Here is a 246,573-nt window from a genome sequence, read left to right as displayed (position 1 = left end):
TAAAATGGACTGCTACAGAGATCTTTCTGCCCACGGCCATCCCCATCTATAATAACTCCTTGACAAAAGTTACCATCAACATTTAATATCCCTTTGAGATAAATAAGTATTTTTGATTTCAATTGAATTGTTTCTGGCCAAAATAAACTGAATTTTTAGTTCTGTGGCCGGCCGCTGGCGTTGAGGTGTAACCTTATTTAAAACCTGTATTTACTGTAAAGAGGAAGTTTGAGGAAAGACTAATAAAACACTGTCTGTTTCAATAAAGGGTTTACTTAAGAATTATAAATAACATGATAATAAATACGCCTCACATTTTCCCAAATAACATTCTTTATAACGTTGGTGGAAAAAGCCTTTTTTTAATGTTGCGTCCTGTCAAATCTGTTTTCTGCCTAAAAAAATCCTGATGGAGAATGCCATCAGTTTCTTCTGACTCTAAGCTCAAGCATACTTCTGTGATGTCGCAGGACAATCATCTGAGCGAACCAAGGAATTCTCTGAATGACTAAAAAACACAATGAAGGTTTGGAGTGGTCTAGTCAAGATCTGGACTTAAATGTAAAGATATTGAGGTATGAATCTAAACATGGTGATTTTATTTGCATACCCTCCAGTTTAGCTGAATTAACAATTCTTCTTAAGATGATTATAAAAGATTTCCTACAGGGACCTGAAAGGCTTGATAGCCAATTGTCAGTTTTAGGGAGGAATTACTTTTCACACATAGGATTACCGTTAATGTAAACAATTTACTTTGTTGTAACAACCATTACTAAATACCAAACTTATCCTTGTAATGTATGCATTTAATGAAAAATTTAACTGACCTTAAAGTAACAAAGACAACATAAGGCGAACGATAAACAAACTAACGATAATATTGTGACCAGGATTTGAACTTTTAAAGTGAAACTTAACCAATGCAAAAAAGTCACTCAGAAGGAAGTATTGTTGGCAGCTGACACTTTTTCACACAGCCTTCCACAGAAAAGCACAGGCAGTGTGACAAGCCAGTCAATAGAAGTCAGCAATGATTGTGCAGGTTGCTTATACCTAATGTGTAAGGTCAGCACATTGCAAGAATGGGACACATGCACAGCCTCACATTAATAAGTACAGAGACTATAATTATTCTTTATTGCCCTTAGTGGGGAAATTCATGTGAACCAGCAGCAAAGTGAAGGCCAAATGAAAGCGTCCAAATACAAACGGAAAAATTAAGAAACAAAGTAATCAGAAACTGTACAGCAAATTTCCAACATAAGAAAATAATATACTGCATAGTTATTGAAAATAGCATACTCAGATTTAAAGAAAGGGGTAACCTTATTGGGTGATCAAAAAATGTACAAACCTTGCTGTATATTTCTCATAAAAAACAACGTAATTATTCTCCTTTTGGCTTTTCCCTTTCAGGGCTCGCCACAGCAAGTCGTCTAGCCTTATCTTCTGCATCTTTTAAAACAACAACAGACTACTTACAACAAATGAAAAGACAAAAACAACAGGTATGTAAACAACTTATTGGGAGCAGTGAATATTATAAAGTCTAGCCTCTGCTGGGAGGAAGGATATGCAATAATGCTACTATGGTGCCAATGATGGAGCAGTCTATCCCTGGAAAAGTACTCCAATTCTGCCACGGCTTAATGCATGGGGTGGAAACATTGTTCAAAAGTGATGACATTTGTGACAGGCCACAGGAAAACCAGAAACAAGTCTCCCCGGGGGCATTTTGAGTTAGTATCTGAAAGAATTGAATCTAAGCTTTCCAATGAAATGATGTCAAACATCCCTTTTTATTCTGTTTGAATCACTAGTTTTTAGATTGTATAAATAATGTGAGTTGATAATATTATTAGTGTTTAAAAGGAGAAATATGTTTGTTTAGCAAACAGAAGTCCTTCAAAAACAAGCTAAACGACATTACACAATCTTTTTTCTTTCCTGACTTTAATAAGAAAATATTGTAGTTGGTTATAAAAGATACTATCTGAATGATCAGATTCATATCCAGGCAATGAAAACACTATTATATCATTAATCTATGGGTTTGTTTATCAATGTAGGTTTAGAACCTCATTTGTGAATGAGGCTGAGTTTCATCAAGACTATATGGTCCGACATTTTCCCTCAGCTGCAACACTTGAAGCACACTGAAGTTCATGCCGCACACCTTTACACATAATCCAGCTGCTGATTTTTCCTCTTTTCAGCTCCATGCACTTCTAACCTGTTTCAGTTTATAACCATTGTTATCACCTTTCACAGCAGCAGGTTTCTCATCTTAGTTTCCCCCCTGACCAGAAAAATCCCTTTTATTGCGTAGGGCGCTCTAAGCGTAATTATGCAAGCTGAAGGCTGAATTTGAAGGTGTAACTTAATTATGCGCACCTGAATTCAGCACTACGCGACACAGCACGCCCACCACAGCACCGCTGGTTCTATGTTGTTGAACAGAATAACATGAAACATAACTACTAACTCTCCCATTGATTTTAATTGGGAAATTTTGCTACGAGTGGAAGGACATTAAACGCAGCAGTTTGTGTTTTGATGGCTGGATGCTGATAAAAGCCCCTTGCTCTGAGGGAAGGGAGGGGAGAAACCTCTCCACAGATGCATAGCTTAACAAAAGAGAGCTACCTTCTCAGAACAAGACTCAGCCATCCACATGCACCTCAAGGATAAAGGACACTCTTTTGACCAAAATGTTCACATTTTGGACAGAGAAGACAGTTTGAGAGAGGGGTGAAGGAAGCCATTTATTTTTATTTGAACTTTCAAAAACTCACAACACAGAAATAGGTTTGATTTCTGCTAAGTTTCACCCCGATTCACACCTCCATGCATGTGATCACAACATTTCTGCTGTGAGCCAGGCGAACTATGATCTTAACGACTCTCCATTGTGATGGCCGATCAGTTCCAAGTTAATCTACATGCGAATCTAAGGTCTAACCAGGCCTCGCCGCTAGGTCTAAAAAGCTTGGAACTCCGCACTACTCCAGACATTTTGAATTGAGAAAGCTTCCTGAATGGGAAGCGAAAAAACATCTTCAGCTTCAGAATAGAAGTTCAGATGTTTTGTTTTTTAACCTTTTTTGGATCCAGGACTCGATGTAATGTTCCTTCCAGTTAATGTGAGGGTTGTGAGTGGCCAACCAGAGGTAACCCAGGACAACATCAGACTCTGGAGTGGAAAAACATAGAAGCTGGTTTTCTCATGATGGTAGCCTGAGGTAACAAAGTGAACCAGAGCCATTTGGGTGATAGTTAGCGAGTTGCTGTCTAAAGCAACTACTTTTATGGGTGAAGGTAACCGAATGGTAGGGATTCTCAATTGGGAAACAAGCTGAGTCAATTCAGGCGGATGATTTATGGGTTTAACTGTGACTGGTAAAGACAGTTTTAACCAAAAAGCGGGTACTTTTGCCACCTTGGACTGGTTCATGCTGGATTTGGGGGCAAACTGTCTAAGGAATTGAGCACGAGTACGAGCCATTTATTAATATATTTTGGAAAAATCCAAGCATTCAGTGTTTTCTGTCATGTATCATGTAAGTTGAAACAAATTTGAAATTTAAATCCTTATAATTTGATATTGAAAGTTGGATATCATATAGTATCCATCCATCCATCCATTTTATGACCCGCTTAATCCCTCATGGGGTCGTGGGGGTTGCTGGTGCCTATCTCCAGCGTTCACTGGGCGAGAGGCGGGGTACACCCTGGACAGGTCGCCAGTCTGTCACAGGGCAACACATAGACAGACAGGACAAACAACCATTCATGCACACAATCACACCTAAGGACAATTTAGAGAAGCCAAAATACAGCCATGGTTTTGGACTGTGGGAGGAAGCCAGAGTACCTGCAGAACCCATGCATGCACAGGGAGAACATGCAAACTCCATGCAGAAAGACCCAGGGTTGGATTTGAGCCCAGGACCTTCTTGCTGCAAGGCAATAGTGCTACCCACTGTTCCACTGTGCAGCCCAGATATCATATAGTAGGTTATTTTAACTCAAAACAGTGAGTTTCATCCATCCATCCATTTTCTGACCCACTTAATCCCTCATGGGGTAGCGGGGGTTGCTGGTGCCTATCTCCAGCGTTTACTGGGCGAGAGGCAGGGTACACCCTGGACAAGTCGCCAGTCTGTCACAGGGCAACACATAGACAGACTGGACTGTCACTACCCGATCCGTACTGATCCGTTCCATCAGTTCATTTGCGCACGTGCGAACAGAATAACTTCTGGGTCGGCAAAAAAACAATGTAATTATGGTACTGAAAATACTTATTTCTATACTTAAATCATTAAAGAATGCTAAACTATATTGTATAGGAAATATTTAAGATTTTTCTGGAAGAAATCGATGCCTTTTACATTCTCTCCATTGTATTGCTTGACGTCATCATCGGATATGCTCAGAAGTCCGGGAATATATCATTGCATAACGTTTTGTCTGAATGCACTCTATTAGTTTTATTATTTGTTCAAACAGGACTGGGAAAAAATATTTTCATCCTTAATTATAAGGTGAATTTTGTTATACAAATAATCTTGCACTAAAAATTTGTTTTATTAGAAAGTTAAAACTATCGATTAAGTGCTTAGCGCCCTCTGGTGGACAAATCATGAACAAGAGAAGACCCCATCATAAAATTACCCGCATTGTTTATTTTTTACAAAAACCGAACAGGGAATAGAACAAAGAACACATAACAAAGCAAAGGCATACTTTTTTAAAATGCATTTATGAAGTACAAAATACACAAATACATATGCAAATCAAATAAATGATAAAAAACCCTGAAGAATATTCAAAATAAAATACGTTTCTACTCCTAAACGTGTTTATAGCTGGGGTTATTTATGTACTTTAAGAAATGGTGTATATATTCTTATATAGAACAAAAGAATAAAAAAGAAATGAAATATTGCAGAGTTCTGTGAACAGCCATCCTCTTCAGCAATGACCTTTTGTGTCTTGCCCTCATGGTACAAGGTGTCAATAATTGTCTTTTGGAGTGTCAAGTCAGCAGTCTTCTCTATGATTGTGTAGCCAACATAACTAAACTGAGGGACCATTTAAAGGCCTTTGCAGGTGTTTGGAGTTAATTGGCTGATTGGAGTGTGGTACCAGGTCTCTTCAATATTGGACCTTTTCCTCTAATTTTATGACCAGTACCTATACATCCACCTATACAGTGTCCTACCGCTTCATTTCAGTGTGGTGAATTATCCAATTTAGGAGCTAAAAAAGGCATGACATCATCAACTGAGCTTCAACAAATTGTTTAAAGGCATAGCAATATTACAGTGCGTACACCTAAAGAATTTGAAAATGGTTGTAAAAATGTTTAGTAAATCTCCCTTTCATTACTTTGGCATTATTCTGTTATGATGTTAGATCTGAGTTTCTAATCCAAACTGGGGTAAAACAGTTTGACATTATATTAGACAAGTATTGTCTAATATAATGTCAGACTTTAAGAAAAAAAAAGTTGTAAGTAAACCTCTGGTATGGTAGCTTCAATGGCACTTTGGTCTTGTTAGTCAAAATCTGTCTTAAGCACGCGATTAATGCCTCAGCAGAACCTTTCACCTGAGGTTCATTTCTCAGTCTGTATTTCTCTTGCTATAAGTGTGTTAAAATCCTCAAAGCAATCACTAATCCAGCAGATCACCTCTTATTTACAAACACTGTCAAAATTTGCTGTTTCATGTTATACATTTGAATATACACAATGATTAACCAGCAGGGCTTTGTTAAGCTTTTAAAAAAAGTATATATATATATATATATATATTATTGTGAAATGTTGCACCTGTAATTCAAACTTTATTATCTGCCAGTGCTTTTTTGTAACTGTACATTTGACATTAGAACTAAATGTTAACACATGTCATGTTAACACAAACGTTCATACATTTTCTCTCAGTTTTATGTGCTATACTGTCAAGAATTTAACAGTATTTACAAGTAAAAATCCAGTATTGTGGCACAAAGTATTAATCTTTTTTTTGTATTGCCAAATAGTTTAAGCATAGTCACATTGGATGGTGTGAACATAAATATGTGTTGTCCCAGATTCTTAGTTAGATTTGAGTCTGGACTTTGACTCGGCCACTCTACCACACAAACATTGTATTGATCTAAACCATTTGTAACACTTGCTTATTTGGGTTGGATATGTTTCAAGGGTTTTGCAGCCTTTACCAGGTTTCTTCCAGGACTGCCTTATATTTAACTCCATCCACTTCCCATCAAATCAGACCAGCTTTCCTGTCGCTGCTGTGAAAAAAGGCATCTCCAGTGCGTAATGCTGCCACCAGCATGTTTCACCGTTGGAATGCTGTTTTCGGGGTCATTTGCTCTTCCACATATCAGTATTTAGGCCAAAATATTTAGTTTGTTCTCATCTGATCTGATCACCTCTTTCCAGATGTTTGTTTTGTCCTCTACATGGTTTATGGCAAACTGCAAATGGTATTTGTGGGTTTCTTTCAACTATGGTTCTCTTGGGATCCTTTCATAAAGGCAAGTTTGCAGAATGCAAAGGTAATGGCTGCCTTGTCAGATGATTCCCCAAACTGAGCTGTGGATCTGTGCAGCTCTTACAGGGTCACCATGGCCTTTTGACTTATTCTCTAATTAAATCACCACAGATTTACCAATTAGGCGGCATCTGAAGAAGGCAGGTTGCATTGGGTTATATGTTTGGATTTCATAGTAAAGGGGGCTCAATACAAAAGCATCTGTGTCTCCACAGTTATCTATCTTTCTCTACGATCAAATGAGGAATGGATGGTTCTTCAACCCTTCACATGTACATTATATTTAGTGTAGGTTTATTTGTGCTTCCCCTGCACATTGTTTCCCCATTTGACCCTGTGAGCTAAGCAAGCGTTGGTTGAAAAAAAAGCCTCCTCTGTACACTTTATCTCCCTCGCTCATTGCTTTGATGTGTTGTGATTGCGTTAGTGTGGCAGTGGCGTGCTGCATGGAAAGGGGTATGGAGATGGGGTGGGGGTGGGGTGGGGGGGGGTAGCAGAGAAAAGCGTTCTGCAGTGAGAATGTGCTCCCACTGAAGCGTAGAGAGACTGCAGCAGAGTGAATGAGGCTGTGCACCACCTGCAGTCTTGTGTGAGTGTGTGTGTGTGTGTGTGTGTGTGTGTATATGTGTGAGAGAGAGAGAAACAGAGAGAGAGCGAGATAGTGAGAAATAATCACCCAAGACACAATGATTCAACACCCTACCCCTCTCCTCCGTCCTTTCTTCCTCTCCTCCTTTATGCGACCCAGTTCTCCTCATAGACCACCATCACCAACCTGCGCCTGCATCGCATCAGCTTTGCACCGAGACAGCAGCCTCTCATCCGTCCAATTGTGTGTTTATGTGTGTGTGTGTGTGTGTGTGTGTGTGCGTACTGAGTTTTGTAAAACACGCTCCCCTCTCCTGCTTCTCCTACGGTGACCTGCTGCTTTCCGTTTTGTCATTCCCCTCCTTTCCTGTCATCTCACATTCATCCATTTTTGTCTTTTGTGACCCGTTCTCCATCGTATCCGTTGCTACTTGATGCACTCTTTAGTTCAGGTCATCATTTTTAACTCCAAAACATTCCTGCAAACGCAACACCCCCTTTGGTAATCCATCCTTTTTTTTCTTGCTCCCAATCATTTCTCCCCCCACCCCTCCTGACTCTTTTGCTCCCCTCCTCCCAATCTGACTGAGTAAATGCTGCAGCATCACTGCATGTATGTGTGTGAGAGTGTGTGTGCGTTACAGAGCAGCACGGAACGAAAGAGATGGACAAGTGTGTGAGCGCGAAGCACCGGCGATCCTGAGTCTGGAGGGTAGCCGTGTGATGAGAAAAGAGGAAGGGGTGTTGAGGGGTGGGGGCTATTCTGCCTGCGAACACATTTGCCAGGACAGCGTTACAGGCAGGCAAGCGTATGTGTGTGTGAGGGGGTAAAAGTGAGTGAGGGTATGCCAGCGTAGCTGTAGCGGTGTCGTCGATCAGCAGCGGGCTCTTCGCACTATGCAGCCAACGGTACTGATCACACTTTAAGGACTGACTCATCCAGACCAGACTGTGAAGACGAATGGATGAACAGACAGGGACAATTATTTCAGCTCAAAAAATGCTTCAGGTCCTGCTAGATCTTTCAAAGGTCTAGTCTGTTTCAGGGAATGCCGGTTGCCCCCCTTGTTTTCTTACAAATTGGAATTGCAGACACACAATCAGTGATCCAAAATTGCCAAAACTCCCTGAAAGGAACATACATCTTCAATCATTGTCTGCCTCAGACAATTCATATTCGCTCCAGGGACAAGGACAAGAGGATCTTCTGTCTTTGCTTAGTCTTTTCCTGGTGGTGAGGACGGTTGCAGGATCTTATCCCAGTGCTGGGAGTGGGAGATAAGAAGGCTGGCAGACAAGACGGGACAGACACAGGCATGGCTCGCCTCAACTGGTGCCTGGCTGCTGTCATTAGCTGGGGCAAGTTCCTCTTTGCCTGTTTCTTTCCTCTGCGAGGAGCAAAGCGGAACAAGGTAAGACGTCAATCAGTGGCCAAGAAGGGTAGTAAGAAATAACTGACTCCAAGATTGTTTTCCAACTGCCTATCTGCTGCTTTAGCATTACATTGAAATCAGTCTACATGTAGTCTCCTTCAGGATAGGTTCTATTTTCAATCAAACCACTCAACAATGACTTACATTCATCTGGCCTGGCCTAAACTGGTAAAATGACGTAGATGGGAAAACGAGCTTGGCAGTTGGTCATGAACCATTGTTTCCTGAAGACAATTGTCAAAGTGGTCAAAGTGCTGATTCAAGGTCAGTGTTGCATTTTGAAGCGGTCTGCAGGTGGCTAACTTTAGATGCATGGGGAAATTTGGGGTTCAGATTTAGATATTTGCCATTGAAACTTCCAGCAAACCCTGTTGCCAAAGAGGGTCACCTTGATTTGAAATCTGCAGAATTGAGATGCACCATTATTGATGCATCCAATAGAAAAGAGCTCCTGGTCTTCCCTCATTTTTATCCTGCTTAGCCTGTTTTTGGAGGGAGATTGTAAGTCTGTCATGCTTACAACCTACTTCGCCAGTCATGTGTCACATTTGTAAGGCCAAGCAGAGTTCCTTGAACAGTAATCGCTAAATATGCATACTTTAGATGTAAAGCCATTAGCAGCTGACAAAATATTTCTTATTTTATTCGGCAGCTAATCAGTGATGCATGTCTTGTTCTGGCAACTTTTCCGGTGACACCAAGAAGAGGGTGCAATGTGTTACATATCTTTTATTTTTCTGCATATTATTTAAAGCCTAAATCTGCAAGCGTCTCTGAAACAAAATTAGACCCTTATCTAGGCTAGGAAACTGCAAAAAAAAAAAAAAAAAAAAAAAAATTATAACACACACTGCGTTTTGCAGAATACAACCACATTCATAGAGTCGATTTAGGAAACTTTCCTTGGATTCAGAACATGAGGGTTTAAACTTGTTGTGATCCTCCCGTACTGTCGTTATAAGGTCTGCTGGTGATGTAGCTTGCTATGCTGCAGGCACACATCTCTTCCAGCTCCAACACCAAGAGAAAACCCACTCCCCTCTCCGGCGCCACCACCATCACCCTCACCCAATTGCCGCAGCTCCTTATCTCTTTGGCCGCGCTCATTCCCACCACACTGCCCCTCCTTTCGACGCATTAGCTTATAACGTTTGTCTGTGGAAATCCACTCATCGGTCTCCTTTTCTTCAACGTATTCCATTTATTTCATTTCCATGTTTTTACTTGCATTGCTCTAGTGACGCATCATTCAGCCAACGTCGATTGCTTCACTGCCAATATTAATGCTTGTTGTTGAAAGCATAACCTTATTAAAGGCATTATCAACACATCAACCTTTGGTACCTTTGAGGTACCATGCATTTTCTGTTTGATGACTTGCTATGTCTGAGCCCTTATACTATTATTATTACTATTATTAAGTAGGAGAAGTATTGACTTCTATAGATTCAGTATGTGAGATATAGCTTTTCAGTAAGAATTTCTTTTACCGATATAAATAAACGTTTTTTTTTTTGAGTGTCCATGAAAGACTGCTTTGTGTGTTAAGACATTTTTCTTCACCATAAATATATAAATCAAGAGAAAACAGGCCCAAGGGTACAATGTGATTGCTTTGGACCATTTCATGTCTCGTTTAGCATTTCTTTGCTTCTTTTGTCTCTCTTGGATCTTTTTGAGTCTTGCTTGGTTTTGAATAATAATTTTTCGATTCTGTTTCAGCCAATTTTGCATGTATTGCTTTTAAGTATTTGTCTCTGGATTACAATTTAGCATTTTATTAATTTGTAATTTTGGTCAATTTGTGTCTCCTTAGAGTCAATGTGATTCATGCATTCATTGTCAATGTCTTCGTGGACCAATTTTAAGCTCTTATGCGTCTTTTTTCCCAGTCTTAGTCATCATGTTTTAGTTATTTAACTTTTATCTAGTCCCTTCTTTTTCCCTTCCTTGATATTTGATTTTATCACCTAATTCTCGAGCCAGTTTCTGCATAAAAAATAAATTTCCGTAGTGTCTTTTCCATCAGTCTGATGCTACCCTGTTGATCTGAAAAGCCGACTGGGAGGTGAAAGTGGAGAGGTATTGCAGCTTCACATCTTCCCTCCGAGGACTGCTGTGAGGTGTTCAGTTTCCATGGCAACGCAGCTCACACAGTCCCCACATGACAGGGCCAGGTTACTACAGGAGACGGGTTGCGTGTTTGGCCGCGGATGTGCCGAGGTTTTCTAAGAGACGGGAGGAAAACAGGGAAGGAGGTGGGAGTGATGCTGGGTGAAGCTTTCTACTATATGTGTTACTAAGGCGACACTATTGCAGCTATATGAAAGGAATAACCACCTTCTTGTACATCCTTTTTTGCTTGTTCTTTTTCCTTCCCCTTCATATGTTCAACAACATGATTTCTTCCCTCTCCTCTCCAGTATTTACCTGCATCCATATTAGTTTAACAAATGCCTCATTGCTCGGTAAATTGCTGCCAGACAGCCCTGCAGACACCAGAAAGAGAAGGGGAGGATTGGAAAGCTGTCTTCTGAATGGCTCCTTATTCTCAGCTTCTCCAGCATATGCATGAAAGCCTCATTCATTGCCAGCTGTATTTATCAACTCTCCACGCTTTCGCCTTCCATACTGAGAAATGCCAGGCAGCAGTGTTGTGCTGTGCAGGAGCTCCGTGCGCAGAGAATCTCTGAATGGCTCACTGTACTCCAGGCCCTCAGAGGCTGATGGATTCTTTGTTATTTTAGCATGAATGTTTAAAATGTGATGGATTCTTCAGCGGCAGAAGAAGATTCACGTTTTTCAAACTGTGTTTTCTAATCCACTTGGAGTTATTAAAGCGATTATCTGTGCAACATGTATCTGTTTGCTGCTTTGAGTTTTCACATGCTTTAAACAGGTAACATAGGCTACTAGACATTTTCTAGGTTATAATGGAGAGTTTCACTGGTCTAAATGCATTCCTAAAGAAACACTTATTCAGCAGCACTGGAATCATTGGGTTTTGTTGTTGAAGTATTTGAAGGGGAAAAAAAAGATTACATGAGCAAAATCTATGAAAGCAAAACGTGCAGCTAATCTGCTGTTGACTATTTGGAGGCCACTAGGGGCTGCTAGCAACCCAGTTTAGAACAAGAAAAAATGTGGCTGTCATGCATTGAATACATGCGGCAAAATCTATTTAAACAGCTTCCTAGCAGTTTATGTGACTTCTCCAGCATTTCCCTAACGCCGCATTGTTATGTAAATACTCACACGGAGACCGCCTCGCTCCTATATACACACACAGAGAGATTATGTGTCAGGTGAGCCTATAGATTGAGGTAACTGTAACAGTGGAAGTGATGGAAAGCAGCGTGGATCAATAGGGGGTGTTTTCTCAAAATGAATTGGCTCTTAGCCCTTTATAGATCTGACTGCGGAGTGATGTAATGTCCCTGTGTAGCTGCGATAATGTTGATTCAGTGCTGCGGTTTGTGCACACAAACCCATGCATATTGCAATGCAACATCTGGATGGATGCATGAAAAATATTAAATATTCTAACCTTTCTGGGATGCTTTTATCTTAACTGAATTGTGATAGAGCCTGTAGATTGCAAATACAGACAAAATATTCTGGATACAAACAAAACAAAAACAACAGAATAAGAAGAAGTTTTTGGTCATCCATTGACAAAGAAAATACAGACCGGAGAGCACACAGTTTGCACTTCAGGTTCATTCTGGTCTATGAAGTTATGTCAAGCAAGTAAAGGAGTTACTACTAACCTTTAAAAAGATCATAATGACAAAAGATGTCCACTTATTAAGAAACTTCAGGAAAACTATTGATATTTTCCCAATTTAAATGACCGCTTAAGCTACTTCAATTTATTCATATGAGTTATTCTTATGTTTTAGGGATTATAATCCTTTAAAGGACTTTATAGTTATACCTAGTTTTTGCAAAAAAATAGTAAAACAAAAAATTCCATAAAAATACATTGTACACTATGAGAGTCAATAGTAACACACTTGTGTGTGTAGTTGTTCTGATGAACCCGAACACAACCACACACTGAGCTTAGTTTTAAGAGTTTTATTAAAGGTTGATGGATTGTGGAGGATGAGAACCAGAGTCTGTCACCAGGATGGAGCAGGTGGAGGATGAAGGCAGGAGCTGGAGGACTGGAGAGAACTGAAGGACAGCGGGTGCTGCGCTGACGAACCAGGACGCCTCCAGAGCAGGTGGGAGAGCATAGCAGAGAGAGTTCTTGGATCTCTTGGGGTTGGAGGTAAAGCCGACAGCGCAGCAGAGAGAGTACTTGGAGCGCTGGAGTGGCAGCAGAACCAGCAGCACAGCAGAGAGAGTACTTGCAGGCGAGCAGGCAGGCATAGACGAAGGGAACTCTGACAGGCAGACATAGAAAACTTCTGGCAGGCATACATGGGGAGCTCTGACAGGCAGACATAGAAAACTTCTGGCAGGCATACATGGGGAGCTCTGACTGGCAGAAGAGGTTTGGCTGAAGACGATCCGGCTGGGAGGAGGAGACTGAGGGAGGCTTAAGTAGGAGTGTTGACAGGTGAACCGAGTCCGGGCTTGATTAGGAACGGCAGGTGGAAGGTAGGTAACCAGAAGGTGGAGTGGAGAATGAAGTAACTGGGCTGGAGGAGAGGTGGAAAGTGCTGGACAGTTCATGGGGAGACAGGAAGGCCAAAAACTGCCTATTCACTCAAAAATGTATTTAATTAGAAGAAATCTTCTTCTACGCTTCATTTTATGATGAAATATATACATTGTATATGCACATATACACAAACTAGGTGTATATGTGCACCTAGCTTGTGGCCGCTGGTACATGAAATAAATAAAGCAAGAATACACACAGGAAGGTTATCAGAGTTTAATCCGTGAATCCACCTGGATGGACTCTGCTTCAGAGATGTTTCAGGTTGTCTGTAGAGGTTCTGGAAGGGGATGCATGGCTAAAAAAAGTTTGGGAACCGCTGCTATATGACATTTTGGCAGTATTTTTTAAGTAAAAGAAAGTAGCACCATCTATTGACCAAACATAAAAATTCTGAGTCGACATGTAGTTTACCAAACTGAACATAAAAAATGTGTTTTTCTTAAATCATAAATGTGAGATCCAAAATGGAATTGTCTTTGTCATATGCCCGGTCCCAGCATTGTAGGCATAGCATAAAGAAAGCTTGTAGCCTTAATATACCAGGGAAATTTACAAAAACAAACAAAAAAACAACAACAATATCTCAACATGGGAACCTAAATGTGTGATTCACTTTATCAATTCAAGACTGCAACTAGCACCAAAGCAGACTAGGGACATCAATTAGATCGTAAGCTGTTTTTGGATGACGTTCAGCCTTTTGGGTTAAATGTATGGGTGTGTGGGTTGTCACTCACCTGCACAAGTTCAAGCTCCTGGCATCAAGACAGCCCAGCATTGAGGAAGATAACTTTTTGGAGTTAAGGATGCTCTTGTATGTCTAAAACAGGATGTTTTTCATTTAATATCTGGTAATAGTCCAGAAACATGATGCATATGACTGTGCGTACAATGCCTCCTGCCCATTGATTGCTGGAGATAGACACCAGACCCCATACGACAATGCATGGATAAGCTGGTATACATGATGTATGTATGTATGGATGGAGGGATGGATGTTTATCATTTTTATCAGTTCCTTGCAACACATTCTCCCCTGCCTGAGCCAAGTTTAGAGGCTTAGACCAAACGATAAAACCCGTGAAAAGTCCGCCCAAAGAGGACTGATCAACATTTCAAGTTGCATTTGTTGCTCTTTTTGTTTTGTTTGTGATTTTGTGTTTGTCTATCTATATCATATAGCCTCAACCTGATCAACCCAGTATACTTTCAGCTCAGTGCCAGAAGAGATTGGTATAGCCTGCTAGTGTCCGAATGACCTTTGGCAAAAGGAACCACTGTTTTCTCCCTATCAAGATTAGAGATGGAACCAGTATAGTTCCCACCTAAGTTTGGATGACTAGAAATGCAAGCTGGTTCCAGGAAAGTTACACCTGCAACACATCACCTAGTAAAGTTCTCTTTCTCCGTAATGTTGGTCTCGTTCTGCTGTTGAAAGGGTAAATGGTGGTTCTGAACGTTGCATATGCCTCCCTTTTAACTATCTTCTCCTAGACTGGAGTAGGTATCATAGCACACAGTTTGACCATGTACCCCTTTCTTTAGGCTTCACAGGGTCAATGTCTTGAAACATGTTTACTTTTAATCTGCTTATTTAGTACCACCTGATTTAGTCAGTAGTTTGTGAAATTAGCATTGTTTCTCTTTGTTATCTTTCACATCTGTTTGTTGGGTTCTTTTGCTTAGTTATCAGTTAGTAGATATTAGATTGATCAATAATACATCAAATCCTAATTCCCCTTATTATTGGCTCTTGTTTATTTATTTATTTATTTTATTCATGTGTCCTGCAGTGTAACATTAAGAATTTTTAAACAATAACTAATTTGGTAACATAAATAGATATGAGGTGCTGACATTGCATACAGATCCTCATATCTGTTACGGCAAAGAACCATTCCGATATACCTTGTTTAGGCAGTTTGAGTGGGCCTTGGCAGCGTCACAGCAGCCAGTTTGTCCTGCAGATATTTTGCAGGAGGAGAGGCGATTTGGAAACAGGAAGGGGCTGCCAATGAAAAATTGAAGTGACATTAGCACAGACATGAGTGAGCATGCTTAGAGGAGAGGAATGGAGGGAAGGAGAGGTTAGGTATGAGATGCAAGGAAGCTAAAAGTGGGGGTGGAGGGTCGGTCAGTGAATAGAGTTTGTATGTGCATGTGTGTAAAGAGAGAGAAGGGGAAAGGAGGGGCTAAAAAGGATCATTTGAGGAGAGGGGAATATTTGGAGAGAAAAGTAAAGGTTAGCACTCAACCCCCCCCCCCCCCCAAAAAAAAAAAATTGAAGAACGTTACTACATTTCAAGAGGAAAGGACTGCAAGGCAGAAGGGAGTGAGAGAACAAGAGACAGCTAGAATAAGCAGAAGTAGGAGGGGGGGCGGGCTTGCACGAGAGAGCCTGACTTAAGTCGAGCAGCATTGGGTTTGTTACTTCTCTGTGCACCTCAAACGGCTGGCATGGATCTGTGTAGCCAGGGTCTGTGTGGAAATGCTGGGAATTTCTGGGAACCCTGTGGAGTTTGGCTGTAAGCTTGGATAGCTTTTTTTTTTATTAAAGGATGCCTTCTGTTTCTCTGTCACTGCCCTCTGCTCTGGCCGGAAGGGCCAGGACCTGGGTTTGCCTCTCCTGTATGTTCTGGGTAAGACAACATTTTGTGTAGTTTTCAGAAAGGTAAACAGATCCAAACTAGGAACAGAAACAAATTAGAAAGCTTATTTTGTCCACGGATGGTCCAAAATACATTCCATGATCAGTAAAGTGGGTGATTATATTTATGTCATCTCTATGGAAGTGAGCAGTTAATGATGAAAGGTTACTTTAGAAATCCCAACACAGAGGTGTGAGTTTGTCTGCTTAATAGATCACTTGAAGCATCATATTTCTTTTTCTAGAAATCTGGTTTCATATTTGGTTTTAGAAGATTAAGGACAAGTACATCTTTCATCTCCCTGTGCATCTCATTTACAGTAGGGTGCTCTGTTCGGAGATCCGGCCAGCACTAATTCAGTTGACTGCTCCTATAGCGACTTTCACTGCCGTGTTCTCGCGTCTGGAGTCCACGGGGCCTCAGCCCTGCAGCTATTTCTGGGCTTTCCTGTATAATTTAATCTGCTTCTTCTATCTGAGACTAACTGAGTGCTTCAGGAACCAGGGGCTTTCCACAAAGCATGCCAAACAAACCCATGAAATTTATTATACACATTAACATGGGAGAAAGTCTTATCTGTCTTTTTAGATCTTCTTTACATTTTTAATTGCTTATTGCATAGACAATACTTTGCGAAATTTCTTTAAACTGCGTTTTTTTTCCATGACCAGTAACTTTAGATCATTTTTGCAGGACTCAAAGTTCTTATTTAGTCTCAAAAATGGACACATTATGTATTGATGGCACAAACATCTATAAATGAGGCATCTGCCCTACTTTTCTCCAGCTTGCAGTGCAGCACAGAGCCATTTACATGCAAGTGGAAAGAGGCAAGGTGGGAGGAAAATGCTCCCATGCAAAGCAGAGCATTTAGTGGCGCAGATGTAAGCCTTCAATGGTGCATCGAGAGTCTTTACCCGGACAACAAAAAGGAGATGAACGTTGAGCAGGAAAAAGATGTTGGTAGCTGTGACATCATCAGCAGAGAGGAAGAAGAGAAGAGAGGCGGAGTGACGTCTTAGAAGCTGTTTCTGAGAAAGCTCCTCAAATACATGCCATTAATAATTTATCAGCCCCACACACTGAGAGAGAATATTAGATTTGACAGAAAAAGCTACAAATGCAAGCTAGTTTCTACGGCGCCGGTCAAATACATCTGTGAGCTCATTATTGTTGTACAAAATGCAAAGCAGCTTAACAAAACTTACCTGACATGGAAAAGAATAATTAAAAAATACCTCTACTCAACAATTTGCTTCTCATGTTCACCTAAGCGTAATTTGCAAGAGAGGATTTTTAAACCACTTTTCTTAGTAAATAAAATCTATTTATACTAAGAAAACAATGTTTCACAATGTTACACTGGTTCATGAATTAATTGCAGAATCCATAGTCAAGGCGATTAAATTGACTTAAAGATTAAATATCATGCTTTTTGCTTCCTAATTTATGTTTTGAAATCATTCAGTTGTGGTCTTTATTACTGCAATGTTTTGGTCTGAATTCCTTGTTAATTTACCCTAGTATTTCCTTTTTTCTCTTTCTCTCTTTTTACCACTGTTCTGAGGTGCGTCTGAGAGCAACTCATTTTGGTGTGGTCTTTTTAAGGGTGTATTAACACCAGTAAAGTCCATTAGGCCGCTTGTTTGGTCTGGACCAAAGCAGACTTTCGTAATTTGTTTGATGAGGTTTGCTTTCACATTGTACTTTTTGCAAGTTAACTACAACTTGTAAAGAAAGCCACACATGTGATGATCGTTGGTACCATTGGACAGAAATGTCGGGAGGTAGCACAGATACGGAAAACTACCATGGAAATACTGTGTGCTGCACCTTTGTTTGCATACTTGTGCTGTTATTACAGCTGATAAACCATTGTGAGTGGCAAGAGCAGTTTATTCAGCAAGGCTTTCGTGATATTTTATGTCTAATTGCGGAGCAGATCAGGATTCGTATGAGCGTATTCACGCCTGCAGAAAAGGTCCGGAACAAGGGGGGACCTACATATGCACCCTAAATCTAAACAAGCCATTTTTTTACTGCTCCCCCCACTATATCTGAGAGTGTTCCATTTCACCCCATTCGGCCATTTTTGTAGTATTGTAGGAAGCGGTAATGAACTACTGATGACTTATCCACTTTTGTAGCTTCGGCATCCTTCAGCTTGTACTACAAAATCACCCAGAGAAATCAAAATGCCGGATTCACAGGACTGGTAAGCTGTAATTCCATGGCCTTGTTTAGCATTTCCGCAGCAAATACTGTGATGTAATAGTTACAAAGATTTAATTGAAAACAGAGAAAACCGAATGGCAAGAAAAATATGACCCAAAAAGAATATAAAGAGATATCTATGCAGCTCATGGTCTGACTACATTCCCATTTTCTACACCTTTAGAAACTCAAAGCAAGGACCGCGGAACCGGTAGGGCCGGTAGGGCCGCGGCCTTACCTACTTTTGATGATCTAACATGTAAAATAATATATATAAATAAAATTAAATTATTCAATAGCTATTTTTTCAAATGCACAATAGTCTATGGCAGCAGCATCATTCTCCAATGAGAAAGCGATAAATCATCCCATCTAAAAATGTATAGGGTAGTTCACTGCTATTGTTTTCATGCGGGTTTTTCGCGCATGCGCGACTGGTAGGCAAAAGGCGAACACAATGGCGGACGCAAACAGAGAAACTGCTCCAGACAGCCGCAGAATTAAGTTGTATTTACCGGAGATGAAGTGTAGACTGCAAATTCTGTTGTAGTATGATGGCCCCCCCAGTCCATTGGGAGTGTCTGCCTGCGCTCTTTTCATTGAAATTATCCATTTCTTTCTTCGTTCTTCCTCCTTCCGTAAACGACAGAAACGTACATCCAACGATTTGGAATGCCTCTGTGTGCAACCGGGAGCGCAACAAGTCGTAGGCATTGCTTAGATTCCAAAAATAAACGAACTAAAAGTATGCTCTAAATCACCCGTTTTGTCATGTAGTAGAACAGTACTGTTTGTGTCTACACGCCGGACCTGGACGTAGCGCTGACGTCACGCGTGAACTACCCTATTGGCTGATTGTGTCATGTGATGTAAACAAAATGACCGCTACTTCGTGTGCTTCGTTAGCTTAGCTAGCTTTAAGGCTGTGTCCACTGCAAGTGCTGAGAGGTGTTTCTCGTCCCTCCGTCGTATCAAGACCTTTCTGAGATCAACAATGACCCAGAAAAGACTAAATAGCTTGATGTGCGCCCACACACACAGGGATCTTTTGACCATAGTGGATGCTTTGAGGATAGGACTTCATCCAGCATAATGGCAGACGGAGACACTTTTTCGGGAATATTTAGAGCAGGCGTGAGTTTGACTTTTCTTTTTAAAGTATTTTTATTCTGTAAATATTGTGTTAGCTGTAATATAATGATTGTAAGTGGAAATAAATACGGGGCGTGTGTGCTGGAACGTCAGAAAAAAAAAGTTAAATAAATGGGTAGTTCACTTTCATCCGGGTTTTTCGCGCATGCGCGCCGGACTGATGGGCCCGACCAATTTGAAATGCGTTCTGCTGTCCATGACTCAAAGTACACAACAAAATGTATTTCAGGGCATGATATACAAAGTCCACCCTTTAAAAGACAATCAGGTGTGCTGGATCATATATAAATGAGATTTGGAAGAAAATATTAGCTAAGGTGACCAATCTTATTAATGCTAATCTCAGCCTGCTTACACTAAACTTACCATGCTAATACTATAATTACTTTAAATACTATATCGAAGTGAAAGTAATTTAAAGTAATGATTCTAAATTAATCAGGTAACAATGGACATATAAATTCTATATTGCCCTATTAGATTCCAGCAGTTGTATAAAATGTTTAATATTTTATCACTTGATAACCTAGGGTTTCAGGAAAACAAAATGTAATGACCATGTAAATCAGTATTTACACTGAGCTGACCAAGCATTTTAACCTTCAAAGTATGAACTACAGGAATTAGCTTGCATTTTAAATATGTTTCTGTCAAATCTAGTGTTCTAATGTTGCTCTGTGTGCTGGGCTGATACATGATTCATACAATCTCTCTAAATACTACATCCGTCCTGTTAGATACAAACTGTTGCACATAATTTTTTTTATCATTGGTGACATTTAGATGTTAGAAAACAACAAAATAACTAAGCAGACAATAACTTTTGGCCTGACATGACCAATCATGATAATGCTAAACTTTGTATGCTATTGTTAAAGTTATTGCTATCATATAAATACTGATGCTGCTGGAAAATAAACATTCCACTTAATTCTATTCAAGTTATCTGTTGACAAAACTTGGTATTAGTGAAAGCAATATACTAAGTAAAAAAAAAAAAATTAAGTCGATGCCCTGAGTTCTCCAATCATGCTAATGTTACCATGTGAATGCAATCATTGTGCTAAAGAAAGCATTCATCCTTAAGATAAAATGTTCTTGCACATAATTATTAAGCAGAATGATGAGTAATATGGATCAAATTTTTTGTACTCTGGTGTAAATGGCAGAACATGGTAAAGCATTAGCATTGACATGAACATGTTAACGCTAACATTTCTCTACAATACATCATAATGCTGGTTTAAAAACTGTTGTTCATTGAGCCTTTAAATTCTTTGATCGAAAATGGTGGATTTTAGTAAATGGCAAGGTAATAAACAAGTAAAAGAAAACTACAAAATTATTTTTTGGTGCGTTCTGAGCTAGTTAAATATACTAGTATTATTTTTAGCATGTTCACATCCACAGCTTATCATGATTTGTTCAGTCAAGCAATAGTTCCTTGGAAGACTTAGCTGTTAAACGTCTCTTCAGCCTTAGCTGGAACATAGCTTTTGATTAAAAAAATATATATATATATATATTTTTTTATGGTTTAAATTTTTATGGTTAAAATAACTTTGACATATTGAAGGGTTGTGATAAAGTCACTGTTGCCCATATTTGTGTAAAATCTATAGTGCAATAAAAATTGTACAATGCAAATTATGATAGTTGCATATTTTTAGACATAAATACTCAAGTCTTGCCATCCACTCAGATTAATAAATATTACGGTATGCAAAGTTTTTACAAGAAAAAAACACTCCTAACACTAGGAGTAAACATCTTTTCACAAGAAAAACAGCTGATGTCAGTGCAACAATACAGTTCTTTTCACACAAGCTATTCCAAAGAGAAATTCTGAGGAATGCATAACTTCTAAGCATACTCAAATATAGTATTGCTACACACAAGGCTTCTTTAGTTAGAGAACAGTCATACTAGGACATAATACCAGCAAGTTTTTACATACTTTTAATGGTGGAACAGTTGTTAGCACTGTTACATTCCAACAAGAAGGTTTTGTGTTTCAGATCCCAGTCTGGGGACTTTTCAGGTGAAGTTTGTATGTTCTTCCAGTGCATGCATGGGTTCACTGCGCCTACTTTGACTTCTTCTATTGACCCATGGAGATAGCCACCAGCCCCTGTAACCATTCCTGGGCAGTTGGGTTGAGACAAGAGATGGAAAGATACTTTTACTGATTGAAAATATGTAATATTAAAACTTGTTGTTGAGTAACCAAGTTAAAAATTGACTTTCAAAACCCTAATGTATGAACTTTTGGATTGATCACTGTAATCTATTACTTTAACTATTACTCTTTTTGCATTTTTTAACATTATGTTCACTGTTCTTATGCTTCACAATTTCAAGGCAGCTCAAATAAATATTTCTATTCACTGCTCTAGTCAAGTTCGAGGCAGCTGCAACACTGTCAGGCAAGACGCATGGCAGATCCATCATGTCCTGAGTTGTCTAACAGAGTCCCTTATTGACTGAACAGAATCCCCAGAGAGCTCTGAAAATCAATCAGCCTTTGATCGGACAGTTACTGCCTGCCATGCCTCTGCGTGTGACACCTCTGTTTGAGTTTGTGATGTGCATGTGTGTGTATGTGTGGTCTAGAAATATTTTTTTTTCTCTGGTAATCATGGTAACCCTGCCTTGTAATCAGCTACTGTTGAGTGAAGAGATTCTTGTGTGATAAATGTATTATGGGTCCTCCTTGTGTGGCTGTAGCCATGACACTCCCTTGACTCATTTAATTATTTTCTTTCATTTAATTTAAAACAAAGCTGAGAAGTTCTCTGGGCATTATTTTCCATCCACCATCTTCTGCTTTCAAGTTGTGGGGCAACAGGATAACAGGGGAAAATCCCAGACATCCCTCTCCCCATTGTCACACTCTAGCTTCTTCTGGGGGATCCCAAGACATTCTCAGGCTATATAATGAATATAGAGTCTCTCCAACATGATTTTGTGTCTGCTATGAAAATCTTCAAAGAAGCCCAACCACCTCACCTGACTCCTTTCTTGTAGATGAGCTATGGCTATACTCAGAGTACCCCCTTAATGACAGTGCTTCTCAAGCTTTCAATAAGTTGTGTCTTCAATAAGTTGTACCAAGAAAACTAATTTCAGCAGCTTGTATCCAGGATTGAGTTGAGTTAGGCAATGATCGGAAACCTTTTTGTTCAGCACTTTGCCACTTCACTACGACAGGCAGTGCACACATTACTGCTTATCTCCATCTTGAAGTCAATGTGAACAACACACCAAGAAACTTTAACTCCAGTGATGGCAGAGAATAACCTCCAACCTAGAAGGAGCAGTCCCAACTTTTTTAGGATAAGAACAATGACCTCAAACTTTAAGGGGATGATCCTCATCCCAACTGATGTATTCAGCTGCAAAACACTCCATTAAATGTTGAAAGTTTAGGGTGTGAAGACAGCAACAGAACCACCCTTATCTGCAAATATGAGACCCTGAGGACACTCTTTCAGTCTGTGACTTTCACTTGAGACCATTAACAGATGCAGGCAAGGCTCTTGGTTTTGGTGTGCAAGGTCGTAATTACATTTAAGGAATTGCTGAAATGTGGGTCTTCTACAAAATGTTTGATGACACAAGTTCAGCTTACAATGTTTATTTTATAATACTTTTTTTATTTGCTTGCTGTTTCTTCTGATTTTGTGATGTTTGGCGAATTTTGCCATTTGTTGCTGATGTCCTCCCAATGGTAGGACTGTACTCAGACCCAGTTTTGGTCTTAAGCCTCCAATGGGACGTCATGTCCTGTCCTGGTGCCATGCTGGACACTCTCACTGGAGCTTCTTCCATGCTCCATTTTTTTTTAAATCAGTGTAACTATGCATGAATGCATGGCCAACAGGGGGGTGGGGGTAGAGGGGGACTTTCCTTTGAGACATTAGATGTCACTCTGGCTAAACAATGTTCTGTGTATTCATGACCAGGTGATTTATATCTATTGTGACTGGACAGCTCTCTCCAGACCCCAACCCTCAACCCAGCTTTAGCACAAGTCCCGCGGGCACTGAGATGCTCTGTCCCCATTTCTCTTGCTGTAGTTTGAATTTCAGCCCTTATTCCTCAGCAGAAGCCAGATGAGATGATTTCTCTCTCACTTTAGATGATTCAAATGTCAAACTCGGAGGCTTTCAGTTAGGGATAGCCACAGGAAATACATTGTGAGCTCAAGTTACAAATCATTGTATTAATCTATTTTTCTCACACATCTATTTGCACAAAACTGTATCACCTCCTGTACCTGATTTGAGTTTAGTTCAGCTGGAACAGGAATAGTGCAATGTAACACTTATGAGGCGGCTACAGTAACTAGGGTAAACTAGAGACCTTCTGGACAAGTGCTAGGTTTGGCTGCAGGAGCAGAAATTGCCGTGAGATGTGAGATTAATGACCATAGACCAAGTAATGCAGTTTACCTGCTGGCTTATGCTTAAGAACTTTCAAAATCTCAGGGCCCTGCCACCTATCTCTGGCCACACGGACAATGGTGGTATGGCTGGCGGAGCCACCCTCTCCGGGTGAGTTTTTGGAGAAGGGGGATGCCTATTGGAGTCAGTGGGGGAGCTGACTTCCTGGGAGGGCATGTTGCTCCCCAGTCATTCCTCCCCATGCCCGGACACCTCCCTTTGAAAGTAGTCAATACATTATGTATTTTAAAAAAGGAGGTTAAAAAAATCATTCTCTGTGGGAGCTGCAGGCCTGTAACAACCCTAACCAATCTTTCCCGTTTGGTCTGGGGAGCAGGGATTTGTCATAATCTTGTTCCTGCTTTCACTCTCCTCTGTCCCTCCAGTTCCGGGGGTATGGACCTAGTGAGAATTTGCACAGGCATATCTATTTGTTGTTCACATGCCAATCATTCCGACACGCTCACGTAATGCCAGTGTCCATGCTCGTTCCTTCCTAGTTCCCTTACGTTTCAGCTTCTAGTGTTTATGTATCCAGTTAGCTTAGTGGCCAGGTTAGTGGTTAGCTTAGCGGTTAGCTGTTCATTGTAGTTCTGCTGTTCTCATTGTATACATTGAACATAGCTGAGGGTCACAAGAAGTGAACCTCATTCATGTTTATAAGAACAAGAGGGAGGACTCAGTACAAAGAAAAAAGACCAGAGTGAATTTGGTAGATTTTTTTCATGGAATCCCCCTGAACAGTGGAAGGGGAAGGTAAGACGGTCTTGTGCATGCTCAGTTATTCAGAAATGGACTTGGGGGGAAATCGCCAACCCTATCTTTAAGCAGCAGAGTTCTGCCCGGGATGTCTGCTCCTTGCCTGCTCTCCGTCTTCTACAATTTTCTAGCTCCAAGCTTCATAGCACCCCGATTGGCTAGGGCTAGTCACATTGTTACTCTGCAACTTGATCATTTACAATAAGACTATTTAAACAGATTTTAACCATTCTTACCAATAATGAACTACAAACTCATTTACGTTAAGCTTTTTTAGTAATGGAAATAATAAACATGAATTATATCATTCTGTTTTAATGAATTATTCTCTTTTTCTCACTATGTTACTCTATTGCCTATATGGCCTTGTAGTTTCTCATATCATTCTATTAAACATGCTTATATTTAACAAGGCTATGTTAACCTGGATTACAGCAGCACCATTGTCACTTTTTTAGAAAGAAGGTTATCATTCACAAATACTATCCATATGTTTATCTCATGTAATCTATAACTGGTAGATCTTCATGTTCATGGTACAGCACTTAAAAACTCAAGCTACATTCACATTCCCAAAAGAAATTATTTCATGAACATGTGCATAATTCTAAAGAGGTGAAGTTACATTTTAAGTAGTCATTCATGAGTTAGAACATTTGCAAATCCCAGAATCTTTGCACTCTGACTTTATTCAGTTCCATACTTTATGTGTTTACATTACCATTCTCCTATTTGCGTTTTTGCATTTCTCTTGTTAGAAAGTGATTTTCCACAATATGATCTGACAAATCTCACCTTTTGCCATAGCTATGGCAAGACATCTCAAAAAATGTTCTCATCTCCATTTGTCTGCTGCCAAGAGATGCAAGCTCTCTCCATGGGTGGTTTTCTTAGCATATGTTTTGTTGGATTTTTTGAAATGGGTGATTTGGCTCTTAGCCCACAGTGTCATCCTCTTACAGGAAGGTTGGTTTGTGCAGCTTTATAAATTAAGAAATTAAATGTTTATTTGGGAAATGTTTTGATTTACTCAAATCGTTTTGTCTGCTATTAAAAACTGTTCTTCACTTGACGCAAACCAAAGTGATTTCTTTGTAGTCTCAGACGGTTTTAGACACAAAAGCAGAATTTCAACAAATATAAAGTAATTAGTCAAATTAATGAGCAGGATATGTAGATAGCACTAAAAAACAACAATTTAAAAGACAAGACAATTTAAACAGTTAATTAATAAAAAAATAAAAATGGGCTGAGTTACCCTTTAACATTGTGATTGCTGGACATTTCCATGATGTTTATACATACGTATACTTTTTTGAACAGAAGAACATGAAACCATCAGGAATCTGGAAATTGTACCTAAGGATGTTTGCTTTTCATTCCCTTTGATGACACACAGGGAAGGCCTTGTCCCAATAATCACACTACACCCTACATCTCTATATGAAGTATGTACTTGGTGGAAATGCACTTAAGGGTTCAAGTGTGTAGGTTACAAGTGTGAAAAATTGGAGAATTGAGACACAACGGGTTATGTAATTAACTTGTACCTTCTTGTCATAACACCAAAAATGACGGGACAGTCACTGGTTTTGCGATCTTTACTAATAAAATGATGGAAATTCTAACAAGTGATCGTTTCAAGAGGAATAATGTGCAGGACCTGAAATTCTAACAGATTGGTCATAGCAGAGCAGGTATTGCCACAAATGAAACATGAATGGAAAATAATGTTGGTAAAACATATACCCAAAATAAATCTGAAATAAATAAAGAGTATATGTTGTGTGCCTTTCATTAACAATATCACCTTGTTGTAGGATTGTTTTCTTGTGATACAGAAAATTTGTACCATATTTTCCGGACTATAAATCGGACTATAAGTCTCTGCAGCTTATGTACTGTTACCCACCCATTACCCCATTAAGACAGTGTCTTTCCTACCGCCAAACCTAAACAGATTAAAAACTAAAACTGAAAGTCACATCAGTCAAAAAATATGTCATAAAGAGGAAAAAACATATATGTCATACTGGACTATACACATTTATTTAGACATTTCACACAATCCAAGACTGAAAACTGACATTTTATCTGGTAAGACAATTTATTAAATTACACAGCTGCATCCACAACCGGTTGAATAACATGGAACATACCTGCGAGGGTGAATGGGGTAAATTAGCAACTTCAACCTGCAGGGTTTTATACAGCGCATTTCAGCGTAACGGGCAATTACACAGATAGTTGCCAAAATTATGGCTAAATTAGACCGTGAGCGTAATGGTCTACAACAGTACAACATGGATGTTTTAGAGCATCATAAAGCTCACGTGCATCAGCAAAGCTGTAACCCGCCCAGACAACTAAATAAAATCTTTTCTTTTTTTTTAAGATAGCGCTAGCTGTTATTAGCTTTACAGACAGCCCAATAATAGGGTTGTGTTGTGGTCTGGGCCCTTCGAGCTGCACTATGCAACGTCCCCTGCATGAATGCATACTAAAACAGCAAAACAACATACAAACGTGTTCATTTTTTGTTGTCTATAAGTTAAAGTTTCAATTCATTTTTAAGTTAGGGTGACCAGATGACAGGTCATCAAAAACGGGGACAGTTCCAATTGAGGATGGCTGGTCACCCTCAGTTAAGTGGTACAGGAGCAGGATCGTTTTCATAAACCTAGCGACCCCTCTTGTGGCTAGAGATGGTAATGTTTACTCCTTGGTTCATGTTGGTTAAGATGAATTACCATTTAAATTTGATATATAAGTTGCACCTGAATATCCGTCGCAGGGTCGACCAAACTATGAATAAAAGTACGGTAAATAATAAATAAAGACATTTATATTTTTGTGGAACTATTTGTTTATTGTATTTATTACTTAATCAACTGCTGCTACTGGTTACCCAACTAGAAACAGCCACTTTCAGATAAACCAGACTTAACAAATAGACATGCTAAACATTACTTGCTGCTTTCAGACATTTTAAAGTGCAATTACATCAAACTAATTCAATAAAGCAAATACAATACAACTGCCTGCTACTATTTAGGGAACACCTTTTAAAATAGTTATGAGTAAAATGAACTACCATATTGTTTTTAAGTAACGAAAATTGGTCATCAGTTATCTTTTTAAGCTGCCTATATGATTTTAAATCTTGGGTTCACGTCTTTTTATTCTCAAAACTAAAATATATTGTTGTCTGACTTGGGATATTTACCCCTTTTTGCTCAAAATGTCACATGCAGCAGGGAAATGTGTATAATACATTTAGGCGAAGCCTGCATTGATGCAGGGTTCTCTGAAGTGTCGATCGAGGGTGCTAAGGGGGTCGAAAGACCACTCTGGAGAATTTGGACACACTACTCACTAAAACACTCAGCAGGAACCTGCATTTGTGTGGCACAAGGGTGAAAGTATTGGTACAGGGTCGATGTCGCGTTTGTGGTGTTGCCTTAAAATACACAAAGAATTGTTTTCAAACGGTGAAAAGGGTTATTATTCTTTTAATACAATAACTAAATATCTGTCCTCAACTTTATGTGACCAAAGTATGTGTAAACCTTACAAAAGAAATATAAAAAATACAGCTGCTTGCAAGCCAGTATCATAACATTTAAAAAGCTACAGTGTGTATTAGATCATCTGTAATGGTTAACATCCATCTATCCATCCATCCATCCATCCATTTTCTTACATGCTTATCCCTCATGGGGTCGCGAGGGGTGCTGGTGCCTATCTCCAGCTGTGAATGGGTGAGAGGCAGGGTATACCCTGGACAGGTCGCCTGTCTATCGCAGGTAATGGTTACCAATTAACTAAAAAACTGCATCTTTGTTGAATTTTCTTTTCTTTTCTTTTCTTTTTTTTAAGATTTTCTTTCCCAATACTTTTTTCACCCTGAAATGGAGTCAGAAACAGGAGAGCTCATTAGCCAGTGTCCAGGTCCAGATTCATTAGCTGCAGAGTAATGATCATAAGCAGCCCAGACTTGATGATCACAGCACATTGATCTTAGGGTCTCTCTGTCTAAACCTGATATCGATCGTACTGCATAGATGCAGAAATAGTATAAACAGCTGCAGTCAGACTTTAACACCCAAAGGTGAATGGATTCATGGAAAATGACACCCAACTGTACAAAATAACTACTGAGAGCAACATTGCCCTATTTAAAAATGATTTACCTCCTTTAAATCATGAATTAACTCTAATTACCCACATTAAATTTCACAAGCCACACTAGCAGTAATGGTAAATGGACTGAACTTATATAGCGCTTTTCCAGTCATGCTGACCACCCAAAGCACTGTACACTATAGCCACATTCACCCAGTCGCTCTCACTAACGCGCACACATTTATACACCGAGACGCAGCTCGGTAGGCAACTTGGGGTTAAGTGCCTTGCCCAAGGGCACAGCGACATGTAGCAAGGGGAAGCTGGAATCGAACCCACAACCTTCTGGTTGCCAGACGACTACTCAACCCATCAAGCCACAGTCGCCCCAGTATGCCTTACCTTTTGGCTGTAAGGCGTATTGCTTCACTTCCTGTTTTCTGTTGCTGCAGTTTGGATTGTGGTTCGGTGTTCCAGATTTTATTTAAAATCTCTTGGCTGAGACATTTCTCTGTTTCTAACACATACGTACATTTAAAACACATTCTCTGTTGTTGCACTTCACGTTTGGGAACTCCTCGTGTTTCACACAGTTTGATTTTCTCGGTGTGGTAAGACGTCTCTAGTCTAGCTTTAGCATTAATATGGCTTCCTCTCCTATCCTTCCATCAGTTTCTCCATCTCTGTCTAAGTCTCCCCCTCTTTGCTGCTCTCAGTGTCTGATGTTTAGTTATTCCTCTGCCTCCTTTAGTGATAATGGTACATGTAATAAATGTAGTGGGGTTTTTTTTTGCTTTGGAGGCGAGAGTGTCAGAATTAGAGGCCCAGCTCCGTGCTGTTGAAAACCAGTAGATAACCGCCCCTTAGCTAGTGCGGTGCCACAGAGATTAGCCTCACGTAGCGGTCCCCCAGCAATACCCATGCAGCAGGGTAACCAGGCCGGCTGGCTGACAATATGTAGGAAGCATAGCTCTCAACTCCACCTCCAAGGTCACCACCAACCCGTCTGTGTTTCTAACAGATTGTCCCCACTCAGCGAAACACCCACTGAGAAAAAGACTCTGGTAATTGGCAGCTCCATTGTCAGAAATGTGGCATTAGAGACACCAGGGACCATAGTCAAATGCCTGCCAGGGGCCAGAACCGGCGACATCAAATCCTACCTGAAACTGCAGGCTAAGGATAAGCGTAAATATAGAATGTTATTCATGCTGGTGGTAATGATACCCGGTTCCACTAAATGGAGGTTAGTGTTGCTTTAGTTTGTAAGTTTGCTAAAACAATGTCGGAATTTTCTCTGGTCCCCTGCCTGATCTAACCAGTGATGACATGTTTAGCCGCATCTCATTATTCAACCACTGGTTGTCTAGGTGGTGCCCTGAAAATGACGTGGGCTACATTTATAACTGGAAAACCTCCTGGGGGAAACCTGGTCTGATCCGGAGAGACAGCATCCATCCCACTTTGGATGGTGCAGCTCTTCCTTTTAGGAATCTGCCCGATTTATTAGTTCTCCAAAATGCTGACAACCCAGGGTCCAAACCAGGAAGCAGAGCCAAAGTTTGAAACACCTCTCTGAAGCTTATGTACTTTTACCCATCCATTACTACCATTACCCCATTGAGACCCACAGCCAAACCTAAACAGATTAAAAACTTATCTGAAAGGAGCAAATCATAAAAATCAATGCAACTCAACTTGAACCAAAAATAAAACAATTAAATGTGGTTTAATAAATATAAGGTATCTCCCTCCGAATACTTTACAAAATTAATTGATTTGTTATAATCTGATTGATTTATTTTATCTCACAGAAACCTGGCTGCAAGAGGACTATGTTAGTATAAATGAGTCATATCCCTCTAATTATTTAAATTTCCACATTCCCAGAACTACGGGATGAGGAGAAGGAATAGCAACCATCTTTCAGTCTGATTTATTAATTAGTCCCAGGCAAATTAAGAACTACAATTCTGTTGAACATTTAACCCTTAGTTTCCCTCATCCAAACTGCAAAGCAATAAAACCTCTTCTATTTGTTGTTTTGTATCGTCCACCAGGCCCTTTTTAGATCAGTTCTCAGACTTCTTATCTGATTTAGTGGTAGACACTGACAAGGTTATTATAGTGGGGTATTTTAACATTCATTGTGACACTTAATGTGATAACCTTAATGTAGCCTTTAATAAAATCCTAGATTCAATTAGATTTGTTCAAAATGTGCATAAATCAATACACTCTTGCCTTCATACTTTGGACCTTGTGTTGACATATTGCATTGATTGCGAAGAATTAACAGTATTTCCTCTTAAACCTCTCCTATCTGACCATTTTTGATTACCATTGAGTTCAATTTAACTGAGTTCTCCACCACCAAAAGAAGGTTTCATTTGTTTATCAGGCAATGCTGTATCAAACTTTAAAGAGTCTGTTCCCCATTTAATTTCCCCTATATCACAGAAATGCTCAGCAGATGGCAGCAATGTTGTTTCTACCCATTCACAAATTGACGCTTTCGTTGACCGTGTCACTTCCTCATTGTGTTTTGCTTTAGAAAACATAGCCCCTTTGAAATAGAAGTTGATTATTCACAGGAAGCTGGCTCGCTGGTTTGATGTTGAGCTGTGTTGTTTGAAGCACAACATTAGGAGATTGAAGAGAAAATGGGGCTCTACTCATCTAGAGGAATCCTACCTAATCTGGAAAACAGTCTACTGTTGAATAATAGACCCTTCGCAGAGATAAAACGAATTAAAAAAATAGTGATGTGAAGAACTAAAGGTGTCTTCTTAGATGGACTTTGGTATGAGGTCACACACCATCTCTCTGTGTTGTTCTCCAGTCTCTTATTTACAAAGCTGGGCCGGCCACACGTACATATCCATGCTCGTGTGTGCATGTACATGCATGTGAACAGCTTCCACTCAGGGCATAGCCCCTCCCTGGCCACAATATGCCACTGCCAGAGCAGTGTTGCATAGGCACAAACTGGCAGAGAGCACACCCAGTGGATCAAAATGTTCTCTTCCTAACAGCATTATAAAATTATGAGTTACTTCATCACTAGACATGTTCTTCCGAAGTGTGGTGCTGTTTTGCTGTGAATTTATCCTTTGCAAATATGGGCATATGAAGCAACGGGTGAGAAGGTGAGGCGAAATGGGTGCCGGGTTGGAGCTAGGGCAGAGGTAGAGAGGTGTAGTTTGGTACACATCTTGTTTTGGTCAAGAAGGTATTATCAGGTTATGGTGTCAGTTACTATTTTACATTGGCACAGCTTCGTTTGGATAGTATTTTATACTTGGATTATCTTTGATATTAAACTGAGTTTCATCCGAAACACCTATGTGACAGAAAAAGTCAAACAGAAGAAATCCTTTGTAGGGAATTATTTTATCCTACCCCTTTAGGTTGAGGGTTTGCTAAGGCTATGGTGTCTTCGAGCATTCTTAACTTACTGTGATGATTTTTTTTGGCATTCATTAATGTCACAATTCCAGTGATTTGTCCATGGGGACTTTTAAAGGTGCATAGCCACATTACTTTAAATGCTAAAAACTTACATGTCAGTAACTCACTCTGGTTGCATACAAAGTTTTTATAAAGTATCACATCCTGCTGGCGTTTTAGTTGTTATTTTGGCATTTTACGGCTTGTTTTTGCTCAGTTTGTTAGTAAGTTTGTGTTTATTTATAATAAAAACAGAAGTACGACACTGCGCATGCGCAGCAGGGGTTAAACCAGGAAGCAGCTAACAGCTATTAGCATCTCCCAGCGAATTATGGAAACTATGAAGAATGGTCCAAGATCCAGTGAAAACAAAAAACGCAAAAAAAATATGATTCCACGACGGAAAAGTCTGGAATAGCACTGGAAATACAGCCGAAATGTGCTGCAGAGTTGACTAAATTGAGTAAACGTCCTTCTTCATACTGTGATAATAGAAATAGCAATGCTCTTCTTAACCTCAACAGTTGTAAGTACAAACATTACAAATAGATTGATTGATTGATTGATTGATTGATTGATTGATTGATTGATTGATTGATTGATTGGTTCTTACCTTGATGCTGCATCTGTGTTTCCGTTTAAGAACGGCAAATTCGTTTCTCCGTGATATTCTGATATGAGGCTGTTAGAGTTGTTGTTAGATCAGTTTATTTAATTAATAACTGTTGGTCTCACCGAGCTGCTTTACTGCGAGGCATTGCAGAGGGTCAGACTTAGGCATTATTAGTAATTGTGATTTATTAGTCAATCAGAAATGGCTTTCTGATAGTTGATAGATGGTGCCACGTCTGTTTATATTTGCTCATCGTGCCCGATGCTGGGGTCATGTATAGGATAAAAACGGACAATCAAAACACTATCAGGATGGACGCTTGGTGTATATAACCTTATTTTATCATGATGAAATGGTTTTTGGTCTTTTATATAAGCATTTAACATGGCTATGTGCCTTTAACATGAATAATGAAGCTTAAGCTTAAGTTCCTTTTTTTTAAGTGCAGATACAAGACTTGTAAAATAGAAATGCCTTGAATTGTTCCTTATTGAATTTGGGGTTCAGGTTTTTCCTAACTTGATGATCTTTCATTTGTGGTTTTATTATAGTTTCAATTGAAATTAAATTGCTGTCTTGTAGCGTTTGATAAACGTTTTTGCATATTCCATTAGTTTTCATATATTTTCCTTATCTTGTTATCTAGCATCTACTGTTCCTCAACAAATCATTATTGTCTCTAAAGCTTTTCAGTGTTGAATGTAACTTTTCCTCCCGATTTTGGTGTTTTTCTAAAGCAGCGTTTTAAAGTGAGGGATTAACAGAATCGAGAACCTGCAGATCATTTTCAGGACCCCAAAGACGGTTGGAATTTTGTTCATTATGAACCACTCACACCTTATACCCCACTCTGTCGGACTGTCTTGTATATTAAAGACGACCATTGTGCAACGTCGACGATGACTGGAAAAACAGAGAGTTTTAATCTTTCTCACACACTAATCCATTCAAACTTCAGACATTCACATTGCTTTATATGTACCAGGAGTTTTAGTTCTGGCTGCATTTATGTCTCCCATTTAAAATTTCTAGTTACTGTCCAACATGCTTGGCAGTCTTGTAAAACGGCAGAAATTCTCATATAGGGTGTGACATTTCTATGATTGCCTATTTTAAAGATTCTGGCAGAGGCCATACTATTTTATTTAAAATCTTAAGGTCTTTCAAAAAGACAGCAATTACATGCACTCTGCCAGGGCCCACAAAATCACATGTCCTTCACCGTACTAAACAATGGGGTTAATGTGTGTCTGCACTTAGAATTAGTCTTCCTTTTTTCATGCTATAAATTTAAAGGTTTTGTTATTTAAAAGGTCAGATATTTCCAGTTAAAGTCCCAGAAGCCTTTATGAAACTGCATACATTTCAGTTTGTGACAGCGGGACACAAAACAAGACCTATTGTCTAATGGTTGTTATTGACATTTGACCCAAAGATGTCAGTCTTTACTGCAGTTCTCTAACTTGAGATTTGGATATTGTCCTAAAGCATTCTGCTCATTATATGTGTATTAACAGTTCCTCTCTTCCTATTTTGAGGAAGAGAGGAACTGTTGTCCAACTGGAGAGAAAAAGGCTCTGTTACTTTTTCATCCAAGAGAGACAAGAACCTATTAATAGGTAAAAGTTAATTCATAAAGTTGAAAGTGAAATATAAATCACTGAAATGTTTTATTTACACTAGAATATTTGGGGTGGATTTTTTTCATGGTGTGTCAAGAATATTATTTCTCCACCTGGATAGATGAACTCAAGTTAGATATATTTAAACTTTTTTTCAAAATGAGATTACGCAATAGCAATAAAAAGATTTATTTATTTTGAGGCTTTACTTACGTAACCCCTTACTTAGTAACCTCCTAGGTTACTAAGGTAACCACTTAGGTTACCTGCTGCTACTATTTCACTGCAATGCACTTTCTTCTGTAATGTTTTCTCTTGTTAGTTCTGTTAATGTGGAGCACTTTGAATTGTCTTGCTACTGAAATGCGCTTTACAAATAAACTTGCCTTACCTTGTAGTTTCAAGTCTGCCTCTAGTTATTGCTATTTTGTCCTGCTCGCTGTCTCACAAAGGCAACCATTGTTCGGAAAAGAAATTTGAATTCGTTCAAAATCGAAAGCAGGTGTTGTTGTTTCATCCAGTAAGACGGGTTACTTGGGGTCCGGAATCATCTCTTTATGTGGCATGTTCCTTGTGCTCATTAAATCATGTTCTTCAGTATTTTGGTGCTTTATTTTGTCTAGAGGACTCATTAGGTTTGTGTGTTCATAATAATTAGCTAAATAGCGACTAAAGCAGAAATCCGCTCACTAGTTTACTAAACCTCAAGTAAAGCAGTTTTTGGGGGTCTTTTGACGTTTTTTAGAGTTAGTAAAGCTGTACAAAGAGACAAAGCTAAACAAAAACAATCCCCTTAGAACGTGATTTTATTCAAAGTTTGCTGGATTGATAGCACTTTTGGGCCTTGGAGAGGATTATTGCCCATTTGAGAACAATGACAGAACATTTCACGGGCTACAGCGTTTGAGTCACATTACCTCATAATGCAAGATGATACCGCACATCTTTACTTCAACATGTCCCACATTGTGAGTTTAAGAACCATTCTTCCAATTCATGTGGAAAGACTTCCCTCTTACTGGGCAATAAATGGAACCAGATGTGAAGTTTTGGAATAGAAGAGGCTTGCTGGCTTTAAATATGGGAATGAAAATTGATGTGGGAGGATTGTGTTTATGTATATAGAGTATGTGCTTTTTTGTGCATCAGGGATTCCGTTCCGGATGGAGCACCTTAAAGTGGACTGAGCATGAAAAGAATATCTTGACCACAATCATTTATCCTCATATTGAGACCTTCCCCAATGACACAATGCTTTATCTGAGGATGGAGTTTGGTTAAGTTCAAAATACAAATTGTGCTTATAATCATAAAATAGATAGTAAATAATTGACTCAAGTTCAACCCACCTTTACCTGATTTTGTAGAAGTACTGTTTCCAATCCTCACTGACCTAGAACAGTAAATGTGCTGTGATTTAATGTCAGACAGTGAGACAAGAAGCAACATTTTAGTGTCTGTAAACATCTGATTTCATCTATACATATGTGGTTGTTTGTACATGCCAGTACTAATCTATGTTGATCAGTCATCTCTGAGCAAAAGGATAGGAGCTCGCCTTTGAGACTCGTCCATCCTTCCTCTCTGCTTTTTTCGGCTCTAAGTGGGGTCGCGGTCAAGCTAGTGCAGCAATGCTTTTCATTAGCTAAGTGCCAGCACCGAACCTTGATTTACATGGCCTTCTCTCTATACGCACAGGCGTACACAGTCATGAAAATGCCCACTCTCTTTTTTTCCATCCCTGGCTCTTAGTCTGCTCCTTCTTGTCCTTCACCCCATCTTTTTTTTCTTCATCTACATCCATTTCTGGCTCAGCTTTCTTGCCACTCGACATGACTCTCCTTTAGATTTTTCCTCTCCAGTTTCTCCTGGGAACCTCCTTCTAATGCAGCTTGGAGGAGAGGGGTGCATGAGTTTTCATTTCTCTGCGATGGCTCCTCAATTTTCTTTTTTCTTTTAAACTTGGAAATGTGAAGCAACCTTTTCAGCAAGATGACCAGTAGTAATAATAGGACAATATTTGCAGTTTGAGTAGCCTATTTCCCTTCTGACAATAACAGTCAAATTACTCACTTCCATTTTTCCGTCTTACTCTCTTACCTGAAATCAAATCCACCATGGACCTCTTTGTTCTTATTTTTGGAAAAAACAGCTCAATTCTAGTTGCTGCATGGCACATGTCCAATACCTATTTGCACCCCCATAGTCATGATCCAGGCCAAGTGTTCATATTTATACATCTTTGCCTGAGCGTCTCCAAACTTCTGCTTGTATGTTTATTTTGCTCTCCTCAGTTTTTTCCATCCCTCCTCATCCATCTTCGTTTGACAGGGAGCGTTGACCCCGGTTGCCACAGCAGTCAGGTAACCATGGCACCTGGCTGTGACACAGCTGGCTGCACATGATTGGTTCAGCTGGTGGCTTTCTGCCAGGTCATCTTTAACATCGAGGCTGCCGAGTGGCAACGAGGTGCTTTAAGTCCTATTTATAAACCTATCCGGACTCACACTGTAAAAAATGTCTGTCTGAATGAGTGAGCAGAAGCCTTCAAATATAGTCATGTGAAAATAATTAAGATACTATGCGACCGGCTGTATGTTTCTGTAGCAAAGTTGGACACATAGATATTTGTTATCTACTTTAACATTGACTGATTTAATTGATTAAAAAAAAATAATGTATCTTGAATTTTTTTTTTATTTATTTCTATTTAAGGAGCTATACGTAAGATAATTACAGTAAAATCAACCTTCATCATTCTCATTTCACACCTGGAATGAAAGTAACATTCCCTATAAACGATCGGTCCTCTCCATCAACAATGTCTCATATCACATTTTTCTCCTTTCAAACCTAGGGGTACGGTCCGGAACTACTTCGGTTCAGAGTGTGGCCCATATTTACTTCCTGGTTTCTCAGCCAATCTTATGAGGTTTCCCAGGGTTCCCAAAACAGAGCGCAGCATTTCATATTTTATCTTGGCAAAAGAGCAGCAGCCTGCAAACATAGAAGCCAGTAAGAGAAGCAGACCAGAAACAGAACAGAATACAACAATATAGACCTAAAGGCTACTGTGGAAATAAACATTCACTCCTTTTAGAAACAGCATATTAGATTGTTTTGATTGGCAAGCTGTTGTACCAATTTGAGCCACAAGGTGTCAGTATTACTTAGAGCTCCTTTAAATGGAAGACTAAGAAGGCAATTGCTAGTGGGGAAAAAAAATCCTAAAACCCTAATATTAATCCATACCTAAAATGTCTCACAGTTGTATCACATCAGGTGCTCATAGTTAGAGCATAATTACTGCATTTTGAATAAGAAGGTTTGCACTGTTTAAACCTATGCTGTTTAGTTTGGTGCTCCTGGCAATTGAAGTGGGAGTAAACATTGTGGTAACATCCAAACAGCTGTCCTAGGCATTGGGAAGCCTCATATCAAGTGGGAAACATAGCATTGGAAGTTTCAAGGTTTTGCTATGCTTTTGTGGCACTAGGGCTCTATCAACTCACTATAAGATGGTTCTTGAGAAGAACTAGACTTTTTTTTTTTTAAATTGAAAGCTGAAGTAGAACAGGACCCTCCAACAGGAACCTTTTTCAGTTTACCACAGCCAGAGAACCAGCACTGTGCCATGTCATTAGATCACTTAAAACTTCAGTAAATATTTAATACAATTTTATGTATATAGCGCCAATTCACAATATCTGAAGGCACTTTACAAAGTCAAATTCAATTTTATCGTCTAGGCAGATTGGTTAAACAGCTTCCTATCTAAGGAGACCCAGCAGATTGCATCAAGTCTTGACAAGCAGCATTCACTCCTCCAGAAAGAGCGTAGAGCTATAGGGGACAGTCATTTGCATTTTCGATGGCTTTGCAGCAATCCCTCATACTGAGCATGCATGAAGCAACAGGGGAGAGGAAAACTCCCCCTAACAGGAAGGAAAACCTCCAACAGAACCAGGCTCAGTGTGAGCTGCCATCTGTCACAACCGACTGGGGAAGACAGAGCAGAGACACAAAAAGCACAGAACCGCATACTGATCTAGGAATCCAGGTGTCCTTTCTATGTTACATGGTAATAGCGGATGATGTCTCCCCTGGATGGTGTCAGAGCTAGAATAACATCAGACCAGGTGTACCTACTATAAAGAGAACATAAGTCTGAAAGTTGAATTAACAACTAACAATGTAAATTGTAGAACAGTAGGAGAAAATATTGATTCTTTGATGAAAAAAATAAATAAAAATAAATAATTTGTCATTTGATTGGTAACAGTTTATGAGTTATGATGGATTTCTGCATTTGTAACACATTCTAAAAATATAACACACATTACGCACATTTCATTACAAAAACAAAACATGAATAATTATCGCTGTCTTACCTCTTCTTATAATCTATGCGGCGCTCTTTCTGAACAAAAATATTGGTCATTTTCCGGTAAAAGTTCTCTTTATCTTCTTCAGTTTTAAAAGTCTCTCAGTCTCAATGGAGCTCACTGCCAGGGAGGAAAGCCTTCCCTGATCATTCCTGTTCTGGCTGTATGTTCAGAGTCTTTTTAGTGCTTTACTTGTTTATCATAACTTGCTAATAATACATCCATAACTTGCTGTCACTCTACAGTTTTGGGATCACGAGCCGTGCCCCTTGAGCGCCCCCTGCCTAGAGGCCAAGGAACTGCCGGCATCACCTACAACCAGTTCTTTGTCATTTACGATCGGCCAGCAGCACGATAACATTTTATCTGCACACAGTACGATGACCAAAACACAATTCGTAATCCACATACATTAAATTGTGGAAAAACAGTTCATAACTGTTTGAACATTTGAATTTATGATCTAGAGACAGGAAGATGCCCAGTTAACGTGGGACAATCCCAGGGGAGGACAAGCTCGCTGCGGCTTCACCGGCTTCGCTATCAAGCGCCACCAAGGATTTACATGGAAAATAGCGAAAAGTCTGCAATTTTAAAGAAAATATGATAAAAAATGAGGAAATTAGATTAAAAAAATAACTTTTATTAAAAATGAATGAGTAATTCACAATTTATATTATGTTATCATCATTATATATTTTCTTTATCACCATAATGACAAGTGAGGCCTGGCCTCTTTTGCCTCCCCTGACTGCACGTCACTGCTTGATGTCCTCCAGCAGCCTAGGCCTATAGCAGCATAACTACTGAGATAGCTCAGGATAGTCCATGGGCCAGAATCTGTAGGACGTCTCCTTAAGAAGTTTCGTATGAACTGTCAGGGGGCAACTTTCTTTCACCAGGATAAATTGCTCTCCAGCTGTCAATGGGCGAGAGGCGGGGTATAACCTGGACAGGTCGCCAGTCCATCGCAGGCAGAAATAGCCCAGACTTTTGCCCAATTTACTGTGATATCACCAAGACCTGCTGCGCTAGGATACCACAGACGTCGTGCCAAATGACTTATCCCCGGCAGAATTTGTATCCCCCGCGTCAAGAGCGCATTCAGCTGTAAGAATGAATCCAGTCAACGCTGCCTTATTTCAATTCAATTCAAATCAATTTTATTTATATAGCGCCAAATCATGAAACATGTCATCTCAAGGCACTTTACAAAATCAAGTTCAATCATATTAAACAGATTGGGTCAGATTATACAGATTGGTCAAAAATGTCCTTTATATAAGGAAACCAGTTGATTGCATCAAAGTCCCCACAAGCAGCATTCACTCCTGGAGAAGCGTAGAGCCACAGGGAGAGTCGTCTGCATTGTACATGGCTTTGCTGCAATCCCTCATACTGAGCAAGCATGAAGCGACAGTGGGAAGAAAAACTCCCTATTAACGGGAAGGAAAACCTCTAGCAGAACAGGGCTCAGTATGAACGGTCATCTGCCTCGACCAACTGGGGTTACGGAAGACAGAGCAGAGACACAACAAGAGAGACAAAAAAGCACAGAAGCACACATTGATCTAGTAATCTGTTCTACATTAGATGGTAGTAGCGGGTGAGACGTCTTCTCTGGATGATGTCACAGTTAACAGAACGCCAGACCAGGTGTACCTACTATGAAGAAAAAGAGAGAGAGCAAAAAGTTAAAAGCTGAAATGACGACAGTCATTTCAATGTAATACAATGCAAAACTGGAGAACAGTAGACTGAAGAACAGTAGAAATCAGTAGAGTGAGAAAATTAGACCCTGATGTCCTCCAGCAGCCTAGGCCTATAGCAGCATAACTGTAGAGGTAGCTCAGGGTAACATGAGCCACTCTAACTATAAGCTTTGTCAAAAAGGAAAGTTTTAAGATTAGTCTTAAAAATAGATAGGGTGTCTGCCTCACGGACCAAAACTGGGAGTTGGTTCCACAGGAGAGGAGCCTGATAGCTAAAGGATCTGCCTCCCCTTCTACTTTTAGAGACTCTAGGAACCACCAGCAGACCTGCAGTCTGAGAGCGAAGTGCTCTGTTAGGAACATACGGGGTAATCAGAGCTCTGATATATGATGGAGCTTGATTATTAAGGGCTTTATACATTAGAAGGGGAATTTTAAATTCTTTTCTTGAAGAATTTAAAATAAAAAAATTAAAATATGCTCAAGTCTTTGTAGGAGAATATTGTGATCAACTGTATCAAATGCAGCACTGAGATCTAACAGGACAAGTATAGACACAAGTCCATTATCTGAGGCCATGAGAATGTCATTGGTGACCTTCACCAGAGCTGTTTCAGTGCTATGATGAGCTCTAAAGCCTGACTGAAACTCCTCAAGTAGGTCATTACTTTGTAAATGTTCACATAGTTGATTAGCAACTACTTTCTCAAGAATTTTAGATAAGAAAACCTATTAGGCGTGTAAATGAAGATGTTTTACCTTTCTTAACGAAATATAGCAATGGTGTTATTACATTATCGTTCAGTTAGTGTGAAAAAAATTTGACACTTGTTAATGCTATCATAAAGGATTGCTATGTCAGTTAAAACTCGATTGATCACTCAATATAGCACGTTCTGGGAAAGTAAACGGCTCTGTGGTCATTTCCAGATGTGTCACGAAAACATTAGCTTTATGTTATTAGATTGTCGCATGTCTGTCTGCTTAAACCAAAAATCCACCTTCGTGAGTCCATCACGCTTTTCTTTTTTGGTAGCTAGACCTGCATGAATAGATCATATAAAGCGGATTTCACGTGTGATCAAATGAACACTGAATAAAGGTACAGCCAAAATTATCAGATTTAATAAGATTTTAATTCAACCAAGAACCATATAGAGATATTAACCATATTAAGAAAACAAGATATGTCGGTTTTAAAAATAGTATTAGGAGTTTAAAAAAATCTATTTCATTTTATTAGAATGTGATGTTTAAAAATATTTAGACTTCACAAAGCTGGAGGTTAAAAGTTTTATTGATTTCCAACACTCTCCCGATGCAGGGGATACAAATTCTGGCGGGGATAAGTCGATTGGCACAACGACACCTGTCGCCTGTGCTATCTTAGTGCAGCAGGTCTTGGTGATATCACAGTAAATTGGGCAAAAGACTGGACTATTTCTGCCCTGTGATGGACTGGCGACCTGTCCAGGTTGTACCCCGCCTCTTGCCCATTGACAGTTGGAGATCGGCATCGACACCCCTCACGATCCCAGCAGGGACAATTGTGTTAGAAAATAAATAATGGATGGACTGGGCTATTTCTATTTCCTTGCCATAAAGATCTTTCACACAGCTCTCCATGTGCTCGACAGAGGTAGTCTTGACTGCCATTAGGTACAGAGATGAGATCCTTAGACCCTTTGTAAAACACATCCTACTGAGCCTCATTTTGGCTTTACATCAAAGTTGGATCCGCCTGCTGCGTCTTTTTCCACTTTAATTTTGAGCGTGGCACCAAATCCAGACCTCCATGGGACTCAGGAAAGAACTGGAAAGAGCCATTGAAGGTGAAGACAACAGTAGTGTCCGTGGTCATCGGAGCACGCGGAACAATAACCCCCACTCCGGAGAAGTGGCTCCAACAGATACCTGGAGAAACATCACACATCTCTGTCCAGAACAGTGCAATCTTCGGAACAACTAAGATCCCAAGAAGGACCCTGAAGTTCATCTGGTATATATATATATATATATATATATATATATATATATATGCATGCACATCCAGCTTTTTTTCCCCCCAGTGCTCCGCTTGATTTATGCATGTAATAGTTTTATTGTGATTCCTGCGGGGAGTATTTCAAATTATGTGCACACTACAATGGGAAAGTAGGAGAGTAAAGGAACAACAAGAAGAGAAAAAAAGAAAGAGAAGAGGTGAAAGAAAGAAGAGATAAAATGGAAAGAATGATAAAACATCTTCCGTCTGCTTCATCACCTGGAAAGAAAGATGTAAAAAGAACAGCACAACCAACGGACATAGTGTAACAGATACAATAAAGTAACACCTTGATACCATTGCTAAATCATATGCATTATTATATATATATATATATATATATATATATATATATATATATATATATATATATATATATATGCATGCACATCCAGCTTTTTTTCCCCCCAGTGCTCCGCTTGATTTATGCATGTAATAGTTTTATTGTGATTCCTGCGGGGAGTATTTCAAATTATGTGGACACTACAATGGGAAAGTAGGAGAGTAAAGGAACAACAAGAAGAGAAAAAAAGAAAGAGAAGAGGTGAAAGAAAGAAGAGATAAAATGGAAAGATTTTAGTACCTGGAACCCAGCACCTGTGGGTGTTTGTGAGAGTGCACTTGTGTATGTGAAATTTATCCAGAAGAAAAATGCACAATAGTGGTTGTGAAGAACCAAAGGCCCGCCTTCCCCGAGGGGCTAAGAGGCCCCAGGGGCATCCTGCCCCCCGGCGGGAGCCCCGGCCGAGCCCCGGGGGGTCAGGACCCGCAAAGCAGCCACCAGGAATGGGCTGGCATCCAGCTTTCTTATAAGGGGTTAAACATCTGTGCTTTGTTATTTGCAAGGATTTAAAGCACAACTAATGCAGGAATTTTCAAAGTTTTACTTTAAATTTTTACTTTGTAATATGTTTGCAAGAGCCCACGTTCAGCCCTGATGAATTTAGTTATTTTGTTTGGATAAACAAATGCTTAAGGAAGTAATAGAAGGGTGTATTAAGTTATCCCTTGAGTGAACATCTTTAAATAGCAGAGGACCCCTGAGGAATCCTAAGAGTGAGATTAACTGGGAAAGAAAACCTTGATTTTTAAATTACTCTCTTTGAAATTTTAGCCAAAAATGACAACTTTCAGATAAAAGCACTATTTTATAGTGCACTCTGCACAAGGTCCACATTTTGGATAAAGGTAGTTTGAGAACTGGCTACTGAAAAGAAAATATTCAAAGTAAATGTATTCAAACCAGTGGTGGAAAATATTCTTTCAAAGACAACAGAGGAACCCTAACCTTCCTCTCTTTTCTTGCTGCACTTCCCAGTTTAATCCGCTCGTTTGAACACTCCTTAAATTATCACAAGAGACAACAGTCAGCTTTTACTGCAAGCTTAGCTTTAATCATGATGTGTAGATGAAACTAAAGCACTAAGCCAGTTGTTGACTTAACTATTGCTTTAGTGCATGTGCTAAAATGGATCTAAGAAGATAGATTTATGTTTATGTAGCATACCGCTTTCTTTGAAGTTCCTTTGTCTTAATGTGCTTTGTCCAGCTCTGTGTAGTCAAGGTCAGCTATGATTCCATTCTGGAGCTTTTGGTAAGGGTGTCCCATTGTGAGAGAACCCATTAAGATGTGGGTGGATAAGCATGTAAAAAAGATTAGAAGTACACTTTTGAAAAAGTTTTGAGCCAAATTAGATGTGAGACACAGAGAACAAAAAAACTTGAAAGGGGAAAAGAAAGACTGAGAAAGTGAGCTAAAGTATGATGGTGAAAAGCATTACACAACGTTTATCAGAAAGAATACCTACATGCTATAAACATGAAGTGGTTTCATTATATTGGCAATGATAAAGTTGTTGTGAACGGAGAATAATGGTACATACTCTAGCAGCGGGAGCAGTGCATTTAAACTGGTAACAGCAAGTTAAACATTGTATGAAAAGCAGTAGAGGAACTTGTAATGCGGGGTGTTTTCAAAAACAAAATAAGCATACTGTTCATCACATTAAAGGATCAGTGCCTACTGCAACTGTGTTTTCACAGGTCTGCATAAAAAGTTGATCAGACAGCTGCAGTTGATCTAGACACGGTTACCCTCACTAAGACTAAGAAAATAGAGGACATCACCCCAGTTCTAAAGTCCTTCCACTGGCTCCCTGTATCTCAGAGAATAGACTTCAAAATTATTATGCTAGTCTATAAATCACTGAATGGCGTAGCAGCTAAATACATCACAGACTTGTTATCTGTGTGTCAACCCTCCAGACCACTCAGGTCCTTTGGCTCAAGTCTACTCTGCATTCCCAGAACTAGAACCAAACATGGAGAAGCAGCAGTTAGTTCTTATGCCCCACTCTCCTTTAAATTAAGGTCAAAAACCTTTTTATTTAGAGTTTGAATGTTGTTGATGTTTGTAGTCCAACTTGCCTTATATATTGACCTGCTGCTACTATTCCACTGCAATGTATGTTCTTCTGTGATGTTTTCTGTATTCTGTCCATGTGCAGCTCTTTGAATTATCTTGTTACTAAAATGTGCTATACAAATAAACTTTCCATGGCTTGCTTTTTAATCCTTATGGAACTGCAACAGTTGTGCCGTAATTGTAGTTACGTGTTAAACATGACTGAATAATGCATTGCCAAATATACTCCCCATGTCTCATCATCTGACTGAATTGCCGTATGTGTTCAACTTCCACTCAATGGTGAAAGACAGCAGCAGTTTAAAAACACAATGCCTATACTACCTATACTGCCTAGCCAGCTGACAGCCCCTGCTGCCAGGTGCTGTAGGGAAAAGCTAATTTATTGATTTGTTGTGTAACATGGAAACAAGTCTTGGTTGGATTATGAATTAGTTCATAACAAGTATTATAACAATAGACCACCCCATAAGGAGTTCAGGACAGCCATGGTAAAGTACGCTTGTGACTGTTGGTCAGAAATCGTAGTAGTGAAAGCTATACACCCTGGGTATTCATTCAGCATTAATTTTTAATGTGCTTTGTAATGTTTCGCTTGTTGTTGTTTGAGGGCATTTAACACTGTGAGAAACAATGAAAGAAAGCAAAATGATGCTTCCTCACAGCCACACATTTGCCAGTGTTTCATTGTCAAGGGCACAGTATATATTATATTATGTTGCTTTGATCAACATAACTTTACTATTAATTAGTTTTTACCTATCATTTCATTTGCATTTAAATACTTTACAGCAAGAATGTGTTATCCAGTCAGATGAGTGCTAGAAAGGAGCGAGTCTGAAGAGTAAGGGAGGTTTGTTCATTCTGTATGGGAAAACATTACATTAAAATGCAAAATCAAAGCAGAGTAAAAGAACAAATTGGAGTAATAAGGTCTGTTTTTGAAGAAGCTGCTTCATTGCCACTGACTGATATATTATATATTCAACCTTTTCTCATACAGTAAGTGATGATTCATTGAATTAGTTTGGATTAGCTATGGAGGGAAACCTCCCTTCATTTAAGCTGTCAAGGTGACAGCTGGAACAAGATGTCACTGGGGGCTGTTTTCAATAAGGATAACTCACTTTTACAGCCCTGTGGAGCCCAGAGTGGCCCAGCTGCAAAAATACACAAAGGAAATAGCATCATTATCATGACTCACATAGAAGGCTGTTCAGACACAAGGATGCTTAAAGAAAGAGCAGAAAAGAAGAAAATCTAAAAGGGTGAATGCACCTTGATTCAACATTTTGTTGGGGTTTAGAACACTGAATTTATTAAATCAGAATATAATAATATGCAGCTGTTTGGCAGATGTAAAACAGTTATTCTGTGTTAGGGAATTAAATAAGTTGTGGAATGAACATTTTAAGTGTCAGGCGATTTTCTTTGCTGAATAAAAAGCATCAGTAACCCGTTGAACGCACCACAGCTGCAGTAACAACCTTTATTATCGTCACTATTAACGTCTTTGATTTCAGTGTGAACTATTCCATCAGATTGGTTTAATTGGTTTAATTTAGAGCTGCATTCTTTGAAGCACAACATTAGGAAATGGTGCTCTACACACCTAGAAGAATCCAGCGTAATCTGGAAAAAACAGTCTACTGTTGCTTTTTGAAGTAGTTGTTATTAAACATTTACTTAAGAAACTCTCTATTGATTAAGATGACCTAAGAAATGACAGACCTATATCTAATCTTCTTTTCTTATCTAAAATTCTTGAGAAAGTAGTTGCTAATCAAGTATGTGAAGATTTACAAAGTAATGACCTATTTAAAGAGTTTCAGTTAGGCTCAGTCAGAGCTCATCATAGCACTGAAACAGTTCTGGTGAAGGTCATCAATGGTATTCTCATGACCTCAGGGAATGGACTTGTCAGTACTGGTTCTGTTAGATCTCAGTGCTGCATTTACTACAGCTGATCACAATAGTCTCCTAGAAAGACTTGAACATATTGTAGGGATTAAGGGAAAAGCATTAGGCTGGTTTATCAAACTGGGATCTGTCTATCTGACAGATTCCAGTTTGTTCATGTTAATAATAAATCTTCTTCAAACTCCAGTGTCACTTGTGGAGTACCACAGGGTTCAGTCTTTGGGTCAATTCTCTTTACCATATATATGCTTCTGATTGGTGAAATTATCAGAGATTAATTTCCACTGTCATGCTGATGATACTCAGCTATTTTTATCCATAAATCCTGATGAATCCAATCAATTACTTTGACTACAGTCATGTGTTGATGACATCAAAACCTGGATGACTTTAAATTTCCTGATTTTAAATTCTGACAAGACAGAAGTTGTCATCTTTGGACCAGAGTCCTTAAAAAAATAAACTTGGTCGAGGTTGAGGTCTTGTTTTCGGTGGAGGAGTTTAAGTGTCTTGGAGTCTTGTTCTTGAATGAGGGGAGAACGGGAGATCGACAGATGGATTAGTGTGGCTGCTGCAGTAACGCCTTTCGGTCCAAAGCAGGGCAATTCCCGTTTCAGGCTGTAATGCAGTTGGTCAGGATTCTCTCGATGGTACAGCAGTAGAAGTTTACCAAGAAGACTGAGGAATGGTGTTTCCACAGAGTCCTCAGAAAAAAGAGCTGCTGGTGAGCCTTCTCGACTAGCTTGTCATCCAGGTGAGATCCTCAGAGATGTGGACTCCCAGGGTGAGTGTGGCTCAGCATTCCTCTTCAAGTTGAGAATGAACTCCTTGGTCTTCTCTGTGTTAAGCAGCAGGTGTTGGTGCCGCACCACTCAGCCATATGATCCACCTCCTCCTTGTAGGTGGCCTCATCACTGCCTTTGACGAGGCCGATCACAGTGGTGTCATCTGCAAACTTAATGATGATATTGGAACCATCAACAGGTCTGCAGTCGTGAGAGAGAAGGGAGTAGAGGAAGAGACTCATCACACATCCTTGTGGTACACCAGTTTTTATGGTGATGGGCGATGAAAAGTAAGGCAAGGCAAATTTATTTATATAGCACAATTCAGTACAAAGACAGTGATTCAGGGTAGTTATCCAGCCGGACATGTTGGGGCCGGCTGGTGAGGAAGTCCAATAACCAGTGCTAGGACCAGTCACTCAAACCATTTTGTGATGGGGTGAGGGCTACCGGGTGGTAGTCATTGAGTCTTCATGGGTTGGAGTTTTTGGGTATTGGGACGATGGAGGTGGATTTGAAGCAGGTCGGTACCATTGCAGGAGCAGGTTCAATATGTCCATCAGAACTCCAGCCAGCTCCCTAGAACACACTCGACAAACATGTCCAGGGTTGCCATTAGGACCCACAATCTTGTGGACATTAATCCCCGTTCAGCACTGTTTCCATATGGGTGGGAAAGAGAATCAGTGGTCGATGGTCTGGAGTCGCATCTGCTTTAGTTTAGTTGGAGTCAGTGGGATCTCTGGCATGATAAGTTAAGCGGGGCATGAAAACTCAACACCTATTAGCAGCACGTATTTTTTTGCGATGCATACAACCTGACTGATCAATTTTAAATTACACAGATACATTATCGTAAACCAACTCACTAGAAATGCCATTTCATATAAGCTAAATGTCATTTAATTGTGCTACATAAAATTACAAATAAAGGCTCAGTTATAATATTGAAGCGAACTCCCAGATTTTTAACTCAAAAATAAAAGAAATCATAGAACCTTTTTTAAAAAAAGGAAAGAGTAAAAAATAAAAGGGAAACCATCTACCTTGGCTGAGTAATGAATGTAAAAAAACTCATGAAAGAAAGAGACATTTTACTCTTTACATTTACATTTTTAGTGTTTTTAAAATCTGGTCTCACCGTTGACAAGCACAGATTTACCTTCATGAGAAACAAAACAACTCACGCCTTGCGTAAAGCCAAGGCACATTTTATTCCTGGACATCATTAAAAGTGCAAACGCAAATGGCAAAATCATATGACAAAATATTAATAGACTGACTGGATAACAAAATAAAATAGACTATGATAAATTGGAAATAAAAGTTAATAATGAGCTTCTAAATAGTCCAAAAGAATTAGTCAATGAAATAACCCAAATGTTTAGTCATTCTGAGAAAGCTCGCAAATGCATAGATCCTGGACAGCCAACTTTCAAATTAGAGCAAATTTCTGAGTTAGAAGTGGCCAACATTATTAACTCCCTGAAGCCCTTAAAGGTCAAAGATGCTTATGGCCTTGACACACACTTTTTAAAAATCCATAGAGATACACTGGTATGCCCAATAACACATCTTATCAATTTATCAATCAGATTGACAGTTGTCCCATCAGACTGGAAGGTGGCCACAGACTCACCAATTTTTAAATCAGGAGACAAAACAAATATTTCAAACCATCGCCCTATCAGCATTCTCCCTGTAGTATCTAAGGTTGCAGAAAAGTGGATTTCCAAACTGCTAAACGAACACCTTAGCCAAGGCCGCTCTCTCCTGCACCCCATGCAATTTGGATTTCGCCAGTACCACTCCACAGAGACAGCAAACTGTGTCTTCATAGAAACAGTGAAATCCTTGCTTGATAAAACCACCTGTGTTGGTGCAGTCTCTTTGGATTTCAAGAAGGTGTTTGATACTGTAGACCATCAAGCACTTCTGTCCAAACTGACTCACTTCAACTTCGCAGATGATGCCATAGCTTGGTTTAAATCTTACTTATCCGACAAAAAAACAATCTGTGAGTGTTGGTGGCATTATGTCGTCCTACCTTGAATGTCCAGCAGGGGTCCCACAAGGTTCTATTTTGGGACCGGTATTGTTCTCCCTATATATAAATGACCTCCCAGATGTTTGTCAAAATGTCCAGTTCCAAATGTATGCTGATGATGCTGTTATTTTTACCCCTGCTAAAAGCACACAGGAAGCATCATCCATCCTCACATCAGCCCTAGACAACATACAGCCCTGGCTCCTTCAATCATGTCTGTTATTGAACAAAAAGAAAACTGTTCACAAAAATGTTCACAAAAAAAAAAACATAAAACTTGAGCGGTCCAATGTGTTCCTGGGGGGAGTGGAACTTGAGCTTGTAGAAGAGTTCAAGTACCTCGGTTCACACTGGACACAACACTTTCATTAAAAAAACACATCAAAATCACTGCAAACACAATTAAATTTAATATACGTAACTTTAAGCAAATCAGATCATCGATGACAATCACTTCTGCTAAAATGTTCTTACACTCAATGATATTTTCACACATAGAATACTGCATCACAACCTACTCACTCACTGGAGACACAACTTTAAAACCAATAGAAATATTATTCAAAAAATCCTTAAAAATCTTTGATCAAAAGCCCCTGTCATTTCATCAGTGTAACATTTTGGAAAAATATAATATGCTCAAGTTGGAAAATTTAATTCATTTTAAAAATAGTTGTTTAATTTACAAAGTTCTGAATGGATTAGCCCCACCTCCACTTTCTACCTACATTAGACCTGGCAGACGTATCTGCACCAGAGCCTCTTCCAGAGGAGACCTAGAGATCCCCCACAGAAGAACAACCTTTGGACAAACTGTTCTATCAGTCAGAGGCGGTCACTTCTGGAACAGCCTCCCAACAAACATCAGGGAATGTCCCACTTATTGCACATTTAAAAAGCGTCTTAAACAGTTTCTTAAAAGTTCTCAGTCATGCACTCACTAATTTTATTTTTGTAATGGTATTGTTTGAACTTGTGTCTATGTGTTTTGACTGATATTGTATTTCGTGATCTTGTGTTATTTTTTTTATTTTTTCCTGCCTCAGGACGACAGATGTAAATTAGCAACTATGCTATAATCTGGCTCATTTACAATCTGTACAGGAGTATAAGATTGTTCATTAATGTGCACTGTCCTGATTAAATAAATAAATAAATAAAAATAATGTTTATTTATTGAACAGAAAAGATTCACATCAATCCTTCAATGAGTTAGCAAAGACAACCAACATTAGATTAATATTTGCTTTTAGTTTCCATTTTCCAATGTTTTTTTGTTTAAATTTTCCTACATTTTATTCCAACTCTTTACTTGCTTTAATTCTGTTTTTATTTCCATTGATTTAAACATGTAAAGCACATAGCATTGTCCTTGTTCTGAAAATGTGCTATACAAATAAATTTGCCTTGCCTATTGGGTCGCACGCAGGCAGAACCTAAAGGTAACGTGTGCAATTCAAGTATTTTGATTGGACGATCCAAGCTTGGGGCCAGAGGATTTGTGCCCCACATCTGTCTACTGAAAGCATGTTGGGCATGCACTCTGTGATTTCAGATGTTCGTTATTTAAACGAACGTTGGTGGGCCGGCCCCAATATCAAGGCCCCTCAAGAGGATTTAGCCTACAGAACTTGTCAGTTTTCTGGCAGACTTAGATATATAGACACAAATGTTTATAACTGAATTTTATTGGTAAGGGAATCAGTCTTTTTTACACTATTAGTCTATAAAGAACGATCATGTCCCACTGATTGTGAACATACAGCCACACAGGGACATCTGGTGGGGCCTGGCCCCGCTCACCCCAAATGCAGAAATGCCACAGGTTGGAGTTGTTGGGTTCTCTCTTTCAAAAAGTTGTTGAGCTCGTTGAGGAAGGAGACAAAAGAGGAGGCAGGGGAAGTGTTAGTGGTCCTATTGTCTGATGATCTGGAGTCCCTGCCACATACGTCAGGAGTTGGATTAGGAGAAGTGTTCTTCTACCTTCCTTTTGTAGTGGTGCTTGGCCTTTTTGATGCCCCTCTTCAGCTCAGCCCTGGCAGTACTGTTGGCCTGTGCATCCCCTGACCATGAAGGCTAAGTTACGGGCCTTCAGCAGGAGACAAACATCCTGATTCATCCAAGGCATCTGGTTGGGTACATGATGATTTAATCACCATGGGGTACATGGTGATTACATGGTGACACTGGGCATAGTGGTGGAGATGTGGCATACTGTTCCAAGTCTGTGTGAGTGGACATGTACCAGCAAAGTTGGAGTAGACATGATCCAATGTCTTTTCCCTTCTGGTGTGGTAGAAGACACGTTGATGGAATCTGGGGAGAACTGCTAACTCAATAGTATTGACCGGTGAGCTGTTGTTAAGCCATGTTTCAGTGAAAATCATGACATTTGAGACCACAATCCTTCTATTGTTAGTGATGGAAATGCCAAAGAACGAACATTAGCGAGGAAAATGCTGGGTAAGGGAATCCTTGTTGGTGTTAGCTTTCAATTCAATTCAATGTCATTTATTCATATAGCACCAATTCACAACACATGTCATCTCAAAGCACTTTACAACGTCAAATTCAATCAAATCATACAAACAGATTGGTCAAAAAGTTAGTTTCTCAGTTTCTAGTTTCCTATCTAAGGAAACCCAGCAGATTGCATAGAGTCTTAACAAGCAGCATTCACTCCTCCTGATAACAGGAAGCAAAACCTCCAGCAGGACCAGGCTCAGTGTGAACGGTCAGACTGAGCCAGAGACACAAAAAGTACAGAAGCACACATTGATCCAGGAATCCTTTCTAAGTTATATGGTAATGGCAGATGATCTGCCTCCCCTGGATGAGGCAGATGAATTATTCTTCCGTACTTACCCCGCCTTTGTTTATGTTCTCAGCGCTGTCTACGTGCACTTCTACCCAGCTGAGAAGAGTGGGCAGCCTCTGGTGTTCTCCGGAATGATTTGGAGATTGGCAATAAAACTGTAGGGGATTTGAGTCCAAATGTCCAGTAGCTCCTGTCTGCCGTAGAACAGCAACGCAGATCAATTTCGAACAATTGGTCCAGTTAAAAGTAGATAAAGGCCGCTAAATAACAAATTCTGGAGAGACGCTGAGTCTCATGTTGTTCACACATGAAGGGTTTCCTTAGGCTTCCGTGAGGGCCTCTGCAGAGCTCTGCAGATGTCAGCTTTTCTCCTGCAAAAGCTGAGAAAAGATCACAAACAGCCTATTTCCATTTTCCGCTCCATGGAAAAGAGAGAGGCCTCTCCGGTGGAGCTAGCCAACGGCAGGCAGAAGAGGAAGATAAGCCAGGGCAGCTTGGCCTTATAGTTTCAGTAGGCACCCTGCTGTGAGGGGCAGTTTCTTAGGGAGGAGAGTCTGCAGCTTCTCACATTTCTTGTGGGCTTCAGCCACAGTCTTACATTTATGGCGGAACCCCAACAGATGGGAGCATTTAGAAGTACCCAATCCATATTTCAACCTTTAATGTGACATGTCCAGTAAGAGTCTTTTGATTTGATCCTCTTGATGAAGGGATACGGACTTCCAGAAGAAAGAGATATTTTCTCTTTTAACAGACAAGTCAACAGACTATTCAGCAAGTGGTCAGAGCTCTGGGAATTTTAATCAGTTACTCCCACGTTATCATTTTGGGAAAATCGTTTGTGTGTGTCAGTCCTTTCTGTGCCTTTTTCCTGTCATCCTGAGGACAGACTTTCACCAAAAAGTCCTCCTCTTTCCCTCATAGAATGGATCAGAACAGGTGGAGCCTGCAGCCCTGAACACTTGTTGGATAAACTGTGGTTTGTTTGTTTGTGTTTCCCAAGCTGGACTCAAAGTACATTGGACCGATATTTCTCAACCTGGTGTGAGGTGTATGGGTGAAGGTATCTCAGGGAGAAGAGTAGATATCATTAAATCTGAAAGTTGTAGGTTTGATTCCAGCCACCTCCTGGCACATGTTGATGTGCCCCTGAGCAACGCACCTAGCTCCAAGTTTCTTACCGATCTGGTGAATGAATGTGTGATTTTGACTCTTTGAATGTGGATCTGGTGTCAACTGCTGGGAGTTTCAAAATGACAATATAAGGGCTCTGAGGTGGACTACACCTATCTTTTCTTATTTCCCTTCAGTCCCTATCTTTTGAGTGGGAGCTAGATGATTAGTCAGACAATGGACATTATGGTGCATATTCCTTGTCAGTAAAAACTATTAAATATATGTAGATTAGTCTGACCAATGATAAATCTACACTTTGATTCCTGTAGTAGCTCTTGGTAATTCTTCTCCTTGACGCAAACTAATTACAGTGCTAAGAAATAGATTAGCTCCTGCTCTTTTTGAAATCATTTGAAATCCATGAGACTGATTTACCTGATAAAACACATAGTATGATTTCAAATTGTGCAATTTTAAACCACAGATAGTGTGAATAACTTACCAAAAATGACAAGTCATTTTTAAGAAGTTGAACCGAAAAAAACAACTTTACCTCCTCTAAAGCATAGTAGTGAGAATATCATAATGTGGGGCTGTTGGAGTGGTACGGTTGAAATGCCAAACATAAGCGAGGAATGGAGAAATGTGTGGTGCTACTTGTCAAGGATTAATTATCCTAAAAATTTAAGGTGGTTGGGTACATCTGAGCCTGCGTGGAAATCCTCCGAATAATTCATGTGAGGGCACCTGATTGAATTGTTTGATCATCATTCCATCTCTGAGAAATGTTATAAATTGCATAATTTAACACCTAAAGTGACTATGATATTCAGGATGTCTGCATGTAAACCTCTGACCACAGCTTTAAATGTCTATGCATTAAGATGACTGGTTTTATCCCTCAAGGTGGAAATCCTCTCTGTCAAACAGTACATTAGAGACGGTAGGTATGTGGTTCACTGGAATACAGCCCCATCAAAGACTAGGATCAGTCTCAAGGCGTAAATGCTTGACATTATTGGTAGACATCTGGGGTTTGCCTGTTGGCCGAAGTCTCAAACATTTTTTGTTTTTGTTTTTTTTTTACAGCCCGATGAGCTGGAGGGTGTTCACACACACACCTTCAAGCTGAAGCCTTTCAAGAAGGCGAAAAGTTGTGACATATGCAAGCAGGCCATTACCAAGGAGGGTCTGATCTGCAAAGGTGAGTGTCTGGGATCGGGAGGCAAATGTTTGTGGGTCAGTTGGAAAATGACAGAAATTTACTAAATAGGCCTGGAATTTACAGCCAATTACATTTTATGTAAGAACATCATGGCAGCATAAAGAATGTATTCATTAATTCCACTCTCATATGGCTCTCATAATTGTATACACCCTTAATAAAATGAAAGGTATTGTTTTAGATTAAAAAAGAAGAGCATGAAATGAACATCTTCATACTCAGCATTCTAGAAATCACAGAAAGTTTTGTCACCAAAACAATTTATTACTCCATCAACGTTGACAAAAACATTACTTCCATTATTTGGAGAAAAAATAAAAATAATAAAGCAACCTTGAATTATGAAGCTGCCGCCTCCATGTTTTGTTGTGGATTTAATGTTATTTCAGTAACATTTAGTGCAGTTAGTTTGTTTTTTGTTGATGTTTCTGTCAAATATAGAAAAATTGTAACTGCAGCATATAAAGTAAAAAAAAATGGTTTCATGAGAGCAGAAGATGTTCTCCCACAACAACCAAAAACGCTGGCAGCTCCTCTAGTGTTGCTGTCAGACTTTTGCAACCTCCCTTATAAATCTCAGACTTTTTGTCAGAGTTCCTGACATGTCCTTTGTGTAAATATCCCTGTTGCCCAATATTTTTTCCAGTTACTGGTCTTTGTATCCCCAAAAGCACAAGCTCAGCAAAGCTCAGTTCAGCAAAACGTTGAGCTTGTTTCTGGTGTGGGTTAGGCTCTGCCAGTGGCGCTCCTTGAACATGACGGCCCTGTGTGTGGTGTTCACGGACAGGATCTCAAGGCAAACTCGTAGCCAACACAGAGTTTGGTTTGGGACGACAGAGTCTCATTTCTGCTTTTTGTAGTTGATCTGGTTTTGTAGCTGGCTTTGAGCCATGACCTTCAGCATACCTTCAAGAAACTCAAAGCTGAGAGTGAAGCAACCAGTTCCATGATTTTCTACCACAAAACGGTGGGTCAGCTTCTGACTCGTGGAGTATGTATTCTGATCCTTATCCGCAAGTGATAGGATGGACAGAGAGATGAATAGATGGACTGGGACAACATCTGCACTGATGAGTACTGCTCCAGGCTGTAGTGAAGAAATCGCTGAGGCAAAGTTTTGGAGTCATTGGTCTGTCTGTGTTCCAGCCCTCACCCATGGGTGAGATATGGATCCTGGCTGAAAGAAGCCTACTCCTTGAGCTTAACGCAGAGCCAATCAAAATCTGTATTAGACTGTATAAAAATAAGTCAGATGAGGTGGATTGGACATCTGTTCAGGTGCCTTCTTTGTTTATTCTTTTTGGAGATTTCCAGGCAATTATTGTAGGAGGAAACCTGGTAGAGATCCAAAATTAATTGCAGGGACTATATAGCCCTTATAGGCCTTATAGGCCTATAAGGGCATTCCAAGGCCCTTATAGGCCTTGGAATGCCTTGGAATACCCCAGAATAAGTGTCCTTATATAACCCTTAGACTCGAAAACTGGTTCAGAGCTCATCTGCTTAGCTGTGTTTCTCTCTTAGATGAAGCTACTGAAAGAGCTACAACTGCCATTACCCTTTTACTTTTCTCCCACATAGAAAGGACTCCTGGATCAGTGTTTCTGTGTTCTTTTTGTGTGTATGTTCAGTCTTCTCAAACCACTGGTACAATGCCAGCAACTGCCAACTGGCTTCATGCTCATCCAGGAGCAGTGAATGCTGCAAGTCAGTGCCTTGATGCAATCCGCTGGGTTTCCTTAGACAGAAAACATTTGACCAATCTGTCAATATGATTTGAGAGAAATGACTTTGTAAAGTGCCTTGAGATGATGTATTGTGAATTAGTGCTATATAAATAAAATGAGTTGAACTGAATAGGCTGGACAGAGGCACCATGCTGAGGGATGTTGCTACTGGACCTCTTACCCCTGTGACCTGATCTTGGATGAGCAGAAGAGGCTGGATGGATGGATGAATGAATTTGCCTAAACAATGTAAATAAACATAAGTTAAAGAATATACAACTAGAACAGCTGAACTTTATTGAACTGAAACAATAAGGAGCGTTAGGTTTAGCTCCTTTATTTTTTCTATGATACATTTATTTGATTTTCATTTGAATTGTACAGGAAAAATGTCACACTGTGTGTTGAAAAAGTGCTGAAATGATCTACCATGGCCTCATTACTTTTACATCACACGTACCTGGAATCTTGACAGAAGAGTACAGATGTGTTTAGAGCAAATCTATGTGTCAGAGGTGTCTAACATTGGAAAAAGTAATATTTGTTTTTATGAACGAGTTTATATATATATATATATATATATATATATATATATATATATATATATACTTGTACATGTGACCGTTACCAAAATTTACAAACACGGACATGTTGATTAAACACGTTTTTCTTTGTCCCTCCAACACAAAAATCTTCCTTCCTACCTTTTTTTCCCCCTTTATCAATTTTCACACATCTTAAGTCGATCTCTCTTTCACTTTAGAATGTCACAAAGACAGCAGCTTTAACCGAGGCTGAGATGAAGAGTGTAGAGAAAGAGGATGGGGCTTGCGAAGGGCTTTGGCTGAGGATTTGGTGTTTAAAATTAGCATGGCTGCTGCATTAGCCTAGATAAGAGGCAAAAGAGAGGGAAAAGGGGGGATGGGGAGTGGGGTGTGGGGCAGAGGCAGGCAAAAGAGCTAAAATATGGGGGGGAAGAGTTGAAATAAGGAGTTAGACCTGGAAGAGTGTAAAGAAAAGAGGGCACAGGAGAATTATGTTCTCTTTCATCTTCTTTTTTAAATTGTACACACTAAAATCCTAGGAAAACAAGTGAAAACCCCACAGAAACGACTTACATAAAGTGGGCCTAACCATAGAGACGGCTGTTTCTTCAGAAAGTGCTCCTCATTGGAAAAAGGATCTTTTTGTACTTGCAAGTTGGTGCATTGCAGATAGCTTTCCCTTTCAAGTTGACAAAAAGAGCGAGCAAAAAACGCAATTTATGTTCAGCACATAGTTTACACTCAGTAAAGGTACGAAGGAAACCAAACATGCTCACAGATGTGTTTGCCACATTTAACTTCCAGATAATTTGTCGCTCATTGATTTGATTTCAGTCTTTTGTTGGCAATATAACTCTTTCTGCCAAATCCAACAGTTTTTAGTGGAGGCAGTGTAATGGAGGGAGCATCTTCATTGCTGGAAAAGCAAGGCTCGTCGTGATCAGATGCAATGCCAGTTTTTTTCTTTTTTATACGGGCCGTTATCCAGGGCAGCATTAGAAAGCAGAGCGCATGAACACCAGATTAAAGAATGTAACTCAAATGTCAGTTGTGCCACAAGGAACTTTTCTTTCAGCATTTAATGTCCACTGCTAGCTGCTGAAAAAGAGACTAGTGTACATATTTTATTGTGTAAGAATTTTATTCAGCCCCTGAATCTCAGATGACCCCCTGCATTTTGACAGGTGGAGGAAGCGACAGAAGCGACCTGTCCGAGGACCCATTCATGCAAGAGCCACCCATGTTTGGAGGAATGGATGGAGCAATATAGACTAGTCCCATATCTTAGCTCTGAACTTTAGGCAAGGCAAGGCAAGGCAAATTTATTTATATAGCACAATTCAGTACAAAGACAATGCAAAGTGCTTTACATGATTAAAATATAGCAAAATAAAACAGAATAAAAGCAAGTAGGAATAAAATATAGATAGAAAATAGAACAAAAAAGTGGTGATTCAGTTAACTAGGACAGTTGAAGGCAATTTTAAACAAATGTGTTTTTAATCCTGATTTAAAGGAACTAAGGTTTTCCACATCTTTACAGTTTTCTGGAAGTTTGTTCCAGATAATTGGAGCATAGGAACTAAATGCTGCTTCTCCATGTTTGGTTCTGGTTCTAGGTATGCAGAGTAGGCTGGAGCCAGAAGACCTTAGTGGTCTGGATGGTTGATACACTGATAACAAGTCTGTGATGTATTTAGGAGCTAAGCCATTTAAGGATTTATAGACTAACAGAAGTATTTTAAAGTCTATCCTCTGAGATACAGGGAGCCAGTGTAAGGACTTTAGAACTGGTGTGATGTGCTCTACTTTCTTAGTATTTGTGAGGACGCGGGCAGCCTTTATCCTTCAAGATGTCAATGCTTGCCCCCACAGAGGGAGGTGCATCAGAGATTACTTCCAGAATTCAGAAGTGGAGAAGATGGAATGGCTTTTTTTTTTTTTTTTTTTTTGGTGCTTGTGTCTTCCCCTGAAACAATGGCGTCCTGGACAAGAACCATGTTGCCCGTATCAAAAACATCTGCTGATTCCTGATATGTACAGTTACATCCTTCCTCTGCTGGATAAGCAAAGCAGGCTCTTGCAAAGTGAAACTTTCTTTGATGTAGAAGATTCACAAAGCTATAAAAAGAACAGTAAAGTGACATCTTGTGTATATTATTCCCACAATCTCCAGAACTTTAACAGAGCTGAGCTGAACAGTTCCCCTCTGGTTTGGTTCTCTGATTGATGCATTTTACAAATAATTAACAGGCAGCGCCTCATAAGCACAGCATCTAAGTAGTTCATTTATCATAACGACAGGTTTATCTTAATGAACCCTAACAGTCGGCTCCCCCATCCGACCACCCAAGACGTTCCCTCAGCCACTTGAACCTTTGTTCTGCATACATGTTGAATAATGTTCCTGCTCATGAGGGCCACTTACAACAGGTCAGTGAGTGAGTTGTAGTAGACAGTAATCGTACTTTTCATGAAAAGATTTCAATTTCACAGAAAGGCCTTGAATTGTCACTATAATATATCTAAATGACAAAAAAACCCAACAACAATTCAAGTAAAAATGTGAAGAAAAAGAAAATGGCGATTGGTATTTTTGTCCACTTGAGGGCAGCACGGTAGCATCTAACGTTCATAACTGGAGCTGGAAGTTGATTTCAGTCCATTCAAAATACATTTGGTATTTTTACCATGTGTGTTTTTGTTTTTCATTATCTGTTTTCAGCAACTCAAGCATCAACTAATAACTCTGCTTCTCTTATTTCAGCATGCCGGCTGTCCTGCCATAAGAAATGTGAAGTGAAGGTAAGAAAGTGATCCTGCTGTGCTTTTGTTTTTTAACCTAACCAGATGACATTATGAAAAACTTTGTAATGTATTCTTTCAGTTGTCAAATTGAAGCTTTTTTTCCCCAGAACTTTTGTAAAGAAAATAAGGAACTTCTGGTTTCCTCCAAAGATTGATTATATATAGCTTGTTGACTTTAATGTTTAACTGCAGAGCTGAGAAATTGGTGGATCTATTCCTGGTACTTGATTACTCCCAATGTATGTGTGTGTGTGTGTGTGTGTGTGTGTGTGTGTGTGTGTGTGTGTGTGTGTGTGTGTGTGTGTGTGTGTGTGTGTGTGTTTAAGTCACCTAATGATTTATTTCAGTTTGTATTTTTGTATTTATCTTCATTTTTTCCCTGATTATTTTTTATTTATTTTAGGTTTATCTAGTTACTTTCATTAGTTCTGCTCATTAGTTCTGTTATATTGTGTATATATATATATATATATATATATATATATAGTATTATATCAATGGTCACACATGTGACGTCAGTTATTTGGTGCAGACTGTAACGGGACCTTAAAACTCTGTCTTGCCATGTACACACTCAGGCACAAAAACTGAGTTTTCTCAAATATCCACTATGGCTAAAGTTTTCATAAATAATAATTTTTACTGATGTAAAATGGTAAATGGCCTGCACTTGTATAGTGCTTTTTCAAGTCCAAGGACCCCAAAGTACTTCACACTACATTCGGTTATTTACCCATTCACAGTGGTGAGCTACATTGTAGCCACAGCTGTCCTGGGGCAGACTTACAGGAGCGGGGGTGCCATACAATTGGCGCCACCGTGCCCTCTGAGCAGCGACATCAAGACAAGCGGGTAAAGTGTGTTGCCCAAGGACACAACAACTGAGATGGGTGGAGCGGAAGGGGGTGGGGTGGGGGGGGTGTTGAACTGGGAACTCACCTGTTACATGATAAACTCTTGGCTCCTGCTTCACTGGGGATCTAACCTTTTTCTATAATGTGAATAAAATTTCTAAACTAACAAAACAAATATGTTTATTTTAGGACCCATGTCCCTATTTTCTGCCAACAGCAAGAAATATATTCCAGCATTTATCAAATAAAAAAATACCAGTGGTATTCTTAGCCCTAGGAAGGACTAAAAACAGGGGAATGCTAGATCTACAAGAGAGAAAATAAATCCATGTGGTCCAAAAGTTTCTGCTTCCCAGTTTTTATGTTCCAACAATCAACCTCACCACATTCGATCCCAATCTCCAGTGGAAACAGGGAAGATAGCATGAAGAGAGCAAATTAAATGGAAGTAGCTGAGGAATGATGGACAGGGGGATGGAGTCAGACGAGGGAACAAGCATAACTTTTGGTGGTGGTTTGTCATTGCAATTGATGGACAGTTTTTTTTTTTTTACTGCTCTTTGCTCATCTGTAATCCATTTTTTTTCTCCTCCCTCTGAAACCATCCATAAACCCAAAAATTACTATAGAAACAAAAGCTATGCGTCTGCAAAGTATCCAAGAATAAAGATCTCCCAAATACCTCTAAAACCAAGCAAGGCCATTTGTGGTGTCAGTGTGGGTAATAATCACAACATCACTATGACTCATTCATTCTGGTGGTGACAGACATTGGACAACAAAATATTTCAAAGACGACAACAAGACTTCTGGTTGTGTCATGCGCAGCAGAGTTGAGGTTCAAATTTTTACGAAAAATTTGGAATTTTCTTTTTTCAAATCCAATAGAATTTTATTATTTTCAGTTTTAATGTATAATATTGATGCTATATGGGTGATTTACAAGGAGCAGTCAGAAGCATAATATGCAACTGTAAAGAAATAATTCAGACTATTTTTTTAAGGTGTACTGTGGCGAGTCATATCCACATGCAGTGGGTAACGTTAGGATGATATCAGTCTAGAGCAGGGATGGCCAAGGATTTTCAACCGTGGACCACAACAAAGTTCAAAGTAATTAGAGGCCTTTTCTTCTCCCAACTCAAAGCAAAGTTTACTGCTCAGCAATAGATTAAACAAGCAATGTTTCAATGAAACAAAGTAGATCTGAAAAAAAGATTTACATTAATAAAAGAAAGGTGTAAAGGTACCTAAGTTATTGGGTGTAATCATCTTTCTTTTGCTGGTCTCGAAGGTGGATTTAGTCTTCTCACATTAACAAAAACAAATTCCCTATTGTTATTTAGCCAAGTTTAATGTATGGTTGTGTTCAAGTCTGTTTTTCAGTAAGAAGGGACTCTGCATGAAGTTCACATGTTCTCCTTGTGCATGCATGGGTTCTCTCCGGGTACTCCTACTTCCTCCAATGGTGAAAATATCAGCTGAAAAACTGCTGTAGGCTGACTATAACAGTTTGCTCTAGAGAGCTAAAGTGTCCACAGAACCCCAGTTCAAACTTTTACTTTGAATTTCTTTGCACCTGTTTTCAGATTTATTTAATTTTAGCTAAATTGTGTTTAATGTGAGTAAGTGAAAAGCCCCATTGCTCTGCCTTTGTTAATCTCGCAAAACATCAGTTGGTCAGACCCCCTCTTTTCTCCCCTGCCCTCTATGGAAAGTAGTTCTCATTATTCCTTCTGATTCATCCCAGCTTTAGACAATCCTCCAGGAATGCTGTTCCCGTGGTTTGTCATGTTCATTGGACTGGCGAGTTGGAAAATGCAAGCGAGGTTTGGCAGGGAAAGTTAGGGGAAGGAAGGAATGATGGCTTGGACAAGGCCAGCAAGAATGCATAACGTTTAAATATTTGTCATATAAACAACAATGCTTGAAAGTAATTTGTCTCAAACTGGCTTCTTTTTTTCTAAAATAATCTATCTGTATGTTTATGTTTTCACTAAATTTATGTGGACTTTTTCTGACATTTTGGGTGTGGAAATGGTCCAGTTCTATCTTAGCCACTGGACAAATTTATCATCTCTTCCAGTCTTTTTGTCGAACTATTTCAGAGCATTAACAGTAGTGAAACAAGGTGGATATAAAATTACCATAATGCATCAATAGACTTTATAAAGGCAGCTATAAAACAGTCTGCATTTGTACTTAAATCTAGAGATATTATAAAGCTTCTATAATGTCCAAACTCATTATATGGCATTATACTAAATAGTTTAACATAAAAGTAAAAAAAACAAATCTTATTAGTAAGTTAAAATTTATGGTTGTCAGTAACATGCAACTACACATTATGAAGTGAGAAAAAATGCACCAACCAAGATCATTAGTGGTCACATAATACAGTTTTTATTGCCCAAAATTAAAGATAAAGCAGATGAATAGCATTTTTTGGCATGTTCCAAAAACAGCTGAGCCCTGGTTTAAAGTTAGATTGAGAGTCTTAAACTGCATGACACTGAGGTCAGTGATTTGTAATCTAAGTATCCTAACATTTTCATCCACATCTGTGCCTGCATGAAAACTGGGAGATACATTTGATTAGAAGCTTTGCAAATGACATGCTCCATAAAGTGCTCTGTGGAATTACAGGACACATAGCTGGAACACTTTTTTATCACCTAAAGTGAAACTTTTGGCTGTTTAACCGACCCTGTGTGACATTTTTCTCTGTACATGAAAAAGTGATATTGAGTTGGAGACATGAGAACGGATAATTTAAAATGATGTTGATGTACAGTAGCATGCTGAATTTATATAGCATTATTTGTGTTATACTGAACACTTAAATGTAGTAGTAATACTTTAACACCCAAAAAATGTGTTATATGAAACACCTCTTATATGTGTCAAGTACAGGATAATTGCATTTTCCAAGGATTGTACAGTAACTGGAGCAAGCCATGAATTTACTCTTTAATTTTAGAACATTCCATTTTTTGGCCCAACCCATTTCATGTGGAATATTGAACACCATGAAATAAAATTTAGCAGAAGTTTGCAGTTAAGCGAAGGAGTAACACATAAAAAACAAAAAAACTTGGCATAGGTTTAGCTTTCCCACAAATTTGCACTATAAATGAAACAGCCACTTTGTGCCATGTCTAGCTTATTAAACATGCTTGCAATCTGCATTTCTGGAGCAATTTTTGACTAAATTGTTCCACCTTTGGTTCTTCTATGTTGATCAGTAAATACTCAGAGACACACTTATTTTAGTAGCAAAGATAGCTTAATACATGGATGAAAATGTTTAAGCAAAACAAATGCAAAAGCTTTGTAGCTGATTTTGAGCTTTCTAGCTAATTAGTTTTTAAGATAATCTTGCTGATAATTATCAGACTGGATGGCATAAAGTCAACCTACTCTTTCTGTAACAGTTTGCTATTTGGCACACTCAAATTTCTGTTGTATTATCAACAAAACGCCACAATTTGTATAATGTCTGGCTTTGGAAGCACATAGTCTGCTTTCCTAAAAAAACACTGACATCCTCGAGACTACCTGAACATCTGTCAACATTTTAGCTAGGTTTACCGGGACAAAAGTAATCAGAATAAAGGCCGATTGGAGTAAAATGTGTCAAAAACAAGCCAATCGGAATATGACGATCGGGTTAAGCTCAATCAGAATAAAAATGTAATCCAAATGAGTGGGGTGGTTTATGCCGATTGATAATACGATCAACATGCATATAAACGCTTGTCAGGCTCAGGTTATTACGAATGTGGCAAACTGACCCAAGTGCACATGTATGGCTGAAAGCAAAACTGTTGGAGCTCCCGATACAATCTTTCTTTTTGAAAAGATAAAAGAGCTTAAAATTATTGCTTACTCAGTAACGTTTCAACCGTAATTAGAACATCATGCAAATCCAGCCTGGGCACTCAGAACACAAACAAACTTGTACTATACTGCTTTCTTTGCTATTTTTTGTTGTTTAGCAAAGACAAAAGTACTTCTTCTTTGCTTTTTTAGGGGACTTTCATAACTGCGCATGTCAGAGTGGTTCTATACTGAATAAAGCCAGGTGCATATACACATTATGATTGGATTCATTGATTGTGTGCCCATATAAACGGGCACACAATTTGTATTTAATTCGAATACATTTTAATCCGATCAGGAAATTTTGTTCATGTAAAAATAGCTTTTGAGGCACAGTTTGCCTAAACAGAAAAAGTTGCCTGTAGCTAAGTCAAGAGCAAGAACTTGTAGGCAATAAATAAACAAAATCATTGTGCAACACTCACCTTCAACATAAAAATACCACCATTTTGTGCTTAATTGCTAGCTTATTCAACACACTAATACTCTGCCTTTGTAGAACTTTTTGGGACTCATCTGGTCCAGGTTGATGTCTACTATGATCATTTAACACTTTTAATACACTACACCTTGACAACAACATTTAAACAATATACAGAAATGAAATGTATTATTATTTTTTGATTTAGCCTTTTTTCTATACTGATTGTCTCATTGAAATGCAAGATCTCATTTATAAGAGAGACCTGTATTGACAAAACAGAAAACAAATACAAAAGACATTGCAAAGACAATAGCAATACAAATAATTAACACATTCGACACAAATTAAATAAATTAATAAAATATGACCTAAAACAAAAGGACCAGTGAAAGAAAAGGCTTTTTTCAAGTTCTAAATGTCCTAATGGAGCACAGAAAGAGATAAAGTCTTGAGAGCAAAGTCTGGGGCTGGACTGTTTAAGTGACATGTGGAATAAATAGGGTGAGGACAATCCAATTTGTAGATGAAAACGTACCAATGCATTGGTCTATGGATTGAAAATTAAGGACAGTTGACCCAATAATATAAAGTACAGTGATGAACATTAATGCTCCATAATAGATAGCCTCCAAAATATGCAGAGAGGTGGTAAGTGCATTCATCTAAACATCATAGTAATCTAACAGAGGCAGGGAGGACAAGATGTTTGATATCAAGAGAGGGTTTAGGTAGGGATACCATCTCTCCAAATACACTGCATGATGATACTGTAGAAAAGCGACAAAAATGTGCATCACATACTCAATCTCCTTTATGCTCTAAAGCACCCCCATTTCTTCATCAAGATAGCTCCTAAATGCAATAACAACCTGTCTTTCTGGAGTGGGGGTTCTCCAAAAACACGGCTACTTTTGCTAAATGAGCTATATTTGTATACTCTCCTTCTTAACAAAGAACCTAATTTTTTCATGTTTAGCTTGTTGTGGGCATCAACAGTCTGTGCTTCCATAACGTTGATATCTATTATGTTTATTAGTAAATACCCTAAAACATACTTTACTTTAATATATAAAGCTTGTGGCAAATAAATCAAGCACTAACATATGCAAAATAAAAGGTTTGAAGAATGAAAAACTTTCAGACCCCCCACCCAACCCAACAAAATTATTAAAAAGTGTAACTTTGATTGTTAATCTGCCCGTTACTCTCCACGGGCAGATTAACAAAATCCAGAGCAGAACAATAGAACATAGGGCAGAGCAACGGAAGAAACTAGTGGTGAGTAGAGAAAACCGGGGAGCTTTTTTACCATGGCCATACATTCCTTATATTAAAGGAATGTATGGAGAGTGGTAAGGAAACAACTTCAGATGAGGGCAATCAGGTGGAGATGGGGAACAGCTGATACTAATGAAAATGAATTGAGAGGAAGAGTGTAAATGAACAGGAATTGAACAGAATAAACACATGGAAAAATCTATCAGAAATAATAGAACATGTTCATAGTAAACAAGACTGAACTAAGGAAACAATCCACAAATGTATGAACTAAAATTTCAGCAACTAAAGAACTTAAAACTGTAAAGAAACAGAGACAAAAAGAGACCAAAAACTAAAACACTTAAGGGTGACTCCCCAAATGTGTGGAGAAAAGTGTTCTGGTCAGAGACTAAAATGTACCTTTTCGGCCACCGGGGAAAACGTCTGGTGCAAACCCAACACATCCCATCACTCCAAGAACACCATCGCCACAGTGAAACATGGTAGTGGCAGCATGTTTTCAGCAGCAAGGAATGAGAAACTGGTCGAGCCAAGGAAAAGATGGGTGGTGCTAAATTCAGGGATATTCTTGAGCAAAACCTGTGCCAGTCTGGCAGTGATTTGAGACTGGATTCAACTTCCAGCAGGACAATGATCCGAAGTATACTGCTAAAGCAACGTGAGCGGTTTAATAGAAAACCTTTAAACATGTTGGGAGGGCCAACTCAAAGTCCAGACCTCAATCCAATTGAGGACCTGTGGTTAGACATAAAGATCACTGATGAAAAGTACATGATGCAGTATGGTCAAAATAGCCACCGACTCCCATCATGCAACACGGTCAAAATGGCCACCGCCCATAACAACGAGATAATGTTGCTATGAGAAAGATATATAACACGGCCGTGCACTGAAATATCCCTTCTCCACTGGCACTCCGCCAGACTGAGGGGACACACACAGCTGTTCATCCCATTGGGATATACCCCACGTGCCACGTGCTCGATTTCTCGCTGGACCGAGAACTTCCAAAATGTGGTAGCTCTCCTGTGTTGAGGAGAGCTACCTCCTCGGGACAAGACTCTGCTGTCCACTTACACCTTAAGGACAAAGGACACACTTTTGAGGACCAAAATGTTCACATTTTGGACAAAGAAGACAGATGGTTTGAAAGGGGTGTGAAGGAAGCCATCTACGTCAAGAGAGAAATACCAACCTTAAACAGAGGAGGAGGCCTTAGGTTCCAACTCTCAAAAACTTACAACACAGCTATAGGATTAATTCCGGCCAGTCATCACCTTAACTCTCACCCTCATTTGAGTGACCAAAACATTGTTCCTTTAAGCCAAGCCAACAACAACCCTAACGACTCCTCGTTACGGAGGAGTGGACCAGTTTCGGTCCAATCTGCTGGCTTAATGGCTTTAACGACCGCCCATTACTAAGGGGTGGACCTGTTTCGATTGAATTTGCATGTTATCTAAGCCATTGCAAGGTCTTTGTTGGGCAATGGTTGTAAAGCTTGGTACTCCACATTACTCCAGACTTTTTGAATTGAGAAAGCTTCCGGGAGAGGAAGCGAAACGTCTTCAACTACAGAAAACAAGTCCAGTTGCTTTGTTTTTTACTTTTTTTTTGGATTAATACAAAGACATTTTCATTGGATTGGTGATAAAGGAGTAAGGATTAAACTCTAATTGCAGTTATAATTTGAGTTCTCACCGCTTGCTGGATAAATCTCATCGGTCAGAAACCGATCAGATCACCTTGTTCCAGCATAAATTAGTTAATAACAGCTAATTAATAAATGCATTACTGGTATTAATCATTACAAGCTTATAGCCCTGGGATCACCACCATTTGAACCATATTTGTTATAGCTACCATTTGCGTTTGAATGACCTATTATTAAAATTATAATAGTGAATTATAATTAATAATAATAATCATATTCAAACAGTTTTCTGGCATAACACTAAAAATCCTACATCTTGAAAGTTGTAGGCATGTTCTGTAAATTAAATGATATCATCTCTCAAACAATACATGAAAAAGGATTTCTTTAAATGAAGCAACACTATAACAACTTACAGGCAAGTTGGCTGAATAAATAAGAAAAGAGACATATTTCTATCTATCTATCTATCTATCTATCTATCTATCTATCTATCTATCTATCTATCTATCTATCTATCTATCTATCTATCTATCTATCTATCTATCTATCTATCTATCTATCTATCTATGCTGACAATCTATCTGTCTGTCTGTCTGTCTGTCTCTCTGTCTGTCATCCCGACTTCATGAGGAGAAAAGCTTGACATTAAACAAAGCTACTATCTTATAGACAAATAGGGTATACTAAGCTACTTACCCCAGGCCAAGGGGTAGCCCGTTATTGCCAAAGATAGTTTGTTTAGAGAGTGTGTTGTGCAGCTGCTTCTCTGTAATTATTAAATTAGCCTCATTATATGCTTAAAGGGTATATATTTCATAACCTTCTTATTATGTCATGGAAATTTATAGGTCCAGCCTGCAATCACTGACAACCAAAAGTCCATTGAGGCCTAAAGAAATAGTACTAAATTTTTTTTTAGTAATGTCTGAAATTCTTTTTCCCATCTATGGTTCTTTGTCTTTCAAACTGGAGAAAATGGTGCAAGACAAAAAATTGCAGTAGACCTCCACAAGGATGAGAAAGGTTCAGGAATGTGGGCATGGAAAAAAGTACCCATCCAAGCACGAAAGTGAAAAAAGGTACAAAAGGTGAGGGATGATAAAAATTATGGGACACACACATACACACACATTCACCGGAGCCTAGCTCCTTCATTCCTCGGCCGGAACACAGAAGAATCTCTGTTTCCCCGGAGCAAACGCGTCTCATCAAAGGGCTACCACAACATGTTTCCATGGCACCACCCTTCAGCAGTATAGATGCAGCACAGTAGTTGGGAGATAGTGTTGGCAGACAAATGCTACAAGCAGTTTAATAACCAGGAGCAAGCTGATGACTGATGGGCTAATTTACTTCACTTATCATGTGGAGGTCAAGAACTAAGTTCACTTAAAGGGCTAAAAAATCCAAAGGTTGGAGATTAAACATTTTCCTCCATCTTTTTTTAAAGGATAACTTTGAGGTGTTCTTTTTCATGTTTTGCAGCAGTCAGTGCAAACGTTTTTAAGATTTTTGAAGGTAATACAATAAAAACTAACCACTATTTTGTTGAAAATGCACATTTCACTGTTAAACAAATAGGCCACAAAGATAGTAGAAAATTTGTGTTTTCTTGATAGAGATTTGGTTTAAAATATCAGTTAAAATATTATGTTTAGAAATACAAGAACCTGCTCTTTTTAAAAGCAAAGCTTTTCTGTATGTGATGATGCTATATGGCCATGGTATCATTGTAGTTGCTTAGACAGCAAACTGGTATGAAAGCACATGGCTGAGGGCCGCTATTAAAGCAACCTGGTTTTGTTAATACCTTAGCAAAGGAAAAGGCTTATCGCCTCCATACCATGCCGCCAATGATGCGATAAGTCCCAACCAAGTATTGACTGCATATGCGGCGGAGTTCACGGACTTACTTTTCAGAAGGTTGACATTTCTGATTGAAAATCCTTTTTTTATTGGGCTTTTATAATATTCCAGATTTCTGCAAAACTGATTTGTAGGTTTTCATTCTCCACAAGCTATAATTATCAAAATTAACAAATGTGTGTTTCACGGTTTGAATTGAAATACTAACATGAAATAACTTTTTGATGAGCTTCTAATTTACTGAGATGCAGCTATAGGATAGCACTAGGGACCATATAAGGCGGGATGAGAAACGGCACAATAGTATTATGTAGAGTGGAGTGAACAACAGTCAGCAGACACAAAACTCAAACCTGGCATATGTCACTATAGGCTAACAGCCTTGTTGCCACTTAGGTCCCTCAATATTTTGCCTTCCAGAAATGTGTGGGATCAGCTTGGACATCTAAGCTGGCCATGTACAATCAGCTAGATCTTGAGAGTCAGATATGATGATTTTACAACATTTTAGATTGAAATGAAGCTTGCATCTAGTCCGACTATGGAACCAGAATTTTTCCAACTTCGTCATCTATTTGACCTTTCCGAAAATGCATTTTCATTTATGTTGCATTCATTTTTTTTGCAAATGTTTATTTAACCTCATTTGGTAACTGAACCAACAACAGAGAATTCAGAGGCTTCGCCTTTCTCGTTCCCTGTCACGTAGCGTCAGCAGTTTACAAAGAGGCCTATGAGGAAAAGAAGGGAGGAGAGTGTGTTAGGAGAAGGAGGAATACAGAGGGATACAGTTACTGCCCCGAACAACTTTTGCTCTCTCATTTTGGGTACTGGAGTCTTAAGGAGCCCCTAGCCACTTTCTTGGCCTTATATAGCGTGTTTCAAAATTTCTTGGCAGTTGACGGGAGGAACCAAAGCCAGCAGTAAAACGAGTGCATCCTGGTCCAGTCCAGAAGCTGCGCTGACATGCTCGCATACACAAAGAATCAAATTCAGTAGCTCTACTGGCACGTGTTTGGGATTACTGTTGTTGTTTGGAGTAAGAGGGGGAGGGAGGAGGGTTTTTGCATAAGAGTACTTGCTCACTTGCTTTGACTGTCTTCGAAGGGGTGTAAAGGCAGGGAGTATGTAAAGGTAAAAGCAAGGCAGAGAGGAAAGGGGGCACTGGCGTGCAGGTAAGAGTATTTAAGGAATATGTTTTCTCAGCAGCTTTGAGAAATGTTTTTCTGCTGTGTTTTTTGCTCCATAAAATAGGTCATGTCTGAATAATAGGTGTAATTTAACTTATACATGCAGTAGGAGTTCTACAGCTTTGACTATGAGAGGTTTCTGGATATCGGTTTTGCAGAAGAAGCTTTTTCCTTTGGATCTTTTGCATGCAGACTGCTCTACCGCTGTCATGGGAAAGTTTCTCCCGTGGGAACAAGGAACGCTGAGTTCACTGGAGTCGCTGTTTGAGGCTGTGGAACCATTCATGACCCAATGAGCAGTGATTTGTGGCAGCAGAGTCAGAGAGAGACTGGGAGTAACTGGACAAAAAAGCTTTTTCCCCTCTCCCAGGAAAATCTACGTTGGCATTGCTCATGAAAAAAAATAAATAAATCTCACTCTTTTCCCTGATATCCTTTTCCATACTTCTCTTCTTTTGAGAGATGACAGTCAAGCTAATAAAGGCACCACAATCAAATATGATGGATTAAGGGGTTACACTGAATAAAAAAGCCAAAATTTGACAGAGGAATGCAGCTTCATTATAGTTTTCAAACAAAAGTTGTAACCCTGGAACCTTTCACTTAACCTCATCCTGATGCTGCATCTTTTCTTTCCCCAAATCTCAAGGGCATTTTTCCTTCTCTTTTAACATACTCCAAGGTTTTTGTGTCTCTAGGGAACAGGAATGTGTTCCCTGGAGATCTGCATAAAAAGAATGAATAAGCTACACAAGTTTCATAAAAATCAAAACATGAACAGAAATTGATCAAATCAAGTTCCCCTGGGTGTCAGTTTAACAATTTATGCTGAAAAACTGTTATTTATGTAATTATTCTTCTCTTGATTCAGATGTCAATAAGGGATGAAAAGTGAGCTTGGATGTATTTTTCTGCTAGTTAGAATACGCTTTCTGCTATAATTTGCACTGAGGCGGTCAGATCAGATGTAAAAATGCATCAGGTTCTCAATTTGTGTTGTTTTACTGAATGTTTTTGTAGCTTTGATGTTGGCTTGGAGTTGTTTCCCATTCCTTTACCATGTTATTAGTGGTCAGGCGTAAAACGGCATCCTGCAGTCGTCCCTAATTAAACCGGAACTGATAGGCTGTCCAGAACACATGGACAGACACCGTCCAGTAATGATGAAAACATACAGAAGTCCACAGCAGCTTGACTTTTAAAGTTTGACAAATTTGCAATTTTTTTATAAGAAATAAGAATCAGGTAGATTCCAGTCGCACTTCTGTGCCAAACACTAGAGTTCTCCCATGACTGACTCCCAAATCAAATGTTCTACGATTATGATATGTGGCTCTTGTTGCATGAAATTTCAAAGCATCCATTCAGATTTGGTGGTTTTCATCCTGTGTCCAAAGTGAGCCAAAGTCAGACATCTGTTATTCATAATTTCCCTGTTTATTTGAATGTTTTGTCATATATAGTGATTGAAATTGTGACCAGGGATAAAGCAGCCAAGCCAGAGCCAGCTCACTACTTGCATGATGATCAAATCGCTGCCTCCTCGCTGATCCATAGTTTTCGGGCTCTTGCGTGTCCACTACGAAAAGTTACACTCAGCCTCAAACCAAACAAAAGCATGTTGGTCTGGGGGTTGAACAGTGTCACGGCCTTTTGTTGGACGCAAAACTGGGCTTGTGGGCCTTAAGAAATTGCTGGACTACGATGGCAATTTGCTGTGATGAATCACGCTGTAAATAACTGCCTGTAACTTGTGGTGAAATTTGTCTGAACCGTTTAGAAGAGATGGGAACACTGTTTGTCGACCAATTTCCATGCTTACATATGGAGTGTTAACCATGTGGTAGTGATTTGGTTCTCATTTCAAAACAAATAGCTGCTGGTGGTATCCAAGAGTTTGACAATGGATTTGTAACACACCTTTGATGTTAAAAGAGAAAACAGTCAAGGGGCTTTGGTCCATGACCACATTATTGAGAATATTTTTGCACATTTTGATTGATACTGCACCTGATATATATTAATGTATCAAGGTTCATGAGAAATGAGATGAGCCAACAATAGATGTGACTATATTCCATTTTGAAAAGCAAGAATCCACAAATGTTTTTAATCCAAATACATAAACAAAACTGTTCTGTGTATACAAAACAGTTTTGTACCTCTCTCAAGCCTAGATAGTACTAATGCTCAAAAAGTAACCTATAGAAAGGCAATTAAGAACTTTCTCGATGTTCAACTGACAGATAATGTTGTTTTCTCATGAGTCCTTGTACCGTCCGAAGATAGAATGGTGCCCTGCTGGGAAGTGAGCGATATCACCTTTTTTGAATACCTCAGGTTCTGATTCATTCACATGCAAATGGTATTTTCATGAGAAAAGCTGGAAAGTTTGCAAAGTTAGGCCAATTTAGTCTGTTTCACAAATACCAATCATTGATTGGTTTACTATAATCCAAAACAGTGAAACATGTTTTATTTGCCTATGTACCTTTCTAACTTTTGCTCTGACTCTGTTGTCTCAGCTTCAATTATTTTGCTACCCTTGAGCAGCAAACACCAATGCCAACCCCCCATGCATAGCTCTGATTTAGAGCTAATTTATACATTTAGCTAGTCATTTTGGCACACCTCGGCGTGACATAATCTCTGCCGGGCGTCCACAACGCAGACCTCGGCATGGCATGATCTCTGCCGGGCGTCCCCGACGCAGATCTTGGCGTGGCATCGTCTCTGGTGGGTAAGTCACATGACCCTCTAGGCAGAGCAGGACCCTCTCACTTCGATCCCCTCTTCGAAGAACTCTGGAGTGCAGACTGGAGGCGGATCTAGCTGGACCCCCTCCTTGCAGGACACTGGAGCGCAGACTGGGAGCGGATCCACCTGGACCACCTCCTCGCACGACACTGGAGGCGAATCCACCTGGACCCCCTCCTCTCAGGACACTGGAGAGCAGACTTGACCCAAGGTGGCAGCTGGACTTGAGGCAACAGGAACAAAAACTACGTCTACTTTGACAAGGACAGGCACAGAAATGTTCACCCTGGCGTGGATGGGTTCAGAAGTGGTATTACTTGCCTGGGCTGGATAAGCTAGAGAGTCAGGAGGAGGAAAAGCGGCTTTGGCTTTTGGATGCAGAAGACGCAACAGAATCAGGCAAAACGGGGAATATGTCTTCTCTGTCCCCATAAAATAAATCCCACAGAAGAGACTCCGTGAGATGAGAAGCTTTGGACTGAGTAGGAGTGGTTTTCCGAACAGGTCTGGAAGTTCTTACATGTGTAGCAAGCTGTGAATCATGAAGGTAGTGGCCTAGGTGACTGTGGAACACCCAGCCTGACTCACCGGAGTAACCGTGGTGACGTCAGGCTGAGCCTCGGGAGAAGCAACGGAGATGTTCTTGTGGCAGCATGAGCTGATCAAAGACATTTGATCAGCTACACTCACCCACACCCAAAGCGGGCTAACTGTAGTGATGGAGTCCAAACCTTTTTTTAGTTCCTTTAAGATGGGTTCCACTGTGTCAACCGGGATGGTCTCTACTGGGTCCATCTTAAGGCCGGTTTTGTAATTTTTGGGTAGAGGTTGTTGTGGGACCCAAATTCAGAGAGACCAAGGCAGTGAGCCATTATGGGTGAGTTTAATGAAAAATTCAAATGCTTACAAACAATGGAGAAAATGCAGGACCCAGAGCAAAACAAAAACGTAGACCTGGCGTATGCACGAAGAAACGATCAGGCAAGGTGAAAGGAAACTACATTAGAATACAGCATGGAGTGGAAAAAATGAGAGGAGCTTAAATACTGGGAGGATAGGAGCTGGAACAAAGGCAGGGGTAGATTGACTAATTAGTCACAGGTGTGGAGAAAGAGCTGGGAAAGAAACTGAGGAGAGAGAGCTAGTGACAACAGGGGGCGAGAGAGAGCAACAGAGGAACAAGAAAAACCAGTCTAAATGTAACTGAGGAAAACAAGATACCGGGAATCAAGCTACAAACAAAAACTAAGAAATGTGACAACCATGACGTGGAGGTCTGGATTTGGAGCCACACTCAAAATTAAAATGGTAAAATGCACTACAGGTGGATCCAACTTTGATTTAATGTCAAAATGAGGTTCAGTAGCGTGTGTGGCCTCCCCATGCCTGTATGACCCCCTAGAACGCTTGGGCATGCTCCTGATGAGGTGGCGGATGGTCTCCTGAGGGATGTCCTCCCAGACGGGGACTGACACATCCGCCAATTCCTCGACAGTCTGGTGCAACGTGGCGTTGGTGGATAGAGCGAGACATGATGTCCCAGATGTGCTCAACTGGATCCAGGTCTGGGGAACGGGCTGGCCAATCCATAGCATCAATGCCTTCATCTTGCAGGGACTGCTGACACGCTCCAGCCACATGAGGTCTGACATTGTCTTGCATTAGGAGGAACCAGGGTGAACTACACCAGCATATGGTCTCACAAAGGATCTGATGAATATGATCTCTGTACCTAGTGGCAGTCAGACTACCTCTGGTGAGCACATGTAGGGCTGTGCGGCCCCCCAAAGAAATCCCACCCCACACTATTACTGACCAACTGGCAAACTGGTCATGCTGGAGGATGTTGCAGGCAGTCAAACGTTCTCCATGGCATCTCCAGACTCTGTCACATCTGCCACATGCGCTCAGTGTGAACCTGTTTTTATCTGTGAAGAGCACAGCGCGCCAGTGGCAAATCTGCCAGTCTTGGTGTTCTCTGGCAAATGGCAAACGTTCTGCACGGTGTTGGGCTGTAAACATAACCCTCATCTGTGGATGTCGTGTGCATGTGAAATTGATTGTCAATCAGTGTTGCTTCTTAAGTGGACAGTTTAATTTTACAGAAGTGTGACTGACTTGAGTTACATTGTGTTGTTTAAGTGTTCCCTTTATATTTTTGAGCAGCATATATTGCGCTAAGTCATAACCTACCCCTTTCTTTTCTTTACATAAAAACACAAGAAAACAAAATTTCCAAAGCTGAAAATTAATTTTTTCCATAAAAACCAGCATCAGCAAACATGACTCATCTTGGACCAAAAAAGATAAGAGTAGTGCTCCTAAAGCAGAAATGATGCTCTGCTGATAACAAGAGGGCTCAATCATATCATTAAGAATGAAGTTGAATTTGTATTGGGAACAAACTTTACACTGTTTTTGTACTAATCTCACTTTCCAGTTACAGCACAACTGGGTGTAAAGTGTTGTTGCTCCGGACCAATTCTTTGGTTAGCTCTTAGAAATATGATACAGACTTTATAACAAAAAATTAGTGACATTATTCAGTATTTTGCTCCAAGATTGCTAATAGATTTAATTTTGCTCAGTCACTGAGACAGCCTGCTTCCTTTCTCTAGTAATATCCTCTCAAACATGTATTACATGATTGACTTTGTTTCAGAACTGAAAAGAACACACTCTCAACCAGATTTAAAGACCTCCAAGTTAAACAGATACCCGGTCAATGTATACATCCCTGTGAAGCAGACCGGTTGAGGCTCAGTCCTTATTTGGCCCCGCTTTTAGAAAGAGAAGAATTTTCTCTCTGAGGCTCACTGCCATCAGTGTGGTAGCGGCTCTTTTGTGGGCAGAAAGGACCGCCTGAGGAATTCTGAGTGCGGTCGGACCAACGGCAGGCTTACTAAGCAGAGCCTGTGGGATGATTTATGCACGGTTGCAACGCATGCTTTCTCCCATCAGTTAGGGTGGCGTTGATGTACAAAGATCAGAGTAATCATTGAGCTAGAGCGGCAAGAGGGCAAAAAAAATCTCCTGGAACAGCACAGCTTTGGAGTTAAAATGTAATGCCTAAAAGCTAGATATTGAGAATATCAGTTAAAAAACAAACAAACGAATACAAATGTTCCTAGAAAAACATGACCCACATTTTTTCTTATTTGATTGTCCTTGCTGATCCTGAAATCTTTAAAACTCCTGGTGATCCTGCATCTCTGTATGCAGAAAAGTGGGACTACTAGAAAGAATCTCACCTGAGAGACTTGACCTTTAGCGTTTAACAATGACTGGGCTTAGCTCACCCCTGTTTGCCCCCTAATGGGGCCTCTCATTTTGGGTAAGATTGCAAAGAGCCCCCCTTGGGTCTGTCAGTTGACTCCTTGTTTCATTCTGTTAGATTCTCAGACAACCCTTGTGATTATAAGCCTCCTCTTTTAAAAGACTGTGAAAAGGTATTCTTTGTGGTCTGCTAGTCACCACACACCTCTAATTGGCTGGGAAGTATTTGTCGAAAGACCTAAAAGTCCTGAGGCAATTGATTATAAGATGGATTTTAGTGTTGCAGCTCTTCGGTGTACAAGAAACTGCATATTTGTGTGGTAACCTGTAAAACAACTTCTGTTTACATCTTGAGAAGAAATGGATTTTATCTTTACCATTTAGAAGATTTTCTAATAAAGATAACACAATTCTGCAAAGATTTTAACAATTAGGATGTTTTTCAAGAAGTCAAAATAGCACAGTGTCACAACGGTCATCCACTTGTTTTTTTTTCATTTAAAAAAAAGAGAGAGAGAGAGAGAGAGAGAGACCCCTCCCCCCACCTCACTTATATCTGTCTGAGCTGGTCTAAACCTTGTGAAGCCTGCATTCACTTTGCACAGTTTCATTACCCTTATTTGGATGAAGCCATCATAGCCTGTTGCACAGTTTGGACACCATGCTCCCCTGGTATCTGGTCTTTCACTCTTCAGCTGAAAAATCTCAGAGAGAAGCTTCTTACAGCCACCTACAAATCTCTGACATCACTCTGATGATGACTTGTTAAGCTGGCCCGACCTGGACTCCATAGAGAATCTACTTTGTCAACAGAGTATTATCAACAGAAGATGAGAGACACCAGATCCAACAATGTAATAGACCTGAATCCTGCAATCAAAGCAACCTGGGCTTCCATTACACCTCAGCTGTGTCACCTTTTAAAGCCCTTCAAAGGTTTTCTGTACAGTTTAGACCTAGGATCTTGATGAAAGAAGATTCATTTAGTCGGATGTTTTGGGGCATCTCACCAACTCATCAGGTTTTTATTTGGCAGTTAAAATATTCAAAATACAACAACTCAAATGCTGTGGTATTTCAATGAGTTCATGATGCCATGTACTCTCACTTTTCCAGAGCCTCTGGAAAAGACACAAGCATCACAGTATCTACCATAGATAACGGTGGACATGATTTGGTTTTCCACACCTCCAACGTTTGTTTCAGGCCAGACCCTCCTGAAGTGCTGGTGGCTGAAAAGCTCAATCTTTCTCTTGTTTGACCAAAACTGGCAGTTCTACTTGAAATGCATTGCACAACCTTCACCTGTAAACTTTTGTCATGGTAGGACAGAAAAGGATTTCACCAGCCATGTCCCGCACACAACAGAAGGCCTGTAGATGGCATCCAATGGTTGTTATGGAGGCTTGATGATTGTAAGCTGCCAATCTGCGGTTTCCTACATTTGGGCTTTCCCAAGACTCACTTGTCACAGTTGAAGTTATTCATTTTTTTATCATTGATTGTAGATAGGACCAACTTTTGTAAAGGCAAAATTTCTTTGTGCTGTTTTCTGACTTCTACAGATCAGCAGACAACTGCCTCACTTGAAATGGCATGCTTTCTTGTCTTTCCTATTTTAGTTCAGAAACATAGATCTCTGTCTCTCTCACAAATAGGATCGAAGTGTGAATTTGGATTTACAGTTTTAGTAGCTGGTTTTTAGTGCACATGTACATAAATCTAATCAAAGGTTCAACAGCTCTCGACTTGGATCCTTTTTCCCTTTGTCACATTCTCACACTGCTTCCAAGATTTGTTTCTTTAGACCCATGCGCACACCAGCAACGACTTGTTGACTGATGCTTTCATTTTGCACGTCAGCATGCCCTGGGTGTGATTGCTTCCTATCCAGCTACTGTACTACTTATAACTTTGATTACAAAGTCATTGAGCTTTTGGTTTTCCCACAGCAAATAATTACGACAGCTTCCTTTCTGGCCATGCCTGCTGTCCGCTGATAGCTCACTCTCCTCCCTCTGGTTGTAAACAGCGGGCGGCACACAGCATGTTAGGATACTGGGTGTTATTAGCCTCGTGAGACCATCCTGATCTCGCGAGCTTTCAAGGTTTCACTCGCAGATCAGTCTGGATACTCTCCGTTAAAGAAAATTTGGAGCCGTTCACCAAACGAACGTCCAATCAGCGTTGGCTTTGAGGCGGGTTGAGGTGTGACGCAAAGGGAAGCGCGTCAGTTCAGTCTAAAGAACATGGCGGCTTCAGCCAATGAAACTAGCGTTAGCGTGGCTATCCAGCAAGTTTTATCGGAATTACAGAGTATTTCTTTGCTGAGCTAACGAGCCTTTACCTGCAGCAGCAAGAGTAGCTTGGCTTGTGGTTGTGTTTTCGTCGTCGCTCATAACAGAGTGACGACGAATCTGATTGGTTCATTTGGCCCGTCTATCACCAATATAGGCCAATCAGCTAACCAGTATTTTCGCCCCTTCCCAAAATTACTTCAACGGAAGGTTTCCAGATGGATATGCGGAGCAAATCTATCTGGCGGAGTCAGGTTAGGGTGTTATAGGCTTCAACTTAACTTTGTTTCCTTCAATGAACTTCCTCTGTGCATGTTTATCTGTACACACTAAAGTAAATACAATCAGATGGATGTTATGAGTTGCTGTTGAGTGCCTGTTTGTGCTGTGTAATCAGTGATTTTGAGCACAGAGGGTGATCCAGACTATTAGGAGCCACTTACTTGCCATGGGTAATATTAGCAAACTTTTCTGACACCCAAATTAGCTTGTGGTGGCCTGACTGCTATTAAAAGATGCTTCGGGTTCCATTGCAACATCAGGAAATCTACACTCTGCTAATTTTGAGGTGACAGTAAAATTAGGGTACAAGTGATAATGTTCCCAGCAACAGGAACTGGCTTGTGACCTCACTGGAGAAGTGTGTGTGTGTGTGTGTGTGTGTGTGTGTGTGTGTGTGTGTGTGTGTGTGTGTGTGTGTGTGTGTGTGTGTGTGTGTGTTGGTAAGCCTACACTGTTCACAAAATAACGTGTCGTGCAGCAAAGAAAAGATAGTACTCGAAAAAAAGAGAAAAAGACATAGCAGAGTAAACTGCAAAAAAAAAAAGCTGGTGAAGAAAGATGTACCCCAGGAGAAACAAGAAAGGATTTGCTTTAAAAAATATTTTTATCTTTAGTATTAAAAGGTATCATTTTAGATCAGGCAGGTTGGACAACACCTTTTTGTGGGGCAAGAGGAAGGGGACAGTTCACCCCAATGTAAAAGCATGACCCTGGCTTAAAAATATTTTTGAAAAATGTCACCAAAGTGGGCAATGCCAAAAGGGACTGAGGGGCAGAGCTAAGTGTGGGGATGAGTAGAGAGTGGGTTAAGCGGTGCTGTGGTCAGGACAGGGGAAAGTGAACCAGGGCGCAATGGATTGGTCTTTGGATGTGGAGGATTTGTGATTCGTCCACCCTGTCCCCCATAACAACTGCAATAGCCACCATTCAACACTAAGAGGGCAGCAATGACATGGATTTAAGACAGTTAGATTATTGCAGAAATAAACAAGTTAATATGAAAATGTAAAAACAAAATTGAACAGTAAAATTGGCATAATGTTAAACAACATAGTGGTGGCTTCTACACAACAATATTAAAGCGATGCCATTGACTACTATAAACATATCAGTTGTTGTGTCCCTGAGTAGGTGTTCAGAGGGCCCGGTGGTGCCGATGTATGGCAGCCACACTTTTTTTCAGACTGCTTCAGTGCAGCTATTGAGTCCTCTGGACTTGATAACATACAAGCCATTTGTTACATGTCTTGCCCCCTTCTCTTTTTGCTTGTTTCTTATCTGCAAAACATGTCCTAAAATACCAACAAAATGAGAAAAAAAATATTGGCTTACTTTCAGAACATAAATAACCGCTTTACAAATTAATGCTAGCCGGCATGCCGACAGCAGCAACAAGCATAAATTTGATTGAGTTGCTTCAGTGCTAATGCTAGTCTGTAAATAATTAGAAACAAGTAGGGAAAAAGTATTTTCTGCATTCTTTTTTATATCTGCCACCCTCTTAATGTACTTTAATCCACCTTTTAGTAAAACCCTTCTGCTACTTCTCTAAATTCCTGCAGATCCTGTGCCACTAGCCAGTGTCAGTTGGTATAAAGAGGGACAAGTGCCTATTTAGTTTCAGCCTCTGTTTTTATTTATGTTCTTCTCTCTAACAATGCCACACTTTAAAGTTTAACTTTGTCTCCATGCTTTTAAAATGAGCATACGTCTCATTTGTGATTATCTCTGTGATTCTCTATCTAATTCCATACAAACTGTTTTCGTCATGTCCATGATCCTTTATTATCTCTGTTCTAGTTAATAAAGGACCGTCTGAATCCAGAACATGCTTAAATGCTTACATTTGGGTTCTCAAACCATGTTTAGAAAAAAAATGCAGAGTTTAGTTTTACCAGTTAAATGAATGTAGCCAACATTACACATTTGATTGATTTAAAGCCATAAAGTGATCTAATCATTAGTGTTAAACAGGCTTAAGCAACAAAGTTGACACATGGAAGATGTTTTTTTACAGAGCTTCAGGCAGGGCTGAAACTGGTTCAGTTTTAGCCCTGTTTATTCTACCTACTTAAATCAATAGCTTCTAATGTGAGACTGGAAGCCCCTCGAAAGGGCACAGAATTCCTGCATGGAAGCCGATCATATAGTGTGAAATTAAGGAGAATGAATGCTACTTATGTTTGAAAAATAAATAGTAAAGTCCACTGATGCTGTGTTATTGAACTCACCCTTATACCTGTCTCTCTTTACTATAAATTCTCTTCTACTTTAAATTTCATCTCTCCTCACTCATGTGTTTATCTCTTCATTTTTAGGTCACTACATCATGTCAGATTGCGACCAACTCTGAGCCGGTGAGTACTCAGAATGAACACGTTTATCTCAAATATTTCTTTCAAATAAATATATAAATGCACATTAGCCATTTAAAATAAAACTCTGCACAACTTTTTATCAGGTTTATGATAAGTTCTTCCTTTTTCCTTCACCACGGCCTGCCTCACCCAGTTCGTAGATTTGGCAGCAAAGGAAGAAAACAATTATCAGAGACAAAACACTTAGATTATACATATATTCCCCTCACAGAGTTTCCGTAGAGGGGTGGGTTCCACGCACACAGTTACTATGGCGCTTATCTTCTCCCAAGCAAAACAGATCCGCATTCCAGTGTCAACTCAGGAACTAACTTTTTATTCATTGACCAGGTGTTTTTAGGATTCTACCAAGAAAAACATTAAGAACAATAAAAAAGCTTTCAAACTGTAAACCATCTTGAAGGGTACCCCGTAAAACCTCATGTGACTCCCACTTTGCCTGGTATCCCACAAGACGATTGGGTGAATTTATTGCTTTAAATGAGTCTGGATACAGTTCAACCGTAAAATACATAATTAACACAAAATTGATTATATACATTTCCCACTATCACATTCCTCTCCCCGATAATCACCAAGGTGACATGTACCACAGATTAACAGTTTATTATGACAAGATGTGTTGCAATTACTTTAATTGCTGTAAACAGTCAAATACACTCATGTGTAATGCTGCGCGGTGGAAACATTGGCTCTGTTGGAAGACTGTGCAGATGGGAGAATTAGCAGGAAATGCGGTTTCAGGGATCAAATAGTGTATTTTGTGGCCAGTGATGATGAATGGCCAATATGCTGCTGTAAACTCTGAGTATTACATTCTGTTATAATATATAAGGGAACATAACTACACCTCCCTGTGAGGGGCTGAAAGGTCACTCTCCAGCTTCCAGCACACAGGTGCGCCTAATAGGCCGTGGGCCAGAATCTGTAAGATGACTTTTCGTATGAACTGTCAGGGGGCAACTTTCTTCCACCGGGATAAGTTGCAGATAAGAAACTGCTATGTGTAGCAACTTTTCCTGGTGGAAGAAAGTTGCCCCCTGACAGTTCATACGAAAGTTCTTAAGGAGATGTTCTACAGATTCTGGCCCAAGAACTATAAAGCTAAAACAGTAATCAAGTTTACTTTTTAACGAGTGCTTTTAATGTGGGCAATAACTGTGTATTTGCTTCTGATTTACAAATTTCTCCGTGATTTCTTTTTCCAGTTTCTTTCTATTTCTCCTTGGTTGCCATTTCACCATGAAAAACCCCCAGCTAACCCATTTTTAATACACATTAATATTAATGAGATGCTTTGCATTGACCATATATGGTTGAATCTGGGCATGTAGAGGGCTGAACATGAGGCGGAACCTGGTACGCAAACATTCAGGTACAGCTATGATCTATGAATGGAAATTGTGTGGTGTGTGCGCATTATTTTATAAATCTGATTTTTTTTTTCTTTTTCATGTACAGTGTTTTCTTTTTTGGCCATTTTAGTAAGGATTCCAGTATGAAGTTTTATAAATGAGACCGCTGGAAATTGCATTAAGTGTTCAGATTTTATTTTTCATATAACATGCATTAATAAATAATAAAACATGTTTTCAGAACATATTTTCTGATAATTTATATAAATGTCCAAAGAGCCTGGAAAGAAATAAGTGGCGATTCATAGAATGACTGCATCAGCCTGAAGAGTTAAAAATCAGGCAGTGTAATTGCAGGATCAGTAGAACAACTCTCTGGCTGCCTTCCATGCATCTCATCGTTTTTTACCTTGCCATGCTGTTTCATCGCTTTTGTGAAAGAAATAGTCACTGACCTGCTGACTCTCCCTCTCTGTCTCTGCAGCCTCCCACTCCACAGCTGCCATTAAAGCATGTAGATACACCGGTAAGTAACAGCTTTCTCTTTTTCATTCGTTATGTATGCTGTTCCCTCATAAATGCTGCTGTTGTTAATACAACATTGCTTTGCTGTAACAAGAATTATGGGAAACATAGTTTAGCACAATGTGTTGTATCATACTCTTTTTAAAGACCAGAGAAGAGATACCTTTATTTTGATATACAGTTTGAATGGTTTGGACATTAATGAATAACTGACTCACATCAAGAATGGATATGACAAGGCATAAATCACGGCATCTCAACTGGAGCTATACTGTTTATACCAGAGAATCGACGTGAGTGAGCACACAGGATGTCTTAAAACAGTCATGTTTTGGATTTGCATGAGGCCAGATAATCACATCATGTCATTTTAAATAGAACACATATAGTTAAAACAGATATTTACATACACTGTATAAAAAGACTCATGACCTTTTTCTTGTACTGTTTGGTATTAAAGGAGACAACTACAAGTTTAACTCCTCCCGGCCAGTAGGTGGTGGAATTGCGCTTGTGGGCTGTTGTTCCAAGCATAGACATTATATACATAGATGCGTCGTTGGGCGGGTTCTGCCTATGCTCAGATGTGTCAGAGCGTCCGCAAATATGCAGTTACTCAGTCACTTAAACCGTATCAGAGGGACTCAGAATATACTTTGTATTCGTAATATTTTTATTTTTGTTATATTACAAGTTTATTTTCGTTTAAAAAGTCCTTTGTCATTGGCTTATCGGGGCAGCATACATGAATACTGAAAGTCCACAACAATAAGAACATGATGAGAAATCATTAAAAAAGCTTTTTTGTATTTGGGAAGCTTGTAACCACACAGAGCAGAACACTTTGTGAGAGCGACACATCTAAAAGCACAGTCAGTTCAAAGGGACAAGGTGATATTGAAAAAGACAGTGGTGTACATTTACAGTGGACCACAGCATTTGGGTCTAAAGTGCTTTTCCCATGAGGTTGGGGCCAAGGTGAGGCAGAGGTGAGCTGGGATTAAAAAAAAAAATTATAATAAATTGAGGGAATGTTTCATACACTGTATGATTGGTGTTAGTAATATAACTGGCAAGGTGCTGAAAGTCCAGTAGTGTTTGGCAATTGTACATCAAAATAGAGTTTACTCCAGTGCCGTATTTTTCGGACTATAAATCGCTCCGGAATATAAATCAGACCAAACTATAGGTTGCACCGGACTATATCAATTTATTTGGACATTTTTTTCACACAATCCAAGACTAAAAACTGACATTTAATCTGGTAAGCCAATTTATTAAATTACACAGCTACATCCACAACCGTCTGAATAACGTGGAACATACCAACCAGCAAGGCTTTATCCAATGCATTTCAGCGTACTGACCCGTTACATTGTCAAAATTACGTCTAAATTAGACTGTGAGCATAACAGTGCTATGTGCTAAGCTAACAGTACGACACGGACGTTTCAGAGTATCATATAGCTCACGTGCATCAGCAAAGTTGTAACCTGCCCGGACAACAGACCTTTAAGCTAGTGCTATCAATTCTAGGTCTAGGTTCTGTCAAGGTCTAGGTTCTTCGAGCTGCACTGTGCAACGCTCCCCTGCGTGAATGCAAACTGAAACAGCAAAACAACATACAAACATGTGTTTAATCTTTGTTGTCTATAAGTTAATGTTTCAGTAAATTTTTAAATTAAGGTGACCAGATTTCTCTAATGAAAACTGGTGGCGTCTCTATCTGAGGTTGGTTTGTTTTGCATGATCTGCAACGGCATCATGCAGAACCGACAGTGGCAGGACCGGCTAAATACCTTTCGTTGTACTAAACCTTTTTTACTCCATCGTGATACTACTGAGTGTATATAACTTCTGTATATATATCCATTTTATTCAATTTCATTTTATTTTATTGTGTTCTTATTTTGTCTGCACCATCAACACCAAGTCAAATTCCTTGTATGTGCAAACCTACTTGGCGATTAAACTTGATTCTGATTCTAATTCTGATACACTGAAATCGGGGACATTTCCAGGGACAGCTTTTGCCTGGGACAGGTCATCAAAAACGGGGACATGTGGTCACCCTATTTTAAGTGGTAGAGGAGCAGAATAGTTTTCACAAGCCTAGTGAGCCCTCTTGTGGCTATAGACAGTAATGTTTACTTCTTGGTTCATGCTGGTCAAGATGAATTACCATTTAAATTTAATATATAAGCTGCATATGAATATAAGTCACAGGATTGGCCAAACTATGAAAAAAGTGTGACTTATAGTCCGAAAAATATGGTACTATAAAACAAAACAAAGACAAACCTAGCAGGGATAGACATAGAAGGTGGTCCACAGCAGATTTACCCCACCTGTTTTGCCCAAGGCTGTCCAAGTTCAGCATGTCCTTTACAGAGGTAGGCAGGGGTTGGGCGGGGCAGTGGTTCAAGCCTCTCCTTCCATCCATGATTCTCTTTAACGCGTGGTCACTTTGACATAAAAATAAGTTCACTACACATTAATAAAAGATCTTTTTAATAAATTAGATTGGATTATCTTTATTGTTCAAAGGAAATTTGGACAATATCAATCATGTTACGAGTACTCTGAGAGAAATGGCATGGTGCTTACAGAAGCCTAGCTTCAAGGGGATATTCCTAGATCCCTGGTTGAAATCGAGGGGTTTTCTCTTAGCCGTGCTGACAAAAATAATTTGTTGGCAAAGCACTGTCGAGGGGGCAAGTGTGTGTTTATATGCAACAGATGGTGCAAGCAGTACACTGTGAAGGATGCTATCTGCTGTTGAATTCCTGTCCTTGAACACAAGACCCTTTTACCTCCCATGAGAGTTTGAAGATACTACTGTTTTGCTGTGTATATGCCACCCAGTGGCAACAGTGCCATAGCTGCTGCCTGCATTGCTGACTGTTTCCATTAGCAGCTTCAGAGGACACTAAGAATCCCAACCTTCATTCAAGGTGATTTTAGCCACTGCAAGCAGGAAACATTCCTTCTTAAATCCTGTTAATATGTTTCATGTAAAACAAGACATTATAAAAGTCTTGATAAATGTCATGGTAATATCACAAATGACTACAGTGCAGTCCCACATATTAGCCTTGATTGAAATGCAGCAAACCTCAGGTTAAAACAGTGACTATGTGGATAAAGGACAGCATACAGACCCTGAAAAGATGCTTCTTGTGCACTTATTAGTCTGTGACAACACAGACTAATAAGTGCAGGTAGTTGGTACTTCAGGCAGCTGGTACTTCAGGCAGCTGAAGTAGTAACTGCTTGTAAAAAAAATCTGTGCAGATAAGACTGTTGCCAAAAAGCATAACAACCACACATTACTAAAGACATTAACGGTTGCATTAACAGGAAAAAAGCAAGCCTTCAGGAACAACAATCAACCATAGTTAAAAGAGAAGCAACAAACCAACTCAACCAGCTGCTTAAAGAGGCCAGGAAGAGACAAAAGCACATATTGTCTCAGTAGATTTCAGAACATTGTGGAAGTCTGTTAAGGCTATAAGCAAAATGGAACCCCACAGACAGTACTTAAACACAGCATGCTATTTTCAATAAGCCAATGGACTCAATGTCATTTGCATGTGGTTTGTGAACCAGGATTTTACCAAGGAAGTCAAAACAACACTGCAGTCTATCTAAAATTATCCTGGTCAATGAATCTCTATAGACAGTGTCAAAGTCAACTCCTTGCTTCATCACGTGTGCCCCAAAGGTCCCACCCAGATGGCATATCTTCCTTCCTGCTGAAGACTTTTGCAAACTAGCACCAGCTTGGTACCCAGTTTCTCAAAAGTCACTGGCGTCACACACTGTTCCCTCCCTCACGAAAAAAAACAAGCAAAAACATAATTACACCTGTTACTAAGAAGTTGTGTCAAATACCTCTCTCCTTTGTGGTGATTAGAATAATATATTTTGAGAAAAATGAATTATTGTTCCTGAAATCAGGACAGTGATGAGTAAGCATAGAGACAATAAGTGGATTGGTGGGACTGCTGGTGTATTCAGAACCACCTGGAGCTTAACCCACTCAAGACTGTGGAGATGATGGTGGACCTCGGGAGAACTTCCCCTAAACTGCCTCCCCTCACCACCCGGTGAACCACCCTTCCTTGGGTGTGAGATGGTCCTCAGAAGTAGATACTGAAGAAGGTCCAGCAGAGACTGTATTTCCTTCGGTAACTTAGAGTCTAACTTTCCCAGGAGCTGGTGGTCATCTTCTACACTGTATCTTCACAGTGTAGATGCCAAAAAATCAATCAAACTGCAGCTGATCCAGAATGCTGTTGCTAGCGTTCTCACTAAAATCAGGAAGATAGAGCATATCACCCCAGTTCTAAAGTTCTTACACTGGTTGCCTGTACCTGAGAGAATAGACTTAAAATACTTCTCTTAGTTTATAAATCACTGAGCAGCTTAGCACCAAAATACATTAAAGACCTGTTGTTGCTGTATCAACCCTCCTGACCACTCAGATCCTCTGGTTCTGGTCTGCTCTGCATACCCAGAACCAGAACCAAACATGAAGAAGCAGCATTCTCCACAAATCTCGAACAAACTTCCAGAAAACTTCAAATCAGCCCAAAGACTGAGTTCCTTTAAATCAAAACTGAAAACCCACCTATTCAGAGTTGCTTTCGACCCATAATAACAGGACCATTGACCAACATATTTGATGTGTCTTGATGCTTTCACCTGATACAATTTAATGTTTGTTACTGGTCTTCTACAACCAGTGACTGTTTGAATGTGTTTATGATGTTTTTATGTTTTCAATATGTGAAGCACTTTGAAGTGTCTTGCTGTTCAAATGTGCTATACAAACATACTTGATTTGACTCTACTGCCAGCATTCAATCTGTCCTATGTTCGTCCATCACTGTGTGGTTTGACTCATCCACAAAACAGAACAAGTCCAAACTGCAACGAACAATTAGGTCCACGAAGGAGATCATTGGTCACCTTCCCTCCATCCAGGACAAGTGTAGGCTCAGGGAAAAGGCTCCCGCTTGTTTAGGTCCGCAGATCAGATTTGTTCCAAAGAAAAAGAGACTACGGAGAGGTGATGCCACTTTCTCTGTCACCACACCAAAACTATGTAACAAATTACCTTTACAAACTGTTTTTAAAACTCTTAAGACACAGTTTTTCTCTCTGGCTTTTTGTTGCGGTTTTTGTTTTATTGTTCTTATTTTGTTATCTTTTGAATTATTAGCTTTTAGGCAGTGTAAAGCACTATGGCCAACAAAGTTCTATTTTAAAGTGTTTGAGTGCAGAATACATTTTGAGCACAAATTGTTTAGACTTTTACCCTTAAGTTGAGACTAAAGAGTGCTATTTGCAAAAACCAGTTGCCAACTTTTCAGATGAACACAATGAACACCTTAGAACAGGGGTGGCAAACTCATTTTGGTTTAGGGGCCGCATACAGCTTAATCTGATCTCAAGAGGGCCACAAGAGTAAACACATTGCAAGATTAAATAGAAATAATAAAAGTGGACTTGTTGTTGATTTTTATCCGTCCATCTGTCCGTCCATCCGGACTTTCACTTTTACACAATATATTATGAATAACCTGAGCGTTTTTAAGAAAAGTATGTGCAATTTCAACAACACTTTTACTGAGTTAAACATTTACTTGTGCATTATGCATAAGAACTGATCACAGTGATTATACAATGTTGAAAAACATTTATTCACATTTTTTGGAACTTAAAAACACTGTCCTGCATGACAAAATACATCAAACAGATATAAATTGAGAAATGATTTAAAATCAATTTTCCACATCTGAAGCTCAGTGCTACCATCTGCTGATTAAAACACAGCGCCCCTCGTGGACAATATAGGAACTGCAGATTTTCAATTAAACAAAGTACATGTTTTTTTCAATAATTGTTTTATCATTCTCTTCCTTTTATCTCCTCTTTCTTTAACCTTTTCTTTTTTTCTTCTTGTTCCTCCTTTCCTCTCCTACTTTCCCATTGTAGTGTCCATATCATTTGAGATATTCCCCGCATGAATCATAATAAAACTATTCACATTCATAAATCAAGAGGAGCACTATAGCAAAAGCACTACTGCTCCACTTGTGAAAGTCAAATCTGATGAGCTTTTTTTGGCATTAAGACAACAATTCTTATTGCCACATTGCCAGACAGGACACTGTAAAATGTATTTAATATTATTTTTTTTTTTAATAATGATAATGCATTTAGCCACCGGGCCGGACTAAATAGCTTGGCGTGCCGGAACTGGAACTGGCCCGCGGGCCGCATGTTTGACACCCCTGCCTTAGAATATAAGTAGTCAGATACACTACTGTGAAATCAGTACATGTGTACCACAGGGCTGGGTCTGTTCTCCAGTGGTCTTTACATTGTTCACTAACAACTGTGTTAGTGTCAAGATCTCACCACTGATGCCTGGTCTGAATACTCATTTCACACACCTGATTAGCTCCGCCCCATTCTTCATTACCATTCAACTGATCTACCTGCATCAGTCAGTAATAAAACCAGCCTTCAGACAAGTCATCAGTGCCAGATCATTTACAAGCCATTGGGGAGTTTTGTCCAGCGTTCTCTTTATTTGATTGACCTGTTGATACAAACCCGATTGCCTCCGGATTCTGAGCCAGCCTGACCCCTGTTTTTCCTGCCTGTTCTTGCCTGATAACCTGAGTACCAGACCTAGCCTGTCTTTTGGATTATCTGAGCTTGCCTGATCCATTCCTGTTTAACCAGCCTGTCTGTGTACCGTTATGGACTGCTATATGACCATCAAGCCTGCCTGTCCTCGTCCAGCCTGTCAGCCTGTCCGTGTACCGAACCTGATTCTGTTTCCCGACTCTGAGCCCAGATTCTGCTCTGGACTGTTGGGCTCCTCTGACTTCCCGGTTATTGACTTAAGACTGTTTATTTCGACTTCAAACTCTGTATTATACTGCTCATCATACAGCCAGTCTGTCATCCCGGTTTCACCCTCAACCAATCCATAAATAAACCTTCTTAAAATATTCCTGTCTTGTCTGGCTGAATACTGGGTCCTCTGTCTCAGTTCTTGACAGTCAGCATGTTTCGATTAACTTTGTCTTTAACTTTTTCGATTAACGACATAGCAATCCTCAGCCTGTTATATATCAATAGCTCATCCTATCTTTCAGAAATCAACATTTTTGTACGCTGGTGTGATAGCAAACAGTCTATTAGTGTTAATACTTGATTGTTTAATTGAGTAATTTTCATTGTGTCTTCTTGTAGTTCAGTGTCACTACAAACAAGTTTCCCCACAGGGACAATAAAAAGAATATTGAGCTGAATTGAATTTCACACTAAAACATGCTTGTGTCCAGGACCCATTTGCCTACTGAACAGTATGATAGCCAGACATTGCCTTGCTGTTTATACTTGAATATAATCATTTGAATAGATGAATGCACCTTCAGGTCTCTGGAACTTGTGGAGGTCCTTCATTTTGTTCCTGATATGTTGGCTGATTTATTAGATTTCTTTTAGATGTGGCAGTTTGTTTGAGGAGTTGCCTTAAATTGTATCTACAGCTGGTCCTCTTTAAACCCAAATGTTTTCAGTCTGATAAAATATGTTATCATCACCTGGGCTTTCCTAAATTATGTAAAAGCAAGTTAATCTTGTATGTAAATCTGTAACAATTTTACAGTTTTTTTTACTGTATTTTACTGTATTTTCCTTTCATCCTTTTCTAGCTTTTATTCCATTACTCTACTGCTTCAGAAATGTGAAGTTATAGCCATTTATTACAAGTGCAATGCAAACAGAGCACTGACTTTTCAGTTCCAGAGTTCTGGTTATAGTCTAATGATAATGTCTAATTCCTAAGTTTTTAAAGTCTGCAATAAAATGTAACCAGATTTCGAATAAATGATGTATACTGAGTGATGACATATAGATGGAGGCGTTTGACTTATCTTTGCCAGAATTAAATGCTTTAACATTACAAAAATGCATTTAATTTAAGCACTACTAATGTGGAAGGAAAACTGTTTCTTTAAAACAGCAGGCAAGGGCTATTTGGGGCTAACACATTTCTTCCCGTTTTTTCGAAGTAGAGCAAACAGAGATGAAAGCAACACTGATGTCTTGCATCCTTCGTCTTTTCACTCCTCTTTCTTGTGAGTCAGCATTTATGTGAGATGTTGTCAGAATAATTAGATTAGCAATGGCTCAGAAAACCAATATAAACACAGATGGGCCCTTTGTACAGTAGCGTGTTTTAACACTTATACAAAACTCTGCAGAATCAAGTAGAGGAGAATTTGGCCAGAAAAATGGTCATCCTCTTTTTGCAGGCCAACAGGCAAGGCAGTGCAAGTTTAGTATAACTCATTTCAGTGACAAGACAATTAAAAGTGCTTTACATGAACAGAACATAAAAAAGAAAAACACATAGAAATGTGCATTGCAATGGCATATTAAAGGCACGTAAAGAAAAGTTTAACTAAAACCTTAATCAATTATGTTTCACTTGACAGTTTAAATAGAACAGTTTTTGTTTTTACCTTTATTTAAAATAACTTGTGGTTTCAGCACTTTTACAGTCTTCTGGGTGTTTGTTCCAGGTAAGTGGAACAAAAGAACTGAATGCTGTTTTTCCATGTTTGGTTCTGCTTCTGGGTATGCAGAGTAGACTTGAACCAGAAGAACTGAATGTAGGTTGATACACTGACAACAAATCTGCAATGTGTTTTGGTGCTAAGCAATTCAGTTTTGGATTAATCTGATTATAATAGCAGTATGTTAACACCTATTCTAGGAAATAATAGATGTTAACCTTGATTCTAGGAAAATCTTAGGCCTAGTCCACACGTAGCTAGATATCTGGGAATAAGGATCAGTTTTTATGTGGTTATGTCATGCTTTGGGTTTTTGTTTGCTTTGCTTTGGACTTTTCTGGACTAATTAGTTTCCACTCCCCTCAGCCAACAGCCATCTGTCACCATCCAATCAGCTCAGTCCACTCCTCAGGCCCCAGTCAATTAGCTCAGATCAGCTCCACCTGCCATTACTTTCTGTTTTAGGGGCTGCTGCATCACAGTGAGTGATGTAGTAAGTGAAGATGTGTGTGTTCCTCCTTTCATCCACACGTAAACTGCATATCGAATTGTTCGTTCCTCCTTTGGTCCAAAACCAATTACTTCATAATCTTCAGGTGATGTAATGGATAGCTGTTATGGCCAGTGGCCTTCGTTTGTGTTTTCTCTTTTCTCATATTATTTAAATTCAGGTGCAGTTGCTGCTTCCTGCCAGCTGGTTCTGCTATGGGATCTTGATGCAGACCTTCTCCTGGGTCATTTCCTGTATTTCCTCCTGCATCACTTCCTGTTCTCCTCTTCTCCCGATGGGATTCTCATCTCGATTGCTCCACCAATCCTGATAGAGACCTACTTATTTAAACCGGCACTTCTTGATAGACGGGGCAGCTATGTATTGTTGAGCAGCTTGCCTCATATAGTTGGTGTGTCTCCCTTGTTGTTATGTCCTTTGAACCAGGTTGTAAATATAGCTTTGTATCGTCTGCATGTTAACTCATATAGTTGTTTTTCAAAATCTGAGCTCAGGAAGCATGTAGATATTGAATAGGAGAGGCCCCAAGACCAAAGACTGGTAAACCCCACATGTGGTTTTTGTGGTCCCTGAGGTAAAGTTACCTACTGACACAAAAAGTCCCTGTCCTTCAGGTAGGATTCAAACGGTCGGGTGCTGTACCATAAAGGCCGACCCAGTTTTCCAGGCACTTCAATAGAGCAGAGTGATCAACAGTGTTGAATGCTGCACTGAGGTTGAGATTCAGCTACAGCCTATTTGAATATAATTGACAGAACCTTAAATTCTAAAAGGAGCTCAAAATAGATGGAACTGAGGTCAAATCTCCATCCATCCATTTTCTGACTCACTTATCCCTCATGGGGTTGCGAGAAGGTCAAATCTCATTATCTGAAAATTATCTTTTGCAAAAAATTTAATCAACATGTTTTTATAGACCTGTCCTAACATATTTAAAGGAAAGCTGTGAGTAGAACATCAAGGCAGCAGCAAGAGGAGCTTGGTTGGTGTACAATTTCTCCCATGCTTTTGTTGTTTATCTGGATGTTGTGGGGGCTGTGTTGGTTAACGCGGCTCTGCAACATTGCGTGGACATCGGGGGCAGTTCCTCTGGATTGGCAGACTGGGGTGGTGGTCCCCCTATTTAAAAAGGGGGACCGGAGGGTGTGTTCCAACTACAGAGGAATCACACTCTTAAGCCTCCCTGGTAAGGTCTATTCAGGTGTTCTGGAAAGGAGGGTCCGTCGGATAGTCGAATCTCGGATTCAGGAAGAGCAGTGTGGTTTTCGTCCTGGCCGTGGAACACTGGACCAGCTCTATACCCTCAGCAGGATTCTTGAGGGGGCATGGGAGTTTGCCCAACCAGTCTACATGTGCTTTGTGGATCTGGAGAAGGCATTCGACCGTGTCCCCCGGGGGATCCTGTGGGGGGTACTCCGGGAGTATGGAGTATAGCTTTTGAGTGTATACTCCTGTTCCTTATACTTTGAGTTATTTCTGTTATATCTTTGTAAGCCATTTCTCCAAATTTCTTATATCAGTGTTTCTGCTCAGCTCAGGTTAATTAGGCTCTTGTCCATCTCAGCTGCTCCTCATTTCCTCTGATTAGCTGTTTTAGTTTGCATGCCATTTTTCTCACACCCTGCCTCAGTGTATAAGTACTTGTCTGTTCTCTAAGGCTACGTTGATACTGCAGGGAAATGCGACCCAAATCTGATCTATTTGCCCTTATGTGACCTAAAGCTGACTTTTTCACAGCAGTGTGAATTGCCCTATTCTGATTTTTTTTTTCACGACCCCACAAAAAATAAATAAAACAATTCTGATTTGTGCCACTTCCATATGTGGTATTAATTTAGATATGAGTGAGATGTTTGTCCGTAGTCTGAATGGTCATGTCACATTTTATTTGTCTTTCACGTCACTCTCCTCTCTCACTACACATCAACACACAGTAGTAGCAGTTAGTGCTCAATAAAAGACCATTTTAATAGCTGTGCTGCTTTTTTCTTGCCTTCTAACTATGATGTGGTCTTATTGTCGACTCCCATTGCTCAACAGCTTTCTATTGATAAGGAGAGATGCCGGATGGTATCCGTGTTTTTTTTTTATAACAAAACTTTATTGAACACTTCCACAAATAATTACATTCCACATTACTTCCGCAAATAGTGCGCTACTTTGTGACATCTTCTGTTATGTGGGCATGCAGGTCACTTAGCGGTCTTGTACCGTTCAGACAGCTGTATGATGACGGTTTAATAGTGGTCTGAAATGCCAACCTCAAAAAGAAAATCCAGTTTGAGCAAAAAATCAGAATTGAACATCAAGACCTGCTGTGTGAATGTAGCTTAAGTTCCCCACTGGACCCTATCGTTACTCTGTCTGTTCTCTACACCAGCTCTGTAAGTTTTTGGTTTGCTTCATTAAAAATATAATTCACTTCATTTCTGGTTCTGCGTGTACTTGGGTCCTACTATTATCCCAACATGACAGGTGGAGCATATCTTTAAGAAGATTTCCTGTTTCCAGAGACAGCTTTATGTGGAGCAATGGAATCAATGATGTCTCAAACTTTAGAAGGGAAGTTACCAACCAGCTTTTCTACTGAGTTACGGGGCAAAGGTGAAGTAAAAGAATAAACTTGGTTAAAGGTTTCGGTAGCACTGTCCTTATTTTTTTTCTTATGATAACTCCCTTTCAGATTGAGTTAGTGGAAATTATGCTTTCAAAAACATCAGAAAACTGGTCAGGAAGGGCATCATCAGTTACATTGACTATTGAACTGTTTAGAGCTTTAATTCAATTCAATTTCAATTCAGTTTTATTTAAATAGCGCTAATTCATGAAACATGTCATCTCAAGGCACTTTACAAAGTCAAATTCAATAATATTATACAGATTGGTCAAAAATGTCCTATATAAGGGACCCAGTTGATTGCTTCAAAGCTTCAAAGTCCCGACAAGCAGCATTCACTCCTGGAGAACCGTAGAGCCACAGGGAGAGTCGTCTGCATTGTCCATGGCTTTGCAGCAATCCCTCATACTGAGCAAGTAAGGAGCGACAGTGGAAAGAAAAACTCCCCATTAACGGGAAGGAAAACCTCCAGCAGAACCGGGCTCAGTATGAACGGTCATCTGCCTCGACCGACTGGGGGTTACAGAAGACAGAGCAGAGACACAACAAGACAGACAAAGAAGCACACATTGATCCAGTAATCTGTTCTACATTGGATGGTAATAGCGGGTGATCTGTCTTCCCTGGATGATGTCACAGTTAACAGAAGGTCAGACCAGGTTTACCTACTACGAAGAAAAAAGAGAGAGAGCAAAAAGTTAAAAGCTGAAATGACAACAGTCATCTAAATGCAATGCAATGCAAAACTGGAGAACAGTAGACTGGAGAACAGTAGAAATCAGTAGAGTTAGAAAAATAGGCCCTGATGTCCTCCAGTAGCCTAAGCCTATAGCAGCATAACTATAGAGGTAGCTCAGGGTAACATGAGCCACCCTATAAGTGGCTATAAGCTTTGTCAAAAAGGAAAGTTTTAAGATTAGTCTTAAAAGTAGACAGGGTGTCTGCCAATAATGCTGATCATGTCCAAAAATGTCCCTGTTTGTGTGCTGGCTGTTGGAAATGTTGAGTCTAATAAAGTTTTTTAAGAACATCACATAGTTCTTTTCACCTCTGTCTTGAGAGTTGTCAATGTGAATGTCAACGTCTACCATAATAATTAAACAGCTGTAATCAACACATCACATGTCATTAAAATCAATGAAAACCTTTGTATTGGGCTTTGGACTGAGCTGTATCCTCAGTTACAAGACTGCACAAATAGTGACGTTTCTTTAAATGGCTAAGATTTATTTTATGGATTTTTATTTTCTCATATAACATTGTTCTACAGGTGTTTTCTGTACATTTGTGTTGTGTGAATAGAAGAAGGTGGAATGCTATTTTTTGGTCAGTTTATACAGTATATATGTACGGTGGTTTGATGATGAAATGCCCCACCATGACCATGGCTGAGCCAGTGGGAGGCCTGTTGAGGCAAGATTAATAAGATTTTGGCAGATGGAAGAACGGAGTGAATTCCAGACGCTGTAAATTAAAACGAAGCTCATCAGACACAGAGAAAACAGTGGTTTGGTTCTGGAAAAACGTTGGTTTCTCTCTCACATTCCCTGCATTCTTAATCAAAATCTCCACAATGAGGGGTAATTAAGATAGAATGTGAACTTGGCAGGAACATTTACAAAAAAAAAAAAAAGAAAAGAAAAAAAAAACATGGAAAGAGTCTCACATTAAAATTAATGTGAGCTTAAAATGTGTGGGCATACTGAAATCAATAAGTGGGTAGGAGAAGAAAAGTAGATCTATCATGGCGTATTATATTATTATTGATCAAGACTGGCTGAGGCTGTGGTGGTTCTTGTATGCCCTGGGCTAGAAGGTTCCTCTGCCCCTAATGCTCAACCATAAATATAAATAGATGTATAGATTTATTGACATGTCATGAATAATCACCAGTTTTATCATATAAATATGCATATATTGAATTACGTAAACCAAAACATTTGCTATGAGAAAAAGGATGGTGCCTAGGAAGCCATGTAAGATTGCTTAAAGTCCCTGAAGCTTCATGTCGATCTGAGCTCTTGTTTCAGTTCATATAAGGCTAGGATTAGCTGTGTGTTTAACCTTCTGCTCTACTTAAAGATGCTTCCCGACAGCTCCAGCTTTAAATCTGAGCTCTCGATCTTTATGGTTAAGGATAAAAGTGAAGCATGAAGAGAAATCCAGCTGTTGTTTTGGAAGACTTTATCAGATGCCATGAAACTCATCCAAAACAAAAACAGAGAATGAGTAGACAACAGAAGTGCCTATAAAGCAAAATTTCTCCAAAGTGGGTAGTATTCCTAATATGAGAGACTATGCAATAAGAACTTCTGAATTAATAAATCAGTAATAGATGTTTCACAATACTGTCATTTGTGAATATAATAGAAATGGTCCCCTTTTTTTAAAATAAAAAAAAATCTAAACCATACCTTCTTGCAAGTTTAGCTGCTTCACTCTATGCAAAAAATAATATCACAGAGAGATCAACTGAGTAAACACAAAAAACTTTTTTTTTTCAAATTCTGATTTCAGTTATTATGGAGTAAATATAAAACCTATCTGAAACTTATTTTTGAGTGAAATTTTACCGGCCACACCAAAGCTTGAATCAAGAAATCCAGCTTCATAGCATGATGTGGGCTAAAGGCTCTCAAAACGCAGCATATCATTCCCCAATCTAAGGACATTTGAGAGCCTGATAAACAAAATCACATCTGTCAGTCTGTGAGTGGTTGCTTAGCCATTTCTAAGGCATTGGGACTTCACTGAACCACAGTGACAGCTATGATCCATAAATGGTGAAAACATGGAACAGTGTCAGACCTTCCAAAGAGTGGCCGGCCAAGCAAAATTATTTCAAAAGCACATCAATGAATCACCCTGGAAGCCACAAAAGAACCCACAGCAAATTTGAAGTATGGCACACCTCACTCAAGGTCAGTGCTTTTGATTCAACAATAAGGAAGAGACTGGGCAAAATTGCATATATGGCAGGGTTCCAAGATCAAATAACTGGAAGTCAAAGAACCATCTCATGAGTGCCAAAATATATCTTGATGATCTTTAAAACATTTGGGGAAAAATTCTGTCAGCTGATGAGACAAAAGTGGAATTTTTTGGAATGTGTGCATCCCATGAATATCATATAAACAGTCAGATTCGGTGGTGGAAGTGTGATGTTCTGGAGCTACTTTGCGGCTTCATGACCTGGAGCAGTTAATTGATGAAACCACACATTATGCTCAAACAGAAAACCCTGAGAGAAATCCACAATTGAGTTATGCTGCAGATCAGTGACCTTAAGCAGGCATCAAGTCCACCTCAGAAGCGGCTCATAAATGAAATAAAATGAATATTTTGCTTTGGCCTAGTCAAGGTCTGGACTTAAATCTGATTGAGCTGTTGTAGCATGAACATAAACAGGGTTTTAATGTTGGAAAACCCTCTTATGTTGTTGAATTATAACAATTCTGCAAATAAGACCGATGTAAAATAAAGTTATCACAAACATTTTTGACTGTAGCTGCTGTCAACTATGGTGGCAAATCACTTATTATAATTAGGGGCACATTTACTTTTTTTTCCCCATAGCACCAGATTGGTTTGTACAGCTTTTTTCCCCATAATAATTTAAATAGTAATTTGAAACCTGCTTTTTTTGTCCTCCCAGGTTATGTTTGTGTGGTATTAAGATTTGTTTAATTATTCTAAACATTTGTGTTAGACAAAAGAGCAAAAACATAATAAATCAGTAGCGGGGCAAATGCTTTTTCACTTTACATTTTTGACAAAGCCAGCTTTGCTATATATCCGTTGATTTCAAGTGCATAAAGTTTGTTACATGTACACAATATTTTGGGCTATGAATCAGATATTTTACCTCAAACCAGATCCTGGTATTTATGTGTATTTGCTTCTGTCGGTTGTTTACTTTACATGCATTTTTATTCTATATTGTCTTAAACTCATTATTTGATGTACTTGTGTTTTTTTTATATATATATATATATATATATATATATATATATATATATATATATATATATATATATATAGATAGATAGATAGATAGATAGATAGATAGATAGATAGATAGGTGTGTGTGTGTGTGTGTGTGTGTGTGTGTGTGTGTGTGTGTGTGTGTGTGTGTGTGTGTGTGTGTGTGTGTGTGTGCAGAGGGGTATGTTTGAATTTGTTACCTCCTTTTCTCAAGTGAAATTTTTTTCCACATATTTTTTTAATGCCTCTTACTCCTAATACTTAACTTCTATGTTATGTCATCCTTATGTGCCTTTTTTGCTCCTGTTCATTAAACACCATTGCTTCCCCTTCTGTTTTGACTGTTGTCTGACTCTTCCTTAACAACCTATGACAGACTGTTAATATGTCAAATTAACGGGATTTGACCTACTTGTTTGCATTTGTTTGGTTATCAATCTTTTCTTTTGTCTTTTCTTTCTGTGCTTGTTAGGGATCTACGAGGTCCTGCAAAAGTGTGGAGATTCGGAGAAAGCAGTTAGGGTAACTATTGTACACTCAAACTGTTCTCAAATTCAAAAAAAGCCCCCCCCCTCCTCCCCCACATATTCTGGCACCGCTGCAAAAGCCTGAAAGAAAATTCCTCTTATATTGTAATGGGACAAATTATGTTATTGTTTGAACTTTAAAATATAATAATATTAATGCATAATTAGTATTCATTTTACAAAAATCTTCTTCCTGTCATCGGCACCCCTCTAATAGCACCCCCCTATGGTGTAAATATCTAACAGGAGCCCATTTCTCTAACCTACAGTACAAAATTTAATACAATGTTGATCTTCATAACTCAGGAAATTGCAACAAAAACAATTACTACCATTTAAATATTTCCATATTGTAATCAGAGCCATAAATAAGAGGTTTAAAACAACTAAACCTATGGCAACCAAAGCATATTAGTTGTTGATGATGATGATGATGATGATGATGATGATGATGGTTTGCAAGGTTTAAAAAATGGCCTTGTGTTCTGCCCTTTCATTACAGAATGGTTAGCTCCATTATTGTTCATGCCCCTAGGAGATTTACTACTTAGTATTTTAACTTGGCAGACATGTTTCTTGGAAGTAATATTTCAAACTACAAGAGTCAATAGATCGCTGCAATGCCAGTGAACAACTTTTACATTGATTGTTGAGATGGTCATAGATCATTTGCAACATTATTTTGTTAAATTGTAACAGTTATGAGTGCATCTACTGTCTCAACTCATTCTTTGATTTGATAAATCTTTTTTTTTTTAAATACAGGTACACAGTTTAGGGAAAATAGCATTTTTCTACTTCACTTTAGCAGTTATGCTGAATGTAAGTGGAAACTCAATAAGAAGTTACTATTCCAATAAATCCTATGGGTTGGTAAACAAGAACCAGACCATTCTGGAGAGCCCAAACATACTGCTAAATGTTTATTAGCTTAGCATTAGCTTAGCTGCTTGCAGAGTGAGTGGAGGCTACAGGTGGAGGCTGATGGCTAAAAGGAAAAAGTGTAACAGTGCTTTTGAGAAGACTCAAGAATTTTTTTTCTTCATTCTGTGGACTTGGAAACTATGGAGCAAAAACACAACTCAATAATAATAATAATAATAATAATAATAAAATAATAATAATATATGCCCACTGTTAAGCGTGGTAGAGGATATATATTGCTGTGGGCCTGTTTCTCTTCCAAAAGTCTTAGAAACTTTGTTAGAGTGCCTAACATTGGGAACTCTGAAATATCCCATATATAACAAAATCTGCTCGCTTCTATCTATAACCAGTCTGTAATGAATAATTTTATGGATAAATTGTAACAACCTATGGCTAAATGGTTGCAGATATAAAGTCATTAGGCTTCTTTCATTGACATTTCAGCCCTTAGACCTTAATCCTTTTGAAAAACCTGTCAGCTGAGCGGAAGAGAGGAGCTGTTAAGAAATTATACCTGAGTAGTTATGTTTCTTGGATGTCTATTCTCATGCCCACGGCTTAATAATCCTGCAGGCTTTTTTAGTCCTTGGAATAGGCTGCATTTTATCAGCAGAGGTTGTGTCAACACTCTTGCAGGAATGTAAACCTCGGCCTTTCCAAGAAACACATGGCAAAGCAGTGGGAGTTTATATGCGATCAAGTGGGTGTTTGTCATTCATTCCCAGGAGAAATGTAGGATTTTCTCCAAAGATCTCACGGCAGCTGTAAAAATCCTAACAGACAATCATTTAGAAGAGGGAAATACCAGCTCTGACTTGAAAGTTGTAAAGAAAATGTTTAAGTAAGGCCCAGAAGTTGCTGGTGACATTTTTCCAGATTAACAATATGCATTTGGTTTTGCAACTTGTTCCAATTCATCTGTTCTTTTATCAGGAGAGAGAAAAAATACACATAAGTGTCTGTTCCCTTCGAATTGAACCATCTAGGAGTCAAATCTTGATTGAGGCCATGGAGGAGAGTTATGAAGTGGACCTCGTCTACATCACGGAGAGGATCATCTCCCTCTCTTTCCCCGCTGGAGCCGAGGAGCGCAGCTACATCAACAACCTCAAAGAGGTGGCGGCAATGCTGCGATCCAAGCATGGAGAACACTACCTGGTGAGAAAAAAAACATAGGACCTAAAAACAGTTCTACATCTGGATTAAGAACATTAATGTGTCATTATCCTCTCTGCTAATTACCCCAGGTGCTCAACCTGAGCGAGCAGAGGAACGACTTAACGAAGTTAAACCACAAGGTACAAACCCCTCATTGCGGCTGTGTTTTTGTTTAAGAGGAAAGAAGGCTCGTGTTTGAGTGGAGTGAAACCCCGGATTTGAAAAGTTAAACAGGTTTCTGCTTCCCAAATATTCCTCCCCAGGTTCTTGAGTTTGGCTGGCCAGATCATCATGCGCCAGCGCTGGACAAGATCTGCAGCATGTGCAAAGCCATCGACACATGGCTTGGTGGAGACCAGCGCAACGTGGTGCTGCTGCACAACAAGGTAATCCACGCTTCTGCAATGGGGAGTCGTTATTGGCCTGGCTTACAAGAGCGATGTTTTGATCCCCCGTATGGAGGTGATCAAAACACCTTACCTCCATAAAACACACTCGAATTACTTTGACAATGACATGGTATCAAAATGCTAACGGGAGCTATGTCGGTCAGCTCCATATGTTTTAAAACACCATGTAAACGCATTATGTAAACCTACTAAATAAATCTGTCGGTGCCTCAGTGTGGGTTTGGTTCACTTTGGGCTTCCAAGGGAGAGCAGTGGTCCAGGAAATGTTGGTTATTTCAGCAGCCGAGGTCCTGCATGCCGTCTCTGATTCGGTCGCAGCGGACAATTGGTGACTGTGAATGTCCCGAACTTCTTTTGCTTCCAATTCAACCTGATTTTTATTTTCGTCATGGCCCAGTGGCACAACAATACCACCATTATGGTTATGAGAGGTCGTAAGGTCAGCATGGTCAATGTTTTGAAGCAACCATCATAAAGTTCTTAGTCCCATAGAAAATTTGCGGGAAGAGCTGAAAAAGTGTGTGTTGGCAAGGCAGCACAAACCTAACTAAGTTTTTTAGAAGGAATGGGCTAAAATTACAACAAACTATTGTGAGACGCTTGCAAAAGGATACCCAAAACATTTGACCCAAGTCATACGGGAAATTAATTTAAACTTCAGAAGGAATTAGCTCAATAAGAAGGTGGTGTCATGACTTTCATTTAGATTTGTTCCTATTTCAAGCATTCAACTTTTTCTTAAAAAGAAAAAAAAACAAATAATAATCCTGTAAATATTCAGGAAGCATTTTATGCAGTTTGGAAACCAACTCCTTCCCAGTAAGTTTAAATAGAAACATCATTGAAACTGTAAAGTTCATAAGACATTTACCTATTACCAAATGCTATGCTATGATCTTGGTTTTTGCCAAAAACATCATCTAGTTTGCTGTGGAGCCAAATTTCTACATTGCAGATTTATTTTGCAAAAAAATTATTCCTGCTGCCACACCTTAAACATTACACAAACATCTTATACATCAAGGTGTAGACATTTTTTGTCTACTTTCAGCCGGTGTGTCTATATTTGCTCAAACGATTATAGTTTCCCAACAAACCCCTTCAGAGTGCCGGAAACCCACCTATACTCAACTTTCTCTGAACCCAACAAATTCAATAACAGTACATTTTAATAACATTTTTAATATCTACTTCACTTTAACTCAGTCTTTTTGCGTATTCTGCTGTGTTGTAGGGAAATCGAGGCCGAACAGGCGTAGTGGTGGCTGCATACATGCACTACAGCAACATATCTGCAAGGTATGCAACATATCTGTTAACATGTGCATCATTGTGTCGATCTCCTGCCTTACTGTTTAAGCCTCTGTGTAGAGTTCATACAGCGCAGAGAATTCTACGCTGTTGCTATTGAGAAACTGTTATTTGAGTACTTTCATCCTCCAAATCCCCTCCTCAAAGGGTGCAGTAAGGACAGGGGTTACAATCCATCAAACTAAGGCCTTGAAAATTAAACACCAATGTGATATTTTAGCTTAGTAGCCCATCCTAGCTTATTTATTTTCCTGGCATTGAGAGAGAAAAATGTACTCTGAAAATGTCCTACTGTAATAAAGCCAGATGTGATAAAATGGAAAGCAGCCAAGCAGCTACTGGGTATTGTTAAAGCTGTGATTCTTTAGATTTGCTTCTCTTATAGAAATAAGAGATAATTATTATATTATACAAATTTAAATTTAGAGGCATAACATATGTCTGATTTTATTCCATACAGTGCTGACCAGGCACTAGACAGGTTTGCCATGAGGCGTTTCTACGAGGACAAAGCTCTTCCTATGGGTCAGCCGTCACAGAGAAGGTAAATTATTAACTTTGTTCATTCTCTATAACAACGTATTTTATTAATTCTGTTATAATTAAAGATCAAGACATAACATGAAGAAATCCTTAGATAAACAGAATGAAATTCAGCAAAACATAAAGGGGATTTGTGATTTTTCACATTGTTGAAATATACAGTGCTGTGACAAGGAATTTATTTATTCATTTTCCACTTTTGTCACACTTAGTTGTTTCTGACCTTCAAAGAAATGTTTTTTTAAAACATAACCAGAGTAATCCAAGAAATCAAGAAAACATTTGAATAGAACATGCATGGCAACAGGAAGTAGTCTAAAAGATCTCAAAAAGCAACACATTAGGACCATTGAGAACATTGAGAATAGATAGGAAACAAAGTCTAACACATCAGTCTGGAGAGGGTTATAAAGTCATTCTAAGACTTTGAGACTCCAGAAAGCCAATGAAAAGCATAATCTACTAAGGGAGAAAATATAGAACATAGGAGAACCTTCCAAGGACTGGTTGGCCCACAAAAACTCTCCAAAAGAAGAAGAGAACATCAAAATCACCTATGAGTCAGAACAAACCCACAAAATCAAGAAAGAGACAACAGTGCAACAATGGCCCCTTTTCCACCGACAGTCCCAGGATTTAAATACATGGGACCCTTTTCTTTTACCCAGGCAAATGGAAGACCAGGTAATTTGTAAACTTTCTGTTTCCACTGCTATAAAAGGCTGTGAAAAATGTAGTTAGATAAAGCAATTGACATGTGGGGAAGCTGTAAAAAACAACTGCACTACACCTCCTTTCCAGGGGGTGGCAGCAAAGATAATCCAAAGGCATTACCAGCTGTTCCTCCCCTTCAGCATAACTTCTGTCACATAGCAACCGACAGCATGAAGCACAGTGCTGTGAAGCCAATACTTGATGAACTCCAGTGCTTGTACCACTGTCAGTCATGTTAAGAATAAGCAAATTATTGATTTCCTGATTTACTCTCCAGCTGTCCTGTAAGTAAATTAAGTTAAATACAATTTTCCAGTTTTGAATTTTAAACTTAAACTCAGCCAAACCGATTTCATCAGTCAGAAATAATGCGTTAGATGTCATCTGATTGAATTTATCTGCATTTAGCTTTCACTCAATTGTGACAGCCAGTGGGAGTTTAAAGGGAGGACCCAAGAGTCAGGCTAGCTATAGCAAACCTCGTCCGCCCGGTTAGCTGACACCTGACGAGGGGTGCTTGCTGTTACCACAGCAGGAAAGTACATCACTAAAAACAACACAGCACTTTCGCTATTAGTTTATATCTAGATAAACCGAGCAGATATTTAAAGTTCACACAGCTACATTTTTGCTTAAAAAATAATGCACATTGTTTTTTAAAGAAAGGGTAACACATCTAACTTTACTGATAGTTTCTCATTGCGCTTCCATTTGAACAATCCAATTTGACCCCGCTTCTGAACAATCCCGGGGTCATCTGAAAGTCCTACCCCCAGACCAAAGACCTGTCATCTATGACAGTATGGACCTCTTGCTGTAAATGATGGAATCACAAATTATGTTCTCTACTGGCCATATTCATTTTAGAATAGCTAAAAATAGCCCAATGACCCACCGTGAGCTTACATGGATAAGCAGCTGTAAATTGTTCATAAATGGATGGATGGATGAAAATTAATAGACAAATAAGAAAAAAGGTTTTGGGGTTGCCTATGTGAAGTCTGGATTAAAATCTGATTGAGATGCTGTGACATTACCTCAAACAGGTTGTTCGTGCTTGAAAAGCCTCCAGTGTGGCTAACTACACTGCAAAGAATGGACCAAAACTTATTTACACTCGTTTAAAATGCCCCTATTACAAACAGTTCATGGGAGTTCTTACCACCATGGGTGACACAAATAAATAAAGTTTAGGGGGCAAGTACTTTTTCACATAAAGCCAGGAATGTTTGGAATTGCTTTCTACCTCAGTGTGTTGTTGTTTCTTCTTGGTTTTTTTATATTTACTCTGGTCTTTTTATTGACTGGTATAGAATTTGATGATCAAAAACATTTAAATGTGACAGAAAGAAGCGTGAAAATACAATTCCACTGCACTATAGGTGTGTTAAAAGGGACACATCATGCCTTTCAGTTCTTCCTTTTCACATTGAAATCATTTAGTTGTGGTTTATATAAAGTGAAACTGCAATGCTTTCTTAATTAACTTTGCTTATTGCTTGTTTAAATCTAAAGGAGACACTTCACACCCGCACCCCTCCAAGTTGCAAAGGTCTCTTTCACTCTGTTCGGACATTTCTGTAGCATGCCAGGCGAGGCTGTAATGAACAACCGAACAATTTAACTTATCAACTTGTAGCTTTGGCATCCTTCATCTTGGACTACAAAGTCGCACTGAAAAATTAAAATGAAGGATTCGCAAATTTGGTATGCCAGAAGACCATGACCTTGTTTAACAGCTCTGTAACAAATACATGTTTTGAACAAGTAGTTCAAAATAGATAATGGAAAACTGAACAGCTTGGAAATATGACCCAATAAAATATGAAGATAGCTAGTATGCAACTACATTCAACTTGTACACAACAACATGTATTTAAGGGCTAAAAAGTGGATTTTGCATTATATGTCCTCTTAAATAGGTTAGATGGTTATTTAACTGATATATTGGTTAAAAAATTATTATACAATTTGAAGCTACAATCCCTCGCTTTTTATTTTTTATTTTTTTCTTGCTGCTAACATGACAACTAGGGTCAGGCTAATTGAACTTCCCAGAAGCCAAAACATCTGGTCACTGACAAGAGAACAGGGGGCATGTGTGTATTTGGAGACCTGGAGGTCAAGGTTACATTTGATACTATCATAATTAGCATCATTAACAACCAGACTATACTAATTCAACAGGCACCTTAAAGCCCTCCGAACACACCATTATAATCCAGCAGATCATAAAGAAGATACAGGCCACTTCATTATGAGATTGGAACTGGGGTTTGCCGCTGAATTAACAGGCTCAATTAGAATTTAATAGGTAATCCAGTTGATATTCACAGTGTTTAAAATTCTATATCCTTCATTTTAGATGGGTTTCATTCTAGTGCAACCTGTCACCAATCGGCTCATAGTTGAAGTTATCCCTTCTTTCAGGGATTGGGCTACGGAAAAGATTTTTGCCATGTTCCATTTGTGATGCAGAGAGAATTTGGCATGTTTGTCACGGGCACGACACACAAACGTACCCACAAATGACCCACAAATATAAATGTGGCTCCATTAAAAGGAAAGTAAACTGTTTTTTCAACAACATGGGATTTGTTGCCCAGAAGCCTTGTTGCAACAAATAAGTATGCTATAAGCTATGCTCATTATTGGTTAAATGATTGAATGGACACAAATGACAAAAATAAAATAGAATAATCTAAAACATGAGGTTGAAGATAGTAAATGTCTGAAAGTGGTGTTTTAGCCCCTGATCCATAGAAACAATGATGTCTATAATGTCTTTAGTCAAAGTTAAAAAACAAAACAACTGGACTTTTTTCTGAAGTTTGAAGACGTTTCGTTTCCCATCCAGAAAGCAAAAGTCTGGGGTAGTGTGGAGTTCCAACCTCTATATTATTGCCCAAAAGGACGTTGTTATGGCTTAGATAACATGCAAATTAATTTCGAACCATCTGTCTTCTTTGTCCAAAATGTGAACATTTTGGTCCTCAAAAGAGTGTCCTTTGTCCTTAAGATGTAGATGGACATGTTATCTAAGCCAGGGTTTCCCACAGCGTGGTGCCACTAGGGGGTGCGCGAGGCGAAAACTGTAATGGCGTCTGCTCGTGTTTTTTTCCCCCCACACAATAAAAATGTTTAAATAAGCATTTCTTTTGTTAAGCTTAAAAAACTGTAAATTTAATCCATAAATAAAAATGTATTGTAATGATCCTTATTAGACTTTATTGCTAAATGCTGTTGCACACTTACTGTTCCTTTAAATCAGATCGCTTTGGGGTCATAGCGGAAGAAATGTGTGGCTTCCGGGGAGAGGGGTCGTGATTCGGGGGACCGGGCGAAGTGAAAGCTTTCCCGTCCTGTTCGTCCTAAAATAAAGTGTTAGCTGCAAAACCTCGGTCTGGTGCTTGGGTGTCATAACGGAACGATGTATTATTAACGCGAAAATGTATTTATTTAGAAGAAATCTTCTTCTACGCTTCATTTTAAGATGAAAAATCCACATTGTGCTGTATAAGCTCATATGGTTTGTGGTCGCTGCTTCAATCATTCTCGCAAATATGCTCACTAGGGTAAAGTCAGGGAAGCAGGTGAGACATCTAAGGTGAAAGTAAGTCATTAAAGAGGAGAGGAAGAGAGTGAGAGAGAAGTTGGAGGCAACAGAGGAGAGAATCCCAATGGATCCGGGAGAAGAAACCGAGGCAGATTCAGAAAATGTCTCTTTCTCTCTCCTGACTTTACGTCAGCAGAGGAAAAATGGAATTCGGGCCGAAAGTTTTATTTATGAGATTAAATTGAGTGACTCGGTCTCTATGGATCGCGCAGCGCCTACAAAACAGCGGCGCGCTGCTCATGGTGCCGCGACTTTGAACCGGTGATAAGTTCTGACGGGCAGGACACGCACAACGCTCTCGTTACAGCTGGTCCTGGGGGGGGGGGGATCAGTGGTGATAGACGTGATTTCTTGATTATGCTCTCGCACAGAGCTGTAATTCTTTTCACTGCGATTCAGACAGGCACAGAAAAACTGTGCCTGTGCAGTTCATTTTAAAGCGGCTAAAAAAGTTTGGGAACCCCTGATCTAAGCCATGACAACCCATTTTTGGGCAATAATATAAAACTTGGAACTACACTCTACTCCAGATTTTTTAATTGAGAAAGCTTTCTGGATGGGAAGCGAAACGTCCTGAAACTTCAGAAAAAAAGTCCAGTTCTTTTGTTTTTATTTGAACTTTTTTCGAAATGATCATGACCTGGATGACTGATATTCTTCACCAGCGCCTTCAGTTAAATTTTGTTTGTAATTTGTCTTATTTTGTTTCCTATAAAATATATTTACACAAAATGATAATTGAGAGCTAAATTGTCCTCTACTTATTGGTTTTACATTTTTTTGTCATATTGTAATCATATCAGTCAAATTTTTTGCTCTTAAACAGAAATAGCATTGTGCCATTGAAGCAGTGTTTTTCTGAGTATCCATGTTTGTATCATGACACTAGTCTGCAGATGGTTACAATTGCTAAATCATTGTGATGTGAGAATTCAAATATAACATAATTGAAATACAAATTAATTTCAAAAAGCATTTATTAATTATTGTTAGATGGTTTTTTTTATTATGGAAGAGCAGCAGCAGGTAGTAGGGTGCACCTACTAGACAAAGGGGGCACCAACTCCCTGCTGCATGCAAATAAGCTATGTAAAACTCTTTCAACTGAGGGATAAAAATTATCTAATTCTTTATCTAGTGGTTGCAGACCCACATTTACTGTTGCCCTGGGCAATTGGCTGTACTGACCATATCAAAACCTATAACCTGTTGTAAGTGCATAACAGATGAGCTGATTGGAGACCTGTAGCAGGTGATGATCCAATTGTTAGAAACGAGGCGAATTGATGATATCTGAGGATGACCTTGCCTTGTTTGCAGGTATGTGCAATATTTTAACGGCCTCCTGTCTGGGCACATAAAGATCAACAACAAGCCCCTCTTTCTGCATCATGTCATCATGCATGGCATACCCAACTTTGAATCCAAAGGAGGTGAGTTTCCCAGCCAAATGTTTGCAGGAGAGACACAGTTCTCCCCAGACATTACAGTCTTTTTGTCGCTATTTTGTCACAGGATGCCGGCCGTTCCTGAAGATCTACCAAGCGATGCAGCCGGTCTATACGTCCGGAATATAGTATGGAAACTTATTCTAGTTTGGTGTGGTTTGGGTTTGAGTCTGCAGAGAAGTGTGCATCATGAGGCGATTCCCAACTAAAAGACCTTCATTGTCTTTGCTTTTGGCAGCAATGTGCAAGGAGACAGCAATACCAGTATCTGTATCACCATTGAACCTGGGCTACTTCTGAAAGGAGACATTCTGGTAAAATCTCAATATTTTTTTCTCCAGGGGCGGTTCTAGACAGGGGCCAACAGGGGCCCATGCCCCTGTAGAAATGGCCCTGGCCCCTGTTATGGCCCCTGTACTAAAAGCATGATGTTAAATAAACTTCTCATAATTATTGGCAATGGCAAAGAAACCATAACTGATTGGTCACTTTGACCAATGTTATTTTTTGCCTAGCTTTACTCAAAAAATAATTTAAAACTTAAAATGTTTCACCTTTAGCTTTAGCCGTATAGAGCAGGGGGCAAAGTTTTCAACTGCTAGATCAGGTGTCTGAAACCTGCAGTTCCAGAGCCACAAGTGGCTCACTTAATATCATTACACAGTTACACAGTTAACCATTTTATTGTTTTTAAATTTTTATGTTCTGTGCCCCTGTGAAAAAACACTGGCCCCACCTTGGCCCCCCTGGTAAATTTGGTCTAGAACCGCCCCTGTTTTTCTCAGTCGTTTTGTCACAAGGACTCTAAGGAATCCTGCTTTTAGAATATATGTTGTTAACTGCATCCCCTGTAACAAAAAATAATTTCCCTCTGGGATTATCAAAGTATTTCTGATTCTGATTTCTGTTAACAGCTAAAGTGTTACCACAAGAGGTACAGGAGCCCGACCAGAGACGTGGTGTTCAGGGTGCAGTTCCACACCTGTGCTATCCATGACCTTGGGGTGGTTTTTGGGAAGGCTGAACTCGATGAGACGTTCAAAGGTAAAATTAAGAGTTTATTAGCAGTGGAACTTTCTGTATATGGAACCATTGCGGCTGCCATCAGTTTATTGCCCACTATCTCACTTTCTTCAAAGAGAAATTTGGAAAATAAAATGGACACTTTAAATGTCAAAAGTCTAGAGCTTAACAGTGTTAGGTGACTTCAGAAGACACCATTCCCTCTGCTTGCATAACGAACAGCGCCATCTGGTGGCCAAAGAGCAAAAGAAGTTGGTTCAGACTCGAGAATTTATTTTTAAATATATTTTTTATTCAAAATTCCAGTAAAGGTTGTTGGGTTTTTTTAACTTAAAAAAATGTGTGGTAACATATGTAATATATTTTACAATAAAAATAAAATTTTAAAGAAAAATATTTTAAATATGCATTTTTACTCAAATTTCCCATGGAAATTTGTAAAGATTTCTACATGTTAATATTTTTATTGTACATAATGAACAATAGGTACAAACTGAAGTAACTCTAAGAGTTAGTTGGCATTTAATTGCTCATTTGTCTTTAAGGACAAAGTATTAAAAATATTTTCATAAGATGGAGAAAATATTGTTTGGCTGTATTTAGGATTTATAAAACACAAATTATGCACACTTATAGGCATATCTTTCCCAATTTTGTGGGACGATAGAAGTGAACAATTAAAGGATGATTATTTCATTCTAGCTTATGTGCCTGAGATGTTAAATTCCTCTAGTGTAAATAAATTAAAGGAAAGCCTTTATTTCTAATAGATTTTTTTTCAATAGAAAATGGGATATTCTTCTGCCATGTCATATTTTAATATCTTACAATTATACAATCCATTCTGACTTGCCCATGGCAATCGCTTGATGGCTTGAGCCAATAGGAAAATTCATCTACAATACCTACTGTTCAACCCTTAGAGGGGAGCCCTAAGATGGTTTTGTTAAACAAGTTCACATAATAAGGTAAAAAATTCAACAGCAGCATTAAAGTAACACCCAATTTATACAGTTTATCTTCAAAACAAAGTTGATGCATATATATATACATACATACATACATACATACATACATATATATATATATATATATATATACATACATACATACATACATACATATATATATATATATATATATATATATATATATATATATATATATAAACTGCTATTTAAACCTGCATGACCAAATCGTAATCTTGATATTACTGTTTCCTTCTTTCTATTCCTTGATGTTTTTCTCATACAGCCTACTTTTCATTGAATATTATAAAACCATTTTCCATTTCTTTCTTCTTCCCACTGTTTCTGCCACCTTGCTCTAATCCTTTTCTTAATTACTGATTTTATTTCACCTTTACTAAATGGAACTATTATATCAATTAGACTACATTTACTTGCTTGTTTTGCATATTCATCTGCCATCTCGTTCCCTTTTATTCCTATATGAGAAGGAATCCATATAAAATAAACTATTAATCCTATTAATAATTGCTGAATTTCTACTAATAAATCAGGTCTGCTGTCTGAATGATTGTGTTTAAATGAATATAACGCTGAACTAGAATCAGAGCAAACTAAACTTCTTAATGGTCGGATTTCTTCAATCCATTCTAAGGCCAACATGATCCCAAACATTTCTCCTGTGTAAACTGAAACTCCATCACGGATTCTTTTCCCTGATTTAAAATTAAATTCTGGAACTACAAACAAAACACCATTCCTATTATTTGAAGTGTTTCCTCCTTAACAGCTCTCTCTCTCCTAAGAGGGAGAGATATCCGTCTCTGCCGGGAGGTAAGGATTTAAAGCGTGCCTTATAGTCCAAAAAATATGATAGTTGTCTGAGTCCCGCAACAGAAAGGCAGCCCCAGGCCATCGCTCTCCCACTACCATGTTTGACTGATGGTGTGTTGTTCTTTTCCAGGAGTAGTAGCTTTATAAGCAAGTTTAAGTGGATGCAGACCTTCCAAAAAGTTCCACATTTGTCCGATCAGTCCACAGAATATTTTACTACAAGTCCTGGGGGTCATCACAATGTGTTTGGGAAATAGTGCTTTAAGTTTTATTTAGTCAACACTTGTTTTGACCTTTGAGCCCTGGCATGCACGGCGTCTTTGCCAAGCCTCTTTCTTATTGTTAAATCATGAGTGTGACAAAAAAAAATCCAAAACAGAACAAATTTCTGTAAGCAATTTTCACAACTCCTGTATCACCCATCCTAACTGTTCAATATGTTCTGATACCAGTAGAGAAAAAACATGACGGTCATATCTAGTCGTCGGTGTCAAACAGTTGTAGACAAGTTATGAAAATTTAATTTTTGTTGCAGTTTTTGAAAAGTAATGAAAAAAGAGTGTAAAGTAAAAAAAAAAAGTGGACATTGACACCCATACAATAGTTATTGTGTAGTGTGCATTGTCTGATCTAAACCATTTAGTGCCACATGCGTTTAATTGTTAAAACTAAGAATGGTCTCCTTTATAAAAACATATTAGGCTTAAAACTGCTGCCAAGCAACTTGCATATGATGAATGATGAGAGTGAGAAAGAGATCTTTACATCATATAAAGATGATCTACTATCAGGATCAACATTCAGGCAGGAAGTGAAGTTGTGGCACACAAAGTGGTCATTAGTGGAAAAACACAGCTCTCTCCCTGAAATTCTAAGGATAACAAATATGAAGTGCTACCCAAACGTTTCTATGATTCGTATTTCGTAGCATCCCAGAAGGTTGACATTCATAAACCCATTATCATTGTCATCATAAAGTTGAAGGTGTTGTAGAAGAGAACAATATTCTTTGTCAAGTCTTACAGTTCTATTATAGGCTTATGGCTTAACTTCACCGTACATGTTCATTGGTTTAACTTACTTTAAAAAAAAAATTCTCAACATGGTTTATCTTGTTAAAATATGTTAAAAAAAAGCATTTATCACTTGAACTATACCAAACTGTTCTTAAGTCCTTGGGTCTTTCTAAGTATTTTTTTTCTTAATATAGTTTATATGGTTAAAATATATTGTTAAAATACATGTATATTTTTAAAACTCTTTTGTCACTTGAACCATACTAAAGTGTTCTTTAGTCCTTGGGTCTTTTTATTTCATTTTCTGTATAAATATAATTTCTGGAAATAAAGAAAATCTTTGTTTGATTAATTGTTGATAAGGATCATTTTTTCTTCAAACTACTTTTTAACCTTGTGCATGCTGTAAAAAGCACGAGATTTTGACTTAAAAACACATTTTCAATTACAATAAGGTAATCATGCTAATTCCACTTATGTTCATCCATTTAAATTATTATCAATTAAAAACCCTTAGATGAATAATTAGGGTAGTGTAAAAAAGTAAAGATGGCCTTTGGTCATTTAGCCTCACATTGTCTCGACCCCATGACCCTTGACCCTTGACCCCATGACCCTTAGGTGCGCACCCCCCTTTGAAAAATCCTCGATCCGCCCCTGGACAAAGCTGCAGGAGCTTAAACCTTACTTGTGCCCTGTCATCTGTTTTGTAACAAAAAACTGTGCTGTTTGTGTTTGTATAGATGAAAGGTTCCCAGAGTATGGAAAGGTGGAGTTTGTCTTCTCATATGGACCTGCAAAAATCAGAGGTAGTCCAATTTCTAATAATCTTGAAAGCCTATTTTCCCCATAAAGTGCTAAATGAATTTCAAATGAATACTTTTAAATTTAAAATCTAACCATCCCTTCTGACTTTTAAGGTCTGGACCACTTGGAGAACGGGCCCAGCGTCTCTGTGGACTACAACACCCAGGACCCCCTTATCCGCTGGGACTCCTATGAGAGCTTCAGCCATCCCAGCGAGGACACAGCAGACACAGAGAACGGTATGTCCTCACGTGGAATTCGATCATTTCCACTCAACACACTGTTAGATGACAGATTCTCTGTCTCAGCAAGTCCTCAGGAGCGGCTTCTAGCACCACAAGGAAACTGTTGATGTGCACGCAATGCCTAAAATCCAGCTGTTCAAATGATTACTACTAAATAGGTCACAACTGAACACAACGGTATTCAAAAATGTAAAAAAAAGATTGATCCTAAAGAACCGAAGCCACAACTCTAAAGCTCCCCCCGCCCCCTTCCCCCGCCTCCGTCCTGTCATTGAGTTCTTTAAATAGCCACTGCAGAAATAGTCAGTCACCCTGCAACAGGCTGCCCCCAAACCTCCGGGTGTGAGAGAGCAGCTTGTTGCGGTGGGGGTGAGGAGCGTGTGCTCTTGTAAACCGAAACACCTACTAGGAACTGCTCCAAACGAGCTACTGAACTAACGTCTAATGTTTCTGTGTCAGGAGTTAAGAGAATTTAAATAGGTGCTAAATATGTTGGACACAAAGTTAATCATACACCTGGAAGTTCTCTGTTTTAAATCAGTTGCCTTTTAAATTTAAATCAGTCTTCTGACTGAAGCCCAACTCTGTCAAGGTGACTGAAAGAAAATAATCTGTCTGAGTTAGTTAAATTCAACATGAAGAGAGCCTTCTGGTGGCAAGCCAGATATAACATTTTGTTTCACAGTTGGCATAAGACCCATTTTCTCCACATTAAAACTTTAGACTTCAATGTGTATTGTCAGGATTTTATCTTATAGACCAACACAAATTGGCAGATAATTTGTGTGTTAACGCATGTTGCTCACATGCATTTATTTTGTGAAGGTCTGTTGCTGCGGTGTAGGGGTTTGAATCAGAACAGTAGGTGGCGATAATGCGCCAATAACCTCGCTGTCAGCCAAGCCTCGGATTCAGAGGAAGAAAGGTGCTGGCCGGAAAAAAACAAAGCCGACATGCGGAAGGCGGTGTTTCCCGCAGGAATTTGCTTAGGCGAGGCGGTGAGTTGGCGAACGGAACAAGTTTTGTGTGGAGCGGAGCGGGGGGGTCTGCTTAGACGCCGTCGGTGAAGTCGCTTCGCGTTTCAAAGTATTCATGTATTTTTGCCTGTTTTTCCCTGCCATTCACTATATGCACGCGAGAAAGCAACAACAAAAAAAACGCGTGTCAAAGTCAAATAAACGCAAGCAACGCAAGCATATGGAGTTAGCAAGCATTTCAGTTTAAAGTTCTTCCAGCATGGAATATGACAGAAACAAGTTAGTTGGAACCACTGCCAAGTTAAACTTTGGTATTGAACATAAAATGGTAATGCTGCTCCCTGCTGTTACCTCAGAAATTGCCTGTTTTTGGTAGATTTTTCCCCATAAAGAGAATTCCCTGTCAGTGGCAATAAGCTTTAATTTATTATTATTGCTATTTTTTGTTTTACATGTTTAAGTTGAGCTTTACACTAAATATGTGTTACTGATAAGTGCTACAAATGTTACAACACTTTTGTTCATATGGCAGCAGAACATTAAAATAAAAGTGCTCTTTACACTACTTTTGAATTCATTCTTGGAGTTTGTAAATACAATGCGATTAATCGCGATTAATCGCGATTAATCAGGGCGATTAATCGCGATTAAATATTTTAATCGTTGCCCAGCCCTATTATTTTTACAAACACCCTGAAAAGGGCAATGTACATTTGGAATAAGCCACCTTACTCTGACGATGCTAAAATAAATTCCAATGTAACAAACTGCCTTCAGAATTCACTTAATTATCCATTAAACACTACATGCGTGGAATGTATTTTTGTTAGAAATACAGTTGTTCTGTGAAGGCCTAAACAGCATCATACAGACCAAGCAGCGCAGTAGACAAGTCAGGAAAAAAGTTGCAGAGATGTTTGCAGCACAGTTCATTTCTAAATGAATATTCCAGGCTTTCAACATTGCACAGACTTCTCTTCAGTCCATCATCTGACAATGTAAATGGCGTGGGACTACTGCAAACCTACTAAGGCATAGCCATCGATATCTTGGGAGGCTAGGCAAGGAGAGAGTTATTCAGAGAAAGCAGCCAAAAAGGCCCATGGTAACTCTGGAGGAGCTGCAGGTAGGAGAATCTGTCAACAAGACAGCTGTAAGTCATGCACTCCTCAAATCGGACGCTTGTAGGAGACGGGGAAAGAAGAAAGGAGTTGTTGAGAGGAAGCCATAAAAGTGTACTTTACGGGTTATCACAAGCCACTTAGGGAACATAGTAAAAGGCAGAAGGCGGAGCTCTGGTCAGAGGAGACTATGCGCAAAATTTTGTGAGGCAAAAAAATAACGGGGAAAAATAGGAAAAATGGATGGAGCTAAATAAAGGGTAGCCCTGGATGGAAAACCTGTTAGAGCAGGGGTGTCAAACTCATTTCTATATAGGGCCACTTTGGCGTCATGAAGTCATTAAAAGGGCCGGTTGCACGTGTATAGACGATACTTTTCATTTCATAATTACATTCCAGTTCACATAGAAGCATAAAAAATGCACAGTAACCTTAGGCCCAGTTTATACAGTTTATCTGCAAAAAAAGTTGATATTGGGGTGAGTTACACTTACAGGAGGCACAGATTTAGCCACTTTATACACTTTAAAAAGGATATATGCCTCTACTTTATGACATGATGCCTTTTTTTTTTTGGCTCTTGAGGGCCGGATTATTTACCTTGACGGACCGGATTCGGCCCACGGGCCTTGAGTTTGACACCTGTGTGTTAGAGGCTGCCTGAGACTTAAGACGGGAGGGGAGGTTCACCTTCTAGCACAACGATGTACACATACATCCAGAAATAAAACGCAAAAGTTTAATCGGAGCACATTCTTTGTTAGAATGTTCTTGTCAAAGCCCAGGCCTAAATCCAATTGAGAATCGGTGGCAAGACTTGAAAAGGTTTGCACATGCTCTTCATGCAGTCTGACAGAGCATGAGAATATTTGCAAGGAACAATTTGTTACAATTTAAGTCTCCAGATGTAAAAAGTGAAACCCACTGAAAACCTGAAGCTGTGATTCCAGCAAGAGGTGGTTGTTAAAAGCGTGACTGTGAGGTACAACATTATTTTTGTTAGTACACTGGCAGAAATGGCCTTCTACTGCTTTTAGCACAATAATGCAGCGTGAAATAGACTTTACTGTAGTCACTTAGCATCTGACAGTCTTGTTGAGTCCCTTGGCTCCTTTTAGTGATGATGAGCTTCATGATTACTGCTGTAAAATCTACTCAGACAGGAGGACTTGCTAGTCTCAGTAGAGCCGGACTTGGCAGCTTTCACATCGTTCCCTTTTTATGTAGGCGATATTTGTTGTTTTTTTTTAATAGCTTTGAAAGACCCATTTAATTTTTATGCATGTCCCCAGAGAGCCGTTAAGGTAATTGCCATGCTGCAAAGAAGGTCAATGAGAAATGCCAGGATTGCAAGTTCGGTTCTAACTGTGCATGCTGCAATGTTCTCAGGAGCAAGAAAGAAAAAAAACTCTGTCGGCGTATTCATTACACTGATTGCAATTTTTGCTGTTATGCTTGGACGCTAGGACATAGATGGTGAGGCAAGCCTGGCACAGAAAAATGGCATCTCTTTTCGCAAGGTTTAGATAGACTCTGGAGCAAGTGTGCTCACTGGTTTTGAAAGATGTGGTATTCAGAAGAAGCCAAAGAAACAATTAAATATAACTGCAGAAGAGAGTTTTCATGAATATTGATTTCCTGCTTCCATATATCATGGGAGGTAAAATACTCTGTGTAAAATGAATAAACTACAATGAGAAAGGGGCCTGTTTTTACAAGCAACAACTTAGTATATCAATATATCCCTCATCAGACTTCATTTAAAGAATGCTGACGTGTTTACTTTAAAGCAGGGGTGTCAAACATACAGCCCGCGGGCCGGATCCGGCTGGCCGAACAATTTAGTCCGGCCCTGGGGCTAAGTGCATTATCATTATATAAAAAAAAAAAAAAAAATATATATATATATATATATAATATATATATATATATATATATATATATTAGGGCTGGGCAAGTTAACGCGTTAATTTCGCGTTAACTCATTAGACTATTAACGGCGATATTTTCTTTAACGCGCGTTAACGCAAGTTGGTCACATGCTTTTATTTTGTGAAGGTCTGTTGCTGCGGTGTAGGGGTTTGAATCAGAACAGTAGGTGGCGATAATGCGCCAATAACCTCGCTGTCAGCCCAGCCTCAGATTCAAAGAGGAAGAAAGGTGCTGGCCGGAAAAAAACACAGCTGACATGCGGAAGGCGGTGTTTCCCGCAGGTACCGCGAGCGAGCTTAGGCGAGGCGAGGCGGTGAGTTGGCGGCCGGAACAAGTTTTGTGCGGAGCGGAGCGGGGGGGGGTCTGCATCGACGCCGTCGGTGAAGTCGCTTCTCGTTTCAAAGTATCCATGTATTTTTGCCTGTTTTCCCCCTGCCATTCACTATATGCACGCGAGAAAGCAACAACAAAAAACCGCGTGTCAACGTCAAATAAACGCAAGCATATCGAGTTAGCAAGCATTTCAGTTTAAAGTTCTTCCAGCATGGAATATGACAGAAACAAGTTAGTTGGAACCACTGCCAAGTTAAACTTTGGTATTGAACATAAAATGGTAATGCTGCTCCCTGCTGTTACCTCAGAAATTGCCTGTTTTTGGTAGATTTTTTCCCCATAAAGAGAATTCCCTGTCAGTGGCAATAAGCTTTAATTTATTATTATTGCTATTTTTTGTTTTACATGTTTAAGTTGAGCTTTACACTAAATATGTGTTACTGATAAGTGCTACAAATGTTACAACACTTTTGTTCATATGGCAGCAGAACATTAAAATAAAAGTGCTCTTTACACTACTTTTGAATTCATTCTTGGAGTTTGTATACAATGCGATTAATCGCGATTAATCGCGATTAATCAGTGCGATTAATCGCGATTAAATATTTTAATCGTTGCCCAGCCCTAATATATATATATATATATATATATATATATATATATATATATATATATATATTTTTTTTTTTTTTTTTTTTTTTTTTCCCAGTGTTCTGTCTGGCAATGTGGCAATAAGATGCCACAAAGAGCTCATCAGATTTGACTTTCACAAGTGGACAAGATAAAAGGAAGAGAATGATAAAACAATTGTTGAAAAAAACATGTACTTCGTTTAATTGAAACTATGCAGTTCCTATATTGTCCACGAGGGGCGCTGTGTTTTAATTAGCAGATTAAGCTTCAGGTGTGGAAAAATTCAAATCATTTCTTAATTTTTAATCTGTTTGATGTATTTTGTCATGCAGGACGGTGTTTTTAAGTTCCAAAAAATGTGAATAAATGTTTTTCAACATTGTATAATCACTGTGATCAGTTCTTATGCATAATGCACAAGTAAATGTTTAACTGAGTAAAAGTATGGTTGAAATTGCACATACTTTTCTTAAAAACGCTGAGGTTATTCATAATATATTGTGTAAAAGTGAAATTAACTCAATACAAAAATCAACAACAAGTCCACATTTATTAGTTCTATTTAATCTTGCAATGAGTTTACTCGTGTGGCCCTCTTGAGATCAGATTAAGCTGAATGCGGCCCCTAAACCAAAATGAGTTTGACACCCCTGCTTTAAAGGGTCTGCATGGTTGGAGAGCAAGAAGTTTCAGCTTGATGGAATGACTGAACCTCATTGGGTTTCGAGGGTTAAATTCTCACTGGGATAGATCTTTGGTTGAAATTTGTATTTTTCTATTTTAACATTAGCATGGCTGGCCTCTAGGAGTCAGTGTTATTTCTACAGTACATAAGGTATATGTCTCATTGGAGATTTCTTCATTTTTTTTATGTCTCACTTTCGTGTTTCAGATCATAGAATAAAATCAAATATAAAAGGCTATTTTAAATGATAATTTCATTTATTAAGGTGAAAAACCTATCCATACCCACTATGTGAAAATAGAAAATAACCAATTTGATAAATCCTAAATTAACTTTGATTAACCACATAATTATTCAAATTAACTAGTTAAATCCTGGCCTGATTTGTGTCTAACTTGTAGAATTAATTTACCACTTTAATAGAACAGGTGTGAGATCATGAAGTATACAAAATAGTTTCAAAATGCAAAAGATCAGGCCCCGATCTAAAGAAATTGAAAAACAGGATGAGAATCAAGAAAACATATGCCAAAACATCCTCAAGACTTTTGTTTAAACATTGTGTAAACTGACGAATCAAAAGTGGATCTTTTTTGAAGGTGTGTCAAGAAAGGTATAAAACTAAACGTCATTATAACAGTTAATCATGGTAGTGGAGGTGTGGTGTTGGTCTTTTGCTGCTTGCTTCCTCAACACATCCATCATTTTGTCACCTTAAGTGCAAGCACATTTGGGTTAAGCAGATAAAACATTGATCCAAAGCACACCAGTAATTCCATCTCTGAATGGGGTGGTCTATTCAAAGTCAGACTTAAATCTAATTTAAATGCTGTTAAATGATCTTAAACAGATGATTCATGATTGAAAACCCTCCAGTGTGACTGGTTTAAAACTATTTGCCAAAGAAGAGTGGGGTCAAAATTTATCCACAGTGATATAAAAGGCTTCAGTTATTATAAATACTTACTGGCAGTTGTCGCTGCCAAGGGTGACACAACCAGCTAGGTTAGATTTGGGGGCAACGATTTTTGTCATTTATGACCAGGTTGGTTTGGATCACACTTTTTTTTTCTCAGTGAATGAAATTAGTATTTACTCAGCTGATACTTTCCTAATATCAATATGGCATGTTAACATTTAGATGAGAGAAAGAAAGTAATCTGTAGGAGGGAACACTTTTTCCACAGCACTGTATATGCAATGTTTATGCAAAATACATTGTGTTTGCACTGATCTTTTGTAGTGTCTGTCACACACTTTATGTCTGTGTGTGTGTGTGTTCCAGTACTTGCAACCAGTGTCCGAAATTAACTTCCCGATTCACCAGCCAAGTTGGCTGGTAGATGTAAAAATCAACCGGCCAGGCATATTTTTTACCGGCCAAAATATTAATCCTGACCAGACCTCTCAATTTTTACCAAATATTAAGAGTGAAATTGTGTTAATTTTGGGGGGCATAGCTGACTGGACCCTGGAAGAGAAATCTTTGTTTCCTACCTTTGATAGGAAAATATTAAGTTTATTATAAAAGGCACAATATGAATTATCAGCTTCACATCCAGGCAATAAAAAACACTACAGATTATCATTATTCTATCCATGTTGGTCTCATTTGTGAATGAGGCAGAGTTTCATCAAGCCTATGGTCCAACAATTTTCCCTCAGCTGCAACACTTAAAGCACGCAGGGTTTCACGCTGCGTCTTTACGCTGATCCAGCTGCTGGATAAACAGTGGGGAAAATGCATAAATGAAGACTGTAAAGGGCTCCTTTAGAGGAGAGAGAAGGAAAAACGGGTCTAAGCTAAAGCCCCTGATGTTACAAGTTCCTTAAAATGAACCTTAAAAGTGCGCACCTAAATTACATGTAACGTAATTTTGCACACCTGAATTCAAGCGCAAGGAACCACGCCCACCGAGGCACCGCTGGTTCTGTGTCATTAAAAACAAGAGCATGAAAAACAGCTACTGACTCTCCTATTGATTTTAATTGGGACATTTTGGTTTGAGTGGAAGGACATTTAACGTAGTGATTCACGTTTTGAAGGCTGGCCGCTGATAAAAGCACCTGGCTCCGAGAGGGCGGGGGGCAGTAAGAGCAACGAAGCACAGAAACACAGCGCACGTAGTTAAAAAAAATGCAGAATAAATAGGAACGAAACTTAGAAACATATACTATATTGGCGTTTAAGACTGAATCTGGTTAGCAGAACTGTTTTCTAATCCAGCCTGCAGCCATGACTGGTTCCGAATAAAGGCTTGTTATTTTTAATTTATTTGGTACAAACATTTACTCGGCATGTGGCAGCTAGCCCTCTGAAATTCACTCGCCAAACGGGAAATTTACTCGCATTTGGCGACTGGCGAGTGTTAATTTGGGACCCTGCTTGCAACTCGATTAGGTGTAGGTTAGGGTCAGGGTGAGGCCATAGAAAGGCTTGAAAATGAATGGAAGTTTATTGAAGTCAAAGCATGGTTCTCACTTTGTATTTTAAACAAGGATATGTGTGTGTGCGCGTGTGTGTGTGTTCTTGTAGCTGAGCGAGAACCCTTTTTGCTCATTTTACTATTAAAGCACTTTCATGTAACTGAGGATCTTTTGTCTGTCCTCACTTTTATTATGGTTAGGTTTAACACTATGTGTCAGTTAGGTTTAGGTTAGGGTGAGGTATAAACCCATAAATGTTAAGGTCAGGGTTAGAAAGGCTTGAATCAACACTAAACGGTGACAGGTTGGATCGTGTGAAACTATCTGGCCTACACGTCTGCCCTTGTAAGGCTTGAGGATGAATGGAAGTCTATGGAAGACAAGGCACGGTCCTCACGATGTACATTAAACAAAGATGTTTGTGTGCACAGTTCAGTTTATGTGTTGCCATTGTCCTGTAGTCTGGCAGCAGCTGTCGACCTGGAGGTCAGAAGGTTCAGAAGGTCAGTGCTTGCGACTCAGAGGCGTTTGTTCACTACAACCACAAGCAAATCGCCACTCCCGGGGAGCAATCTGGGGCTAAGGGTCTTGCTCAGGGACCCACAGTGGTAGTCTGCGGGTATCGAACCTTCTTAGAGTGCAAATGTGCTGCTCTAACCACTACCCCCCCCCCCCCCCCCCACCCCCCACCCCCAAAAAAAGGACTGTGTTATCCTATGAACGTAGCTCAAGGCTGAAGTTCCTTCCACTGCTTTTACAGCGCTTTTCTAAAATCTCAACTCCAGTTTTCACTTTGACTAGCTCTCTATTTGAATCCAAATGGGTAGTGGTTGGAAATTTTAGTCCATAAAATCACCCCTGGTTTAAATGGACCGAATGAAATTTGTGGTATTGTTTTGTTTAGTTTTTATAAATAACTACCTATACTTACGCAAGCTACATCTGCAAATGCATCCAGTTCTTTTCTTTTCTTTTCTACAAGAAATAAGCAGGTTCTTAACACAAGGCGTGTGTCCGTGTCCGTGCGCTTGCTTATGTAACCTATTTAGGACCCTTTCCAGTAAATTTACTAACCTTCTGATGACAATGTGGCTTATAGGGATCAAAGCTCCTTCCTAATGCCGGACACCCACAATTTCTGGATAAGAGGTAAGGGTTAGAGCTGTGGTGTGAATTATGTGTAGGTTAAGGTTGAGATTAGGAATCTACTGGTAATGGTCAGGCTTAGGTATAAGTTAAATTACTAAAAGTAATGGAAGTCAATACAAAGTCTGAATAAGGGCAGAAATATACACTTTGATTGTGTGTGTGTGTGGTGTGTGTGTGTGTGTGCAGTAAATCAGTGATGGTGCAGGGAGGCTGTGCTCCTTGTTTACCGCCCTCTGCCCATATTTGGCTGGGGCTGAGCCCTCAAACATGTCTCGAATAGCTGCACAGAGACAGAGACGAATAGTGAGAGACGAGGGACAGCGAGGCTGCGAGGGGAAAAAGAGCAGGCTATTTCAAATTTTCATGTTTTATGTGAGGACGTATTTTACGATACATTGAAGTTCGGAGATACCGTCTAATAAATAAGACATAAAAGAATAATGAAGTGGAGCTGAACAATCACTGTTACACTAATAGGTGAGTGTAAGTTAACTCATATCTTTTATTTAATTGTTTGCTTTCAGTGTACAAATGTAAAAAAAAATGTAAAAGTTAGATTACTTTGTATTCTGTATAGAAGATACTTTCTTTAAACTGTTAGGAGTTTCACTTTCTGAACAGACTGGAGCCTGTTTGTCTGTTTATTGTGTTTCCTTGGCAATGCTGCATCCTGTGTTTGGCGCCTATATGGTACCAAATGAGTCATGGAGCAAGCAATTTGAGTGTGGAACATTTTATGAGCAGGCTGCAATTTGGGTTCGCCAAAACTATTAGGCTTGCTGATTGGTAAGTACATGTGCACTGCAGAGACCTAGGGCTGTGGGAATGGAGGACTGGGAGATTTTGGATTTTATTGAATAATGGGGGAAAAAATGCTAAATGTAGTGGTACGATTGAGTCGACTGCAGGAACATTTATAGTCTTTAGTTATCCATAAAAATTGCAGGTTAATGTCTTACTCCTAGAAGCCCCGCCAACCCCCTCCAAATGCTTCCGTTTTGTTACTGTATGTCAGCATGCCTGTGTACTGTCTTGCTTCCTCTCTTTCTGTCCTTTTCATGAAACTATATTGAAATGCATGTTTTTTTATAACTAGACTGAGATTTAGTTAATGCAATTTTTAAAGATAAGAAGCACTACAGCACTTCAACATATTTTCTGGTATACAGTCAGATGGCAAAATAGGACTCTCTGTGCTCTTTCTACTGTTGGTATGAAAGTTCATGACCAGCTTTACCTTTCATAGGAGGTGTGCAAGGAGGAAACCCTTGCTCTCAAAGAAAAACATGATAGTTAGACAAAACTTAATAGTGAGAAGGTTGACAATGACCATAACTTCAGGAACAATAAATTATTTTAATTATTTTAACACCAAAAACATGGACATGTTTGGCATAAAACATACACAATTACAAGAAAAGTACCACGCTCCTACTGCAAGGCATGAGTAATGAAATATCATGGTTTGCAAATGCTTTACTGCAGCACAACTTGGCCAGGAGACTAGAAATTCTACCATGTATCAGAGAGTCTTGAGAATGTGAGACCATCTATAAAAAATGAAAGTTTAAGCACAACATGGTACTTGCAACATTAACAATAACCCAAAAATGTACCAGTAAATCCACCAAGAACTGGCCATAAATCTGGCTCACATCTTTATCTCATTGAGATGCTGTGGGGTGTATCTGAAATAACTCCCTCAAACATCTCACTGTTAAAAGGGAGGGGCGGGGCAAACTTCCCTCAGACTTCTGTCAATGACTGGTAGGTGTCTACAAGAAGCATCCCACTGAAGCCATTTTAGCTAAAGTAGGTAACAATTGCTATAAGGTAGTAAGACCTCCTTATATACCTAATTTCAGATTATATCACGTTCAAGGAATTGCTGTCCAGCCAGAAAAACACACTGCTCAACGAGAACTGTAAAATATAAGATACACTTCATGTATTCTCCACCATATGCAAACATGATAGTTTTATTGGAGAAACTTAGAAGACATTTTTACTGTAACAACTAAGCATTTTTTCTGCCTTAACATGCCTTGGCTTATAAAGCAGTTACATTAGATCTAGTCTTTCAGCAGCCAAAATGTAAATGTGTATTAGCAGGGATAGAATAAAGCTAATTGTCATTGTTGGAATCATATAGGAATGTAAAGCCCACCAATATGTTCCACCTGGTAAAACTGTTTGAAATTAAAATATTTTCTTTTTGCAGCATTCAGTTTCCTGGTAACAGCCACCAGATTTTGATTTAAAATATTCAAGTATTCCAAAAACTTAATAATGCTTGTACTTGTACAAGTTTCCTGGGGAATTTGTTACAGAAACAGGCCTCACAATACCAAATTAATACAAATCTGTTTTTTTTTTTTTTTGTTGTTGTCATATACAGCAAGCAGAATGGTGTTCTGGCTGCGGTAGTGATGTCAAACATATTTGCTTTACCAAGGGAAGCTTTATACATATAAATCCTCCCTTGACATCCAACCCTTGATTTTTTTTGTCAAGGTGTTATGTACAAACTGATGTCAACCATGGAGGGGGGCAACAAGGACAGTGTAAGAGAAAAAGACTCAAAGAAAAAAAATATAGCCAAAAACTACAGTACCCTACAACCATGGGCTTGGCCTGACTGGCCGGGGGGTGACGGTGTGGCTGGGTTGAGGTACCCTGTGTCTAGGTCTCACTCTGTGCCTCTTTGTTCTGGGGGCTGATGCTCATGTGCCATGCTGGCAACCTACCTCTGTGTAGGACATATAGCTCTTTGGGTGATGCTTTTTGTTTGGCAGCATGGGGCATCTATGGCCTTCTGGGGCCAAGTCCACCTGCTGTTTGTTGTTCCTTGGTGCTGTGGATGCCAGGCTTTCTACCGTTCTCACCACACTTACAAACACACCTCCAGGTTACAAACTCATATCATCATCAACACATTTATTTCTACAGGTAAGCTCACCCGTCTCCACACACATACACACACATATCCTTGTTTAAAATACAAAGTGAGAACGGTGCTTTGACTTTCATTGACTTCCATTCATTTTCAAGCCTTTCTTTGGCTTAAACCTAACCCTAAAAAGTCCTCACTTCACTAGTAAAATTAAGAAAAACTGTCCTTACAACCCCGCCCCCTCACACACACACACACACACACACACACACACACACACACACACACACACACTCAAAAAAACAAGTCAATATAACATTACTGTGATCTGCCTATTTGATGTTGCCTTCAATCTGGATCTAATGAAGATATTGCAATCGGGAGACTTTTTTGCAATGGAAGCTGGAACCAGGGTAACCACCTGCTATTCCTGAAACTACACTACAGTACACATATATTGATGAACGTGATTAACCTCTAAAAGCATTACAAAAACACTTTAGTTTCATTTTATCTTATTTACCAGTGATTTTGTCAATTTCCTAACATTTTCCAGTGGGATCGTTGCATTGCAAGAAAATATGAAACTATGGCAAGGCTTCTAACACAAAACACTTTCAGTGGCCTGTGTAAAATGAAGGTGAAAGGGTTAAAGTGCTTAAATTATGTCTAAATTTAGACACAAATTCAAGGGTCCAAATCAGAGCTGCATACAGTCAAAACAATGAGTCATGTCTAAATGAAGTCTATGTATAGACTGTATTGCTCAATGGGAAACTATAGCTGTCAGGCAAAACTTGTGGAGTTAAATGTACAGTTTAAAGTACGAATGAAATCAGTTGTTTTAAATTGCTCTCAGGTATACATAGGCAAATTTACCCGAGGTTGTCATTTTTGACCTTCAAATATAAAATGTTTGGTTTAAAATTTAATTTCAGATTGTGTTTAAAGAATCAAATTTGTACCTGAAGGCAGCTCTGATTTTGGATGTAACCTGTATTTTTATTATTTTTTTTCAAATTGGTGTTGAGATACTATACCTAAAGTGGGCAACAGATGTATGTTTCTTCGAGGTAAATTTGGTTCTTCAAAGCCTCCAGAAAGCTGTGGACAACAGCGCGCCATGTAGGTAGACAGCTGACAAATGCAGTGTGATGTTATGACCAGTGACCGTTGTAAGTGAAAGAAGAATGAACGGATGGACCGACGCATTGTGAAAAGAAATCCCTTCACTCAGGGGCCAGCAAGACCTACAAGGGCAAAATTATGAGATCCACCTCTGTTGGATCTCATAATTTTCTCGACTCCACAGCATTGTTGCTATTAAAAGAAAGAAGTGGTGTGAAAATTACTAACAGACAGTCAGACAGATAAGGTTTTATGACAGCCACTTAGGTGACAGACAGACAGACAGACAGACGGACGGGTGGATGGGTGACATCATCCTGAGAGGAATCTCAGAGACGGACTTGGACATAGTTGCGTCACGTCACCTCATACCCTGACAGCTGGACTGTGACAGATATGCCGGGAGGCAGACAAGACATATATAAAACCGCAAAAGTTGTCCTTGTGCCAGTCACTGATATAGCAACCAAGACAGCTTTTTCACCAATGGGCTGTCATCTCATCTGCCACAGGAATGCTTCTCTTTCTTGCTCGGCCAATAAAAATGAAGATTGAGAGATTATTGGTCATTTTTTTGCAGATCCTTCTTTTAGGTTTAAGTCAGATCAGCAACATCAGTTTAAGCATCACATTTAAATCAGTCATCTGGAATATTTCTCAGAAACTCAAAATTTGAAGCCCACCCCATGTTCCTGTGCTGGTGTGTCACAGTTGTATGAAAGCTGTCACAGTGAATGTAATATCCTGCTGCGAGATATTCAGACGTTCCCAGACAGTGTCTCCATGTGTATTTGTTGGTGAACAGTTTGCTGCAAACTGCTGCAAGATATTAAATATGACATTAAGAATTAAAAATTTATTATTTTTAATTCTTATTTTTTTTTTTGTAGGATAAAGTTTTTCCCAAGAGAGCAATGGGAGAAAATACATTTATTTTGGACCTTCAGTATTAGTATGACCAAAACAGAAAAAGTAATTATTTTAATATCTCTAAAGTAATCAATGATTTGAGAATCCATTTCTCTTCCTTATTAAAGTTTGATCTTAAATTGTTTCTGGATCAATTTTTAGAGATCTTTGCAGAACCACTGATATTATGGATATTATGTGGGTGTTCGGATATTTTATTAGCATGCATGCAAACATGAAATCAAAAACCGCATCCAATAAAATAAGTATAGCTTATTTACCTAGCTGGGATTTAGATCTACCACGTGGGCCCATTTTATCTCAGCAAAAATGTTACATGTGTTTATTTTTTTATATGCATCTGTCTTCCTGTAAAGGCACTTTTGGCCTAAGTGTATCAAAAATCTTAAAGTTACCAGTCTTTAAAAAACTTTGAGGTATCAGTAGAACATGGCCTGTTTGCTATAAAACATTGACTACTAATGTTAAAACAATTTTTTAATGGCCCCTCAGGTTATGAAAAACACACTTATGCAACCACGTTGGGAGTTTGTGAACATGTCACAGTATGATAAATAACTATTGCACAAGAAAGGAAAGCACCTGTCACATGAAAGAATGTAGAATCACACAGGTGTGTGTGTGTGTGTGTGTGTGTGTGTGTGTACTTGCAGCTGAGTGAGAAAATGTTTTGCACACTTTACTTGTAAAGTAAGGACTTTGATATAAAGTGAAGAGACTTTTTGTCACTTTTTTGGGAAGCTAGTGGTTGGGTGTCAATTAGGTCAATCAGGTTTAGGGTTAGGATTAGATATATACTGGTTAGTTGGGGTTAAGCCATAGCAAGACTTGAAAATGAATGGAAGTCAAGGCACGGTCCTCACTATGTACTTTAAATACTGATGGGTGTGTGTGAGAATGAAAAATGTCTTAATTTGAACTCAACTGGCTTGAATTGTTCTGAATTTTAAATGAACACTGGTACATGTAGCGCTGTCCTCTGAAACACAAAGATGTTGTAGATGTTACACTCATTCACTATAAAGGGAAACATGTATTGCTGGCAGAGCTTCTGTGAGTCAACTGATCTAATTTGAGCTGGGAAGCAGCTATGTACTGACAGCAGAGGAAAGGTATTTGTCCTATCCTAATGGTTGTTTGCCGCTTGTTTATGTCATTCATGATCTTGATCATTACATAAAATAGGTGGCAGGAGTGCTTTCAGGATTTAATGCCACATTTAAAAATGTTTTGGAAACTATAGGTTTCTGTTCAAATAGCTCATCCCTTTGATTCCTACCAAACAAAACTATTCAAATTAGAGATTTTGGTATAATGCAGACATCTAAAAGTGGCCAGCAGCTGCAGCTAAGAAATTTCTAGAAAAGTAAATAAATATTTTTAATTGTTATTTAATTTGTTCACTAATAACATTATGTTTCTCAGTTCATAATAAAACACTGAGTAACTTGACTGCACCAGTTGAATACGATCTGAGCCTTGCCTTAAGTGTAAATAAGTTCAGCATGAATTTACCCAAATAATGTCAACTGCATCAATTTCAGTTTGACTGAACTAAACTGAGGTAAATTCATCCCAAGATAGTCAAAGCAACCTGGAGTTTCTTTATTGCCAGAATATTCTCACCAAAAATATTTATACCAGTGTAGCTCTATTGGTTAAATGATGTGTCTATTGACCCTAAAGATCAGCCATTCAAAAACAAACAAAAAAAACAGACAGCAACGGCACCAACAGCAAGCATATGGAACAAAACATATGTATTATCTGATTGAATTTGACTTTGGAAAGTGCTTTGAGATGACATGTATCATGAATTGGAACTATATATTTAAAATTGAATTGAAGTTGAATTGAACGTTTCGTACTTATGGAGAGAACTACAGGTCAACACAGCTACTGTATTATGAGTGCATGTGTGTGCATTAACCAGCAAAATATGTGGTGTAGGCATGGATTGTGTTTAGTAATAGGTGTAGAAAGCCACCATCATCCCCCTCCAGGGATCAGAACCAAGCAGAGAGGTTCCCAAAACCCAGGAAACAAGCAGTCCCAGAGGGGGCACAGAGGCCAGGCGGCCTAAAACAGGGACTCCATGCATCCACCCAGAGGGCAGCAGAAGAGAGCCTGGGCACAGGCCCCCCAGGAACCAGGGGCGATGGCCTACAAACCAAGCCAGGCCCTCTCTAATCCCACCCCCACCCCATATAACTATATATACATTTATTTTATAACACAATGTAGAGATTTTATCATGCTTAAGGCTAAATTGATAAACAAACTAAGCTTTTCAGAGGAGATAAACCAGATAAATAACGACAGCTTCTTACCCTTTTTTACTTTAATTTTGAAAATATATAGCTATCAGGGAAAATAATCAATAGGATTTCACTGCACCAATTCTACTTAACAGATTAGCACACTGCAATTTAGTGAATTTCTTTTCCCATCTGTCTCTCTTTAGACTGAGCTCTTAAAGCTTAAAAGCTATTAAAGCTCTTTTTACAAGCAAGAACAAGGACATGGCCTCTTCTGCTAAAGGTCAGAATGAGCTGGAGACAGTCAGACTAAGAAGTCAACTAATGGGAAATAGTTCTTATACCTAAATTGTACAAAGTATCAAACTTCAATTTCCATATATTGGAGGTAAAGAAAAAAGGCAAGTGCCAAATTAATTAGCTTTTATTGACATGTGGTAAAGGGAACCCCCAATGGCGCTGGTGTGGGAGTTGTAGTTTGTCCATACCAGCATATCTCTCTGGACAGCTGGGTATTGCTGGATGTGGTTACGATGTTGGAGTCCCCTCCCCTTCTGCCGAGAACAGTAAGAAATCATCAGCAAGTGCCAGCTCACCCCTCTTGGCAGCTTCAGAGAGTCCCACCTCTCTCTTGGAGAGCACATGTTAGATGTTGGTAGGAAGTGACTCAGAAAGAACGGAGAGAGAATGTACCATAACCGAATAGACTAATGTTCAGTCTGCTTCAAGATGAGGACATTTTTAAAACATATTTATTATACAGTGACCTACAAGTTCACTTAGTACAGGTAAGACGGATGTTTCTATTGAATTTATTACTATGAGGAATCATTATTGCAATTTATATATGCTATAATCCAAATTTAGTTCTTTTTATGATGAAGATTCTTTGTTCTGGTTTTTATTAGTGCATAATGTGGTGAACCAAATCTTACTATTCCAAAGAAAATGTAATTGAATCCAACATTTACTACTTATATAATGAGTTAACATTTAAAGCAACCATAGGAACATTTATTGCCTACTTTCATGCCCTCTCATTCTTTTTGCTGCACCAGAGGGTTTGTTGTTGACATGGGTTTTGAAATAACTGCAGTCAGAGTGATCCACCATCTGGCCTCGGTGGAGTCGCTCAATCATATGGGGTAACATCCCATATATGAGCCAGTCAATGTCATACATATTGTCTGTGTCACTTTGAAAATGCATCCTGGAAAAAGGAAGCCACTGTTGGTTTTATACTTAATTATAGGAATAGGGTTTCTGATGTTACCACTAAAATAGAATGTATTTAATCTGAATTTTATTTTCTGAAGTAAAAGCTAGCTCAATACATATCTGTTAGCATGTATTTTAGCAACCAGAAATCAACCTAAAAATTATTCCTTCTCCTCTCCAAGTCTATTTGTAGACATTCAATCTGAAACTGTATAAATTGTTTCCATTTGTAGGGCAGGACTCTTACTGTTTCATGTTGGCCTCTATGGGTGGTGTTGACACAACATGACAAGAGATTTACCCTTACGAATTGGCTATTAATAGTGCTAAAGGGGTTGTGTTGCTAGTAGAGAGAATGCATGCAGAACCTTTGGTTTGTAAAAGTGGGATACAAAGGGGGGGTAACTATGCTTCTGGTATGAACAATTGTAACACCTCATGTATATGGCTGTAGTTGTTGTCGTTGACATCTACTTTATGTATGATTAAATCTTATGTATTGGTTCTTTCAGATGTTGGTCATACTCAAGGTCCACTTGATGGAAGTCTTTATGCCCGGGTCCGAAAGAAAGACTCTTTGGAGGGAGTTGTTACCATCAATGGCCTTCCAGTCCGTGAAAACCCCTTGACAAATACAGAGAGTTCATTGCAGCAATCTAACCATCATCTTCAAAAGACTGAGCAGTCCCTTCCTGTGGCAGGACACACTTCCCTCCCTGCTGTAGATCATACACTTTCTGTGAGCAGTGACTCAGGCAACTCTACCGCATCTGTCAAGACTGATCGCACTGATGAGCACAGCCATTCCCTGCACACAGCTGCAGGTCACAACAACCCAACAACAGCCCACCCAACACTTAGCCCACATGAGAAACGAGAATTAAACCAGCTTTTAAGCGGCCTTGAGCCACCAAATCAGCGACAGGCTTATCTGTCCACATCTACCAGTCCAGGGGGAGGGGTTCGCCACCTTGTTCCAGCACAGGTGCATGTCAACGGGGCCCATACCAGGCTTCTTGGGGCACCATCAACAGAGGAGCGTGAAACCGATATCCTTGATGACGAGCTTCCTAATAGCCAAGAGGGCAATAGTGTGGATAGTTTGGGTACCCTCTCATCATTAGAGGGTCAGGCAACACCAGCTAGCCTCTACTACCAATCACAAACACCAGTTAGTGGCCAGAACGACGGCCTATATCTTGAGAGAAACGTTCTTGGGGAACAGCTGAACGAAATGCCTGTGCATGGAGTGCGAACTCCTACAGCAATGCAGGAAAGGTCCGTAGACTCACCTTCACCCCAGGGGGGATACAACAACTACCAAAATGGAGGAGGGATGTACCGTTCCCAGTCCTTCGGTAATCAGCCACCCAGTAGCCCTGAGACCAACCCTAAAATAATGCCCAAGGCCCCTGAGAGGAGCACCAGCAGTCGAGAAGCAGTTCAAAGAGGTCTTAACCACTGGCACCAGCATAGTCTTCCAGATGATCCCTTTGGGCCTCCTCCTCAGTCGACCCACAGCCTGCCTCATTTCCCAACCTCAGCCTCACAGCGAGACATTGAGCAGTCCATAGAAGCACTAAACATGCTGATGCTTGATTTAGATCCAATTAACTCACACATGTCTAAGTCGCACAGTGCACCTCCTGGAGATAACACCCTCAGTTCATCCCAAATACCCTTTTCCCAGACCCTGGCTAGGCCATCCTACCAAGGGGATTCTGCCATCCATGGCTACAACTCTGGATCAGTGAACAATACCTATCATCAGCCACTACGGACAGCTGGGAGGGTTCCAGTGCCAAACCAGAGTCCTGTCACAGAGTCTCCAACATGCTCCCCCCAAAGGTCCAATTCTAGCTACCAATACCAGAACACCACCCCAACACACACTCCTGAGCCCTACCTCCACACATGTCAAGCAACCCACCACTACCCCATTGATACTTCTGCTAATCTTAGCCAGCAGTCTCCCCAGAAACTGACAAACTCAACAAGCAGAGTTTCACACTCCCCAGACTCACATGGGCAATCTCCTTACCAAGGATACAGCACCTCTTCTTCACCTCTTCCTGCCCTCACACCCCAACCCAAGGATTTGTCTTCTTCTCCCTTGCCAAGAGAGCAAGATGCAGAGGAAGAGACTCTAAATTTGGAAGGCCTGGTTGCTCACCGTATTGCTGGTAAGATTTGCAAGTTTTATGTCATTTGTAAGTGTGCCTTCATGGGTTCAAACAGAAGTCATTGCAAGCAAAGCTTGGAGTAACAGAGAGAAATTTTAATACAAGAAAGCAAGATTGATGCCCCTTAAAACAGATTATTGCCATATTAAGCAATTCAACTTCAAACGTTTCAGACCAACAAAAACAAACAGTACTGTAACTTTTAACCCTTTAGAGGTACTTATGGGACCTTTTCGAGTTTTTCACTATTTTATCAACTGAAAAGTTGATACAGAAAAACTAAAATACTCAGGTTGTGTGTTCTATCAGTTTATCTTAACAGCTGAGATGAAAAATAATGATAAATGAGGAAATTTGAGGAAGCTAATGCTAGCTGCTAACTGCTAACAAACAGCAGTCAATCAGTCTGTACCCAAAGTCGCTGGTAATGAGCGGACTTAGCAACACTGCTGGAAGCTCCAAACACAGTACTGAACGTTTCTGGAGGTAACTTTTCCCCTTTATCATCATCCTTTAACAAACATGAAATAAATCATGATGTCTAGCTTTACTTATAGTTATAAGATCTAAAGGGGGGGGGGGTGGTGGCCTAGTGGTTAGAGCACAGAGCTTCGGTCCCAGAGGTTCTGAGTTCAACTCCTACAAGCTGCCATTCTGGGTCCCTGAGCAAGACCCTTAACCCCCAGGTGCCACACAGTGGCAGCCCACTGCTCCCCAAGGGGATGGGTTAAGATGCAGAAGTGAATTTCTCCATTGTGAGATCAATAAAGTTCAATTATTATTATTAAGATCATATATTTATACATTTATTCTGCACTATTTGAGAAAAGCACAAATAAAGATCGGCTTCATTATTGTTATGTAGAAGAAACAAGTTTTTTCTATTTTATGTCCCTCAAAGTTTTCCATAGAGCAACCACGCAGTGTTTTGTAGGACATTTGAAAAAACAAAGGGCCCCGCTGGCCCATGCAGCGACCCAGAAGCCCAGCTACCAGTCCCGTCTCCTTCCACCTCATGCGGTGCCAGTGACAAATCCAGAAAGTTTGATTACAATACTAATTACAGGGATTAGTCACACCGCGGCACATTGTTTACAGAAAAAAAATGCTTATACCAGGGTCCCTGTATATGAGCAATGGGAGCCGACAATGGGACCCGACCGCATTATAACAAGAAGGTAAGACTAAAACAGCACCGCTTTACAATTTCTTTGTTGGCGCCATGACGGTGACATAAATGGTGGATGAAGATCTTGTTGTTAACATTGTCATACTTACAGTTATCGAAACCCAATCAAATAGACGATGACCGGTCTGCAAACAATTCATTTTGAATGATAATGCAACGAACAAAAAGTTAGACATGTGATTATTTTTTTGTATTATCGCAACTCTGACTACCACTGAAGATTCGTCACTACATCAATATATATGAATTTATATAAATTGGAATATAATTGAAAAATACATTTATTTCAGTAATTATTTTGAAGAAAATGTATAAAATATACAGATTCACTACAAATTTGATGTGTTTCAAATGTTTATTTCTGTTCATTTGGATGAAGATAGTATTTTGATGAAACAACTAAAGAAAACCCAAAAAATTAGAACATTATATAATAGCCGTTAAAAAGAATTCTTATCATAAAATTATCTGCTTATCTAAAAGTATTTGCACAAACTGAACCCTGTATGCACTCAATACCTAATACGGACTGTTTCTTCATGAATTACTGCATCAGTGCAGTGTGGCATGGCAGCAATTAGGTCTACTAAGACATTTGGCAGCCCAAGGTTGCTTCAATAGCTGCCTTCTGCTTGTTTGCATTGTTGTCTCTGGTTTGTCATTTAACAGGTTAGACTAATGTGACACAGTCAATATGGTCATTAAATTGTGAGCAGGTGTCAAACCTTGCTGATACCCCAAATCATAGCTAATTCTGGAAAATTTGCGGTTCTCTCTGATGCTTGAGCACCGTAGGCCACCTCTGTTTTTCCTACCACTAAACCTACTAGTAATATGCCTGGATAAAGCATGCTTTGAATATTAAGCTTCGTATATTTTTCTTTATCAACACCTTTTTAAATGACTGTAAAATAATCAAGTCTTTTGATAAACAGAATTTTGGGTTTTTTATTTAGCATTAAGGCATACTAATCAGAATGAACAGAAATAAGCACATATCTCTTTGTGTTTTCTTTTTAAGATGGATTACTGAAATAAATAAGCCTTTGTATGATATCGTAAAAGATGGAGATGGAGGTCTGCTAGGAACCACAAACTGAGTCTGCTTCACTCATTTTACAGACCAGGATTATGTCGGACGAAGTGGGGATAAAAACACATTAGAGTGTTTTCTTCCAGATTAAGACAAGTAAAGTAATAGGTAAGAGCTACAGTGTAAGTGAGGTCCTTATAATGTACATACATTGATGTTATGGTTTATATTCAACTATAAGTATGAGCCCTTCTAGAGTCAGATTTGTTTTTTCTTAATGTTTACCAATAAAAAGGAAGATATTCACAAAAAACACGTTTTAGGAAGACGGCAGAATTCTAGCTTATGTCATAGAAATGATACAAATGGTACCTGATTGCTTCTAAAATGCTGACAGAGGCTGTAGCAGAACGTGAGCAGTGCAGCTTTCAGCAGTTTGTGTTACAGATTCATGGTGGGGTGCAGTGCTGGAGAACTGACCTGGACTCGTAAAATTAGCTCTGCAGCTGAAACGAAGTAGAGCTGGTGACAGCAGAGATGGGAAGGAGAATAAGAATAGCCAAGCATGCAGGAGCTTCCATGCATTATCTGCATTCAAAATGCACTTTCACCTAAGTAAGCTCTCTGGTGTCTCCTAGTGGATCAAAAGTTTAAATACACATCATCTCTCATAGTTCTGAGATCATTTCTATATTTTGATTCCTTTTCTGTCTTTTCCTCCTGTTTTTTGTTTATTTAATCTCTGTGGAAAACCTTTTGTTTTATTGCCTCCTTCCCTGCACCTTTTTTTCACCCCCTCCTCCTTCTCCACCTACTGCTTCCCCTCCATCACCTGAATATCCTCCCCTGGAGCAGAATACAACGCTCGTATTCGGGGCATCAGTGAAAGCATGACATCCCAACAATCTGACCGCCATCGCTCCTATTCCTTCTCTGGTTTGTCCATTTTCCCTCACTTTTAATTTTCTCATTTAGTTAACCTTTTTTCCCTGCCTCCCATTAACTTTTTTTCTACATCCCAATCATATAGTTTTACTTTCTACACCCTGCAGTGTCTTCTTTTTACCCAGTAAGATTCTAAAAAGTAAATCACGCTTGGCTCCACCAGCTTTAGGTGTGAGTGTTTGTGCATATGTGTTTGCTTGTGGTATAGCTTGCTGTAAAATGTTCCACAGGCTTTAATGGAAAGCACATGCTGAGTTCTGCAGTAAACATTTCGGGGGTTTCAGGTGTTCGCTCTAGAGGAATGACCCCGGAGGTGACGCAGGAGACAGGCAGGCGCCGGACAACAAGCGAGGGGCACTACCAGAGTGGCCATGATAATGTTTCTGCTTCCCACTCGCCGGACTTCGCCAACAATCTGGCTCTGAACCCGGGAGGAAGGCCCAAAGAGGTAAAGTCAAACACCTAAATAGTTGAATACTTAGTTCCCAGCAGGAACCGGTGCATGCTCTTTTAACGACACTGGATCAAATAAAATACAGCAATACTTAGTACAAGAGAAGTTGACTATTTGTAAAATAAGCTTTTGCTCTTCATGCACTGTGAGCAGTGATTTAAAAAAAAAAAATTATGTCCACTCTAGTTCTTTCACACCAAACTCGCTCATACATCTTTATGGATCTTCCTTTCGACCTTGCTTTGGGGTCTGGAGCAGAAAGTCTTCTGAAGTACTTCCAATTTCTCTAAAGGTACTCTAAAAGTACTTTTGTCTTCACTTGTATCTCCCAAATTATCTTCAGATACTTGCAACTGCCAAACTCAGAGCCATGCTTTGGATTTGGCATTATAGGTCACTTCAGAGAACATCGCTCCACTCCTTTAGAGACCTGTGCCGGTGTGCTTTACACGACTGCGTCCAAAACTTTGCATTGCACTCGTGATGCAATGTTTTTTATGCAGTTCCTTGACTATGTAAACCAGTTCCATGAAGATCTATGTGCACTGTTTGGATGCAGATATAAAGGCCAGGTTTGAAGACCTGCTATTGACTGTGTAAACCAGGGGTGTCAAACTCATTTTGGTTGAGGGGCCGCATACAGCTTAATCTGATCTCAAGAGGGCCACACGAGTTAACTCATTGCGAGATTAAATAGAACTAATAAATGTGGACTTGTTGTTTATTTTTATATTAAATTAATTTCACTTTTACACAATATATTATGAATAACCTGAGCGTTTTAAAGAAAAGTATGTGCAATTTCAACAACACTTTAACTCAGTTAAACATTTACTTGTGCAATATGCATAAGAACTGATCACAGTGATTGTACAATGTTGAAAAACATTTATTCACATTTACATCTATTCACATTTTTGGAACTTAAAAACGCTGTCCTGCATGACAAAATACATCAAACAAATAAAAATTAAGAAATGATTTAAATTTAATCTGCTAATTAAAACACATTAAAGCGCCCCTCGTGGACAATGTAGGAACTGCGGATTTTCAATTAAACGGAGTACATGTTCTTTTTCAATAATTGTTTTATCATTCTCTTCCTTTTATCTCCTCTTTCTTTCACCTTTTGTTTTTTTTCTTATTCTTCTTCTTCATTTCCTCTTGTAGTGTCCATATCATTTGAGATATTTCCCGCATGAATCATAATAAAACTATTCAAATTCATAAATCAAGCAGAGCACTATGGCAAAAGCAGTACTGCTCCACTTGTGAAAGTCAATTCTAATGAGCTCTTTTTGGCATTAAGACAACAATTCTTATTGCCACATTGCCAGACAGGACACTGGGAAAAAAAAAAAAAAAAAAAAAAAATATATATATATATATATTTTTTTTTTTTTAATAATGCTAATGCATTTAGCCACCGGGCCGGACTAAACTGTTCGGCGGGCCGGATTCGGCCCGCGGGCTGTATGTTTGACACGCCTGGTGTAAACTATGCATTTGTGACCTCTGACTCTATTCTGACTTCATTTGGCCAATATTGTTTCCCCTGTTGCCAATCATTTTCATCTTGTTATGATACCACTACAGGCTAGTTCACACGGCAGGGCAAGGCAATCCAACATGTTGAATATCCCCGTTCTACCAGATCACTCTTAACACACCACACACGGCAGGAATATTTCTACAGATTATTTTAAGAGCCACCTTAATAGTCGGGGCCTGTCGTACGGGGGAGAGCAGGGCTAATTATCCTGCAGTGTGAACCAGTCTTAACAGTTGACTTTAGTAGCAAGGAAATCTTATGGAAACCCCTTTTTCCATGGAAGTGACCGTAACGCCTGGATTCAGCAATCTGAAGGGGCAACACAATACTTTTGGCAATACGAGCTGTGTCTTCTAAAATGTTTATTATTTAGAGCATTTCTGTAAGTTACATAAAAATTCTTCTGCATTATAGTCTGTATATTTCTCCAATTTTTATTCATGATTATTCAATATATTTCTTAATCATTTATTTATCCTTAATAAATTTATGTTACTAGAGCTTTGATCTGTCAAGCTGCTGAAACTATTTAATTTCTGACTATGGGAGAAATAAAGTTTATCTTGTCTACATATTACTAATTGCATGTTTGTTAAATAAGTTTATGTGTTCATTTCCTTTACTGTTTAAGTAGTGGATCAGCAAATGAGCTCGCTCTGTTTCCACCATCTTCCCTGCTGAAGCTTGCAAAATGTCCTCCTCACTACTCCTAACATTTTTATTTTCATTTTAGGAGTTATCTTAAGGGCCTGGGTGCTTTGTGAATAACTTTTATATCACTGAGGTATACCCTCAGGCAAATCTTAGAATTCTTACAATTCTAAGATTTTTTTTTTTCTTCTTCTTTGTTTTCCATTTTCACGGCTTGAAAACTTAACTTATATGTTGACATAGTAGCTAGGTGACAGAAGTTAAGGGGCTGAAGTAAGGGACAGGAACAACTGATGAAGGCTAAACCATCCAATCTCACAGCCATTTCAGTTTAGTCTTTGCGTCTTGGCAGCCTCTGAATTTGGACACAGCTAGCATGTACACTTCATAAAAGTCACTTTATTGAACTCGCTTCACTTACTGGTACTCCTCACTGAGCTATATAATACACTGGAGTGCTGATTTTGCCGAACAACTGAAGTCACTGGCCGCCATCTTGCTACTCCCTACTCTCACAGAATCCCATAGGATTTGTTTGCAACAACAAGCAGTTTTCTGGCTGTGTGAAAACGTTTCACAGGTAATTCTACAGTCAGTGGATGTGCTAACACTATCAACTACTAGGAAATTAGGTGCTGAAATATTTTACGTTATTCATATTAAATATATGTATATGTATATATAAGTATGTGTATATGTATATATGTATACATATGTATACACGTATGTAAATATATGTTTTTGTATATTGTTATTTATATATTTATAAATGTTAAACATATATATTTAAATGAATAAAATGCAAAATATTTCAGCACATGACTTTCTCAGTACTTGATATTTTTAGAACATAACATAAAAGTATATGGCATTTGACATTTTAAAAGTTTTAAGCTCCCCCTGAACATGAGAAAATCCTCGTTATTCGATGCTGTAGCGCACATATTCCCTAGTTACTGAGGAAAATAGGGAGTACCAATATGGCGGCTGGTGGCTTCAAAGTGAATCGTTCAAACAGACGGTGATTAGCACTCCAGTGTATTTTATAGCTCAGTGGTACCCCTTCATTCACTGCCACCTACAGGCCACCAGGTGTAAGTTAACAAAACAATTCGTCAAATACCCATTTTGGTATGCCCTTTGCTTATGGCTATGAACAACATTATTGTTTACTGTTAGTGGGAACTGAAAAGGGATTTTAAATGAGGGCTTTGACATGAGCATGTAGATTACGAGCTGAAATTTTTGAGAAAATGCCTGTTTATTTTCCAATAAACTGAACAATATAGGACAATATCTGGGATTTTTTTTTTTTTACAAACAAATTAATAAATTATTTTTAATAGTTTAATAGAAGTGGATCGAAAAAAATTAAAAAATAATTTTTGCAACAACTCATGCATGAAAGACTTGAAAACAAACAAAAAAATAATTAAAAAAAAGTTAAAAACATAAATAAACCTTTGTCTACTGGCATATTTCTATAGGAAGAGCTCCTTTCCAGGTCAGTCCACAACTAGTTTTGCCTTCATCCTGCAATCACTGTGATAAATGTTACTATTCAATATTAATAGTTTTGTTTTCTGCAAGAAATGGTTTGAATAAATAGAAAAAAAATGAAAATCAATTTAGAGAAATGGCTGAATGGGTTAAACAAAAATAAGTCTGGATGTTCCTCCTTCCATTTTTTTCTGATTACAGTAAATTTACTGATGTTTGATCAAAAAACTGTGGAGGTTTCCTAATTGAAGCTGACAAAACTTTTTTTTTTCTCCAGGGTCCTATGCACAGTTACCGGGAAGCATTTGAGGGTGATGAGTCTGGACGGAATTGCAACAGTCCTGCTTTTGAAGGTAGTGGTAAGAATTCCATTGTCACTCTTGAAATAAGGATTCTAAACTTAATTGTACTGGATTCCTCTTTATTTCATCTTTACAAGTTGAAAATGCATAAATAAGCTAACATAGGAAAAAATACAGCTGGCGGTCATGTTACATAATAAACAACATCCATTAAAATCTTGTGTTGCAAGGAAGATCAGATCAACATTTAAACTAATATTCTTTTCTGACTTAAACTAAATTAAAATTTATTCAAACAGCAAAATCCAAATAATCAGAAAGTAAACTATAAACCATAAAGTTTAAATTAAACCTGCACCTTTGACAATAAATTACTAAATTATTGTCCAATTGAGGAAAAGTAGATTTTTAAACAATATCAATAACTTTTTTGTCATTGCAGATTAAATCATACAAATCTATTTTCTGACAAAGACACAAATGTCAAACAAATCTCATCTAGAAATAAATCAATAAATATTAACTTAAAAATCCAGCACTCTATTTATTTATTCATAGAATGAACTTCTGGTCAGTAGCAGATAAAATGCAGTTTATCCTCACAATCATTTACCTCCCACACATTATTATCTGAAGGATTAAACCCAACTCTTGAGCTACTTCCAAATCCAACTGAAGTACCTTCAGGTTCATCTGAATTACTTCCAGGTTCTCCTGAGATACTTTCAGGTTCTTCAGGAATATTTCCAGATTCACTTGAAGTAGCTTCAGATTCATCTGAAGTACTTTCAGATTCTATTGAGGCACTTCTGGATTCCCTAGAAGTACTTTGAGATTGTCCAGAAGTAGCTCCAGATACACCTGAATTACCCCGAGATTGTCCAAAGTTATGTCCAGAGTTTCCAGGCCCCTTTTCAGATCCAGCTGAATTATCTGCTGCTCCACCTGTAGTACCTCCAGATACTCCTGAGTTCTGCCCAGATTCATCTGAAGTACTTTCAGATTCTATTGAGGCACTTCTGGATTCGCTAGAAGTACTTTGAGATTGTCCAGAAGTAGCTCCCGATACACCTGAATTACCCCGAGATTGTCCAAAGTTATGTCCAGAGTTTCCAGAGCTTGTTTCAGATCCAGCTGAATTATCTGCTGCTCCACCTGTAGTACCTCCAGATACTCCTGAGTTCTGCACAGATTCATCTGAAGTACTTTCAGATTCTATTGAGGCACTTTTGGATTCCCTAGAAGTACTTTGAGATTGTCCAGAAGTAGCTCCAGATACACCTGAATTACCCCGAGATTGTCCAAAGTTATGTCCAGAGTTTCCAGAGCTCGTTTCAGATCCAGCTGAATTATCTGCTGCTCCACCTGTAGTACCTCCAGATACTCCTGAGTTCTGCACAGATTCATCTGAAGTACTTTCAGATTCTATTGAGGCACTTTTGGATTCCCTAGAAGTACTTTGAGATTGTCTAGAAGTAGCTCCCGATACACCTGAATTACCCCCAGATTGTCCAAAGTTATGTCCAGAGTTTCCAGAGCTCGTTTCAGATCCAGCTGAATTATCTGCTGCTCCACCTGTAGTACCTCCAGATACTCCTGAGTTCTGCACAGATTCATCTGAAGTACTTTCAGATTCTATTGAGGCACTTTTGGATTCCCTAGAAGTACTTTGAGATTGCCCAGAAGTAGCTCCCGATACACCTGAATTACCCCGAGATTGTCCAAAGTTATGTCCAGAGTTTACAGGCCCCTTTTCAGATCCAGCTGAATTATCTGCTGCTCCACCTGTAGTACCTCCAGATACTCCTGAGTTCTGCCCAGATTCATCTGAAGTAAATTCAGTGGCACCAAAGTAATTAATTATTGGTGTTCCAGATTGGGAACTGGTAGTACGTGCTATGTTACTCATATTCAGTCTGTTCACCGTCAAAGCTGCACACTCCATATTGATTTTAGGACACTGTGGCTTTCCTCCTGAGCCCCAGATCTCATAATCCAGGGACTGGTTGTCCACCCACAGCCACCCATCCCTGGGGAAGAAATGCAGACCGATCCAGACACGTTCCGTGGTGGGAAATTTGCTTAATTCTCTCTGCATGAGCTGCACCTCTGCTTCGGATGCCACACTTGCCAACATATTATGGTGCTCCCTGCAGTAGTTCCAGGCGTCCTCCCAGCTCTTTTTCTCTCTCACAACAACCGGTTTGTAGCAGAAGAAGGGGGCTCTTTTTTGGAAAAAATCGTACATGTTGTCGGGAACAGAGCCACTGCTTGCTTCTGGCGTGTCTGTCGATTCATCCGGAGCTTTAAAGAACCCAGAGACTATTCCACCTCCCCAAAACATCACCTTGTTGCTCACCTCCGTCCCTGTCCAAGTTAGCACACCGTCCCTGCTGACAAGCTTCATCATTTTTACAATGTCCTGTTGGTTGCTGATAGGAGCCAGTCCAGCGTATTCCTGCAGACAGTACTGCTGAGCTTCAGACCAAGTCTTTGCTTCTTTAACATAAGCATACTTGGCAGATACTCCAAATAGACTCAGGAGAAGTAGGCTGCAGGTAAAGAGGTGCTGCATTGTTATACAAATGAACTAGCTCTGTGGAGCAGGGAGGATCTAAGGAGATTTGGAAATGATACCTGCTGCTGTGGTATCCTTATGTAGGGCTATTTGCATTGGGTGGAACTTTTATTCACTGAAGCATTCATCAGTTAGCTGGTGAAATGCTACTGCTAATGTGGACTTCCACACAAACCAAAAGATCTTATAACTTGTGGATTGAGTAAAAAACAGTATCTATATCAGGGGTGTCAAACTCATTTTGGTTTAGGGGCCGCATTCAGCTTAATCTGATCTCAAGAGGGCCACACGAGTTAACTCATTGCAAGATTAAATAGAACTAATAAATGTGGACTTGTTGTTGATTTTTGTATTGAGTTAATTTCACTTTTACACAATATGTTATGAATAACCTCAGCGTTTTTAAGAAAAGTATGTGCAATTTCAACAATACTTTTATTCAGTTAAACATTTATTTGTGCATTATGCATAAGAACTGGTCACAGTGATTATACAATGTTGAAAAACATTTATTCACATTTTTTGGAACTTAAAAACACTGTCCTGCATGACAAAATGCATCCAACAGATAAAAATTAAGAAATGATTTGAATTTTTCCACACCTGAAGCTTAATCTGCTAATTAAAACACAGCGCCCCTCGTGGACAATATAGGAACTGCATATTTTCAATTAAACAAAGTACATGTTTTTTTCAATAATTGTTTTATCATTCTCTTCCTTTTATCTTGTCCACTTGTGAAAGTCAAATCTGATGAGCTCTTTGTGGCATCTTATTGCCACATTGCCAGACAGGACGCTTGGGAATTTTTTTTTTTTTTTTTTTTATAATTATAATGCATTTAGCCACAGGGCCGGACTAAATTGTTCGGCGGGCCGGATCCGGCCCGCGGGCCATATGTTTGACACCCCTGATCTATATGATTAAATCAGGTGCCAAGCAACAAAAAACTTGTCAACTGTTTTCTAAGGTCTTGCACTCTTCTTTTGCCTTCTTTAAAGTATTGAGATGTTTTAAAAAAAAAAAATCTTAAATAATTGAAATAATTTCAAATCAAAATAATTTAACCTTTTATTACAGAAGTTGAACCTCACATTGAAGAAAATTTGAAAATCTAACCATTAATTTGAGCACATTTAGAAGAAAAACAAATGCCACATTCGGACATTATTTCTACTTGTAAAGATGTTTGTTTGCTTAGGTTTTTAGTTAAGTTTTACGTGATGGAACCAAATCAGTTTTTTTTTGGTTTTGCTAGGGTGTATTCACACCAGGAAAGCTCTTAGGTCGGCTCGTTTGGTCCGGAACAACAGTGAACTTTATTATTTTCGTTTGGTGCAGTTTGCTTCCACATTGTACTTTTTGTAAGTGAACTGTAACTTGCAAACCATGCGTATGACAATCGTTGCTCCCATTTGGACAAATGACTATGGCATAGACCCAGAAATGGAGGAAAACTCTTCTGGAAATCCTGCGTGCAACACCTCTGTTTTGCATATTTGTGCTGCTACTACAGCCAATAAATCATTGTGAGTGGGAAGAGCAGCTTATTCAACGCAGGTTTCTAGAAATTTTATTTAAATTTTGTAATGGTGTTGTAGAATGTGTCCTGCAAGCCAAAGTCCCCCAGCAAGCTGGCATCAACGTTGCTAAGCAACAAGAATGATGTTAGTACTAGTTCAGTTTGCTACAATGGCTTGTTAAGTGCAATGAAACATATGTTTTCCGTAGTTGAGGCCATTTCGTATTCCCACCAGATCAGAGTTCATTTGGAAGCGGATTGGTACCACCTCAAAAAGTGGCTCTCAATCTGGTTGTTTGGTCTGGACCGGTGTAGGTACCAGATTGACTCGGGTCCTGCGTCTTCTGATGACGTCACTATACATTGTTGGTTTAACATTTGCTCAATTGCGCAAAATATTGTAATTGGTCTGGACAACTTACTAAAGTAATTATAGCGGGGTGTAGGTTTTATTCGAGAGCGGGATTGCGGCTTGTAAACGGACAATTTTACGAAGAAATTCTCCATGGTCCCTGCGCCTCCCGATGACGTCACCTTATGGCAACACCACTCAAACAAACTACATAGAGCCCGCGGTTTGCATTTGTAACGAATCAATTTTATTAAGTCAATTTAGCGGTTTCTTTTTTCTCAAAAGCTTGAACAAATATTCAAGCCATTTTACAAATAAATAAAAAAAAAAACAAATATTTGACAATTGGCTCAATGTTTGGAAGAATATTGTTAACAAAAATGGAAGGGCTAGCCAGACTAATTTATCCAGCATATATCTTAAATGTACCAAATACCACAATAAAAAAATAATCAAATTCATCACAATTTCACCTGGAATAATAAAAAAACATGTGATCAGAAAGAACAACATCAGTACAAAAAGGAGGAATGAACGTTATTGATTTTACAGTGATGAATGCCGTGATAAAATTAAATTTGGCTGCTGACTTTTATTAAAAATGAAATGAGTTTATGGTTTAGTTTCCCTTCACAACTTAAAAAAAATTGGAGGAATTAAATTTCTCTAAGGTTGTAACTTCTTTGATCCTGCAAAATTACCGATTAAATTGTCAGACTACCACACAAGTATTCCAAAATTATGTTAAAAGTTTTCATGCCTCGACTAATTTACAGGAAAATAACCGTAAATTAACAAAATAAAATTGATTTGTAACAAATGGAGACCGCGGGCGCATAATCTAGTTTGTTTGAGTTGAGTTGCCATATGTAGACGTCATCGGGTAGCACCCGAGCCAATCTGGTACCTACACCGGCGTTCACTTGAGTGCATTCACACCTGCACAAAATGTCCAGACCAAGGGAGAAAACAAACTCCGGTCTGTTTAGAACAAAGCAAATGTGGCAGGTGTGACTACACCCTTAAGTACACTGGACAGACAGGCAAAAAGTACATGTTTTTAAAGAGATGTGCCACGACACAATTCCAAACACAAATTCTGTATTTGCTTGAACAAACATTTGCAGGTCTCCATCGCTAACATGTACAAAGAAAGCCGGTGTTTGCAAATCTGATTTTATCGTCACATTGTGGCTCATTCATCATATTGGCATCTGTTTTGAATGGAGAACAAATATGCAGAACAGGAGGCGATGTTTAAAGGAGTTTTAATTTCATTTTAAGAAAACCCCACAGCAATATAATCTCTAATTAATTTGACATTTTTACTGTTAAAACAGTTTTTATGGACTGCCCTCCTGTATTTCTCTGTACTTATCTAAAAATAAGTACAGTCTTACATGTTGTGGACACGTAAATGGCATCCTAATCTGCACTCCATCGTTGGTCAGAAACTTAACATTGTGAAGTTATGCCATCTTCATGGTTACGTTCTTGCATTGCAGACACATGCTCCACAAATATTTACTTTGCTTAAGTGTCAGTCTGTGTTTTCTGTCAAACACTTATCCAGCTGTCTTCTTCTTATTCAAATGTCAACAAGGGATTTTGCATGAATCCAAAAACAATGACACCGAAGGGTTCTGTAGACACATATGCTTAAAAGCTTGTAAAGCTTTTCATGATGTCCAATAATGATTCATAAACATGAAAAGAAACACAGCATCTATAACTGAAATACTTTAACAAAGAAAATTTCAGAAAATAAAACAATGATATGTACTGTTAGGGTTAGAAATATTTGAACAGTGACACAATCTTCATGATTTGGGCTCTGCATGCCACCACATTGGATTTGAAATGAAACAACTACAATGTAATTGAAGTGCCGACTTTAACATTTATTTCAAGGTGTTGACCAAAAATATATGATTAACTATGTAAGAATTGTAGCTGTTTTTATACAAACTCTTCTCATTTCAGGGGCTCAAAAGTAATTGGACAAATAAAGATAACCCTAAGTAAAATGTTACTTTTCAGTATTTTGTTGAAAATCCTTTGCAGGCAATGACTGCCTAAAGTCTGGAACCATAGACATCACCAAACGCTGGGTTTCCTCCTGCTTTGCCAGGCCTTTACTGCAGCTGTATTCAGTTGGTGCTTGTTTGTGGGTCTTTCTGCCTCAAGTTTTCTCTTGAGCAAATGAAATGTATGCTCGATTGGGTTGAGATCTGGTAATTAACTTGGCCATTGCAGAATATTCCACTTCTTTGCTTTAATAAGTCTTAGGTTGCTTTTGGGTATGTTTTGGATCATTGTCCATCTGTACTGTGAAATACTGTCCAATCGTCTTTTCTGCATTTGGCTGAATCTGAGCCAAAAGTATATCCCTATACACTTCAGACTTCATCCGGTTGCTTCTGTCTTTTGTCACATCATCAATAAACACAAGTGATCCAGTGCCATTGGAAGCCATGCCATCAAACTGCCTCCACCATGTTTTTTCAGTGTGCTTTGGGTCATGAGCTGGTCCAGTTCTTCTCCAAACTTTCTTCTTCCCATCATTCTGGTACAGGTTGATCTTAGTCTCATCTGTCCAAAGGATGCTGTTCCAGAACTGGACTGGCTTCTTCAGGTGTTTTTTTGGCAAAGTCAATTCTGGCCTTTCTATTTTTGAGGCTGATTAATGGTTTACACCTTGTGGTGAATCCTTTGTATTTACTCTCATAAGGTCTTCTTTTTATGGTATACTGATACACCTACTTCCTGGTTTGTCTTCGACATGAAAGGATTCTGTGATCGTCCACCACTGTTGTCTTCCGTGGACAGGCCTCTTTCAGTTCCTAAGTTCACCAGTGCACTCTTTTTTTTTTTTCTTAGAATGCACCAAACTGTTGATTTCGCCACTCACAACATTTTTGCTATCTCTCTGATGGATTCTTCTTTTCTTCAGCCTCTGGATGGACTGTTTCACCTCCACGGAGAGCTCCTTTGACCACATGTTGTGTGTTCACAGCAACAGCTTCCAAATGCAAACGCCACACCTGGAATCAACTCCAGACCCTTTAACAGCTTAATTGATGACAGGTTAACGAGGGAGGAGACCATGTCCTTGTTATTTATTTTGTAGTCTTCCGAGTCAATTGTCCAATTACTTTTGGAACCTTGAAAAAGAGGCAGCTAAGTATTAAAGAGCTGTAATTCCTAAACCCATGCTCCATTTTGAATGTGAATACTCTCAGATTACAGCTGAAAGTCTACACTTTAAGCCCATATTGATTATATAATTGTATCCTGAATTTGTTTTCATAAACAGCTAAAATAACAAAACCTGTGTCACTGTCCAAATATTTCTGGGACTAACTGTAAATGTGAATTAGAGATGTTATAAATACTGAATTAACTGAATAGTTAAGATGGAATTACTCAAGCAGTACAATCAAATGATTCTAGCAGAGGTAAGCCCAAATCATGATACTACATACACTGATTTAATATAAATTTCAGATCCTGATTAAATTTGTTTTTTGGGCATGAAATGGAAGGGTTAGTAGCTTATATGTTTTGCTTAAAAACCGCCTTTTCTAAATTTGCAGTAAAAGCTCAGTGTAAATCATTGTAATAACCAACAACACCTGCTGGTATGAACAGCATCTGAGGCATTTTCTCTTTTTTTGTGCGACCAACTTTATTTTAATGCCATTTTGTTGCAAGTTGTGTTTTTATGTTCCATTTATATTTTGCCATTTTTGGACAGAAGACAAGCATCTTGTGCAACAACAGTAATTTTAATCTGTTTTTTTCATTGTTTTAGCTCGATCTACTCCAGGTTTGACAAAGACACCTCTGTCTGCTCTGGGACTAAAACCTCATCAACAAGGTCAGTGCCTGCCATCAAGTGCCTGCCCTATATATTTTCCTATTTTGTAACTGATCCTACACACCTAAATATTTATGATCACCACACAAATGTTACTGTCAGACAAATATAAACTAAGTACAGTATATACAAAATAGCAACGGATTTCATTTATTTAGAAAAAAAAACGCAATTTGAAGCTCATAAATAATCACCCCCATTATTGACTTCAGCTGAGCTGAATTTCATTACCACTAGTCTTGTGGAACCAGACTACCTCTTCAACTGAAACTATCTAACAGCATGAAGTAGAGTAGATCTTAAAAAAACAAAAGTACACCCTGATGTAAAAAGGAAATCAAGAAAGGGTTACAAATCCAATTCTAAGGCTTTGGGATTCCATAAACCACACTGGGAGCCGTTTTCTAAGGTAAGTCTCCTTATATCTGACGGAAAACTAACATTATTTCAGATAAAGTATACATTCAAGCAGAGTAGTGGTAGTGTGATGGTCCTGGGTTACTTTGCTGCTTCCAGACCTGGACGAATTCCAGTAATTTATGGAACCAAGAATTCTGCTCTCTACCAGAAAATCCCAAATTAGAATGTCTGGCCATCAGTTTCTGAACTTAAGCTCTGTCGCCCTTGGATTGTGCTACTGGCACACCAGCGAGGCTACAGCCGCATAGCTCCGCATCCATGTAATAAAATTCATTAGTAGTTATCAGAGACGGTTGATGGTAGCTGTTGATGCCAGAGGTGACATAACTAGTAATCAGGTTTTGGAACGTTTTCACACAGGGTCAGGCGGGTTTGGATGGCTTGTTTCCCTTAAAAAAATGAAACCATCATTTGAACGCTGCATTTTGTACTCACTCAGTTTATACTGTATTTGTCTGATATTAATAGTTGTGAAGGAGCTGAAACATTGAGTAGTGACAGAATAGAAACAAAATGAAACCAGGGGGCAAATACTTTTTCACTGCACTCCGTGTGATAAAAACGTGATCAAGTGGTAAATATGCAAACATATTTGTTTTCAAGCTGTGTATTTCACATCTAAAACCAACCTGCTGTTGGTTTTAACTGGACAATCAGTTAAAATCCTAAAAACTTTACCTTATAGTATCAAAAAGTAGCTTTATTATGGTTGAGCGCTCCCCCTAGTGCCCAATGCTTTCGTTACTTCTGAAACGCTTCTTCAGTCCTGCTTTGAGCTCCTGACTTCTCCTTTTTTTCTCGCTTTCTGACGCTCATTGCTGCCAGACTCTGATTGTAAAAATGAACAGCAAGGTAGGGACACTTCTCCTATGAAATAGCTTCACTATCTTCAGACCTTTTGTTTTCAAACAACTTTGTATTTACTGCAAGTGAAATACAATGTTCTCTTTTCTCTTTTAGTTGCCCTTTTCCTGATTTCTTTATTTTTACTCTGAATACGTTTCTATTTTTATTTTTTATTCTTTTTCCTTATATGATTGTTTGCCTTATATTTCTCAGATAATCGCAGCATTGGGGACTCGAGGCCACAACCGTTCAGTGCTCCTCTGTCCTCCAGCAGTCCAGTCCACACCACTGATGGGTGAGTTTTTCTATTCTTCTCCTCCACAGCACACCACTTGGAAAGCAAACATACTTCAGGTAGGTTAGTGTTCCCTGACTAACTTCTACACAGTGTTATACAGTATGACCCAGGTTTTTAGCTTCATATATTTTCGTCTTAAATGTGAACAGCTTCCCTGTTCCCGCTGAAGAAAGATCCCCATCCCCACAGTATGATGTTGCCACCATCATGTTTCATAGTAGTGTTGTGTTAGGGTGATGTGCAATGTCACCAGACTTTGATTTGGATGTTCACCAAATAGTTAATTTTTTTTGGCTTATTTGACCACATGTTTGCTGTGTTCAATTCAATTCAATTCAATTCAATTTTATTTATATAGCACCAATTCTTGAAACATGTCATCTCAAGGCACTTTCCAAAGTCAAATTCAATCAGATTATACAGATTGGTCAAAACAATTTCCTATCTAGGGAATAGATTGCATCAAGTCTTGACAAGCAGCATTCAATCCTCCTGAAGAAGAGTAGAGCCACAGGGACAGTCGTCTGCATTGTCCATAGCTTTGCAGCAATCCCTCTCACTGAGCAAGCATGAAGTGACAGTGGAAAGAAAAACTCCCCTTTAACGGGAAGGAAAAACCTCCAGCAGAACCAGGCTCAGTATGAACGGTCATCTGCCTCGACTGACTGGGGGTTAGAGAAGACAGAGCAGAGACACAAAAAGAGAGACAAAAAAGCAGTCCACAAAAAATTTTTGTGGACTTCTTGATAGTAAAGAATTACAATAGTCCAGCCTTGAAGTAACAAATGCATGGACTAGTTTTTCAGCTTCACCCCTGGACAGAATATTTCTCATTTTGACAATATTCCGGCGGTGAAAAAAGGAAACTCTAGAAACGTGTTTAATATGGGATTTAAATGACATTTCTTGGTCAAAAATAGCACCAAGACTTCACTTTATTACCAGAGGCCAATTTAATGCCATCCAGATTAAGTGATTGATTAATAGGTTTATTTTTTTTAGGCTTGTGACAAACAGTGAGTAGAACTACTTATGGATTATTTCAAAAAACGTATCTTGCCACTCTCCCCTTATAGTCAAATTTGTGGAGTGTTTGATTTAAGTTGGGATTTCAAGTGAGCTGCGGCTCTCTGCAGCTACTCCACAGTTACAACTGGTTTCTTGGCTGCTTTTCTGAAAAATGTTCACTTTCCCACTGTTTCAGTTTAGGTGGACAGTTATGGATTGGTAAATTTGTACTTGCCATCCTCTTTTCATTTACAGATGATGGGGTGAACACAGTTCCGTGAGCCATTCAAAGCTTGGGATATTCTTTTTTTTACACTCCTTTACAGCGTTGTCCCTGGCTTAACTGAGGTGTTCCTTCATCTTTATAATGCATATCTGTTCTCTACTGTTCTCTAACAAACCTCTAAGACTTTACAGAACAGCTAAAATGATACTGAGATTAATTTATACTCAGATCTATTGATACGGTGTCACCTATACAGCTGTATTTGGCTGTGTAAGATTCATAACTTACTGCCTGTCTTTTTATATTGGTATTTTATTAAAAAAAAAACAAGTGCTGCTTATGTTGTTGAAAAAAAAAGCTAAATTAAGTGGACTTCTTTAATGCAAAAATAGCACACAAACAATAGAAAAAAAAATTAAATATGATACAAGTTTGTGACAGTAGGCGTAACTGAACACATTAGTAACTAAGCTCATTGTTCAGTGTCATGTATTTATATTATTTTGTTGATGCATTTATTGCCGTACAGGGTTTTTAAGGTAAATTAAAATATAAGCTTCTGTACAATCTATAATTACAGTATTTCGGATTCAGACTTTTACCGTAAAAACAGCAAGCAGATGTTAGCCAAACTCTGGGCTTTAGATGGTAGCAAAGAGCTTCCAATATTAAAGTGTGTGGTTATAAAAAAATAATCTATAAACTAAAAAAAACTTTCAAGGGGTGTGAATACTTTTGCAGGACACTGTATGAAGTAGAATTTTTCTGCTGAGGGGTGTTTTTACAATTTTGAATCTTGAGAATTTTTTTTTTTTTTTTTGTGTTCAGAAGGAGGACTGGTTCTTCAGATGGTGACCCCCACAGTCCCGCCTCCCCATACACCCATAGACCTGCCTCGCCTGAAGGCTCCCAGGTCAACATCATGGGTGTCCACACAGTTCCCGGCAGCCCAAACACCCTCCACCGCACAGTGGCCACCAACACCCCCCCCAGCCCAGCCCTTCAAAGACGCCTAGGTCAGGCCAGCCCCTCCCTGGCCAGACACCAGCCCCCAGCCGGAGTCCCATCCAGTCCTCTGATTGGCCGAAACCCTAAAACCGCAACAGCAGGCGTTCCCCCAAGTCCACTAATGGGGCGTCGCGCGCCGTCAAGTGGTCACAGCACACCTGATGAGCTGGGCGCCGCCTCTCGGCAGGGGAGCACCCAGCCGCCTCCCACCCCCGCCTTCCCTGTCTCCCCACAACTTCCGGAGAAGAGACACATGTCCAGTGGAGATGCAGAGAGGACAGACAACAGGAACCTGACGGCAGCCAGCGGTGGCAGCGCGCCAAACCTTTCTGGCGCACATACTCTCCCAGACGTCTCCAAGTCCATCTATGGTGAGAGTCAGAGGATGGGTTGTGTTAGTTCACAGCTGGCTTATGTAGGCCGTAATCATCCTTCTTGTCAATTTTCTTTTCAACAGATGGTTATCCAGACATAAGGATGAATGTTAAGTTTGTCCAGGACACTTCTAGGTTCTGGTACAAGCCTGACATCTCTAGAGAACAAGGTAAGGGCTCTCCTTACAGTTAAAACCAAATATTTACAAGCACTGTATAAAAAAACAATATTACCTTTTGTCTTCTGCTGTCGTTTAATCACACTAAACTTTTTCTGTTTTTTTGGTCGTTAAGATTACAAAAATTATTTTGGGTTGCTAAATGCCAGAATAATGACAACATTTTACTTCATTTAAATTCAGAAACAGGTCCAATAGGTAACATTTGGAGGCTGATCAACATTAATAGTAGTGCTGTTTCGTAACTTGCCGCACCTGCACATTGAATTTGTGATTGGCTAAGAATGAAACGAAGGTATTTCTTTAGAATCTGAAATGCTAAAGAAAGGTATCATCATGAATTTTTGAACTCTAATCTAAACATCACACAGATGCAAGCCTAAAATACAAAAAAACAGCAGCATGTACGAAAAGCCAAAACTACCACAAATTAAGAAAAATTTAAAAGTGCCAAAATTGCTATAAATACATGGAAAATTTGAAGAAAACTTGAAAGCCATACTTTAAAATAATTAATTTCTTTAAAATAAAGACATAAATGATCACTAAATTGTTTTTTCTTTAAATCTTTGTGATTACTTATCACTGGGCTTTCCACAAATGGACTGTCCAAAATTTCATCTAGACAATTTCATCTAGAAATTGTTCTTTACAAAAATACAAAAAACATTATAGTATGATGAAAACTGGGCTGAGCGGAGGGGGGGGGGCATCAATGTTGAAAGAAGGCAGTATAATACAGGAGGGTATTCTAGCCCCCAAGGACCGCAAGTGACACCCTTGGGCCTGTTTAAAAAATTACCATCACCCCCTGTGAGCTGCATCTAAAATTGTATTTTATTCTGTTGCTTTTCCATTTTAATCACACTTGCATTTATACAGATTTAATAATGACAAAAGCATGAAAAATTAAAACATTTTATGTAACGTTTAGGTGAGCTCTGACTCTTCTGGTTTCCAAGGTCAGCACTGGTAGCCCTTTGTATGGCACAGTACCAATGAAGTAGCTCTATGTTTCAAAAAGGTCGGTGACCCCTGGAATACAGTATCAATAATATCTTAAAAAAAGGTAGAAAAAAAGGCAATTTTTCTCTATTAGTTAATAGATGGGGGCCCATCTATGATGGGCCCCCATCATAGATGGCAATTGGCCAAGGGTCAATCTGAGTTAAACGTGGCATTATTTTAAAGCAACACCTTAACCAGGCTGCTTTCTTGTATGACATCATTAGAAGATCAAAAGAAATCCCCAGAGTTATTAAGAAGAGAACTATAGATCTCTGTAAGTCTCCTTTTTCCTTGGGCACAATTACCAGATGCCTGAAGATGATCCATTCATTTGATAAAAAAAACAATTATATGCAAATATAAACAGCATATATCGTGTTTATGTTTTTCATTTTTGACATAAACATGACTCGGAGGGATCTGATCGTGGACTGCAAATAAGAAGCGGATAGTGATGAGCCCCAACAGCAAGCAGAGTGGTTAGATGGTGAAGCGGAGGCTTACTTATTGATAGGTTGAATAGTGGAGTCCTGGAGAACCGACGGCAGGCTGCGGATTGCAGCTGTCAGGTTGTTGACGTAGTGTGGTGATGGCTCGGTGGTAGTGAATAACAGTAGCCTTAATCAAACTGCTAAACTGGTTACAAAGTGGCTAAAGGACTGAGTAAAAGTTTTTTTGAGCGGCCATCGTAAAGCTAGTATCTCAGTCCCATAAACAATACATGGACAACGCTGAAAAGGTGTGTGACATAGCGGCCTACAAACTTGACCCAGTTAAATCCGTTCTCTCCAAAGGAATGGGCCATAATATCAGCAAACAGTTGTGAGAAGCTTTAGGAAAGACCCCCAACACATTTGACGCAATCCATACTGTTGAGAGGGCAATTCTACCAAATACTGACAAAATGTTTGAAAACTTCTGAATTTGAGGAAAGTTAAAATTAGCTCTATAAATTATGTGTCTCATTCTTGCATAGGAAAAAATATAACAATAATAATCATAGTTGTCCTAAAACAGGAACAGTTTATTTTGATGAACAGTTTACTTTAATTACAGAACTATTTATTTTAATGTCAGATAGTGAATAAATGGGTTACTGCATTTTCTATTGTGTATGTGAATATCTGGTCTAGTGGTACACATTTAAAGATTTCAATTGTCTTTGCACTGTTCATTCAGTCTTTTTCTTTCTCCTATTTCTTCCTCTCAGCCATCAGTCTTTTAAAGGACAGGGAGCCAGGAGCATTCATCATCCGGGACAGTCACTCTTTCCGTGGAGCCTACGGTCTGGCCATGAAGGTGGCATGCCCCCCACCGACTGTCCAGCAAAACAAAAAAGGTAAACTCTGTTACATATTCAACACTTTTATCAAGTTTGAGGCCGGTTGTATTCACATGATGTTATTTTAATATGTCTTTTTGGTAGTTGGCGACATGACCAATGAGCTGGTGAGGCACTTCTTGATTGAGACCAGCCCCAAAGGTGTCCGTCTGAAAGGTTGTCCCAATGAGCCCTATTTTGGTGGGTGTCTAACTTTTTTTCTGCCAGTGGTATGAGCTCTCAAATCTGGTGTCCAATTGGTCCAGTTTGATTTAGAAAAAAACAACAGCAAAACGTTTTGCATTTGCAGGATGTCTCTCTGCTCTGGTGTATCAACACGCAATGACTCCTCTGGCTCTGCCCTGTAAGCTGATGATTCCCACCAAAGGTCAGTACTACTCTCACTTTGTATGTTTCTCATGAGTTTTAAGAGACTGAATAACATATATTTGGCTTCGTTTTATGATTTATCTAGAAATTATTTTCAGACAATAACCATTTCATCCCCCTACTTAAAGATCCAAATGAAGAGGCGCTGGAACTCGCAACACCTACTGACCCAGTTGTTGAGCTTCTCAAACAAGGAGCAGGTAAGAATTTATGGACTCTAAGAGCAGAAATTTCAGTTCAATCATCTTTATAAGGCAATTTGGCTTTTTGATGTGTTATCTGTACGATTATTTTTATGCTTATGCCCAAAAGTCCATACCACTGCAAATCCAGTCTTTTCCCTTTGTTACTTGCCAATGTAATTGTTAAACTAATGTGAGAAAAGAAGTAAACATGTATTATATATCATTTTCTTAAACATTGTTACCCTTATTTTACAGTTCAGAAGGTTCCCGAGGAAGCCTATGGTAAATACTATTTTTGCACTGGATTTGGGGTTATGAAAAGGGAGTTGGTTTAAAGCTTAGGACTACAAATTAATTCTATTGCATGAACAAGACATGCATGCATGTGATGATAAAATAATATTTACGTGTAAAGCTTTACATTTCTCTCCCAAGTGCCTTAATAGAAGGAAGCTAGACTTGTTTCTTGAAGATGATTTTGCTCTCATAGTTCTGATTATGGGTAAGGCCCAATTTATACCTCCCAGTCCGCTAAGGGGTCTGCTCAACAGCAAAAACCTGTGTGACAGAACTGGCTCTTCTACTTAGGGCCATTTTTTCATTCCATATTTGTACAATGTTGGGGTTTTTTTCTCCTGAAATCTTGAATACATTAATATAAGCCCAGTTGGGGTATCCATATGTCTTGGTGTGTTGGAGTCCTTTGTTCCAGTGGAGAGCTTATTGGCTTGATGCTGTAGAGTTCCTATAACTGATAGTTTATTTTCTAGTGGGTGGTTTGTTTAGAAAGTAGATTTGGTTTGTGTGTGTAGGTTTCTTCAGTGTTGAGGCTCAAAAATGGTAGGTTGTTTACTCTGGTGTCCTCCCTTGTAAACTTGAGTTTGTTGTCAATGTCTACTAAGTGGATGTGTTATGTTAAGGATTCCATTTCTTTGGCATGGATCTTGACCCAAATGTCATCAACATATCTAAACCATGGGCTAGGTTTTTTGTTCCTTCTTAAGGCTCCCACATACTCATGCGTACTCTCTATGTCAGCTCTCTACCTATTGCCTACATTTCTTATGAGAGATTCCTACATTTTCCATGCTTTCTGTCAGTGGGAAGAAGTGGGGGAATGGATATTAGCATTAGCATTAGTACTCGCGACCGCGTGTTTGGAGCAGCTCAGTGAATCAAGCACAGTGTCACATACTAAACAGTTTGATGTGACGACTTCTTCCTGCCGAGCAGTTTATTGTGTGACTTCGAGTACGTGGTCATAAAAATTTAGTTCCGTGTGTATCTGTCTGCACAGAGTCCACCTCAAGTATGGACTCTGCACGGATGTCCGCAGACTCCTCACTGCAAAAACGGAACTAAAAATAAGTAAAATGTTCTTGAAATTAGTGTATCAGTTCTTTATTTGAGCAGGTAAATAAGATGATTTGCCAGTGGAATAAGATTTTTGCACTTAAAATAGGAACAATTCATGTCCATCATCTTATTACAAGTGCAGTATATCTAATTATCTTATTTTAAGGGTAAAAATACTAATTCCATTGGAAGCTAATCTTATTTACCTGCTCAAATCAAGGACAAATACACTAATTTTAAGAACATTTTACTTATTTTTAGATCCGTTTTTGCAGTGCTGAGTGCGCAAGTATGTGGGAGCCTTTAGGTGTTCAGTCTTCTAACCAAAAACCTTGAGATGTGTTACCAAAACAACTAATTATTACGGATTTTAAAAGGGACGTTGACTTCATTTACGGACAGGATGGAGAATTGTGTCAGTGAGTGAGTTGGCTCGGAGGCCTGATATTTCTAACCCAGGACCAGAACAGAAGAAACCCTTTGAATCAGAGGTGAAGGATCTTCAAGAAACAAGGAGTCCAACTTCTTCTATTAAACCATTCTGGGTTGTCATGTTCTAGATGACTGAGAAACTGCATAAAAGTACTCGCATTTGATTGATGAATATGCATGAATGGCTCATACAGAATATTCTACACTAAATGCTCTTCCATTCAACCTCCCGTCAGCTGACACTATCCTTCCTTCACCTTGCACTTACCTGCTCCCATGTTTATTTACAGCTTGTAATGTTCTCTTCATCAACTCTGTGGACATGGAGTCACTTACAGGGCCTCAGGCCATTGCCAAGGCCATTAGTCAGACGCTGACAACCAACCCTCTCCCTGCCGCCACCACTGTCCACTTTAAGGTGTCTATGCAGGGTATCACGCTCACCGACAGCCAGAGGAAGTGAGGAAACTATGGTGGCATATAACAAATTGCAAGATTCTACCATAAATCTTTAATAATTGGTCACTTTTAAATCTTTTGCTGCAGAATTTTCTTCCGGCGATATTATCCCCTTAACACAGTGACCTACTGTGATTTAGACCCCCAGGATAGAAAGTAAGATTTATATTTGACAAAAATTAGCAGCATATATGCTGATGATCACATGATTCTACTAAAATACAAAATTCCTGTTTTGTTTTTTTTTCATAGGTGGGTAAAAGAAGGAGGTGGATCAGTAAAGTAAGCACACATTTTTATGGTTGAGTTGTTATCATGCTAATATATGATACATGCTGACATTTTTTTTTATGTTCCAGGATTTTTGGGTTTGTTGCAAGAAAACAAGGAAGCACAACAGACAATGTCAGCCATCTGTTTGCTGAGTTGGAACCAGATCAGCCTGCCTCCGCCATCGTCAGCTTTGTCTCCAACATGATGAAGCGGTGAAACCCTGAAACTTCACACGGCAGTGACCGGGTTGCAATCGTCCGTCACATCGTTGGTGTCGTTTTTAAAAGGACTCAACGTTGTCCTTCTTTCGGTTTGCTTTTCTGTTTCTCGCTTTCTCTCTTTTTTTTCCCTCTCTGCCTTGATGGTTTGTCTTTCTTGAGTCATATCTACCTGAAGGCTTTGGAATTGATGCAAAGTGGAGCTAGGGGACGTGTGGTATGGAGCGTTTGCATGTGACAGAAGCAGATTTTGCAAAGTTGAGTCAGGGGAACATGCAAGGACTTGTAGGTTTTTTTTCTTCTTAGTTTTTTTTTTGTTGTTGTTGATTTTGATTGATTTACCAAAGGCAATTGCAATACAAGTGCAAGAAGGATGTAGCTAGTAAGCCATTAATATTTTCTCTTTTTAAAAGATGAAGCAAAAGAAAACAAAAACAAAACAAGGAAAACAAGATAAAAGAAATATGGTTTTCTCTTGAACTTTGATTCTTCAAGAAACAAGGGGGAGGAAATGGAATCTCTGAAGACCTTATGCATGTTACCTTGATCTTTAAGCTTGGTTCTTCTACTTTCCACAAAAGTAATTGTGAACTACTTAGAGGTAATTTTAATGGGTCTGCTGTGTGTTGGAAAGGGCTCTGCAGTGAAACAACAACTGATCTAAACTGTGCATAGCAGACCTCATCTAAAAAAAACAAGTGTGTCAGTTCAAACCATGCTTGCATGCTTTCAGCATTCAATCCTTTAAAAAAAATGAATTCCTGGAGAAATTCCAGCCTGACATCAACCGCCAGAAGATGTGAAGACACCCTGTCCACAAGATGGCGCCACATATTCAGACTTTTCCTTCATCCATCGGTACATGCTTGCAGTAACTGATCTGTTGATAAGACGCTTCCACAGCAACACACTGGAAACCACCAGGAGCCAGCCCGATGACCTGGACCTATGCACTGTTCTTTATGCATGTTCTTGTCCAAAATTGCACCCTCCATCATAGCGACGTTAACGATCACTGAGAACATTCTTTGATGTGTAGATTTGAAGAAAAAAAAAAGATAAACAATTATCTACCTTTAAGAAAAAAAAAAACTGATTGAAACATGTCAAAAACTGCATGAAATAGACATTTTTTTAGTCTTTTCAGAGTTCTGAAAGTTTGACAGATTATTACTGAAGTAGCCATTAAGATGGCAAGTCATTTTATTTATTTTCATTGTATTGAGTGTCCTATTTTGTTCCATTTATGTCAAAACACTAAGAGTCCTGTTATTTATTTACTGTTATTAGTAGTCCATTTAAGACAAAAAAATATTTTTTTGTCTGGTTGAACCAGAATTAGCCTATATCATAGAGTATAGTATTTGTGTTTTTTTGTTTTTTTTTAATTCTCATAGCAAAATTTCATATTTTGTACCTTTTTGGACAAATGGTTGGAAAAACACGCCTACTTCAATTTCAGCGTTTTACAATTCCATGAATTACTCTTTTTCCATTCTTTGTTGTTGTTTGCCCAAATGGCTTCTTTGTGATGATTAGAGATTTTGGCTTGCCTTTCATAAATATTTTCACATTTCGCATTCAGTAAAAAAATGGAAGGAAAACAAATGCATTGCCTCTCGTTGAGCAAATACTTTATCAATGATAACAAGCTTTGCATATTTTTTTGGGTTTTTTTTAGGCATGTGCAGCAAAAGCACTGCAAAGGCCTTCTGGGATTGATATGTTTATGATTAATAATATTATCATAATTGTACCTTCAGATTAATTGTCTTTTTTGGAGCCCTAAGCATTCAAGAAAACTCATCAAATTTTGCAGTCTCATAAATCCTGCATAACCTTTAACTTTTCTAACGTTTAGGGTTAGGTTGCAATAGAAATCCCCCCTTTGAAATTTTTAAAATAGCCTCCTTATTTACCCCAGAAGTATGTACATTTGGCGCAATTCTAGAACTTTCCAAGATGTACTCAAAACTCTTCCAGCCTTTGCTCTGCATAAAGTCGACTTAAGAGAATTTGGTTCTTTGATCAGTTCAGTGTTGTTATAGTTGAAAATGCGGTTCCTTTTCGGTCAAAAGAGAGAAAACAGACTGTCAGGCTTTCTCAACTTCACTTTTTAACAGGATTTTTTGTTTGTTTTTTACCTTTGATTGAAAGTGCCAAATGACTTTTTCATGAGGACTGGAGTGTTTGGCTTCAGTTTTTCCATTTATAGGCATGTCATATGTAACATTTAGGAAAAAAGGGATCATAAAATGGAAATTGCATGCTTGTTGGACACCTGCCAAACCCTTCACAAAAAGGTGTGGAAAAACTGGTGTTTGTTTTAGTGTTGCAAAATGTCCTTTTTTGTACATTTTAGAAAATAAGAAAAAAATACAGAGTTTTTGAACTCGTTTTAACCTTTCAGGTTTTAATAACGATAAATTAAAAAAAAGTTTTATTTTTGTTCATCTTAACCTGAATCCCTTCCTCTCAGCATCCAGAGACTTCAGGTTTGTTTCCTCGTTTCTGATGTCAACATTACCATCAGCAAATGGAATTATGAGCTTCCTTGTTTTTGTTTCTTTTGGTCCCAAATTAGTGCTCGTTAAAAACCCAAGCGTCGAGTTTTGTTTCACTTTGTTGCCAGGCATCATATTTAGATATCCTTTGGGGCAAAAGACAGAAAAAAAGATTGAGCAAATTCTTAACCGTTCTTAATAAGCTTATGAAGTTTTGTTTTCTTTCCTCATTTTAAGCCAGAATAATTTTTCATTAAATTCGGAGAGTTCTCTTTTTGTCCTTCAATTTTGCGTTTTCTTTTGGTAATTTCACACTTTATTACGTTTTAGGGAAAAGAAGGAAAAAAAAATCATTCACTTGAGCCGGAATTGCTTTTCATAGAAATGAGGGAAGTTTGTTTTGTGTTTTTGTTTTCACAGTTTTTTTTTTAATGTCAGACTTAGATACCTTTTAGAACAAAGAAGAAGGTTGAAACAGCTTGCATAATGCCTGCTTGTTGAACACACCTTCACTTAGCTAAGAATATGTTATCAATCTGGGCCAGATTTACTTTCCATTAAAATCATAGAGTTCAAAGTAGTTTTTGTCATTTCTTTGTGTTGCCAGATTTCACATTTAGCTACCTTTTAGAACAACGGAGAGAAAAAAAAAAAACACACTGTGCGCAATACATGCTTGCTGAACACATGCATTCACAATAAGCTAAGAAAAAAATTGATACTGGTATAAATGTACATAGATATACTTCTTTGAAAGGTGACATAGCGAAAAAGTATTTATTTTTATTGCTTTGTTCCCTCATGATTACTAATATATACATATATTGTACAGTCTCGATAAAGATAAATGGGTTGAGAAAAAAATACTTATTTTGGCTAATGATTTCAAAGTCTGAGGATTTTGAGATGTGTTTGAATATATGGTGTACATTACATTGTACATGTATGTTTTTGTTTTTGGTTCATTGTTTTTAGGTTTTGCTTTCTCTCAGAATAAGGCAGGGCATGAATGAGATAATGGTGCATGGACAAAAACCGACGAGTGCGTGTTCTTGCAGTTACATTGCTCACAATAAAGCAGATGTATTGTAGAATTTAGATTTTTTTTTTTAAAAAGGGGAAGTTCAGAAGCCAAACCTTAATGCAATATGCACTCATGCTGGTTACATTTATCATTTTGCCAAAGATTCCTACATGTGACATCTGTTTGTATTGTACCGTGTTGCTTTTTATACCAAACCACTTTTCTGTTTCCAATTTCTGAAATGAAACTTGCAGACTTTTCTCAGCAGAAGTAGTGGTTCTAACAGAGCACACACATGAGTGTTATGGGATGTACAGTTTACTCACTCGGCTGTCCATTTTTTTGATTTGTTTGTACTGACGTCTCAGCGCTCCAAAAATGTGTCCGCCTCCATCGCCTGTTGAGGAAAAAACAAGCCTGCTGTGCATCGGAGGAGCATAAACAAAGCACTTATGTTCACAATAGAGAGGAGTGACATAAATTTCGTATGGGTGTCAGCGCTGGGTGTAAATAAAGTCCAAAGCGCCTCACAGTGATGCTAAAAGCTTCACAGCTGCAGCTTTGTCAGACTGGTCTTTTTTTGAGAGTCAGCAGATTATTTATTCTTATTTATTCTTTTATTTCCTGGGTTGTTTCCACATTTGTTGTCACTTTCTTTTGCAGTTTGAACAATTTTAGGAACGCATCATGGCGCTTTATTGAAAGAAGCTTGTTGCCATCTGTAGCCATTTGAAAAAAAAAAAAAAAAAATTCAAAATGAAAAGTTTCCAAAACGAATGTTTGTATGAAATCATGTTGTTACCATATGTAATGAAAAAGATTCTTTGACCTCTTGTAGGCTACAGATGGCATTTGTAAGTTGTATGAATGTGCTGCCGAGGATGAACAAAAGAGTCTCCGATTTTGTTTGCTCATATCATTTACATTATACTGTCATGGCTTACCTGTTCCTAAGGGGAAAAAAAACATTAAAGCAATACAGATCAGTTACATTGAAGCTATCTGTGTGCTTTTGTTTGCTCGTTGGTGATTTGTTTTTAAATGTGTTTATTTATTTTTGCTAAGTCCTGATTTCAGCTTTTATCAGCATCAGAATCAACTTTAATCACCAAGTTTATGTGGAAATTTTACCTCGGATTCTAACGCCAAATAAGGCCTATGGTGTGGAAAGATGGGTTGGATTAAAAAAAGCAAACACGAAGAGGCAAAAAACATAAAAACAAAAAGGCAAAGTGTCTCACTAAAGTCTCCATGTTTTATTATTTCTTTTGCAAAAATAACCATACCAAACTCTAGGAAAAGTACATTCAGTGATTCTTTTTTCTGTTTTGATATTGCACCAACTACTACATTTTTGCAGTTTATAAATAAACCTTTCAGACATTTTTTTTTTTTGTTCAAGACGGTGGGCTTTTTTTTTTTTAATAAAGGAAACCATAAGTTAAACTCAAGCAATAATTATATAAGTTTGTAGGAACTGAATAAGTAGATGTTTTGTTTTAAGGGCTTCTTCATCATAATTATAAGATTTTTTTCCATTTTTATTCATATTGTAACTTGCATAACTGGAAATAAACATTAGAATGATTTTTATTGGGCTTAAAGAAAATAGAATGAAAATTCCAAACATATGGAAGAAGTTACTTTCAGTCACTCTAAAATGTCAAACATTTTCGCCCCATGGCTTTAAAGGGTAAGCTTGGATTAATTTGAAGTGTGTCATTATTGATAATATTTCCCTTACCTGTTGTAAGACGATGTCCCTATCAGCTTGGTACAACCTGGTTTTGAATTTTATGATCATATTTAAATGGTCATATCAGCCAACAACATAGTCATAATGTACGTTATATATACATGGAGATGTTTTTTATGAAGAAAAATGACCTGCATTTCAGGGCTTCCAGAAACCAACCTCAAACTGTTACTGCTCATCAGATCTGTAGCTGAAGTGGTAGTGTTGGGTTTAATATGCAGCACTTTGTAAAGGTGAATTTAAAAAACATCATAAGAACATAAACATGGGCGAGGCTGTGTGAATTCGAAAGGGTTTTCATGTGAAACCTCTTTGTAAATCTATTGCAGGAAAATGTGAGTGCTGGTTTGCCAGCTAGCCTTCTCACATTCTGATGAGCCATTTTATCGTCAAATTGCTTCCTATTTTCCCCTCCACTTAGTTATCCCCCTGTAATGGAGAGGTGGATATATCTTCCTTAGTTCCCGTTAGTCGTTTGCATTTTAGCACATATTTCTTGTTATGCAGACAAGCAGGTGTTAAAAATCGAATGGTCTCCAAAACCTGCAGTTAGACTTCAAAACAATTTGGACACACTCATCAGATGAAAGAGCATTATGTAACATTACTGGCAAATAAACTAGAAACCAAACAACATTCTAGTTTGATTTTTTTTTAAATCAATGATTAAAACATAAATTCTGAGAAATACTGTCAAGAAGAAGCAAACGATTTCTGATTCTAGCCCAACCACAGAGCCACTGAAGATAAATTCCCCCTTCATTGAAGTCAATAAAGCAGCTTTCAAGCAGTGACCTGAGCTCAAAGCTCAATGTCGCCTTACTTAGCTAGAGCCCAGAGAACTGAGGGAAGGCAGTCATAAATATAAAACGTGAAGAAAATGTTAGTTTTCTCATGGCTCTAGACAGTGTTCAAACTTCGAAATATGCATGACACATTTCCCCTCTGACAGATTGTGTAGGCGCAGTCGCTCTTATTTCACTGGGTTGCATTACGAGCTGGAAGGGAGTAATCACTGGGCTCTTTGCCTTGTCCCAGCAGAGGTCACTGACACTGATGCATACAGTTTGCACGTCTTTTTCAGACATAAAGGTGAACAATCTTCCTGGGAGGTGTGTTTCTGGTCAAACCTGTGAATTAACTTGATTTGACCCTGTTAACTTAACAGTGAACTGTTTGACCACAATCTTTTCTCTTTTTATTTCCAATTATTTCCCTGTTTGGAAAAGTTAAATTATTTGCATTTCAGTGAAACAAAACCAACTCTTCATGAAAAACACTGTTCTTACGAAGATCGGACTTTCTTTTTCACTGGGGTATAAATATCCTGTAACACGTGTAACGTGACGTGTTATCATGTAACACATCATGTATAGCCTCGTGAGACCATCCTGATCTCGCGAGCTTTCAAGGTTTCACTCGCAGATCAGTCTGGCTACTCTCCGTTAAAGAAAATTTGGAGCCGTTCACCAAACGAACGTCCAATCAGCGTTGGCTTTGAGGCGGGTTGAGGTGTGACGCAACGAGAAGACGCGACAGTTCAGTCTAAAGAACATGGCGGCTTCAGCCGATGAAACTAGCGTTAGCGCGGCTATCGAGCAAGTTTTATCGGAATTACAGAGTATTTCTTTGCTGAGCTAACAAGCCTTTACCTGCAGCAGCAAGAGTAGCTTGGCTTGTGGTTGTGTTTTCTGATTGGTTTATTTGGCCCGTCTATCACCAACATAGGCCAATCAGCTAACCAGTATTTTCGCCCCTTCCCAAAATTACTTCAACGGAAGGTTTCCAGATGGATATGCGGAGCAAATCTATCTGGCGGAGTCAGGTAACATCATGTAAGCCATTGTTCAAAAAGGACAAGACAAGAGGACATGCATTTCAAGTAGAGCAAATTTGTGATGACTCTCCTAAACATTTCCATATCTTCAGCCGAAGAAGACAACGTTTAAAATAACTGTAACCGTGACATGGATGGGTGAGGTCCCATGATTATCTTCCAACTACTCGCAGTAAGGACGACAGTAGGAGATATGAAAAAAATCTCCAAAGTGCTGCCAGAGAACTGTAGCAAAGAGTAGAATCACCAGATCTTGCCAGAAGAAGAGACTAAATTGTATCTCTTCAGGAACAAACTCACCAGGTATGTCTGAAGTGGTGGAAAAGCGCCTTTTAAAAGGACATCCTAAATAAAAATCATGTACCCTCTCTCAAAAAACTGAAAATGCATCTTCACTTGGTATTTTAGCAGGATATTGTTCAAAAGCAAATGCCCAAATTAACACAGAAATTGTTCTTTAGACAAATAAAAAACCTTTCCACGAACTCCCCAGTACTAAGACCTAAATCTTATCGAAAACATGTAAGGTAATGTTGAGAGAGGAGTGATTTAGAGAGAACCCCGGACTCTGGACAACCAAGAGAGATTGTGCAAAAAGACATGGTAAAAGATAGTATTTTAGTATGCACTAAACTTGTAAAATGTTATGGGAAAGGGAATGTTGTCCTATTAGCAGAAGAAGCAAGGCAAGACAAATATGTTTATATAACACATTTTAGTAACAAGACAATTCAAAATGCTGCACAACATTACAGAAGAAAGCATATTGCAGATGAATAGTAGCAGCAGGTCAAGATATAAGACAAGTTGGACTACAAAACTAAAACATTACCATTCAAAGGCAACTCTAAACAAATAGGTTTTTAACCTTGATTTAAAGGAACTCAGGGGTTGAGCACTTTTACTCTCCTCTGGGAGTTTGTTCCAGATCAGTGGTGCATAAGAACTAAATGCTCCTTCTGCATGTTTGGTTCTGATTCTGGAAATGCAGAGTAGATTTGAGCCAGAAGACCTAAGTGGTCTAGAGGGTTGATACTCTGACAACAAACTTTTAATGTATTTAGGTGCTAAGCCATTCAGGGATTTATAGACTAACAGAAGGATTTTAAAGTCTATTCTCTGAGATACAGGGAGCCAGTGTAAGGATTTTAGAACTGGGGTGATGTGCTCTACTTTCTTAGTCTTAGTGAGGACGCGGGCAGCAGCGTTCTGGATCAGCCGCAGCTGTCTGATCCGCTTTTTAGGCAGACCTGTGAAAACACCGTTGCAGTAATCAATTTTTTACCAAAGATAGATGCATGGATTAGTTTTTCTAGAACCTGCTGAGACATTAGTTCTTTATTCCTGCAAATGTTCTTCGGGTGATTAAAAACTGACTTTGTAATTGTGTGTAGATGCCTTTGGAGGTTCAAATCTGATTCCATGACTACACCCAGACTTTGGGCCTGATCAGTATTTACTAGATGAAGCTATGTGCTAACTTTTGATCACTCGTCAACTGGTCCAAAAATAATTACTTCAGTTTTGTTTGTTTTTTCAACTGGAGAAGATTTTGACACATCCATATACTGATTTCGTCTATGCATTTACTCAGCGCTTGAATGGGTTCATAGTCACCGGGTGACATGCTGATGTAGAGCTGTGTGTCATCTGCGTAGTTATGGTAACCTATGTTGCTTTTATGATCTGAGCAAGAGGGAGCATGTAGATGGATCTTTTGGGATCCCCACATGTGAGTTTTGTGTTCTCTGATATAAAGCAGAGTAATGATGTTGTTAAAAAACATCCATCTTCTGACCCGCTTAATCCCTCATGGAGTCACGGGTGCCTATCTCCAGCATTCATTGGGCGAGAGGCGGGAAACACCCTGGACAGGTCGCCAGTCTGTCGCAAGGCAACACAGAGACAGACAGGACAAACAACCATTCTCACACACACACACAACAGTTTAGAGAAGTTAAATAACCTAACAGTCATGTTTTTGGACTGTGGGAGGAAGCCAGAATACCTGGAGAGAACCCACGCATGCACAGGGAGAACATGCAAACTCCATGCAGAAAGGCCAAGGGTTGGATTTGAACCCAGAACCGTCTTGCTGCAAACCGTCTACCCAGTGCGCAAAACATTTCTACATTTATAAAAACATTTCAGAATGAGATTGTGCTACTGTAATAATTGACACATTTATTTTAGGCCTTTTACAAGGGGCAGCAACAGTACTGGCCTTTACTGTAAAGTTGTATCATAAGGAATTCTAAAAATTGTTGTGATACTCTATAGCAGTGGAAGGGAACTTCTGTCCTTGATAGCAAATGTTTCATGTTTCACACATGAACAGCACTTGTTCATATTGCAACTTGCTCTAACACCTGATGCAAATAATTTTATTTTCTCCTCAGCCTGTTACTGTCATGGTTTTCAGATGTTTTGCCCACATGCAGAAACGAACGGGAGGCCAGGCACAAGTTTAAGATGTTTATTGGAAGAACAAATCGGCAGGGAAAACAGCGTGTTGCTCTAGCGAGGTCTGAACGTCAGGGCTGGAGTGACTGTGGACAGAGAGTGAGTTATGATTACGGAGAATGAACCAAGCAAATTTCCAGGTGCATTTAGCTGGGCAGACCTATCCGGGGGGAAATAATGCCGAGGGGACTCTATGATCCTACCCCAGTTGTTATAGGCGGCTAGCGGCTGGAGGGCTGGCAGATGATGGCTGGCGAGGGATCCGGAGCGCACCACAACAGACGAGAGTGACTGATAGATTAACCGGAGTGCAGGGGAACCAGCAGAATCCAGGAGGTGGGGTCTCAGGCCCGTCTTGGTAACGCCGAGGGGGTTTGAGGGGAAAGCCAGAGCAAAATCTGAGCGTCGGGGATTCTGGAAATCTGGTTCTTCGAGCGAGACTTCAAGGCAGGTGAGTGCATCCAAGCACACAAAACTAAGACAAAAAAACAGGAGATCCAAAGTAAGTCAAAAAAAAAAAAAATCAGAGAGCGAAGGGACTCACAGATACATGTTTCAGGATCTGGTCAGGGGCCAAGTCATACCACAACTGGTTTAATACTCTGGCATCTTCCATCTGTCAGAGCTCCGCTTAAAAAGCCAGAGGAAGCCGCTTCGAACGAGTTGCAGGTGTGGGCCACGCCCCCCAGCTAACTAGAATCACCTGTGGAGCAGAATTAGGGCACGGATGCACAGTTACCACATTGAAACATCTAAAACATGCTTGACCCCAACCCTCTGGGACCAAAGCAGCCCAAGCCCTGTTCAAAACTCAACATCCAAATGAAAGAAGGAGCATGCAGATGTTGATAAAAACGGGCCAGAGAATGGAGTCTTGAGTAACCCCAAAAGTGGTATTTGTTCATTCAGATTTATTGCATAATCACCTCCTGACACAGAGCAGAACATACTAAGAGTGTAACCAATTTTGGACATCACAAATAGTTCAATAGTCTGCCCGACTGTGTTTAAATATTTCTTTTTGCTGTCTTGGTTCTGTGGAGTGGTTTAAAATATGGGGCCAATGTTAGCCAAATAGCTTTCACGAAATACCATGCAAATAGACTGACAGAATACATATTCAGAGGTTTGATTAAATGTTAGAGAATTGTGCCTATTCTAACAAGCTATTATAATTATTTGAGCAGTTCATAGCTTGAGAGTTTTTGTAAAAATCTAGGAATCCATTTTTAAAAATCTACCTTTCTCAACCACATTTACTAAAAACAAATGAATCCACGCACTTCCGGAAAGCACTTTTATAGGATATGCCAGTTCAGATTTTATTTCTCTTATAAACATTTGGCCAAACGGGAGCAAGAACTTGTCATTCTTCTTCAGAGCCAAACAGTCTACAAGAGGCATCTCACCCAAGTATGACCTTCCCACACAGAGACTCCCTCATTTTGAAACACGTGACTCCTGAAAATTCAGATGTCACTGGACTGTAAATATTCAGACATGGGGAAAATTCCCATCGCCACCTTATCAAACGGAAAAATCAACCTGCTTGTTTAGGTTTGTGCTCCATCTCCATTATTGACTTCTCAAAGAGACCTGAGTCTACGTAATAGACTGAACGAGTTACAGATTTAATCTCTCCAAGCAGAACAGAAGGTGCTGAATGCACGTAAACCAAAAGGTTATTTTTTTCACAGTGACTGAGACTCTTGGCATGCTGATTATGTTGGCGCATTCCTGATGTTGAGCAGAAATCTTTTAGGAAATTATTAAAAGCTCATTAGTGATGTAACTGGGTTTCAGCCAGAGATAATATCCTCAAGAGAAGCTCTGATTTAGCCCATTTGTTTTAAAAAACACTCCTACCTCCAGTCATATCAGCTCTCTGACCAACTTGCAGCTCCTGAGAGTTTCCTTAAGATAACAGAGCTGGGGTCTGGATTGTTATGGGTGGAAACTGGACTTCTCTTACACCCGGGCTTTTACCTCACTTCCACATGTTGGTAAGGAAGATGCCTTCGAGTACTTCGCTCTGAAATGGGCCAGCTGCTTTTAAGCCAAAATAGTCTTTGCGAGGTTCGCCATGTCCCCGCAACAGCTCACCGACTCCCTTTTAGGTCATGCTTGCGTGAAATCTCTCCAGAAGAGTGATTGTGTATTGGAGTCTCATCAGCTTTTCGTGCCTGCTCGTCTGGACACATTTTTAGTTTGACATGCAGAGATTCAAATCTAATTCTACATCAGTGGGACAAGGGTTGTAAGCCTGAGCAGGGACAGGCAGGCTTCTCAGTCAAGTGAATCCCTGGAGCTTAAAGGAAACATTTATGTTTTATTGCATAATGCTTCCTGCAACAGCCATGATAGTAAATTCTCAGCTTTAAAGTGAGATTATATGATGACAGGTTTTAGGGCATTTTCTCGTGAGGGACAGGAAGTAAGGAGAAACCGCTGATACCTAACATAACAGCACCCTACCCAGGGATTTAAAAGCAGTCTGGGACAGGGCCAGTCTGCAGCAAATTCTTGAAGCATGATGGTAGATGTTGTCATTTATGCTAGGTTTCTAACCACCATTGTCACTCTCCTGCGAACAGCATTCCTTTTTTCCCAAACAGTTGTGCTGCCAAAATTATACAAACTACGGGCCATTTTTGTGTTTTTTGCTCTATGTGTGCCACTAGGTTTTCAATTCTGTGTTTGTATATGTACTATATAAGGCAGTAGCAGTTGATACGTTTCAGGTGTTGTTTGTCGGAATGACCAAACCGTTTGTAACCCCTGCACTGTTGTGATTAAGGGTGGATGGTTTTGGATATGAAGATGAACTGTGGGACAGCAAATGCAAACAATGGTGAGCAATAACGGCTTAAACTAACAACATAAGCACTGCTGGAGTTTTACGACTCTCTCAACATGCGTTTTCATTCATAACAATGCATGCACGTCAACCCCTTCGAGTACCTCAGTGTATGTGTAGGCTTAGCCTCTATAAACATCTTTAGCGAATAGAAAAAGCAAAATCTAATTTTTTCATAAAATATTTCCATGTTAGTGAGTTATAAAGTGTCATTTCTGACACCAGAAATGGTGTGTCTGTAATGTCCAAAAAACAAATCAAAACAAAAAACAACCCAAACAGGGCGAAAAACAGTGTATAGGAAACCCACAGGGACAGGCCCCAAATGATCAGAAAGTCTGCCCGGCATCCCGGAGGATAGTCCCGGCATGTCAGGTTGTCCGGCGGTTGTCCCTGAGGGCGTCCGCAGCGTGTCAGGCTACCCAGCGTGTCAGGCTACGGGCAGCGCCGGGCTACAGGCTACGGGCGGGACCAGACTACTGGCTACAGACGGGACCTGGCTACAGGTTACTGAAGATGCCTGGCAACAGGTTACTGAAGATGCCTGGCAACAAGTTACTGAAGATGCCTAGCTACAGGTTACTGAAGATGCCTGGCTACAGGTTACTGAAGATGCCTGGCTACAGGATACAGGTGGTGCCTGGCTACAAGATACAGGTGGCGCCTGGCTACAGGATACAGGTGACGCCTGGCTACAGGATAAAGGTGCTGATGCTCCCAGTCCCTTGGAGACGAAAACCCTCAATATTAGGCTCTGGAGTGTCTCTGGTAGTGACAGCCAGTAGAGAAGCTCTGACAGCTGACTGTCCCACAGAATGAGTAGAGACAGAGACCTCTAGGAAGGCCAGGAGGCTTTAGAGTCTCCAGGGGTCTTGGCTGCTTGGACCTTTCACAAGGCCCTAAGACCCGGCTGTAACTTTGAGGACCCCTGACGGGGCACTCGGCTTCCAGGGCCCCGACGGGAGACCGGGTTGCAAGCTGGAGAGACAGTCAACTGAGTAGCTGAGGACCAGCGGAGGATCCCCCTGGGTCCCAACATCGCAGGTCAGCGGCGGACCCTCCTGGGTCCCAACCTTGTAAGCCAGGGGCAGACCCTTCTGGGTGCCAACGTCGCAGGCCGGCGGCGGACCCTCCTGGGTCCAGACGTCACAGGCCGGAGGCAGACCCTCCTGGGTCCCAACGTCGCAGACTGGCGACGGACCCTCCTGGGTCCCGACCTTGCAGACCGGCGGCGGACACTCCTGGGTCCTCGGACTGGCGAGCAATGCCCCCATGGAGACATCAACTGAGACTTCGACCAGATCCTCGGGGACTGACTCAGGAGCAGAGCCAGAACCTCAGTAACCAGTATGGGCCGGCTGTAGAATGTCCTGAGAGCCATTCGATAATTCCCCTGCAGCTCCTTTAATTTTGCCTCCAACTCAGTCGAATAATGGTAGAACAGAGTCTCTCTGAGACATTTAATTACTGGGGCAAAAGTTCTTATTTTGTCCCTCAGAGTTTTGTAGTTGCCGTCTGGAGGACCACCAGGAGGAGCTGTGGGCAAATCAGTATCGGAGTATTCGGTCTATTGGGCATGAAGTGGCCAGCAGGCTCGGTGGAGACAGCTGGCCAAGATGGAGGCTCAACAGCTGAGGACCGCTGGGCTGACTCAGCCGATCGCCTACCCGAAGAGGTAGAGCCCAAGCCCACGGAGGCAGCAGCAGGAACAGAGGCGACAACCAAACCAGCCGCTCGCCTGCATTTGCGATGGCGGGGCTGCTGCGTAGAAGTGCTGCTGCCACGGAGGTGGCGTCTGGGACCGACACCGGGGGGACAGATTGCCAACCTGGACCCTCAAACGATGCTCCCTGCATCATTTCTTCGTCCACCTCCTGGAAGAGCTCTGGTGAGTAAGTGATGTTGACGGGGAAGGTGGGTGGAGTGTCAGTTCTTACGAGCCTTGCTCTTTCAGAACGGAGATAACGTGTCGGCGACAGGTTCATATTGGGGCCAGAACGTACTGTAATGAATTGGAATGAACCCGATATTCAGCCAGACACAATGGGAATGTTAAGGCAGTTTATTAAATGAATTAACAAACAAAACAGTTCCTTAGAGAGTCCAAAAGGGAGACAGGCAGGGCGGGCTGCAGGGAGCAGACACTGAGCTGGAGAAATAATCCAGAAGGGGAACAGAGCTCGAGTAACACTCCAGACCGGGAACACGGAGACTTCGGTCCACACCAGATCCAATTAACTGGCAACTCAGAACACAGACAAGGGTTAGCAGGCATGGCAACTTACAGGCAGGCAAGGGTCGGGTACAGGGGCAGACAATCCAGGACAGAACCAAGCAGAAGTCCAGCAACAGATCAGGTCTTACTCCCAGGCAGGCAAACAGGATCCAGACAGGGGTCGGGCAGGCTCAGTACCGGGAAGCAGAACACAGGTCAGAAGCACAGACAGGCAGGCATGACAAGAAAATAGCTGGAAGTTCACACCGTGAGGATAGAGCCATTCTGGCGAAGAAGTGACAGGGGAGGTAAGCTTAAATAGACTGGTAGACAGGTGAAACGAGTAAATCTAATTATCTAGGACAGGTGGCAGTAATCAGGGGAAGTGACGTGACTGACGGAGGAAATAGGCTGACAGGATAAGTGGAGGGGAAACAGAAACTAAACTAAACCAATCCAGAACATAAAACCACAAGGACCAAACCTAAAAGAACCCCAAAACAAAGACTAATGCTAAGGCAGGAATTAAGACTATGACAGAGTCAGAGTCTCAAACCCATGTCGCACTTAAGCTACAACAATAAAAGATTTCAGAGTAAACTTAGATTTGTACCCAAAATAATTTAGACTTGACTTGGACACTTAGTGAAAAGATGAGTTTGATTATTAGCTAGTGATATTGGTTGATTTTGAGCTGTTAGATTAGATCATGTTAGCTGTAGCTCCAACATTATGTCCATATGATTGTCTCTCAAACTGAATGCTTTATTGAATAACTTTGGATCATTTTAGGACAACATTAACATATCTTACTTCAGATGTTCTCTGTGTCATTAATATTATTCTTCTGGCTGGAAATATTTTTTTATATTTAGTTGTTTATACATTAGATTTGAACATATTTACTATTCAGTATTAATAACAATTCTCCCGCTTAGAGTGAGGAAAGGAAAACTATCCAAATCCCTATGTATGCAATTTATAATGAAGGAGTGAGCAATACGAAGACAGGGAAAACAGACTTGTGAAACTAACAGCATTTCGGAAAAAGAATATCAAACCTACAGTTACGCGTAGTGGTAGTGTGATGGTCAGAGGCTGCTTTGCTGCTTCAGTTGCCATAATTAATTGAACCATAAATTCTGCTCCCTAGCAAAAAATTATAATTATCAATATCTGTTTATAAACTTGTGTTCTTAAGCACAAGCCTGCTTGGGTTGAATTCTACGTCAGGACAATGATTTGATGCACATCATCAGCACATTTATTTGTGAATAGCTCAAAACACAAAAACAAATGCATTTTTTGGATTGACCTGGTCAAAGTCAGAGATACTGTAGGGTGACCTTATACAAGACATTCATGTTTGAAAACCTTCCAATGTGATTGATTAGAAATGATTCTGCAAAAACAGTAGGCCAAGGTTCCCCCATATTAATCTTAGACATCTGATAGAAGTCTGTTCTACCAGGAATGGCACAGCCAGTTATTAAGGATAATTACTGTTTGTCACGGATAGTTTTTTGTAATTTCCCAATAAATGAAATCATAAATTGAAAATTTATGATTTTCAATTTATATTTTATATTTTGTGTTTACTGTGGTTAGTTTGGTCTGTTTTTAAAAAGTGTTGAAAAGTAATGATATGACACATGTAAGTGTGGCAAAAATTGCAAAATCAAGGGTAGTGAGTGCACCAGACAAGCACAAGTAGTCACAATTTAGCATCAGTGCAACACAGTCTCTGTATTGTATTTCCAAATTGAATAATTCCTTCTCTTTGAAATGAGATTTGCCCTTTCTTCTTGAAAAAGGCAGGTATAATTCACCATCACAATTTAATCTGACCGCCACCATTTAGTCTCAACCTTTAAGGGAGCCCAGATTCCATTACACAATCATTATTTAGTCTGCAAATTTTGCCAACGGTAATAAAAATTGAGACGATCTCATCGGTGGGTGGAACAAACACTGCTTGCTGCAATCACTGGGAAGCGATGCTGCCAGAAAACTGCAGACACTGTCTGTCTCAACCCACCTCCAAATCTCCTCAAACATCATATTTCTTTTTCACTTTTTCAAAATCATTTATTGAGATTTTAATGATTTCTTTTATTTTTCAAACAATAACAGTCTTTAAAACCCTTCCTTTTAGAGAAATAGGCGCATCAAAAAGGGCACTGTATACTATCTGCAGGCTTTGTTACAAAAAAATTCTTCTCATTTAAAATTTGTTTGCTTTACATTAAAATTTATAGTGAAAAGTAGTAAAAAAGTTTATAGTAAAAAAAATCATCAATCGATGATTTTTTTTATGTAAAATTACATTTTAACCAGTGACGGACTTGTCAATAGGGGTTGTTAGGGTACCGCCCCCTTAAAAATTGCAAGAAAGATGTGTAGAAAGAATTATCATAAATTACAAAATAAAAAGTAATTATAACTCACTGGAGTGGTTCGCAGCCGAGTGCGAAGCGGCCGGGATGAGGATCAGTGCCTCCAAATCCGAGACCATGGTCTTGAACCGGAAAAGGGTAGAAAAGGGCCTTCTCCGAGTTGGGGAGGATGTGCTGCCCCTAGTGGAGGAGTTCAAGTATCTTGGGGTCTTGTTCATTAATGAGGGGAAGATGGAGCGGGAGATCGACAGTCGGATTTTTGTGGCGTCGCGGGCGCTGTACCGATCCGTTGTGGTGAAGAGAGAGCTGAGCCAAAAGGCGAAGCTCTCGATTTACCGGTCGACCTACGTTCCTACCCTCATCTATGGTCACGAACTTTGGGTCGTGACCGAAAGAACGAGATCCCGGATACAAGCGGCTGAAATGAGTTTTCTCCGTAGTGTGTTCTGGCATAAAATGTGTTTGAATTTAAATTTCTCAGCATTCCATTCCATTTTGGGTATATTTGGTGTTGTGTTTTGTGGCAGTCTCCTAGTTTTAATGTTTCAATGCAAAGAGGTGCCTGACAGATGTGTGTATTTACATTCTCACACTTTTGGGCTCTGATTGGTTATTTAGAGACCAGGATGAATTCTTTAAGTAACTTCTTAGGAAAAGATTCTCCTCAAGGAACTGTTTTCTTTGCCCATGACCAATCAACACATTTTATGTCATGCTTCATGCAGTGAGATTAATACATCATACATGTTAATCAAAGTCACATTCCTGGCAGTTTAGAGGCACAGGTGCCAATGTCACTCAAACATACAAATGTAAACAGAAAATTCAGACAACAAGAAGACAGGAGAAAATGGCACAGCGAAAGAACATATGATCAATTATTTACAGAATTATCATTTCATGTTGTGTTTATCAATGCGTGATAATATCTGACCTTTAGTGCCCTCCCAAAAAAGTTACCTCAAGCTGTCACAGTTTTTTTTAGCAACTAAAACAACATAGGCCTGAAATACTGCAGGTACAAACATGAACACTTTCACAATATAGAAAAGTTTTTTTTTTTTATAAAGTTTTATTCAGATTTAAAAGTAGTGCATCAAACAGTTAGTGACATCTTGTGTTCAATGATTTTAAATCCTGTGTTTCTAAATATCGTCATTGTAAAGATTCCAGATTCTGGAGTTCTCAGACCTTTTTGTCAATTTCTAAAATAAACATTAAAAGTTTATTCAGAAATGTCTTCTGTGGCCAAGTATGAAAAGTAGGATAGCATAAAAAGTACTGGAGGTAGAAAACAGGAGAAACCAACGACATGAACATTAATCCAAACTGCTTAAATACTGGGAGAAGAGGGAAAAAGAAAGGATGAAGACCAGGGGTCCGTTCTTTGTACGTTGCTAACTCAGTTAGCTGGATTTGATTGTTGACGATTTGGCATGATCTTGGATCGTTTGGTTCTTCGAAACTCATCTTGGACTTGTTGTCATAGCAGCATGTGCGCAAATTTAAGCCTTCTCGCGAGCATGTTAATTTCATGTAAACAGGATTAGATCGCAGCTGTATAAGCGGAGGAGATAGGGAAGTCTGTCCAGCCAGTGCACTTGGACCACCTGGTGGCAGAGAACGGGTTCAGAATTGTGGAACACCATTTTTTAATGTTTAATAAAAGACGAAACAAATAATGCTTATTTCCTGTCATTTTATTTAAACAATTATTTATAAAGAAAAGCCAGCAAGTCATCTTTTGTCTGCAATAAGAGATAGTTATGTAAAGTCAGCAATACTACTGTCAAATGGTGTATTAGAACTTACTCTGAAGGTCCTTTTGAAGCAACTTGTTCTCTAGTGCAATGTTTCTCTTTTTCACGTTGTGGAGTTCAATTTCTCTACTTAATTTGTGTTTTTTCAGGTCAAAATCCGATTTTTTTGTTGAAGAAGCCGTTTATATGGGGAACGGATGGCACCCTGTGTCATTTTGTGGAAAAAAAAAAAGGGTGAAACATACCTCATGCAACAAAAGTAAAAAATAACCAGTTTTTTTCCCCAGCCTTCTTATTGGTGGCTGTTATAAAAAGACAAACACATCATTCAATAGTGGCTTTTAAAAAAGAGAAAGAAGTTGCTTTTTAAAATACAGTTTAATACTTAAAGGCTACCATTTTGTAGAATATTCTTGTACTTAAATTTTTTCCCCCATGTTCTAGTGGCTCCCGTGGAGGCTCTGACATAAAAGAACAAAATAAATATGCAAAAAATAAAATGCAAAAATACATACAGTAGAAAGTGATAGAAACATCTACCATGGACAGCACTTACACATTTAGTTTGTCTGCTACTTTTTGCCAGCCCTCTCTCCTGGCTTTAGCAGACTTTGAGGTGTTCCCTGTCGTTTTAATTAATGACTCAAATTCGGCATAACCTTCCATTAAAAGCTCATGTTCTGCTTGGGAGAAAAACTGTGGCCGTTCTTTGGCCATGCTGAACAGCCAATAGCAGCGTTGCTGATCATTGTTTCCACTGTTGATACATTTCCCCTTTTAAACAAACGCATGAACGTGCAGTTATCTCAGATAACTCAATCCAGCCATACTAATCATAAACAACAGATGTGTTCGAAGAACCCAATTAGCCGGATCATGATTAGCCGGATGAAATTATCTTGGATGTCTCGTTTGATCTCGGATGTTTTAAGCAACTTATGAAGAACGAGCCCCTGGTGGAGCCAATCAAATGATTAGGGGACACAGGCGAGAGCAATGAAGGTAAAGCTAAGGGAAAGAGAGAACAATGACAGGGCAGGCAGGGAGGAAATAGAATTCTAACAGGAACAAGGTACAACAAGGAATAAACATAATGTACAAACTAAATAAACAACACTGGTGAAAGCTGAGAGGTGCATGGACATAAAAAAAACACAAACAAGCCTAAGATCTGGTATATGTATATAGGTATTTAAGGTATAAATTACAAGATTGTAAATGAGACAAAGTTTAATGAGCAACTAAAACTTACTAAATTGTGTCGAACAAAAATAGACGTGCTTTCTTTTATTAAGTCCAGTCAGTATTGTCCTATTGTTCTACCCAGCTTGGTGGCAAGAGAACATTGGAAATGAGTTATATTTTTATTATTTTGAAATTATCTAAAGTCATGCTCCATACCAATTAACCATACTATACAATGATTCAATGATCCATGCCATGCTCAGTTGGAGAAACATTCAGGTGGTCATTATTATGAAGCTCACATGAACATATTATTATGAGCCCTTTAGCAGACCAGAATCTACCAGTATCACTGCCTAATAATCAAGCTCATCTTGTCACAGTAAAACATGTGCAGCAGCCGCAGTTTGTTGTTCACACATCACCTTCCTTTTCATTCCTCTTTACATGTTATAAAAATTGTTAATAAGACTTGAGTCTCAGGCTAGGAGTCCAAGTCAAGTCTCAAGTGCTTAGGGAACAAGTCTAAGATGAGTCCGAAGTCTTTTGTTTTTGCAAATGAAATGTGTCTCGAGTCGGAGTCTTAGACTCCGGTTGCTACCGGCGCAAAGAACAAACTGAAAGCAACATGGAAGAGCTATAAAAACAGAAGTGTAATGAAAAACAAATTGACATGGCACATAGTAGGAAACTACAGAGTTCGATAGTTAACAAAAGTATAATTGCCAAGTAATGTCAATGTGGTGCTCAGCAAGCCCCAAATTGCCAACCAATCTGCACATCGGCATATAAATGTATACGTGTTAAATGTATGCGTGGTTTAAACTTGCAGATGTAAAGTTGATACTTTATGCATATTTCATTACTCAGTGATTTTCTTTTGGAAAGAAGACATCAGACTGCTCCCACTAAAAAAAATGCTCAAGATCTTAAAGCCAGCAACTTTAGTACCAGCCAATGTTATTGATGAATCACTGGCATTGGTCGTCAACCCTTTCAATCTTTTAAAGATAGATTATTCAGATTCCTACTGTGGCATGGAAACAAAACACACACACACACACACAGACTTGTGTCCACAAAATTCAACCCACTCCCACTCCAAGCATGCATAGAAAGGAGGTGAAAAGGCATAATTTAAATTTTCTCTCAACAGTAACTGTCAGAGATACCCTAGAGCGAAATATTCAACCAACAACTGCATCAACAGAGTTGCTCTGGTGTCAACGCTAGAAGAGTTTTACTCAATAGCTCTCAACTCTGATACTGTGAAAGATTATGAGCAGAGAGACACTGGGTTGGCACACCTGCACACCAAAACGTTGCTGAGTAAATAAAGGTGAGAAAAGGAAACCATTGAATTAAATGCAGAAATGGTTGACATTTGAGAGAAGTATGTTGCTAATGACCATTACTTTCTCTTGGTGAGATGTTTAAGATTCCAATATTTTTATTTCTCAAAGTATAGCTTACTGTTAGAGATGATGGAAAAATACAATTATGCCCACTGCTTATTACTGTTTTAAAGCGACAAAGCCGCAAATTGGAGAAAGAGCGCATGGTCAAAGGACTTGATAACAGGGAACCCAACTGCTAACATACACTCAACAACCATATTTTTCGGACTCTAAGGCGCACCAGATTATAAGGTGCACAGTGAATTAACTTGTCAATGTGTATCTTTGTCCACATATAAAGCGCACCGGATTATAAGGTGCGCTAAATACTCCTCCAAAGTGTGTAATGTCACTCTGCCCCTTCATGTACAGAGCTCTCTCCTGAGAGAGAGTGATACATCTCTGTCGGGAGGACAGAGTAGTGGGACTACACTACCCTGTTTCTAACATAAGGCCAAAATAAACTTAACTTTTATACTGAATGAACTTACTAGGTTTATTGTTGCTAGTGCGTATTCCGGGCACGGGCTGCCCAAAGGCTCTCGCATACTTGGGCGTACTGTGAGCGGCGCAGACTTTACGCTGACTCTTCGCAAACGTTTTACCCTTCACAGTCGAGCGTACGTTGCCTACATTTCTTGTGGCAATTTCCTACAATTCCCACACTGTCTGCCAGTGGGACGAAGCGGCAGAATGGATGGTAAAATGTGTGATTAGCTGGCTGAGCACCTTGAGCTGTTTCTTTTCCAGCAGGCTCCCACCACACACCTGTGAGTGACAACAGAGTGGGACTGTGATGCTGCCCATCCCTGCGACCTCTTGCTGGGATTAGCTCGGTGTATCAAGCTTGGTGTCACATATAAAACAGCTCCATGTAAAGACTTCTTGCCTCCGAGAAGTTTATTGTGTGACACCGCATACGTGGTCGTAAAAGTTGTTCTGCAGAGTCTACCTTGAGTGAAGTACACCCGGGTATGTGGGGGGCCTTTACATGAATGCACTTTTAGTTTTGACATTACAGTCAGGCAGTCTTGTAGACTGCTCAGTGGTCCGATCAGGTAGTGACACAGACAGTGTACCATAATGTTCCGAATATCCATTGAGCGATTTACCAAAGTCGTACTTACACATTTAACATATTTTTCAGCGCATTGTACCACATAAAATCGGTCAGTAAGCACACCTGTAATCATATATAAGGCTCAGAGGATTATAAGGCGTACCGGAATTTTTTGAGAAAATTTAAGGATTTTGAGTGCACCTCAATAATATGGTTTTAAAAAAGGCATAACATATCGCAAGAAATTAAACTGCACATGTTGAGAGATCATATGACTGCACTGCAAATATTACACTGTTAACTGAGTTGGCACACAATGATGTGTACATTTCCTCACATGCACAGTAAGTTTTGATTGCTCTCAGAGATCATTAAGCATTCATTTAATATAAAACTGAGTCTACCAACTGTTGGAAGTTGGCCTTAAGATCCAGGTCAAACTTGATATGCTAGTTTTGCTAGCCCTTTTTCACACGCCTTACTCGTCTCCTCCCCGCACAGATTATTTTCGCCCGCTTTAGTGATTCAACAGGCCTGGAAAAGTCCTGGAAATGGGATACGCCTCCTGAGTATCGCTTTTACACCTGTCCCTTCCTAACTTTCCCCGTCCTCCACATCCACCCCGAGTTGACACTTTAAAGAAATCTGCGAGAAATGGCAAATGATCAAAGTAGCCTACATCATTATAAAAGAAAAAAATATATAAGTAATGTTTCTATATCTGTACATGCAAGATTGTCTTGAATAGTTTTAAGCATTAATCCACCTGGATAAATATCTGGATCGCACATCTAATAACGAAATATGCAAAGCCTGTCTGATCTCTGTCTGCTTTAAACCTGTGTATTAGAGAGTGTTGCTGCCAGTTCCTGGGGAAAATCACTCCTTTCTCAGGCTGTCGTCAATGAGTTAACATTTACACCTTTATATGAGATCTTTTGTTTCACTTATTGCGGAGGCGAGGAGAATACGTTGATAAAAATATTTTAACCACAGTGAACCAATTTTTATCGGCTGGATTTAATGGGACTCACAGACTGTGGGCACCAGTAATAGTGGCAGAGGTTGACCGAGATAGAGGTCTCTGGTGGTGCCAGAGACATACCAGTCCTTCTTATTGCTGTTTTCAGTAATATTAATATTTACCTTACCTTTATATAAGATCTTTTGCTTACTCTCCCGGCTCTCTCAGCGGTGCGAGCTCGGACCTCGGCCAGCTCGAGCTTGCCATGGAGTGATCAATGCTTGCGAAGCAACCTTGCCTGGTGGATTTCAGACACATCTAGTTATCAATTAAAGCTTTATTTTAGATCTTTTACCTCAGCCATTATGGGATCTCAGGAGAACACGTTAATAAAAAAGATTTTAAATGCAGTGAAATTAATATTGTCGGCTCGATTAGGCGAGGGCTTCCTTGCTGCAACCAGTGATGAAGGTGTGAGAGCATTACTGGGATCGAGATACTTGGAGCGGTCAGAGCAGCCAAAGGAAGCCGCTGCCTCAACCTGGGGATTTCAGACAGACACAGTTAACATTTAAAGCTTTATATTAGACCTTTTACCTCAGCCATGACGGGAGGGACGAGAACACATTAAAAGTTTAAAAGATTTTTAAACGTAGAGGTATATTTTTTTCCGATTTGATTGCGTGCTTACTACCAGGCATCAGGCTGCTCTGTCAGCAGAGGGAGGGTAAGGCTTGACCTAATTTCTCTTCACCCCACGGCCAATTATTGTAAAAAGGAACACTCGAAAGTGGATGCAGCCGTGCAAGTGCGTGGACGTTACGTGCCAATGGAACTAGGGCTCTAGAAAGCCAGAGGGGAACTTTACGATTATGCAAGGGAGCTGCCGATGCAAATCTTGTGTCAAAGACTGTACCTGTTTGCTGCCTCTGGGGAGTAATCCAGGCAGGCCCAAGATGTCAATGACGTTGATGATGTTACTCATGCATACTCCAAATCAAATCAAAGTCAAATTTGGATGTTCTTCTGACTTCCCCTCGAAGCCAGAAATAATGCCAGTAAGCCTCTGCACAACAGTAACAGGACTGGTTCAGGAATAACCACATGGGTACAAAACAGCTATCTGTGATATTGCAGAACATAATTAAGAGCTAAATATGGCACAAAGAATTACCATTGGTCCTAAATCCAAATGTAACTCTAATATCGCTAGTACTTTATTGTCTGACTTACAACACAGTGATCTTCTCTTTGGTCTCTTTCTTTGTCTTGGGCAAGCAGAATCTTTATGACATGTGTGTACCAATTATTTCCAGTATTGAGCCATGAATCCATGTATACGAAAGTTTTAAAAACTCAGTTTCAAGACACTAAACATTTTTCATCTCCTTGTTCTTATGGGTCAAAGTGGTTTTATTATATGCCATGAAAAGTCTTGCAGTGACCAGTATCTTACAGTTGAGTAAATGAAGCAGGTAGGCATGTTTAATGCATCACCAAGACATACTCTGTTGTTCCTTTAAAATCACAATGTCACAATAAAGACACAACCGTGAACGGATCACTTTTTTCATTCACGTCATGCCCACAGCTGGGATTGAAGAACCAAAGGATCATAGCTAAATCACCCACAGTTATAGAAATTCCAGTTCAACCTTCATTGTAAAACAATGCAGTTAAGTTGAGTTTATTATTGTAACTGGTGAAAAGTTTTCTTTATTCATTTATTATTTAAGCAAACCCAGCTGATTACTTTACAAGATGAGCATGTTGCCACAGCGGACAGTCACTGGCATTGTGTTATTGACTTTGCAGCAATCCCTCATACCGAGCATAGATGCAGTGACAGTGGAGAGAAAATCTCCCCTTTATCAGGAAGAAACCTCCAGCAGAACCACAACCAGGCTCAGTGTGAACGACCATCTGCCATGACATGACACAGGAAAACAACAAACAAACAAACACAGATTTACTGATCCAGGAGTGTTTTCTGCGTTAAAGAATAAGAAAATAATGCAAAACTGGGGAGATGTATGAGAATGTATTAGAGTAAGGAAAATTGGTCAGTGTGCTCTTCAGCAACAATAGTTAGATTGTTTAACAATTCACAATTAACAAACAACAGTTTTGTTTGTCAGCTTGCTTCCTGCATTTCTGTAACTGGACCCATAGTAGTAAATAATGTAGAAAATGTCTAAAGGAAACTGAAGCAAAACATTAGAACAGGCATAAGAGTAAAAGTCAGATGAATAAATGTACAAAAGGAAAACATATTAATCTAGAAAGCAATTAAATCAAATTGTGGAGTAATCAAATTTAGGATAAAATAGAGACTGTCAACATTGATTTGCTAACAAACAAGCCATAAACAAAAGGTTTCTCATCTCGTCTCAAATTCAGTTTATATTCACCTTATTACTGTCAATTTACATGTTGCTTTAGCTGTCAGTGATGCCCAGATATAGCTCCTAATTTGGTTATGCACTTGCTTATGACCACCTCTGCAAAGTTACCTACGTACATAGTCTGTTTGCAGTGTAAACAAAGAAATCCGGTGTAAATACAGGAATCAGGTACGACTCCCATGGAAAAGTAGGTATAAACAGGAGGCCAACACAATGAGATGTGAAAAATCATCTCACAGCATCTCACAGCTTAGGTTTTGTTCTAAGAGTAGGCCAGACATAGTGAAATATTTGGAACCATTCTAAAGTTTGTTGCAATTGCAAAGGAATTTCCAAAGTGTCCAGTGAGCGTCGTGTGAGGTGAGGGGAGGCAAAAAAATCACAGGCCTCGACATATCAACTCCCTGCCGCTTTGGCAGGGAATAGCTGTTTTTGCCTTCTCCAGAGCCATTTGTATAAAGTGGCTGTTGATGGAGAAGTTGATGACAGCGTTGCACTGAATATACATATGTTTTTGGTGACCCTTTTTAAAGTTTGACTAAAAAGTGCGTACGTTGGCTATAAAAAAAGTCTACATAATTTTATTAAAATGCCAGCTTTTTTTTATTTGTTAAAAAATGAAACCAAGGTAAATTGTTTTTAAGAGTTTGCTATTGCTGACAAGTCATCCTGTATAATTCAACTGAGAAACAAATGTGTTTTAGGGAAATATGTAAAGAATGTAAACGCAAAAGTTCTCCAGATCTATCAGAATGTGGGGAGATCTCTTATCCAACAGCCTCTTGAGGTGACCATGTAGGTTTTGTGTCCGATATAGGTCTGGACTCTGGCATAAACATTCCAAAACTTAGAACCGGGGTCCGTTCTCCGTACGTTGCTTAAAACATCCAAGATCAAATGAGACATCCAAGATGATTTCATCCGGCTAATCATGATCCGGCTAATTGGGTTCTTCGAACACATCTGTTGTTTATGATTAGTATCGCTGGATTGAGTTATCTGAGACAACTGCGCGTTCATGCGTTTGTTTAAAAGGGGAAATATATCGATAGTAGAAACAATGATCAGTAGCGCTGCTATTGGCTGTTCAGCATGGCCAAAGAACGCCCACAGTTTTTCTCCCAAGCAGAACACAAGCTTTTAAATGGAAGGTTATGCCGAATTTGAGTCATTAATTAAAACACCTCAAAATCTGTTAAAGCCAGGAGAGAGGGCTGGAAAAAAGCAGCAGACAAATTAATGCGTAAATACTGTCCATGGTAGATGTTTCTATCACATTCTACAGCATGAATTTTTGCAATTTAATAATTTGATATCAACTTTGTTCTTTTATATCAGAGCCTCCACGGGACCCACTAGAACATGGGAACAAGTAAAAGTGAAATACAAGAATATTCTACAAAATGGTAGCCTTTAATTATTACACTTTATTTTAAAAAGGCACTTGTTATGTCAAGAGATCTAAATTTCAGTGTCATTCCTTAGAGACGGGAAGTAAAGGACGCGTGCAAACTGGGATTTTTAACAAAAAAAAATCTTTATCCATAAAAAATGAAAATTTTCCTTTTCCAAGTCATCCACAGTTTACACGGTAAAACTGTATTGCTCCGTGGCTAGTTAATCCGTCCATAGTTTTTTCTAATACAATATACGGCTCGACAGGAAGCAAGCCTTTCAAAGTAAACTAAACTTCACAATAAAATGGCCCGAACAAATCTTCTTACTGAATATGATAAAAATAAAAAGCAAACTATCATACAAATAACTTAAATATTTTCTATTTATGGCTCCAACATCATTTTTTCCTCTTTAAAAGCCACTGTTAAATGATGTGTCTGTCTGTTTATAACAGCCACCAAGAAAATCTCTCTAGAATTACACTGTCCCGCTGCGCTAAAGGATCCTGTCTATTGCGCAATACGCGAAAAACTCTGCAAATTATTCTTGCACCTTCCGCAACAGGTTGCAGTCGTAAAAATGGACATTGATACGACAGACTTCCCTATCTCCTCCGCTTATACAGCAGTGATCTAATCTTGTTTTCATGAAATAAGCCTGCTCTGGAGCAGGCTTAAACTGGCGCACATGTTGCTATGACAACAAGTGCAGGAAGTCTTTCGAAGAACCAAACGATCCAAGATCATGCCAAATCGTCAACAATGAAATCCTGCTAACTGAGTTAGCGACGTACGAAGAACGGACCCCTGGTTAAGCCATTTGTTTTATTGATGTAAACATGTTCTTGCACGCATCATGATATCAAAAACTAAAACCCCTCTTCCTTTTAAGCCTTCTTTTATTCCAAGAAGGCTGTTATTCCAACTGTCTTTACCTGTTTTTATTCTGTTTTTATTTTCCTATATTTCAATAATGTAAAGCACTTTCAACTATTGTCCTAATATCAGCTCCCGGCCTGATATTCACCAGACAATACCTAACAGACATAGAGTTGTTTATCAAACACTAAATAACTTTAAACAGTGTATAATTGCACAACAACTTTCATGCACATGATTCAGCGTTGTGACAGTAGGTGCTGGCTTTGGCGCCATATCTTGACAGAGAATAAGCAACACTCTCGACAACAAATCAAACACAAGCAACTGGGCAGAAGGCTTTTTTTTTTAGCTATCAGTAATATTTTCTTTAAAATATTTCCTATTTCTCCAAATTAAGAGCTGCAGTTTAATTACCAAGAGCTCGGGTAAGATCGGAGGAATTAGGTTCAAGTAGAAATCATGAGTTTACAGATCATTATTGAAAGTTTACAGTATGTGAAAAACAACTTGCAACAATAGCCAAGTAAATCTGCATTCCATACTAACAGCTGTGGTGTAAACAGCAGCACCAACAGACCCTCGGGACAGGTTTGATTGTGGTACAATTAGCAAAAGGGAAGTTAATGAATCATTTCTAAATTTTAGTTCACCTTTCATAGACATCTATCAAAAATAAAAATAAAAAATTCTGTACACTTGTGATTTACAGCTTGTAATTGGTGTTGCCTTTGAATCTATTGACAGCAGAGTCAAAAAATCCCTTTAAATGCACTCCTAGAACTCACTAAAAATAATTCTGTAGTTAGGTTTTGCGACGCAACAGCTTGAAGTCATCCTATGTTGCAGACTCTACCAAGATGTGTCAAACATTGCATTCTTGAAACAGATACCAACTGACCTCTGTTGCAGGGTCCATACTCATTGGTGCTACCAATCAGGGTCCCATCAGACACTAAGCACAGTACTCAGGCCTGTTCTTGTTAAATGAACAAACTGTTACATGCCTTGTTTCTTCAAATATGATATATGTCACTAAACAAGAGTCAATAGTAGAATAGTAATAGTAGAATAGTAGAAAACCAAACTGTTTAGATATTATTACTCTTTTTTTCCTTTGTTGTTTATTTGTCAGTGCTCTGATATGTTCCCCTCTCATCTTTGTGATCGCTGACCTCAGAGAGGCTTCTGTCTGCTCTGTGTCTCGAGGGTAATGAAAGCAATTTCCATTTCCCTCCCAGGCTGGGTTTTTGCTTCGTTGATATGTTGTGTTATGCATGTTTTGAGACTTGTAACCCTCCCACTCAACCATCTGCTATCGCGCAGCACAGGGAAGTATTTCTCATGCACTCTCGTGGTTAGACCGAGCTGAAGTTTGTTCTAAAAACTTTTTCTTTTTTTTTCCTGGGGATTATGAACATTGCAAAGTGCTACAGCAAATGCAATGAAATCCTTTTTACACGCTACTTTTTTTGTTAGTTTAGTCTTCTAAAAGCGAAGATGAAATGGGAATTATGATGCTCTACCATGCATGATAGCAAACACCTCCTCTTCCCTCTCTCTGATCTGCTCTAATGGGATCTGTGGGCCTGGATTTGGCATTACTGTTGCGCAAGGCACACAAAGCATCTGTTTGCTTTGGATACTGGCATTGGTGCAAATCTCTAGCAAAAGGATAATATTTCCTCATAATTAATTGTAGCCTGCTCCACTACTTGTCGGAGGAAGGAAGCTGGTTGGAGAACAGAAAGCAACGGAAACTTTGCCTTACTGACGTGGTTGAGTGGGATCAGCTGGATGGAGCTGTCAGGAAGAATGTTGTGTGTTGGCGAGGAATTGCACCACTAAAAATATCCTTATGCAAAAGGAAATGACCCTTAACCCTACAGTATTTAGTCAAAAATGTCTGTCGTTTTAGAACACAAAATACCAATTCATGATCCAAAAGAAACAGATTTCCTCTCTTTTTGTTTTGTTTTGTTCATCCCACTGATTGTTTCGGATTGTTTCATCAAACAGCTTTTAATATGGAAATAACTCGAGTAAACGCAAAAGGATGGTTTGGATAGAATGGAGATGTAAAGTTAAATTAGGTATCCAAGCCAATTTGGTTCTACATGAAAAGGAATTCCAACTCACCTAATAACTGCTTGTGTCATTTCAGGAGAAGCGACTGACCTTAGGTTTTTTTTCTTGAAATGTTTTAAGTCTGCTACACTCAAGGGTTTTAGAACATCAACAGCTAGTCCGCGGTCTGAGGTAAGTTATTTTAACCAAAGAGAACCTGGTATGCTTTTCATGATTGAACTGCTGCGGAGCCCAAATCAGCTTGAGTTTAAGGTCACAAACTGATGGCCAGACATTCAGCGTCAGGATTTTTGGGTTTAGAGCTAAAATCACCGTTCATCTGCGGCAAGTTCTGAAGTTTTAAAACAGCCCAGACCATCACACTAACACCACCTTAAGTCAGCCCACAGATTGTTTTTGTCCTTGGTACCCTCCCTTGGTGGCCATTTTTTGCCCTGCATATTTCTTATTGTTCAATCATGAACATTGATCTTAGCTGAGGAAAAATTAGACCTGTCGCCCTTTCAATGTTTTCCCTGGTTTCTTTCCTGATATCTTAAGTTCCTTTGAAATCGTTTCATGTTTCATGTTCTGGCCTGTCTAGCTACTTGCTGCCACACTCGTCTTGCACTGCTACATCCAAAACTCTCTGATGCGCCTGTGAGCCGCCTCTCATGGCAGCTCAGTCAAGGTCAGATATTTCTCCTGTTTATCTGGCTATGTACACCGGACTTCTGCAGGCAGCCAGTGGCAGATTTTTCAAAGCCTTGAGTTAATAGATGTCCAGGGGTTTTCGCGAAATGAGCAAAATCTCATGTTTTTGAGCTAGACCACATTTTATGGATCTTCCTACCTTGCAAAGCTCCTCAGACATCTACCCTGCCTTTTGCTTTCTGGACAATGACCTGGACTGTCTTCTTGACCACAAACCTCGCCAAGCCCTCTGGATCTCTCTGCCTAATCCGTGCATGACCCACTCCTGTCCCTGGAACTGAATCTATCCTCTGCCAACCTGCCTGTCATCTGCTGCTGGGAACAACCTGTTCTCCACAGTCAGGGTCCTCAGCAGTCTCCAGCAGAGTTATTCATATTCAGCACCAAGTCTCACATTCTACCTTTATGAATAAAACTTTAACCGCAACATAGTGTCTAGCTGGAATATCAGGTTTTCTTTCTATTTTTCTTTCTCCTCTTTATCTTTCTTTTTTGTGTATTCTATTTTTTTCCCCTCATTTAGTTCAGCTGATCAGAGTGTGGAGCTAATAACACCAAGGTCATGGGTCCAAGCCTCATACTGGCCAATATTAAGCTAGTTTATTTGAAATTTGTCACCAACACAACTGTAAGCTGTCTGAAGTGAAGAGTTGTGTAAGATTGATAAAGAAACTAGCTGCACATGATGACCAACTTTTAGGATTAACGTATTTCAAAATCGATTCTCAGAACATGTCTTCCTGTGAGTTCCTGACTTAATAAATGGAAGTGCATGAAATATCCTAAAACTGTTCCCATAAGGCAAAACAACCTCTACCCAAGAACATTTATTTACATTTCCATCTTGAAACAACCAAAGATACATTTAAAAACATTTATTTCAAAACAATTTCTGTACGACAGCGACGTGCGGTAGGGTTCATAGCTGGTGAGGCACTGACATCAGTCAGATTTACAAATATATACACTCTACAGAGTAGACTCATTGCAAAGTGCTAAAGGAGACTGATTGAGCCAAATCAATTCACCAAGAGAAATGGAAAAAATATTGATTCTTAGATGAAAAAAATAAAACTAAATTATTTGTCCTTGGATTGGTAACAGTTTATGAGTTATGATGGATTTCTACATTTGTAACACATTTGAAAACTATAACCCACGTTACACACATTTCGTTACAAAAACAAAACATGAATAATTATTGCTCTCTTACCTCTACTTATAAATTAAGTCCATGCGGCGCTCTTTCTGAACAAAAATATTGATAATTTTCCATTAAAAGTCCTCTTTATCTTCTTCATTTTTAAAAGTTTCTCAGGCTCAATGGAGCTCACTGCCAGGGAGGAAAGCCTTCCTTAACAATCCTGTTCCGGCTGTATGTTTTTAAGAGTCTTTTTAGTGCTTTACTTGTTCAGCCAAACTCGCTAATAATAAGTCCATAACTTGCTTTCACTCTACAGTTTTCGGATCAAGAGCGGTGCACCTTGAGCGCCCCCTGTCTAGAGGCCAAGGAACTTGCCGGCTTCATCTACAACCCGTTCTTTGCCATTTATGATCGCCCAGCAGCACACAAAAACATGTTACCTGCACACAGTTTGATGACCGAAACACAATAAGGTATTCACATACATTAAATTGTGAAAAATCAGTTCATAACTGTTTGAACAATTGAATTTATGATCTAGAGACAGGAAGATGCATCACAGTATGGAAGCCAGCCCAGTTAACGTGGGATTGCACAATCCCAGGGGAGGCCAAGCTCGCTGCGGCCTCACTGCTTCGCTATCAAGCGCCACCAAGGATTTACGTGAAAAATAGCGAAAAGTCTGCGATTTTAAAGAGAATGTGATCAAAAATGAGGAAATTAGATAAAAACGTACTTATTACAAATGACTGAGTGAATAAAAATGTATATTATGTTTAGGGCTGGGCAAGTTAACACGTTAATTTCGCGTTAATTCATTGGACTATTAACGTCGATATTTATTTTATCGCGCATTAACGCATGTTGCTCACATGCTTTCAGTCAGTGCACGGCAGCACTCTGGTGCTCCCCCTCCCCTCTCGTACATGGCTCAGCAGCGCCAGCCAATCAGCACGCAGGCTCAGCCTGGCCCGCCCATTCAGCTCTCACACAAACAGCTGAGAGAGACCGCAGCAGCGGAAAAACATGAACAGAGGAAGTAGCACCGTTTGCCTTTATTTTAATACCGTAAATGAAATCAAGCTGTATGTTTTGTAAAAAGCCGGTTCATTTCAGTGGAAACACAACAAATTTATCTAAGCACGTGAAAAAACATGAAAACGTCGAGCCACAGAAACTGAGAGAGGAGACGAAACTTCTGTCATTGCCCCGACAGACCCACAGACTGACGTCACTGACTGAGGCGTTTCAGTCCTCCATGGAACATCCAGGTAGATCAGTGGTCATCTTCAGCAGCAGTTCATGTTAACTTTCAAAGTAGATATTATCTATCATATGTTACTGTAGCCCACACATAACATGTAATTAAGACCTTGAAAGAACCCAGTACATATATTAAAAAGTGTTATTTAAGATAAGATAACATTAGCTAATCCTTTTTTTATCCCACGACGGGGAAATGTATAGGATTAAAGCAACAGGCAGGTGCACATAACACAGACAAAATTACATAAGGATTGAAATATATAAGAGGTGGATTAGCGAAAAAACACTGAACATAACATTATTGTTATTATTATTATTATTATTATTATTATTATTATTATTATTATTATTATTATTTAATTGTAATAATAAAATAAAAACCACAAAACCCAAAATGTCAACAGTTTCATGATACATCAAGCTTAGGGACTGGCTAATATACAGCAGGTCAAAAAAGGCCATATTTTGGCTGCAGTGCTTGCTGTTCTCTTATGAAGAAAACATCAACTAGTGTACTAAATTCAAAAGATGGGTTGAAAATATCCAGTATAAAATAAGATAAGTGCTACAAATGTTACAACACTTTTGTTCATATGGCAGCAGAACATTAAAATAAAAGTGCTCTTTACACTACTTTTGAATTCATTCTCGGAGTTTGCACATACAATGCGATTAATCATGATTAATCGGGCAAATTATGCGATTAATCGCGTTTTTCTCAGGGTTGCTGTCTTAATGCCAAAGAGAGCCCAACAGATTTACTCTCGCAAGCTGGGTAAAACTGCTTTCGCTATAACGCTCCGCTTGCTACTCATGCAAAAATCTTTATTGGCCATTACATTGGGATTATTTCAATTCAATGGACCCAGAGGCAGAAAGGTAAAAGAGAACAAAGAGAGAGGTTCTATTTAAAATACATTTTGATTCTGCTGGTCTTGCAGTCATTATGCCTTGGTGTGGCTAGTGTAATTGTACTCAGCTATCCAAAACATGAGTCTGCTCACTAAATATAATTTTATACATTTTTAAAGGGGTTAAACAGCCTTATATCCTGTAATCCATTCTATTATCAGTGGGTTTATTAACCCAGCACAGTCTCCATAGTCAAGAGCACAACTTGACCAATTGGCACCAAAAATAGTACACACTGCATAATCCCTAAAATATAACACTGCCGAAAGCTGTAATCCCGGAAAGCTTTAAGGTCATATCTTAAAAATGTACTAAAACAGAAAGATTAATGTCTGAAATATCTTTGCAAGAGCTATAACATCACCAGCTCCGCATAACACACATTTGACAAAGGCCTAAAATAAGAATAGCTATGTGCACAAGGGGGGGGGGGGGGGGGAAGCCACAGCCATTCCTGTCAATTATAGTGTGATTATAGGACCTTCCCTGCCAAGAAGTGTGGCTCAGACCCCACTTGAAACATGGTGTTAAATCTGGACTATTGTGGGTATTAATGCATGCCAGTGACAGATTCATGAAAGGTTAATCTTTATTTCTGTGTTTATCTCTGGACGGATACAGGTCAAATAGTTCAAACTAAGACCTAGGTCTTGAAAACTGTAGCTCTGAAAGAAGGAGAGTAGTGAGAGGTTAATTACATACTAAATACACAAATCACAAAGAAATAGGCTGAGATTTATAGCTGCTTTTTGCTTCTTTTTTGATGATTTTTTTTAAAAACTGAAAGGATTGCTGTCATATGGGGTGGTCAATATGGCTAAAACTGTTATGGTTTTGGTGTGTGTTGTGCTGCATGTAATTGTGTCCTCTTTCCAGAAGGCACCAAACATTTGCACCAAAACATGTCTGTCTATTGAAAATAGAACTGAACTTCTTTTCTAAAGTTTAAAGAAGTTATATGCCACTGTATAACTGTGAAACACTATTTCAACCATGTATACTGAGTTTACTTTAATTAGAGGCAAAAGGAATGCATATATCAATCACCTAAATTGCTAATTATGTTATTTTAGTAATATTTTAGTGTATTTATATTTGTATTTTATGTTTATATATATATATATATATATATATATATATATATATATATATATATATATATATATATATAATGAGGCAATAAGGTGCTTTTGTGCAAAGATTTGAGGCTTAATTTACAGAAATGTGCATTTAGATATTCTGAGATAATAATGTGTGATTGTAACGTATGATGAGCTTAAACACAGATGAATCGTAGCATATGATTGTAACATGTGATGAACATTTGATGGACAGACTCTCAGCAGGGGTCTGTCGCCCTCCGCTAAAAAACTGCGGCAGTAACAGTGGGGGGATTTTTAACGTGTTGGACTGCAGTTTCCCATCAGGGGGTGATAGCCCTCACAGCTCTTGGAAAGAAGCTGTTTCTAAGTTTAGTTGTTTTGGCTTTAATGCTTCTGAAGCATTTACCTGATAGGAGAGTGGAAAACAGTGCATTGCCTGGGTGGGTGGGATCAGGATCATGTGTCTGGCCCTTCTTTGGACTCATTCTGCATAAAGTCCAAATCTAGCAGATGGCATCCCACAATCCTCTGTGCTAGGTCCTTCCTCTCCTGGACTGTGCAGCTCCCATTCCATTATCGTTCAGTTGTGCTGATACATAAAACACTCTCTATGGTAGCTCTATAGAAGTTCCTTAGCAGTTTAGTGGACCTTTTCAGTTTCTTGAGGAAGAAGAGCCATTATTGGGTCTTCTTTACACCAGATGGGAGGTGTTTGCAGTCCAGGAGAGATCTGAGGAGATGTGAGTGCCCAGGAACCTAATGCTATACACGCGCTTCACTACCTCTCTCCGTTTGTAGAGATAAGCGTCTTCAGTTCTCCTGGACCACCTGTAGTCTATTATCACCTCCTGGTCTTACTGGTGTTCAGGATCAGGTAGTTCCTGGATCCTGCATCCTAAAGGTAAGAGCTAGTTATGATTTTTATTGTTGCTATTGTTTGCATTTGTTGTAATGTGATTATTGATCATATGTGGTTGTTGGGCATGTTAGATTACCACGTCTGATTTGGGGAGTCTGTTGTTAGGTCGCTCTACTATCCTGTGATCCCCCTCGGTTTTCAGCCACCCCCTTCTCTGTAATGAGCTGGCGCCGGGACTGGTTAAAAGCCAAAGAATAAAAATGTGTCTTAAGTTTTAAAAGTGGACAATAATAGGGTACTTCTAATATGGTAGGTCAAAGCATTCCATAACTTAGGAGCGACAACACTAAAAACTCTGTCTCCTCTTGGTTTAAGTTTAGATATCGGTACCTCTAGGAGCAGCTGGTCAGCTGATCTGAGTTAACGAGAAGGAGAGTATGAGTATCTCTGATTCCCTGCCCCATATCGCCATTCAACCGCCGGCTGCCTAGGTATTGTCCTGAAAACGATGTGGACTACAATGATAATTGGTAGACTTTTTGGGGAAAGCATTGTCTGATGTGGAGAGCTGGCATTCATCCCACTTTGGATGGAGCAGCTCTTCCTTGTAGGAATTTGGCCAAATGTATTAGTTCCCCAAACCGCTGTCAACCCACAGTGCAGACAGCAGAAAGGTAGTTTAGCACACCTTGCAGCGGCTTTTGTAGTGTTATCCACCCATTACCCCACTAAGACATTGTCCATGGCCAAAATTAAATAGATTAAAAACTGATCTAAAAGTAGCTCTTCAGGAAGATCTCATGGAAAATAGTACATCTCCTCTCTGCTGTCGCTTCTTTCTCAGTATGAGGGATTGCTGCAAAGCCATCTGCAATGCAGACGACTGTCCATTGTGGATCTACCCTGCTTGTCAAGACTCCCTGACAATATGCTGGGTTTCCTTAGATAGGAAATATTTTGACCAATCTGTATAAGTTGATTGAATTTTACTGTGTAAAGTGCCTTGGGATGACAAATGTTGTCATCCCAAGGCACACAGTGTGCTTTTCTCGGCGTGGTAAAAGGTTGTTAACCTAGCTTTAGCCTAGCCTAGCTTTAGCCTCGCAATGGCTTCCTCCTCTATCCTGCCATTAGCTTATCCGTCTCTGTCTAAGTCTACCCCTCTCTCCTGCTCTCTTTGTCTGATGTTTAAGTATTCCTGTGCCTCCTTTAGTGATTATGGTATGTGTAATAAATGTAGTTTATTTGTAGCTTTGGAAGCGAGGGTGTCAGAATCGGGGACCCGGTTTCGTGCTGTTGAAAAACCAGCAGATAGCCACCTCTTAGCTAGCACGGAGCCACAGAGATTAGTGTCATGTAGCCATCCTCCAGCTCAGCAGCACCCGAGCAGCCTGATAACCAGGCCGGCTGGGTGACAATACACTTGAAGCATAGCTCTAAATTCCAGCCCCAAGGTCACCAACCGCTGGTTGTCTAGGTGGTTTCCTGAAAAACGATGTGGGCTACATTGATAACTGGCAAACTTTCTGGGGAAAACCTGGTCCGACCCGGAGAGACAGCATTCATCCAACTTTGGATGTAGCAGCTCTTTTTTCAAGGAATCTGGCCGAATTTATTAGTTCTCCAAAATGCTGACAATCCAGGGTACGGATCAGGAAGCACTCCTCTCTGCAGCTTCTGTAATGTTACCCACGCATTACTCTATTGAGACAGTGTCTTTCCCACAAAATCAGATTAAAAACTGATCTAAAAGGAACAAACCATGAAAATCTCATAAGAATCAATATGACACAACCTGAACCAAAAAAATAAAACAATCAAATGTGGTTTATTACATATAAGGTCGGTCCCTCCAAAGACTTTGTTAGTAAATGAATTGATTTCTGAAAATCCGATTGATTTATTTTGTCTCACAGAAACTTGGCTGCAAGAGGACTACGTTAGTATAAATAAGTCAATTCCTTCTATTTATTTAAATTTCCACATTCCCAGAATTACGAGAAGAGGAGGAGGAGTAGCAACTATCTTTCAGTCTGATTTACTAATTAGTCCCAGGCCAATTAATAACTACAATTCTTTTGAACATTTAACCCTGCTCTGTCTTCTCTAACCCCCAGTTGGTCGAAGCAGATGACCGTTCACACTGAGCCTGGTTTTGCTGGGGGTCTTTCCTTCCCGTTAAAGTGGCGTTTTCTTCTCCACTCTTGCTTCATGCTTGCTCTGTACAAGGGATCGCTGCAAAGCCATGGACAATGTAGAAGACTGTCCCTTTCATGAGGAGTGAATGTTGCTTGTCAAGACTTGGTGCAATCTACTGGGTTTCCTTAGATAAGAAACCTTTTGACCAACCTTTATAATCTGATTGAATTTGACTTTGGAAAGTGCCTTCAGATGACATATATCATGAATTGGCGCTATGTAAATAAAACTGAATTGAAAATTGAATGTTGTTAAAGGCAAGGGATAGAAACATATTTCAAGAAAATATGTGTAGACTGGCTATAGATGTTATTAAAATTTGTACTCAGTAGTCATCGTATTGTTATTTTAGATATTGTACAAAGAACAAGAAACAATGTATTAAATCTATTTGATGTCTTGCTGAGTCCTAGATTAAACCATGCTCATATGTTGAAGTGGTCTTGTCAATGTCTACCTAAATCCAACAATCTGGAGCAACGCTTGAAAATTGATGTTCACACACAGTGCCTGTTTAATCTGACTAATCTTAAATCATTTTGCAAAGAATGAGCATAAACTTCAGTGTTCACATGAAAAAAGCTGGTACAGGCATGTTGATAATTTATTATCATTTTATTATGTATTTCTAATACGTCTGTAGATATATTAGAAATATGTCTACAGAATAATTATAAACAGGTAGACGTCATATTTCTCATTTACACTCAACAATGTGCTCCAACCGTCGTTTCTGTCTAGATAACAGAGCGCGCTCTGACTCATTCCAGACTAACAATGCCGTCCTCTTACGGTAATGCATGCCCTGTAAAGAGACAAGAAGAGACTCAGGAGGCAGCTCAGATATCACTGTAGAAGGGAACAAGAGTCCAGCTGATTTTGGGACGTTCCTGCGCTGCACGCATGTGATATGTGAGGAGGTGGATCTGATCAAATACAGATAGAGAGAGCCCAACGTTTTTTGTTTGTTTTCTCATTCAAGCGATAGTAGTCATTGCACATATTTCAAAGATTGTCATCAGTGTGCAATCTCAGCATCTTGACACCCAAAAATGCAGAGCTGATGAGCTCAGCAATTCTGATTGGAATCTGCAATGCTCATGGAAACCTTTGCTCTCGCCCACTTGTGCTGCCTTTGGCTCCTCATAAACCTCTTTGAGGACAGTTTTTGACGTACAAAGTGTCAGATGTGTTTAGTCTGTGCCACCATCACCCTTTTCTATTACGTTCTGGCACAATATCATAAATCCCAAAAGATAGGCTACAAAACAAGTACCAGTGTTTATACAAGCTCATACAAGACACGGGATGTAACGGATGATGCTGGAAGACAATAAAGTAATGCTTGAAGGGTTTTTAAGAGATATTTAAGGTGCATGTGCATGCAGCATGATGAGTCAGGGCAAAGTCTGGGCTTTATTTGCATCTTCGGCACACAATTTTACTTTGGGGCACATTCTGTTCTCTGGATGAATAAAAAGAAGGCCTTTATTTAGTATTACACTCAAACTAGGCTAAACTTTTAATAGCTTTGAAAAACTGACATGTTTACTGCATGATTAAAGGTTGCAGAGAGGGCTGTGAGATTTCTCTGCAGCAAATTTCAACAAATGATTCAGGTATTCTGACCTAGATTACAAAATTTTAATTGAGATGAGAACAAAATTTAATTATCTGATTATATGGTTGTTTTATTGCTCTGGATCAAGTACACAAAGAGAGAGATTGTCAAGAAAGTACTTTATTGATGGCGAATAAAAAAGAAAATTACAGCTCTGTCTGCGTCGAAATGAACACATCTTATTTTTCTGTGATAGACTAACACAATGTAGTGTAATGACTTGCTTAGACTGAGGAGGAGATGAACCCGGTATTCAGCCAGACACTTGAGGTAATGTTTAACAGGGTTTATTGAAGTGATGATGGGGTGGGTCAAGCAGGCAGGCAAAAACAATCCAAGCAGGGTACAGAGCAGACATCCAAGCATAAAACCAAAAAACTAACAGGAACTGGGCAGACTCCAAAAAAAGGCAAACAGGTCAGAAACAGAGAATACAGAATGCTGGAGAGCTCTTTCCACTGGGAGATGAGACATGACGTCGTGGCAAGGAGCAGAGAACTGAGGCAGGTATAAATAGACAGGCAAACAGGTGAGTAGGGAGAAACTAATTCACCAGGAACAGGTGAAAGTGATCAAGGAAGGGGAAGTGACTGAGAGGCCAATGGGACAGAAAGTAAGATGAACAACTACAGAGCCAAAATAACCCTAAAGAGAAAACCCAAGATAGAAAACAAGGCTAAGACTAAACAGAACACAAGCTTTAATAAAAACGAATAAAGAAGACCAAATAACTAAAACAGTAAACAGGCTAAACATGAATCCAACACAATACAAAACTAGAAACAGAAATAAACCCTAAGGCAGGAAAGCTAACTTAACCAAAATAACAACATGAACCAGAACAGAACAATACATGTAGTGGATAGCTGGAAGGTGGCTGAAAAATTAAGAAGAAATCAGAAAAAGACTTGTCATTTATTTCCAGCGCTATTAACTCCATTACCTCTGTATAAGATTCAGTAATAGTCATAATATGTGTAGCTAACCATGAACAAAACATCTCTCCAGTGGGTACGCTTTTGTTCAATGGGGCAAGGGAAGATCATCTAGTGAGTTAGATAGCACTAAATACAGGACAATTCTGGAAGAAAGGTCAACCAGAGCTGCAATGAATTGGTTTAGCTTGTTGCATACTCAGTTGGAATGGTCTGGTCAAAGCAAATCCAACTGGAAAACTCTGGTAAGAATAAAAAAAAAAGATCTTCACAGACACGTCCATCCAATGTGACTGAGTTTGAGCTATTTAGTAAAGAACAGTCTCTAGATAGTCATTTAAGAGTTTTTCTTTGTAAAACATATTTAACACCATGTTCCATTTTTCTTTCATTTCAGAAATACTGCATGTAATTGTGTGTTGGTCTATAACGTACAATCCTAACACCGAGATCCTTTTCTCCTGATCAGGAGTGGGACATGATGGTCGACCTCAACAGACAACTTTGGTTCCCCACAGAGATCACCACCACATCCCTCCATCCTGACATTGTTCGGTCCACCAAGGCAAGAATGGTGCACCTCATCAAATGGACAATCCCACAGGAAGAAGGAATTGAGGCTTCAATCAAGAGCAAAAAGGCCAACTATGCCAAGCTGGCGGCCACATGCTGCGAGGCTCGCTGGAAGGCCACCATCTACCCAGCTGAGGTAGGGTTGTCCACCATGAGCCTCTTGAGGGATGCAGGAGTGACTGGAAGAAGGCTGAAAGGGTGGTGAGGGAACTAGAAGAGGAGGCAGAAAAAGGTAGCTTTTGACTCTAGCCGAGGAGGAAGGACAAGTGTTAGGGAAACTTCTCTGTCACTGCCCCGCCACCAGAAGACAATCCAGGGTTGATGAACAGTGCTTCCTGGATGATGACCCATGGGCACCGGAGGAGGTGTGACAGGCAGAAATGCTATGCAGGAAATTCCATCCACCTGTGTGTTTCTGTTGGTATAAAAGAAGTTCAAGTTATTATTCCAATTGGTAAAAAAGAACAGAAACCAAGCCAACTGCATTGATTCACTGACTTTACAGCAATCTCTCCTCTTGAAAGAGCATTTAGCAACATTAGATGGTTACCTGTATTGAGTCATCAACTTTAGAGCAATACCCACATTATATGCCCAGCATAGGATGTGGAGTGAAAGTGTAAACTAAAACCCCATTTTACAAGGAAAAAAACCTACTCCAGAGGAACCTTGCACAGTGTCAACAGCCAATGTGCGATCTGGGTTGAATTCAAATGTATAACATCACAGTGTTAGTAATGTGTCCTGCGTTCTCCCTCATAGGTGTCGTTGTTGTCTCACATTTGGTTTTTAGAGATCCAACCTATTTGGAACACATAGAACGATCAGATCTCTCATTTATGATGAAGGTTGATTATTAAGTGTAACATGAAAACTTTGTCAAGGCATATTAAATGTTTATTTTGGCTTGCCACTATAATAAAATGGTTATTATTGTGTTCCTGGACCATTTAAGTTTTTAAAAAATGTCATCTTTAATGAATTTCTATAATGATCGTATTGCTCTGTCACTGTTTGCTGAAGTGATAAACAAACAAAAACAATAATCCTATTCAGAAGCTTGAAAACTTGATTTTAGTGGGCGTATAAAGGACCAGTAAGTGACTGTTGCTTTGTGTTTTCTCTTTGATATCATAAATCACTCAGATATACATCGCATTTAGATACTGTTGATGAGATTAAGTTTAACACTCTGCGGGCCAGATATGTGTCACCCAGGCTTTAATCTGCATGATTTATGTTTGAGTTGGGGAAAAAGCTTATATATGCTTCAAAGTATTTTTGAGCTTGTAGCTGCAAGAGTGTGCACAGCTCATTAGTTTAATTGAATGCATTTTGACGTTTTACGAGAAAGTTCTGAAGCTGCCAGCAACAGTTTCTAAGAAATAAAATCGGAATTTATAGATTTTTAGCTTTAAATGCAAAAAATGTAGCTGACTCAGGTTTCTTCTCTTGTTATTTTGTCACACTGAAGTGCTTCAGATTTAAAAAAGAGCAAAAAGCTATCCAAACTAACCCGTCCAATGTGAACGTATTGAATTAATTTTGATTATTCACATTCAGTTGTTCAGTTCCACCAGCCATACACCCCAGTTTGATTACTGACAAAACTGTAGAATTTAAAATAAATCACTAAAATTGCACTTTACTGGTGTTGTGCCATTACATACGGTTTTAAGTTATTTAATGTTTAATAAATAACTCTCGGTCTGTTAGGTATTGTCTGGTGAAAATCAGCCCAAACAGCTGATATTAGCACAATAGTTGAAAGAGTGTTAAAATAATTGTCATTATTTTAACAGCAAACTCTGCACAACTGGAATAAAGGAGTAACAACTTATCTTCAAGTAGAATAATTTATTGACAGAAGCAAATATCAAGAGAACACAACTATAGAATACTGTTTATCTGAATTAACATTATATTTCAATCAACAAATCATCTGTGCTAGAATAGTGAAACTTAACTAAACTACTACGCAAAAGAAACTAAGGAACTATGTACACACAAAAGAAATAAAAGTAAAAATAATATAGTTGAAAACCATCATCAGAATGATTCAGTGAATCCTGGTTCACTGCAGATCTAAGTTAGAGTACCAAAGTTCATCTTAAAGAATGCGGAATTATGTTAAATTAGCTTAACTAATTTAGAACAACATTTGGTGTGTGTTTCAACCCATTCACAATGCAAATCTGAGTTATATAAAACATTTTAAAGAACAATTTGCTCAGTAAAATCAATACCATTAGGACAATTGATTTTATTAATGCAATTATTTCTCCAGTAAAAAAATTATACTCGAATCAGTAACTTTGAAAGTGATGAGGCAGCCTCTCGAGCTCCCTGTCTCATTCACTAAGGCCCGCCTCACCCGTTTCGTAGATTTGCCAGCAAAGGAAGAAAACAATTAACAGAGACAAAACACTTGGAATAAACACTGGAATATATTTATTACAATTGGAATTCCAAGGAAAGACATACACTTACAACTTTATCCTAAAGTCCATGTAGTAATGCACAGAGTCCACCCTCCCATGTCGGCTGCAGGCAGGTGTCTGAAGAACCAGCCCAGGGGCACACATCTAATAGCCAGGGCACCTCACTGTGTACGTGACTGAATGATGTTGTGGGGGCTATGTACACACTCATTTTCTATCTGTGCTTGTGTTCTCACAAACAAAACAGATCCACATTCCAGTGTCAATTTAGGCGCAGAGTTCTTGATACATTTCGCCAAATGTGTTTAGGAGTGTACTAAGATAGACATTAAAGAACAATAAAAAAGCTTTCAAACCATAAACCTCCTTGAAGGTTACCCACCATAAAAACTCATGTGACTCTTATTTGCCTTACTTGTGGTATCCCACAAGAAGGTTGGTTGAATTTATAGCTTTGAGTGACCCTGCAGATCCTATTTGCATTCCAGGCCACAAACTTATGTAACTCTTGCTGCTTAAAGAAAAACACATGATTAGTACAAAAACTGATTATATATTTCCATAACAAAAGCTAGACACTGTAGCAGGCGACAACTGGAAATAACGTGTGTCGGAGCACGTCCTGGTTGTGTTTACATTAGTTTGAGTTTACCTTAAAGTTACATGAAACACCATTAAATTGACATCAATGTTCCAGCACTTGTAGCACTATCAAACAATAGTTGAGCCAAACGAAACAAATATTATGTCTAAATCAAACTGTAGTTATGTTTTACTAGGGTATTAGTAGTAGGTGATCTGTGAGGCTAATAATAGTGCTATGCTAGCGGACATTTGGCGCTAATTTTAAAAGACTTTTAAGCCCTATTTGGTCATAATGAGCGGACCAGATAACACAAAAATTAATATTCCATCAATGTATTAAACTCTTATGAAAATAAAGTTTGTTATAATCATAAAAACACACTCAAATCACATCAGCAAAGCTTTGTTTCAAGGATGCTGGCGGACACCTTAGCCTGTTAGTAGTTTGGTCTTTTACCTCTGTCAAAGCTTAAAACAAAAACAGTAAAACACATTTAAAATAAACCATTTGACTTTTCCTGCCTAACTCTGCCAAACCTGTGCCTATGTATCAGTTCAATTGACTTTGGGCATCCAGTTGGAAGCATTTGGAGTAGGGTGAAGCTGGTTCTTCTGAGCAGTGGATATGCGGCTAGCTCAAAGGGGGAAACAGCCATAGTTTGTGAAACCAGGCTTCGCCGGTCTGCCCACGACTCCAGGAGGGGTTTGCTCATGCTGTGGAATCGGCAGTGTGCGGACCTCTGCACAGCAGAAGTCTTTAGGCTTCCCGCGAGGTGGGCACAGGTGTGGAGGGGGTGTCCCAAGGTTTAGGCATCGTCCAGCTGCGGGGAAACTGTCTCATGTGGTCTTGGTTAAGCTTCCTGTAAAAACTGAGGAAAATTACTAAAGCAGGTTTCTGTAAATACTGGTACCTTACTCTGCTCTCTGGTTACGCAGAGGACAGACTGCAAATCACCCAACCACTCTCAAATGTTTACCTTTCTGCATATATGTGTCTCGTTATATTTGTGCTTTTATGCAATGAGGTTTTTTACATAGGATTTCTCATACTGTAACGTTTTGTTTTTTTTACGATAAATTCTTGTCTTTTTCTCCCTCCACTTTCCCCCATGTTCTAAATCTTCCTTCGACAGATTTCAAGGGCAGCGCCTCGTGGGCTCCGTGTAGGCGGGGTCCGGGGCTGGTTGGAGGAATGCGTGGAACGACTGCGCTCATAGCAGCGGCCGACTGGCTGCGTTCCTTGGCAACGCAAGGCCTCAGTCAATCGTTCCCCCAAAATGTTTGTTTGTTTAAGTGTATGTGATGGACGGTTGTACCGGAACTGACTTTTCGATTGCAATGCAAATTGTAATTGACAATAAAATTTGATTGATTGAAGTGTATGTGACAAACAGTGTCAATGACATCCATCCATCCATCCATCCATCCATCCATCCATCCATCCATCTATCCATTTTCTAACACGCCTATCCCTTGTGGGGTCATGAGGGGTGATGGTGCTTATCTTCAGCTATCAATGGGCGAGAGGTAGGCTACACCCTGGACAGGTTGCCAGTCTATTGCAGGGCAAGTCACTGACATCCACCAATCTGAAAAAGTTCAGAACGCACAACGCAGTGACAACCATCATCTAATAGTGGACAAAAAGCATGATCAGAATTCCCATAAGGGGCCGACCAAAAGTATCAAGAGAGCCACTCATCCAGTAAGGCAAAAACGGACCAAGAACAACGTCAGCCATCGTGATTCAACAGTAAGGAAGAGACTGGCCAAAAATAGCATCCATGGGAGAGTTTCAGGGACAAGACCACTGCTGGCCATAAACGAGATTCTGGCCCCTTGTCAACGACTCTCTTGATGATCCCCAAGATGATTCGGAACATACTCTGTGGACTGATGAGAAAAAGGTGGAAATCCTTGGATATAATATGCACTTACAGTATATAATTGCCTTAAAACTACCAAAGCATTTCAGAAAAAGGGATTATCTGAGTGTTTGGTCTTTAACGGCTTGTGTATTCATATTATTTTTTATTTGTATTATTTTTGCTTGTTTGTTATTGTCACTAAGGGTGTTTTGTATTAAATTCACTCCTTGGTGTTGAGTATATAGATTTTTTTCCTTTAAATGTGTTCTGCACTTTTTGTATTCAGATTTAGCATTTAACATTATTTTATTAGTGTTAGTCGTTTATCTTTGTAGATAGTAGTAGATCCTTCCATGTTCTGGTTCAGACCCTTTATTAGGTCTCTGACTTGCTTCTTGCTCAGCTGCATTACATCCCCTTTAACCGTCACACCTGGTTCCCATGTTCACTCTCCACCCTCTCAGTAACTGTATGAAACCTGTCAGCTTCCTCGCCTCCCTGCCAGATCTTTCTATTCACACTTTCCTGTTCTTCATTGTCTGTTTTCCTCCTTCTTTGGGGGACTTTCGGGTCACCCACCTGAGGCCACTCATTAACTGGCCGTAGTGGTTTTAGGCTTGTCGGTTCTCTCAGTTCCCCACCAGGTTCTCCAGTGCATCATTATCTGTTCTCCATTGTCGGTTTTGTCTATGCTGGTATAGACAAAATATACCAGCTGTCCTCTGTTTTGTGTCCTCTGAAGTTATGTCCTTGATTCTGTTGTATTATTCTGGTTTGGATAGACGCTGTTCCACTGAGTTGTGAACCTCAATATCCTAAAGTGTCATGTAAAAGAGTTGATTTAAAGTGTTTTAAGAGCGCTTTGTCACGATTTGGATACTGAACACTGGATTTAACATGAGGGTTTGCATAAAAACTTCATCAGATGGGAAAAAAATACACACAGGGCAACCTAATGAGGAATTGTGTTTTCAGTCTACTGGCGACAGGCTCTCTAAGCATCTATATTTTATACCTTTTAAAATCCAAACACCCATAGGTGTATGTAATGTGTTTGTGTGTCTACAGGTGTGTATTCATGATCAGTTTTGTTTCTGTAAATAATGTGTTGTTTTCTGTAGAATTAAACAAGACGAAGCGCGTCTCTGGCACTGATTTAGCTACACAGACGAAGGAGTTAGTTTAGTCTGTTCAAGTCACGGTGACCCCAAAGACCGCAGCAGGACTTATTCTGGGAAAGACGCCTTTACAGAAGCTTAACCGCCACTTGTGCATTGTGTTGCGACGCCAGCTGGAAAGAAACAAGAGGGAAGCAGTTTAACCTCAGCTCCAAAATGGTCAGGCCCAGAACAAGGGCCGAAGACTCGCAGCAGTAAATCAGAAGGATTCCTCGGAGAGCATCCTCAAGCCAAATTCATCCTTCGTTTCTTGGGATATGTTCTGCATGCCGACCTCAGACGAGCAGAAACCACAGATTCTGAGAATGCATTTTCACATGAATGATGACGGTGACGCTGGTGCCAAATTCCTGTTTTCCTGGAAATGTTTTGCTGTTTTTTCACATGGCGCTCTGCAGGTGCCACAGTGGGGTTGCAGAGTAGCTTGACCTGAACCTGATTTTAGCGAACATTTATCAGTAATCAGTGTGATACTTGAAATAGAATCACAAATTTAATAGTTTTTTTTGGTTTGGAAATGCAGAAGTTCCTGAAGGGAGTTGGTGTAAATCCTCTCCGGGAAGTTTAGGCTTTTATTTGTTATGGATAAAATAAAAGCTAAACCTGTCTAACTGTGAGACAAACTCTCAGCTCGCCTTACATAAAAGCCTGCTCCCACCACGTGAGGAGATCAGTTTTCCAAAAGATTTTAATATTTTGGATCCACAAAATCATAATAAAAACATTTGATCTATTAACAGAATCACCATGGCAAAGGAGCCTCCAGGCTTTTTCAACATCTGTATCCGATAACCTGTTCCAGGTTTCCTATACAGCCTGAAAAGTATAGAATAAATTTAGATTTCTAGGTTTGCATTTGTAGTTTTTGAACCGTATTCCCTTTCCAATTGCATAAAAGCTTTGTCCCTTCATCCTGCCCTCACTCCTTGTTGCACAATTTTCGAGTTTCCTTTATTGTATAATTTCCTTCATTATCTCCTTCCTTTCATCCTTTAATTCATTCCTCATTTTATTTCTGTTTTCTTTAGGTTTTCTTCTACTGACCCAGGGAAACACATTTTCATTCCAATATACCTGTTTTTTTTTTAAAACTTGTTTTAACTTCTACACACAGCAATAAACTCTTTGCATTTCTCACATGTTTAATTTTCCCCACTATGCTTATTTGTGTGTCTCCCTTTTACCCTTCTTTGCATCCTTGCTTCCTTCTACATCTCCACAAGTCTTACCATCCATCATTTTGTCCTTACTGTTCCTTCTTTCTGTATCTCCATATGTCCTCTTTTCCTCCCTTCCTGGTGTTCTCCCTTAGACACTTTCTTCCTCTGACCGTTCCTTTTCTTATTTCTTTCTCTTTATCACTTGTGCATTTCATTCCTTTTTTTTTCCCTTCCTTAAAGGTATATAGCCATGTTGTGGGGTGACTGTGGCTTGATGGATTGAGTAGTTGTCTTGCAATTGGATGGTTGTGGGTTCAATTCCAGCTTCCCCTTGTCACATGTCAATGTGCCCTTGGGCAAGGCACTTAACCCCAAGTTGCCTACTGAGCTGTGCATCAGTGTATAAATGTGTGCGTGTTAGTGAGTGCGATTGGGTGAATGTGGCTCTAGTGTACAGCACGTCGAGTGCTCAGTATGACTGGAAAGGTGCTACATAAGTTCAGTCCATTTACAATTTTATAAGGCTATATACTCCAAGCACCCATCCAGATACTGTTTAATAGTCCTTTTTGAGCCTAAATTGAACCCCAGCATCTTTCTTTCCTTCCTTTCTTGCTTGCTTTTTTCCTCCTTCTTCTTTCCCAAAGCTGTGAGGGCTATCGTCCCCTGCTGGGAATTGAATAAACGTGTCATGCTATCGGGGGAACCAGATATTCAAGCCAGACACAGAGTAGCGCTTAGAAGGTTTCTTTCCAAATAAAATAAAGAAAACTAGATGCAGGCAGGATAAAGTTTAGAGATAGGCAAGGGACGGTCAGAGCTGACAGCATGGGATGACAACAGACAGGCCTGGAGACAGAGAGCAGATAAGTGAGGCAAACCTGGTGGTTAGAGCATTGTGCTTGTGTCCTTGAGGTTTTTGGGTTCAACTCCCACAGACTGCCATGCTTGGTCCCTGAGCAAGACCTTTAACCTCAGATTGCTCCTTGGGTGCCACACAGTGACAGCCCACTGCTCCCCAAAGGGATGAGTTAAATGCAGAGAACAAATTCCATTGGAATGTATGCTGCAGTGACAATAAATGATTCATGCAACTGCATGAATAACAATCATCCTGATTATGATTATTGAATAATAATCATAATCGTTCTGCAAAGTGACAGCTATCTGCTGTTTCAGACTCAAACATCTGAATCTTATCTGATGACGAGGACTACATGCACAATTTTAGCTTTTCAGTAAATGTTTTTTGGTGCATTCAACTTGTGTCTTTGTGTTATGTGTGAATACGAGCCGCTGTTTCCCCAAAACTTCATTATTGTTACAGAATGACATTAAAGACCCTTGATTCTTGCTTCCTTCCTTCTTTTTTTTGCCCTTGCTTCTATGCTTCCTTGTGTTCCTCCTGTTTATCTTTCCATATTTCCTTCCATCCTTCCTTGTGTCCTTCCCTTGTTCGAGTGGTCATGCAAGGATAGAACCCTGTTAGAGCTGGAACACTATCATTATGTCACTCCTCTCTTTTCTCTTTCCTTAATTCTTTCTTTCTGTCCCTTCCTTTGTGTTTGTCGATCAGTTTCACATTTAAAGTGTAGAAATATTATAGATTTAAACCCTAGTCAACTTTTAAATGTAGTATAGAATACCGTGGGTTAAAACATCGGAGAAGGCTGCAAATTTAATTCTGGAAAATTCAGAAATTTTGCCGTGAGGATGTGTACCCTGTGCCCCTGTGTTTAGCCACAGTCACACAGATGCGCTGACAGGGGTCCTAACCAACATGGCATCTCACGTTCTGCTTCCTGTAATTCCCCCTCCTTCTTTCAACAAACCGTCCAATGCCTCATTTGCGTCAGGTTTTCCAACCCTCACCTTCCTCTATAGTTTTCTATGCAAATGCCAGCTCCCTGTTGATTTGTGGCCTTGAATTTCCCAAACATGCATCACTCCGTGTGTAATTAGGTGTTTGTGACTGCAGTTCCTGTGTCATGGGAAAGGAAAGCGCAGTGTCATCTTAACAAGTTTGTGAATCAGATAAACCACAGCCAGATGGTTTCGAGTAACAGGGGAGTTTTGGAGGAGAAAAATACTGTCAGACACATGATTTGCTGCCGGTCTTTACTGTAACCTGTACACAAAAACATCATTGATGCTGTACAGCTTTCATCTGATTTAATGGTACTTGCCTTTCCAAAAATACAGCAGAAATCTAAGTATCCAGTCATGGCCCCTGAAATCCCTTTTTCATGGGGAATTTCCCCTAAAAGAGCCTTAGCTTTTGTAGGTGGAAATAAACCTAATCACAGTTAATAGGAATTGCCCAGTTTTTTATCTATTAACTAAAAAAAGCATGCAATGCACCGGCTGCCGGTCACCAAAGGGATATGTGTCCATACAACAGAAGCGCAGACTCCAACAAGCATTGTTGCATTTTGCCTTGCAAAAGTTTTCACACATTTTTAACATTTTCACATATTGAAATTTCAGATTCATTTTATTGTGATTGATAAACACATAATTTTGGGGTGAAAGAAAAAAGTGCAGATGCATTCAGCTCCCTTTACTCTGATACAATGTGCTATCAACTGTCTTCAAAGGTCACAGTAAATAGCGCCCACCTTTGTGATTTCATCTCAGTATAAATACAGCTGTTCAGTGAAGGCCTTAGGGCAGGGGTGTCAAACATATAACGGATCCGGCCCGCCGAACAATTTAGTCCGGCCCTGTGGCTAAATGCATTATCATTATAAAAAAAAATAAAAGAAAAAATTGTTTTTCTTTTTTTTTTCCAGTGTCCTGTCTGGCAATGTGGCAATAAGATGCCACAAAGAGCTCATCAGATTTGACTTTCACAAGTGGACAAGATAAAAGGAAGAGAATGATAAAACAATTATTGAAAAAAACATGTACTTTGTTTAATTGAAAATGTGCAGTTCCTATATTGTCCACGAGGGGCGCTGTGTTTTAATTAGCAGATTAAGCTTCAGGTGTGGAAAAATTCAAATCATTTCTTAATTTTTATCTGTTTGATGTATTTTGTCATGCAGGACAGTGTTTTTAAGTTCCAAAAAATGTGAATAAATGTTTTTTCAACATTGTATAATCACTGTGATCAGTTCTTATGCATAATGCACAAGTAAATGTTTAACTGAGTAAAAGTATTGTTGAAATTGCACATACTTTTCTTAAAAACGCTGAGGTTATTCATAATATATTGTGTAAAAGTGAAATTAACTTAATATAAAAATCAACAAGTCCACATTTATTAGTTCTATTTAATCTTGCAATGAGTTAACTCGTGTGGCCCTCTTGAGATCAGATTAAGCTGAATGCGGCCCCTCAACCAAAATGAGTTTGACACCCCTGCCTTAGGGAGACCGTTAATCAGAGAAGCAGCCAAGAGGTTTCTCAGCAGGACCCTCAGAGCTCCACATCTCAGGTGAGAGAATGTGTTCACAGGACAACTGTAAGGCGAGCCCTCCATGGTCATGATGGAACAGCAGCAAAGAAAGAGCTGAAAGAAAGAGCTGAAAAAAAGGTCTAGTTGGCGGTTTGCCACAAGCAGTGCAGTGGTGGCAGCATCAGCCTGTGGGGGATGCTTTTCTTCAGCAGAGACAGGGTTAGCTGGTGAGAGTTGTTAGGAGATTCACATAAAGCCATTTAGCTATAAATCTGACAGGTAGCCAGAATAGTCCTCTACTGTTGTTACTGTACTTGTGTAACTTGCAAAAATGTACAAACTGCTTAACCTTTTTCACATCTTTTCATATTAAAACCGCAAAGCTCAGTGTATTCTATTGTTACCTAATTTGACACCGAACACTCAATAATAGATAATTGGAAAGGGAAATTATTCATGTTTTTGACTAACAAAAATCTGAATAGAGTAACATGGCCTTTTAACTACCCCGCATTCCTTGGTAACCCTCCATAAATTGTTATGCAAGCAATTGCTTTGAGAAGTGCCCTAACTAGTAAACAGAGCGAACTTGGTTGTAAATCAGCATCATGTTGAATTTAGTCAGTGGAAAAAGTGATACTAGACATGCCCCTGAACACACCATCCTCCCTGTGAAACATGGTGGCAGCAGCATCATGCTGTGGGAATGCATTCTCTCTGATACGGCATGAAAGGTGGCCAGAGTAGATAACAAGATGGAGCTAATCACAGCGGAACACCAACCATAAACACAAAGACAGAGCCACCAAGTAAGAGACAATTTTGATCAAACCATAATTTTCTGTTGGAATGTGCCAGATCAAAGTCCAGACCTAAATCAAAATAAGAATCTGTAGAAATAGTTGAAAAGCAAGGTTATCAGAATGGGCTAAAATGTCTTTATATCTCTACATATAAGAAGCTTGGAGAGGCATACACCAAAAGTGTTGGAGCTAAAATTGCAACAAACGAATTTGAAAACCATGTATACTTTCCTTCTACTTCACAATTTATCTGTTTTACTAATCTGTGTTCTTCAGTCACAAAAAAATCTGTGTAAAACACATTGAAGTTTGAGGTTATAACATGACAAAATAGGAAAAGGTTCAATGAGTTTGCATAGTTTTACAATGCCCTGTAAAGGTCTGAGCCTTAATCTGAAACGTGTCTTTTCCTCATTACTTTTCCCCTTAGATATGCAGGGAAGAGTTGATACAGATTTCAGTCATTGCCACCAAAACAGACATGTTTGGATGACTTGGAAATTCAGTTTTTGTCCCGCCTGTGCTCCCTTAAATCTTCCCTACTGTGTTCTGGGAATTTAATCTATCTTCACTTGAATGAGTCTGAGAGTGCTTTGTTAGGGGGGGAGGGTAAAACATGCTGTATCAGCACATTTCCAGCAGTTTGCTTGCCTTTGTTGCTTGCAGTAAGCTCTTACTGTAGCGTGACCTCATCAATCACACCAGGCAGTCATCAAACTGTCTACGATCAAGCCCATACAGAATTATCATGCAGTTACAGGGATTTTATGGTAAATACACAGCATAATAAGTGGACAATCTGCATCCAGTTTAATCTTCGGTGCCTGGGTCAATACTTTTCGGAACCACCTTTTAAACCCGCAGGTCTTTTGGGGCATGTCTCTACTAGCTTCGCACATCTAAAGACTGAAACTTCTGCCCATTCTGGCAAAAGTAGCTCCAGCTCAGAAAGTCAGACAGGATGGGAAGCTATTGTGAACATAAAGTTTCAAACATTGCCACTGTTTCTTTGTTGGATCTAGATGTGCCCTTTGCTTTAGCAATTCCAACCCATAATTATATTTTAATATAGCTTTCGCTCTGTTTTAGGTTGTTTTCAGTCTAGATGAATATCTAGAAATCTAATATATTGTCTTGTATTTAGGTCCATCCATCTTGCAATCAACTCTGACCAGCTTCCTCTGTCCCGTCTCACTTCCCCACAGCATGGTGATGCCACCACCGTGTTTCACTATGTGTTCACGGTATTCTTCAGAGTTATTTTACCACCACACATTCTGTTTTGTACAGAAGCCCTGGAATGCAAATGAGAAAACAAAAACTAGATTAAAACATTTCTAAGTTACTTTTTCTTTTGGTTGTTTGTTTTGTTTTTTGTTGTTTTTCTAACTGCCCTGATGGGCAAGTGAAAAAAAAAAAAAATTAAAAGCAAATTTTTCTGTGTTTGTTCTTGTAATACTTTGTTTTAACACTAGAGGCACTGACATAAATCCTCAGACCTTCACTGATGGTTGTATTCCTCAAATGGATAGTCAGAGGCCTGGTTTCCAAGAATCAGTGTCCCATTTTCTAAATTAGATTTTTGCAAAGTAAAATAAGATATAATAAAGGTACAAAAACTGTGTATTTGCTGCCCATGTTATGTTATTATCATATCGACTTTGTATGTTTACGAGAATTAATTACAGTGGTGATCCAAAACTTACTCCCAGCAGATGCTTATCAGAACTTCACTGCAAAAATTGCCTATGTAACCAAGTCTGACAATCTTATATTTAGCCAAAAGGTATTTTTGATCTGAGACTGATGCTACGTAAGAGCACATTCTGTTAGATTATTAATCTTCTTTTGAGAGGATTCTGCTCAAAATAAACGTGATAATCTGCCATTGAAGTAACACGTTTGCACTTGGCAAGACTTCTTGAAATCATGATATTTATATTCTCAAAACAAGAAGTCTTGCCAAGTGCAATTTTATTACTGCGCTGGCAGATGGTTGCACTTATTTTGAGCAGAATCTTCTTGAAAGAAGATTAATAATCTAACAAAAATGTGCTCTTGTTTAATATATCAATCTCAAACTAAAATCCAAAATATTTTTTTGCTACATCTAAAATTGTAAGACTCAGTTAGATGTAATTGTCACAATAAATTAGACTTGGGTGTAAGAAATAACGTGGCAGGGGAAAAAAGGGAAAGGAAATAAATAACGTGGCAACAAAAAAGAAACAAAAAGACTTGGAGAAATAAACCAAGAGTTTTGACTGACAAATACACAGTTTTTGTACCTTCATTGTATGTGACTTTACTTTGCAAAAATCTAATTTAGAAATTAGTCTGTCTGTGTCCCTGTGAGTACCAGCTCACTTTAAAATGTACTCTGTGTTTGGCTGATTATCGGGTTCCTCCAGCATTAGTCATTCAATGTTTTTCTGCACAAAGTTAGATTTACATCATTTTAGAGCCGGGTAATAAGTTACTACTTTCTACCTTTCTTCTGTTGATATATTGCAGAGCCACTCCGTTGTTGCCTTGTAGATTATCTTGAGTTTACAAAAACAGGTTTGCAATAAATACAGTAAAGATACAGCAGAAAATGTAACTCTCAATTCTGGCATAAAACTTACAAGACATTTCTGCACACGTTGTTGGTGTGAAAGTATAGGGCTGGTTTATGTCTTCAGGACCCAGAGAACTAACCTGACGCCGCCAGATAGATTTGCTTCGCATATCCATCTGGAAACCTTCCGTTGAAGTAATTTTGGGAAGGGGCGAAAATACTGGTTAGCTGATTGGCCTATGTTGGTGATAGACGGGCCAAATAAACCAATCAGATCAACGAAGCATATGACGCACTCGTCAACATGCTTCCTCGTCGCTCGTAACAGAGCGACGACGAAAACACAACCACAAGCCAAGCTACTCTTGCTGCTGCAGGTAAAGGCTCGTTAGCTCAGCAAAGAAATACTCTGTAATTCCGATAAAACTTGCTCAATAGCCACGCTAACGCTAGTTTCATCGGCTGAAGCCGCCATGTTCTTTAGACTGAACTGTCGATCTTCTCGTTGCGTCACACCTCAACCCGCCTCAAAGCCAACGCTGATTGGACGTTCGTTTGGTGAACGGCTCCAAATTTTCTTTAACGGAGAGTGGCCAGACTGATCTGCGAGTGAAACCTTGAAAGCTGGCGAGATCAGGATGGTCTCACGAGGCTACCAGAGAACCATAAATTATGCTCTGTACCAGTAAATACCGAATGTCTGACAGTTTCTTACATTCAGTCCACCTCTGAATGGCTTAAAAAGCCAAAGGAAGGTGTTTGGAAAGGCCTAGTCAAAGCTTCAATTTGGACATGATTGAAATGTTCCGGCAAGACCTTAAACAGACCCTGAAAAACCCAATGATGTTTTATTAAGGCAATTCTTCAAAGAATAGTTTGAAGAATGAGCTCCACAGTGATGCAAAAGACTCTCTGCCAGCTGTTCCACATGTTTGATGGCAGCTGTTGGCAGAGGCGGTTCTCACATGAATGGTGCTGTTAGTGAGCCGCTCCTTTGTCGTAAGCCCAACTAATCTAAATGAGATAAAATGTTGTGCAGTTAGTTCTCCTAACAAGCAGGGGGTACCATTTTAACCCACAAGGATAGTTAGATCACGTCGAAATTTTCCAACTCCCCATTGAATCCAAATGCATAACTTCCCTCAGGGCGCAACTGGTAGATAAGGTGTTTTGTTTCTGGCATGTATGCACTCTCCCCATTTGTGATGTTGCCCTGGGCAACTGCACATACAATTGCAATTTTACATAGGGCAAGGATGGTTTGGATACCATTTTTATTTTAATGATGGAAATCCTAATTTGAAATGTGCTTATTTTGTGCTTGTTTTTATTGAGGATATTAAAGTTTGTTTAATTTCTGAGATATTTAGGGATGACATTAAGACAGCAAACACAAGTAATTCTTAAGAGAGCAAATACATTTTTCAAGCACTATGAAATATTTATGTTTAGGAACATGTGACATACACAGATGTCTGGTGTCCAATCATTCCAAAATTGAAATAGACTCTCCTGGAATCTTGGCTTGCATGAATTCCTTGAAGCTGTTGAATGGGACAGAGCAACAGTTCTTGGTAATATTTCATAAAGCCCAACAGACACATATTACTTTTTTATTAGTTGGTTTCATGGTATTAATAGCTAACATGAGTCACATTTGAAGTAAAAATATGTTTAAAATTGCATTGTCGTTACCAGGTTTATTGTAAACCTGTTGCTAAAAATAGTTTGGATTTGGAGGATAGTAATCTAAGATCATGCATTAATACCAATATATAGAACATGTATTTAAAAGAAAAGTACTCTTGGTTAGTAAGTGAACCCCTGAAAGAATCTATTGAGTTATCCTGTTCACAAGATCCACTTCATACTCTGGATTACATTTCCCATCATCTCTTTTTTTGTAATGTAGCATGTTAACCCGAGATCTAGGCAAGTGAGAGAAATACTATACTTCTGAGCTGTTTCCCACAGATTATATTGTTGCGCTGAAGCATTTTGCGCTGAGCTTACTTCTCTTCTCTGCTTTTGATTAGTTACACCACTCAAACATCGTTCGAGTCGTCCCCAGCTCCATTTCTCTCACTGAGCAAATGTGACAGCAGCTTCAGCGTCTTTTGACAGATAATAAAGTAGGTCAGGAAATGAAAGCTAAGCTGCAGATATAACAATGGCGGAGAACAGGGAGGGAGTCAAAGAGGAGAGAGGCAAAAGATTAAGGACTTAAAGATTATTGTTGGCAATAAAGCTTTGAGAAGAAAAGTTCCCATAGGATTTTTGAAACTCTATACCAGTTGTTCTAAACTCCAGTCCTAGACGGATGCAGTTTTTAGATGTGTCTCTTTTTCAGCTTACCTGACTCCAATATTAGCTCATTAGCAGAGCTCTGTAGCACTTGAGCTACTAGTGAGGCACTTTAGCCGTTTGATTCAGATGTGTAGGGAAAGGGTCACATCTAAAGGTTGTAGGACACCGGCTAAAATAATGTGAGACCAGTGCTGTACACAAATGTTCCTTTTATAGATTCAAATAGATCCCTTAAGGAATACACGTCCTAAAACCCTGGAGACTCCTCCTGCCTTTTCAGACGATCAGCTGAAACTCAAAGTAAGCATTATACATTCCATGTTTTCACTTGTGCCATAAAAGCTGGAACTAGCCCAGCCCTGCAGGGTGGGGAGCGTGCAAAAAGCAGCGGCATGACATCATTTGGCTGCTGGATGTGTGTTTTAATTCACACTTTATTTCCTGGCTGTAAATCTTCTAACACTCTCTGCACTTTATGGTCTTTACCTCAATAGTCACTCCAATGGGAGTTAAGGCCACAATCTAAGAACTTCTTGGAGTATTTCCGGTAGTGACTTAATTTCTCAGTGTCACTGGAGCTGGTAGAATTTTGCTTCCATATTTACAGGGTTGGAAAAACTTTGGAGGTTTACCAACTACATGTAACTTTGCAAAATAGTTTGGCAGATTTTTACAATTGTTAGCCCGGGCATTGCTCATTGATTCAAGTAAATTGTGGATGAGTGGTTCTTTTTGAGAAGTATTTTTCTAGTTTTTGCAGAGCTGGTTTTAGCAGAAATGGGGACTTATACATACAATTTAACTTTATGACTTAATTTCTGGTTCAAACAGCGAGATTTCAAAACCTGAAAGACACCACACGTACTGTTAAAAAACTGGAGTGATATAATTGGTGAGCTTGTACAGTGATGTCCAGTCAAACAGCAAGCCCAACACATTTACTCATAAGCATTCAAGTACCAGATGCAAAATCTTGCGAAACCTCTCGAGATAAAAAATGGATGACAAGGAAGAACAATGGTGATAGTTTGTGGAATAATTTTAACTAATTTTAACTAATAAAAACATTGCAAAAAGAAAAGGTGTTGGGTAAAGGAATGGAGGCAGCACGAACAGGGGCTCTACATTTGCTGCACTATGATATGGAGGTGAGTTGGGGGGTTTTTTCACCATGTTTTCCTCACCTTGGATTCTGATTGGGTACAAGTCACATTCAATAGGCTCTGTGCTTGTTTGTCCTCGGCGAATACCATACACCAGGGGTGTCAAACTCATTTTGGTTGAGGGGCCGCATTCAGCTTAATCTGATCTCAATAGGGCCACACGAGTAAACTCATTGCAAGATCAAATAGAACTAATAAATGTGGACTTGTTGATTTTTATAATAAGTTAATTTCACTTTTACACAATGTATTATGAATAACCTCAGCGTTTTTAAGAAAAGTATGTGGAATTTTAACAGTACTTTTACTCAGTTAAACATTTACTTGTGCATTATGCATAAAAACTGATCACAGTGATTATACATTGTTGAAAAACATTTATTCACATTTTTTGGAACTTAAAAACACTGTTTTCCACACCTGAAGCTTAATCTGCTAATTATAACACAGCGCCCGTCGTGGACAATATACGAACTGCATATTTTCAATTAAACAAAGTACATGTTTTTTTCAAAAAAAATTTTATCATTCTCTTCCTTTTATCTTGTCCACTTGTGAAAGTCAAATCTGATGAGCTCTTTGTGGCATCTTATTGCCACATTGCCAGACAGGACAATGAAAAAAAAAAAAAAAAAAAAAAAAAAATATATATATATATATATATATATATATATATATATATATATATATATTTTATTTTTTTATTTTTTTTTATATATATATAATGATGATGCATTTAGCCACAGGGCCGGACTAAATTGTTCGGCGGGCCGGATGCGGCCCGCGGGCCGTGTGTTTGACACCCCTGCCATACACGCTAGGATATCGGGCCAAGACAATCCAACCTGTTGAAGATCCCGGATCTGAGGTTCGAGGGGTCCCGACGTCCTCCTGAGCAGATCAGATAATATTTTTTAAGATTATCTTAAAGTCAAGCAAAAATATATAACCGTTTTCATGTAAAATGCATTTATAACTGACATACTACATAATAACTTCCTGACACCCCCCAAAACATTTGCAACTATAAGCAATCCCCGGGAAACCCAGAAGTGGCGTACAAACTGCGCCAAGGACAGTGCATACACCTTCCCATCATACTACAAGCTCTGTTGGCATGCCATGTCAAATTCCGCTGCTCAAGGTGGCTGCATGTTGGAGTATCTCTGTTGTTTTTACTCTGCAAATATTTTTAAGGAACTGAGGTTATTTTTTTGTGGATCAGGAGTTGCTTTGTTAAAAAAAAATTCTCAGCAAGTGTTGGATGCTGTGCTGCTTTAAGGATTTTTTTTTTTTTGGGGGGGGGGGGTTACATTTTTGGAACATTTGTAATGATGCATAACCATAGCAACAAGTTTGCTTTGGACAACAGGGAGCAGCTGATTAACATCTCAAAAACTGAAATAACATTTCACCTATGTTCCTATATCCCAGATGAGCTGAAAAGGAGGTGCAGAAGATGCAGAGCTGAAGCAAGAAGAAAGAGAAGGAGAAAATGTAAGCCATGTCTTTCATTTAATTATTATGGGCAATGTGAGATCTATGGGAAACAAGTTGGACGAACAACAAGCTTTACCAAGGATCAAGCCAACATATTTTGAATGCAGTATTACTATGTGTTCTACAGGAACATGGCTGCTGGATCAAAAGTGCTAATTCATGATACATGTCATGTTAAGGCTCGCTCCAACGTCAAATTCAATCAAAGTCAAATTCAAAATCATATCCCTGACTCTCTGCTAGGCTATCTGACCACACGAGCAGACAGAAATTTTAAGAAGAGCGGAAAGAGTACAGGTGGTGGATTGGCAGTGCTGGTGTACTACAGATGGTGTCATGCAGGACATTTCACTGTGAAGTTTTGTCTCTGAAGCCTGGATATTGAAGTTATTTACCTAGAGAACTCCCCAGTATTATTTGGGCAACAGTCCACCATTAGCTGTTGCCTGTTGCAGACACTGCATGTGATGTCATCAGCTCAGTTGTGGATGAGCTACAGACACAACATCCAAATGCTTTCCTAACAATATCTGGTGATTTTAATCACCCCTCGCTCTCTGTTACACTTGCAACTTTTCAACAATTTGTCGCCTGCTCTATTAGAGAAAACAAACCTCTGGACTTGTTTTATGCTAATGTCAAAGACTCTTACATCTCTAAGGCAAGACCTCTCCTTGGCAAATAAGATAAAAAAAAATGTCAAAGTCAACCTGCAGTAAGGAGAACTTTGAGAAAATGATCACTGGAAGCCAAGGAAGCCCTTAAGGGTTGTTTTGAGGCAACAGACTGGGATGCACTTCAGGGAAAGGTATAAGGAATTACAGAGAAGTATACAGAAGAAACTTAAAGTCAAGATAAGAGAAAGCAAGGAGGAAGCTGGAGAGCAATAGCCTCGTGAGACCATCCTGATCTCGCGAGCTTTCAAGGTTTCACTCGCAGATCAGTCTGGCTACTCTCCGTTAAAGAAAATTTGGAGCCGTTCACCAAACGAACGTCCAATCAGCGTTGGCTTTGAGGCGGGTTGAGGTTTGACGCAACGAGAAGATCGACAGTTCAGTCTAAAGAACATGGCGGCTTCAGCCGATGAAACTAGCGTTAGCGTGGCTATCGAGCAAGTTTTATCGGAATTACAGAGTATTTCTTTGCTGAGCTAACGAGCCTTTACCTGTAGCAGCAAGAGTAGCTTGGCTTGTGGTTGTGTTTTGGTCGTCGCTCGTAACAGAGCGACAACGAAGCATGTTGACGAGTACGTCATATGCTTTGTTGATCTGATTGGTTTATTTGGCTTGTCTATCACCAACATAGGCCAATCAGCTAACCAGTATTTTCGCCCCTTCCCAAAATTACTTCAACGGAAGGTTTCCAGATGGATATGCGAAGGAAATCTATCTGGCGGCATCAGGTTAGGAGAGCAAGCTCCAGCCGAACAATATAAGAGATGTGTGGTCAGAGATGAGGATCAAAGGCTTCAAGCACTGTCATTGGTAATGTTATTGTTCTTTTGAGGGGCGGGGTATACCTTGGACAGGTTGCCAGTCTATCGCAGGGCATCGCACGGACAACCATTCTCACACACACCTAAGGAGAATTTAGAGAGGCCAATTGAAACAGTCACGTTTTTTGACTGTGGGAGGAAGCCGGAGAGAACCCAGGAAGAACATGCAAAGAAAGACCCAGGGCAAGGGTAGGACTCAAACCCAGGACCTTCTTGCTGCACAGCAACAGCACTACCCACTGCCCCACTGTACAGCCCCTAAGCATTGAGACATTCAGTGTGACAGTTGCCTTAGACTCAGTGAAGTTGATTTACTAAAGTTTAAAGCGTGTTTCACAATGGGGATTTAAGTGATAGGAAATTTAAGGTGTTGTTCAACCAATTATGGTAATGTCCTAAAAATTGGATCATAACAGTGTTATATTCCATATGTGTTTGGGTTTCTTTTGTGTCTCTGTTTTCATCACTTCCCTGGTGCTTGTTTTGTTCATTTCGTGTGTTTATTATTATTTGGGGCAACTGTTGCTTAGAGTGTAGAGATGTTGTTCCAATGGTCTCCACAGCAACTAGATCTCAATCTAATGGAGCTCCTTTGGGATGTGGTGGAACAAGAGACTTGCATCTCTGAGGAATTGTTGACACCTTGTTTAATCTGTTGCAAAAGCAGGATTAATGCTGTTCTGAAGGCAAAAGAGGTCAAAACCAGTACTAGCAAGGTGTACATAATAAAGTGGTTGGTGACTATAGACTCACACTCAAAAGATTTAATCTTGAATCAATGCCTAGCAGTATCTGTATTTCATGTAATGAAGGTTGAAACTATTATAGTTACCATTCCATCACAGTAAGTGTAGATCGTTTGAATAAATTAATAATAATGCCCCCTCTAAGATACCATAGAGTTAACAAATGACTTATTGTCATGGTAACGTAACACACAGTAGATATACATTCTCTGGAATGTTTCTCTACAATTAATGTCAATAAACAGAAGAAGCACATTTTTACTTAATCTGTTTTTATTTAATGCTGTCAAAAAGAAGCATTTACTGTAAGTCATACTGACAGCAGCTCTGATAGGAAAGCTTGTATTTCCCTATGAAAAATTGCATTTGATTTATTATCCACACAGGTCATGGGCTGTTAATAGGTCATAGCAAACTGTGTTTACTGTTTCATAAATAATCATATCTTAGATATCGCTACAAGTCAACTCTATGTTAAAAGACTTGTCACGGACCTTCTTGTTTCCAGCTGGCAGTTTGCTGCATGGGATGTACCACTGGCAGATAGTTGAAGTGGCTGATATGACCAAATCCCACCAATGCCTAGAGAGAAATCCCACCAATGCCTAGAGAGCACTGATCATGGCCGCACAGGAGCAGTCTTGAGCACCAGAGCAATAGAGGCCCAGATCTACCATACCAGGCAAGATCCCAGATGCAGTCTATGCAAAGAGGCACCAGAAACCATCCAGCTTCTCATAGCAGGGTGTAAGATATTAGCAGAGAAGGAATGCATGGAACGCCATGACCAAGTGGCTGGTTTAGTGTACAGAAACATCTGTTCAGAATACCAACTGGTGACCCCCAGGTCATAATGGGAGTCACCTCCCAAGGTGATGGAGAACAACACAGCTAAGATCCTGTGAGACTTCTAGATACAAACAGACAAAATAGTAATGGCCAACCAACCAGACATTGCGATCTCTGATAAGCAGCAGAGGACAGCCGTTGTCATCGACGTGGCCATCCCATGTGATGGAAATATCAGGAAAAAAAGAACACGAGAAACAGGAAACATACTAAGGGCACAGAAAGAACTGCAAATAGCCTGGAAGGTGAACACAAGATATCATCATTTCCAGAGTACAAGTCGAGACATTTTTTCTTGGAACGCTGCGGTTTAAACAGTGATGCAGCTATTTTATGGATTTTTACAGGCTAACAAGCTTCATGCTGCCAAAACATTTAGTCTTTTCGCAACAGACCAATGGAATTCCTGAAAAGGTCACAGAGGACCAGTTAAATTGTTTAATTCAAATCAAGCGCACTCACACTATGTATACACACACACCGTAATTTACGGACTATAGAGCACACCTGAATATGAACATATGTAATGTTTACGTCGGGCACACATGCGCACTTGGATCAGTTTGCTACATTCGGAATGACTGGAGCCTGACAAGCGTTTACATGCACGTTGATCAGATTATCAATCAGCATAAACCACCCCTCTCATTCGGATTACAATTTCATACTGATTGAGCTTAATCCGATCATCATATTCCGATTGGCTTGTTTACATGATGCATTTCTATTCCGATCGGCCCTTTATTCTGATTACTTTTGTCTATGTAAACGCAGCTATGGACTGGAGACTTCACTTGGACTTCCACCTTAAAGGGACAGGATATAAATAATTTGGCTTTTATTTGGCAAAAATCAAGTATTGATATTATAAATACATATTCTGCCAAAGTCTAATAACTTTACATCAGAAATTATAGTGTTCTCATAACTTAGAATTAGTAATTGATAAATACATAAGTGCCGGTGCACTCACTGGGAGGCGTCATGTTGCATCGCTATTACTGACTTTAGAAGCCGAAAGGAGCTAAACTTGTCAACCATATGCGTTTTAACTATTTGTCTTCTATATGAAGATGTGCTGTCGGTGGATAAAGTGTATAAACAAGCAAAGACGACCGTAGATCATTCTGTTTGCCCTTTTCTGTTGGAATGGAGGACCATTCATATTCTTTGCCTAGCGAAGGGGAAGCGAAAGTAACCAAGAAAAGAAAAAGAAGTGCAGTAATAACCGGGAGAAAACGAGAGGCTATTTTGGCTAATATTACCAGGTGGAGTGGAGACAATTCATAAAGGAGCGGTGATTCAAAACAGATGCAGAGGTTGCAGGTTTTCTGCTGGATCAGTAAGGTAATTCAATATAACTGCTCTGTCATTACGCAGTTTTAAATTATTTAATGTGTAATAAATAACTCTCGGTCTGTTTGGTATTGTCTGGTGAATATCAGCCAAAACAGCTGATATTAGGACAATAGTTGAAAAGTTGATTTGAGTGCTGGCATACTTTTAACAGCAGACTTTGCACACACATGGAATAAAGGAGAGACAACTTCTCTTCAAGTTCAAGAATTTATTAACAGAATTCCAGAGAACACCTCTATAACGCCTCTATAAGTGTACCAAATACACTGAGGACATGTTTAAATTGTCACATTTATGACACTTCATGGCTTCTGTATTAGTCATTACATGCTTAATGGCAAGGTAATTTGTAATTAATTTAGTCCCAGTGTGAAAATCTTACACAGTGGGGCTTTAAAGACTGGCAAGTTGATTTGACTTGGAAACACCAATCAAAGTTATAAAACGTAACTTGTCCTTGCCCCTCAAAGAGCTTTGACTGGTCTTAGACTTAGCCCTCAAAGATTCAACAGCTGACATGGAATTTGAGCAAGAGACTTGAGGCTTGATTTCGACATTCAAATCAGAGATATGACTTGACTGTGACTCATGATTTGACTTATACTTGGACAAAATTACTTTTACAAATATCTGGTAGCTATAAAGATAGCACTTTATTGTTCTTCTAACGTTGCAAGCTTAGCTTTTTAATTTGCCAAAAACACAAAGGAGCAGTATTGAAGAATTAACATAGTGTAAAACAAATTTGCTTTGTTTACAACTCTATAAGAACAACAGAAGAGCTTTATTAATACAAATCCTTCAGGTATCTCAGTGTAGCGTAGGTCAAAGTAAGGCAATGAATCTCCAGCTCAGACACACAAACACACGCAAAGGTATGCGCTGTATTGGCACGTGCTCCAGGAAAACAACAGACTTTAATAGATCATCTTAATGAGCCATCTTCTGGAGGTTTTCCAAGGGAAGTAAGTGGGAAATTTCTGCACCAAGTCAAAAGTGAATATCATTGACATTTGTCCTTTCATATACATAAAACCCTTCTGGAATTTTTCAGGACCGCAAAGCATGTCCTCAATCAATTTGAGCATGACAAGTGTGGGCCTTGACAGTATTAGCTGTGTTGAAAAGGGTGATTGTGGAATAATCTGAGGCCTTTGTTCCTTAAGACCTAGGTGTTACACCATTCAAGAGTTTGGACTGGTTAAAACAACAAAGTTATGTGGTTAACTTTTCTCACTCTGCAAATATACATTGTTTATCTTTTTTGTTTGCATGTAACCATGTGAAATAGTCCACTACGAAATGATAAAATAATATTTAACAAAGGCTGAACTTAAACAACCATGAAGTAAAAGTCAGGTTTTTTAAATCCATGACTTTTAGTGAAGACAACTTGATGTTATTCAGCATTTGTATTGGTTGTTTAATATCAAACGTGTCAATCCCTGTATCTAAATTTTAACTGTATTTGCACCACTAGCATTGACTAGATTTTCATGAGATCAGATTTTAGCCATTTCCCTTTTTTGTTGTACATCATCACTTGCACTAACAAGTTTCACTGCTTTAAATACATCACAACCTTCAGAATGTTAAAACTATCCATATAAAAAAACTATTAAAACCAGTAGTGTTAAAATAATTCAGAAACCTATGTAAGGTTGAAATGTTTCCATTTACATTATTTATTACATATTTTATATTTCCTGCTCAATCTTGACAACAGTAGTATCGAACCTGATTTCAATATCCATTTTTAGCCACCAACCGAACTACCAAGAATATATATTTTAATTCACTTTTTCTAAAGTGCTGTAGTTCTTCTTCTGCTGCAGTCACAATAATATCATATATTTACATAGCATATGATGATACAATATGAAATGTGCATGCACAATGCTGCAGCATCCCTAGCTAAGGAGTGTGCAAGTTACCTTAGCATCTGAGAACAGTGTAAACAATTAATGGTTGGATCAGAACCTGGGCAGCAATTAGAGTGATATAAACAGTATTATGCCTGGTGGGAGCAGCTTAGATAAGAAAGTCTGGCTGCAGCCGGGAGGAACGATCTGCTGATATGCTCATTAGAGCATCTTGGATGCAGCAATCCCTCACTGAAAGAGCTCTTCAGCTCTGCAACAGCTCCATGCATGGGGTGGGAGACATTGTCCATCAGTCATGTGATTTCCATTACAGTCCTTCTGTCTCCCACCGCCTGTACTGGGTCCAAAGAACATCCTAGGACAGAGCAGGCTTATCCACCCGTTTCCTCTCAGCTACAGATAAGCTGCTGCTCCTGCAAACCACACCATAGAAGGTGGCTTATGCCACTACAGAGTTAAAGAAGGTCACAAAGAGTGCCCCTTGCACTCGAAAAGGCCCCAGCCTCCTGAGCAGATAGAGTCTGCTCTGACCTTTCCTGTAAAGAGCATCAGTATTATGAGTACACTCCAGTTTATGATTCAGGTAAACACCCAGGTACTTATAAGACTCCACTATCTCCACATCAGTTCCCTGGATGTTCACCTGTGTCAGAGAAGTGGGTCTACGTCAGCGAAAGTCCACCACCAGCTCTTTTGTTTTCACTGCATTTAGCATTAGGTGGTTCTGTTCGCACCAGTCTAGAAAGCTCTGGATCTACTGTCTGATGAGAGCCACTATGGCAGAGTCATCTGAGAACTTCTGTAGGTGGCAGAGCAGTGAGTTTATGGAGAAATTTACAGTGTAGAAGGTGAACAAAAACAGTGCCAGCACAGTTCCCTGCGGTACTCCTGTGCTGCAGATCAGCTTGTCACAGACGCAGCCCCATGGCCCAAAATAGTGCGGTCGACCAGTGAGATTATCCATTATCCACTGGGAAAGTTGGTGATCCACTTCTGACAGCTCCAGCTTGTCCTTCAGGAGTCCTGATTGGATAGTGTTGAACGCACTTGAGAAATCAAAGAACATAATTCTCACCGTGCTTCCAGAACTCTCAGATGGGCCAGAACTTGGTGCAGCAGGTACATGATGGCATCATCCACCCTGATGCCAGGCTGGTAGGCAAACTGCTGGGGATCCAATGATGACCTCACCAGGGGGCGAAGATGGTTGAGAATCAGCCACTCAAGGGTCTTCATCAGGTACGACGTTAGTGCTACTGGCCTGTAGCTGCTGAGGTATTTGGGGTGTGCTATCTTGGGCACTGGTACCACACAGGAGGTTTTCCACAGCTGTGGTACTTTCCTCTGCTTCAGGCTGATGTTAAAGATGTGCGCCATGATGCCACACAGCTCATCCGCACAGGACCTCAGAAGCCTGGAGCTGATGCCATCTGGACCTGCAGCCTTCCTCACTTTGGTCTTCCGCAGAATGTTCCTCACCTGGGGCATTGAAAAGGACAGGGTGATAAAGGAGGGCTCATTAGTGGAGTCATCTGAAGTGGAAGGGGTGGATGAAAGCTGATAGCTGAAAGATGTGCAGTGCTGGGTGGAAGAACCGGCAGGTGTCGGTGTCTGCAGGATGTTAAGCTGAGTTGGGAAGGCTGGCTGGTCAAACCTCAGGAAGTGCTGGTTCAGTGGCAAATTGAATGGAATCTAATTTTACGTAAACAATGGTTTAATAATGTCACAGTGTTAGAGAAGACATGTTGCCCTCACCTGGAAACTTTTTTATTCACCAAGGGAATTCTCCTTATTTGTTCTAAGCGGTGTTTCCATCCGACCATAAGCTTGCACATAAGAGGCTAAAAAACAGCTTGTTTAGATGATAACAGACTAGGAGAAAAAAACACCTACACTCACTCTTCAATTTTTGGAGATTAGAAAAGAACAAACCTCTCTAATAAATTTTCAAAATACAGGTAGTGCCTGTCCAGGTATAATTACATACTGGATCTTAAAAGACGCATACTGCTCTGTCACCAGGGCCGCTTTGGTACTTTCTACTATTTTGTTTGTGTGTCTATCTGCTTCATCTCTTTCCAACCTATATGTAGAAAGTGAAAATGTCTAGGCCTGCAGTTCGGGCTGTTAGTAAGTGGACAGAGTAGCCAAAGCAGATGTTACAGGCCTGCTTTGACTGCACAGATTGAACTATTTTTGAAGCCTCAGCCACAGACCTTAATGTATTTAGTAACGCTGTGACTTCATATAGCAGTTTTTGAAAGGACGTGTGTACAAACTGAGACCTTTTGCATGTTTAACAACAATGAGGTTCACTTTCCATCTGACAAACCTGCACAAGAGCAAGGAAGAGGCTTAGAGCTTTGGGGACCTAGCCCTGTAAAAGCAGGCCTGGAAAAATCTGACCAAGGAGATTAGGGGAGCATTCCCTATGAAGTGCTGATCATTTCCTACACTGCTAATATTCAGTCTTGTTTTGTACACATTCATTACTGTGTGGTTTGACTCATCCACAAAACAGGACAAGTCCGAACTGTAGCTAACATCAGACCCCACACACCCAGGAAAACAAATGTTTTGATTTTTATATTCAGGTTTGCGCTACAGAGCTCTAATTGCAAAAGACAGCCGCCACAGATTAAGTTACTTCCCCCACAATGTCTCACCACTGAATACTTAAAAGTCAGAGTACTCATATCAATACCGTGCATATTTGCACCAATCCAACCATGTCTCCCTCTTTTGTAAAAATACTGTGGATGTACATATTTAGAAAAAATATTTCCCTTTTTATATATTCAGATTCTGAGAACAAAGTGAAACAAAGTCTAATCCTTTTGCTTTTTGTACAAAAACATTGCATTAGCATGCAAAAGTTAGTATTCAAATTTGCATGCTCAGCAAAATTCGTAATAAATGATGCTGGTGGACCCAATATTTAGCCAAACACAGAGTTCTGTTTTTTTGAAAGGTTTGATGTGGGCTAATTGACTGGTGGCTGAGCTGATTGGATAGTGGCTGGTGGCTGAGAGGTGACAGGCTAATAAGAAAAGTGCAAAGGCAAAAGAAACAAAAACCTAAATCATGACAATATTTACATGCTTCTTTTGCCATATTGGGAATATACAGTGGATACCTTTATTGGATATCCGTGCAATATGGGTGTTGTAAAGTGTGCCTTAAAATTAATGCATGAACAATTTGAACAAAGCTCATTGATTTAGATAATTAGTTGTCAATGGCAAAAAAATATTGCCCAATTACGGGGATAGGCACCAGTCTCCCAGGGACCCTAAAAGAAGTATGGAAAATGGTTGAATGAATGGATTTGAGACATCCAAAAAGGCACAGCAGAGCTAAAACATGTAAAATAATAAAATAAAATAATAGCCAAATTTTTTCATGATCCACAGCTGTTTGTTGTTCTCACTTGTACATGTTTAGATTCTTTGTATTTTCATTCTGTGTATAGAGGCGACAGTAGAGCAGGAGTTAGGGTGTTTGTCCAGTTTGATCCCCTGCTCTGACACAGTCGTTGTGTCCTTGGGCAAGGCACTTCACCTACATTGCCTGCTGGCGGTGGTCAGAGGGCCCGGTGGCGCTGAAGTATGGAAGCCTCACTTCTGTGAGTGTGCCCCAGGGCAGCTGTGGCTACTAACATAGCTCACCACCGTCAGGGTGGGAATGTCTGAATGACTGATTGTAGTGTAAAGTGCTTTGGGGTCATCAGACTTGTTAAAGGCGCTATGCATGTACAAGCCATTTATATTAGTTTACTTTCCTCAGTGCCTTGCTCAGATTCTTCCCCCAGCTGCTTTGCATTCTGTTGATTGTTCTCACCGGGTGTCCGTGTAGCTCATCACCTCTCATTGCTATTAAAGCTCCTGGTTTCTGTTTCCTCTTCAATGGATTCTTCTGTTCCTGTCTCCCTGGTTCCTGTGTGTTTCCTCATGTCCTGTAAGTTTTCAGGTTCATTAGTAAAACAAATTCCTTTTCACGTCTGCCTCGGTCCAGTTGCAATGTGGGTCCGCAGCAACCTCGAAAAACGACATGCATGTGCAAAGGTGCGCTTAACCGGTGTGGTAGCCTGGCCAGCCAGACTCAGTTTCAGTTTTGCTTTGCTATACAGCAGGGGTGTCAAACTCATTTTGGTTGAGGGGCCGCATACAGCTTAATCTGATCTCAAGAGGGCCACACGAGTTAACTCATTGCAAGATTAAATAGAACTAATAAATGTGAACTTGTTGTTGATTTTTATATAGAGTTAATTTCACTTTTGCACAATATATTATGAATAACCTCAGCGTTTTTAAGAAAAGTATGTGCAATTTCAACAATACTTTTACTCAGTTAAACATTTACTTGTGCATTATGCATAAGAACTGATCACAGTGATTATACAATGTTGAAAAACATTTATTCACATTTTTTGGAATTTAAAAACACTGTTCTGCATGACAAAATACATCAAACAGATAAAAATTAAGAAATGATTTGAATTTCTCCACACCTGAAGCTTAATCTGCTAATTAAAACACAGCGCCCCTCGTGGACAATATAGGAACTGCATATGTTCAATTAAACGAAGTACATGTTTTTTTCAATAATTGTTTTATCATTCTCTTCCTTTTATCTTGTCCACTTGTGAAAGTCAAATCTGATGAGGTCTTTGTGACATCTTATTGCCACATTGCCAGACAGGACATTGGAAAAAAAAAAAAAAAAAAAAAAATGTTTTTTTTTTTTATAATGATAATGCATTTAGCCACAGGGCCAGACTAAATAGTTCGGCGGGCCGGATCCGGCCCGCGGGCCGTATGTTTGACACCCCTGCTATACAGCAAACTGAGTCTGGAACTGCTCCCACAGAGCCTTTTTTCCTGCTACCAACCAATCACAGGCGTGGGCAGGCTATATATGTTGAGTGACGTGCAGCGCACGATAATCCCTCAGCCAAAACAAACAAGATGGTCGTCACTGCGGAGCGTTCATTTGCTAGTGTGCTTTCTTCTGTTTTAAAATCATTCACCATAATCTCTGCTCGACCATGGCTCGCCATGTTGAATTATATTGTGAAATGTTGACAACGGAAGTCTGATTGTGTCTTTTAACATCACGTCCGCAGTTTCTCTGATTGGTTTACTTTGCACCTGTTAACCCCGCCCCAGAAAAAGCCCTCTACGGGAGCAGTTACAGACTTCAGCTGTATCGAAGAGCAGTGATGGGCAGTAGCGCCGCCACATGTAGCGAAGCTATTAGTTAAACTACATTTTCCAGTAGCTTGACCGTAGCGTCGCTGCTTTATGAATCAATTAACTTTCCTGTAGTGACGTTATTTTTTTGATCAAGTAGCGACGTAGCGTCCGCAAACGCTACAAAATCCAGGACATAACTAAGAAATTAAACCGGGTCTGCTATTTTGAAACAACATTCAGAGTGAACAATCAATCTGAGTTGTCGGTTGGACATGTTCATGCGCGAGCTTCTACTTTGCCTCTCCTGTCGGTATCTATCGAAACATGCGCATGCATACGGCAGTGGAACTTATGGCAAGCCAATTAGGCATATTATCGTCCATACAATAACGTGCAGTTCCAACACGTATTTTACACGTTTTTTACGTCAACGCGCGGTGGCGTAAAAAACGCGCGCTCGCGTAAAATACGTGCGGTGGCGTTAATAACGTTTGGTGGCGTTTTTTGCATATCATATTATCAGGAGGTTGTCTTTTATGTGCTCAGCCACTAGATTTAAAGGTGTTTTACCCAATAAGAACACTGCAGCACCAGACACAACCAGGAGGTCCCTGATCGTTGGGGAAAGGCAGAAAGAAGATGCACCTTCCTTTCTGATCCTGTCTAAATCCTGCTTAGTTCAACAATAAAGTCTGATATTACACAAAACTCACTCTGCTTGTTCTCCCTACTTATGCCCTTGGTGCAGAAGATAAATGAAAACTTTAACAGAAATGTCACTATTTATTCTGAAAATATTATCATGTGAATATAAATACAAAGCATACAGAAAATGCAGCTTTATTAAGTGACCTGGTTTATTTTATTTAGCTTTTAATTTCTTTTCAACATTTAGTTCTACTACTTGGCTTGTGCTTTGGTCGTTTCATGTTTAAAATGACAAAAAAAATATGAAAAAGCTTATGGTGCATCTTCTTTCTGCCTTTCCCCAACGATCAGGGACCTCCTGGTTGTGTCTGGTGCTGCAGTGTTCTTATTGGGTAAAACACCTTTAAATCTAGTGGCTGAGCACATAAAAGACAACCTCCTGATAAGATAATATGCAAAAAACGCCACCAAACGTTATTAACGCCACCACACGTACCAGGCCAATAACCTTTTTTGTTTTATTTCTAGCAGTAATTACTTCAGTTTGTATTTTATTATGCTGCTCATAAAGCAATGTCTACACTGTGTTAGGTCATTGGCTGATCTTTAATAAATGTTTTAACCAGTGTATCAGACTCATTTTGAATTGATCTGACATTAGGTTGGTTCAACGTTAAGTAGCTTCTGATGTAGTTAAGCTACTTTTAACACATTTGTGTAACTTAGCTTGCTATATTTCTATAGGTGGTAGCTTTTGTGTAGTGAAGCTTAATTTATTGTTGCTTGACTGCTGCAGAGATCCAAATGTTGCACACCTGACAACCACTTAAACCATACTTTATATTAAATGTTGCTAAAACAGTTGGCTATGAATCCTTCTAGCAGTTGAAACCCAGATTAGCATTGCCAGTCTTTGTATTATAAATCATCAAATTTGTGCTGGAGTCATGAGTCATCCATCATGTATGCTTCCAGTGAGGAACACGTTCTTCCTCTTCTTCTTCTGACTTTTCCTATTTTCCAGTGTCACCACAGTGAGTCATGTTATTGACTCGCATGGTAAATCTGGCAAATGTTTTACACCAGATGTACTGTCCTTTTTTGATTAAATGTGATTCTTTCATAAGGTTAGTGTTTCCTTTTTGTTTTAGAGCTAGGCTAAATGCTGTCCCTTTGAATAATTTTTACATACACTGCATTTATCCAGGCTAAGGACTGGCCCAAAATAGAGCCCAAAACACTGTGTCCCCTTTGAGGATCACTTTCTTGAGATCTTTAAAAAAGTCTTAGAAGTATTTTTTAGGCTTTAGCCTTTCCTCACTTATTCTTAAGTCTTTTATATATATTTTATGATTGGATCTTCCTTTGTCTTGCAGCACATCTTGTTCTTTGTTAATCTGTGTACACAAGAGCTGTGAAACGATCAGGTGTTAAACACAGAGCTAGCCTTTTTTCTTTTTTTTTTGTCGTTCGTGACGTTGCTTGACACCCGATACAGCACAAAGGTCAACACCGAAGGCAAACAAGGGTTGAATGATCCAAAGAGAATTTGCCGGCAAAATTTCAAAGAGGGAGAGAGAAAGAGGAAGCGAAACTTGAGACGACAAAGGAATAAAAGCTTTAGCCAGGGTGGGTTTGAAAGGTCAGTTTGAGTGCTAATTGAAGTTACAAAAAGACTGGATTTATATGCTGGGGTGACACTTGAACTTCATTTACACTGTGATACAGGGACTAAAGCAATGTAAACCAATAAAACTAAATCAAGAGACTTTAAAACAAAATTAATGAGAGACTTTAGATTGCCTGGGTCAACAGTTGAAAAATGTGTTTTGATCTGTATAGGGACTATTTGTTCAAAACACAAACATGCTCATCATCTGAAATCCTCATATCTGCCAAAACACCAAGTGATATATGAGCGCTCTTATGAGAGTGCACCACTTATCTCACTGGACCTCACCAAGTCATAAAACCAGGTCAGTCCGAGTACAGCTTGAGAGCCCGATCTGGAACTGTGTGCACATCTTTGGAGAGTTCATTTGTTATCGTTGAGATGGAATGTCTCAATGTTTAAAGCAGGAATACTTTGGCAGAACAGCGAACTGAATGATATCTGAGGGGAATAATAAAGCTCTGTCATTTCTCAGGCAGGAATTCGCCCTCAACTCTGGAAGACTCTGATCATTTCTTGTCTTCCTGGGAGTTAACTTTTTAACAAATTGTAAAGGCACAGAGAAATTAGGCTGTGTGTTGTCCAAAGAGCAACCGTTGGACAAAACTGCGTGTCAGCAATATCAAGATAAATATTTTGAAGGCAAAGACTTAAAACTGGAAATGGAAGGCATGCCGAGAAAACAACCTTAGGCACAACATCCTAATTCAGCATTAGCATTCATTTTATAATAATTTAGCGCTTTTAATTGCCTGTTACATAGTTGTTTTTAAGATTCTAATATGACAATTTCTTTTTCTGTCCAATGTCTTTGTATTGATTTTAGAAATCTTAATAAATACAAGATAGTCATGTATCGTTAACATTCTTCAAACTTTTGAACCCACAAATAAATGCCCAGACAGCAGACAAACCCACACAAAACAGAACTACAGTAATGGACTTCTCAACAAAAGATAAAAAGGGGGATCAGACTTTGCGAAATCTTTTTTCAAAACCTTATCTTTTCCAAGTCCATGCACATCATAATATCCCCAATGTGAATGAGACGGTCGAATCTCGGATTCAGGAAGAGCAGTGTGGTTTTCATCGTGGCCGTGGATCACTGGATCAGCTCTACACCCTCAGCAGGATCCTGGAGGGTGCGTGGGAGTTTGCCCAACCAGTCTTCATGTGTTTTGTGGATCTGGAGAAGGCATTCGACCGTGTTCCTCGGGGGGTCCTGTGGGGTGTACTCTGGGAGTATGGGGTACCGGACCCTCTAATAAGGGCTGTCAGGTCTCTGTACGACCAGTGCCAGAGCTTGATCCGCATTGCAAGCAGCAAGTTGGACTCGTTTCCAGTGAGAGTTGTATTCCGTCAAGGTGGACAGAATTTCTAGGCACAGCCAAGGTGTTGAGGGGATCCGTTTTGGCGGTCTTAGGAACACATCTCTGCCATTTGCGGATGACGTGTTTGTGCTGGCTTCATCAGGTCATGATCTACAGCTCTCACTGGAGCGGTTCGCAGCCAAGTGTGAAGCGGCCGGTATGAAGATCAGTGCTTCCAAATCCGAGACCATGGTCTTGAGCCAGAAAAGGGTAGAGTGCCTTCTCCGGGTTGGGGAGGATGTACTGTCCCTTGTGGAGGGTCTTGTTCACGAATGAGGGAAAGATGGAGCAGGAGATCAACAGGCGCTTTGGTGCGGTGTCTGCTGTGAAGCAGGCGCTGTACCGATCCGTTGTGGTGAAGAGAGAGCTGAGCCAAAAGGCAAAGCTCTCGATTTACCGGTCGATCTACGTTCCTACCCTCATCTTTGGTCATGAGCTTTGAGTCATGAGTTAAAGTTAATTTTGCCTATAAGAGACACTAACAATGGGGACCATTTTACAATTTTTTTTTTTAAGATTGGTCTAGTAATGGAAGAAAATTAGTTACTTAAATTGCTCAGTCACTTTCCTGAGGGGACAACTGCCGTAATTTAGTTTCATTCCCTCATCATCAATCAAAAACCTTTAACTTTTATCTACATTTCTTTTATACCCAGACAATTTTCCAAGCTTATCTAACACCTATAGTATTGCGGGTAATGATTTAAGTTGCTCGGAAACTTTAAAATAAAAGCAAACCATCAGCATGTAGTGACAACATATGCTCAAGTCCGCCTCTGTGGATTCCCAGTATTTCCCCACTATTATGGATCATAATAGCAAGTGGCTCAGTTGCTAAGGCAAAAAGGGGGGCTTAAAAAACAGCTCTGTCTCGTTCCCGGTAAAGCCTAAAATATTCAGAATAATGGTCATTTGTTAACACTGAAGCCAGAGGACACATACTGGATTTGCATGTTTGCAATGTTATCCAAGAACAGAATATAGCTGGGCAAAGCCAAACTTCTCCAGGGTAGGAAACAAATAAGCCCAATTGACCAACAAATTATTTTTCGGCATCCATAGAGGTCAAACATTCTGATATATGACTGTTAGATGTATAGATAATGTCAAACAGCCATTTAATATTGTAAAAGGAATACCGATTTTTGTCAAAACCAGTCTGGTCTGGAAATAATACAAGGAAGAACATTCTGAATTCGATGAGCTAACAATTTAGCCCGTATATTGACATCAGTAAGATATAGGTCTGTAAGATGCACAGTCTGTCAGGTCTTTATAATTTTTCAAGAGCCGGGTCATACTGAAGTGATCAAATATGGGAGGAAGAGCACCTGACTCAAGTGAATAATTTAAAACTTAATTTAAAAAGAACAAGAGGTTGTTTGAAAATGTTTTGAAGAAACAGCCAAGAACCCATCGAGCCCTGGCGATTTCCCTGACTTCATGGATAATATAGTTGTTTTGATTTCCTCTTGGGTGATAGTAGCTTCAAGATTTTATCTTAAGTCTGGGGAGAGTGAAGGTATATTAACAGTATAAAAAATGTCCTGATCACTCAAACTTGCACCAGATTCAGACAAATTTGTAAAAGAGCATTTTAAAATGGTCATTGATTATTTTAGAATTAGCTGATGTGTCCCCGCTGCTTGATTTTACACCTGGAATTATTTGCCTGGCTCTAACACTGTGCAGTTGATTGGCGAAGAATTTTACCAGTTTTCTCTCCGTTTTCAGAATAAGAACTTTTAGTCCTAAACAGACAGCCTTCCATCTGATAGGTGGAGAATATATTAAATTTGGTTTGTAGCCTCAGTCGTTCCTTATAAAATAAATGTGATGGTGATTGTGTACATTGTCGATCTACGCTAAGTATTTGCTCAGACAGATCCTTTTGTTTCTGTAGAACTGATTTCCTTTTAAATGCTGCAAAATAAATTATTTCTCCCTTTAGAAAAGCCTTCAAAGCTTTCCCAAATAGTTTAGTTTTTTTTATATATATATATATATATATATATATATATATATATATATATATATATATATATATATATATATATATATATATATATATGTCAGGAAAATCACTTGATGCTATGTGTTTAACAGAAACATGGTTACATTAATTTAATGAAACACCTATTCTGATAGAGTCAACTCCTCCAAACTACTATTTTCCTTTGAGAGTAGACAGCAAAGGAAAGGTGGAGGAGTGGCAACATTGTTTTGGGATTCACTAAAGTGTAAAAAGGCGTTTGGCTCTCCCGGTAAAGAGCCCAGTATGAACTATGCTCTTGGCCTCCTAAGTCCAAATCAAACTTTTTTAATTAATGACCTCCTATCTGTGATATGTGTTGATTACGACTGTTTAATTATTGTGGGAGACTTCAACTCTCACGTTGACAACCCTGAAGACAGAGGTGCAAAAGAACTGTGTGAAACACTTATTTTGGTTTAACTCAACATGTTAAACAGCTAACGCACAAACAGGGACATATTTTAGACTTAATCATCACTAAAGGTCTAAAGATTTCCAAGGTCAATATAACTGATGTTGCTCTATCTGATCACTTTTCAGTTACCTTTGAAAGCAGCATTTCCAATGACTCGTTTAGCTAAAGGGAAAAACACACCTTTAAGGACAATGCCACGGAAGCTTTTATCCAAGCTTACTCTGCTACTTCAACCTTGGGCTGCAACTCAGTAGATGAACAAGTAGATAACTTCTGGTCTAAAGTCTCAGATGTCATTCACTGCATTGCTCCAGTTAAAGTGAAGGTTGTTTCCGGGAAGAAAAAATCTCAGTGAGCAGTGCTCCCACAGTTAAAAGTGAAAAAAGGGAGTGTCGAAAAGCTGAACGCAGGTGGAGAAAGACTAGACTCCAGGTTCACCATGACATCTATAAAGAGAGACTTAACAGATATAACTTAAAACTGAAAAATGCAAAGGAATCTTTCTTCTCTGAAATCATCAACAAAAATATTAATAATACTCATGCTTAATTTGCCGCGGTTGACAGGTTAACAAATCCCCCTGTGTTTATGGCTTCCGAACCCCATTCCACCAGGGCCTGCAATGAATTTGCTAACTTCTTTACTGAGAAAATCCTAAAGATTAGAGGATCAGTGTGTACATCCATATCAATTTTTGAACCAAAGCTGTCTAAAACTAGAACTTGTCTTGACAAAATGTCCCAATTCAGACAAATAAACTACAAAAAGCTTAGAGGAAATCATTCACCAGCTAAGTTCCTTAATGTTTTGCCCACAGCTTTCTTTAAGAAAGTTTTCTCTGTCGTAGCATCTGATTTGCCTCAGATAATGAACACATCCTTTCTGCCAGGTGTTTTCCCCAGTCCCTAAAAACAGCAAATATCAAACCACTGTTGAAAAAGAACAATTTGGACAAACTACTTCTGCAGAACTACAGGCCCATCTCCAAACTCCCTTTTATCAGTAAGATTATTGAAAAAAAACTGTGTTTGAACAATTAAAAAGCCTTCCTAACAATGACCAGCCTTTGTCAAGGTGTTTAACGATATCCTTATAAATGCAGACTGTGGAAGAACCACAGAAATGGTTTAAATCCTACCCAAAGGACAGGGGCTTTTTTGTGTCAGTAGGTATCTTTACATCAGAGACAACAAAAATCACATGTAGGGTCCAGCCTGGGTCCCCTCCTCTTCAATATCTACATGCTCCCTCTAGCTCAGATCATAAAAAACAACATCAGCTACCAGCTTTGCAGACGAGACACAGCTTTACATCACCATGTAACCAGTTACTATGAACCCATTCAAGCACTGATTAAATCCTTAGAAGAAAATCAATGGATGTGCCAAAATTTTCTTCAGTTGTATAAACACAAAACTGAAGTGATAATTTTGGGACCAATAGAGGAGCGATCAAAAGTTAACACATAGCTTCAGTTGCTTCAGCTAGAAACCACCAATCAGGCTTGAAATGTGGGTGTAGTGATGGACTCAGAACCTCTAAAAACATCTAAGGACAAGTACAAGGTCAGCCTGCTATCACTTGAAGAACATTTCTGGGATTAAAGGACTAACGTCTCAGCAGGATCTGGAAAAACTAATCCATGTGTTTACCTTTAGTAGAATTGATTACTGCAATGGTGTTTCCACAGGTCTGCCTAAAATGTTGATCAGACAGCTGCAGCTCATCCAGAACGCTGATGCTGGTGTCCTCACTAAGACTAAGAAAGTAGAGCAGATCACCCCAGTTCTGAAGGCCTCTGACTGGTTCCTTGTATCTCAGATAATAGACTTTAAAATACTTCTGTCAATCCATAAATTGCTGAAACACACACTACTCAGATTTTCTGCCTCAAATCTACTCTGCATACCCAGGACCAGAACCAAACATGGAGAAGGAGCATTTAGTTATTATGCCCCACTTATCTGGAACAAACTCCCAGAAAACTGTAAAAGTGCTGAAAGCCTGAGTTCCTTTAAATCAAGATTAAAAACACATTGTCAGGGTTTTGTTTACCGATGAACTCAGGACGCACACACGGGACTAAAAGTTTGAGTTTTTAATTGAAGGAAGTATGCTGGGTGGTGAGTGATGAAAACCGGAGGTTCAGGACTGCAGAAGGTCAGGGATGAATGTGATGACAGGAGCTGACGGCCCGGAGACAGAGAGTCCACACTTGCTAGGGGCTGCTCGGCTAGCAGGCCTCATAGCACTCAGGTTAGCAGTTCATTGAGACACCAGGGCACAGAGCTGAGCTTCACCAGGGCGGCTAGTCAGGTTAGCAGAACTTGAGAGACACCAGGGCTCAGAGCTGAGCTTCTCCAGGGCGGCTAGTCAGGTTAGCAGAACTTGAGAGACACCAGGGCACAGAGCTGAGCTTCTCCAGGGCGGCTAGTCAGGTTAGCAGAACTTGAGAGACACCAGGGCACAGAGCTGAGCTTCTCCAGGGCAGCTAGTCAGGTTAGCAGAACTTGAGAGACACCAGGGCACAGAGCTGAGCTTCTCCAGGGCAGCTAGTCAGGTTAGCAGAACTTGAGACACCAGGGCACAGAGCAGAGCCTTTCCAGGAACAAACAGTGAACGAACAGTCTTTAGAGTGACTGGCAGGACTAACCTTAACAACAGGAGCAGAGCAAAGCAAAACGGGGACTGGCATGGAGAGGTGTGGAATGATGACGGCCCAGTGCTGAACTGAAGGCAGAAGGAGGTTTAAATAGAGCACTTCACAGGTGGAACAAGGGTCTGGCTAATTGACTGGTAAATGATTATCAGGTGTGACTGACTGCTGAGGAGGTGAAGTGAAAATTGACAGAAAATAACTGATGACTGAAAACTAACAATAAATAAAGTCAAACCTAACCCAAAAGAGATGAAAAAATGAAAATAACAGAAAAACAAAGCCAAACCAAAACTCAACCATGACACACATTTGTTTAGGATTGCCTTTGACTGTTCCAGTTAAACTGTAAACTGAAACATCATTGATTTAAGTTTGTAGTCCAACTGTTTTTAATATTTGCTTTTAGGTTTTATTTTTTTTTTATTTTTCTACATTTTATTCCAACTAGCTTTTATTCTGTTTTTATTTTCCTATGTTTTAATCATGTAAAGCACTTTGCATTGTCTTTGTACTGAGATGTACTGTACAAATAAATTGCCTTGCCTTTATTTGTAATGATAAGTATAAAAATTAAATTACATTTAATTTAAATAAAATGGCTTTTCTAGTCTGTTGGTTTATGCTAATTTATCTGTTCAATTTAAAATTGATCAAAGTCAGGTTGTATGCATCACAAAAAAATGTGTTGCTGCAAATAGGTGTTGAGTTTTTGTGCCCCACATAACTTATCATGCCAGAGATGCCACTGCTCACAACAATATCACTTAAACCCTGTATAGCTTGAAGGTCAAATGCAAACGATTGTTAATGCAGATATTAATGCAGTCTCACTGAATATGCATTGCAAATTACAGAAATAACAAAGGAACCGTTAAATGTTAAGCAGCAACATACAGCAAGGGGTGGCTTAGTCATACACAATCAGTCATAACTATCAGTAAGCTTGAGCCGGTGTAATTCCCTCAACTCACGGAACTATGCAGTGGTCTTTCTCTCTTGATTGGACAAAAATCAGTAGCCTCAGACACTGAAGATAACCATCGTTTCTCACCGCTGAGGAGTGTGACACGCAGCTTAGCCGGAAAAAGAAGAGATGGCCGGAGTCCCGTTTTATAAAATTGTTCCATGACGCCCGTTATTCGGCCCACATTTCTGGTGTCTGCTTCTCCCTTCAAGATAAGAGTTTCAGCTTTAGCTGCCTGCTTTCCTCACGTAGCTTCAAGCTGCTACAAGCGTTGACAAACTTCATTAGCATTAGACCAGAGTTCGCTGATCCACTGTCCATGGCCCGTCACAGTCTGTTGAATTGTGTCTAACTTCAAGTAAATCTGCTACATGTGTAGCCGTCAATGTTCCGCTAGCTTCACTAGCCACACCCGCAGAGGTGCTTTCAGCTGCCTTTGGTGGATTTCAACATATTTACTAAGCCTCAGAGATTCCTTAAGTGTGAGGATGTTGTAAAAGAAGCAGAGATATGTTATAAAATGGGGTATCAACAGTTAGGAAACGAAAGTTAGCGAGAGCCCCCGACCTACTGACAACTCCATCACTCATTACCAGAAGTCTCACCCTACTATCACACTTTCAATGATCTTGAAACAAATTTATTGATAATTTTCTTGGATATAGTGGGTCAAATATATAGAGGCATTCATCTAAATCTTTTAGAAGCTGTCCTGAAAGTTTGAGGAGTGTTAACATGACAGGACCAAGACTCATTGTAATATTGTCCTTTCCAAAATTGCTCTCAAGTACACTTTATTCAGATGGGTCACCACTTTGCCAAGTCTAGAAGAAGACTCAAAAGTTGCCCTCCTCAGATAAAAGTAAATTTGTTAAATGTTCAGTACAACCCAGAAAACACAAAGGATCAAACATTCCACAACCTGGAAGCTGCTGGACCACCAGTCTGAGTATCATATTTTTCAGACTATAAGGCACAATTAAAATCCTTAAATCTTAGAAATTGATGGTGCGGCTTATAATCCGGTTTGTCTTATTTGTGGACAAAGACACGTCAATTTATAGTGTGCCTAATAATGCGGTTCGCCTTTTGGTCCAAAAAATACGGCATCCAAAATGTTTACCAAATTGTACAGAGAAATATTGCATTATCTGGTTTTACTGTCAATCACAACCAATTTCTGAATTTGGATGACAAATACTTGAAAATTACATTTCAAAGTGTGTAAAATCCCTCATGGTATGCATGTACGCAAATGTCGATAATTTTGGTTGATGATTTTTCTTGAAATGTTAATTTTTTGTGGGTAGAGTAATTGTACATACAACTGCAATGATCTCTAATAACAATTGGTTAGACAAATTTCAAGTTATTGTGGATTTTCTCTAATTCACAAGGGGTCAGAATTAGACATATGGCAAAATAATATACATGCATATGTAACGAGTTTAAATGGTTCTAGAAAGTAATTGACAAGGTTCAGCTTAAGGCCTAATAACATCTCTAACTGTGCACAGGTCTATGTGGAGGTTTGTGGCACTTCTCTCTGGTTCCACATGTATACCCTTATTAGGCAAGGACTCTTTAGCCAAAGCGGAAGTGCATCAGCAGTTACCATAAGTGCTGTCTGAATAGTGCAGTCAATAAGTAAGGAGGTGGGAAAAGGAGCCTGTATGCTTCCTCTCGCAGATAGTTTAGCCCAGGAACCACACAAGCCTTAAGGCATCTCACAATCCTTTATGTGACATGACATATTATCACAGCCCACCTCACGGAAATCAACTAAAATGTCCATAGAGATGAGAGAGCACACTTTGTAGTTAATTTTCGGAGGGCTGTAGGTCCGGATTTGACTCGCATCATCCATGTGCGTTGCTGTCATATAAAAGTTAAAGGCTGTCTGAAATCGACACAGCAGTCCAAAGCTCCTTTCCTCCCCACAATAGAGTTCTTACTGTTGACCCCATGAAATGTTACAGAACAGGAGCTAGGAACTATTATTAAGGGTATTCAGATGGAGATATATTTCTCTGCATGGTGCGAGTGGCAGGCTGCAGTTACAGAGAGTTCCCATCAGTAACAATCAAGAGGAGCAAAAAGGAGGCTGGACTCATGTATAAGGAGGTTATAAGAAAGCGGAAACTGGACCTGATCCCTGGTGCTGAGATCCTTGCCTTGACACCTTGATAAGTGCTTGTGACTCATCAATGTTTTCTCCCCACACATATCTTTGACCATGGTGCTGGACCTTCACCCAGCTATAATAGTGTTCCTGCATTCCTGAGAGAAACCAAGTAAGCCTGCCTAGTCGTGTGTTTATGAGCCTTCCCGAAACTCCTGATCATCTATGTTCCTGCATTGACGAACACTCATCCAAACGTTCCACAGAACCAATGCCTAACACACTCCTACATCTACCATCGACAACAGCTAGCTGTGATGTATTACAAAAACTGCCACTCAGACTGCCATCCACAGCTCTCTGTGTGCCGACTCATAAACCTCCCAGCACTGGACATTAACCAACATTGTTAGCCACCCGCAGAGCAGTTAAAATCACCAACCTGCTTGCTGTCACTGTTTCATCTTGATTATGTTCTGTTTCCAGTTCATGACCAGAGCCATCCCAGTTTCCCCAGCTCCCTTACTCCACTTGCCTAAAAAAAAAAACTCTTAATCACACATCTTCCGCTGTGTTTGTTGTACTGTTCAAAGTCAAAATGGGACAGTCTCATGATTTACATTTACTATTTTCTCTTTGAATACAAAAAAAGTTTTTTGACAGTATTCGCTGGATTGACCAGTTTTTAAAATAACTGGAAGGCCTAAGAACTTTAGTGAACATCTAAAAAGCTGAAATGTAGATTCACATGACCTGGGGAAAGAACCATTTAAAACAGCTGATTCCAAGACCAAGAACTCTACAGCTCTCCATATGGACAAGAAAAATGTAATCTGGAGAAATAATAAGTCAGTCGGGATGGTGATTATTTCCCACAATGACAAGAAGCATGAGTTGGGGTGGAAGTTTCAAGCCTAAAAACAATGAACCACCTGTCGATCATGGTGGGGGCAGAAACATGCTGCAGGGCTATTTGACTGCCAGTAGAATGCACATTTGGAATTAACTACAATTAACAGAAAGTTCAGAGCTGGGGCAATCATTGTAAACACCTCAATGCTCAATTTTAAATGTCTACAGGGTCCTCTCCAAAACGTTTTTCAGCGTAATTGGGGGCATTTAGCCATATGACGGGGCGGAATGGGGTAGGGTGCACACAAGTGTTTGTATGTCGTTTCGCTGCACTCAGCCTTTAGTATGTATGGACACAGCGGACAACGTGGCACAGAGGTTAGGGAGTTCGTCTTGCAATTGGCAGGTTGCCGGTTCAATCCCCTGCACTAACTGTCTCTGTCCTTGGGCAAGACACTTCACCCGCATTGCCTGGTGGCGGTGGTGGTGGGAGGGCTGGTGCATGGCTGCCCCAGGGCAGCTGTAGCTACTAACATAGCTGTGAATGGGTGAATGACTGAACTGTAGTGTGAAGCTAGACTAGTTAAAAGCACTATATAAGTACTAGCCATTTACCATTGCATAGTGCAGCTCAAAGGGGGACTCAACACTGGCTTGTCCATCAAGCTAATAACAGCTAGCATTAATTTATATTGTCCGGGTGGTTTACAACTTCACTGATGCATGGTCAAGAGCTTTACTAACCTTTCTATGTTGCTTACAAAAATCACGTCATACCGTTAGCTAAGCACGTAGCACCATCGTGTTCATTTTGACAACGAACCCTGGGCTAAAGCAAGCTATCATAAGCTATCAAACCCAATGCTCTGAGTACTGAGGGAAAA

General features: G+C 39.4%; 1 protein-coding gene across 10 annotated transcripts; it reads left to right on the top strand.

Annotated features, from left to right (window-relative positions):
• The first annotated feature begins 7,463 nt into the window (after positions 1-7,463).
• Positions 7,464-165,488, top strand: tns1a (tensin 1a). 10 transcript variants are annotated; one of them, XM_036128462.1, is made up of 35 exons: positions 7,465-8,572; positions 54,638-54,752; positions 59,813-59,850; positions 81,938-81,976; positions 83,837-83,878; positions 100,068-100,117; positions 102,036-102,207; positions 102,297-102,347; positions 102,471-102,593; positions 103,852-103,916; positions 104,389-104,472; positions 110,122-110,234; positions 110,317-110,377; positions 110,488-110,563; positions 111,164-111,293; positions 114,834-114,899; positions 115,011-115,136; positions 133,339-135,009; positions 138,087-138,167; positions 138,461-138,624; positions 142,611-142,689; positions 150,902-150,967; positions 152,213-152,239; positions 152,447-152,528; positions 154,594-155,144; positions 155,231-155,317; positions 157,545-157,673; positions 157,761-157,856; positions 157,966-158,043; positions 158,174-158,245; positions 158,486-158,512; positions 160,309-160,477; positions 160,565-160,633; positions 160,730-160,759; positions 160,837-165,488. In XM_036128462.1, the coding sequence occupies exons 1-35, from the start codon at positions 8,477-8,479 to the stop codon at positions 160,964-160,966; spliced, it is 5,055 nt and encodes a 1,684-aa protein (XP_035984355.1). In that variant the 5' UTR covers positions 7,465-8,476; the 3' UTR covers positions 160,967-165,488. The 10 variants fall into 10 exon arrangements, with proteins under 10 accessions (XP_035984358.1, XP_035984355.1, XP_035984354.1 ...); XM_036128461.1 differs by having other exon boundaries at positions 142,611-142,692; XM_036128463.1 differs by having other exon boundaries at positions 7,709-8,572; positions 142,611-142,686.
• The last annotated feature ends 81,085 nt before the right edge of the window (positions 165,489-246,573 follow it).

This window comes from Fundulus heteroclitus, chromosome 24 (genome assembly GCF_011125445.2).
Source record: "Fundulus heteroclitus isolate FHET01 chromosome 24, MU-UCD_Fhet_4.1, whole genome shotgun sequence".
Classification (NCBI taxonomy): Eukaryota; Metazoa; Chordata; class Actinopteri; order Cyprinodontiformes; family Fundulidae; genus Fundulus; species Fundulus heteroclitus.
Note: the sequence above shows the minus strand (reverse complement) of the source record. Positions and strands in the feature narration are given on the sequence as shown.

Excerpts from the sequence above, each read along its gene's own strand:
- tns1a (XM_036128461.1), top strand. The coding sequence starts at position 8,477 with ATGGCTCGCCTCAACTGGTGCCTGGCTGCTGTCATTAGCTGGGGCAAG. Across the intron at positions 152,240-152,446 it reads TTGTAAAAATGAACAGCAAG|ATAATCGCAGCATTGGGGAC; the intron begins GTAGGGACACTT and ends TATATTTCTCAG. Across the intron at positions 160,478-160,564 it reads CTCACCGACAGCCAGAGGAA|AATTTTCTTCCGGCGATATT; the intron begins GTGAGGAAACTA and ends CTTTTGCTGCAG.